Source organism: Mixophyes fleayi, assembly GCF_038048845.1.
Source record: "Mixophyes fleayi isolate aMixFle1 chromosome 12 unlocalized genomic scaffold, aMixFle1.hap1 SUPER_12_unloc_2, whole genome shotgun sequence".
Taxonomy (NCBI): Eukaryota; Metazoa; Chordata; class Amphibia; order Anura; family Limnodynastidae; genus Mixophyes; species Mixophyes fleayi.
In genome coordinates, this window is record NW_027445896.1 from 1,211,307 (window position 1) to 1,486,578 (window position 275,272).

The following is a 275,272-nucleotide window of genomic DNA, read 5'->3' on the forward strand; positions in this document are numbered from 1 at the left end:
CTTATACTGTACTGTAAATATTGTTACCAGGTTAAAGCCCTTAACACAGGGCTTAGAGATGGGTAACCAGGAATACACAGACTGTAAATTATTCTCACCCCCTGAATATATCCCATTTATAATATAATCCCCGTCCCAGTCTTGTTACATTACCTGTGGAGATGACTGACGCTCTGTTTGAAATTCAAGTGTAAACAGCTGTTTCCAACCAATCAGATTGAAGAGAATTCTGTGACATCACCAACCCAGGTAGCTCAGTGCCCAGTAATCCCTGATCAGCCATTGGTTGAGAGCCGTGTATCTGTAAATGGCCATATGTATGACAGCCCTATGTCTTAGTTATGTACATATGTGTAACATGGATGAACTGTGTGAATCATGGGGAATTACTTGTGAATCTGCCAATCTGTTAGGTCAGACACAATCTCGTTAGTCACTACTCATAAGCAAACCACAAAGTAATCTCCCCCAGTTATCGTGAATTCTGTACCTCTTAACGTTTCTGATGGCAGGTAGGAGGTATCCCAATGACCAGTCTATGGGTAACCTGCATTAGGACCTTACACCAGACTAAAATAATCACCTTGGCAAGTGCTTACCCAGTGTGCCAAAATCAAACGTTCTCATGTGTAACGTTCTAATGTAAACTGCAGCATTAAATTTAGTTCTTGTAAAAATATTATAGTGACTGTTTCCCACTAAGCTTGTTAATTACTGTCATAGGAAATTAAATCAATGGCAGAAGTAGCTACATGAAGATATGCTTCATGTAAAGTATTTGACATTACTCAAATATCTATTTTCCACATTACTTTTTAATTGGATTTTTACATGTATTTGGGTTTAAAATCAGGTCCACATTCTTTTTATACTTATACTGTACTGTAAATATTGTTACCAGGTTAAAGCCATTAACACAGGGCTTAGAGATGGGTAAACCAGGAATACACAGACTGTAAATTATTCTCACCCCCTGAATATATCCCATTTATAATATAATCCCCGTCCCAGTCTTGTTACATTACCTGTGGAGATGACAGACGCTCTGTTTGAAATTCAAGTGTAAACAGCTGTTTCCAACCAATCAGATTGAAGAGAATTTTGTGACATCACCAACCCAGGTAGCTCAGTGCCCAGTAATCCCTGATCAGCCATTGGTTGAGAGTCGTGTATCTGTAAATGGCCATATGTATGACAGCCCTATGTCTTAGTTATGTACATATGTGTAACGTGGATGAACTGTGTGAATCATGGGGAATTACTTGTGAATCTGCCAATCTGTTAGGTCAGACACAATCTCGTTAGTCACTACTCATAAGCAAACCACAAAGTAATCTCCCCCATTTATCTTGAATTCTGTACCTCTTAACGTTTCTGATGGCAGGTAGGAGGTATCCTAATGACCAGTCTATGGGTAACCTGCATTAGGACCTTACACCAGACTAAAATAATCACCTTGGCAAGTGCTTACTCAGTGTGCCAAAATCAAAAGTTCTCATGTGTAACGTTCTAATGTAAACTGCAGCATTAAATTTAGTTCTTGTAAAAATATTATAGTGACTGTTTCCCACTAAGCTTGTTAATTACTGTCATAGGAAATTAAATCAATGGCAGTAGTAGCTACATGAAGATATGCTTCATGTAAAGTATTTGACATTACTCAAATATCTATTTTCCACATTACTTTTTAATTGGATTTTTACATGTATTTGGGTTTAAAATCAGGTCCACATTCTTTTTATACTTATACTGTACTGTAAATATTGTTACCAGGTTAAAGCCATTAACACAGGGCTTAGAGATGGGTAAACCAGGAATACACAGACTGTAAATTATTCTCACCCCCTGAATATATCCCATTTATAATATAATCCCCGTCCCAGTCTTGTTACATTACCTGTGGAGATGACTGACGCTCTGTTTGAAATTCAAGTGTAAACAGCTGTTTCCAACCAATCAGATTGAAGAGAATTCTGTGACATCACCAACCCAGGTAGCTCAGTGCCCAGTAATCCCTGATCAGCCATTGGTTGAGAGCCGTGTATCTGTAAATGGCCATATGTATGACAGCCCTATGTCTTAGTTATGTACATATGTGTAACATGGATGAACTGTGTGAATTATAGGGAAGTGAAGCCATGACCTGAATGGTTATGTTATAAAAAACTATCTATATATTGGCATAAGACTACTTAGTGGGGTATTTCCCATTGTTGTGTGTGAGACAAGAAGAATTTTTACTTTTCCCCCACATTTTGTTTTTTTTTTTTTTTTTTTTTAAATAATTTTTATTGGGGTTTTTTCAAAACAAAACATAACAATGAATTTGAAACATACCAAAAGAATGTATAAACATAATGTTTACATATGAAAATCAGTAAACTTTACACACATTAGTAAGAAAGATTTGGAAAAGTTATCTTAAAATCCGGTATGTTGTATATGCAAAAGAAAAATGTTGTTTGTTTTTATTTTTCAGGGGGTGGGGGGGGGGGGGGACGAACAAAAAGGGAAGGAAAGGTTTTTTGGGGGGGGATGGGGAGGGGAACCGGAGGATATTTTACTCATTGTTTCATGCTATCGACTATAAAGCAGGGAGGCATTAACCCTTGTGGCTATATAGGGATCAATTTAATTTGGGAGTCTACACAACCTACTTGTGAGGCGGTCCCTCCTAAGCCTGAAGGGGCAAATCTATCAAAGCAATGGAGATTCGTCAAACGGTTGTCAAGGGAGGCTCAGCCTCATAATAATTGGTCCAGGAAGACCATGTGTTCTTGAAATTCACTGGTTTGTCTTTAAGATGAGCTGTGATGCTTTCCATTCTATAAACTGACCAAACTTTATTAATAGTGGCTGAGAGAGAGGGGGGAGAGGAGTTTTTCCATAGAGCGGCAATTAAACATTTAGCAGCATTTAATATATGATTGATAAGTTTTTGTGAGGAGCGACTAGTGCCCGGGAGCCGTCTAGGTAGAAGCGAATACAGGGGGGACTCGGGCATCTGAACCAGAGTGATGTCCTTGATGAGATTATGAATTTGAAGCCAATAAGGTCGTAATTTAGGACAGCACCACCAGACGTGCAACAGGGTACCCCGAAAACCGCATCCTCTCCAACATCTATCACTAGTAGTCGGGAAGATAGAGTGAAGACGAGAGGGGACCAAATACCATCTGTAGAAAATTTTGTAAGAGTTTTCCTTTATCTTAACTGATATAGATGACTTGGCTATATTAGCTCTCACCTTTGACCATTCTTTAGGAGTCAGGGTCTCCCCAGTGTCCCTCTCCCAGGCGAGCTCATGAGGGTCTTTGTCGGGCTGGCCAAAGTTATTAATCAATTGATACAAGGTGGAGATTAAGCCTCTGGTAGTCGGGGAACGGCGACATAGAGATTCTAATGAAGAACAACGAACCGAAGGGGGGGGCGCATTTAAAGATCGATAGAGGTGCCTGAGTTGAAGATATTGATAGAAGATTTTCTGAGGTAAATGAAATCTTCTCTGTAAGTCTGAGAATGTAGGAAAAACTCCTGACGGAGCCAGATCCCAAATGAAGAGCAAATTATGTGCGGACCAGTAGTGAAACATTTTATGATCTAACCCTGGCTCAAAGTTTCTATTGTTCCAGAGTGGGACAAGCAATGGGTAGTTGGAACGCAACTTATAGAATCTGGTCACTTGATCCCACAATGAAACGGAAAAACGAGCAGTTGGAAGCTGGGCTAAACGTCTTGTCCTATGTTGGGATGGTATCCAGAGTAAGGAGTACGGAGAATACAGTTGTAATATATCTGTCTCAATCTGCGTCCATACTCTATATTGGGGGGGTGAGTGCCACAAGATACACTGTGACATGTGTGTGGCTCTGTAGTATTTTATTATATTTGGGAGGCCCAGTCCTCCAGAGGTTTGATGTTTAGAGAGTATTCGCATACGTACTCTAGGCTTACGCCCCGCCCATACAAACTTAGAAACCATTTGCTGAAGGTGCTGAAGTACATGCAGGGGAACCTGGATTGGGAGTGTTTGCCATAGATAAAGCAATCTAGGTAAAACATTCATTTTAATTGAGGCCATCCTGCCAATCCAGGAAATGTGAAATTTATTCCATTGCGTTAGGTCGCCTCGAATTGCATTAATTAGTCTAGGGAAGTTAGCTGCGTATAAAGAAGAGTAATTCTTGGTTATATATATTCCCAAATACTTAATCTTATTGTGTTGCCATCGAAAATTATATGCAGTTTTAAGTGGCTGGGTGATGTGCTGAGGAATATTAAGATCTAGGATTTCCGACTTGTCCGCATTAATTTTGTAGTTTGATAAGGAACTATAGAGCGAAATTTCTTCAAAAAGATTAGGCAGTGATTTATGTGGGTTAGTTAATGTAAGTATAACATCATCAGCGTATAGAGCTATCTTATTATCTCTAGAGCTCGTGGGAATACCCGTAATTTCCGTATTGTTTCTGATTCTAGCAGCTAAGGGTTCCATAATGAGGGCAAAAAGTAAGGGTGATAGGGGGCAGCCTTGGCGAGTGCCATTACTTATTTTGAAGGGCGTGGATGTGAGGCCATTTGCTAACACTGAAGCTGTGGGATTATGGTATAGTGCCGAGATCCCCTTACAAAAGGAGCCCTGGATCCCCATGCTTCCCAAGGTCTGCTGGATAAATGGCCAAGCCACTCTGTCAAAGGCTTTCTCAGCGTCTAGAGCAACCACCAAGGCAGGGAGAGACGCACTATTAGCTATATGAATTAAATCTATTATTCTTCTTGTATTATCTGAAGCTTGTCTTCCTGGAACAAATCCGACTTGGTCCGGGTGGACCAGCGAAGGGAGAACAGCCCCTAGTCTATTTGCTAGTATCTTAGCAAAAAGTTTTAGATCAACGTTAAGCAGGGAGATGGGCCTATAGTTACTCACTTCCGTCGGATCTCTGTCTGGTTTAGGTATTAGGACAATCCCTGCTCCGGTGGTGGCTCCATCAAATTTTCCTCCTTCTAGGATCGAACTAAATAACCCTGAGAGCATGGGGACCAGTTGGCGCGCAAATTTTTTGTAATATAAAGAAGAAAATCCGTCAGGACCTGGGGCTGATTGACGTTTCAGCGTTTTAATGGCCTCAGTAATTTCTTCTGGGGTGAGCTCTGCGTTAAGGGTCGCTAACTGACTTCTACTGAGTTTGGGTAAGTGGCAGGAGTGGAGGTAGCTCTTAATGTTTTCTTTAAGGAGGACTGGATCTTCTATCGTTGGACACAAATTATATAGGGAAGCATAATAATCCCTAAACCGTTGTGCAATTTTTTGAGGGTCAAAAAGAGGAGAACCCGAAGAATCTTTTACCGATAATATTCTGTTGCGGGTACGGCGGGCTCGAAGTTTGCGAGCCAGGATACCATCTGCTTTGTCGCCTTTTTCATAAAATTTTTGCTGAACCCACAACAGAGTCTTAGCCGCCTGTTTTGATAGTATTTGATTCAATTGTCCTCTAAGTGAGAGGAGTTTTAAATATAGCTTATTTTTAGGGTTTGTTTGGTGACGAGATGCTACTTGCTGAATCTGTTGCTCGAGTTCGCGGATGCGCTCTTTTTCTTTCTGCTTTTGATGCGCAGCCATTCTGATGAAGGTGCCTCTTATAGTAGCCTTATGGGCTTCCCAGAGTATAGGCTGTGATATCTCCGGGGTCGCATTCTGTGAAACATAATCAGTGATAGCCTGAGATATCTGACTAATGTTATCTTCTTTAAGAAGTAATGACTCATCCAGACGCCATTTAGGACGTGACTGCAAGAGCCGTGGTAAAAGCAAAGACAACTCAATTGCCTCGTGGTCTGACCAGGACACCGGGAAGACCCGGACATCTCTCAATTTCTGGGTTGTCCGATGATCAACAAAGAAATAATCTATTCTTGAATACAGGTCATGAGGGGCCGAATAATGAGTGTATTCTCTGGAAGAGGGGTATAAGACTCGCAAGGCATCATACAAATTGAATAGCTTCAATTGGTCTCTCAGCCTGCTAGACTCCTTAGAGTGTCCTGGGGAGATATGAGTTTGGCTAGATCTATCTAGAGATGGGTCCAAGATCGTATTAAAGTCCCCTCCTACAATAGTCATACCACTTGCATGAGAGGATAGTTGCTGAAAGAAATCTGCGTAAAAAGCTCCCTGCTGCACGTTTGGGGCATATACTGAGGCTAAGGTTACAGGACTCTGGTCCAAAGTGCCCTTCAAGATAACATATCTACCATGAGGGTCAGATATCTGTGATTCAACAGTCAGTGGGACTCTACTATGTATCAGTATTGCTGTACCTCTGCGTTTTGTGTTTGTAGTGGAATAGAAGGCATGTGGATAAGATTTAGAAGCCAATGAGGGATGAGGGTCTCTAAGATGCGTTTCTTGCAAGAAAATTAGATCTGGGTTTTTCCTCTTAAAATATTGCAAGGCCATTGTGCGCTTATTCGGCGAATTAAGGCCGTTGACATTTAGAGATATTATTTTAAAACTCATGGGGGATAATGGTGTAAGAGAAGCTTTATTTTAATAATGAGCTTGAGTCCTTCATTTAAGCCTAGTAGTTGGATGTGGGGGAGGGAAGACACATAAGGAAAGAGGGGATGGGAATGTATGGCGGTCCTGATCTCGGGACGATATCCAGGACCTAGATGAAAGAGATGTGGCGGGTTGCATGACACCATCTCTTTGGTAGTGGAATGGTTAGTGGGGGTAGTGGCACTACATGAGAAAAGCCGTGTAGAACTAATAAAATCTGTGCTTAGCTCACTATTAAGGCACTTGGGTGTGGGTGAGACAAGCATGGGTGGAGGGGATCTCGCAGGTGGTTACTAGAACGAAGTGACATAAATGGCATGATATAAACATCAAATAGAGATAAGTCAGAGCAGTTCAAACAAAAAGAACATTTCAACATTATAAACAAGAACTGTAAACATGTTCTATATAGGCTCCGGAACACGAGAAAACCCGGAGTAAGTACTAGTATAAATTAATTAAGACTCCATGACTATTATTATATCTCACAACTGAAACGGAATTAGTTAATGTCACTGTTTATTAATACCTATATCAAAAAGTTACTTAATCTGTGAAAATAGCGAAGACCTATAATCCGTTTTTATATAAACTCTAAAGAAGTGTACACAATAAATGTAAATAAAGTATTAAGCTAATTACGTATTAACAACCATAGTCATAGTTAAGACAATATAATTACTCCAACCTTACGAAGAGGAGATCTTAATATAGCGAATAGACTGGAGTCAGGTTATGTACAAGAATCACATTTTCTGCCAAGATGGAGTCGGAGCCGAAGTTTTCTGCTGCGGAGGAGGAGCTGAAGTAGAAGGATCAGAGTCCTGGATAAGGTGAAGACGCTTAAGCAGGTCAAGACCCTGTTCCGGGGTTCTCACCGAGTGGCTCCGGCCATCTTTTGAGACAATTAGCTGGAATGGGAAGCCCCACTTATATTTTATTGAGTGGTTGCGTAGAACTTTTGTGACATTAATAAGGTCCCTTCGTTTTTTCAAAGTAGATGGAGCCAAGTCTTGATATAACTGCAGGTGCGATCCAGAGTAGGAGATCGATTGTGCGTTTCTAGCTGAAGCCATTATTCGTTCTTTGGTTTTGAAGAAGTGGAAACGTATAATTATGTCTCTGGGGGGTTGATCTGGATTTGGTTTCGGGCGGAGGGCTCTATGGGCCCTATCCAGGTTAAGTGATTCTTTTGAGAGGTCTGGTATCATCTGGAGGAATAGGCCCTCTAAGTAGTCAGGCAAAGCTTCTGAAGAAATGGATTCCGGGACATTTTTTATCCGGATGTTGTTACGTCTGTTTCGGTTCTCTAGATCTTCCAGTTGGTCCTTGAAAGTAGAGAATTCCGCACGTAAGTCAGCTATCTCCGTGTCTGTTGTTTGTTGGTGCTTGGAGACTACATCCAGCTGATTTTCAACGACATCAGTGCGAGAACCGATTTCCGATATTTCCGACCGAAGCTCAGAGACTATTGATCTCAATTCTGACTGAATTGTTTTTGTGACTATGGCAATCACATCCTTGGGGGTAAGTAGATTTTCAGGTGATGAATTATCTTCTGAATCCGATCCCGAATCAGCTGCTTCAGTCACCGCTTTAGAACGGCCACCAGCCTTTTCCAGAGCTTTTATAATGGTATGTTTGGGAGTGCTACTTATTTTTTTATTTTTGTGAGACATATTGGCAAGTAGAGAGCACCCACAATCGTTCAAGGATCACTGTACGGACCGCAGCTTGCAACTATCAGATGTGCAGAACAAAAGATGGCTTCCCAGCCTGCATAGAAAGATTTACGACTCTTCACTTCAAGACATCAATAGAATGTAATGCATCCCATACCCACTTAGATTAGAATCAAGGCAACATTTCTTTGTAACTGAGATCTTTCAGTATTCTCTGAATCACTCTGTAAGGCTTCGAAGTATAAAACCTAAAATTACTATTGCAAATTAGCCACTAGATGGTAGCAAAGCTGTGTCTTGAGGGCAAGAATATAACGTATATTTTAGCCACAAGATGGCAGCAATATCTCACTGGATGCAAAGAAAATAAAAACTCCTTTCTGGAATTTGATATGTTTGCAAAAAGAAAAATTTTTTGTATTATGGTGAAGACGGCAAATCTACTTATTTTGGTGATGGCTTACACTCTATTTTGGAAGGGTACATAGTTTGTGAGTGGTATTAGAGTCAGTATGCACTCTTCGTGAGATGAAGCCTGGAGTCTCCCTTTAAATTGAAGGCTGTGTCAGGGGAGCACTATGTGGTCTCAGGGTGGACTGAATGTCTCCTGGGGAAGGAGATGTGAAACGCTGTTCACCTTTCAGCGTGGAGCGGGAGATGGGCTGCCTGTGAAGGGGAGGGGGGGTAGCGGGGGACCGCTGTCACTCACCCTCTCCGCGGAGATCTGTGTCTAGACAGCAGGCACTTGGGAGCTGGCGCTGCACTCTCTTCCCTGTGCTGGCCGCCAGGAGCAGGAACAGAGGCTGGTCTCGTGGGGGAGATATTGCAGCGGGAGGCGGCTTCAGGGAGAACAGACACTGCTGCGCTTTCGCTCATCCCTTTCTTCTCTCCCTCTCCTCTGAATAGCACAGCTGGTCCGGGGCAACGCAGGTATTGAATACTCACTGCGGGCAGAGCTGGAGAAGGTCTTGGGCGCCGCTCACTCCAGGCCACGCTTCCTTCGCGCCCAAACTACAGAGCGATAGTCTGGGGGAGGATTTGAAGCCCCAGGGGCAATCAGCTCAGAACGGGGTCAAGATGGGGAGGCAGTAACTTCTCCTCTAGCCGCTGGTGGTGAGTACAGCCAGAAACAGACTGCCAAAATAGCGAATAAAGGGCTAAATATTTCTCAGGAGACGGAGCCTCTATAAACCATGACCGGCCATCTTAGCTGCCAAGCCACGCCCCCCCACATTTTGTTTTTTTATGTTTCACTAGAGATGAGCGGTACGGAGATAGAATTAGATAGACAGGAATTTTAGGGTACAGAGTCGAATTGAGACATGACTCGGTGTCTTGCTCCAAATTCCGATCTGAAAATAAGGCAAAATGTCATTTCATGTAAAATGTCAGATCTCGTGAGTATTGGATCCATATCTTCAATGTATAGCCGTCCTTCCTGTTCTCAGCTGCCATTTAGAAGTGATAGCAGGTGGGTATATTATTAAACTATTTAAGAGTTAACAAAAACTATTCTTTCTTGCTTTTAAAATCAAAGATGTTTAAATCTGATGACAGTAGTGCCAGGGTTAGTATCAGCGACATCTGAAATATTTAGTGGGGAAAAATAGGGAACTGTTTGATTGTGAGCAGCACCCCCCCTCCCCCCACAAACAAAATGTATATATATATATATATATATGTTGCTTTTACAATCTAAATGTTTGTCTGTGAAGGTAATTGTGTGTGAGGGGCAGCATCACATCTCTCCTAGTGAGCGGCCATATGGCAGGGTGCGGTGAATGACCTGACACTGTGTATTATGCTGGAGGGATGATGATGATGCTGCTGCAGTTGAAGGCGATACACCAACCCAGTGGGCTGTCACGGTTATATAGTCTTTTGTTTGACCAGTACCGCTTGTCACATATCTGTAGCTAAGTGGACAGTCGGTACAATGACATTTTCTAGGGACTGAATGACTTTTTGTTTAACCTCACAATACAGCAATTACTGTTAAGAAGAAATGGGATTGTGATGGAATTTGGTAACGTGGACACATGATCTCAACTAATCGGTAATAACCTGATGCATTGATGGGGAAATTGTACCCACATCCAGTGATAACATAGCTGTCATGGCTTTAGTGATCCGCTGTGCAGCAGGATGCTGGCTGTCATACTTGGTTCCTCTTGCGTCTCAGACAATTGTTGATAATACAATAAAAAGATTGGTATATCTGCACAGGCCAACTGAAAGCACCCTCTGTACACACACACACACACACAATGTGCTAAAATAAAAAACTGTAAAAATAACCAATGGTGACAGAGCTGGCGCTAACAGTTTTAAAGAGTCAACTGTGAAATAATTATATATATATATATATATATATTATTTCCATCTTGATGTATGTCTTCCACAAATTCCAGAAGTTTGCAGTGATCAAAGTAACTTTCAGATTTCTGGCATTCACCACGATTATGGTCACATAAAAAAAAGTGAAAAGAAAAAATCATATCATAGCGTAACATATAATATGTGGTTACACCGAAAACCACTAAATATCCCAAGGATCCAGTGGGGGTTGATAATTACGACAAAAACACCACATGATGGGTGTTCTCAATCCCCTATCGGATATACACTTACAAGATTTCAATCTTGAATCAATATAAGCCAATATTTGTATTATACATTGCTTTTATGCTTCTTTGGTGAAATAAAACTTTGGCTACGTGAGATAATGCACTATCAGTTCTCACTTGTCTTTTGAGCACCTATCATAAGGAGACCCAGTAAGAGGACAAGATTCCAGGAGGATATCCATGTATACATATTGGCTTATATTGATCCAAGATTGAAATCTTGTAAGTCTACTACTGTCTTATATCACTGAGGTAGTATCAGTACAAAGTAACATGATAGTATAATGTGGGCAGCGTGTCTTGAATTTGGTTCCAAGTCACCCTAACAAAATAATAACATTAGTTTAGCCATTTATTTTTTATTTTGATAAAATGTACATACGAGGACAAACTTTTAAGAGCTAATTTCTCTTGTGGTTACTCGTTAACAATTCATATGAATGTGTACACATCTAACAACAAGATCATCCTAGGGGGGAATTCAATCGGCTTCTGCACTATCACTGTTGATAACAGTAATTTGAACCCGGACGTCTGCTCGCTGCTCCCTGAGCAAAACAAACAGCGTTAAAACTTACCGCACTAGCGGTAATAATGTGCAGTATTACCGTAGTAACAGTAATAGTGCACAGGCCGTGTTACTTTCAAACATCTCCACCTTTTCTAACCCACAGTTTAGTAAATATACCCCAATGAGTGTGGTGGTCCCGCCAGCCCCTGGATCACTCACCCCCTCCTGGGTCCTCCACTGCTGGGGGAGAACCTTGGTTGGCATAGAAATTACAGGTAAAATACAGACTTGATATACTAAAGATTGAGATGTTTTGGAGAAAGTATAGCAGGCAAAATAATAAAGATGCTGTAATATTAATGGTGAAAGAAATAACTTCTTTATAACAACCCTTCACTCTCAAATATACAAAAAAAAAAATCTGCTTTCAGTATGTTGTTTACATCACATTATGTATTGGTTACAAAATATTCAAATATATATTACAAAGCTCAGCTGTCTGTAGTATGTAACAGCGCACACAAATGTCTGATATCGTCCATTTACAATATCAGGTTATATATTCCACTTGCTGGTCCTCATCATAACAAGTGACAACACAACTATCACTCTTCACGTTAAATTCATCAGGTGGGATAATAACATGAAGCTCAGGAGTAGAAATAAAATAATTAAACTGTTTTTATTATGTTTCTTGTGTACTCCTTCGTTAATATCGCTTGATGAACGGATACTTTAAAGAAGAAAACACATAACAGTCCGCTCCAGAACGTGTCTTATTACCCTCTGGAGCGCAGCTCTGGGAGAAGTAAGTCACAAGCACTATGTGAACTGTCCGGTAAACAGATGAGCTTTCAGCAGGGTCCTGCAGTTAGAGACCATACATGACAGACAGACATTCTGTGAAGATTTCCAGGGGTAGCATTCAAGAAGGGTCGTAGTCCTGAGAGCAGAGGTAACCTAGGAAAAATAAATAAAGCGTCAACGTGAGCAGAGGGTGGGTACGTACAGATTGTGATAATAGATATAACAGGTGGAAATGGATTGGCCAGCTCTAAATACTTTTGCAATGAAAAGATAATTAAAATGGAAGACAAGATGATTTCAGTACCAGAACAGTAATTAATGATGGAGAGTAGGGAGGTTATTCCTGCAGCGACTATTTGAATGGACTGTAGAGAACCAAGATATCATTACAGCAAGATGGAGGTTGCAGCAGTCTGGACGGTATGCAACAAAAATTGATTTGTAGTACAAGAAAAAATGCATTTGTAGCTGTACAAAAGGACGCACCGTCCACACATCCAGTGCCCAGTGGGGGCTTATATATACCCAGTAACCCCCACCTGACCCAGGCCCCTTAAGGAAACATGAAGCTGCTCCAACACTAAGAAGTAGCCATTCCAGTGGCCAAAAGCAACTTGCTAAACCTATCTTCCAGCACTGTGCACTACAGAACACTGTGAAGCAGTGACGGCCATTCCTGTAATCACTACCTGGGAACCTCTGTAGCGTCTATACCTAGGTCCCGCAGAGGAACCCAGCATTGTGGGGGGGGGGGGGGGCACTTAATCTAAACTGAAGGCCTAACAGGAGAGAAGAATATAGAGCAGGAGGAGTGTCGGTGAACTTCTAGGATGTCTTAAATGGCCCTTTCACCTGTTCCCTACAACATACTACAGTGGTTCCTGGTATCCCCAATTAATGCCTGAGATACACCAAAACTTAAAGTTATGGATAAGTGAGAAGGCTGAAGTATGCCACCTAAAAACAGTGCATAGAAATCTGGATGTATTGTTATTTTTGTAAGATAATTAAGGTGTCTTATGTACAGTTTGTGACAAAAGCAATTATATTAATGGCCTGTAATGATAATATCATCTAACTAAACTCTGACTAGATACAGTTAAAAAAAGAAAACCCCAACATCTATGGCAACAATGATCTCTGTATTATTATCTCATTCACTGCTAAGGATCTACTCCTCTTTCAAATAAAAGGCGCCTCTTTCATTTTGAAGTAAGAGAGGTGTCAGGATTGAGGCAGCGGGGCCTGTGAGGTAAAAGCTGGTGGGCAGCAGTGAGACACGATTGTGGGCAGGAGGCCTGTCAGGGAAAAGATCATGTAATACGTGTCATGGGGAATATCAGAGAAAAGTTAGCAAGTGTTGTCAGGTTATTGTTGTTTGAGGAGGGGCCGTGTGGGGAAGAGACTTCTCCTTCACATGCCTCATGCTTTAGTCACACATGTCCCCTCTCTGCCCAGCACCTTTAGTCACACGTCCCCTCTCTGCCCAGCACCTTTAGTCACACATGTCCCCTCTCTGCCCAGCACCTTTAGTCACACATGTCCCCTCTCTGCCCAGCACCTTTAGTCACACATGTCCCCTATCTGCCCAGCACCTTTAGTCACACATGTCCCCTCTCTGCCCAGCACCTTTAGTCACACATGTCCCCCCTCTGCCCAGCACCTTTTGTCACACATGTCCCCTCTCTGCCCAGCACCTCTAGTCACACATGTCCCCTCTCTGCCCAGCACCTTTAGTCACACATGTCCCCTCTCTGCCCAGCACCTCTAGTCACACATGTCCCCTCTCTGCCCAGCACCTCTAGTCACACATGTCCCCTCTCTGCCCAGCACCTTTAGTCACACATGTCCCCCTCTCTGCCCAGCACCTTTAGTCACACATGTCCCCCTCTCTGCCCAGCACCTTTAGTCACACATGTCCCCTCTCTGCCCAGCACCTTTAGTCACACATGTCCCCTCTCTGCCCAGCACCTTTAGTCACACATGTCCCCTCTGCCCAGCACCTTTAGTCACACATGTCCCCTCTCTGCCCAGCACCTTTAGTCACACATGTCCCCTCTGCCCAGGACCTCTAGTCACACATGTCCCCTCTCTGCCCAGGACCTCTAGTCACACATGTCCCCTCTCTGCCCAGCACCTTTAGTCACACATGTCCCCTCTCTGCCCAGCACCTTTAGTCACACATGTCCCCTCTCTGCCCAGCACCTTTAGTCACACATGTCCCCTCTCTGCCCAGCACCTTTAGTCACACATGTCCACTCTCTGCCCAGCACCTTTAGTCACACATGTCCCCTCTCTGCCCTCATGCTTTAGTCACACATGTCCCCTCTCTGCCCAGCACCTTTAGTCACACATGTCCCCTCTCTGCCCAGCACCTTTAGTCACACATGTCCCCTCTCTGCCCAGCACCTTTAGTCACACATGTCCCCTCTCTGCCCAGCACCTCTAGTCACACATGCCCCCTCTCTGCCCAGCACCTTTAGTCACACATGTCCCCTCTCTGCCCAGCACCTTTAGTCACACATGTCCCCTGTCTGCCCAGCACCTTTAGTCACACGTCCCCTCTGCCCAGCACCTTTAGTCACACATGTCCCCTCTCTGCCCAGCACCTTTAGTCACACATGTCCCCTCTCTGCCCAGCACCTTTAGTCACACATGTCCCCTCTCTGCCCAGCACCTTTAGTCACACATGTCCCCCCTCTGCCCAGCACCTTTAGTCACACATGTCCCCTCTCTGCCCAGCACCTTTAGTCACACATGCCCCCTCTCTGCCCAGCACCTTTAGTCACACATGTCCCCTCTCTGCCCAGCACCTTTAGTCACACATGTCCCCTCTCTGCCCAGCACCTTTAGTCACACATGTCCCCTCCCCATCACATTACTCCTTCTCCTTCTTACCTTTCCTCCACTACACAGGAACAGGAAGTTATCCAGCAGCAGCTCCTGCACTGTGTACCATGTGACTACAGCAGTCACATGACCTCGTGATGTCACATAATTATCTGAAAGGGATTTAGCCTCTAACACCTAGTAATGAACATAACATACAGCTGACTACTAGCAGCATTGTTATCACTAGAGTGAATTACATATTACTGCATTGTCCTTAATTTAGAACAGCGGCGGCCATTTTCCCTTAGTCTCCCAGACATAATACAGCTGATACAGTTATGTACCAGTGACGTTCCAGAGGGGGCGTGGTCCCATACTCTTGCAGGAGCCATTTTACAACCTGGAGAGCAGCTTTAACTCATTCATATATAACAACAACATCCAGGAATGTGTACAAGGCTGAGGTAATATCTTCTAACAATATATTATTATTATGCTGAGAGCAGAGATATGAAGGATTATTATACAGAGGAGTCTGTATAGGGAGACATTACAGCTCATATAAAATGCTGTTTATAATGGGAGATTATTATTATATAGAGGAGAGGGATATTATAATTTCTATATATGCAGAGGGATGTGACAGCTCCCAGCACACACACTGTTTATAATGGGTGATTATTATTATTATTATTATTATTATTATTATTATTATTATTATTATTATTATTATAATATAAAGGATAATAATCTATATAGTGATATATAAAGAGTAATAAGACAGTTCCCAGCACACGCACTGTTTATAATGGATGATTATTATAGAAAGGATAATAATCTATATAGTGATATATAACAAGGAATAAAACAGGTCCCAGCACACACACTGTGAGCTGTAAAGAAGTAAAAAATTAGTAGGTACAAAGCGTCCCATCCATTGTCCCAATCCCGTTTTCAATGTATCATAGTAGAGCGGGTGGGTCCCAATCCTGTTAAGAAAATGGTCTGGTCACTACACTTGCATAATGTGAGTCTGTAAAAAGTCTAGGTTGCACGGTCTAATCACGTTGTGCAGGTTCCCTGTTTGTTGGAAAGTCAAGGGTTTCTTAGATTGATTAAGGAACTGCCCCACCGTTCTAACCCCCGCGTCATTCTAGATAGTGAATAGCTAGGCAGCCTCTCCATTCTAAAAACTAGGGTTCCCAAATAGAGGAAGATGGATAGATAAGTAAGGTTTTAGTTTCAATGTATGTATGATGTGCCACAATTTTCTAGTGGACATAAAACGGTGGTTGTCAAGAACTGTCGCTGATACCTTGTGGTCATGTAGATGTAGGAAAGCAGTCAATTTTAGGCCAGGGAGGAAATTTTGTTCTGGTGAGGTATCCGCATAGGTGTCAGACCCTTGTATCAAATCCCTCCGGTACTGAAGTTGAGCAGCCTGATTATAGATTTCTATATTGGCCAAATGAAATCCAGCATTAGTCCTGGGTTGTTAAAGTTTCAATAGCCCAATTCTTGATTTTTTTTCCCCCCCAAATGAAGTTTTGAAATACTCTACAAGTCTAGGGGAGGATTTCATCTTACGTAAATTTGCTCTACCCATTAAGTAAAGACAAAGTTGAACCCAGCCCTCAACCTCGTTACTAGGTTCCCAACAACTTTCGAGATATGATGTTGATAGAAGAGACCAAGGTTCTTAGAAAGTTCTATACCTAGATATGGGATAGCATTGTGCACCCATTTAATTGCTATGTTTCTAGCCAAGTAGCGTCAGGTAAAGCAAGGATCAGGTATAATGCCAGGGATTTATCAAACGGACAGCTTGATAAATACAACACGGATGCCCCGAAATACAGTATGTAGGTCTCAAGCATAGGATCAAGTACTAGGTTGAAGAGTAAGGGTGACATGGGGCAGCCCTAACGTGTACCCCTCGTCATGGGTGCCGCCTCTCCAATCAGGCCATTGATTAGTAGAGAGGTGGTTGGGCAAGAATAGAAAAAGCTTATGGGCCTGAGTCATTAAGGCAGCATACAGAGCTCATCGTGCAGTTGTTCTCAACGTTACGTAAATGATCTCTGCGTAGTCCTGGAGTCGGCAAGGAGCGGATCTCAGGATACGTGTGGTGATGACTATGGGCGTAGGTTCACTCTGCTGTACTAGACCAGACACTGCAGGATGCGTACAATACATATGTGGAATATGAAATCTCAAAAGGACCGTAGACCGTCGTAACTGTCATTTGCGTTGGCATACGCAGCGGACTTGCTTTCGTTGACGACCGAGTGTCCTCGTTCTGGGCATGCGCAGAAGGGAAATGCGTATGATACACACAAATAACAGAGATACGTTCCTTAATGACTCAGGCCCTATCAGAGCAGTGAAATCCTCTCTGAATGCCCCACGTTTGTGTACCTCATACATATAGGGCCAGGATACTGCATCAAATGCCTTATTGGCGTCAAGGCTAAGTAGTATATTCTTGGAAGGATATTGTAAGGACGAGGAGGCCACCGCCGCGATGGCTTATACATATTTCAATCACTGAGTGATGGGAAAATAGACTGTAAACGAGTGGCCATGATTTTAGCCAGCAGCTTAATATCCAAATTAAGTAGTGTGATAGGGCCATAGGAGGCCATGGATTGTGGGTCTTTTCCTCAGTTTCAATATTAGCGTAGTGAATGCTTTATCAAAATTAGGAATGGATTTTGATTTTTAAATTAATGCAACCCCAATGGGACTGTGCTAGGTTATGTTTTACTCACTGGAGTTGTACGATTTACTACACTGTTCAAACTGCTGAAAAACCAACTCTGATTAAAATGAGTTACAGGTTTTGCTGTATTTTTAGTTGTAAGTTTTACGATTATAGAATGTTTCCACTTTCCTGGACTTTTTAAATGTGCAAAATGGACAAGAAGGGCTAGTTTTACAAATCCAACCCCTGTCCTACCTGTAAGTGTTTCCTATATGGACTGTCTAGTAGAATGTATCTAGCACTTACTTCTCCTATTATCTTCCATAGATTGGCCATTCTGAGTCCTCTGTCTACTACAAGAACCCACTTTAAACTTGTCTTTAAAGGTGAACCCACTGAAGGTTTAGGTGATAGGTGAGCCCACTGAGCTGCAGTAGATGTAAATGCTATATACACTCTACTTTCCTGTATATATGAAACAGTTACATATAGGATATTGGTTGTATTTGTAAAATATACTATTATTGTATTGTAGTTAAGTCCTAAAAATTCCAAATACATGGAGCTTCGTTTATCTTTTTATCCAATTCAATTCACAGGATTACACAGTAGTAATAAAGAGATTTGGTGGGCCACCCTCAAATGTGTCAGGAGTATTGAGCAGGACCCAGAGTCCCATCACGGTTCCTCCACCTCACTCACTGATATATGAGGGAAACAATGACTAGAAGATCCTGGAACTGATCAACAAGATCATTCCGCTGGTGACTGGAGAGGTGACTGCTGGGAATGTGACATAATACAGTAACACCAGGGGATGTGTCTGCTATTGGGATGTATTTTCCTCGTTATATGATCATGCTGCTCTAGCCGGATGGCTTGACCGGTTTGCCCATTCCTCTACACTCACTGACAGTTCTGGAGAAACTCCATTATGTGTGCCCTCCCAAACTACCACTGTTCCTAATGCACCAACCTCACCTACTTACCCTGAGGTCACATTGCAGCAGCTTCTACAGTCTATTGGCAGATCTGAAAATGGGCGTCGGAGAACATTGGGGCGGTGCTGGCCGACCTTTCCCTTTTCAGACATGATATGCAACAAATCCAATAGTGAGTGGCTGAAGCGGAGACTCTAGAAGATGCTACAGCACCTATGAAGGGTCAAATTGATAATTTGGAAGCTCAGATGTTGGCATGTAAGCAGACGCTTTCTTATAGTGAGGGGAGTCTCTGATGCAATAATACTCGTTTTGTGGGGCTACCTGAATAAGTGGAGGGGCCTGGTACTGAATGTTTCTTGGAGAAATGGTTAATTCAAGCTTTTGGGAAGGATTCCTTTACGGCTCAGTTCGCAGTGGAGCAAGCTCATCGCATCCCTTCTTAGGCGGCTCCACCCGGGGCACCTCCCAGTGCCTTCATAGCCAAAATCTTACATTAGAAAGACTGATACAACCCTGCGACCATTCCCCTCTTATATTGTCTGTAGACTTTGCCATTACCAGGGGGTCAATCTTTCTGGAACCTGAACCCTTTTAGTTACCTTTAATGGGCAAGGGACCTGATCTGGTTGCCTTGTGGGAAGAGTTCTTTGTGGATAATGCAGAAACAGTCCAGCCCCCTCTTGCCTTTGGCAACTGCCTAAGAACTGTACCCCTAAATCTCCGTACTCTCACCGGTACTGAGGGTTGCAGTTACCCCTGGCAATCGCCTAAGAACTATTTCCCTAAAATCTCTAGACTCTCACCGGTACTGTGGGTTGTAGTTACCCTTGGCTACTGCCTACGTTCAGTTTCATCATCTTTACCTATCACTGTAAGTTCCGTTCCTTTCCGGACAAGTACCGGTACAGAAATCGTTGTGGATCAGGGGACTTCTCTATCAACTGTTCCTTATTTATTCCAGTGGCAATGAGTGATATATCAGTCTTGACACCATCCACTCGGTGTCTCACTGGACTCGCTCCTGCACTTCCTACTCTAGGCCTCTGTAACTCTATTCCTGGGTTCTCCCCAGCCAGTGGACATCTCACAACCCTCTGTCTGCAGCCAAGTCTGTCCCAACAGTGAACACCGGACTTTCGGAGCAGACTCCGGGTTTTGCTGTACTGGCTGGAGGGGTTCCTAACAGTTAGCACTTCTGCCTCACAGCACTGGGGTCATGAGTTTGATTCCCAACCATGACCTTATCTGTGTGGAGTTTGTATGTTCTCCCCGTGTTTGCGTGGGTTTCCGCCGGGTGCTCTGGTTTCCTCCCACACTCCATAAACATACTGGTAGGTTAATTGGCTGCTATTAAATTGCCCTTAGTCTCTCTTGGTCTGTGTGTGTGTGTTAGGGAATTTTAGATTGTAAGCTCCAATGGGGCAGGGACTGATGTGAGTGAGTTCTCTGTGCAGCGCTGTGGAATTAGTGGCGTTATATAAAGAAATAGATGATGATGATGATCAGGGGTGCCCATGAGTCCATGGGGACCCATGCCATCTGATATATACTGTATTATTGTCAGTCTTGATATTATTCTGTATGTTTTTGTATACCTGCATAAGTATTGGAAATTTACTAATCTTTGATGTAATGTGTCACACCCGGTGATTTATATCTATCACGTTTATTCAGAAATAATTATTTTCTTTATGTTCTGTTTTGAAATACCAATAAAAAAACTTGACTAAAAAATTATCATTCTTTTGTGGGCTATTTAGGATGACGTCCTGACTGATATTAAAATAAAAATTATAGAGGGAGAGGAAGAGACGTATGTGAGGGGTGATCAGCAGTGTAAGGAGGAGGATATCCCTACAGATATTGGCACCGGTGAGTAATAAAATGTATTACAGTAAAGAGTCATATATTTTGTTTATTGAGTCATTACAGGAATTACAATTATGACTGCATCTATACAATGTGCTTGATAATGCGCTTTTATAATTGTAATGAAGTGTTCGTCAATTGCAAATTGAAATTAAACAACTGAACAACTCGCTCATAGTTTGAAAATTTTGGGTATTGTAATCTGCAGCTCAATGTCCTTCCTTACATTTATTTTACTTTCAGCAGATGGATGTAAAGGCAAGAATATCTTGGGGGAGCAACTGATTTTATCTACAGATTTTGAAATGGAAGATTACAACATCACTCAAGATTCTACAGGAGAAAACCCAATTACCCTAAATATACATCCAATACTTTACAGTGCAGATAAATCATCTGAACTCTCTAATCATGAGGAATGTAATTCTGATAACATAGATATTGTTACACATAGTACAGCTCATACAAATGATACATTATTTCCATGTTCTGAGGGTGGGAAAAGCTGTACAGTTAAATTATCTCTTCATAAACATCAGAAAAGTCACATAGCTGAGAACCCTTTTACATGTTCTGAGTGTGGGAAATGTTTTGCATATAAATCAAAGCTTGTCGAACATCAGAGAACTCACACAGGTGAGAAACCATTCCAATGTTCTGAGTGTGGGAAATGTTTTGTATATAAATCAAATCTTGTTGAACATCGGAGATCTCACACAGATGAGACACAATTTCCATGTTCTGAGTGTGAGAAATGTTTTGTACAGAAATCAAAACTTATTAGACATCAGAGAACTCACACAGGTGAGAAGCCATTTCCATGTTCTGAGTGTGGGAAATGTTTTTCACAGAAATCAAAACTTGTCAAACATCAGAGAATTCACACAGGTGAGAGACCATTTCCATGTTCTGAATGTGGGAAATGTTTTGCACAGAAATCAAAACACATTGAACATCAGAGAATTCACACAGGGGAAAAACCGTTTCCGTGTTCTGAGTGTGGGAAGGGTTTTGCACAGAAGTCAAACCTTGTCAAACATCACAGAACTCACACAGGTGAGAAACCATTTCCATGTTCTGAGTGTGGAAAATGTTTTCCATGGAACTTAAAACTTATCAAACATCAGAGAACCCATGCAGGTGAGAAAACATTCCCATGTTCTGAGTAATGAAAATGGTTAACAAACAAATCAGGTCTTGAATATCACATAGGACAAAAGCAATTGGACATGAAACAAGGAGCTGCAGTACTCTTAATATTGTAAAAACAGTTGATTTTATTAATGTAAATTCAACTAAGCATAATATATTTACATAGTCTATACACAAAATGTGATCACTCATGTGTGGAACTATTTTATCTACCAGATATCGTCCACACTGTACACAGTTAAAACAAGATTAACTTGATATATTGGGTACTGAGTAATATATAATTCTGGCAATGGGTTGGAGATATAATGTGGGATCTGAGACACTGTTACAGTATGTTTGTTCATACTCTAATTGAAGGTGTGAGTTCATATAATAATCCTGTAATCTGTAATACTTTGCCATTGGGGATTGATTATGAAGCTTGAAAAATGTGTCCCACGGCCTAAATGCAATATTGTGATGTCATTTTTGTATAAAAGCTCTCATTTATATGGTATGCCCATGGCTAAGTGGGTCAAGATGTGTCTACAGGGGTGCAAAACTTTGCTCCATCTTATGGGGATCTGAAATATAAAAGTTCAGTAGTATTGACTCTTTTCATTTCACCTTTGCAATAAGACTTGTTCAGAGTGATCCGGTTATAGTAAGTCAGACTAGTGCAGGGATTGTTCTACAAGCCTGGTCAGTGATGGGCTCCATTTATCACAGTGTCTCCCAGCCTCTGGCACTGCACAAGTGAAAATTTTTAATGAGTGATGTGCCAGGGTTAATAATGGTACAGTGAGCCCCGCAGCCACATAACACTACCCAACCCCCTGTATCATGCAGATTCACTTCCTCTATACAGAAAATAACTAAGCAGAAGATAATCAGCCATCTTGTGCCTGTCTAGTGAAGCCACTGACAGTACACATACCAGAGATAGCTTCTTACATTCTATAAATTCTAATTTCTCTTCCCTGCCATTGGGGGACACCGAGACATTGGGTATAGTAGTGGGCTCAGGAGTTCTTGTCACTTTAACTGTTAAATCTTTGGACTCCTCCCCTGCTATGCCCCTCCTCTCCAGAGAGATCCTTAGTTTTTTTAAGTGACTTAAAGTTCGGTCACTGGAGTATAGGCTCCTGCCTATACTTTGTCTAGCAGTAGGATTACATGTTTTTATTTTTTATTCTATTCAGGTGCAGCGCGGGATCCCAGGCAAGACCCAGCAGAGTGAGTAGGACTCAGCTCTGCTCACTCTGGATCCCAGCGCAGGTAAATCAAGCCTAGCGCTCATTTCTACCAGCACCTCTGCCGGCATTTATTCTAAGGGGCCATTAGTTAGGTTTATTGGTCTAAGTGGAAGGTGAAATATATTCAGAAGGGACACAGAACGGTGTTTTAGTGCAACTTGTATGTGTCTAGCAGCGGCAGGGGAGTGAAGCTGTATCAACCTCCCCCCCCCCCGCCGCGATCCTCTTGTCGCAGGTCCCCGCTTTCCCTAGACAGAACGAGCATATTGGGGGACAGAAGCAGCGCTCACACTCGGGAGAGGTGAGTCGGCTGCAGTAAGGAGCGCGCTGAGCTGGGCATAAAATCTGAATAGCGCGCCATTAGACTCTCCTAGGCGGCCATTGGAGGATGGGGCCAGCGAGTTATGTTTTACAGAGGCAGAGCGGGCAGAGCCAGGAAGGGGAGGAGTGTTATCGCAGCTTCCTGGATCTGGTCTTACCGCACGGTGAACGGCGGGGGTGAATAGAAGGTCACTGCTGAAAGCGTGCAGCTCTGTCTAGATTCCTCTGCTCTGCCTCTCCTCCGGTGATATCCTTATATGCCCTAATCGCTACAGGCTTGTATGATTAGAGGAGCATTTGGGGAGTGTATATATGTGGTTATATGGTCTTGTGAGTTATTTCATGTAAAAGGAATTTTCACAGACAGGGACCCATGTACTATATTGGTCTTTTGTATTATTTGGAGTGGTGCTCTTTCAGAGACTTCCTAGCACAGGACTCTTCTATTTTGTCGTCTTAAATTGTCTGTATTTCTTTTAATAATTATTTTAAGAAGCAGAACAATGGCGGAGAAGGGGACAGCTAAAGGCAAGGGTACTTCTGTGCCTGCTGCAGTATATTATGCCTGTTCAAAATGTAACACAAAACTTTCTGTTGGCCACACAGACCGAAACGCCCTTTGCGCAGCTTGTACTGCAGACGCTCAGAGGCGAAACAACCAAGCCCAGGAGGGATCCTCTGCAATGGTGGAACCGCCCTGGATGAGGTCTTTTTCTTCGGCTATGGAGAAAATGACGGCTGTGATGCTGCGGGCAATAGAGGTACGTGACAACACTACCCCACTTACACTTGCAGGCAGCCAGTCTGACGAGAATGCCACATCACAGGCAGGGTCTATCCACGGGGAAGATAGGCTAGTATCTATTTCCCAGAGGGGTAAGAGAGCCATTACTGATGCAGATCTGGAAATAGATCAGCTTTCTGATCGCTCCTCAGCCGAAGAAGGTGAGGTAGATATTGACCCAGAAGGGGAGGCTATCTATGATTCTGACTCTGGCTCCACGAGCGTGGACAGTCTTATTTGGGGAATCAGACATGCCTTAGGGTTAGCTGATCCGGAGCCCGTAGCGCCTAAGGGTATATCCTTATTTAAAAGACCTAAGGCACAGTTAGCAATTTTCCCGCATTCTCCAGAAATGTTGGAGATTATTTCTGAAGCTTGGCACAAGCCAAATAAGCAGTTTATGATGCCGGGAAAGTAAGTCTCTTCATCCTCTGCCTCCTGAGGACACAGTAAATTAGGAGACTTTGCCTAGGATGGACACACCGGTAGCCAAGAGCGGATAACCCTTAAGGATTACACTGATAAGAAGTGTGATCTGGCTCTTCGCTCAGCTTATACCGCTATGGGAAGTTTGTTTAGGCCTAATATGGCTATAGCATGGGCCAACAAGGCTGTACAGTTATGGATGGAGGCTTTGATTAAGGGCCTTAGAGATAACACTCCGCGTACAGAGCTAGTAGATCTAGCAGAACATGTACTAGAAACTTCGGAGTACGTAGGGAACGCTGCCATGGATGCAGTTTCGGTAAATGCCAAGGGCTCGGCTCTTACTGTAGCAGCTCGTCGTCTATGGTTACGGACGTGGTCGGTGGACGCAGACTCTAAGAAAGCTTTAGAGAATTTACCCTTTGGTGGACAAACTTTATTTGGGGCGGAGCTCGAAAGGGTTATTCAGGAGACCACGGGAAGTAAGAGTACTGCTCTACCCACGGTTTCAAACAGGCCCCGTCAGGGTAGATTTAGTTCCTTTCGGAGCTTTTCCCGAGGGGGTGCCTTTAATAAAGGGGATTCCTCAGCGTCTAGATCATCGACCATTAGAGGCAGAGGAGGTAGAGGTACAGCAAGGAGAGGTTCTGCTCGTCCAGCAGACAAGCCCTCTGCGTGACATAGTTCTTCAGGGGGAGCATCAGGTGGGGGCACGTCTTCTTCAATTCAGGGATCGGTGGTGGAAATCCACGACGGATCTCTGGGTTCAAGGAGTTGTGTCCCGGGGCTACGTCATAGATCTAGCCCACTCCTCTCCCCTCTTGCCCCCGCAGACGTGTAGCACTTTAGGAAGCCATACAAAAGCTCCTTTCTGCTCAAGTAATAGTTCAGGTCCCTCCTCTAGAAAGGGGGCGAGGTTTTTACTCGAACCTCTTCCTGGTGCCAAAACCAGACGCATCCTTCCGGCCCATCCTGAATCTTCGGTCTCTGAACAAACAGCTGAAGATTCAAAGATTTCGCATGGAATCCCTTCGCTCTGTGATAGCAGGGATAGAAAAAGGGGAGTTTTTGGCATCATTAGACATCAATGATGCATACCTACATGTACCGATCTGGGAAGGACACCAGAGTCTCCTTCGGTTCGCAGTAGGAAAGGCGCACTTTCAGTTCAGGGCACTCCCCTTCGGCCAGGCTACCGCTCCCAGAGTCTTTACCAAGATCATGGCAGTCATGGCCGGTCTATTGCGCCAGAAGGGCATAACAATTGTCCCTTACCTAGACGACCTTCTGTTGAAGGCACCGTCTGCGGTCCTTTTATCCCAACAGATTCAGACTGTTATGCTGTTTCTTCAGAGTCACGGTTGGGTGTTGAATTTACCCAAGTCATCGCTGGTGCCAACTCAGCAGATGCGATTCTTGGGTCTGCTTTTTGATACTCAGTCTCTGAGAGTTTATCTCCCAGCAGAAAAAGTCTTAGCTTTGCAGTCAAAGACCAGAGCCTTGCTGAGGAAGAGGAGTGTCTCTGTTCTCAGTTGCATGAAGCTCCTAGGGACGATCCGTTTGAGCCTTTACAGTCTGTTAACTTACAGTATCTTATGTGGAAGACAGTGTTTTTGTTGGCCATAGCTTCAGCACGAAGAGTGTCTGAGCTTGGGGCACTTTGCTGTGACCCTCCTTTTCTTATTTTTCACGCAGACAGGGCAGTCCTTCGGACCAAGCCGTCTTTTGTTCCTAAAGTGGTTGCTACCTTCCACCTAAATCAGGAAATTGTTGTCCCGGCTTTTAAGGCAAAGAGGGACTCTTCAGAAGGGTCTATGCAGTACTTGGATGTGGTGCGAGCTCTACAAATTTATGTAGATCGTACAGCGCAGGTTAGAAAGACCAGAGATCTTTTCGTTTCACCAATAAAAGAGACTGGCCTGCTTCAAAGCAGTCAATTGCTCGGTGGATTACGTCCACGATTCGTGAGGCTTATGTTTTAGCTTCTCTAGCCGTTCCGCAGACTTTAAGGGCAAATTCTACTAGGGCAGTGGGTGCCTCCTGGGCGGCTAGGCACGGCGCGTCGGCAGAACAGTTGTGTAGAGCAGCGACTTGGTCTTCCGTCCACACATTCACAAGATTTTATAGACTTCAGGATTTTGCATCGGCTGATGCAAGCTTTGGTCGCAGGATTATGCGTGCAGCTGGTCCAGAGCATTCCCACCCTTGGTATATCCCCAATGTCTCGCAGTGTCCCCCAATGGCAGGGAAGAGAAAATGGGATTTTTACTCACCGTAAAATCCATTTCTCTGACTCCATTGGGGGGACACTGCGCACCCTCCCTTGCTCTGTATATAGTTCTGTGTGTGGAAATTTTGATTATGGTTCTTTATTATTAAGACCTGTCTAGGTTATGTTACCTCCTTAAGTTCACTCTTTGTTAGTCAAAACTGAGGATCTCTCTGGAGAGGAGGGGCATAGCAGGGGAGGAGTCCAAAGATTTAACAGTTAAAGTGACAAGAACTCCTGAGCACACTACTATACCCATTGTCTCGCAGTGTCCCCCAATGGAGTCAGAGAAACGAATTTTACGGTGAGTAAAAATCCCATTTTTCCAGCAGTAATTCAAGCGATACCCAAGGGAGAATTAATTAGAATGGAATTGTTCTGATGATAACATCTATGCTCAAAGATCATATGAACTGAAATCTAGGCTTGTAAGAAAAGCAGAAAGATCAGTGAACAGCAAATAGCCAATATCTTCCAGAAACATTGGAATATCCTAAAGTCTGATTATGACCTGAAAGAAGTGTTAGAGGATAGGATCTCTATGACATGGTGTAGATCTAAGAATTTGGGGTTTCATTTAGTCCACAGTTTCTCACCATTTGAAAAAAGAATTTCTAATCGACCAATGGGTTTTTTCAAATATGGCGTATGCCGGGCATGCCAATTTATGATACAAACAAAGGAGTATAAAGATCGGTTCTCGAGAGTTAAATCAAAGGATTCATAAATTGTAACCCTCCGAATGTTATTTACTGCTTAACTTGTCCCTGTAACTTAAACTATGGTGGCATGACAGGCAGGTCACTCAAAAATAGAATCTTGGAGCATGTAAACAACATAAAGAGAGTCAAGAGAGACAGAGATAATTTAAAACAACTAACATATGTTGAAAGGAGCTTTATGAAGTGCCATGACTGTGATCCAAGATCACTACAGGCATTTGTCATGGAACAGATCAAGATGGGTTTGAGAGGAGGAGATCATCAGGAGCTCAAGAGGGAATCAAAGAGAATTCTCTTTATGGATTGTTTAGCTCTTATCTGATACAGGGCAACTCAGTTATGATATAATCACGATAAACATTTGACATTCTTATAATTCATATGAATACACTAATAAAAACTGTGATTCATTTATCAAAGCTGATTGCTAGATATGGAAAGCAATTGTTATACAGAAAGGTAATTACTTGCAAACTAATAGATTAGAATGTATAATAGATATTTACTAATGGCATCATTTGGCATTACATATAGGTAATTATAAAATTCACATATCATTGTGTTCTCATTTTTTACACAACTTATGCACTTTCATTTTTGGGGTTTTATTGCATTTTATTTTTGCTATCCACTCCATTGAACTCATCTGTGTCAGCAGTGTTTCACAGTCCTGATTTACAGCTCGATCTTGCTCCAGCACCTTCCCTTGTACTGTGTTGCTCTCTAGCTCCAACTCTACACAGTCCACATCTGGTATTATACCATCCTCTACTCTGCACTGCCAATCTGTCATACTGGTGAAGGTTGGTACTGCATCCTGTTGCAAACTCCATATACCTGCTAAATTTGGTCCTGGGGCATCCTGCATCCCAGTTGCCATAGAGATCTCAGCTCAACATCTCATTGCGTAGTCCTCTGTGGTGCCCACTTACCTAAATTAAGTTACCACTACTCGGGATTAAGCCCTGGGGGCAACCGAGCACCGGCAAACACATCTGGTTCTATAGGAAAGGAGGTTGCTAAAGATGAAGCTCTCATCAACGACAGGTTCTGGTAACTGGTAGGGTGACTTGTGACAAAGTAAAAATATTTATATTGTGACTCTATTGTATCGCTGGAAATAGTGTTGATGAATGTGTGTTTTATTCCTGTACATGTCCGATACATCATTTTTGTATTAGCTTCTCAAGTCTTGTTTTTGGGATAAATAAGAATGTTTAGAGAGCTATGTTTATATTTGGATCAAAACTCTCAAAATTCATATCATGTATAGTTCTGTTTAAATTCAAGCCAAAACTTCATTTCAGAAGTTAATTTTTTTTTATTATAGAAAAGTTTTATTTAGATGTATGCCTTATTTTAGTTTTTATAGTATCATAAACAAATCCGTTTAATATTGAGTTAAAGCCTCGTTTTGGAGCTCAACATAGCTTAAGTATTAGCTCTGCCATATTCCAGCCCACGTCTCGTTTTAGTGCTTGAGGTCTTTATGTTTTAGCCCTGTTTCCATCTAAGTCCAAGCCTCGGTTTGGAGCTGAATGTGTTTGCGTGTATTAGTTTTCTTTTATTTAAGTCCAAGCCTCGTTTTGGTATTTATATGCATTAAATCTGGTTCTAAATCCAAACCTCATTTTTGACTCCATCTAAAAGAATGCAGCCTCACTTTGAATTTCCTACAGGCCTCATTGCGAGTTAAGCGACGACTTCCGTACAGGATCTTTGTCTCCACGGCGGCACTTTATTGGCTGCTATACACTTTAAAAAGTCAGACAATTAGTAACATTGAGAAAGACTCAAATCTGAGGAGTCAAAACGCGTTGGTCACTGTGGTGATTCCTCGCTGACCAGGACGTTCACTTGGTTGGTGATTGGAAGGAGAATTCCGGGACTAATTTCAGCTTTACCTTCCTCCGTGTCTTCGTGTGAGCTTTGTGGTAGGGTCTTCCACCCTATATTTATGTAGATGGTACCTATTTGTGCACCAGTTTTTATCTATATGGAATGTGAGTGTATTTTTAAATATTTGGTATTGGTGTAATAAAGAATAATGCAGTAGATATTTTTAGGTCTTTTTTCACATTTCCATATTGGGAGCTATATACTGAAAGAAGACTCTGTGAAGATCAATGTAGAGAATACAACGCAATAATACAAGAAGCTTTTAAGGAAGCACATTATATAAGGGGGTTACCCCATTCACCTACACGTGGTTCACTGGTTTCCAGTGACAACTGCACCACTAGGAACTGAACACCAGTTATTGTACAAGAAAAATCGTTAGTCTTTGGACTTTAATGCTCTTCTGGGTGGAGGATATTTAAGTGTGAACATACTACACTATGTGTTATATATTATCCAGCTGGGAAGTGTTGCTTTTTGAAGACTTCCACTGGTCTCTTAACCTACATATACTTGTGAGCGCCCAAGCACATATATAATATATAATAATTATATATATATATATATATATATATATATATATATAATTATTTATATTATTTCACACCAAACCACATATACTATGTGTACCAGATAAATATAAATTATTTTGCTTATCTGTACAGGTTCCAGTTGGCTCAATATTGCTTGTCTAGTTCACACCATACATAGATATAAAGAATGAGAAATCCCATATAGTATCTTTTCATAAAAACAAATTTATTGAATAATATAAAAATTGCACATTCACAAAAAATAAAAGAATCAAAGTCTTATCTGTAATCAAGGTGTAATTATACCAGTACTCACTGTCATTAATCACCACCAGGGGCAGGCTAGGTTGGGGGGCACCTGCCCACCGGGCCGGTCACATAATGGGCTACCTTGGGCTGGATCACTTAGCCACTAGCCTTTTTTTCCCTTTAAAATGGTCCTAATAGGCTGTTGAATCGAGGTTTCCCCCCAGGGCTAAAATTTGCCACCCCTCCCCTGATCACCACTCAGTGGAGTTAGAAAACAAAAGATTGAATTACTGGTGGTTCAATTCCAATATTGGATACAGAGAAAGTTTGAGAAATATATCACATGTAATGACCTCAACACGTTTCGTCTACTAGAGACTTTATCAGGAGAACAAATTCACCTATATGTGCATTTATTACTTATACTATAGCTGGTGGCCATATTGCACATGCACAGTTCATATTCATCAGTGCGCATGCGCGGCTTGAGAATTAAGTGCAGATCGTTGGTGATTGCACCAAGTAAACACCTAGGAATGCCTCACATTACCTGTAAAATATATCAGAAACAGAGGCAGAGGATCTAAGAGACCTCATATATGTGGCTTAACAATTTCTTACAAATGGCAGCCATAACAATTCCGTGCACGGCACCAGTTAGCTTATTGTGGTGCACACCTGTCTCGTTCGCAAATTAGATAAGGGCAACATAACCCATATACACAGCCACAACATTAAAACCACCTGCCTAATATTGTGTAGGTCCCCCTCCCCTTGTGCCAACAAAACTGTTTTGACCATGCGAGGCATGGACTCCACAAGACCTGTGAAGGTGTCCTGTGGGATGTGGCACCAAGACGTTAGCAGATCCTTTAAGTACTGTAAGTTGTAAGGTGGGGCTTCCAAGGCTTGGACTTATTCTTACAGCATATTCCACAGATGCTCGAATGGACTGAGATCTAGGGAATTTGGAGGCCAAGTCAACACCTTGAACTCTTTGTCATGTCCCTCAACCCATTCCTGAACACTTTTTGCAATGTGGCAGGGTGCATTATCCTGTTGAAACAGTCTACTACATTCGGGGAATACCGCTGCCATGGAGGGGTGTACTTGGTCTGCAACAAAGCTTAGGTAGGTGGTATGTGTCAAAGTAACACCCACATGAATGCCAGGACCCAATGTTTCCCAATAGATTATAATCTAGAGTATCACAATGCCTCCACCGGCTTGCCTTCTTCCCATTGTACATCCTGGTGACTTCTCTTCCCCATATTAAACGATGCACACGCACCTGGCCATCCATGATGTAAAAGAAAATGCGATTCATCAGACAAGGCCACCCTCTTCTATTGCTCCATGGTCCAGTTCTGGCACTCACTTGCCCATTGTAGGCATTTTGGTGGTGTATCAGCATGAGCTCTCTAACTGTTCTGTGGCTACACAGCCCCATAGGCAGCAACCTTCGATCCACTGTGTGTTCTGACACCTTGCTATCATAGCCAGCATTACCTTTTTCAGAAATTTGTGCTATAGTAGCTCTGCTATGGGATCGGACCAGCCAGGCTAGCCTATGCTCCCCATGCGCTTGGGTGCCCATGACCCTGTCGTTGGTTCACCGGTTGTCCTTTCTTGGACTACTTTTGGTAGGTACTAACCACTGCATACCGCAAACACCCCACAAGATCTGTCGTTTTGGAGATGCTCTGACCCAGTCATCTAGCCATCACAATTTGACTCTTGTCAAAGTCGCTCAGATCCTTACGCATACCCATTCTTCCTGCTTCCAACACATCAACTTCAAAAACTAAGTGTTGACTTGTTGTCTAATATATCCCACCACTTAACAGGTGCCATTATAATGAGATAATAATTATTCACTTCACTTGTCAGCGATATTAATATTGTGGACGACTGGACTATATATATGTATTATATATACACACACACACACATGGATCAATTGTTTAATTTACATTAACAGTTAACTGATTTCACAATATTTGGAGAATTGCGGAAAACTTGTTTCATTTCCAATTGCTTTTCTCTTGTGTGAAATTTTTGATGTTCAACAAGTTTAAATTCCTGTGTAAAACATTTCCAACATTTTCTCACCTGTGTGACTTCTCTGATGTTTAACAAGATTTGATTTCTCTGCAAAACATTTCCCACACTCAGAACATGTATACGGTTTCTCACCTGTGTGACTTCTCTGATGTTTAACAAGAGATGATTTATGTATAAAACATTTCCTACATTCAGAACATGGAAATGGTTTCTCACCTGTGTGAATTCTCTGATGTTTAACAAGATTTGATTTCTGTGTAAAACATTTCCCACACTCAGAACATGTAAACGGTTTCTCACCTGTGTGAGTTCTCTGATGTAAAACAAGATTTGATTTCTCTGCAAAACATTTCCCACACTCAGAACATGTAAATGATTTATCACCTGTGTGAGTTGTCTGATGTCTTAAAAATAAATATTAAAATATTAAAAATATTAAATAAAATAAATATTAATAAAATATTAAAAATAGATATTAAATATTAGATCTGTGTTTAAGTCAAGTTTGTTGTAGGTGTACAAGATGGACATGATAGGAAATGATAAGAGAGCTAGTTGACCTTATGCTAGTTGTTAGTGGATTTGTCCTGTAGAAGGAGAAGAAGGATGATTTTGGAGCAGGATGAGAAGCAGCAGGAAAAGAGAGAGTACACCGAGTAATTCATAGTTCACCAAGGCGTGTTAGAGAGCGGTGTAACCTTTCAGAGAGGCCATTTTGTATGATGACCTTAAAGGTGTTTTGGCACAAATGACAGCTCACAGTCATGTTGTTACTGGGCTTGAGAAATGATTTGCCAGATTGCAATTTTGTTTGCAACTGGTTCTGTTCAGCACCAGTAATGGGCATGGCCAAGGCACACATTGCATGCATTGGAGTGTGCTTCTGAAATCACAGGGCAAAAATACCCAAAATATACATTTTTGCATGTGATGATTCTGAATAGCAAGACATAAAAATAGAGTTTCCCAGAAGAGCCTTTTTCCCAAAATAGATAAATAGAGGATACATGTGCACAAGATATAATAAATATAAATCCTTGTGTATGTAAAGCTGCTGCAGTCTCTTTAGATAAACATAGAAAACTGAGATCTTACATACGACATATACATAAATGTATGTAAGATCTGAGTTCTAATTGGATTCATTGATGGCCCTTACTGATTGGCCAATATACTTTTAGATTTCCAAGCAGAATTTGGGCTCCATCCTTCTGAAAATATTTCACTTGGAGGCGGAGAAACGCGTCACGTTATAGAGTTGTTGGTTGTACACACAAACACTGTGGCCGCTGTTGGGATATCTTCTTATGGCAGACTTATAAGCGCTGCTCTTTCAATGACCGGAAAACTGAAAACTATCATCAGGAGAGAGGTGACATCCAGCAATTAACTCCTAGTTATTGCTTCAGAGCTATTTGAGAATGGAACAATGTTAATGGGAAAAATATAGACAGGACAATCTCTGTCTCTTCTCTCATATCTCCAATTTATTGCAATATATTATTCCTCTGGTGTTAGAGACAATCATACAATAAATGGAAGTAAATGTTCCCTACAGATTGGATTGATCGATATTGAAATGTGAATATCATCATGTAGTTACATATATATATATATATATATATATATATATATATATATATATATATATTTATATATCTAATATATAAATGCTTAGTGGCGTCTGTGTGTGGAAAAAAAAAAAACAAGTTGCAGCGCCACCTGCTGGGCAGAGTTATACACTGACCTCTTAGTGTGTGTGGGAAAAAAAAATCAAAAAGGGCTGAAATTTGGTAGGGCTCAAACTTATTTTCGTGAGGTAATTTTACCTCATGAACACACATTAAAAAGGCCGCTTGCGTCGGGCACTAACGCTCTTCCCCTGAGGAGGCCTGGGCTAGGTCCAAATGCATGACAAGAACCTTTTTAAGACCTTAAGTAGCTTGATTTGACTAGAATGCATGAGTATCATGCACGGGTTAACTTGTATATATATATATATATATGTATATATATATATATATAAACATTTATCTATCCATTTTATATATATATATATATATACACACACACATTTATCTATCTAAATATTTATGTATATATATATATATAAAACCAGTCATTTTTCCTTCCTTGATTCCCACATGCGTGAATATTGCGCCAGTCTGCTCTGTATGAACGATTCCAACAGGGCAACATGTCTGCAGAGTTGCTGTTATTAATGTATTAAGTTAAGTGCTATTTTTTATCACATTATGTATTGTGTATTGGATTCTCTAATTAATCATTTAGAGAAGTATTATCAGTATAACCTATAATTATGACTCACCATAAATTAAGGCATTACCTGGCCTTTCATTCCTCTTCTGTGTCTTCCTGCTTCCAGCTGGATCATCATCATCATTTATTTATTGACCATGTTCAGGAGAACTACCAGTGGTAGTTGTGGTAGTTGTTAGTAGAACAGGTACAGGGTATCCGGCCTCTATAACTCTCTTTGTGTGATATTATTTCCCACCTGCTGCACTGTGTCATTAATTCTCATTAAAGGATCATTTAATTTACATACATATACTTTTTTAACTCTTTTTCTGTCTTTCGTCTTGTGCATTATGAATACTTAGTTAGATCTTTCTTAATTGATTAAATTACACATTCCTTTAGTTGAGCCTACCATACTCCCAGCTATACTACTAGGTATCCACCACTTTACCATCTTATTTTCCTTGACTATTCCCTTGTCCACTCTCCTCTTCTTCCTGGGGTACTCTCTGTATACTCCACCATGTCCTCGTACCTTCACCACATTATCTTAGTGTTTTCTGTCTCTCACACCTTCTACCCCAACATCTCATCCCCCTTCTACCTTCTTTTCTTTTAACTTTTTATTTGTAACAGCAGATAGATATCAATATACAGCACAACCGTACATGTTGTTGACATTAAATAAGAACCAAGGTTACACAATCTAAAAATCGGAGAGGAAACAAAAAATAAAATAAAACAAAACAAAGCAAAAATACAAATGACTATAGAAATATAGATTATATTCTATGTCACATTCCAATTGGTAGTTGGGAATTAACGGCCTACGTGGTGAGTGTACAAGTGAGGACTTTTCCCGTACCAAAGATAGACCATGTAAGGTTGGATATATATAACAAATAGAACAAACTGCTGTTTTATTTTTTAATTTTTTATGATGAGGGGGAGAAGGGAGAGGGACTGGGGTAGAGGTGGAGGGATTTTCCAAATTGGAAATACATCTCCTACCTCCTTTTCTTAAATCTTTATAGTAGAAACTGGAGCTTTACATAAGATCTGAAACCACTTGATTCCCATTTCCCAATATACATAATCATCTTGTCACTTCAGCCTCAGCTGACAGCCTCCATTGCTGTCCCAATCAGGAAGGAGTGTAACCCATATTCTGCCACTGACCCCCCCAGCTTCCCCATGCACTGTCTGACAATAGATATAAACTGAAAGTGATACAGAAAAGCTGATTGTGCCGAGATAGGATTACAGTTACAATCCCCCCATACAAAGGTATGTATCTGGTCACTAGTATTTGGATATATTGTTATCCCCATTTGGCACATATAATTCCCACTCTAGAATCCAAGACTTCTCCTGCGCTGCCCCCCTTCACTGGAACGACCTCCCTCGCTCCATCCGTCTCTCACCCAACCTGTGCTCCTTCAAACGGGCACTTAAAACTCACCTGTTTCTTAAGGCCTACCAACCATCCACTTAACCTCTCATCTCTTCGGTTCTCCCCTTTGCCTCACTGGCTCCCTTCTGTGCCTGATTCTGTCCACCCTCCCTTAGGATGTAAGCTCGTATGAGCAGGGCCCTCTTTCCTCCTGTCTCCATACCTGTTCTTCCACTCCGTCTCTACTGTATTTGCCTGCCCGGAGTTTACGAAGTATTGGTATTTTATGTTTAATGTTCTGTACAGTTTTGCCCTGTATGGTCTACTGTTTGTACTGTGTACGGCGCTGTGGAAACCATGTGCCGCCTTACAAATAAATTATAATAATAATAATAATAATAATAATAATAATAATAATAATAATAAAGACTCTGTGGATTCATTTGGTTGAAGTATATGGATTTCATAATATGGTTCTGAATGAAGAGTCAATGGACTAAAACTACAGGTTCATAAATATATATCCAGGTGGGCTCCATGTGCCTCTTTTGGACTACAAATTGTCTGCTGGACTATATCCTGGCCAGTTACCCCTTCCCTTAGTGAGGACAGGAAGTCTGGAGCAGCTGGAGCCCCTTTCACAACATAAATGTATAGAAGGGATTGAAACAGGAAGTTACTATTCATCATCTGGGATTAAGCCCTGCAGTAACCAGTTTGCTACTCTATTGTTCTCTCTAGGACTGTGTCAGACTACTATGCACTAGACCAGCTGGGGGGAAACCCATGTGGGGATGACTTCTCTCCACTCCCATATCCAACCCCTGATTTGGGAGCCAATGGCATTCTGTATGGACTTGGGATAACCTTACAGGACGGGATTTCACCTGTGGGTATTCTGAACTGTTTAAAAAGAGCCTGCAAGGAGACCAAGGGTTGTTTATTGGATATCCTGAGCTTGGTATTGAAGATCTGTCTCCTACCAGCTCCAACGTGTGTCCTGATTACAATTTTACATCTAGGCACATCTCTGGCTGAACATCGTGCAACAGTATAACTCTGCCCCAATGGGAGCTTGTGAGTCTGCACATCTGGGGGTAAATGTATCAAGCTGAGAGTTTTCCGGCGGGTTTGAAAAGTGGAGATGTTGCCTATTGCAACCAATCAGATTCTAGCTTTCATTTTGTAGAATGCACTAAATAAATGATAGCTAGAATCTGATTGGTTTTTCAAACCCGCCGGAAAACTCTCAGCTTGATACATTTACCCCCTGGTGTGCCTACAGGAGTAGGGTGACAGGGGTCCAGGCTGCTAACATCTCGGTAGTGAACATAAGGCCGGGAGGCCAGGACCAGCAAGCCTAGAAGTGTAGAAATCGGAGGAATCTGGAAGACCTGAGTACTGAGCTATTGTGACAAAAGCATCAGGACCAGAGACTTTTTTACAACTTAGCCCGGCCAAAGAAATACTGTTTAAACATATGTAACGGTTCCTCATATCTTTATCTGGGGATGTGTTGGGGAGGTTTTTAGATGTTGGCGATTTAATATAGTTATTGTGTTACAGTTGTGTTTGCACCTTCTGTAATAAAGGTACTATTATAGCTACCACTCCTCTTTGTCTGCGTGATCCAAAGAACACCAAGGTACCAGGGCTACTCTGTGGGCCTTGACTCTAATGCCCTGGTGTCCTGACACTGATCATCAAAATCTGAGGAGCATGACTGTCCCAATACTATCCCCATTCATTATAGGTTTTCATAAGACGCTGGTCTCGTCACATGAAAAGAAAAATGTCCAGATAGTGGATAACTGACTTGATTCCCATTTCCCCCCTTAGCACCCACTCTTTTAAGAAGGTGAAAGCTTCAGGAAGATGCCTCTCACAGAATGGCCGCATCAAGCGAGGTGTATGATGCAGAACATGTCTCCTTACTGATCCCATTAGTCACCGAATCTTTCTTTGGAATTGACAAATGATGAATCAGGCTGAATATTTTGGGCTTTGTTTTAGGGACCATTTACAGTGCATAATGCATGGCTGACATCAAATATCCGTACAGTTTCAACTCTTTGGACTCCCTATAAGGAACTCTAAAAACATTCTTAAACCCATTCTCCAATAATAATGCTGCCTCCCTGTCTGGATGTCTCCTAAGTCAGGGATGCTTTGTATCTATATTTAATTTGTTATGTCTTTTTCAAGCAGGTTTCCCATGCCTGAACTGTCTTCCGATCTTGAAAACACTTAGCAAGCGGCTGCCCTCCACCACAGCTAAACATTCATGTCTGAGTCTGCATGGGGCCACATACATTGGCCATCAATAAACTGCCAGCATGTTCCCTTTCTTGCTCCTACCAACACCACAGCAGGCCCAGGAGAAGACCACTGCCAACCCATTGCAGGAAATCCCAACCTCATTTATAGCCACATGGGACATCCAGACAGCAAGAACTTGTAAAACATGCCCATATTCAGGGCATAAAATAACGTTTCTCCCCTTCATTACTTCTCTGACATACAATACCTTTCTGAATTACTTTGAAACCCTTTCCCACATCAGCACATGAATTTGGCTGTTCCCTAAGTGATTTCTCTGATATTTAACGATTTGGAATATGTGTAAAACATTTAGCACATTCAGAGCAAGAATATCTCTCCTGTATGACATGGTCTTTCTCCTGTATGGTGCGCAACAAGAAGTGAATTATGTGCTAAATATTTCCAACATTCTGTAATATGGTTTCTTCACGGTATGACTTCTCTGATACTTAAGAAGTAATATTTTAGGAAAACATTTCCCACATTCTGAGCAGGACCAAGATTTACCTGGAGGAGGTGGGAGGGCAGCCATAACCCCTGAGCTGCCTTAACCTTAGACCTCACCTACCTTTCCTTGAACAGTCACAATTTGTGTTGGTCAAATAGGCTGAACCTACTAGGAAAGGTGTTTGGGCTGATCGGGGGGAACTCTTGGCAAACTGTGCATGGTTTGAGTGGATTGGCAATTGGATTAAATTGTCCTGATTTTGCAATTGGTAATAATGACAGGTATTGCACAGGTACTGGTCCCAGTATACATCTATTTTCCCTAAGAGAAGCTGACTTGTACAGTCAAACAAATAGCTACAATAAAAAGTGTTGCATCCCTCTCTCTCTGTGTAGTGAATAAAGCTCTTTTGAAATATGCCCATAGCAAGGGAATTTCTTATCCACATAAATATCTAGTTATTGCTACAGTAAGAAGAAAAACACAGACACAATTCTTTCATTAGAAAATGTATTGCATGGAAATGGTAAAATAACCACATGCACAGTGTACACATAACAACATATACAACAAAATCATAACTAGTACAATAAAGACATAATGGGGCTTATTCAGAGTTGGACGCATTTGCGCACCAAACGTACGTTGGAAATAATGTACACAAAAAAGTGGAATTACTCATTGATGTTGAGTCTCAAGATGCCTGCAGCTCAAAAACAGTTTCTTTGTGACCAATGTAGGTCTGCCCACCCCCCCCCCCCCCCCCCCCCGATACAGTGGGGTGCAGATATAAAATGTAATTAAAAATGGAAATGTCAATTACACAATACTCAATCAGCAAATTAGAAACAGCTAAATAGGGCTGATAGTCATCATCATATACCTGCACCAAAAATCTAATACCTGTATGAGGTTCGAGCCCTAAAAGGCGTATTTGCAGATGTTATGTAACAATTACATGAACCCACCCATACTGTGCTCAGCCCATGCATGCTAGTCCCTGCACATCCTTATTCTGCTTTTCCAGACAAAGGCGGACGGATGTCAGCGATATAAATAACTCTATATATGGACATATACTTTCTGGATTTTGGAATCATTGCAGTATGAAAATACACATCTTATGCAAACAATGACGTACGTCTAACTCTAAATGACCCCCAATATATACATTTCCTTTATACAACGATGGTAAAGATATTTTGCATTCCCCACTAGAGCAGATCAAGCTCCACCTAGTTTGATGTCTATGTACTGAAATACCAGCTGTGCGATGTTTTGCTTGTTTGTTCCACCTTCAGATTGCTTTATTTTATCTTGTACACACCATCCTGAAAATGATACTACAAGCATTTATTTTCTTAGTAGCCTCCTTCCGTGATTTTAGCCATGTATTTATAACATCAGGGAGAGTGGATTATTTTCTTGCCCCAGGATACAACATAAAGCTGCTCACTGGGTACAATTATACAGAAAGCAGAGCAACACAAACACACAGCTCTGCCCCGTGGTATCACCACACGGGTTAAACGTACAGAGGGAAACCAGGACGTAAAAGTTGTGTATTTACTAAAACTTGGAGTAAAGCCTATACAAGCCATTAAATACATGTGATGGTTGGAAACCCCTTTAATTATGCTTCTGAAAGGATTTTATTTTATACAGGGCTTTGTCACTAAAAACAATACATTGGGTATAGTGAAACCACCTAAAAAGCCTTGACATAATTGAGATTAAAGTTGCATTATCAAATAATTGTTACATATTACCTTTTTGCCCCTTTCCAGCTCCAGGGTCTGCTCTATGCAGCCGCTTTTCCCGGGACACCTTCGTTTCTGGCTCCTCCGTGTACATATGGCTGTGGCAGTGGCTTGTGAGCAGGAGGTCCAATCAGAAGCCACAATCTCCATGACTGCAACTCCTGATTGATCATCCTGCTTACTCATACTTCTACCTCGGGGAGATCAAAAGGGGGCGGGGTGAGTCGATTGCATAATTTGGCCCTGCGCCAAAATGTCAATTTAGTCAGAGCTGTGAGATGAACCACGGAACCACGGGAAACACTTGTGCATGGAGCAGGCCCCGGGGCTCCAGAGAGAGGAGAAGCAGGTGAGTAACATGATAACATGCAACAATTAGGTGGTAATGCAGATTTAGGTGCTCCTCTGCTGCAGCATATCACTATCATGACAGTGTATTGTCTTGGCATCACAATATTCAACAGAAAGGGACTTTTAAAGAATATATATACATGATAGGGCACCAGCATACACGTGTACAGCAGCTGTAGCAGTTAATAGATTGGAGAGAACATGAGGACTGGAATATCCAAATCAGTTTAAGACAAAGAATAAGACTCTAGAAACACTGTATCTACTTAATCAGGGAATTTATTTTACATCTAGATAACATTTAACATGTTTCATTCCTACAGATTAAATTTTGTTGTCTCTGAGATACAAAATGAATAATGAACATCATGGGAATTACTAAACAATTGTTTATTTTAATAAAAGTATAATTAATTATGTGGTAGTACAATGTAAGGAATGTGAAGAAAGTATAATATCATATAAAACACAAGGCATCGGAAAGTATAGAAAATATATATTATATTTGAACTTGGAAGTTTTATATATATAACTCTTGGGAAAATGCGAACTGTCAGATACTTTACAACAGAGTAGGATTATATTAAATTTGAACACACTGGCAGAGTGATTGCATAATTCTGATCTTAATAAGATGTAGTTAGTAGATTTTACCATACCCTGTGGCTGGTTTCCCATCTGTGTAAAGATTAACCCTTCCAATGCTGCGGTGCCAATTGGGTTAACCCCCCAGTGCTATGTGCTGAAGGTGCAATGTGTTTTAAAGTGTATTTTAATAAATATATAAATATAGATATTGGCGCTGAAAGGGTTAGCCCAGGAGTAGAAATGTATAAAGTGATATGTGTGTTTTTAAAATGTTATTTCAAATGTGTATAAAACAAAAGAAATTGCTTCTCACCCCACTGCTGGTCCAGTGAGGATCGGAGCTCAGCCAGAGCTTTAATTCCTCCACTCCGGTTCCCATTTGTAAGTACAGGATGACTGGAGTGTCGGAGGGGTCTCCAATCCCTGATGGTACAGTGGGGGCTGCAGGAGCAGCCCCTGGATAAAGTAGGAGCCAGGATCTTTCTGTGTGTAAACTCCGCTGGCAGCTGTAGTTCAGTGGCTTCTGGAGGAGACTTGCAGAGGCGCCTCCTAGATTCACACATGAATCCAGGAGTCCCAGTCTTCAGAGCACCATACTGGAGCTCAAAGAGCCTGGGGACAGCTGGTGGCAACACTATTCTCCTACAACTCATGTGCAGTTGGCATTCACAGTCGGTGAATATCTGCTGACAGGTCACACCAGTAGAAGTGGTCAGTAACAGCCAGATACAGACAGTAAGAAGGAAACCCAACTAAACTGTTTAAGATCTCCCTCTCCAAACACTGGGTAGCAGAGTAAGCCCATCCAGTCACAGTTTATAACTGGTGGCAAGCAATTTGATAATGCTAGGGGTTTTTTTTTGGAGAGCCGAGTTACTCAAGTGAAGAGCTCCTTCCACACAAGGGAATGCAAAAGATGGTTAACTACACCGCAATGTCCAAGGTAGATCTCGAAATCCTGTGCAAAGCAAGAAAAATTGTACAGTAAAAAGTCATCATCTGCTGCACCATGATTTGGGTCCTGTCACTTTACCGAATTTCAGGACGGTGTTGGAGACAGTGATTTACACTTGCAGGTGTTTGGAATGATTTCTAAACTCCATGCTTTGTCCAAAAAGGAGTGGGTCAATTATTTGGTCCTTACAATGCAAGGGCGTGCATTAGAGGCCTATTGTGTATTGACCCCAGATGACTGTGCAGACTCTGAAGTGGTAAAGAAAGTTCTGTTTAAGTGCTACATTATTACCCCAGGAACCTACTGGCAGAAATGTGAGGATCTGGCAGAAGCCTTCTCATCAACCATGAGGAATTTGCTAACCAGCTGTGGCAGTTCGTGATGAGATGTGTGAATGGATCTGGTGTCAAGACTTGGGTGGATTTAAATGGTTTAATTTGCAGGGAGCAGTTGTCTCGCCGGTGCACACAGAGGGTAAAAAAATTGGTACTGGACCACAACACAATAATATTTGAAGTAGCGCCCCAGTTGGCAAATCAAAATGTAGTGGTTTGGCCACCCTGGCAGAAGCGCCAGTCTAGCAGCCAACACCAAAGAATTTTATGAATTGAAGAACATCTCTCTGCTGTTATAATATCAGCAGGAAATAGCTGATAAAGTGTGCCTTCCATATTGTTAAGTTGTCAAAGTAATATTACTTGGCAGATCAGAAAATCTATATAGGGAAAACCCTTCTAAGTGTGATATAAGAGAAAGAGGGCATCAAACTGGAGGAATAAAATATGTACATTCTTGATGCACTTGGATTAAATAGCAGATCAAATAGAACAGGTATACATGTGACAACTGGGATTGTACTGACAAAAGATAGTACTTGTGACAGTTCATATAGTCACAGACCTGTCTGAAATTTTTTTTTTAAGATATCAAGAATGCTTATAATAAATTCCAGAAATGCCACCAGGAAGGTTGGAACTGTTGCTGGATTGCCCAAGAGAGAATGATAAAATGTTTCTCCTTTTCATAGGCCATTCTGGCCAGTAATTAGGACGATAATCTTCTGAAGCAGTAACACTTGAGGAATATCACAGAAAGCAGGCATAGCTGTTATTTTCATTGAGGCCGAGAGGTTGTACAGAATTAAGCAGAAATATCCATTTGTTTTCTGTCTGCAGGAGTATTCTGTCTTGGTCTCCGCCTCTAATGCCCATTTTTATGCTTTCAATTCCTGTGACAGTGAGCAAACGAAAGTCACCGTTGTGTGTCAGATGAAAATGTTTGGCAATAGGTGTTATGTTTCTCATTCGTTCCTTATCACGTGTAAAGTTCCGAATGCAGCCAACATGTTCTAAAATGCGCTGTTTCAGTGGGCGATTGGTCTTCCCCATATACTGTTTATTGCATGGACAGGAGAGTAGGTACACCACTCCCTGAGTATCACACGTTATGAAGTTGTCTATCATATGTGTAGAACCATACCTATCTATGACTGTATAGGTTTTTTTCATATAAGGACAAGCTTTACACCTGCCACATTTATGTGAACCTTTGAATTTATTTTCAGGTTTCAGACTATATGAACTGTCACAAGTACTATCTTTTGTCAGTACAATCCCAGTTGTCACATGTATACCTGTTCTATTTGATCTGCTATTTAATCCAAGTGCATCAAGAATGTACATATTTTATTTCTCCAGTTTGATGCCCTCTTTCTCTTATATCACACTTAGAAGGGTTTTCCCTATATAGATTTTCTGATCTGCCAAGTAATATTACTTTGACAACTTAACAATATGGAAGGCACACTTTATCAGCTATTTCCTGCTGATATTATAACAGCAGGAGAGATCCAGCTTATCGCATTCCCGTTATTTAAAACAGTCTGCATGTTATTTGTTATCATTATTCATGATCTATACTGATATTCAGTAGAAAAAGTGATTACTTACCATGTTTAACATCATCCTTATCGCTGTCATATTAATCCTTGGTCTGCAGGATCTTATTTCAATTCAAAATGCTCCAAGGACAGGCATTGGCTGGCTCATCTGTCTATCATTATTTCACCTCCTCTGATTCGATACCCACAAGGGATTCCCCTGTGGAGAGACCAGCTGTCTCTATCAGCCTATGAATGGCCTTCCCAGCGTGTGATGTCACGGTAATCCCATTCACTATTGGCTGGACAGTATGTCAATCGTAACATCTGATCCCACTGGCTGAACATAAAAGTTTCTCACATCGGCGCTAACGGTGATTCCCCTTGACAAAGCCTGAGGGTGAAACGAACGTTGGGGTCGGCGTTATTTGGCGCCAACACCAACTACAGATAGGGATGCAGTGATAGCTTCCATTTAGTGGCAGGCAGAAAAAAACGGTTTTTAGCTACAATAGGGGATCTTTTGTTAGCCAGATAAAAATAGCTCAGCTGCTGAGACTATTGTCTTTCACGGAGACTACACATAAGCTCACTCATATCAGGGAACTCTTTCAGTACCACAGAGCTGTTACTGGTAATGAGCTAATTACATGTGGTATAGCTGACAAGGTCATACATTGCAGGAATTGCACCAGCCTTATCATAGATGCACCTAAATGTATAATTGCTGTGAACAGTGTCTACTATAGAGACTGTCAATTGTTTTATATCAGGGACTTTTTCTGGTAACATAGAGCCATTACTGGCAATGAGCTATCTGCCTTTATTATTGCTGACAATATTACACAGTGCAGGAAGCACACCAGCCTCAGTATAGATGCGCTATGGTGTAGTGCTTCATACTGTCAATAATCCAGAATAAGCCTTGTATTTAAAACTTACCAATAGCATCACACAAGCTAAGACCTTTTTGAGCTAGGGGGTTCCCCTTATTAAATTCACTAAGATCCAGTACCTTACTCCGTTATCTGCCTGCTACATTTGTTACAGTGGTGACTAGAAGGCTTGTAACACCAACACAATAAGAGACACGGTTCTCAATTACTCTTCAAATCATTTTTGTCTTCTTACCAACCACCACTTACCAGTAAATGGTTTGCTAAAAAAGGTTTTATACAAGATACTCTTTGTATCCACCAGACTATTTCCTTATATAATAGATCCCTATCAGTTGGTGTTTTTGTTTTTATCACACGTGTGTATGTGTGTATTTGTAAGTTATTTTAATATATTTCACCTTGTTTTCCGGGAGGATGTCATTATTAAACAATAATCATTAAAAGTTATATTTTAATTAACATAAGGAGTGCTAATTTGTCCTTCTAACATGAACCTCTGTTCATTATTCGTTCTGTCCAATTAAAGCCACGGAGCCAGAAATATATTGAAAGTATTAAACTGTTTAATGTAGTGGAAAACACAGTCCATGTGATGCAAGTTAAACACAGGCCAGATCAGTGAATAAACAGACTTCCAGGTATAAGGCAAATATCAGGTTTACCTCCAACTGACAAGATAGAGATGAATACTAAATGCTTACAGAAAAGCAGAAACTGGCTAAGCAGGATTTCCACAAGAAAAGAGAAAAAGCAAGGCAGTTAGTCCAAGGGTAAATAAACATTACAGGCACAGAAACATTAATGACTATCAAAGGAAACTGGGAGAGGCAGGCATATATAGTAAACAATCAGGTGTGAATGATTAACATAGTGCAGCTAGTAGTCCCTGATAGTGAGAAGAGAAGGCAGAATAACAGCACCTCTGGTGGTTCACAGGTACTGCAGGGTCAATATAATAATAAATATAGTCCCAGAGGCAGGAGCTAAAGCAGCATCATGAGGCAGATCCTAACAGTAGCCACTAACCCAGGTGCTTGTAGCTAGCTGCAATTCCACCCTGTTCCTGGAAGTCATCAGACTAGACTGGATAGGAAGTGTTATGGCTGTGGGAAAACCGGTCACCTAAGGCCAGACTGTCCCACAGGCTGACTTGCATACCCGACTAAGGGAGGTGGGCCTAAAAAGATTGTTCTTGCCCCAGAAAGTCCAGTGGCGTATGTCACAGAGAAAAGTGACTCAGTGAAGAGGCCAAAAAGACACCCAAAAAGAGGTGGAAGCACCCAAGTTGGACCATTGCAGGGAGAAGGCCTGAGAGTCTCAGGGACCTCAATCACTGTGGTGAGCCCCCCATCCTTGCTGAACCTGCTGCAGCATTGCCAGGCTAGACTGCCAAAGTCACAGTTCCAGATGGACTCGAAGTACCCACGGTGAGGGTACGTCTTGATTGGGGAGCTGGCAAATAAATGTGAGATGTGCTCCTGGGAAACGATCTTGGTCATGGGATGTGGACAGGTTTTTGTCATCCCCATTACCCAGAGTCAAGCTGTCAGACTACATGCTACAGGAGTGGCAGTCTAGAGGAAAAGACCCAAGCTACTAGACAACAAGAGCTGCAACAACATTTTGCAGCCCAAAAGAAAAGGTTGAAGCTGCTAGATCATCAGGACTTAGCCAGCTCTTTACCACAGAAAATACCCCATTCCCCAGCAATGCAGAGTATGTTGTTTCCAGCACATCTGCAATTAAATATGGTGGAAAATAGTACGTTATGAACTTGATATTGAGGCTGGTTGGGTGAAATAGACCTTTTATTAAATGGAAATGCTATTAATTTAATTTTTGGGCTGGTGGGGGTGAAATTGATTTAAAAATCAAATCGGAATGTTATTAATCTAATGTTGGGGAAGGTTGGGAGGAAGGAAGTTTATTTATTAAACATAAACACTAAGAATATACTGTTGGGGTTTTTAGGGGGGAGTAGGCCTAATTATTAAACATGGGAGCTATTAATTTAAGGTTGGGGCTGTTTGGGGGGTAGGAGGCTTATTTATTAAATTTAAGTATTTATTTAAGTATTTAAGTATATTAATTTAATGCCGGGCTGATTGGGGTAAAATATCCTAATTATTAAATGTGTACTAATTTATTGTTTTGGACTGGTTGGGTGGGGGGGGGGGGGTTGGGTTTGTTTAACTATTAATGCTGAGAATGCTATTAATTTGGGGTAAAGAGGCCTATTTATTAAATACAGAACACTAGTAATGCCATGGTGGTTGGGTGCCTAGAGTGTTGATTATAAGCACTGAAGGGCACCCAAACTTTATCTCGCTATCCCTTAGAATCTTTAATAGCGTCGCCCAACGTAAACCCCTAAAACCTAACCATCTAACTGAATCTGCCCGGGGAAATTTGCTCAAATCATGAGCAGGACCACTCTTACCGGCCCAAAAAACAAATGAATGGCCGACCAGCCAAAAATGCTTCCCATCCTGCCGTAAACCTGCAACATGGAGTAAAATGCACATAAAACAAATTTCAAGACATAATACATGGTATTAGAGAAAGAAACTACTATATATTTGCGCGCAACGCAGGGTGACGCATGCGGAGCTAAAACCGGAAACCCCGGGGTGCCACAAGCCAATCAGGCCCCCGGGGAAAAGAAATGGCAAATCCCTCCACGCCTCCTTTTAACAAGACAAGCAACGCATGTCATGGGTCAGCCTTACCACATTGCATTATTAAGCCTAAAGCGCAACAGCTGGCCTAACATACTGTTTGAAACACTTAGACCTTCACCTACCCGAAGCCACGATACTCTGTTCCGACACACCCTCCTCCGCCGCTACTGTAGCCGCTCCTATTCTAAAAGAATGAGTCCCATAGTCTGCTGTATCCAATCCAAGTTTAGCAATACAATTCTTAAAGACCGCGGAAAACTGGACCTTCGTAAGGGGGTACCTATCATGGTGCCTAAGCCAATTACCACCAGGAGCAGGGGACATATCTCTATACAATCTTGTAAACTCAAGCGGGCAAACTGCAATATCCTGATTACGATGCTAGGTAATCCACCGCCCCCTACCCAAAGGATCAGTCTTCAATCTATGGATCTTACAAGCTGTGTTATCATTCTTAACCACAACATTTCTGTGAAGTAACCCTGAACCGATTGCCGATCTAGATGAAGCTAACAACTCACCTGTAAACCGCTTATGGTGGACAACCTTCTATACCATCTTTAACCTTTACCAGAGTTAACTTAACAACTAAAATAACGACACAGAGACTTGAATTGGCGTTTGAAAGGTCAGGAATTTATTATAGGCGAAACCTGCTGGGGAAAAATTGGTGGCCAACATAAACAGACCAATCAGCATCCAGGCCACACCTACTAGTTGTAAATTCCGTCCAAACTAATTTGGACTCGACTAGGCGTAAAATGCCAAACTCCCCCATTTGGCATATTAGCTGAGGCCCGCCCGCCTAAGCGGAGCCCCTTAAACCCGAAGTGCTATTCTGCTAATTGCCCAATCCCTTTAAGAGGAGAGTGCCTACTACGCCTTCAATGTAACAAAATGGCCGCTGATTGGGCTGCTTACTGCCACAGCTAAGGTTTCCCACCAGGAACCGCAGCCCGCCACCAACCGACCTCTCATAGCCAAACAAGAAAACCAAATATCTGCTCTATAAAGTATGCCATACCCAAATCAGACAAATGTACACCATCGGGCCTATAGTACTGCGTCAACACAGCCCTTATGGACGGATAACTAATGCAGCCACCACCTACTTCCTGAAAGATCTTCCGAACCGCCCTATTTACCTTCCCACAAGCTTTCTCAATCCGTGCTGGTTTATCCGCCCCTCTCCAATTGCGCCTAGGGATAATATCGGACCATGTAAGGTGAACTGTTGGCCAATGTAACTTAATGGCCCCGACATCAGATCTTATATGTTCAATGAGCTCTAAACTGGACCACTTACCCAGGTCATTCCCCCCAAGGTGAATTGCAAGTTCTAAAGGGCGCCCAAACCTACTCTCTGTGTCTTTTAGTATCTTCAACAGAGATTCCCAACGCATACCCCTAACACCTATCCATCTTATTGACTCCGCCCTGGAAAATTTGCTCACATCATGAGCAGGGCTGCTCTTACCGGCCCAAAAAACAAATGAATGGCCTACCAGTCAAATACTCCTCCCATCCTGACGTACACCTGCAACATGGAGTAATTTATTAGTAGTAAATTAAATGGCAAAACGAAAAACATAATTAATACTGAAAACAAAAAAATGCCACATTCGCGCATAACGCAGGGTGACCCATGCGGAGGTAAAACCGGAAACCCCGGGGTGCCACCGCCAATCAGGCCCCCGGAGAAAAGAAATGGCAAAACCCTCCGCGCTCCCTTTCAACAAGGTAAGCAACGCAACGTCATAGGTCAGCCTTATTACATCGCCCTGTCTAAGGCTAGAGCGCCACAGCTGGCCTGACATACCGCTTAAAACACTTAGACTTCCATCTACCCAAAGCCATAATGCTCTGCTCAGACACACCTTCTTCTGCCGTTACCGTAGCTGCCCCTATCCTAAAGGAATGCGTCCCATAGTCCGCTGCACTCAAACCAAGCTTAACCACGCATATTTTGAATACCGCTGAAAATTGAAACTTTGTAAGGGGAAAACCATTACTATGTCTAAGCCAATAACCACCGGGAGCAGGAGACATATCCCTATACAACCTTGTCAATTCTACTGGGCTGCAGGGGCATCCACGGGCGCTCCTGGAGCGCCAGCATCTAACATGGCCGCCGGAATCGGGATGGACTGAAGCGCATGCGCGCGCGTCTGCGTGCGTGCGCGTCGTCGCGCATGCGCATAAACTTTTCTAGTCGCCGCGGCCGCAGCGGAACCGCCGGGGACACCCACCCCACTACCCGAGAGGGGGGAAGAGGAAACACCCGTCGGCGAGGCCCGGATCTGGGCTCGCCGCTTACTAAGGGCCGAGGGGGGGGGGAACAAGCCTCAGGGAGGCGGTGGGGTGGAACCCTAACTCTCTTGGCCCGGAGCATAATGGGGGAAGGAAAAGGTAACAAAAAACAAACAAGAAAAAGAGAGAGGGGAAAGGGGGGGGGGCAGGGACAAGAACTAGGGGAAAAAGATAAGGTGGAGAAAACAAGGAGGAGAATGGATTGGGAAGAAATGTGAAAAGAAAAGAACACTGAAAATACAACTTAAATAAACACGATCACAGCAATAAATGCAATACCAAAAACAGTATAACACAGTTAAAAAACACAGTGAAAAAACAGTTTATGTAGCAATACTTACCAGGACAGCAGAGAGCCCATACTCACTTAACAAATCTATCCGGCAAGAGGAAGTCACATCCTTTTCCTATATGTTATAAGCCTCCTCAGGAAAGCAAACCCCTCCCCTTCCGGCTCCACTGATTGGATAACTCAGATTTCTACCACAACCCAGATAAGTTAACTCCTGGTATGCCTGTACTTTTTCCTCTGCCTGCCCCCTCAGTGTTTATATCACCTCGGTCTCATTCAATCCCTCTGTTGTATTTCTGAAAGCCATGAAAAAGCCTTTACACACTCAAGCCGAAACAAAGCAGCTTCAAACTCATTTAAAATTTTCCAAGAACATGCACCACATAGCCATATAATCTCTAATTTCCTTGGATAGCCTCACAAAATGCCTTGCTTTTGTAATCCCAACCGTAGCCCTCTCTAACTTCTGGCAAAAAACCCTACCGATGGGTATCACTCTACAAGCAAAATTAAGCAGGCCAAGCAGTGACTGCACCTGTTTTTACTGCACTTTACACTCACCCTGAAACGAATCAATCACACCCCTCAACTTAGCTACTTCCTCCATTGGAAGCTTACAACACCCTGCAACAGTGTCAATTTCAATAATTAGGTATGACAATTTCTCGATATGCCTCGTCAACACGCCAGAGCGTGACCTTGATGCTGCCAAATCATCTGTAGCCTTATTAGTGATGGCAAACATATCCACAAAACAACCTGTGCCTATCTTACCACACACCCGGCACCTAATATCCCCCTGACGGCTGTATTGGAACAGCGCACCACATCGTCCCTCAATATCCTGCTTCCTTCATTGGAACCAACACCTTCCAACCCCGCCCTATGGCAGGTACTACACAACTTCCTCTCCAGGAGCTTCATCAATCTTGTGTCTGCCCTCCCAGACCTGTCCGGAACCTCACTCCCAGAGGTAGAAGAGCTGGAATCAGAGCTAGAACCAGACACCCTACTGGCATGCTCACCAACTGATCCACGACTACCACCTTCCACACGTGATGACGGGCCCACCAGGGCCGTAGATGCGGCTTCCGCATAAGAAGCACGCCCAGACCTCTGACCTGATGTCACACAACCAGCCGAACCTGCAGAGGGAGAAACAGAAAGAGAGCTCCCCGAACCAGGAGCCGCAGTCCCCGCATCCACCAACAGTGCTAAAGTAAACAAACTACGGTCAGCCGACCGCGACTGGACCTGCTCGCTGACCTGGGTCAACTAAATTTGAGGCAATCGTGCAGGGGACACTCGATGACCTGCCAGGGAGGACGCATGATCCTGCCCTGAACCTGACCCGCCAGTCACCTTAACCTTTTCATCTACATGCACCCTCAGTGTTTATATCACTTCTAATCCCAGCCCTCTCTTACTCTTATAATAATTTTTTTGTTTTTTTTGTTTTTTTGTAACTACCAATATTTTAAGCATAATACATAAACATCTATATCTGTATATCTAAATGAAACAAATAGATCTATATATTTATATATCTATATATCTATATGAAACATCTGGTGTTAAATCAGCAACAGTGTCCATCTTTCCGTGCTCATGAACAGGGGAAATGTCTTGCACTGACGGATACAGTCACCAGTCCTCTTCTATCAGATAATTTCATGTTTCTAATACATTTGTAGTATGTGCAGGTTTTATATGAAGAATTAAAGATCTCTGGTAGATTTGGTTAAATCCATACTTAAGACCACTAATTTATGTAAATATATTGTATCTTTAGATGGCTGATGGTGAAGGAAAGAGTAAAACTAGAAGACTTATGTTACAGCTATATTTCTAAATGTGGAAAATGTATTATATGTAAAATATATTGATGTACAGAATCCTGAATTTGGATTAAAATGTGGATAATTCCTAGCAGGTTTAGGAAGATTTGTGTTCAGTTGAATCCTTGGGATTCAGCCAACAGAATCTGATTATTATTTTCTTGGTGTATATATGTGTAGAACATTGTGGATAGTGCATCAGTACAATATAGGTGTTTCCTAGGTTAGTATGTGTAGAATCAGACTATGTAACAACTTAACCCTTCAGTGCAAGACATGAGCTCACCCTGTATGCCGCATGATGGTATGTCTCAGTTCCCAGCGCTGCCATTGTCTTGGTTTCCACTGATGTTGCTCGCAGAAACCACCCTTCCACATCTTTTACGAATCCACCTCCACAGGGACTGAAGACGAGATCTCCGGGGGCCAGATGTTTGCTGTTGCCTCCGCTGCTGCTGGTCTGCTGGAAGGCAGCACCATGAGCACAAACAGAAGAATGAAAAATCTGCTTGTGCATCATTCTCGATGGTGATCTCTCTTGTGTCCACCTGCGATGATGTAGTGATGACCACGGGAACGGAAGAAGGGATGTTGTCAATTGAGGCATGCGGTCTTTCTGGTGGGGATGGTGTACAGTCTGAGACCAAGCTGCATAGAGCATGAAGACGTTCTGTTGCTGTCTGTTTCTCATGTGTATTCTGTAGGGGGAAAAAGTTTGAGTCCAAGCCTGCTAAGAAAACTGATACTGATCTTAGTAAATGTAACAAGGATTAGTTATTATTGCAGGCCTGGATGTTCTATGGGGGAATTTAATTGGCAGCGTTACTCGTGAGAATAACGCAGCCCACGCCCTATTATCGTTAGTACGATAATTTTAACGCGGCTCTCTACTCAAGGCTTTCAGAGCTGCAAGCAAAAATCAATGTTGAGATTACCGTACTAACGGTAATAATGTGCACTATTACCGTAGTAACATTAATAATGCAAGGAACGCGTTATTCTCACGAGTAATGCTGTCAATTGAATTCCCTCCTCTGAATGTAACTAAATTAAAGAGCACAAATTGTGCGGACATAATGAATTTTACCAGCTTCCTTCACCATTATGTGTTCTAATAAAGTCATGTGATGAACTACAGAAGCTCTAAGGCTCATATACAAACATCAAAACATTCAGTTGCTTCCCTAAAAGCAGCTTCTCCTCCCAAACTAGCTCATTAAAATAACAGTGCAAAACTAGACACAGTTGTGCGCCTTATCTGCACTTAGCAAAGCCACCCCCTGATCTATCTGTTTCCGCCAATCAGACCTTTTGCAGAGGATAATAGAATCCATCTAAATATGAAGTCAAAAAGCCACCATACCTCATTGATGGGAACTTCACATCCAGCATCTTCAGTTGTCTTCACTTCATCAGATGCTGAGAATTCTGACTGTTGATAAAATGTATGCATATGAAAAGAATGACTACACAATGGGGTAAACCATGTACACAGGTACAATATCCTAACCATGAAGCAACCATTAGTTTTACGCAATTCACTCCTGGGGCTGCATGTGCATTAAGTTGTTTTGTTTTTTTAAGCTGATGGAGATATCACAGATGAGCTGTAACTTGCAGTAACCAATCATAACAAGACATTCCCAGTAGTAGAAGTAGACGGCATTGGACAGAAATTAAAAAGAGGACATATAGATAGCAGAATGTCAGCTTAATAAAAGAAACAGGTAGACAAAGCCAAAAGGACATGCGCATGGTTTAACAAACAAGGCAGATTATATTTGTGTTGCGTCTGTTATATTAATCTACATGCGGAAGCCAAATACCAATAATGGACTGAAATTTTAGGAGCTACAGCCAAAGATACATTCCTAGTACTCGTAAAACAGGATAGCACTTCACGTGAACCAAACAAATGAGAAGACCATCCCCAGACTAATAGTAGGATATCATAGTAGCTGATAGTGTAATTTAGCAGATATTTACAAACATTGCATGAAATGGGAAACCCTCAGGAATCAAACACTCGATCCTAAAGAGATCAATTTTATCAGGAGGTAGAAGATTTCCCGATGTCCAGCTCTACTCCTGGGCTTTGTGTTGACTTTTGCTACCTCTGGTACTATCATCATCATCATTTATTTATATAGCGCCAGCATATTCCATAGTGCTTTACAAATGGATACAAACACAGTAATAAAACAGTACTGGGTAATACAGACAGACAGAGAAGTAAGAGGACCCTGCTCACAAGCTTACAACCTATGGGACAATGTAAGTTTGATACATGAGGTTAAGTGCTATATATTGTATATTGGTCAGATTGCAACTGTAAAAAGTGCTCAGTGGGCTATATGATCCAGTCACACAGCAATGTTGGTCAGGGGGTCAGAGAGATAGAGATGGGATGTGGGGAATAAAGGATAGTTTTGAGCCAAAGATCACACCTAGGCAGCAAGTGTGGGGTAGGATATTTTGTCATGTTCTCAACAGAAATCTAAATGTTTTGCAAGCCCAGATATAAAAATTACTCATATAAGCAGAAGCATAATAGAAATCTGATTTTTCCACATATCCTCTGCTGTACCTGGTATCTGATCTGGATTCCATTTTTCTGCCCCACCCCTCCACCCCTCCACCCAGCTTGCTGTTGCTTTAGACCTCCCACCGCCACCACCACCAAGGCCCAATGGCCTCAACTTCAATTATGTTCCATCTGTGTAAAATTAATATAATGTGAAGTGGTCACTGATGGGAAGACTTATATTTTTAGAAAGTTGTATCTTAGTAAATACCTCCGAGCTGTTATCCAGATAAAATCCTGGGGGCGGTGACTCCAGTCTTGGTGCGCACTAATAGGACAACAAGGAGCAGAAAAAGTAAATGTTATTACAGAGAGAGAATATGGGTTTTTAAAATGAATACAGAGAAAATCCAGTGAATTGTTATAACAAGAGTAGGAGTTACTAGGGTCTAGGATGATATTGCAAATTTGAATTTATGTAAATTTTACATTTCATACATAGATTACTACATTACTACATTATTATTATATATATATATATATATATATATATATATATATATATATATATATGATTTTATATATATATATATATATATATATATACATACACACATGACATTTAATAGTGTATTATTGTAGTAGGTTTAGAACTATGTGACTTAGTAACTCTCTCCCTGAATGATGGCACTGTGCTGTTAACGTTAGACCATAGGGCCCCCCTCTCTTAAGTACCCTGGGCCCCCCAAATCCTTAATCTAACTCTGCCTCCTTTGCTACATTCACAATATGATGACAGCAGGTCAACCAGATCTTATGAGTAATGACCTCAAAGTCCGAAAAATGTCACCTGACTGCCCAACTTCTTATGTCTTTAAAGCAAGAAAGAGTGACCTGTATAATTCTCTTATCTTAGAAGTTCCTGGGTGCAGATTGCTGCCATGTGCTTCTCTATAGGAGGCACTGGCCTGGCCCTGTGTTTCTGCACTGGGCGGAGTAACTTGCCCTTAAACATCATACTATCACCATCACCATACTATCACCATGGTCAGGGATTGAGGCATCACTGTCAGTCATCCAGCAGTGCACCATGGCCACATAACAAGCACTCTCTGTACGGAACCTTTTCTTATTCAATTTGATTCCAGAGAACTCTATTATAGATGTGAGATCTCTGTTCTCAAACATCTTTCCCCATAGTGGCCTTATGAACTGTCAGATCTATTCAGGTCGAAATGATCTACTGAAGGAGATTACTTTACACCTCATCCACTCATACTCATACAAGTGGGTGAGTAAGAAGAAGACAGAATATTTTATACATTGTGATGACTGGGCAGCATAGTTTTATCAGGTGCAGATATAGAAATTATTCATATTAACAGGAGCATAATAGATATCTGATATGTACACATTGCTGTAGACCACCCACCACCAAACCATCACCAACCAGCAAGGCCCATGACCTCAACCATATTCCATCTGTGTTAAATAAATATAATATGGAGAGTCTACTGATGGGAAGACTTATATTTTAAAAAGTTGTATATCTAGAACATACCTTAAAGGTGTAATTCAGAAGATATTTTTCTAAAGCTGTATCCGGTGTTGGTGCACAACACTAAGAAAACAGGATGCAGAAAAAGTAAATGTCATTATAAACATGAGACATCTCTGTTCTCAAACATCATTCACCAAAATGACCTCACAGACCGTTGGGAATATTCATATCTAACTGATCTACTCTTGTAGATTATGTTACACCTCTTCCATTCATACGTATACAAGTAAGTGGAAGGGAGTTCTATGAATCCAGGACAAGAAAGAAAACGGGAGACAGTATATTTCGGTCATTGTGACGAATGAACAGGATAGTTTTCTCAAGGTCAGATATAGAAATGACCCATATTAGCAGACAGATAATAGAGATCGGATGTTTGCATCTGGTACCTGAGAAGTACTGGATTTCATCTTTGCTCCAGCCCTCCCTCCACCCAGCTCGCTGTTGGTGTAGACCACCCACCGCTAACAAGCCCCATCAACCTCAACCATATTCAATCTGTGAAGAGTCCGCTGATGGGAAGATTTATATGTTTAGAAAGCTGTATACCTAGACAATACTTACCGCCAAGCTGGAATCCAAATGTACTCCTGGAGGTGCTGATCCGGCGCTTGGTACATCTTCCTAAGACAACCGGGGGCAGTAAAAGTAATTGTCATTACAAACATATTGTAGGAGGAAGTATATGGGTTTTAAAAATGAAAGTCTCTCAACACATGGCTTCAACCTCAAACATATACCATTGGTGTAAAATAAATAAATATAAAATGAAGAGTCCGCTGATGGGAAGACTTATATCTTTAGAAAGTTATATATGTAGAAAATACCTCCGAGCTGGAGCCCATATAAAATACCCGCGGTGGTGACTGCGGTCTTGATACACTCTCCTAAGACAACCGGGAACATAAAAAGTAAATATGGTTAACCCCAGATAGGCGATGCTCGCCTATACAGTCTGTCCTATTTCCTAAATAAGTTGCATCTACCATTAACTTATACAAGTTGAGAATGTTACATTTTAGCAGATACACAGATCACGCCGGGGTTCTCCTTTAAAAATTGCCATCTTAATTGCCAGCAGCACCTAGTCCCAGATGTGACTGTATGCAGGGGCCCCCGGCTCCCCTAAGTATGACAGCGTTATTACGTCACGTCCAGGGGCCTCCCTGCACACACTGCGTGAACAGGTGCTGGACACAAGAGAGACGAAAAAAGAGAGAAACCCTAAAATAATTATATCATTAAGGGGGCACTATTATAATTTATAATCATCAAGGGGGCACTAATAATAATTAATATCATTTAGGGATTAATTATGAACAACAAGGGGGCAATCATTTTAATTACACTTATCCAGGGGACTGGATTTCATTTTTTGTCTTACCACACCACACAGTTTGATGTTGCTGTAGACCACCCACCATCACATCACCACCAGGACCTATGGCTTCAACCTCAACCATATACCATTGGTGTAAAATAAGTAAATATAAAATGAAGAGTCCACTGATGGAAAGACTTATATCTTTAGAAAGTTATATATGTAGAAAATACCTCCGAGCTGGAGCCCACATAAAATCCCTGTGGTGGTGACTTCGGGCTTGATACACTCTCCTAAGACAACCGGGAAAATAAAAAGTAAATGTCATTACAAACATACTGTAGGAGGGAAACAAATGAATGACTCTCAATACAAAGGAAAGCCAGTGAATTGGAATAACAAGGACAGAGGTTACTAGAGACTATTAATACATTTCAACTTTGAATTTAAGTGATGAAATTTACATGATACTGGTATAAAAATGACTGCTGATTCATACCACAGGCTCTTTGCAAGATGGATGTTAAAGAACCATTGGTGGGAATAACTGGTACCCGGACCACTACCTGGTGAGGATCATGTTAGGGAAACATGAGAACCTTGAAGAGGAGGCTCATATAGGGCCTGATTCAAGTCCGAACGCAACTTGCACCTAACTTGCTCTTAAGAAAAGATCACGGAACCCATATTCAAATCCAAGCGGACATCAAGATGTGTTTCAGTTTGAATCTGGGTGTAAGTGCAATCTGCCTAAACGTTACATGTTGTACATTAACAGAGCACAGCGCAGTATACACACAAGCGTATGTGCAATATAAGGTATTTAAATAAAGCCTAGAAAAAAAATGATGAACAACTCTAAACAGTATAATCATATTTATATTTTTTTTACATTAAATACATAAATCAAGATCTCCTTAATGCATATTGTACATACAATGGGCCTGATTCGTTAAGGAAAAGAAAATAAGTAAAAAAAGGAGTAACATTGCATCTTGGCAAAACCATGTTGCCTTGGAGTGGGAGGCAAATTTAAAATGTCATGGTAGATTTATAGTTGGGGTTGGGCATGTCCTAGATCAACTTTAAATTTCAGTGTAAAATTAAAGCTATCAAGTATTTGTGTGTTACATGAAAAACAGCCAGTATTTATCTTATGTGCTAAATAATAACCCTATTTTCACCCCTTGCATTGTAACATGGTTTTGTCCAGGAGAAAAACCTTGCCACCATTGTTCCCTTATGTGTTGTAGGCAGTCGTAAGTGTCATTTGCTTTGGACATGAATTACATGCAATTGCGTTAATTGGAGTAAAGTCCGTTTTGGAGCAAGCGCAGGTCTATTTCACGCAAGATAAGTCTGAACATGAATCTGGCCCATAATATTACATGTACATCTTTATACATAGAAGAGACTAAAATCTTTGGCGTTGTTAGGGGAGGATGGTAAAGGGTGCCCATGAGGGTGTGGCCACGCACCCATTGTGATGTGACCACACCTCCATTTATGGACGCACTGCTGCAAACTGTGTTTTGTTTTGATTCGGGGATTGCAAAAGTTGGGAGGCATGGAATAAAGACTGAATATTACTTATAATATAACTAAAATGTAACAATATTACAACATAAGCGCATTGTCACATGTGTTGAAGCTTAACCTGTGCCTCAATTTAGAATTGAACAACGATCTTCCATATATAATATAGTAGACAAGACATTTTACCTCAGCGATGGAATGTCCAGCGATGTTTTCCTTATTCCTCCGGGAGGTGTCATTGGGATCTCCAACGAGGGTCTCCATTACAGCTTCTGGCACTGGGGAGACAAGAATATTCATTATCAGCTAATATATTCTCAATGATGGGTGACTTTGTTTTACTATAAATTATCATTAATTTACCCATGGTATTAGCAATATAAAATCTGTTAAACATGTTCCTTATGTGTCTGATCTTCATCCATGTGTTTGTTCATTATCCCTGTTTTGTGCCTTTCACCCTTAGTTCCTCCCCAGTTGTCTCTTATGTGCGTTCCTTTGTGTGCAATAGCTCCCTCTTGTGTGTAGATCCAGTCTGCACCGTCTGACACTCAGGTGGGATAAGGGACTTTCAATTTGAACATCGCTTCTGTGAAATCTTCCGATTAGAATGTGGCCTATGCCGATAGAGAGTCCATAACTGATCTACATGGAAAAGCTAGCTACCGCGGCATAACCGTGGACCTTGGCTAGTACATGAGTCCCATTAATTATTATTACTATCGTAGTTGATATGTAATATAACACAGTGATCGGCAGAACAGGTATTGGGAAAAACAGAGTATACAAAATACAGGGACATACAAAGTAGACAAACATGACCACATCTTGATGGGGCGTGGTCAAGGCACAGTGAGGGCGTGGTCATTAGCTATCGCCCTTATCCCAACATTCCCACAAGCTGGACAAATATGTCCCCGGGCAGGATAGTGGACTCTTCTGCTGAAATTGGGACATTTGGGAGGTAACTACCATACTGCTTATCAATTGTGGTGAATCTATACCATAAACAAGGAAAAAACACATACTGAGAGGCATTGGCGCAAACATGATATAGGGAGGAACCAAAATATATCTTACCAGAAAAAGCCCATATCCAGTTGGAGGAAATCTGCTATTTTATATATGTAAAGCAGCTCCCATATAATATTTAGTGATAACGTTAAAAAATTGTCACCGGATTATAGCATCAGTCATAGAAAACGGGGCCATAATCTGTTAATAAACACACAAATGGAGCCATAATTTGCTGACAATCATAGAAAACAAACTACCCTGCAAACTCTGCTGTCAGGGCCCGGAGCAGTTCTTCTCTTACCCCTAACTGGCAGTTTGCTCTCCTACAGCCAGAGACCAGGGCAGGACCGGAAGGTGAGCGCTATCTGTCTGTAACAGAACATGCTGACAGCGGCTTCAGGACTCAACAAGTTACATCGGACTTACATGAAAGATGGGGGATGGGGGGTGCTGGGTGTACCACTGGGTGCCCTAAATGTCCGTATTAAATTCTTGTTTGATATTACCACTGGGTTCCCCGCCCTAACGAACACATTTATATTTTTCTTACATCTGGAAGAACTGCGGATGACAGGTTTGTCTTCACTCATTTTTCTGTCTCTTGTCAGACTTAGCGATCAATCTGTTGTTAGGAAAATTATTAAAAACATGGTTACTTTCAGAGCTCTTCATTATTTAATAAAAAAAGTTACTAAAAGCAGGTCTCAAAAAATGTGTCCCAAAGGTACTGGGTCTAATTCATTAAGGAAAGAAAAGCAAAATAAATGAGTAACTTTGCACCTTGGCAAAACCATGTTGCATTGCAGAGTGAGGTAAATTTAGGGGTAGGGCATGTCCTAGTTCAGCTTTAAAATTCGGTGTAAAAATAAAGCTATCAAGTATTTGTTTGCTACATGAAAAAACAGCCAGTATTTAACTTATATGCAAAATAATAAACTCATTTGCACCCCTTGCATTTTAACCTGGTTTTGTCTAGGATCAAATATAGTCCTTTATTGCTTTGTTCTCCTTAATGAATCAGGCCCACTGTGTTTAAATGTATTCTACACTTTACCCCCAACCTTGTCTTGTCTCCCCTCGCTCATCCTTCTCCCCTCACCCCATTACTTCCTCATCCTTTCAAATCTCTGTTACTTTCCACTCACCCCCTTTCTCTCCATCCATCTTTGGTTCTCTATCACGGGGGGCTCAAGATGGACTAAAATCATTTTGTTAGTTCTGGATTAGTTTAGTTCACATTGGGGCTAATGCACATGGGCACCATTACAGTCCTGTAGATTCACTCTTTTATTATATACAGGTTAATCTGCTGCTCCCCCTGTGACCCCACAAGTGGGCTTACCTGAATAAAGGGCTGGAGACTATCACTATGGCCCATAGAACGTCAGACCTGGTGTAGGAAATGCACAAGGCACTAACTGGGGCATTTTTTATTAGCTATGGGGCATTTTTGGCTTATACATTATTTGCTGCACTTTGATTGTTCTCATTAGATTGTAAGCTCTCTCCCTACCCTTGGTTTTTATATTGGCTTTTATTTTATCTATATTGTATGTACCTGTTTCATGTATGACATGTTTTACTCACTAATCTGTAAAGCACAGTTGGCCTTAAAAATTTATAATAATAATAATAATAATAATAATAATAATAATAATACACATTTTCTGTAAAACCATTTTAGAAAATGTTCCCCTTTGTGTTCACCTTTCAATTCTTAGAGATATTTGGGTTTAAAATCAGGTCCAAGTTTTCATACTTATACTGTACTGTAAATATTGTTACCAGGCTAAAGCCATTAACACAGGGCTTAGAGATGGGTAAACCAGGAATACACAGACTGTAAATTATTCTCACCCCCTGAATATATCCCATTTATAATATAATTCCCGTCCCAGTCTTGTTACATTACCTGTGGAGATGACTGACGCTCTGTTTGAAATTCAAGTGTAAACAGCTGTTTCCAACCAATCAGATTGAAGAGAATTCTGTGACATCACCAACCCAGGTAGCTCAGTGCCCAGTAATCCCTGATCAGCCATTGGTTGAGAGCTGTGTAACTGTAAATGGCCATATGTATGACAGCCCTATGTCTTAGTTATGTACATATGTGTAACATGGATGAACTGTGTGAATCATGGGGAATTACTTGTGAATCTGCCAATCTATTAGGTCAGACACAATCTCGTTAGTCACTACTCATAGGCAAACCACAAAGTAATCTCCCCCAGTTATCTTGAATTCTGTACCTCTTAACGATTCTGATGGCAGGTAGGAGGTATCATAATGACCAGTCTATGGGTAACCTGAATTAGGACCTTACACCAGACTACAATAATCACCTTGGCAAGTGCTTACCCAGTGTGCCAAAATCAAACATTCTCATGTGTAACGTTCTAATGTAAACTGCAGCATTAAATATAGTTCTTGTAAAAATATGATAGTGACTGTTTCCCACTAAGCTTGTTACTTACTGTCATAGGAAATTAAATCAATGGCAGAAGTAGCTACATGAAGATATGCTTCATGTAAAGTATTTGACATTACTCAAATATCTATTTTCCACATTACTTTTTAATTGGATTTTTAAATGTATTTGGGTTTAAAATCAGGTCCACATTCTTTTTATACTTATACTGTACTGTAAATATTGTTACCAGGTTAAAGCCATTAACACAGGGCTTAGAGATGGGTAAACCAGGAATACACAGACTGTAAATTATTCTCACCCCCTGAATATATCCCATTTATAATATAATCCCCGTCCCAGTCTTGTTACATTACCTGTGGAGATGACAGACGCTCTGTTTGAAATTCAAGTGTAAACAGCTGTTTCCAACCAATCAGATTGAAGAGAATTCTGTGACATCACCAACCCAGGTAGCTCAGTGCCCAGTAATCCCTGATCAGCCATTGGTTGAGAGCCGTGTAACTGTAAATGGCCATATGTATGACAGCCCTATGTCTTAGTTATGTACATATGTGTAACATGGATGAACTGTGTGAATTATAGGGAAGTGAAGCCATGACCTGAATGGTTATGTTATAAAAAAAACTATCTATATATTGGCATAAGACTACTTAGTGGGGTATTTCTCATTGTTGTGTGTGAAACAAGAAGAATTTTTACTTTTCCCCCACATTTTGTTTTTTTATGTTTCACTAGAGATGAGCAGTACGGAGATAGAATTAGATAGACAGGAATTTTAGGGTACAGAGTCGAATTGAGACATGACTCAGTGTCTTGCTCCAAATTCCGATCTGAAAATGAGGCAAAATGTCATTTCATGTAAAATGTCAGATCTCGTGAGTATTGGATCGATATCTTCCATGTATAGCCGTCCTTCCTGTTCTCAGCTGCCATTTAGAAGTGGAAGCAGATGGGTATATTATTAAACTATTTAAGAGTTAACAAAAACTATTCTTTCTTAATTTTAAAATCAAAGATGTTTAAATCTGATGACAGTAGTGCCAGGGGCAGTATCAGCGACATCTGAAATATTTAGTGGGGAAAAATAGGGAACTGTTTGATTGTGAGCAGCACCCCCCCTCCCCCCACAAACAAAATGCATATACTGTATATATATATATATATATATATATATATATATATATATATAATATATATATATTTATATATGTTGCTTTTACAATCTAAATGTTTGTCTGTGAAGGTAATTGTGTGTGAGGGGCAGCATCACATTTGTCCTAGTGAGCGGCTATATGGCAGGGTGCGGTGAATGACCTGACACTGTGTATTATACACAACCCAGTGGGCTGTCACAGTTATATAGTCTTTTGTTTGACCAGTGACGCTTGTCACATATCTGTAGCTAAGTGGACAGTCGGTACAATGAAATTTTCTAGGGACTGAAGGACTTTTTGTTTAACCTCACAGTACAGCAATTGCTGTTAACAAGAAATAAGATTGTGATGGAATTTGGTAACGTGGACACATGATCTCAACTAATCGGTTATAACCTGATGCATTGATGGGGAAATTGGACTCACATCCAGTGATAACATAGCTGTCATGGCTTTAGTGATCCGCTGTGCAGCAGGATGCTGGCTGTCATACTTGGTTCCTCTTTTGCGTCTCAGACAATTGTTGATTATAATACAATAAAAAGATTGGTATATCTGTGCAGGCCAACTGAAAGCAGCCTCTGTTCTCTCTCTCACACACACACACACACACACACAATCCACATACAATGTGCAAAAATAAAAAAACTGTAAAAATAACCAATGGTGACAGAGCTGGCGCTAACAGTTTTAAAGAGTCAACTGTGAAATAATATATATATATATATATATATATACATATATATATATATATATATATATTCTTTCCATCTTGATGTATGTCTTCCACAAATTCCAGAAATTTGCAGTGATCAAAGTAACTTACAGATTTCTGGCATTCACCACGATTGTGGTCACATAAAAAAAGTGAAAAGAAAAAAATCATATCATAGCGTAACATATAATATGTGGTTACACCGAAAACCACTAAATATCCCAAGGATCCAGTGGGGGTTGTTAATTACGACAAAAACACCACATGATTGGTGTTCTCAATCCCCTATCGGATATACACTTACAAGATTTCAATCTTGAATTAATATAAGCCAATATTTGTATTATACATTGCTTTTATGCTTCCTTGGTGCAATAAAACTTTGGCTACGTGAGATAATGCACTATCAGTTCTCACTTGTCTTTTAAACACCTATCATAAGGAGATCCAGTAAGTGGACAATATTCCAGGAGGATATCCATGTATACATATTGGCTTATATTGATCCAAGATTGAAATCTTGTAAGTCTACTACTGTCTTATATCACTGAGGTAGTATCAGTACAAAGTAACATGATAGTATAATGTGGGCAGCGTGTCTTGAATTTGGTTCCAAGTCACCCTAACAAAATAATAACATTAGTTTAGCCATTTATTTTTTATTTTGAGAAAATGTACATACGAGGACAAACTTTTAAGAGCTAATTTCTCTTGTGGTTACTCGTTAACAATTCATATGAATGTATAGAAGGGATTGAAACAGGAAGTTGCTATTCATCATCTGGGATTAAGCCCTGCAGTAACCAGTTTGCTACTCTATTGTTCTCTCTAGGACTGTGTCAGACTACTATGCACTAGACCAGCTGGGGGGAAACCCATGTGGGGATGACTTCTCTCCACTCCCATATCCAACCCCTGATTTGGGAGCCAATGGCATTCTGTACGGACTTACAGGACGGGATTTCACCTGTGGGAATTCTGAACTGTTTAAAAAGAGCCTGCAAGGAGACCAAGGGTTGTTTATTGGATATCCTGAGTTTGGTATTGAAGATCTGTCTCCTACCAGCTCCAACGTGTGTCCTGATTACAATTTTACATCTAGGCACATCTCTGGCTGAACATGGTGCAACAGTATAACTCTGACCCATGGGAGCTGCTTGTGCGTCTGCACATCTGGGGGTAAATGTATCAAGCTGAGAGTTTTCCGGCGGGTTTGAAAAGTGGAGATGTTGCCTATTGCAACCAATCAGATTCTAGCTTTCATTTTGTAAAATGCACTAAATAAATGATAGCTAGAATCTGATTGGTTTTTCAAACCCGCCGGAAAACTCTCAGCTTGATACATTTACTCCCTGGTGTGCCTACAGGAGTAGGGTGACAGGGGTCCAGGCTGCTAACGTCTCGGTAGTGAGCTTAAGGCCGAGAGGCCAGTACCAGCAAGCCTAGAAGTGTAGAAATCGGAGGAATCTGGAAGACCTGAGTACTGAGCTATTGTGACAAAAGCATCAGGACCAGAGACTTTTTTACAACTTAGCCCGGCCAAATAAATACTGTTTAAACATATGTAACGGTTCCTCATATCTTTATCTGGGGATGTGTTGGGGAGGTTTTTAGATGTTGGCGATTTAATATAGTTATTGTGTTACAGTTGTGTTTGCACCTTCTGTAATAAAGGTACTATTATAGCTACCAAAGAACACCAAGGTACCAGGGCTACTCTGTGGGCCTTGACTCTAATGCCCTGGTGTCCTGACACTGATCATCAAAATCTGAGGAGCATGACTGTCCCAATACTATCCCCATTCATTATAGGTTTTCATAAGACGCTGGTCTCGTCACATGAAAAGAAAAATGTCCAGATAGTGGATAACTGACTTGATTCCCATTTCCGCCCTTAGCACCCACTCTTTTAAGGAGGTGAAAGCTTCAGGAAGATGCCTCTTACAGAATGGCCGCATCAGGTGAGGTGTATGATGCAGAACATGTCTCCTTACTGATCCCATTAGTCACCGAATCTTTCTTTGGAATTGACAAATGATGAATCAGGCTGAATATTCTGGGCTTTGTTTTAGGGACCATTTACAGTGCATAATGCATGGCTGACATCAAATATCCGTACAGTTTCAACTCTTTGGACTCCCTATAAGGAACTCTAAAAACATTCTTAAACCCATTCTCTAATAATAATGCTGCCTCCCTGTCTGGATGTCTCCTAAGTCAGGGATGCTTTGTATCTATATTTAATTTATGTCTTTTTCAAGCAGGTTTCCCATGCCTGAACTGTCTTCCGATCTTAAAAACACTTAGCAAGCGGCTGCCCTCCACCACAGCTGAATATTCATGTCTGAGTCTGCATGGGGCCACATACATTGGCCATCAATAAACTGCCAGCATGTTCCCTTTCTTGCTCCTACCAACACCACAGCAGGCCCAGGAGAAGACCACTGCCAACCCATTGCAGGAAATCCCAACCTCATTTATAGCCACATGGGACATCCAGACAGCAAGAACTTGTAAAACATGCCCATATTCAGGGCATAAAATAACGTTTCTCCCCTTCATTACTTCTCTGACATACAATACCTTTCTGAATTACTTTGAAACCCTTTCCCACATCAGCACATGAATTTGGCTGTTCCCTAAGTGATTTCTCTGATATTTAACAATTTGGAATATGTGTAAAACATTTACCACATTCAGAGCAAGAATATCTCTCCTGTATGACATGGTCTTTCTCCTGTATGGTGCGCAACAAGAAGTGAATTATGTGCTAAATATTGCCAACATTCTGTAATATGGTTTCTTTACGGTATGGCTTCTCTGATACTTAAGAAGTAATATTTTAGAAAAACATTTCCCACATTCTGAGCAGGACCAAGATTTACCTGGAGGAGGTGGTAGGGCAGCCATAACCCCTGAGCTGCCTTAACCTTAGACCTCACCTACCTTTCCTTGAACAGTCACAATTTGTGTTGGTCAAATAGGCTGAACCTACTAGGAAAGGTGTTTGGGCTGATCGGGGGGAACTCCTGGCAAACTGTGCATGGTTTGAGTGGATTGGCAATTGGCTTAAATTGTCCTGATTTTGCAATTGGTATTGATGACAGGTATTGCACAGGTACTGGTCCCAGTGTACATCTATTTTGCCTAAGGGAAGCTGACTTGTACAGTCAAACAAATAGCTACAATAAAAAGTGTTGCATCCCTCTCTCTCTGTGTAGTGAATAAAGCTCTTTTGAAATATGCCCATAGCAAGGGAATTTCTTATCCACATAAATATCTAGTTATTGCTACAGTAAGAAGAAAAACACAGACACAATTCTTTCATTAGAAAATGTATTGCATGGAAATGGTAAAATAACCACATGCACAGTGTACACATAACAACATATACAACAAAATCATAACTAGTACAGTAAAGACATAATGGGGCTTATTCAGAGTTGGACGCATTTGCGCACCAAACGTACGTTGGAAATAATGTACACAAAAAAGTGGATTTACTCATTGATGTTGAGTCTCAAGGCGCCTGCAGCTCAAAAACAGTTTCTTTGTGACCAGTGTAGGTCTGCCCCCCCCCCCCCCCCGATACAGTGGGGTGCAGATATAAAATGTAATTAAAAATGGAAATGTCAATTACGCAATACTCAATCAGCAAATTAGAAACAGCTAAATAGGGCTGATAGTCATCATCATATACCTGCACCAAAAATCTAATACCTGCATGAGGATCGAGCCCTAAAAGGCGTATTTGCAGATGTTATGTTACAATTACATGAACCCACCCATACTGTGCTCAGCCCATGCATGCTAGTCCCTGCACATCCTTATTCTGCTTTTCCAGACAAAGGCGGACGGATGTCAGCGATATAAATAACTCTATATATGGACATATACTTTCTGGATTTTGGAATCGTTGCAGTATGAAAATACACATCTTATGCAAACAATGACGTACGTCTAACTCTAAATGAGCCCCAATATATACATTTCCTTTATACAACGATGGTAAAGATATTTTGCATTCCCCACTAGAGCAGATCAAGCTCCACCTAGTTTGATGTCTATGTACTGAAATACCAGCTGTGCGATGTTTTGCTTGTTTGTTCCACCTTCAGATTGCTTTATTTTATCTTGTACACACCATCCTGAAAATGTTACTACAAGCATTTATTTTCTTAGTAGCCTCCTTCCGTGATTTTAGCCATGTATTTATAACATCAGGGAGAGTGGATTATTTTCTTACCCCAGGATACAACATAAAGCTGCTCACTGGATACAATTATACAGAAAGCAGAGCAGAGCAACACAAACACACAGCTCTGCCCCGTGGTATCACCACACGGGTTAAACGTACAGAGGGAAACCAGGACGTAAAAATTGTGTATTTACTAAAACTTGGAGTAAAGCCTATACAAGCCATTAAATACATGTGATGGTTGGAAACCCCTTTAATTATGCTTCTGAAAGGATTTTATTTTATACAGGGCTTTGTCACTAAAAACAATACATTGGGTATAGTGAAACCACCTAAAAAGCCTTGACATAATTGAGATTAAAGTTGCATTATCAAATAATTGTTACATGTTACTTATTTGCCCCTTTCCAGCTCCAGGGTCTGCTCTATGCAGCCGCTTTTCCCGGGACACCTTCGTTTCTGTCTCCTCCATGTACATATGGCTGTGGCAGTGGCTTGTGAGCAGGAGGTCCAATCAGAAGCCACAATCTCCATGACTGCAACTCCTGATTGATCATCCTGCTTACTCATACTTCTACCTCGGGGAGATCAAAAGGGGGCGGGGTGAGTCGATCGCTTAATTTGGCCCTGCGCCAAAATGTCAATTTAGTCAGAATTGTGAGAGGAACCACGGAACCACGGGAAACACTTGTGCATGGAGCAGGCCCCGGGGCTCCAGAGAGAGGAGGAGCAGGTGAGTAACATGATAACATGCAACAATTAGGTGGTAATGCAGATTTAGGTGCTCCTCTGCTGCAGCATATCACTATCATGACAGTGTATTGTCTTGTCATCACAATATTCAACAGAAAGGGACTTTTAAAGAATATATATACACGATAGGGCACCAGCATACACGTGTACAGCAGCTGTAGCAGTTAATAGATTGGAGAGAACATGAGGACTGGAATATCCAAATCAGTTTAAGACAAAGAATAAGACTCTAGAAACACTGTATCTACTTAATCAGGGAATTTATTTTACATCTAGATAACATTTAACATGTTTCATTCCTACAGATTAAATTTTGTTGTCTCTGAGGTACAAAATGAATAATGAACATCATGGGAATTACTAAACAATTGGTTATTTTAATAAAAGTATAATTAATTATGTGGTAGTACAATGTAAGGAATGTGAAGAAAGTATAATATCATATAAAAAACAAGGCATCGGAAAGTATAGAAAATATATATTATATTTGAACTTGGAAGTTTTATATATATGACTCTTGGGAAAATGCGAACTGTCAGATACTGTACAACAAAGTAGGATTATATTAAATTTTAACACACTGGCAGAGTGATTGCATAATTCTGATCTTAATAAGATGTAGTTAGTAGATTTTACCATACCCTGTGGCTGGTTTCCCATCCGTGTAAAGATTAACCCTTCCAATGCTGCGGTGCCAATTGGGTTAACCCCCCAGTGCTATGTGCTGGAGGTGCAATGTGTTTTAAAGTGTATTTTAATAAATATATAAATGTAGATATTTGCGATGAAAGGGTTAGCCCAGGAGTAGAAATGTATAAAGTGATATGTGTGTTTATAAAATGTTATTTCAAATGTGTATAAAACAAAAGAAATTGCTTCTCACCCCACTGCTGGTCCAGTGAGGATCGGAGCTCAGCCAGAGCTTTAATTCCTCCACTCCGGTTCCCATTTGTAAGTACAGGATGACTGGAGTGTCGGAGGGGTCTCCAATCCCTGATGGTACAGTGGGGGCTGCAGGAGCAGCCCCTGGATAAAGTAGGAGCCTGGAGCTCTCTGTGTGTAAACTCCGCTGGCAGCTGTAGTTCAGTGGCTTCTGGAAGAGACTTGCAGAGGCGCCTCCTAGATTCACACATGAATCCAGGAGTCCCAGTCTGCAGGGCACCATACTGGAGCTCAAAGAGCCTGGGGACAGCTGGTGGCAACACTATTCTCCTACAACTCATGTGCAGTTGGCATTCACAGTCGGTGAATATCTGCTGACAGGTGACACCAGTAGAAGTGGTCAGTAACAGCCAGATACAGACAGTAAGAAGGAAACCCAACTAAACTGTTTAAGATCTCCCTCTCCAAACACTGGGTAGCAGAGTAAGCCCATCCAGTCACAGTTTATAACTGGTGGCAAGCAATTTGATAATGCTAGGGTGTTTTTTTTGGAGAGCCGAGTTACTCAAGTGAAGAGCTCCTTCCACACAAGGGAATGCAAAAGATGGTTAACTACACCGCAATGTCCAAGGTAGATCTCGAAATCCTGTGCAAAGCAAGAAAAATTGTACAGTAAAAAGTCATTATCTGCTGCACCATGATTTGGGTCCTGTCACTTTACCGAATTTGAGGACGGTGTTGGAGACAGTGATCTACACTTGCAGGTGTTTGGAATGATTTCTAAACTCCATGCTTTGTCCAAAAAGGAGTGGGTCAATTATTTGGTCCTTACAATGCAAGGGCGTGCATTAGAGGCCTATTGTGTATTGACCCCAGATGACTGTGCAGACTCTGAAGTGGTAAAGAAAGTTCTCTTTAAGTGCTACATTATTACCCCAGGAACCTACTGGCAGAAATGTGAGGATCTGGCAGAAGCCTTCTCATCAACCATGAGGAATTTGCTAACCAGCTGTGGCAGTTCGTGATGAGATGTATGAATGGATCTGGTGTCAAGACCTGGGTGGATTTAAATGGTTTAATTTGCAGGGAGCAGTTGTCTCGCCGGTGCACACAGAGGGTGAAAAAATTGGTACTGGACCACAACACAATAATATTTGAAGTAGCGGACCAGTTGGCAAATCAAAATGTAGTGGTTTGGCCACCCTGGCAGAAGCGCCAGTCTAGCAGCCAACACCAAAGAATTTTATGAATTAAAGAACATCCCTCTGCTGTTGATCACTCCGCCAAGCAAGTAGTTACAATCCTGTTCCACAAACTAGGTCCTTGTAATTAAAGCCACGGAGCCAGAAATATATTGAAAGTATTAAACTGTTTAATGTAGTGAAAAACACAGTCCATGTGATGCAAGTTAAACACAGGCCAGATCAGTGAATAAACAGACTTCCAGGTATAAGGCAAATATCAGGGTTACCTCCAAGTGACAAGATAGAGATGAATGCTAAATGCTTACAGAAAAGCAGAAACTGGCTAAGCAAGGATTTCCACAGGAAAAGAGAAAAAGCAAGGCAGTTAGTCCAAGGGTAAATAAACATTACAGGCACAGAAACATTAATGACCATCAAATGAAACTGGGAGAGGCAGGAATATATAGGAGACAATCAGGTGCGAATGATTAACATAGTGCAGCTAGTAGTCCCTGATAGTGAGAAGAGAAGGCAGAATAACAGCACCTCTGGTGGTTCACAGGTACTGCAGGGTCAATATAATAATAAATATAGTCCCAGAGGCAGGAGCTAAAGCAGCATCATGAGGCAGATCCTAACTGTAGCCACTAACCCAGGTGCTTGTAGCTAGCTGCAATTCCACCCTGTTCCTGGAAGTCATCAGACTAGACTGGATAGGAAGTGTTATGGCTGTGGGAAAACCGGTCACCTAAGGCCAGACTGTCCCACAGGCTGACTTGCATACCCGACTAAGGGAGGTGGGCCTAAAAAGATTGTTCTTGCCCCAGAAAGTCCAGTGGCGTATGTCACAGAGAAAAGTGACTCAGTGAAGAGGCCAAAAAGACACCCAAAAAGAGGTGGAAGCACCCAAGTTGGACCATTGCAGGGAGAAGGCCTGAGAGTCTCAGGGACCTCAATCACTGTGGTGAGCCCCCCATCCTTGCTGAACCTGCTGCAGCATTGCCAGGCTAGACTGCCAAAGTCACAGTTCCAGATGGACTCGAAGTGCCCACGGTGAGGGTACGTCTCGATTCGGGAGCTGGCAAATAAATGTGAGATGTGCTCCTGGGAAACGATCTTGGTCATGGGATGTGGACAGGTTTTTGTCATCCCCATTACCCAGAGTCAAGCTGTCAGACTACATGCTACAGGAGTGGCAGTCTAGAGGAAAAGACCCAAGCTACTAGACAACAAGAGCTGCAACAACATTTTCCAGCCCAAAAGAAAAGGTTGAAGCTGCTAGATCATCAGGACTTAGCCAGCTCTTTACCACAGAAAATACCCCATTCCCCAGCAATGCAAAGTATGTTGTTTCCAGCACATCTGCAATTAAATATGGTGGAAAATATTACGTTATGAACTTGATATTGAGGCTGGTTGGGTGAAATAGACCTTTTATTAAATGGAAATGCTATTAATTTAATTTTTGGGCTGGTGGGGGTGAAATTGATTTAAAAATCAAATCGGAATGTTATTAATCTAATGTTGGGGAAGGTTGGGAGGAAGGAAGTTTATTTATTAAACATAAACACTAAGAATATACTGTTGGGGTTTTTAGGGGGGAGGAGGCCTAATTATTAAACATGGGAGCTATTAATTTAAGGTTGGGGCTGTTTGGGGGGTAGGAGGCTTATTTATTAAATTTAAGTATTTATTTAAGTATTTAAGTATATTAATTTAATGCCGGGCTGGTTGGGGTAAAATATCCTAATTATTAAATGTGTACTAATTTATTGTTTTGGACTGGTTGGGTGGGGGGGGGGGGTTGGGTTTGTTTAACTGTTAATGCTGAGAATGCTATTAATTTAATTTTAGTTCTGGTTGGGGTAAGAAGGCCTATTTATTAAATACAGAACACTAGTAATGCCATGGTGGTTGGGTGCCTAGAGTGTTGATTATAAGCACTGAAGGGCACCCAAACTTTATCTCGCTATCCCTTAGAATCTTTAATAGCGTCGCCCAACGTAAACCCCTAAAACCTAACCATCTAACTGAATCTGCCCGGGGAAATTTGCTCAAATCATGAGCAGGACCACTCTTACCGGCCCAAAAAACAAATGAATGGCCGACCAGCCAAAAATGCTTCCCATCCTGCCGTAAACCTGCAACATGGAGTAAAATGCACATAAAACAAATTTCAAGACATAATACATGGTATTAGAGAAAGAAACTACTATATATTTGCGCGCAACGCAGGGTGACGCATGCGGAGCTAAAACCGGAAACCCCGGGGTGCCACAAGCCAATCAGGCCCCCGGGGAAAAGAAATGGCAAATCCCTCCACGCCTCCTTTTAACAAGACAAGCAACGCATGTCATGGGTCAGCCTTACCACATTGCATTATTAAGCCTAAAGCGCAACAGCTGGCCTAACATACTGTTTGAAACACTTAGACCTTCACCTACCCGAAGCCACGATACTCTGTTCCGACACACCCTCCTCCGCCGCTACTGTAGCCGCTCCTATTCTAAAAGAATGAGTCCCATAGTCTGCTGTATCCAATCCAAGTTTAGCAATACAATTCTTAAAGACCGCGGAAAACTGGACCTTCGTAAGGGGGTACCTATCATGGTGCCGAAGCCAATTACCACCAGGAGCAGGGGACATATCTCTATACAATCTTGTAAACTCAAGCGGGCAAACTGCAATATCCTGATTACGATGCTAGGTAATCCACCGCCCCCTACCCAAAGGATCAGTCTTCAATCTATGGATCTTACAAGCTATGTTATCATTCTTAACCACAACATTTCTGTGAAGTAACCCTGAACCGATTGCCGATCTAGATGAAGCTAACAACTCACCTGTAAACCGCTTATGGTGGACAACCTTCTATACCATCTTTAACCTTTACCAGAGTTAACTTAACTACTAAAATAACGACACAGAGACTTGAATTGGCGTTTGAAAGGTCAGGAATTTATTATAGGCGAAACCTGCTGGGGAAAAATTGGTGGCCAACATAAACAGACCAATCAGCATCCAGGCCACACCTACTAGTTGTAAATTCCGTCCAAACTAATTTGGACTCGACTAGGCGTAAAATGCCAAACTCCCCCATTTGGCATATTAGCTGAGGCCCGCCCGCCTAAGTGGAGCCCCTTAAACCCGAAGTGCTATTCTGCTAATTGCCCAATCCCTTTAAGAGGAGAGTGCCTACTACGCCTTCAATGTAACAAAATGGCCGCTGATTGGGCTGCTTACTGCTACAGCTAAGGTTTCCCACCAGGAACCGCAGCCCGCCACCAACCGACCTCTCATAGCCAAACAAGAAAACCAAATATCTGCTCTATAAAGTATGCCATACCCAAATCAGACAAATGTACACCATCGGGCCTATAGTACTGCGTCAACACAGCCCTTATGGACGGATAACTAATGCAGCCACCACCTACTTCCTGAAAGGTCTTCCGAACCGCCCTATTTACCTTCCCACAAGCTTTCTCAATCCGTGCTGGTTTATCCGCCCCTCTCCAATTGCGCCTAGGGATAATATCCGTCCATGTAAGGTGAACTGTTGGCCAATGTAACTTAATGGCCGCGACATCAGATCTTATATGTTCAATGAGCTCTAAACTGGACCACTTACCCAGGTCATTCCCCCCAAGGTGAATTACAAGTTCTAAAGGGCGCCCAAACCTACTCTCTGTGTCTTTTAGTATCTTCAACAGAGATTCCCAACGCATACCCCTAACACCTATCCATCTTATTGACTCCGCCCTGGAAAATTTGCTCACATCATGAGCAGGGCCGCTCTTACCGGCCCAAAAAACAAATGAATGGCCTACCAGTCAAATACTCCTCCCATCCTGACGTACACCTGCAACATGGAGTAATTTATTAGTAGTAAATTAAATGGCAAAACGTAAAACATAATTAATACTGAAAACAAAAAAATGCCACATTCGCGCATAACGCAGGGTGACCCATGCGGAGGTAAAACCGGAAACCCCGGGGTGCCACCGCCAATCAGGCCCCCGGAGAAAAGAAATGGCAAAACCCTCCGCGCTCCCTTTCAACAAGGTAAGCAACGCAACGTCATAGGTCAGCCTTATTACATTGCCCTGTCTAAGGCTAGAGCGCCACAGCTGGCCTGACATACCGCTTAAAACACTTAGACTTCCATCTACCCAAAGCCATAATGCTCTGCTCAGACACACCTTCTTCTGCCGCTACCGTAGCTGCCCCTATCCTAAAGGAATGCGTCCCATAGTCCGCTGCACTCAAACCAAGCTTAACCACGCATATTTTGAATACCGCTGAAAATTGAAACTTTGTAAGGGGAAAACCATTACTATGTCTAAGCCAATAACCACCGGGAGCAGGAGACATATCCCTATACAACCTTGTCAATTCTACTGGGCTGCAGGGGCATCCACGGGCGCTCCTGGAGCGCCCGCATCTAACATGGCCGCCGGAATCGGGATGGACTGACGCGCATGCGCGCGCGTCTGCGTGCGTGCGCGTCGTCGCACATGCGCATAAACTTTTCTAGCCGCCGCGGCCGAAGCGGAACCGCCGGGGACACCCACCCCACTACCCGAGAGGGGGGAAGAGGAAACACCCGTCGGCGAGGCCCGGATCTGGGCTCGCCGCTTACTAAGGGCCGAGGGGGGGGGAACAAGCCTCAGGGAGGCGGTGGGGTGGAACCCTAACTCTCTTGGCCCGGAGCATAATGGGGGAAGGAAAAGGTAACAAAAAACAAACAAGAAAAAGAGAGAGGGGAAAGTGGGGGGGGCAGGGACAAGAAGTAGGGGAAAAAGATAAGGTGGAGAAAACAAGGAGGAGAATGGATTGGGAAGAAATGTGAAAAGAAAAGAACACTGAAAATACAACTTAAATAAACACGATCACAGCAATAAATGCAATACCAAAAACAGTATAACACAGTTAAAAAACACAGTGAAAAAACAGTTTATGTAGCAATACTTACCAGGACAGCAGAGAGCCCATACTCACTTAACAAATCTATCCGGCAAGAGGAAGTCACATCCTTTTCCTATATGTTATAAGCCTCCTCAGGAAAGCAAACCCCTCCCCTTCCGGCTCCACTGATTGGATAACTCAGATTTCTACCACAACCCAGATAAGTTAACTCCTGGTATGCCTGTACTTTTTCCTCTGCCTGCCCCCTCAGTGTTTATATCACCTCGGTCTCATTCAATCCCTCTGTTGTATTTCTGTAAGCCATGAAAAAAGCCTTTACACACTCAAGCCGAAACAAAGCAGCTTCAAACTCATTTAAAATTTTCCAAGAACATGCACCACATAGCCATATAATCTCTAATTTCCTTGGATATCCTCACAAAATGCCTTGCTTTTGTAATCCCAACCGTAGCCCTCTCTAACTTCTGGCAAAAAACCCTACCCATGGGTATCACTCTACAAGCAAAATTAAGCAGGCCAAGCACTGACTGCACCTGTTTTTACTGCACCTTACACTCACCCTGAAACGAATCAATCACACCCCTCAACTTAGCTACTTCCTCCATTGGAAGCTTACAACACCCTGCAACAGTGTCAATTTCAATAACCAGGTATGACAATTTCTCGATATGCCTCGTCAACACGCCAGAGCGTGACCTTGATGCTGCCAAATCATCTGTAGCCTTATTAGTGATGGCAAACATATCCACAAAACAACCTGTGCCTATCTTACCACACACCCGGCACCTAATATCCCCCTGACGGCTGTATTGGAACAGCGCACCACATCGTCCCTCAATATCCTGCTTCCTTCATTGGAACCAACACCTTCCAACCCCGCCCTATGGCAGGTACTACACAACTTCCTCTCCAGGAGCTTCATCAATCTTGTGTCTGCCCTCCCAGACCTGGCCGGAACCTCACTCCCAGAGGTAGAAGAGCTGGAATCAGAGCTAGAACCAGACACCCTACTGGCATGCTCACCAACTGATCCACGACTACCACCTTCCACACGTGATGACGGGCCCACCATGGCCGTAGATGCGGCTTCCGCATAAGAAGCACGCCCAGACCTCTGACCTGATGTCACACAACCAGCCGAACCTGCAGAGGGAGAAACAGATAGAGAGCTCCCCGGCCCAGGAGCCGCAGTCCCCGCATCCACCAACAGTGCTAAAGTAAACAAACTACGGTCAGCCGACCGCGACTGGACCTGCTCGCTGACCTGGGTCAACTAAATTTGAGGCAATCGTGCAGGGGACACTCAATGACCTGCCAGGGAGGACGCATGATCCTGCCCTGAACCTGACCCGCCAGTCACCTTAACCTTTTCATCTACATGCACCCTCAGTGTTTATATCACTTCTAATCCCAGCCCTCTCTTACTCTTATAATAATTTTTTTGTTTTTTTTGTTTTTTTGTAACTACCAATATTTTAAGCATATTACATAAACATCTATATCTGTATATCTAAATGAAACAAATAGATCTATATATTTATATATCTATATATCTATATATCTATATGAAACATCTGGTGTTAAATCAGCAACAGTGTCCATCTTTCCGTGCTCATGAACAGGGGAAATGTCTTGCACTGACGGATACAGTCACCAGTCCTCTTCTATCAGATAATTTCATGTTTCTAATACATTTGTAGTATGTGCAGGTTTTATATGAAGAATTAAAGATCTCTGGTAGATTTGGTTAAATCCATACTTAAGACCACTAATTTATGTAAATATATTGTATCTTTAGATGGCTGATGGTGAAGGAAAGAGTAAAACTAGAAGACTTATGTTACAGCTATATTTCTAAATGTGGAAAATGTATTATATGTAAAATATATTGATGTACAGAATCCTGAATTTGGATTAAAATGTGGATAATTCCTAGCAGGTTTAGGAAGATTTGTGTTCAGCTGAATCCTTGGGATTCAGCCAACAGAATCTGATTATTATTTTCTTGGTGTATATATGTGTAGAACATTGTGGATAGTGCATCAGTACAATATAGGTGTTTCCTAGGTTAGTATGTGTAGAATCAGACTATGTAACAACTTAACCCTTCAGTGCAAGACATGAGCTCACCCTGTATGCCGCATGATGGTATGTCTCAGTTCCCAGCGCTGCCATTGTCTTGGTTTCCACTGATGTTGCTCGCAGAAACCACCCTTCCACATCTTTTACGAATCCACCTCCACAGGGACTGAAGACGAGATCTCCGGGGGCCAGATGTTTGCTGTTGCCTCCGCTGCTGCTGGTCTGCTGGAAGGCAGCACCATGAGCACAAACAGAAGAATGAAAAATCTGCTTGTGCATCATTCTCGATGGTGATCTCTCTTGTGTCCACCTGCGGTGATGTAGTGATGACCACGGGAACGGAAGAAGGGATGTTGTCAATTGAGGCATGCGGTCTTTCTGGTGGGGATGGTGTACAGTCTGAGACCAAGCTGCATAGAGCATGAAGACGTTCTGTTGCTGTCTGTTTCTCATGTGTATTCTGTAGGGGAAAAAAGTTTGAGTCCAAGCCTGCTAAGAAAACTGATACTGATCTTAGTAAATGTAACAAGGATTAGTTATTATTGCAGGCCTGGATGTTCTATGGGGGAATTTAATTGGCAGCGTTACTCGTGAGAATAACGCAGCCCACGCCCTATTATCGTTAGTACGATAATTTTAACGCGGCTCTCTACTCAAGGCTTTCAGAGCTGCAGGCGAAAATCAATGTTGAGATTACCGTACTAACGGTAATAATGTGCACTATTACCGTAGTAACATTAATAGTGCAAGGAACGCGTTATTCTCACGAGTAATGCTGTCAATTGAATTCCCTCCTCTGAATGTAACTTAATTAAAGAGCACAAATTGTGCGGACATAATGAATTTTACCAGCTTCCTTCACCATTATGTGTTCTAATAAATTCATGTGATGAACTACAGAAGCTCTAAGGCTCATATACAAACATCAAAACATTCAGTTACTTCCCTAAAAGCAGCTTCTCCTCCCAAACTAGCTCATTAAAATAACAGTGCAAAACTAGACACAGTTGTGCGCCTTATCTGCACTTAGCAAAGCCGCCCCCTGATCTATCTGTTTCCTCCAATCAGACCTTTTGCAGAGGATAATAGAATCCATCTAAATATGAAGTCAAAAAGCCACCATACCTCATTGATGGGAACTTCACATCCAGCATCTTCAGTTGTCTTCACTTCATCAGATGCTGAGAATTCTGACTGTTGATAAAATGTATGCATATGAAAAGAATGACTACACAATGGGGTAAACCATGTACACAGGTACAATATCCTAACCATGAAGCAACCATTAGTTTTACGCAATTCACTCCTGGGGCTGCATGTGCATTAAGTTGTTTTGTTTTTTTAAGCTGATGGAGATATCACAGATGAGCTGTAACTTGCAGTAACCAATCATAACAAGACATTCCCAGTAGTAGAAGTAGACGGCATTGGACAGAAATGAAAAAGAGGACATATAGATAGCAGAATGTCAGCTTAATAAAAGAAACAGGTAGACAAAGCCAAAAGGACATGCGCATGGTTTAACAAACAAGGCAGATTATATTTGTGTTGCGTCTGTTACATTAATCTACATGCGGAAGCCAAATACCAATAATGGACTGAAATTTTAGGAGCTACAGCCAAAGATACATTCCTAGTACTCGTAAAACAGGATAGCACTTCACGTGAACCAAACAAATGAGAAGACCATCCCCAGACTAATAGTAGGATATCATAGTAGCTGATAGTGTAATTTAGCAGATATTTACAAACATTGCATGAAATGGGAAACCCTCAGGAATCAAACACTCGATCCTAAAGAGATCAATTTTATCAGGAGGTAGAAGATTTCCCGATGTCCAGCTCTACTCCTGGGCTTTGTGTTGACTTTTGCTACCTCTGGTACTATCATCATCATCATTTATTTATATAGCGCCAGCATATTCCATAGTGCTTTACAAATGGATACAAACACAGTAATAAAACAGTACTGGGTAATACAGACAGACAGAGAAGTAAGAGAACCCTGCTCACAAGCTTACAACCTATTAGACAATGTAAGTTTGATACATGAGGTTAAGTGCTATATATTGTATATTGGTCAGATTGCAACTGTAAAAAGTGCTCAGTGGGCTATATGATCCAGTCACACAGCAATGTTGGTCAGGGGGTCAGAGAGATAGAGATGGGATGTGGGGAATAAAGGATAGTTTTGAGCCAAAGATCACACCTAGGCAGCAAGTGTGGGGTAGGATATTTTGTCATGTTCTCAACAGAAATCTAAATGTTTTGCAAGCCCAGATATAAAAATTACTCATATAAGCAGAAGCATAATAGAAATCTGATTTTTCCACATATCCTCTGCTGTACCTGGTATCTGATCTGGATTCCATTTTTCTGCCCCACCCCTCCACCCAGCTTGCTGTTGCTTTAGACCTCCCACCGCCACCACCACCAAGGCCCAATGGCCTCAACTTCAATTATGTTCCATCTGTGTAAAATTAATATAATGTGAAGTGGTCACTGATGGGAAGACTTATATTTTTAGAAAGTTGTATCTTAGTAAATACCTCCGAGCTGTTATCCAGATAAAATCCTGGGGGCGGTGACTCCAGTCTTGGTGCGCACTAATAGGACAACAAGGAGCAGAAAAAGTAAATGTTATTACAGAGAGAGAATATGGGTTTTAAAAATGAATACAGAGAAAATCCAGTGAATTGTTATAACAAGAGTAGTTAAAAACACATATGTATGGCCCAAATATAGGGACTCTCATTGTTTAGAGTAGGACCATCCTATTAGCAAAAGCGCCTTGGCGTGGCGGATGGCTTAAACATACATTTGCAAATGTGTGCAACAAAGACTTTTGCATTTTTATCTACAGTAGAAATGGCAGATCTGTTGCTGGCTATAGCAGTGTGCTGGGTGAAAAAATGTTGTGTGTATGTTCCTTGCAGGATAACCCCACCCTTTCAGCACCTGTTATGGCCTATAAATTGATTTGAGCAGCTTCCACTTTTGTATTTGTCTGAGAGGCATGTTGGTGTCAGTAGATGAGGGGGAGTGCTGACATTGGATTGCTATTTGGAGGCTTCTGGGGTACCTCTTTGGTAAGTTAGCTCTCAATTTAAAAACACATATGTATGGCCCAAATATAGGGACTCTCATTGTTTAGAGTAGGACCATCCTATTAGCAAAAGCGCCTTGGCGTGGCGGATGGCTTAAACATACATTTGCAAATGTGTGCAACAAAGACTTTTGCATTTTTATCTACAGTAGAAATGGCAGATCTGTTGCTTGCTATAGCAGTGTGCTGGGGAAAAAATGTTGTGTGTATGTTCCTTGCAGGATAACCCCACCCTTTCAGCACCTGTTATGGCCTATAAATTGATTTCAGCAGCTTCCACTTTTGTATTTGTCTGAGAGGCATGTTGGTGTCAGTAGCTGAGGGGGAGTGCTGACATTGGATTGCTATTTGGAGGCTTCTGGGGTACCTCTTTGGTAAGTTAGCTCTCAATTTAAAAACACATATGTATGGCCCAAATATAGGGACTCTCATTGTTTAGAGTAGGACCATCCTATTAGCAAAAGCGCCTTGGCGTGGCGGATGGCTTAAACATACATTTGCAAATGTGTGCAACAAAGACTTTTGCATTTTTATCTACAGTAGAAATGGCAGATCTGTTGCTGGCTATAGCAGTGTGCTGGGGGAAAAAATGTTGTGTGTATGTTCCTTGCAGGATAACCCCACCCTTTCAGCACCTGTTATGGCCTATAAATTGATTTTAGCAGCTTCCACTTTTGTAAGAGTAGGAGTTACTAGGGTCTAGGATGATATTGCAAATTTGAATTTATGTAAATTTTACATTTCATACATAGATTACTACATTACTACATTATATATATATATATATATATATATATATATATGATTTTATATATATATATATATATATATATATATATATATATATACATATACATACATGACATTTAATAGTGTATTATTGTAGTAGGTTTAGAACTATGTGACTTAGTAACTCTCTCTCTGAATGATGGCACTGTGCTGTTAACGTTAGACCATAGGGCCCCCCTCTATTAAGTACCCTGGGCCCCCCAAATCCTTAATCTAGCTCTGCCTCCTTTGCTACATTCACAATATGATGACAGCAGGTCAATCAGATCTTATGAGTAATGACCTCAAAGTCCGAAAAATGTCACCTGACTGCCCAACTTTTTATGTCTTTAAAGCAAGAAAGAGTGTAATTCTGTTATCTTAGAAGTTCCTGGGTGCAGATTGCTGCCATGTGCTTCTCTATAGGAGGCACTGGCCTGGCCCTGTGTTTCTGCACTGGGCGGAGTAACTTGCCCTTAAACATCATACTATCACCATCACCATACTATCACCACGGTCAGGGATTGAGGCATCACTGTCAGTCATCCAGCAGTGCACCATGGCCACATAACAAGCACTCTCTGTACGGAACCTTTTCTTATTCAATTTGATTCCAGAGAACTCTATTATAGATGTGAGATCTCTGTTCTCAAACATCTTTCCCCATAGTGGCCTTATGAACTGTCAGATCTATTCAGGTCGAAATGATCTACTGAAGGAGATTACTTTACACCTCATCCACTCATACTCATACAAGTGGGTGAGTAAGAAGGAGACAGAATATTTTATACATTGTGATGACTGGGCAGCATAGTTTTATCAGGTGCAGATATAGAAATTATTCATATTAACAGGAGCATAATAGACATCTGATATGTACACATTGCTGTAGACCACCCACCACCAAACCATCACCAACCAGCAAGGCCCATGACCTCAACCATATTCCATCTGTGTTAAATAAATATAATATGGAGAGTCTACTGATGGGAAGACTTATATTTTAAAAAGTTGTATATCTAGAACATACCTTAAAGGTGTAATTCAGAAGATATTTTTCTAAAGCTGTATCCGGTGTTGGTGCACAACACTAAGAAAACAGGATGCAGAAAAAGTAAATGTCATTATAAACATGAGACATCTCTGTTCTCAAACATCATTCACCAAAATGACCTCACAGACCGTTGGGAATATTCATATCTAACTGATCTACTCTTGTAGATTATGTTACACCTCTTCCATTCATACTTATACAAGTAAGTGGAAGGGAGTTCTATGAATCCAGGACAAGAAAGAAAACGGGAGACAGTATATTTCGGTCATTGTGACGACTGAACAGGATAGTTTTCTCAAGGTCAGATATAGAAATGACCCATATTAGCAGACAGATAATAGAGATCGGATGTTTGCATCTGGTACCTGAGAAGTACTGGATTTCATCTTTGCTCCAGCCCTCCACCCAGCTCGCTGTTGGTGTAGACCACCCACCGCTAACATGCCCCATCAACCTCAACCATATTCAATCTGTGAAGAGTCCGCTGATGGGAAGATTTATATGTTTAGAAAGCTGTATACCTAGACATAACTTACCGCCAAGCTGGAATCCAAATGTACTCCTGGAGGTGCTGATCCGGCGCTTGGTACATCTTCCTAAGACAATCGGGGGCAGTAAAAGTAATTGTCATTACAAACATATTGTAGGAGGAAGTATATGGGTTTTAAAAATGAAAGTCTCTCAACACATGGCTTCAACCTCAAACATATACCATTGGTGTAAAATAAATAAATATAAAATGAAGAGTCCGCTGATGGGAAGACTTATATCTTTAGAAAGTTATATATGTAGAAAATACCTCCGAGCTGGAGCCCATATAAAATACCCGCGGTGGTGACTGCGGTCTTGATACACTCTCCTAAGACAACCGGGAACATAAAAAGTAAATATGGTTAACCCCAGATATGTGATGCTCGCCTATAGAGTCTGTCCTATTTCCTAAATAAGTTGCATCTACCATTAACTTATACAAGTTGAGAATGTTACATTTTAGCAGATACACAGATCACGCCGGGGTTCTCCTTTAAAAATTGCCATCTTAATTGCCAGCAGCACCTAGTCCCAGATGTGACTGTATGCAGGGGCCCCCGGCTCCCCTAAGTATGACAGCGTTATTACGTCACGTCCAGGGGCCTCCCTGCACACACTGCGTGAACAGGTGCTGGACACAAGAGAGACGAAAAAAGAGAGAAACCCTAAAATAATTATATCATTAAGGGGGCACTATTATAATTTATAATCATCAAGGGGGCACTAATATTAATTAATATCATTTAGGGATTAATTATGAACAACAAGGGGGCAATAATTTTAATTACACTCATCCAGGGGACTGGATTTCATTTTTTGTCTTACCCCTCCACACAGTTTGATGTTGCTGTAGACCACCCACCATCACATCACCACCAGGACCTATGGCTTCAACCTCAACCATATACCATTGGTGTAAAATAAGTAAATATAAAATGAAGAGTCCACTGATGGAAAGACTTATATCTTTAGAAAGTTATATATATAGAAAATACCTCCGAGCTGGAGCCCACATAAAATCCCTGTGGTGGTGACTTCGGGCTTGATACACTCTCCTAAGACAACCGGGAAAATAAAAAGTAAATGTCATTACAAACATACTGTAGGGGGGAAACAAATGAATGACTCTCAATACAAAGGAAAGCCAGTGAATTGGAATAACAAGGACAGAGGTTACTAGAGACTATAAATACATTTCAACTTTGAATTTAAGTGATGAAATTTACATGATACTGGTATAAAAATGACTGCTGATTCATACCACAGGCTCTTTGCAAGATGGATGTTAAAGAACCATTGGTGGGAATAATTGGTACCTGGACCACTACCTGGTGAGGATCATGTTAGGGAAACATGAGAACCTTGAAGAGGAGGCTCATATAGGGCCTGATTCAAGTCCGAACGCAACTTGCACCTAACTTGCTCTTAAGAAAAGATCACGGAACCCATATTCAAATCCAAGCGGACATCAAGATGTGTTTCAGTTTGAATCTGGGTGTAAGTGCAATCTGCCTAAACGTTACATGTTGTACATTAACAGAGCACAGCGCAGTATACACACAAGCGTATGTGCAATATAAGGTATTTAAATAAAGCCTAGAAAAAAAATGATGAACAACTCTAAACAGTATAATCATATTTATATTTTTTTTACATTAAATACATAAATCAAGATCTCCTTAATGCATATTGTACATACAATGGGCCTGATTCGTTAAGGAAAAGAAAATAAGTAAAAAAAGGAGTAACATTGCATCTTGGCAAAACCATGTTGCCTTGGAGTGGGAGGCAAATTTAAAATGTCATGGTAGATTTATAGTTGGGGTTGGGCATGTCCTAGATCAACTTTAAATTTCAGTGTAAAATTAAAGCTATCAAGTATTTGTGTGTTACATGAAAAACAGCCAGTATTTATCTTATGTGCTAAATAATAACCCTATTTTCACCCCTTGCATTGTAACATGGTTTTGTCCAGGAGAAAAACCTTGCCACCATTGTTCCCTTATGTGTTGTAGGCAGTCGTAAGTGTCATTTGCTTTGGACATGAATTACATGCAATTGCGTTAATTGGAGTAAAGTCCGTTTTGGAGCAAGCGCAGGTCTATTTCACGCAAGATAAGTCTGAACATGAATCTGGCCCATAATATTACATGTACATCTTTATACATAGAAGAGACTAAAATCTTTGGCGTTGTTAGGGGAGGATGGTAAAGGGTGCCCATGAGGGTGTGGCCACGCACCCATTGTGATGTGACCACACCTCCATTTATGGACGCACTGCTGCAAACTGTGTTTTGTTTTGATTCGGGGATTGCAAAAGTTGGGAGGCATGGAATAAAGACTGAATATTACTTATAATATAACTAAAATGTAACAATATTACAACATAAGCGCATTGTCACATGTGTTGAAGCTTAACCTGTGCCTCAATTTAGAATTGAACAACGATCTTCCATATATAATATAGTAGACAAGACATTTTACCTCAGCGATGGAATGTCCAGCGATGTTTTCCTTATTCCTCCGGGAGGTGTCATTGGGATCTCCAACGAGGGTCTCCATTACAGCTTCTGGCACTGGGGAGACAAGAATATTCATTATCAGCTAATATATTCTCAATGATGGGTGACTTTGTTTTACTATAAATTATCATTAATTTACCCATGGTATTAGCAATATAAAATCTGTTAAACATGTTCCTTATGTGTCTGATCTTCATCCATGTGTTTGTTCATTATCCCTGTTTTGTGCCTTTCACCCTTAGTTCCTCCCCAGTTGTCTCTTATGTGCGTTCCTTTGTGTGCAATAGCTCCCTCTTGTGTGTAGATCCAGTCTGCACCGTCTGACACTCAGGTGGGATAAGGGACTTTCAATTTGAACATCGCTTCTGTGAAATTTTCCGATTAGAATGTGGCCTATGCCGATAGAGAGTCCATAACTGATCTACATGGAAAAGCTAGCTACTGCGGCATAACCGTGGACCTTGGCTAGTACATGAGTCCCATTATTTATTATTACTATCGTAGTTGATATGTAATATAACACAGTGATCGGCAGAACAGGTATTGGGAAAAACAGAGTATACAAAATACAGGGACATACAAAGTAGACAAACATGACCACATCTTGATGGGGCGTGGTCAAGGCACAGTGAGGGCGTGGTCATTAGCTATCGCCCTTATCCCAACATTCCCACTAGCTGGACAAATATGTCCTCGGGCAGGATAGTGGACTCTCCTGCTGAAATTGGGACATTTGGGAGGTAACTACCATACTGCTTATCAATTGTGGTGAAACTATACCATAAACAAGGAAAAAACACATACTGAGAGGCATTGGCGCAAACATGATATAGGGAGGAACCAAAATATATCTTACCAGAAAAAGCCCATATCCAGTTGGAGGAAATCTGCTATTTTATATATGTAAAGCAGCTCCCATATAATATTTAGTGATAACGTTAAAAAATTGTCACCGGATTATAGCATCAGTCATAGAAAACGGGGCCATAATCTGTTAATAAACACACAAATGGAGCCATAATTTGCTGACAATCATAGAAAACAAACTACCCTGCAAACTCTGCTGTCAGGGCCCGGAGCAGTTCTTCTCTTACCCCTAACTGGCAGTTTGCTCTCCTACAGCCAGAGACCAGGGCAGGACCGGAAGGTGAGCGCTATCTGTCTGTAACAGAACATGCTGACAGCGGCTTCAGGACTCAACAAGTTACATCGGACTTACATGAAAGATGGGGGATGGGGGGTGCTGGGTGTACCACTGGGTGCCCTAAATGTCCGTATTAAATTCTTGTTTGATATTACCACTGGGTTCCCCGCCCTAACGAACACATTTATATTTTTCTTACATCTGGAAGAACTGCGGATGACAGGCTTGTCTTCACTCATTTTTCTGTCTCTTGTCAGACTTAGCGATCAATCTGTTGTTAGGAAAATTATTAAAAACATGGTTACTTTCAGAGCTCTTCATTATTTAATAAAAAAAGTTACTAAAAGCAGGTCTCAAAAAATGTGTCCCAAAGGTACTGGGTCTAATTCATTAAGGAAAGAAAAGCAAAATAAATGAGTAACTTTGCACCTTGGCAAAACCATGTTGCATTGGAGAGTGAGGTAAATTTAGGGGTAGGGCATGTCCTAGTTCAGCTTTAAAATTCGGTGTAAAAATAAAGCTATCAAGTATTTGTTTGCTACATGAAAAAACAGCCAGTATTTAACTTATATGCAAAATAATAAACTCATTTGCACCCCTTGCATTTTAACCTGGTTTTGTCTAGGATCAAATATAGTCCTTTATTGCTTTGTTCTCCTTAATGAATCAGGCCCACTGTGTTTAAATGTATTCTACACTTTACCCCCAACCTTGTCTTGTCTCCCCTCGCTCATCCTTCTCCCCTCACCCCATTACTTCCTCATCCTTTCAAATCTCTGTTACTTTCCACTCACCCCCTTTCTCTCCATCCATCTTTGGTTCTCTATCACGGGGGGGCTCAAGATGGACTAAAATCATTTTGTTAGTTCTGGATTAGTTTAGTTCACATTGGGGCTAATGCACATGGGCACCATTACAGTCCTGTAGATTCACTCTTTTATTATATACAGGTTACTCTGCTGTTCCCCCTGTGACCCCACAAGTGGGCTTACCTGAATAAAGAGCTGGAGACTATCACTAGGGCCCATAGAACGTCAGACCTGGTGTAGGAAATGCACAAGGCACTAACTGGGGCATTTTTTATTAGCTATGGGGCATTTTTGGCTTATACATTATTTGCTGCACTTTGATTGTTCTCATTAGATTGTAAGCTCTCTCCCTACCCTTGGTTTTTATATTGGCTTTTATTTTATCTATATTGTATGTACCTGTTTCATGTATGACATGTTTTACTCACTAATCTGTAAAGCACAGTTGGCCTTAAAAATTTATAATAATAATAATAATAATAATAATAATAATAATAATACACATTTTCTGTAAAACCATTTTAGAAAATGTTCCCCTTTGTGTTCACCTTTCAATTCTTAGAGATATTTGGGTTTAAAATCAGGTCCAAGTTTTCATACTTATACTGTACTGTAAATATTGTTACCAGGCTAAAGCCATTAACACAGGGCTTAGAGATGGGTAAACCAGGAATACACAGACTGTAAATTATTCTCACCCCCTGAATATATCCCATTTATAATATAATCCCCGTCCCAGTCTTGTTACATTACCTGTGGAGATGACTGACGCTCTGTTTGAAATTCAAGTGTAAACAGCTGTTTCCAACCAATCAGATTGAAGAGAATTCTGTGACATCACCAACCCAGGTAGCTCAGTGCCCAGTAATCCCTGATCAGCCATTGGTTGAGAGCTGTGTAACTGTAAATGGCCATATGTATGACAGCCCTATGTCTTAGTTATGTACATATGTGTAACATGGATGAACTGTGTGAATCATGGGGAATTACTTGTGAATCTGCCAATCTATTAGGTCAAACACAATCTCGTTAGTCACTACTCATAGGCAAACCACAAAGTAATCTCCCCCAGTTATCTTGAATTCTGTACCTCTTAACGATTCTGATGGCAGGTAGGAGGTATCCTAATGACCAGTCTATGGGTAACCTGCATTAGGACCTTACACCAGACTACAATAATCACCTTGGCAAGTGCTTACCCAGTGTGCCAAAATCAAACATTCTCATGTGTAACGTTCTAATGTAAACTGCAGCATTAAATATAGTTCTTGTAAAAATATGATAGTGACTGTTTCCCACTAAGCTTGTTACTTACTGTCATAGGAAATTAAATCAATGGCAGAAGTAGCTACATGAAGATATGCTTCATGTAAAGTATTTGACATTACTCAAATATCTATTTTCCACATTACTTTTTAATTGGATTTTTACATGTATTTGGGTTTAAAATCAGGTCCACATTCTTTTTATACTTATACTGTACTGTAAATATTGTTACCAGGTTAAAGCCATTAACACAGGGCTTAGAGATGGGTAAACCAGGAATACACAGACTGTAAATTATTCTCACCCCCTGAATATATCCCATTTATAATATAATCCCCGTCCCAGTCTTGTTACATTACCTGTGGAGATGACTGACGCTCTGTTTGAAATTCAAGTGTAAACAGCTGTTTCCAACCAATCAGATTGAAGAGAATTCTGTGACATCACCAACCCAGGTAGCTCAGTGCCCAGTAATCCCTGATCAGCCATTGGTTGAGAGCCGTGTAACTGTAAATGGCCATATGTATGACAGCCCTATGTCTTAGTTATGTACATATGTGTAACATGGATGAACTGTGTGAATTATAGGGAAGTGAAGCCATGACCTGAATGGTTATGTTATAAAAAAAACTATCTATATATTGGCATAAGACTACTTAGTGGGGTATTTCTCATTGTTGTGTGTGAAACAAGAAGAATTTTTACTTTTCCCCCACATTTTGTTTTTTTATGTTTCACTAGAGATGACCAGTACGGAGATAGAATTAGATAGACAGGAATTTTAGGGTACAGAGTCGAATTGAGACATGACTCAGTGTCTTGCTCCAAATTCCGATCTGAAAATGAGGCAAAATGTCATTTCATGTAAAATGTCAGATCTCGTGAGTATTGGATCGATATCTTCCATGTATAGCCGTCCTTCCTGTTCTCAGCTGCCATTTAGAAGTGGAAGCAGATGGGTATATTATTAAACTATTTAAGAGTTAACAAAAACTATTCTTTCTTAATTTTAAAATCAAAGATGTTTAAATCTGATGACAGTAGTGCCAGGGGCAGTATCAGCGACATCTGAAATATTTAGTGGGGAAAAATAGGGAACTGTTTGATTGTGAGCAGCACCCCCCCTCCCCCCACAAACAAAATGCATATACTGTATATATATATATATATAATATATATATATTTATATATGTTGCTTTTACAATCTAAATGTTTGTCTGTGAAGGTAATTGTGTGTGAGGGGCAGCATCACATCTGTCCTAGTGAGCGGCTATATGGCAGGGTGCGGTGAATGACCTGACACTGTGTATTATACACAACCCAGTGGGCTGTCACAGTTATATAGTCTTTTGTTTGACCAGTGACGCTTGTCACATATCTGTAGCTAAGTGGACAGTCGGTACAATGAAATTTTCTAGGGACTGAAGGACTTTTTGTTTAACCTCACAGTACAGCAATTGCTGTTAAGAAGAAATAAGATTGTGATGGAATTTGGTAACGTGGACACATGATCTCAACTAATCGGTTATAACCTGATGCATTGATGGGGAAATTGGACTCACATCCAGTGATAACATAGCTGTCATGGCTTTAGTGATCCGCTGTGCAGCAGGATGCTGGCTGTCATACTTGGTTCCTCTTTTGCGTCTCAGACAATTGTTGATTATAATACAATAAAAAGATTGGTATATCTGCGCAGGCCAACTGAAAGCAGCCTCTGTTCTCTCTCACACACACACACACACACACACACACACACAATCCACATACAATGTGCAAAAATAAAAAAACTGTAAAAATAACCAATGGTGACAGAGCTGGCGCTAACAGTTTTAAAGAGTCAACTGTGAAATAATATATATATATATATATATATATATATATATATATATATATATATATATATTCTTTCCATCTTGATGTATGTCTTCCACAAATTCCAGAAATTTGCAGTGATCAAAGTAACTTACAGATTTCTGGCATTCACCACGATTGTGGTCACATAAAAAAAGTGAAAAGAAAAAAATCATATCATAGCGTAACATATAATATGTGGTTACACCGAAAACCACTAAATATCCCAAGGATCCAGTGGGGGTTGTTAATTACGACAAAAACACCACATGATTGGTGTTCTCAATCCCCTATCGGATATACACTTACAAGATTTCAATCTTGAATCAATATAAGCCAATATTTGTATTATACATTGCTTTTATGCTTCTTTGGTGCAATAAAACTTTGGCTACGTGAGATAATGCACTATCAGTTGTCACTTGTCTTTTGAGCACCTATCATAAGGAGATCCAGTAAGAGGACAAGATTCCAGGAGGATATCCATGTATACATATTGGCTTATATTGATCCAAGATTGAAATCTTGTAAGTCTACTACTGTCTTATATCACTGAGGTAGTATCAGTACAAAGTAACATGATAGTATAATGTGGGCAGCGTGTCTTGAATTTGGTTCCAAGTCACCCTAACAAAATAATAACATTAGTTTAGCCATTTATTTTTTATTTTGAGAAAATGTACATACGAGGACAAACTTTTAAGAGCTAATTTCTCTTGTGGTTACTCGTTAACAATTCATATGAATGTATAGAAGGGATTGAAACAGGAAGTTGCTATTCATCATCTGGGATTAAGCCCTGCAGTAACCAGTTTGCTACTCTATTGTTCTCTCTAGGACTGTGTCAGACTACTATGCACTAGACCAGCTGGGGGGAAACCCATGTGGGGATGACTTCTCTCCACTCCCATATCCAACCCCTGATTTGGGAGCCAATGGCATTCTGTACGGACTTACAGGACGGGATTTCACCTGTGGGAATTCTGAACTGTTTAAAAAGAGCCTGCAAGGAGACCAAGGGTTGTTTATTGGATATCCTGAGCTTGGTATTGAAGATCTGTCTCCTACCAGCTCCAACGTGTGTCCTGATTACAATTTTACATCTAGGCACATCTCTGGCTGAACATGGTGCAACAGTATAACTCTGACCCATGGGAGCTGCTTGTGCGTCTGCACATCTGGGGGTAAATGTATCAAGCTGAGAGTTTTCCGGCGGGTTTGAAAAGTGGAGATGTTGCCTATTGCAACCAATCAGATTCTAGCTTTCATTTTGTAAAATGCACTAAATAAATGATAGCTAGAATCTGATTGGTTTTTCAAACCCGCCGGAAAACTCTCAGCTTGATACATTTACTCCCTGGTGTGCCTACAGGAGTAGGGTGACAGGGGTCCAGGCTGCTAACATCTCGGTAGTGAGCTTAAGGCCGAGAGGCCAGGACCAGCAAGCCTAGAAGTGTAGAAATCGGAGGAATCTGGAAGACCTGAGTACTGAGCTATTGTGACAAAAGCATCAGGACCGGAGACTTTTTTACAACTTAGCCCGGCCAAATAAATACTGTTTAAACATATGTAATGGTTCCTCATATCTTTATCTGGGGATGTGTTGGGGAGGTTTTTAGTAGGGATGAGCGCACTCGGATTTATGAAATCCGAGCCCACCCGAACGTTGCGGATCCGAGTCGGATCCGAGACAGATCCGGGTATTGGCGCCAAATTCAAATGTGAAACTGAGGCTCTGACTCATAATCCCGTTGTCGGATCTCGCGATACTCGGATCCTATAAATTCCCCGCTAGTCGCCGCCATCTTCACTCAGGCATTGATCAGGGTAGAGGGAGGGTGTGTTAGGTGGTCCTCTGTGCTGTTTAGTTCTGTGCTGTTTAGTTCTGTGCTGTGCTGTGCTGTGCTGTGCTGTGTTCTGCAGTATCAGTCCAGTGGTGCTGTGTGCTGTGCTCTGTCCTTCTGAGGTCAGTGGTGCTGCTGGGTCCTGTGCTGTGTCCTGTTCAGTCCAGTGGTGCTGTGTCCTGTGCTCTGTGCTTCTAAGGGCATAGTTATTTCCCCAATATTCCCCTGTGTTTAAAAAAATAAAAAAATTTTTTTTTAAAAAATACCAAAAACTACTTTAATTTTTTTTAATTACCACAAAATTTGCACAACCAATCCTGCAGTATAAGCCCATTGGTACTGCAATATTACCAAGTTCACACATTCAGCAGTAAAAGTCCAGTGGTACTGCAATATTACAAAGTTTACACATTCTGCAGTATCAGTCCAGTGGTGCTGTGTCCTGTGCTCTGTCCTGCTGAGTTCCGTAGTGCTGCTGGGTCCTGTGCCGTGTCCTGTTCAGTCCAGTGGTGCTGTGTCCTGTGCTCTGTGCTTCTAAGGGCATAGTTATTTCCCCATTATTCCCAAGTTTTTAAAAAATAAAAAAAAAGTAAAAAAAAATAAAAATTTTTTAAAAAAAAAAATATATATAATAATTATAACCAAATTTGCAAAACCAATCCAGCAGTATAAGTCCATTGGTACTGCAATATTACAAAGTTCACACATTCTGCAGTATCAGTCCAGTGGTGCTGTGTCCTGTGCTCTGTCCTGCTGAGGTCCGTAGTGCTGCTGGGTCCTGTGCCGTGTCCTGTTCAGTCCAGTGGTGCTGTGTCCTGTGCTCTGTGCTTCTAAGGGCATAGTTATTTCCCCATTATTCCCAAGTTTTTAAAAAATAAAAAAAAGTAAAAAAAAATAAAAAAGTAAAAAATAAATAAATAAATAAATATAATAATTATAACCAAATTTGCAAAACCAATCCAGCAGTATAAGTCCATTGGTACTGCAATATTACAAAGTTCACACATTCTGCAGTATCAGTCCAGTGGTGCTGTGTCCTGTGCTCTGTCCTGCTGAGTTCCGTAGTGCTGCTGGGTCCTGTGCCGTGTCCTGTTCAGTCCAGTGGTGCTGTGTCCTGTGCTCTGTGCTTCTAAGGGCATAGTTATTTCCCCACTATTCCCAAGTTTTTTAAAAATAAAAAAAAAGTAAAAAAAAATAAAAAATTAAAAAAAAAAAAAATATATAATAATTATAACCAAATTTGCAAAACCAATCCAGCAGTATAAGTCCATTGGTACTGCAATATTACCAAGTTCACACATTCTGCAGTATCTTGTGCTACATATAATGGAGACCAAAAATTTGGAGGATAAAGTAGGGAAAGATCAAGACCCACTTCCTCCTAATGCTGAAGCTGCTGCCACTAGTCATGACATAGACGATGAAATGCCATCAACGTCGTCTTCCAAGCCCGATGCCCAATCTCGTAGTACCGGGCATGTAAAATCCAAAAAGCCCAAGTTAAGAAAAAGTAGCAAAAAGAGAAACTTTAAATCATCTGAGGAGAAACGTAAAGTTGCCAATATGCCATTTACGACACGGAGTGGCAAGGAACGGCTTAGGCCCTGGCCCGTGTTCATGACTAGTGGTTCAGCTTCACCCACGGATCTTAGCCCTCCTCCTCCCCCCCCCCCCTACAAAAAATTGAAGAGAGTTATGCTGTCAGCAACAAAACAGCAAACAACTCTGCCTTCTAAAGAGAAATTATCACAAATCCACAAGGCGAGTCCAAGGATGTTGGTGGTTGTCAAGCCTGACCTTCCCATCACTGTACGGGAAGAGGTGGCTCGGGAGGAGGCTATTGATGATGTAGCTGGCGCTGTGGAGGAACTTGATGATGAGGATGGTGATGTGGTTATTGTAAATGAGGCACCAGGGGGGGAAACAGCTGATGTCCATGGGATGAAAAAGCCCATCGTCATGCCTGGTCAGAAGACCAAAAAATGCACCTCTTCGGTCTGGAGTTATTTTTATCCAAATCCAGACAACCAATGTATGGCCATATGTAGCTTATGTAAAGCTCAAATAAGCAGGGGTAAGGATCTTGCCCACCTAGGAACATCCTCCCTTATACGTCACCTGAATAACCTTCATAGTTCAGTGGTTAGTTCAGGAACTGGGGCTAGGACCCTCATCGGTACAGGGACACCTAAATCCCATGGTCCAGTTGGATACACACCAGCAACACCCTCCTCGTCAACTTCCTCCACAATCTCCATCAGATTCAGTCCTGCAGCCCAAGTCAGCAGCCAGACTGAGTCCTCCTCAATACGGGATTCATCCGAGGAATCCTGCAGCGGTACGCCTACTACTGCCACTGCTGCTGTTGCTGCTGTTAGTCGGTCATCTTCCCAGAGGGGAAGTCGTAAGACCGCTAAGTCTTTCACAAAACAATTGACCGTCCAACAGTCGTTTGCCATGACCACAAAATACGATAGTAGTCACCCTATTGCAAAGCGTATAACTGCGGCTGTAACTGCAATGTTGGTGTTAGACGTGCGCCCGGTGTCCGCCATCAGTGGAGTGGGATTTAGAGGGTTGATGGAGGTATTGTGTCCCCGGTACCAAATCCCCTCGAGATTCCACTTCACTAGGCAGGCGATACCAAAAATGTACAGAGAAGTACGATCAAGTGTCCTCAGTGCTCTAAAAAATGCGGTTGTACCCACTGTCCACTTAACCACGGACATGTGGACAAGTGGTTCTGGGCAAACGAAGGACTATATGACTGTGACAGCCCACTGGGTAGATGCATCCCCTTCCGCAGCAACAGCAACAGCTGCATCAGTAGCAGCAACTACAAAATGGCGGCTCGTGCAAAGGCAGGCAACATTGTGCATTACAGGCTTTAATAAGAGGCACAATGCTGACAACATATTAGAGAAAATGAGGGAAATTATCTCCCAGTGGCTTACCCCACTTAGACTCTCATGGGGATTTGTGGTGTCAGACAATGCCAGTAACATTGTGCGGGCATTAAATATGGGCAATTTCCAGCACGTCCCATGTTTTGCCCACACCATTAATTTGGTGGTGCAGCATTACCTCAAGAGTGACAGGGGTGTGCAGGAGATGCTTGCGGTGGCGCGCAAAATTGCTGGACACTTTCGGCATTCAGCCAGTGCCTACCGCAGACTAGAGGCACATCAAAAAAGCATGAACCTGCCCTGCCATCACCTCCAACAAGAGGTTGTGACGCGCTGGAACTCCACCCTCTATATGCTGCAGAGGATGGAGGAGCAGCAAAAGGCCATTCAGGCCTACACAGCCACCTACGACATAGGCAAAGGAGTGGGGATGCGCCTCAGTCAAGCGCAGTGGAGACTGATTTCCGTGTTGTGCAAGGTTCTGCAGCCATTTGAACTTGCCACGCGAGAAGTCAGTTCCGATACTGCCAGCTTGAGTCAGGTCATTCCCCTGATCAGGCTGTTGCAGAAGCAGCTGGAGAAAGTGAGGGAGGAGCTGGTAAGCCATTGCGATTACACCAAGCATGTAGCTCTTGTGGATGTAGCCCTTCGTACGCTTTGCCAGGATCCGAGGGTGGTCACTCTTTTAAAGTCAGAGGAATACATTCTGGCCACCGTGCTCGATCCTCGGTTTAAAGCGTATGTTGTGTCTCTGTTTCCGGCGGACACAAGTCTACAGCGGTGCAAAGACCTGCTGGTCAGGAGATTGTCCTCTGAAGAGGACCGTGACATCCCAACAGCTCCACCCTCATTTTCTTCCACATCTATGGCTGCGAGGAAAAAGCTCAGTTTTCCCAAAAGAGGCACTGGCGGGGATGCTGATAACATCTGGTCCGGACTGAAGGACCTGCCAACCATTGCAGACATGTCTACTCTCGCTGCATTGGATGCTGTCACAATAGAAAAAATTGTGGATGATTACTTTGCTGACACCATCCAAGTAGACATGTCAGACAGTCCATATTGTTACTGGCAGGAAAAAAAGGCAGTTTGGAAGCCCCTGTACAAACTGGCTCTATTTTACCTGAGTTGTCCCCCCTCCAGTGTGTACTCGGAAAGAGTTTTTAGTGCAGCGGGGAACCTGGTCAGTGAGCGGCGAAGGAGGTTGCTTCCTCAGAACGTTGAAAAAATGATGTTTATAAAAATGAATAATCAATTCCTCAATGAAGTACAGCACTGCCCTCCAGACAGTACAGAGGGACCTGTGGTTGTGGAGTCCAGCGGGGACGAATTGATAATGTGTGATGAGGAGGAAGTACACACTGTAGGGGGAGAGGAATCAGAGGTTGAGGATGAGGACGACATCTTGCCTCAGTAGAGCCTGTTTAGTCTGTACAGGGAGAGATGAATAGCTTTTTTGGTGTGGGGGCCCAAACAAACCAATCATTTCAGCCAAAGTTGTTTGGTAGGCCCTGTCGCTGAAATGATTGGTTTGTTAAAGTGTGCATGTCCTATTTCAACAACATAAGGGTGGGTGTGAGGGCCCAAGGACAATTCCATCTTGGACCTTTTTTTTTTGTATTATATGACCAATCAACAGTCGTTTGCCATGTTCAAAAAGTAAAACCAAATTTAAAAAAATACAAGAAATTAAACCAAAAGTAAAATGCCGTGTCATAATTTAAAACAAGAGGTATTGACGTGCTCTAAAACTACTGTATTGTTGTTTATATTTTATAAACACTACACTTGAAAGCTTGAGTCTTTCAATAAAAAAGTAACTGTCCATTGCACGAATATTTGCAACAGGGACAATTTTAGGGTTAAGAAAGTCAACTAATAACACTTCGACGCTGTCTGTCTTTATAAACACTACACTTGGAAGTTGGAGGAGGTATTGTGGCCCCGGCACCAAATTTACTACCGGGGCCACTCCACTGTGCAGTCCATATTTAGGTGTATCAGATATTAAACAATGGTGACAGTTGATGCCCAATTTTTTAATTATATTGTGGCCTCGGTACCAAATTGTGTACCGGGGCCACCACACTACGCAGTCCAGATACTTGTTTGGTGGAATTCAGACCAGTTGAGGGTTTTATTATTATTATATTGTGTGGACCACTCTATCTATACCACACTACAACTCTATATACCACTCTATTTCATACTTTAATTCTATTTCATACTTTAATTCTATTTAATACTTTAATTCTATTTCATACTTTAATTCTATTTCATACCTTTATTCTATTACTAATTACCATAAAGAGGAACAAAATAAACCAATTTTACCAAAAGTATAATATGACTTAGACTTACAAACACTACACTTGAAAGATCGTGCCTTTAAATGAAAAAGTCAGTCTTCATTGCACGACTATGTGCAACAGGGACAGTTTTTTGGGTTTACAAAGTCAAACAATAACACTTTGACCCTGTCTGTCTGGGATCTCAATGACGAATTGTCTGTACCATGTTTGGAGGAGGTATTGTGGCCCCGGTATCAAATTGGGTACCGGGGCCACCCCACTATGCAGTCCAGATACTTGTTTGGTGGAATTCTGACACGTGGAGGGTTTTTTAATTATATTGTGGCCTCGGTACCAAATTGTGTACCGGGGCCACCACACTACGCAGTCAAGATAGATAGATGCGTATCATAGATAAAGTACATTCAGTGGTGTGGGGCAAATTGAAAAATATTCAAAATGCACTGACATTATCAAAAACAAGAGGTTGTCACACGCTAAAACTCCAACATGTATATGATGGAGAGGATGGAGGAGCAGCCGTATGTGTAGTGTAATGCAGATCTGTTGAAGGTTTTTTATATATTTTATTGTGGTGCCCAGTGCCCACTCCTCTACGCAGTCCAGGTACATTTATTGGTGCGATTCATAAAAGTTCAGGGTTTTTAAGATATTGTAGTGACCCACTCCTCTACGCAGTCCAGGTACATTTATTGGTGCGATTCATAAAAGTTCAGGGTTTTTAATATATTGTTGTGACCCACTCCTCTACGCAGTCCAGGTACATTTATTGGTGCGATTCATAAAAGTTCAGGGTTTTTAATATATATTGTGGTGACCCACTCCTCTACGCAGTCCAGGTACATTTATTGGTGCGATTCATAAAAGTTCTGGGTTTTTAAGATATTGTGGTGACCCACTCCTCTACGCAGTCCAGGTACATTTATTGGTGCGAATCATAAAAGTTCAGGGTTTTTAATATATATTGTGGTGACCCACTCCTCTACGCAGTCCAGGTACATTTATTGGTGCGATTCATAAAAGTTCTGGGTTTTTAAGATATTGTGGTGACCCACTCCTCTACGCAGTCCAGGTACATTTATTGGTGCGAATCATAAAAGTTCAGGGTTTTTAATATATATTGTGGTGACCCACTCCTCTACGCAGTCCAGGTACATTTATTGGTGCGATTCATAAAAGTTCAGGGTTTTTAAGATATTGTTGTGACCCACTCCTCTACGCAGTCCAGGTACATTTATTGGTGCGATTCATAAAAGTTCAGAGTTTTTAATATATTGTGGTGACCCACTCCTCTACGCAGTCCAGGTACATTTATTGGTGCGATTCATAAAAGTTCAGGGTTTTTAATATATATTGTGGTGACCCACTCCTCTACGCAGTCCAGGTACATTTATTGGTGCGATTCATAAAAGTTCTGGGTTTTTAAGATATTGTGGTGACCCACTCCTCTACGCAGTCCAGGTACATTTATTGGTGCGAATCATAAAAGTTCAGGGTTTTTAATATATATTGTGGTGACCCACTCCTCTACGCAGTCCAGGTACATTTATTGGTGCGATTCATAAAAGTTCAGGGTTTTTAATATATATTGTGGTGACCCACTCCTCTACGCAGTCCAGGTACAATTATTGGTGCGAATCATAAAAGTTCAGGGTTTTTAATATATATTGTGGTGACCCACTCCTCTAGGCAGTCCTGGTACATTTATTGGTGCGATTCATAAAAGTTCTGGGTTTTTAAGATATTGTGGGGACCCACTCCTCTACGCAGTCCAGGTACATTTATTGGTGCGATTCATAAAAGTTCAGGGTTTTTAATATATATTGTGGTGACCCACTCCTCTACGCAGTCCAGGTACATTTATTGGTGCGATTCATAAAAGTTCAGCATTTTTAATATATATTGTGGTGACCCACTCCTCTACGCAGTCCAGAAAGATACCTTGTTGCAACGTTTTGGACTAATAACTATATTGTGAGGTGTTCAGAATACACTGTAAATTAGTGGAAATGCTTGTTATTGAATGTTATTGAGGTTAATAATAGCCTAGGAGTGAAAATAAGCCCAAAAACTTGATTTTTAAAGTTTTTATGTTTTTTTGCAAAAAAATCCGAATCCAAAACCTTAAATCCGAACCGAGACCTTTCGTCAAGTGTTTTGCGAGACAAATCCGAACCTCAAAAATAACGAAAATCCGGATCCAAAACACAAAACACGAGACCTCAAAAGTCGCCGGTGCACATCCCTAGTTTTTAGATGCTGGCGATTTAATATAGTTATTGTGTTACAGTTGTGTTTGCACCTTCTGTAATAAAGGTACTATTATAGCTACCACTCCTCTTTGTCTGCGTGATCCAAAGAACACCAAGGTACCAGGGCTACTCTGTGGGCCTTGACTCTAATGCCCTGGTGTCCTGACACTGATCATCAAAATCTGAGGAGCATGACTGTCCCAATACTATCCCCATTCATTATAGGTTTTCATAAGACGCTGGTCTCGTCACATGAAAAGAAAAATGTCCAGATAGTGGATAACTGACTTGATTCCCATTTCCCCCCTTAGCACCCACTCTTTTAAGGAGGTGAAAGCTTCAGGAAGATGCCTCTTACAGAATGGCCGCATCAAGTGAGGTGTATGATGCAGAACATGTCTCCTTACTGATCCCATTAGTCACCGAATCTTTCTTTGGAATTGACAAATGATGAATCAGGCTGAATATTCTGGGCTTTGTTTTAGGGACCATTTACAGTGCATAATGCATGGCTGACATCAAATATCCGTACAGTTTCAACTCTTTGGACTCCCTATAAGGAACTCTAAAAACATTCTTAAACCCATTCTCCAATAATAATGCTGCCTCCCTGTCTGGATGTCTCCTAAGTCAGGGATGCTTTGTATCTATATTTAATTTATGTCTTTTTCAAGCAGGTTTCCCATGCCTGAACTGTCTTCCGATCTTAAAAACACTTAGCAAGCGGCTGCCCTCCACCACAGCTGAACATTCATGTCTGAGTCTGCATGGGGCCACATACATTGGCCATCAATAAACTGCCAGCATGTTCCCTTTCTTGCTCCTACCAACACCACAGCAGGCCCAGGAGAAGACCCCTGCCAACCCATTGCAGGAAATCCCAACCTCATTTATAGTCACATGGGACATCCAGACAGCAAGAACTTGTAAAACATGCCCATATTCAGGGCATAAAATAACGTTTCTCCCCTTCATTACTTCTCTGACATACAATACCTTTCTGAATTACTTTGAAACCCTTTCCCACATCAGCACATGAATTTGGCTGTTCCCTAAGTGATTTCTCTGATATTTAACAATTTGGAATATGTGTAAAACATTTACCACATTCAGAGCAAGAATATCTCTCCTGTATGACATGGTCTTTCTCCTGTATGGTGCGCAACAAGAAGTGAATTATGTGCTAAATATTGCCAACATTCTGTAATATGGTTTCTTTACGGTATGGCTTCTCTGATACTTAAGAAGTAATATTTTAGAAAAACATTTCCCACATTCTGAGCAGGACCAAGATTTACCTGGAGGAGGTGGTAGGGCAGCCATAACCCCTGAGCTGCCTTAACCTTAGACCTCACCTACCTTTCCTTGAACAGTCACAATTTGTGTTGGTCAAATAGGCTGAACCTACTAGGAAAGGTGTTTGGGCTGATCGGGGGGAACTCCTGGCAAACTGTGCATGGTTTGAGTGGATTGGCAATTGGCTTAAATTGTCCTGATTTTGCAATTGGTATTGATGACAGGTATTGCACAGGTACTGGTCCCAGTGTACATCTATTTTGCCTAAGGGAAGCTGACTTGTACAGTCAAACAAATAGCTACAATAAAAAGTGTTGCATCCCTCTCTCTCTCTGTGTAGTGAATAAAGCTCTTTTGAAATATGCCCATAGCAAGGGAATTTCTTATCCACATAAATATCTAGTTATTGCTACAGTAAGAAGAAAAACACAGACACAAGTCTTTCATTAGAAAATGTATTGCATGGAAATGGTAAAATAACCACATGCACAGTGTACACATAACAACATATACAACAAAATCATAACTAGTACAGTAAAGACATAATGGGGCTTATTCAGAGTTGGACGCATTTGCGCACCAAACGTACGTTGGAAATAATGTACACAAAAAAGTGGATTTACTCATTGATGTTGAGTCTCAAGGCGCCTGCAGCTCAAAAACAGTTTCTTTGTGACCAGTGTAGGTCTGCCCCCATCCCCCCACCCCCCCGATACAGTGGGGTGCAGATATAAAATGTAATTAAAAATGGAAATGTCAATTACGCAATACTCAATCAGCAAATTAGAAACAGCTAAATAGGGCTGATAGTCATCATCATATACCTGCACCAAAAATCTAATACCTGCATGAGGATCGAGCCCTAAAAGGCGTATTTGCAGATGTTATGTTACAATTACATGAACCCACCCATACTGTGCTCAGCCCATGCATGCTAGTCCCTGCACATCCTTATTCTGCTTTTCCAGACAAAGGCGGACGGATGTCAGCGATATAAATAACTCTATATATGGACATATACTTTCTGGATTTTGGAATCGTTGCAGTATGAAAATACACATCTTATGCAAACAATGACGTACGTCTAACTCTAAATGAGCCCCAATATATACATTTCCTTTATACAACGATGGTAAAGATATTTTGCATTCCCCACTAGAGCAGATCAAGCTCCACCTAGTTTGATGTCTATGTACTGAAATACCAGCTGTGCGATGTTTTGCTTGTTTGTTCCACCTTCAGATTGCTTTATTTTATCTTGTACACACCATCCTGAAAATGTTACTACAAGCATTTATTTTCTTAGTAGCCTCCTTCCGTGATTTTAGCCATGTATTTATAACATCAGGGAGAGTGGATTATTTTCTTACCCCAGGATACAACATAAAGCTGCTCACTGGATACAATTATACAGAAAGCAGAGCAGAGCAACACAAACACACAGCTCTGCCCCGTGGTATCACCACACGGGTTAAACGTACAGAGGGAAACCAGGACGTAAAAATTGTGTATTTACTAAAACTTGGAGTAAAGCCTATACAAGCCATTAAATACATGTGATGGTTGGAAACCCTTTTAATTATGCTTCTGAAAGGATTTTATTTTATACAGGGCTTTGTCACTAAAAACAATACATTGGGTATAGTGAAACCACCTAAAAAGCCTTGACATAATTGAGATTAAAGTTGCATTATCAAATAATTGTTACATGTTACTTATTTGCCCCTTTCCAGCTCCAGGGTCTGCTCTATGCAGCCGCTTTTCCCGGGACACCTTCGTTTCTGTCTCCTCCATGTACATATGGCTGTGGCAGTGGCTTGTGAGCAGGAGGTCCAATCAGAAGCCACAATCTCCATGACTGCAACTCCTGATTGATCATCCTGCTTACTCACACTTCTACCTCGGGGAGATCAAAAGGGGGCGGGGTGAGTCGATCGCTTAATTTGGCCCTGCGCCAAAATGTCAATTTAGTCAGAATTGTGAGAGGAACCACGGAACCACGGGAAACACTTGTGCATGGAGCAGGCCCCGGGGCTCCAGAGAGAGGAGGAGCAGGTGAGTAACATGATAACATGCAACAATTAGGTGGTAATGCAGATTTAGGTGCTCCTCTGCTGCAGCATATCACTATCATGACAGTGTATTGTCTTGTCATCACAATATTCAACAGAAAGGGACTTTTAAAGAATATATATACACGATAGGGCACCAGCATACACGTGTACAGCAGCTGTAGCAGTTAATAGATTGGAGAGAACATGAGGACTGGAATATCCAAATCAGTTTAAGACAAAGAATAAGACTCTAGAAACACTGTATCTACTTAATCAGGGAATTTATTTTACATCTAGATAACATTTAACATGTTTCATTCCTACAGATTAAATTTTGCTGTCTCTGAGGTACAAAATGAATAATGAACATCATGGGAATTACTAAACAATTGGTTATTTTAATAAAAGTATAATTAATTATGTGGTAGTACAATGTAAGGAATGTGAAGAAAGTATAATATCATATAAAAAACAAGGCATCGGAAAGTATAGAAAATATATATTATATTTGAACTTGGAAGTTTTATATATATGACTCTTGGGAAAATGCGAACTGTCAGATACTGTACAACAAAGTAGGATTATATTAAATTTTAACACACTGGCAGAGTGATTGCATAATTCTGATCTTAATAAGATGTAGTTAGTAGATTTTACCATACCCTGTGGCTGGTTTCCCATCCGTGTAAAGATTAACCCTTCCAATGCTGCGGTGCCAATTGGGTTAGCCCCCCAGTGCTATGTGCTGGAGGTGCAATGTATTTTAAAGTGTATTTTAATAAATATATAAATGTAGATATTTGCGATGAAAGGGTTAGCCCAGGAGTAGAAATGTATAAAGTGATATGTGTGTTTATAAAATGTTATTTCAAATGTGTATAAAACAAAAGAAATTGCTTCTCACCCCACTGCTGGTCCAGTGAGGATCGGAGCTCAGCCAGAGCTTTAATTCCTCCACTCCGGTTCCCATTTGTAAGTACAGGATGACTGGAGTGTCGGAGGGGTCTCCAATCCCTGATGGTACAGTGGGGGCTGCAGGAGCAGCCCCTGGATAAAGTAGGAGCCAGGAGCTCTCTGTGTGTAAACTCCGCTGGCAGCTGTAGTTCAGTGGCTTCTGGAAGAGACTTGCAGAGGCGCCTCCTAGATTCACACATGAATCCAGGAGTCCCAGTCTGCAGGGCACCATACTGGAGCTCAAAGAGCCTGGGGACAGCTGGTGGCAACACTATTCTCCTACAACTCATGTGCAGTTGGCATTCACAGTCGGTGAATATCTGCTGACAGGTGACACCAGTAGAAGTGGTCAGTAACAGCCAGATACAGACAGTAAGAAGGAAACCCAACTAAACTGTTTAAGATCTCCCTCTCCAAACACTGGGTAGCAGAGTAAGTCCATCCAGTCACAGTTTATAACTGGTGGCAAGCAATTTGATAATGCTAGGGTGTTTTTTTTGGAGAGCCGAGTTACTCAAGTGAAGAGCTCCTTCCACACAAGGGAATGCAAAAGATGGTTAACTACACCGCAATGTCCAAGGTAGATCTCGAAATCCTGTGCAAAGCAAGAAAAATTGTACAGTAAAAAGTCATTATCTGCTGCACCATGATTTGGGTCCTGTCACTTTACCGAATTTGAGGACGGTGTTGGAGACAGTGATCTACACTTGCAGGTGTTTGGAATGATTTCTAAACTCCATGCTTTGTCCAAAAAGGAGTGGGTCAATTATTTGGTCCTTACAATGCAAGGGCGTGCATTAGAGGCCTATTGTGTATTGACCCCAGATGACTGTGCAGACTCTGAAGTGGTAAAGAAAGTTCTCTTTAAGTGCTACATTATTACCCCAGGAACCTACTGGCAGAAATGTGAGGATCTGGCAGAAGCCTTCTCATCAACCATGAGGAATTTGCTAACCAGCTGTGGCAGTTCGTGATGAGATGTATGAATGGATCTGGTGTCAAGACCTGGGTGGATTTAAATGGTTTAATTTGCAGGGAGCAGTTGTCTCGCCGGTGCACACAGAGGGTGAAAAAATTGGTACTGGACCACAACACAATAATATTTGAAGTAGCGGACCAGTTGGCAAATCAAAATGTAGTGGTTTGGCCACCCTGGCAGAAGCGCCAGTCTAGCAGCCAACACCAAAGAATTTTATGAATTGAAGAACATCCCTCTGCTGTTGATCACTCCGCCAAGCAAGTAGTTACAATCCTGTTCCACAAACTAGGTCCTTGTAATTAAAGCCACGGAGCCAGAAATATATTGAAAGTATTAAACTGTTTAATGTAGTGAAAAACACAGTCCATGTGATGCAAGTTAAACACAGGCCAGATCAGTGAATAAACAGACTTCCAGGTATAAGGCAAATATCAGGTTTACCTCCAAGTGACAAGATAGAGATGAATGCTAAATGCTTACAGAAAAGCAGAAACTGGCTAAGCAAGGATTTCCACAGGAAAAGAGAAAAAGCAAGGCAGTTAGTCCAAGGGTAAATAAACATTACAGGCACAGAAACATTAATGACCATCAAAGGAAACTGGGAGAGGCAGGCATATATAGGAGACAATCAGGTGCGAATGATTAACATAGTGCAGCTAGTAGTCCCTGATAGTGAGAAGAGAAGGCAGAATAACAGCACCTCTGGTGTTCACAGGTACTGCAGGGTCAATATAATAATAAATATAGTCCCAGAGGCAGGAGCTAAAGCAGCATCATGAGGCAGATCCTAACTGTAGCCACTAACCCAGGTGCTTGTAGCTAGCTGCAATTCCACCCTGTTCCTGGAAGTCATCAGACTAGACTGGATAGGAAGTGTTATGGCTGTGGGAAAACCGGTCACCTAAGGCCAGACTGTCCCACAGGCTGACTTGCATACCCGACTAAGGGAGGTGGGCCTAAAAAGATTGTTCTTGCCCCAGAAAGTCCAGTGGCGTATGTCACAGAGAAAAGTGACTCAGTGAAGAGGCCAAAAAGACACCCAAAAAGAGGTGGAAGCACCCAAGTTGGACCATTGCAGGGAGAAGGCCTGAGAGTCTCAGGGACCTCAATCACTGTGGTGAGCCCCCCATCCTTGCTGAACCTGCTGCAGCATTGCCAGGCTAGACTGCCAAAGTCACAGTTCCAGATGGACTCGAAGTGCCCACGGTGAGGGTACGTCTCGATTCGGGAGCTGGCAAATAAATGTGAGATGTGCTCCTGGGAAACGATCTTGGTCATGGGATGTGGACAGGTTTTTGTCATCCCCATTACCCAGAGTCAAGCTGTCAGACTACATGCTACAGGAGTGGCAGTCTAGAGGAAAAGACCCAAGCTACTAGACAACAAGAGCTGCAACAACATTTTCCAGCCCAAAACAAAAGGTTGAAGCTGCTAGATCATCAGGACTTAGCCAGCTCTTTACCACAGAAAATACCCCATTCCCCAGCAATGCAAAGTATGTTGTTTCCAGCACATCTGCAATTAAATATGGTGGAAAATATTACGTTATGAACTTGATATTGAGGCTGGTTGGGTGAAATAGACCTTTTATTAAATGGAAATGCTATTAATTTAATTTTTGGGCTGGTGGGGGTGAAATTGATTTAAAAATCAAATCGGAATGTTATTAATCTAATGTTGGGGAAGGTTGGGAGGAAGGAAGTTTATTTATTAAACATAAACACTAAGAATATACTGTTGGGGTTTTTAGGGGGGAGGAGGCCTAATTATTAAACATGGGAGCTATTAATTTAAGGTTGGGGCTGTTTGGGGGGTAGGAGGCTTATTTATTAAATTTAAGTATTTATTTAAGTATTTAAGTATATTAATTTAATGCCGGGCTGGTTGGGGTAAAATATCCTAATTATTAAATGTGTACTAATTTATTGTTTTGGACTGGTTGGGTGGGGGAGGGGGTTGGGTTTGTTTAACTGTTAATGCTGAGAATGCTATTAATTTAATTTTAGTTCTGGTTGGGGTAAGAAGGCCTATTTATTAAATACAGAACACTAGTAATGCCATGGTGGTTGGGTGCCTAGAGTGTTGATTATAAGCACTGAAGGGCACCCAAACTTTATCTCGCTATCCCTTAGAATCTTTAATAGCGTCGCCCAACGTAAACCCCTAAAACCTAACCATCTAACTGAATCTGCCCGGGGAAATTTGCTCAAATCATGAGCAGGACCACTCTTACCGGCCCAAAAAACAAATGAATGGCCGACCAGCCAAAAATGCTTCCCATCCTGCCGTAAACCTGCAACATGGAGTAAAATGCACATAAAACAAATTTCAAGACATAATACATGGTATTAGAGAAAGAAACTACTATATATTTGCGCGCAACGCAGGGTGACGCATGCGGAGCTAAAACCGGAAACCCCGGGGTGCCACAAGCCAATCAGGCCCCCGGGGAAAAGAAATGGCAAATCCCTCCACGCCTCCTTTTAACAAGACAAGCAACGCATGTCATGGGTCAGCCTTACCACATTGCATTATTAAGCCTAAAGCGCAACAGCTGGCCTAACATACTGTTTGAAACACTTAGACCTTCACCTACCCGAAGCCACGATACTCTGTTCCGACACACCCTCCTCCGCCGCTACTGTAGCCGCTCCTATTCTAAAAGAATGAGTCCCATAGTCTGCTGTATCCAATCCAAGTTTAGCAATACAATTCTTAAAGACCGCGGAAAACTGGACCTTCGTAAGGGGGTACCTATCATGGTGCCTAAGCCAATTACCACCAGGAGCAGGGGACATATCTCTATACAATCTTGTAAACTCAAGCGGGCAAACTGCAATATCCTGATTACGATGCTAGGTAATCCACCGCCCCCTACCCAAAGGATCAGTCTTCAATCTATGGATCTTACAAGCTATGTTATCATTCTTAACCACAACATTTCTGTGAAGTAACCCTGAACCGATTGCCGATCTAGATGAAGCTAACAACTCACCTGTAAACCGCTTATGGTGGACAACCTTCTATACCATCTTTAACCTTTACCAGAGTTAACTTAACAACTAAAATAACGACACAGAGACTTGAATTGGCGTTTGAAAGGTCAGGAATTTATTATAGGCGAAACCTGCTGGGGAAAAATTGGTGGCCAACATAAACAGACCAATCAGCATCCAGGCCACACCTACTAGTTGTAAATTCCGTCCAAACTAATTTGGACTCGACTAGGCGTAAAATGCCAAACTCCCCCATTTGGCATATTAGCTGAGGCCCGCCCGCCTAAGCGGAGCCCCTTAAACCCGAAGTGCTATTCTGCTAATTGCCCAATCCCTTTAAGAGGAGAGTGCCTACTACACCTTCAATGTAACAAAATGGCCGCTGATTGGGCTGCTTACTGCCACAGCTAAGGTTTCCCACCAGGAACCGCAGCCCGCCACCAACCGACCTCTCATAGCCAAACAAGAAAACCAAATATCTGCTCTATAAAGTATGCCATACCCAAATCAGACAAATGTACACCATCGGGCCTATAGTACTGCGTCAACACAGCCCTTATGGACGGATAACTAATGCAGTTACCACCTACTTCCTGAAAGGTCTTCCGAACCGCCCTATTTACCTTCCCACAAGCTTTCTCAATCCGTGCTGGTTTATCCGCCCCTCTCCAATTGCGCCTAGGGATAATATCAGACCATGTAAGGTGAACTGTTGGCCAATGTAACTTAATGGCCCCGACATCAGATCTTATATGTTCAATGATCTCTAAACTGGACCACTTACCCAGGTCATTCCCCCCAAGGTGAATTACAAGTTCTAAAGGGCGCCCAAACCTACTCTCTGTGTCTTTTAGTATCTTCAACAGAGATTCCCAACGCATACCCCTAACACCTATCCATCTTATTGACTCCGCCCTGGAAAATTTGCTCACATCATGAGCAGGGCCGCTCTTACCGGCCCAAAAAACAAATGAATGGCCTACCAGTCAAATACTCCTCCCATCCTGACGTACACCTGCAACATGGAGTAATTTATTAGTAGTAAATTAAATGGCAAAACGTAAAACATAATTAATACTGAAAACAAAAAACTGCCACATTCGCGCATAACGCAGGGTGACCCATGCGGAGGTAAAACCGGAAACCCCGGGGTGCCACCGCCAATCAGGCCCCCGGAGAAAAGAAATGGCAAAACCCTCCGCGCTCCCTTTCAACAAGGTAAGCAACGCAACGTCATAGGTCAGCCTTATTACATCGCCCTGTCTAAGGCTAGAGCGCCACAGCTGGCCTGACATACCGCTTAAAACACTTAGACTTCCATCTACCCAAAGCCATAATGCTCTGCTCAGACACACCTTCTTCTGCCGCTACCGTAGCTGCCCCTATCCTAAAGGAATGCGTCCCATAGTCCGCTGCACTCAAACCAAGCTTAACCACGCATATTTTGAATACCGCTGAAAATTGAAACTTTGTAAGGGGAAAACCATTACTATGTCTAAGCCAATAACCACCGGGAGCAGGAGACATATCCCTATACAACCTTGTCAATTCTACTGGGCTGCAGGGGCATCCACGGGCGCTCCTGGAGCGCCCGCATCTAACATGGCCGCCGGAATCGGGATGGACTGACGCGCATGCGCGCGCGTCTGCGTGTGCGTCGTCGCGCATGCGCATAAACTTTTCTAGCCGCCGCGGCCGCAGCGGAACCGCCGGGGACACCCACCCCACTACCCGAGAGGGGGGAAGAGGAAACACCCGTCGGCGAGGCCCGGATCTGGGCTCGCCGCTTACTAAGGGCCGAGGGGGGGGGAACAAGCCTCAGGGAGGCGGTGGGGTGGAACCCTAACTCTCTTGGCCCGGAGCATAATGGGGGAAGGAAAAGGTAACAAAAAACAAACAAGAAAAAGAGAGAGGGGAAAGTGGGGGGGGCAGGGACAAGAACTAGGGGAAAAAGATAAGGTGGAGAAAACAAGGAGGAGAATGGATTGGGAAGAAATGTGAAAAGAAAAGAACACTGAAAATACAACTTAAATAAACACGATCACAGCAATAAATGCAATACCAAAAACAGTATAACACAGTTAAAAAACACAGTGAAAAAACAGTTTATGTAGCAATACTTACCAGGACAACAGAGAGCCCATACTCACTTAACAAATCTATCCGGCAAGAGGAAGTCACATCCTTTTCCTATATGTTATAAGCCTCCTCAGGAAAGCAAACCCCTCCCCTTCCGGCTCCACTGATTGGATAACTCAGATTTCTACCACAACCCAGATAAGTTAACTCCTGGTATGCCTGTACTTTTTTCTCTGCCTGCCCCCTCAGTGTTTATATCACCTCGGTCTCATTCAATCCCTCTGTTGTATTTCTGTAAGCCATGAAAAAAGCCTTTACACACTCAAGCCGAAACAAAGCAGCTTCAAACTCATTTAAAATTTTCCAAGAACATGCACCACATAGCCATATAATCTCTAATTTCCTTGGATATCCTCACAAAATGCCTTGCTTTTGTAATCCCAACCGTAGCCCTCTCTAACTTCTGGCAAAAAACCCTACCCATGGGTATCACTCTACAAGCAAAATTAAGCAGGCCAAGCAGTGACTGCACCTGTTTTTACTGCACCTTACACTCACCCTGAAACGAATCAATCACACCCCTCAACTTAGCTACTTCCTCCATTGGAAGCTTACAACACCCTGCAACAGTGTCAATTTCAATAACCAGGTATGACAATTTCTCGATATGCCTCGTCAACACGCCAGAGCGTGACCTTGATGCTGCCAAATCATCTGTAGCCTTATTAGTGATGGCAAACATATCCACAAAACAACCTGTGCCTATCTTACCACACACCCGGCACCTAATATCCCCCTGACGGCTGTATTGGAACAGCGCACCACATCGTCCCTCAATATCCTGCTTCCTTCATTGGAACCAACACCTTCCAACCCCGCCCTATGGCAGGTACTACACAACTTCCTCTCCAGGAGCTTCATCAATCTTGTGTCTGCCCTCCCAGACCTGTCCGGAACCTCACTCCCAGAGATAGAAGAGCTGGAATCAGAGCTAGAACCAGACACCCTACTGGCATGCTCACCAACTGATCCACGACTACCACCTTCCACACGTGATGACGGGCCCACCAGGGCCGTAGATGCGGCTTCCGCATAAGAAGCACGCCCAGACCTCTGACCTGATGTCACACAACCAGCCGAACCTGCAGAGGGAGAAACAGAAAGAGAGCTCCCCGACCCAGGAGCCGCAGTCCCCGCATCCACCAACAGTGCTAAAGTAAACAAACTACGGTCAGCCGACCGCGACTGGACCTGCTCGCTGACCTGGGTCAACTAAATTTGAGGCAATCATGCAGGGGACACTCGATGACCTGCCAGGGAGGACGCATGATCCTGCCCTGAACCTGACCCGCCAGTCACCTTAACCTTTTCATCTACATGCACCCTCAGTGTTTATATCACTTCTAATCCCAGCCCTCTCTTACTCTTATAATAATTTTTTTGTTTTTTTTGTTTTTTTGTAACTACCAATATTTTAAGCATAATACATAAACATCTATATCTGTATATCTAAATTAAACAAATAGATCTATATATTTATATATCTATATATCTATATGAAACATCTGGTGTTAAATCAGCAACAGTGTCCATCTTTCCGTGCTCATGAACAGGGGAAATGTCTTGCACTGACGGATACAGTCACCAGTCCTCTTCTATCAGATAATTTCATGTTTCTAATACATTTGTAGTATGTGCAGGTTTTATATGAAGAATTAAAGATCTCTGGTAGATTTGGTTAAATCCATACTTAAGACCACTAATTTATGTAAATATATTGTATCTTTAGATGGCTGATGGTGAAGGAAAGAGTAAAACTAGAAGACTTATGTTACAGCTATATTTCTAAATGTGGAAAATGTATTATATGTAAAATATATTGATGTACAGAATCCTGAATTTGAATAAAATGTGGATAATTCCTAGCAGGTTTAGGAAGATTTGTGTTCAGTTGAATCCTTGGGATTCAGCCAACAGAATCTGATTATTATTTTCTTGGTGCATATATGTGTAGAACATTGTGGATAGTGCATCAGTACAATATAGGTGTTTCCTAGGTTAGTATGTGTAGAATCAGACAACTTAACCCTTCAGTGCAAGACATGAGCTCACCCTGTATGCCGCATGATGGTATGTCTCAGTTCCCAGCGCTGCCATTGTCTTGGTTTCCACTGATGTTGCTCGCAGAAACCACCCTTCCACATCTTTTACGAATCCACCTCCACAGGGACTGAAGACGAGATCTCCGGGGGCCAGATGTTTGCTGTTGCCTCCGCTGCTGCTGGTCTGCTGGAAGGCAGCACCATGAGCACAAACAGAAGAATGAAAAATCTGCTTGTGCATCATTCTCGATGGTGATCTCTCTTGTGTCCACCTGCGGTGATGTAGTGATGACCACGGGAACGGAAGAAGGGATGTTGTCAATTGAAGCATGCGGTCTTTCTGGTGGGGATGGTGTACAGTCTGAGACCAAGCTGCATAGAGCATGAAGACGTTCTGTTGCTGTCTGTTTCTCATGTGTATTCTGTAGGGGAAAAAAGTTTGAGTCCAAGCCTGCTAAGAAAACTGATACTGATCTTAGTAAATGTAACAAGGATTAGTTATTATCGCAGGCCTGGATGTTCTATGGGGGAATTTAATTGGCAGCGTTACTCGTGAGAATAACGCAGCCCACGCCCTATTATCGTTAGTACGATAATTTTAACGCGGCTCTCTACTCAAGGCTTTCAGAGCTGCAAGCAAAAATCAATGTTGAGATTACCGTACTAACGGTAATAATGTGCACTATTACCGTAGTAACATTAATAGTGCAAGGAACGCGTTATTCTCACGAGTAATGCTGTCAATTGAATTCCCTCCTCTGAATGTAACTTAATTAAAGAGCACAAATTGTGCGGACATAATGAATTTTACCAGCTTCCTTCACCATTATGTGTTCTAATAAAGTCATGTGATGAACTACAGAAGCTCTAAGGCTCATATACAAACATCAAAACATTCAGTTGCTTCCCTAAAAGCAGCTTCTCCTCCCAAACTAGCTCATTAAAATAACAGTGCAAAACTAGACACAGTTGTGCGCCTTATCTGCACTTAGCAAAGCCGCCCCCTGATCTATCTGTTTCCGCCAATCAGACCTTTTGCAGAGGATAATAGAATCCATCTAAATATGAAGTCAAAAAGCCACCATACCTCATTGATGGGAACTTCACATCCAGCATCTTCAGTTGTCTTCACTTCATCAGATGCTGAGAATTCTGACTGTTGATAAAATGTATGCATATGAAAAGAATGACTACACAATGGGGTAAACCATGTACACAGGTACAATATCCTAACCATGAAGCAACCATTAGTTTTACGCAATTCACTCCTGGGGCTGCATGTGCATTAAGTTGTTTTGTTTTTTTAAGCTGATGGAGATATCACAGATGAGCTGTAACTTGTAGTAACCAATCATAACAAGACATTCCCAGTAGTAGAAGTAGACGGCATTGGACAGAAATGAAAAAGAGGACATATAGATAGCAGAATGTCAGCTTAATAAAAGAAACAGGTAGACAAAGCCAAAAGGACATGCGCATGGTTTAACAAACAAGGCAGATTATATTTGTGTTGCGTCTGTTATATTAATCTACATGCGGAAGCCAAATACCAATAATGGACTGAAATTTTACGAGCTACAGCCAAAGATACATTCCTAGTACTCGTAAAACAGGATAGCACTTCACGTGAACCAAACAAATGAGAAGACCATCCCCAGACTAATAGTAGGATATCATAGTAGCTGATAGTGTAATTTAGCAGATATTTACAAACATTGCATGAAATGGGAAACCCTCAGGAATCAAACACTCGATCCTAAAGAGATCAATTTTATCAGGAGGTAGAAGATTTCCCGATGTCCAGCTCTACTCCTGGGCTTTGTGTTGACTTTTGCTACCTCTGGTACTATCATAATCATCATTTATTTATATAGCGCCAGCATATTCCATAGTGCTTTACAAATGGATACAAACACAGTAATACTGGGTAATACAGACAGACAGAGAAGTAAGAGGACCCTGCTCACAAGCTTACAACCTATGGGACAATGTAAGTTTGATACATGAGGTTAAGTGCTATATATTGTATATTGGTCAGATTGCAACTGTAAAAAGTGCTCAGTGGGCTATATGATCCAGTCACACAGCAATGTTGGTCAGGGGGTCAGAGAGATAGAGATGGGATGTGGGGAATAAAGGATAGTTTTGAGCCAAAGATCACACCTAGGCAGCAAGTGTGGGGTAGGATATTTTGTCATGTTCTCAACAGAAATCTAAATGTTTTGCAAGCCCAGATATAAAAATTACTAATATAAGCAAAAGCATAATAGAAATCTGATTTTTCCACATATCCTCTGCTGTACCTGGTATCTGATCTGGATTCCATTTTTCTGCCCCACCCCTCCACCCCTCCACCCAGCTTGCTGTTGCTTTAGACCTCCCACCGCCACCACCACCAAGGCCCAATGGCCTCAACTTCAATTATGTTCCATCTGTGTAAAATTAATATAATGTGAAGTGGTCACTGATGGGAAGACTTATATTTTTAGAAAGTTGTATCTTAGTAAATACCTCCGAGCTGTTATCCAGATAAAATCCTGGGGGCGGTGACTCCAGTCTTGGTGCGCACTAATAGGACAACAAGGAGCAGAAAAAGTAAATGTTATTACAGAGAGAGAATATGGGTTTTTAAAATGAATACAGAGAAAATCCAGTGAATTGTTATAACAAGAGTAGGAGTTACTAGGGTCTAGGATGATATTGCAAATTTGAATTTATGTAAATTTTACATTTCATACATAGATTACTACATTACTACATTATTATTATATATATATATATATATATATATATATATATATATATGATTTTATATATATATATATATATATATATACATACACACATGACATTTAATAGTGTATTATTGTAGTAGGTTTAGAACTATGTGACTTAGTAACTCTCTCCCTGAATGATGGCACTGTGCTGTTAACGTTAGACCATAGGGCCCCCCTCTCTTAAGTACCCTGGGCCCCCCAAATCCTTAATCTAACTCTGCCTCCTTTGCTACATTCACAATATGATGACAGCAGGTCAACCAGATCTTATGAGTAATGACCTCAAAGTCCGAAAAATGTCACCTGACTGCCCAACTTCTTATGTCTTTAAAGCAAGAAAGAGTGACCTGTATAATTCTCTTATCTTAGAAGTTCCTGGGTGCAGATTGCTGCCATGTGCTTCTCTATAGGAGGCACTGGCCTGGCCCTGTGTTTCTGCACTGGGCGGAGTAACTTGCCCTTAAACATCATACTATCACCATCACCATACTATCACCATGGTCAGGGATTGAGGCATCACTGTCAGTCATCCAGCAGTGCACCATGGCCACATAACAAGCACTCTCTGTACGGAACCTTTTCTTATTCAATTTGATTCCAGAGAACTCTATTATAGATGTGAGATCTCTGTTCTCAAACATCTTTCCCCATAGTGGCCTTATGAACTGTCAGATCTATTCAGGTCGAAATGATCTACTGAAGGAGATTACTTTACACCTCATCCTTTCATACTCATACAAGTGGGTGAGTAAGAAGAAGACAGAATATTTTATACATTGTGATGACTGGGCAGCATAGTTTTATCAGGTGCAGATATAGAAATTATTCATATTAACAGGAGCATAATAGATATCTGATATGTACACATTGCTGTAGACCACCCACCACCAAACCATCACCAACCAGCAAGGCCCATGACCTCAACCATATTCCATCTGTGTTAAATAAATATAATATGGAGAGTCTACTGATGGGAAGACTTATATTTTAAAAAGTTGTATATCTAGAACATACCTTAAAGGTGTAATTCAGAAGATATTTTTCTAAAGCTGTATCCGGTGTTGGTGCACAACACTAAGAAAACAGGATGCAGAAAAAGTAAATGTCATTATAAACATGAGACATCTCTGTTCTCAAACATCATTCACCAAAATGACCTCACAGACCGTTGGGAATATTCATATCTAACTGATCTACTCTTGTAGATTATGTTACACCTCTTCCATTCATACTTATACAAGTAAGTGGAAGGGAGTTCTATGAATCCAGGAAAAGAAAGAAAACGGGAGACAGTATATTTCGGTCATTGTGACGACTGAACAGGATAGTTTTCTCAAGGTCAGATATAGAAATGACCCATATTAGCAGACAGATAATAGAGATCGGATGTTTGCATCTGGTACCTGAGAAGTACTGGATTTCATCTTTGCTCCAGCCCTCCCTCCACCCAGCTCGCTGTTGGTGTAGACCACCCACCGCTAACAAGCCCCATCAACCTCAACCATATTCAACCTGTGAAGAGTCCGCTGATGGGAAGATTTATATGTTTAGAAAGCTGTATACCTAGACAATACTTACCGCCAAGCTGGAATCCAAATGTACTCCTGGAGGTGCTGATCCGGCGCTTGGTACATTTTCCTAAGACAATCGGGGGCAGTAAAAGTAATTGTCATTACAAACATATTGTAGGAGGAAGTATATGGGTTTTAAAAATGAAAGTCTCTCAACACATGGCTTCAACCTCAACCATATACCATTGGTGTAAAATAAATAAATATAAAATGAAGAGTCCGCTGATGGGAAGACTTATATCTGTAGAAAGTTATATATGTAGAAAATACCTCCGAGCTGGAGCCCATATAAAATACCCGCGGTGGTGACTGCGGTCTTGATACACTCTCCTAAGACAACCGGGAACATAAAAAGTAAATATGGTTAACCCCAGATATGTGATGCTCGCCTATACAGTCTGTGCTATTTCCTAAATAAGTTGCATCTACCATTAACTTATACAAGTTGAGAATGTTACATTTTAGCAGATACACAGATCACGCCGGGGTTCTCCTTTAAAAATTGCCATCTTAATTGCCAGCAGCACCTAGTCCCAGATGTGACTGTATGCAGGGGCCCCCGGCTCCCCTAAGTATGACAGCGTTATTACGTCACGTCCAGGGGCCTCCCTGCACACACTGCGGGAACAGGTGCTGGACACAAGAGAGACGAAAAAAGAGAGAAACCCTAAAATAATTATATCATTAAGGGGGCACTATTATAGTTTATAATCATCAAGGGGGCACTAATAATAATTAATATCATTTAGGGATTAATTATGAACAACAAGGGGGCAATCATTTTAATTACACTTATCCAGGGGACTGGATTTCATTTTTTGTCTTACCACACCACACAGTTTGATGTTGCTGTAGACCACCCACCATCACATCACCACCAGGACCTATGGCTTCAACCTCAACCATATACCATTGGTGTAAAATAAGTAAATATAAAATGAAGAGTCCACTGATGGAAAGACTTATATCTTTAGAAAGTTATATATGTAGAAAATACCTCCGAGCTGGAGCCCACATAAAATCCCTGTGGTGGTGACTTCGGGCTTGATACACTCTCCTAAGACAAGCGGGAAAATAAAAAGTAAATGTCATTACAAACATACTGTAGGAGGGAAACAAATGAATGACTCTCAATACAAAGGAAAGCCAGTGAATTGGAATAACAAGGACAGAGGTTACTAGAGACTATTAATACATTTCAACTTTGAATTTAAGTGATGAAATTTACATGATACTGGTATAAAAATGACTGCTGATTCATACCACAGGCTCTTTGCAAGATGGATGTTAAAGAACCATTGGTGGGAATAACTGGTACCTGGACCACTACCTGGTGAGGATCATGTTAGGGAAACATGAGAACCTTGAAGAGGAGGCTCATATAGGGCCTGATTCAAGTCTGAACGCAACTTGCACCTAACTTGCTCTTAAGAAAAGATCACGGAACCCATAAGTAAAAAAAGGAGTAACATTGCATCTTGGCAAAACCATGTTGCCTTGGAGTGGGAGGCAAATTTAAAATGTCATGGTAGATTTATAGTTGGGGTTGGGCATGTCCTAGATCAACTTTAAATTTCAGTGTAAAATTAAAGCTATCAAGTATTTGTGTGTTACATGAAAAACAGCCAGTATTTATCTTATGTGCTAAATAATAACCCTATTTTCACCCCTTGCATTGTAACATGGTTTTGTCCAGGAGAAAAACCTTGCCACCATTGTTCCCTTATGTGTTGTAGGCAGTCGTAAGTGTCATTTGCTTTGGACATGAATTACATGCAATTGCGTTAATTGGAGTAAAGTCCGTTTTGGAGCAAGCGCAGGTCTATTTCACGCAAGATAAGTCTGAACATGAATCTGGCCCATAATATTACATGTACATCTTTATACATAGAAGAGACTAAAATCTTTGGCGTTGTTAGGGGAGGATGGTAAAGGGTGCCCATGAGGGTGTGGCCACGCACCCATTGTGATGTGACCACACCTCCATTTATGGACGCACTGCTGCAAACTGTGTTTTGTTTTGATTCGGGGATTGCAAAAGTTGGGAGGCATGGAATAAAGACTGAATATTACTTATAATATAACTAAAATGTAACAATATTACAACATAAGCGCATTGTCACATGTGTTGAAGCTTAACCTGTGCCTCAATTTAGAATTGAACAACGATCTTCCATATATAATATAGTAGACAAGACATTTTACCTCAGCGATGGAATGTCCAGCGATGTTTTCCTTATTCCTCCGGGAGGTGTCATTGGGATCTCCAACGAGGGTCTCCATTACAGCTTCTGGCACTGGGGAGACAAGAATATTCATTATCAGCTAATATATTCTCAATGATGGGTGACTTTGTTTTACTATAAATTATCATTAATTTACCCATGGTATTAGCAATATAAAATCTGTTAAACATGTTCCTTATGTGTCTGATCTTCATCCATGTGTTTGTTCATTATCCCTGTTTTGTGCCTTTCACCCTTAGTTCCTCCCCAGTTGTCTCTTATGTGCGTTCCTTTGTGTGCAATAGCTCCCTCTTGTGTGTAGATCCAGTCTGCACCATCTGACACTCAGGTGGGATAAGGGACTTTCAATTTGAACATCGCTTCTGTGAAATTTTCCGATTAGAATGTGGCCTATGCCGATAGAGAGTCCATAACTGATCTACATGGAAAAGCTAGCTACCGCGGCATAACCGTGGACCTTGGCTAGTACATGAGTCCCATTAATTATTATTACTATCGTAGTTGATATGTAATATAACACAGTGATCGGCAGAACAGGTATTGGGAAAAACAGAGTATACAAAATACAGGGACATACAAAGTAGACAAACATGACCACATCTTGATGGGGCGTGGTCAAGGCACAGTGAGGGCGTGGTCATTAGCTATCGCCCTTATCCCAACATTCCCACAAGCTGGACAAATATGTCCCCGGGCAGGATAGTGGACTCTTCAGCTGAAATTGGGACATTTGGGAGGTAACTACCATACTGCTTATCAATTGTGGTGAAACTATACCATAAACAAGGAAAAAACACATACTGAGAGGCATTGGCGCAAACATTATATAGGGAGGAAAATATATCTTACCAGAAAAAGCCCATATCCAGTTGGAGGAAATCTGCTATTTTATATATGTAAAGCAGCTCCCATATAATATTTAGTGATAACGTTAAAAAATTGTCACCGGATTATAGCATCAGTCATAGAAAACGGGGCCATAATCTGTTAATAAACACACAAATGGAGCCATAATTTGCTGACAATCATAGAAAACAAACTACCCTGCAAACTCTGCTGTCAGGGCCCGGAGTAGTTCTTCTCTTACCCCTAACTGGCAGTTTGCTCTCCTACAGCCAGAGACCAGGGCAGGACCGGAAGGTGAGCGCTATCTGTCTGTAACAAAACATGCTGACAGCGGCTTCAGGACTCAACAAGTTACATCGGACTTACATGAAAGATGGGGGATGGGGGGTGCTGGGTGTACCACTGGGTGCCCTAAATGTCCGTATTAAATTCTTGTTTGATATTACCACTGGGTTCCCCGCCCTAACAAACACATTTATATTTTTCTTACATCTGGAAGAACTGCGGATGACAGGTTTGTCTTCACTCATTTTTCTGTCTCTTGTCAGACTTAGCGATCAATCTGTTGTTAGGAAAATTATTAAAAACATGGTTACTTTCAGAGCTCTTCATTATTTAATAAAAAAAGTTACTAAAAGCAGGTCTCAAAAAATGTGTCCCAAAGGTACTGGGTCTAATTCATTAAGGAAAGAAAAGCAAAATAAATGAGTAACTTTGCACCTTGGCAAAACCATGTTGCATTGGAGAGTGAGGTAAATTTAGGGGTAGGGCATGTCCTAGTTCAGCTTTAAAATTCGGTGTAAAAATAAAGCTATCAAGTATTTGTTTGCTACATGAAAAAAAAACCAGTATTTAACTTATATGCAAAATAATAAACTCATTTGCACCCCTTGCATTTTAACCTGGTTTTGTCTAGGATCAAATATAGTCCTTTATTGCTTTGTTCTCCTTAATGAATCAGGCCCACTGTGTTTAAATGTATTCTACACTTTACCCCCAACCTTGTCTTGTCTCCCCTCGCTCATCCTTCTCCCCTCACCCCATTACTTCCTCATCCTTTCAAATCTCTGTTACTTTCCACTCACCCCCTTTCTCTCCATCCATCTTTGGTTCTCTATCACGGGGGGCTCAAGATGGACTAAAATCATTTTGTTAGTTCTGGATTAGTTTAGTTCACATTGGGGCTAATGCACATGGGCACCATTACAGTCCTGTAGATTCACTCTTTTATTATATACAGGTTAATCTGCTGCTCCCCCTGTGACCCCACAAGTGGGCTTACCTGAATAAAGGGCTGGAGACTATCACTAGGGCCCATAGAACGTCAGACCTGGTGTAGGAAATGCACAAGGCACTAACTGGGGCATTTTTTTATTAGCTATGGGGCATTTTCGGCTTATACATTATTTGCTGCACTTTGATTGTTCTCATTAGATTGTAAGCTCTCTCCCTACCCTTGGTTTTAATATTGGCTTTTATTTTATCTATATTGTATGTACCTGTTTCATGTATGACATGTTTTACTCACTAATCTGTAAAGCACAGTTGGCCTTAAAAATTTATAATAATAATAATAATAATAATAATAATAATACACATTTTCTGTAAAACCATTTTAGAAAATGTTCCCCTTTGTGTTCACCTTTCAATTCTTAGAGATATTTGGGTTTAAAATCAGGTCCAAGTTTTCATACTTATACTGTACTGTAAATATTGTTACCAGGCTAAAGCCATTAACACAGGGCTTAGAGATGGGTAAACCAGGAATACACAGACTGTAAATTATTCTCACCCCCTGAATATATCCCATTTATAATATAATCCCCGTCCCAGTCTTGTTACATTACCTGTGGAGATGACTGACGCTCTGTTTGAAATTCAAGTGTAAACAGCTGTTTCCAACCAATCAGATTGAAGAGAATTCTGTGACATCACCAACCCAGGTAGCTCAGTGCCCAGTAATCCCTGATCAGCCATTGGTTGAGAGCTGTGTAACTGTAAATGGCCATATGTATGACAGCCCTATGTCTTAGTTATGTACATATGTGTAACATGGATGAACTGTGTGAATCATGGGGAATTACTTGTGAATCTGCCAATCTATTAGGTCAAACACAATCTCGTTAGTCACTACTCATAGGCAAACCACAAAGTAATCTCCCCCAGTTATCTTGAATTCTGTACCTCTTAACGATTCTGATGGCAGGTAGGAGGTATCCTAATGACCAGTCTATGGGTAACCTGCATTAGGACCTTACACCAGACTACAATAATCACCTTGGCAAGTGCTTACCCAGTGTGCCAAAATCAAACATTCTCATGTGTAACGTTCTAATGTAAACTGCAGCATTAAATATAGTTCTTGTAAAAATATGATAGTGACTGTTTCCCACTAAGCTTGTTACTTACTGTCATAGGAAATTAAATCAATGGCAGAAGTAGCTACATGAAGATATGCTTCATGTAAAGTATTTGACATTACTCAAATATCTATTTTCCACATTACTTTTTAATTGGATTTTTACATGTATTTGGGTTTAAAATCAGGTCCACATTCTTTTTATACTTATACTGTACTGTAAATATTGTTACCAGGTTAAAGCCATTAACACAGGGCTTAGAGATGGGTAAACCAGGAATACACAGACTGTAAATTATTCTCACCCCCTGAATATATCCCATTTATAATATAATCCCCGTCCCAGTCTTGTTACATTACCTGTGGAGATGACAGACGCTCTGTTTGAAATTCAAGTGTAAACAGCTGTTTCCAACCAATCAGATTGAAGAGAATTCTGTGACATCACCAACCCAGGTAGCTCAGTGCCCAGTAATCCCTGATCAGCCATTGGTTGAGAGCCGTGTAACTGTAAATGGCCATATGTATGACAGCCCTATGTCTTAGTTATGTACATATGTGTAACATGGATGAACTGTGTGAATTATAGGGAAGTGAAGCCATGACCTGAATGGTTATGTTATAAAAAAACTATCTATATATTGGCATAAGACTACTTAGTGGGGTATTTCTCATTGTTGTGTGTGAAACAAGAAGAATTTTTACTTTTCCCCCACATTTTGTTTTTTTATGTTTCACTAGAGATGAGCGGTACGGAGATAGAATTAGATAGACAGGAATTTTAGGGTACAGAGTCGAATTGAGACATGACTCAGTGTCTTGCTCCAAATTCCGATCTGAAAATGAGGCAAAATGTCATTTCATGTAAAATGTCAGATCTCGTGAGTATTGGATCGATATCTTCAATGTATAGCCGTCCTTCCTGTTCTCAGCTGCCATTTAGAAGTGATAGCAGATGGGTATATTATTAAACTATTTAAGAGTTAACAAAAACTATTCTTTCTTAATTTTAAAATCAAAGATGTTTAAATCTGATGACAGTAGTGCCAGGGGCAGTATCAGCGACATCTGAAATATTTAGTGGGGAAAAATAGGGAACTGTTTGATTGTGAGCAGCACCCCCCCCTCCCCCCACAAACAAAATGCATATACTGTATATATATATATATTATATATATATATATATTTATATATGTTGCTTTTACAATCTAAATGTTTGTCTGTGAAGGTAATTGTGTGTGAGGGGCAGCATCACATCTGTCCTAGTGAGCGGCTATATGGCAGGGTGCGGTGAATGACCTGACACTGTGTATTATACACAACCCAGTGGGCTGTCACAGTTATATAGTCTTTTGTTTGACCAGTACCGCTTGTCACATATCTGTAGCTAAGTGGACAGTCGGTACAATGACATTTTCTAGGGACTGAAGGACTTTTTGTTTAACCTCACAGTACAGCAATTGCTGTTAAGAAGAAATAAGATTGTGATGGAATTTGGTAACGTGGACACATGATCTCAACTAATCGGTTATAACCTGATGCATTGATGGGGAAATTGGACTCACATCCAGTGATAACATAGCTGTCATGGCTTTAGTGATCCGCTGTGCAGCAGGATGCTGGCTGTCATACTTGGTTCCTCTTGCGTCTCAGACAATTGTTGATTATAATACAATAAAAAGATTGGTATATCTGCGCAGGCCAACTGAAAGCAGCCTCTGTTCTCACACACACACACACACAATCCACATACAATGTGCTAAAATAACAGTTTTAAAGAGTCAACTGTGAAATAATATATATATATTCTTTCCATCTTGATGTATGTCTTCCACAAATTCCAGAAGTTTGCAGTGATCAAAGTAACTTTCAGATTTCTGGCATTCACCACGATTATGGTCACATAAAAAAAAGTGAAAAGATAAAATCATATCATAGCGTAACATATAATATGTGGTTACACCGAAAACCACTAAATATCCCAAGGATCCAGTGGGGGTTGATAATTACGACAAAAACACCACGTGATGGGTGTTCTCAATCCCCTATTGGATATACACTTACAAGATTTCAACCTTGAATCAATATAAGCCAATATTTGTATTATACATTGCTTTTCTGCTTCTTTGGTGCCTTGTCAGGTCAGTTGTCACTTGTCTTTTGAGCACCTATCATAAAGGAGATCCAGTAAGAGGACAAGATTCCAGGAGGATATCCATGTATACATATTGGCTTATATTGATTCAAGATTGAAATCTTGTAAGTCTACTACTGTCTTATATCACTGAGGTAGTATCAGTACAAAGTAACATGATAGTATAATGTGGGCAGCGTGTCTTGAATTTGGTTCCAAGTCACCCTAACAAAATAATAACATTAGTTTAGCCATTTATTTTTTATTTTGATAAAATGTACATACGAGGACAAACTTTTAAGAGCTAATTTCTCTTGTGGTTACTCGTTAACAATTCATATGAATGTGTACACATCTAACAACAAGATCATCCTAGGGGGGAAGTCAATCGGCTTCTGCACTATCACCGTTGATAACAGTAATTTGAACCCGGACGTCTGCTCGCTGCTCCCTGAGCAAAACAAACAGCGTTAAAACTTACCGCACTAGCGGTAATAATGTGCAGTATTACCGTAGTAACAGTAATAGTGCACAGGCCGTGTTACTTTCAAACATCTCCACCTTTTCTAACCCACAGTTTCGTAAATATACCCCAATGAGTGTGGTGGTCCCGCCAGCCCCTGGATCACTCACCCCCTCCTGGGTCCTCCACTGCTGGGGGAGAACCTTGGCTGGCATAGAAATTACAGGTAAAATACAGACTTGATATACTAAAGATTGAGATGTTTTGGAGAAAGTATAGCAGGCAAAATAATAAAGATGCTGTAATATTAATGGTGAAAGAAATAACTTCTTTATAACAACCCTTCACTCTCAAATATACAAAAAAAAAAATCTGCTTTCAGTATGTTGTTTACATCACATTATGTATTGGTTACAAAATATTCAAATATATATTACAAAGCTCAGCTGTCTGTAGTATGTAACAGCGCACACAAATGTCTGATAACGTCCATTTACAATATCAGGTTATATATTCCACTTGCTGGTCCTCATCATAACAAGTGACAACACAACTATCACTCTTCGCGTTAAATTCATCAGGTGGGATAATAACATGAAGTTCAGGAGTAGAAATAAAATAATTAAACTGTTTTTATTATGTTTCTTGTGTACTCCTTCGTTAATATCGCTTGATGAACGGATACTTTAAAGAAGAAAACACATAACAGTCCGCACCAGAACGTGTCCTTTTACCCTCTGGAGCGCAGCTCTGGGAGAAGTAAGTCACAAGCACTATGTGAACTGTCCGGTAAACAGATGAGCTTTCAGCAGGGTCCTGCAGTTAGAGACCATACATGACAGACAGACATTCTGTGAAGATTTCCAGGGGCAGCATTCAAGAAGGGTCGCAGTCCTGAGAGCAGAGGTAACCTAGGAAAAATAAAGCGTCAACGTGAGCAGAGGGTGGGTACGTACAGATTGTGATAATAGATATAACAGGTGGAAATGGATTGGCCAGCTCTAAATACTTTTGCAATGAAAAGATAATTAAAATGGAAAACAAGATGATTTCAGTACCAGAACAGTAATTAATGATGGAGAGTAGGGAGGTTATTCCTGCAGCGACTATTTGAATGGACTGTAGGGTACCAAGATATCATTACAGCAAGATGGAGGTTGCAGCAGTCTGGATGGTATGTAACAAAAATTGCTTTGTAGTACAAGAAAAAATGCATTTGTAGCTGTACAAAAGGACTCACCGTCCACACATCCAGTGCCCAGTGGGGGCTTATATATACCCAGTAACCCCCACCTGACCCAGGCCCCTTAAGGAAACATGAAGCTGCCCCAACACTAACAAGTAGCCATTCCAACTTGCTAAACCTATCTTCCAGCACTGTGCACTACAGAGCACTGTGAAGCAGTGACGGCCATTCCTGCAATCACTACCTGGGAACATCTGTAGCGTCTATACCTAGGTCCCGCAGATTTACCCAGCATTGTGAAGGGGGGGGGGGCACTTAATCTAAACTGAAGGCCTAACAGGAGAGAAGAGTATAGAGCAGGAGGAGTGTCGGTGAACTTCTAGGATGTCTTAAATGGCCCTTTCACCTGTTCCCTACAATATACTAAAGTGGTTCCTGGTATCCCCAATTAATGCCTGAAGTATACCAAAACTTAAAGTTATGGATAAGTGAGAAGGCTGAAGTACGCCACCTAAAAACAGTGCATTGAAATCTGGATGTATTGTTATTTTTGTGAGATAATTGAGGTGTCTTATGTACAGTTTGTGACAAAAGCAATTATATTAATGGCCTGTAATGATAATATCATCTAACTAAACTCTGACTAGATACAGTTAAAAAAAGAAAACCCCAACATCTATGGCAACAATGATCTCTGTATTATTATCTCATTCACTGCTAAGGATCTACTCCTCTTTCAAATAAAAGGCGCCTCTTTCATTTTGAAGTAAGAGAGGTGTCAGGATTGAGGCAGCGGCGCCTGTGAGGTAAAAGCTGGTGGGCAGCAGTGAGACACGATTGTGGGCAGGAGGCCTGTCAGGGAAAAGATCATGTAATACGTGTCATGGGGAATATCTGAGAAAAGTTAGCAAGTGTTGTCAGGTTATTGTTGTTTGAGGAGGGGCCATGTGGGGAAGAGACTTCTCCTTCACATGCCCCCTCTGCCCACATGCTTTAGTCACACATGTCCCCTCTCTGCCCAGCACCTTTAGTCACACATGTCCCCTCTCTGCCCAGCACCTTTAGTCACACATGTTCCCTCTCTGCCCAGCACCTTTAGTCACACATGTCCCCTCTGCCCAGCACCTTTAGTCACACATGTCCCCTCTCTGCCCAGCACCTTTAGTCACACATGTCCCCTCTCTGCCCAGCACCTTTAGTCACACATGTCCCCTCTCTGCCCAGCACCTTTAGTCACACATGTCCCCTCTCTGCCCAGCACCTTTAGTCACACATGTTCCCTCTCTGCCCAGCACCTTTAGTCACACATGTCCCCTCTGCCCAGCACCTTTAGTCACACATGTCCCCTCTCTGCCCAGCACCTTTAGTCACACATGTCCCCTCTCTGCCCAGCACCTTTAGTCACACATGTCCCCTCTCTGCCCAGCACCATTAGTCACACATGTCCCCTCTGTGCCCAGCACCTTTAGTCACACATGTCCCCTCTCTGCCCAGCACCTTTAGTCACACATGCCCCCTCTCTGCCCAGCACCTTTAGTCACACATGCCCCCTCTCTGCCCAGCACCTTTAGTCACACATGTCCCCTCTCTGCCCAGCACCTTTAGTCACACATGTCCCCTCTCTGCCCAGCACCTTTAGTCACACATGTCCCCTCTCTGCCCAGCACCTTTAGTCACACATGTCCCCTCTGTGCCCAGCACCTTTAGTCACACATGTCCCCTCTGTGCCCAGCACCTTTAGTCACACATGTCCCCTCTCTGCCCAGCACCTTTAGTCACACATGTCCCCTCTCTGCCCAGCACCTTTAGTCACACATGTCCCCTCCCCATCACATCACTACTTCTTACCTTTCCTCCACTACACAGGAACAGGAAGTTATCCAGCAGCAGCTCCTGCACTGTGTACCATGTGACTACAGCAGTCACATGACCTCGTGATGTCACAGAATTATCTGAAAGTGATTTAGCTTCTAACAGCTAGTAATGAACGTAGCATATAGCTGACTAGCAGCAATGTTATCACTAGAGTAAAATACATTATTACTGCATTGTCCTTAATGTAGAACAGCGGCGGCCATTTTCCCTTAGTCTCCCAGACATAATACAGCTGATACAGTTATGTACCAGTGACGTTCCAGAGGGGGCGTGGTCACATACTCTTGCAGGAGCCATTTTACAACCTGGAGAGCAGCTTTAACTCATTCATATATAACAACAACATCCAGGACCTGTACAAGGCTGAGGTAATATCTTCTAACAATATATTATTATTATGCTGAGAGCAGAGATATGAAGGATTATTATACAGAGGAGTCTGTATAGGGAGACATTACAGCTCATATAAAATGCTGTTTATAATGGGAGATTATTATTATATAGGGGAGAGGGATGTTGTAATTACTATATATGCAGAGGGATGTGACAGCTCCCAGCACACACACTGTTTATAATGGGTGATTATTATTATTATTATTATTATTATTATTATTATTATTATTATTATTATATAAAGGATAATAATCTATATAGTGATATATAAAGAGTAATAAGACAGTTCCCAGCACACGCACTGTTTATAATGGATGAATATTATAGAAAGGATAATAATCTATATAGTGATATATAACAAGGAATAAAACAGGTCCCATCACACACACTGTGAGCTGTAAAGAAGTAAAAAATTAGTAGGTACAAAGCGTCCCATCCAATCCCGTTTTCAATGTATCATAGTAGAGCGGGTGGGTCCCAATCCTGTTGAGAAAATGGTCTGGTCACTACACTTGCATAATGTGAGTCTGTAAAAGTCTAGGTTGCACGGTCTAATCACGTCGTGCAGGTTCCCTGTTTGTTGGAAAGTCAAGGGTTTCTTAGATTGAGTAAGGAACTGCCCCACCGTTCTAACCCCCGCGTCATTCTAGATAGTGAATAGCTAGGCAGCCTCTCCATTCTAAAAACTAGGGTTCCCAAATAGAGGAATATGGATAGATAAGTAAGGTTTTAGTTTCAATGTATGTATGATGTGCCACAATTTTCAAGTGGACATAAAATGGTGGTTGTCAAGAACTGTCGCTGATACCTTGTGGTCATGTAGATGTAGGAAAGCAGTCAATTTTAGGCCAGGTAGGAAATTTTGTTCTGGTGAGGTATCCGCATAGGTGTCAGACCCTTGTATCAAATCCCTCCGGTACTGAAGTTGAGCAGCCTGATTATAGAGTTCTATATTGGCCAAATGAAATCCAGCATTAGTCCTGGGTTGTTAAAGTTTCAATAGCCCAATTCTTGATTTTTTTCCCCCCAAATGAAGTTTTGAAATACTCTACAAGTCTAGGGGAGGATTTCATCTTAAGTAAATTTGCTCTACCCATTAAGTAAAGACAAAGATGACCCCAGCCCTCAACCTCGTTACTAGGTTCCCAACAACTTTCGAGATATGATGTTGATAGAAGAGACCAAGGTTCTTAGAAAGTTCTATACCTAGATATGGGATAGTGCTTTACGCCAATTTAATTGCTATGTTTCTAGCCAAGTAGCGTCAGGTAAAGCAAGGATCAGGTATAATGCCAGGGATTTATCAAACGGACAGCTTGATAAATACAACACGGACGCCCCGAAATACAGTATGTAGGTCTCAAGCATAGGATCAAGTACTAGGTTGAAGAGTAAGGGTGACATGGGGCAGCCCTAACGTGTACCCCTCGTCATGGGTGCCGCCTCTCCAATCAGGCCATTGATTAGTAGAGAGGTGGTTGGGCAAGAATAGAAAAAGCTTATGGCCCTGAGTCATTAAGGCAGCATACAGAGCGCATCGTGCAGCTGTTCTCAACGTTACGTAAATCATCTCTGCGTACTCCTGGAGTCGGCAAGGAGCGGATCTCAGGATACGTGTGGTGATGACTATGGGCGTAGGGTCACTCTGCTGTACTAGACCAGACACTGCAGGATGCGTACAATATATATGTGGAATATGAAATCTCAAAAGAACCGTAGACCGTCGTAACTGTCATTTGCGTTGGCATACGCAGCGGACTTGCTTTTGTTGACGGCCGAGTGTCCTCGTTCTGGGCATGCGCAGAAGGGAAATGCGTATGATACACACAAATAACAGAGATACGTTCCTTAATGACTCAGGCCCTATCAGAGTAGTGAAATCCTCTCTGAATGCCCCACGTTTGTGTACCTCATACATATAGGGCCAGGATACTGCATCAAACGCCTTATTGGCGTCCAGGCTAAGTAGTATATTCTTGGAAGGATATTGTAAGGACGAGGAGGCCACCGCCGCCATGGCTTATACATATTTCAATCACCGAGTGATGGGAAAATGGACTGTAAACGAGTGGCCATGATTTTAGCCAGCAGCTTAATATCCAAATTAAGTAGTGTGATAGGGTCATAGGAGGCCATGGATTGTGCGTCTTTTCCTCAGTTTCAATATTAGCGTAGTGAATGCTTTATTAAAATTAGGAATGGATTTTGATTTTTAAATTAGTGCAACCCCAACGGGTCTGTGCTAGGTTATGTTTTACTCACTGGAGTTGTACGATTTACTACACTGTTCAAACTGCTGAAATACCAACTCTGATTAAAATGAGTTACAGATTTTGCTATATTTTTAGTTGTAAGTTTTACGATTATAGAATGTTTCCACTTTCCTGGACTTTTTAAATGTGCAAAATGGACAAGAAGGGCTAGTTTTACAAATCCAACCCCTGTCCTACATGTAAGTGTTTCCTATATGGACTGTCTAGTAGAATGTATCTAGCACTTACTTCTCCTATTATCTTCCGTAGGTTGGCCATTCTGAGTCCTCTGTCTACTACAAGAACCCACTTTAAACTTGTCTTTAAAGGTGAACCCACTGAAGGTTTGGGTGATAGGTGAGCCCACTGAGCTGCAGTAGATGTAAATGCTATATACACTCTACTTTCATGTATATATGAAACAGTTACATATAGGATATTGGTTGTATTTGTAAAATATACTATTATTGTATTGTAGTTAACTCCTAAAAATTCCAAATACATGGAGCTTCATTTATCTTTTTATCCAATTCATTTCACAGGATTACACCGTAGTAATAAAGAGATTTGGTGGGCCACCCTCAAGTGTGTCAGGAGTATTGAGCAGGACCCAGAGTCCCATCACGGTTCCTCCACCTCACTCACTGATATATGAGGGAAACAATGACTAGAAGATCCTGGAACTGATCAACAAGATCATTCCGCTGGTGACTGGAGAGGTGACTGCTGGGAATGTGACATAATACAGTAACACCAGGGGATGTGTCTGCGTGATGACTGTATCATTGGGTGTATTAGGTTCCTATAAAGTGTTGGGATGTCACTGTCTATTTATCCATGCAGGAGTGGACGTATTTAAGATTGCAGAAGAGTCTTTTCAAAGACGTAATGATGGAGAATCACTGGATTCTCAAATCACTGGGTAAGAGGAGATTTTCATTTATTGTAGGGGAGAGAACAGTTTTGAAGGCCACCTAGATACACATCATCTGAGAATCACATATAAACAATGTATTCACTCAGTGTATGTTTCCTACAGATGGATCCAGTAACACAAATACCACAGAGAGATGTCCGTGTCCTCTTTATTCACAGGATTGTACAGAGGAAAATCACAATATTCCACAGGTAGGTGACATTTTAGGGTCTCGCCAAATACCTAAGTGAATTTCCCAATATATGATCTGTAAAAAAAATACTTGTGTGGATCATATACACTGACATTCCTCTGTCTCATCATAAATTTTTAAATCAGTTATTATTAAATATATTTGTATTGTTTTGTGGGCTGTTTAGGATGACGTCATGACTGGTATTAAATTAGAATTTATAGAGGGAAGGAAAGAGACGTATGTGAGGGGTGATCAGCAGTGTAAGGAGGAGGAAATCAGCATAGGTGAGTAATAAACACTTATTACAGACAAGAGTCACATATTCTCCTTGTATAAACAATGTAATCAGTAACTGTGTGTTTCCTACAGATGGATCCAGTAACAGAAATACCCCAGAGAGATATCTCCGTACTCTTTATTCACAGGAGTTTCAGGTAGATGACATTTTAGGGTCTTGCCAAATACCTAAATGCCAAAGTGATTTTATTATATTATCTGTAAAAAAACAGCGTGGATCTTATACTCTCATATTCTTCTGTTTCATCTCACATTATTAAATCAGATATTATTTAATATAATATTCTTAAAGGGGTCGTGTCCTGGACATGCATGGAGTACAAGTATGCTTGCTACGTTCTCCATCCTAAAATTCCTGCATTTATCCTCCATTTTGAGTTTGCTGGTTTATTTGGACTCTGTCTAGTCCTGGAGCTTACTTACCCCTCTTGGCATCCTCTGGGGTACTTCTCCTGATCCGCGGCTGCGGCGCTGCTCTTCGAGACCCCAGCCTGGTGTGCGGAGGCTGCTACCTGAGCGGACCCGCTGCAGCCTGACTCCTTGGTGGACAGCGCTTCTGCCTCTCCGTGCTGCCGGCGCTGACTGTTGGTGCGGACACCCCCAGGGACCCCTGCTGTGGTGAGACAGATCACCATACTTACCCATCACTGTCAGGTCGTCGGGTGCCGACACTTGCTCAGGCTCTTCCCTTTACTGTGTGCGACTCGAGTACATGACAATGCTGTAGACTATACCCCTCTGCCCTGGGAGCTGGGGACGGACATTTTCTGTTCCTGTCCTGTAATCTGGGCTGACGTCTTGGTAGTGCCCTATTTTCCACCATAGAGAGCGGCGATTTGTCCTCATGCTGCACAGTTCTGTTGCTCCAAGTCAGCCTTCCATCCTGAGATACAGATTGGATCCCCAACAGCTGGGCCTCAGGCTCTGAGTGCATGCAGGTACCTCACACAGTGGCTGTAATTTGACTTATGCTATCTTGCCTGTTTGTGCTGTGATAACATTCTGGCACTTGACATCTAATATATATTACTCCTCTGGGACAGTCATTAGCTTATTTATTGAACCTCATTCCCATATCTGGATTATCCAGTTTGCCTTTTATAAGTGGTGTCTATACTATCTTGACTCTGTTCTATGATCCTGCCTTGGGTACTTTCATGGTAAGACTTTCATACAAGTGTTTATCCATGAAATACAACACTATTATTATACCCATTCCTCTATATTGGGATGTATTTTCCTCGTTATATGATCATGCTGCTCTGGCCGGATGGCTTGACCGGTTTGCCTATTCCTCTACACCCACTGACAGTTCTGGAGAAACTCCATTATGTGTGCCCTCCCAAACTACCACTGTTCCTAATGCACCAACCTCACCTACTTACCCTGAGGTCACATTGCAGCAGCTTCTACAGCTGGCCGACCTTTCCCTTTTTAGACATGATATGCAACAAATCCAATAGTGAGGGGCTGAAGCGGAGACTCTAGAAGATGCTACAGCACCTATGAAGGGTCAAATTGATAATTTGGAAGCTCAGATGTTGGCATGTAAGCAGACGCTTTCTTTTAGTGAGGGGAGTCTCTGATGCAATAATACTCGTTTTGTGGGGTTACCTGAATAAGTGGAGGGGCCTGGTACTGAATGTTTCTTGGAGAAATGGTTAATTCAAGCTTTTGGGAAGGATTCCTTTACGGCTCAGTTCGCAGTGGAGCAAGCTCATCGCATCCCTTCTTAGGCGGCTCCACCCGGGGCACCTCCCCGTGCCTTCATAGCCAAAATCTTACATTAGAAAGACTGATACAACTCTGCGACCATTCCCCTCTTATATTGTCTGTAGACTTTGCCATTACCAGGGGTTCAATCTTTCTGGAACCTGAACTCTTTTAGTTACCTTTAATGGGCAAGGGACCTGATCTGGTTGTCTTGTGGGAAGAGTTCTTTGTGGATAATGCAGAAACAGTCCAGCCCCCTCTTGCCTTTGGCAACTGCCTAAGAACTGTACCTCTAAATCTCCGTACTCTCACCGGTACTGAGGGTTGCAGTTACACCTGGCAATCGCCTAAGAACTATTTCCCTAAAATCTCTAGACTCTCACCGGTACTGTGGGTTGTAGTTACCCTTGGCTACTGCCTACGTTCAGTTTCATCATCTTTACCTATCACTGTAAGTTCCGTTCCTTTCCGGACAAGTACCGGTACAGAAACCATTGTGGATCAGGGGACTTCTCTATCAACTGTTCCTTATTTATTCCAGTGGCAATGAGTGATATATCAGTCTTGACACCATCCACTCGGTGTCTCACTGGACTCGCTCCTGCACTTCCTACTCTACGGCCTCTGTAACTCTATTCCTGGGTTCTCCCCAGCCAGTGGACATCTCACAACCCTCTGTCTGCAGCCAAGTCTGTCCCAACAGTGAACACCGGACTTTCGGAGCAGACTCCGGGTTTTGCTGTACTGGCTGGAGGGGTTCCTAACAGTTAGCACTTCTGCCTCACAGCACTGGGGTCATGAGTTTGATTCCCAACCATGACCTTATCTGTGTGGAGTTTGTATGTTCTCCCCGTGTTTGCGTGGGTTTCCGCCGGGTGCTCTGGTTTCCTCCCACACTCCATAAACATACTGGTAGGTTAATTGGCTGCTATTAAATTGCCCTTAGTCTCTCTTGGTCTGTGTGTGTATGTTAGGGAATTTAGATTGTAAGCTCCAATGGGGCAGGGACTGATGTGAGTGAGTTCTCTGTGCAGCGCTGTGGAATTAGTGGCGTAATATAAAGAAATAGATGATGATGATGATCAGGGGTGCCCATGAGTCCATGGGGACCCATGTCATCTGATATATACTGTATTATTGTCAGTCTTGATATTATTCTGTATGTTTTTGTATACCTGCATAAGTGTTGGAAATTTACTAATCTTTGATGTAATGTGTCACACCCGGTGATTTATATCTATCACGTTTATTCAGAAATAATTATTTTCTTTATGTTCTGTTTTGAAATACCAATAAAAAAACTTGACTAAAAAATGATCATTCTTTTGTGGGCTATTTAGGATGACGTCCTGACTGATATTAAAATAAAAATTATAGAGGGAGAGGAAGAGACGTATGTGAGGGGTGATCAGCAGTGTAAGGAGGAGGAAATCCCTACAGATATCGGCACAGGTGAGTAATAAAATGTATTACAGTAAAGAGTCATATATTTTGTTTATTGAGTCATTACAAGAATTCCAATTATGACTGCATCTAAGCAATGTGCTTGATAATGCGCTTTTATAGTTGTAATGAAGTGTTCGTCAATTGCAAATTGAAATTAAACAACTGAACAACTCGCTCATAGTTTGAAAATTTTGGGTATTGTAATCTGCAGCTCAATGTCCTTCCTTACATTTATTTTACTTTCAGCAGATGGATGTAAACGCAAGAATATCTTGGGGGAGCAACTGATTTTATCTACAGATTTTGAAATGGAAGATAACAACATTACTCAAGATTCTACAGGAGAGAACCCAATTACCCTAAATATATATCCAATACTTTACAGTGGAGATAAATTATCTGAACTCTCTAATCATGAGGAATGTAATCCTGATAACATAGATATTGTTACACATCGTACAGCTCATACAGATGATACATTATTTCCATGTTCTGAGGGTGGGAAAAGCTGTACAGTTAAATTATCTCTTCATAAACATCAGAAAAGTCACATAGCTGAGAACCCTTTTACATGTTCTGAGTGTGGGAAATGTTTTGTATATAAATCAAATCTTGTTGAACATCGGAGATCTCACACAGATGAGACACAATTTCCATGTTCTGAGTGTGAGAAATGTTTTGTACAGAAATCAAAACTTATTAGACATCAGAGAACTTACACAGGTGAGAAACCGTTTCCATGTTCTGAATGTGGGAAATGTTTTACACAGAAATCAAAACTTGTTGAACATCAGAGAACTCACACAGGCGAGAAACCATTCCCATGTTCTGAGTGTGGGAAATGTTTTGTATACAAATCAAATCTTGTTGAACATCAGAAAACTCACACAGATGAGAAACCATTTCCATGTTCTAAATGTGAGAAATGTTTTGCCGTAAAATCAAAACTTATTAGACATCAGTGAACTCACAGGTGAGAAACCATTTCCATGTTCTGAGTGTGGGAAATGTTTTTCACAGAAATTAAAACTTGTCAAACATCAGAGAATTCACACGGGAAAAACCGTTTCCGTGTTCTGAGTGTGGGAAGGGTTTTGCACAGAAGTCAAACCTTGTCAAACATCACAGAACTTACACAGGTGAGAAACCATTTCCATGTTCTGAGTGTGGAAAATGTTTTCCATGGAACTCAAAACTTATCAAACATCAGAGAACCCATGCAGATGAGAAAACATTCCCATGTTCTGAGTTTGGGAAATGTTTCGGATACAAATCAAATCCTTTTGAGCATCAGATAACAAACCATATCCATGTTCTGAGTAATGAAAATGGTTTACAAACAAATCAGGTCTTGAATATCACATAGGAGAAAAGCAATTGGACATGAAACAAGGAGCTGCAGTACTCTTTATATTGTAAAAACAGTTGATTTTATTAATGTAAATTAAACTAAGCATAATATATTTACATAGTTTATACACAAAATTTGATCACTCATGTGTGGAACTATTTTATCTACCAGATATCGTCCACACTGTACACAGTACACAGTTAAAGTTAAAGTTACCTTGATATATTGGGTACTGAGTAATATATAATTCTGGCAATGGGTTGGAGATATAATGTGGGATCTGAGACACTGTTACAGTATGTTTGTTCATACTCTCTAATTGAAGGTGTGAGTTCATATAATAATCCTGTAATCTGTAATACTTTGCCATTGGGGATTGATTATGAATCTTGAAAAATGTGTCCCACGGTCTAAATGCAATATTGTGATGTCATTTTTGTACAAAAGCTCTCATTTATATTGTATGCCCATGGCTAAGTGGGTCAAGATGTGTCTACAGGGGTGCAAAACTTTGCTCCATCTTATGGGGATCTGAAATATAAAAGTTCAGTAGTATTGACTCTTTTCATTTCACCTTTGCAATAAGACTTGTTCAGAGTGATCCCGTTATAGTAAGTCAGACTAGTGCAGGGATTGTTCTACAAGCCTGGTCAGTGATGGGCTCCATTTGTCACAGTGTCTCCCAGCCTCTGACACTGCACAAGTGAAAATTTTAAATGAGTGATGTGCCAGGGTTAATAATGGTACAGTGAGCCCCCGCAGCCACATAACACTACCCAACCCCCTGTATCATGCAGATTCACTTCCTCTATACATAAAATAACTAAGCAGAAGATAATCAGCCATATTGTGCCTGCCTAGTGAAGCCACTGACAGTACACATAGCAGAGACATCAACAGCTTCTTACATTTTATAAATTCTAATTTTCCAGCAGTAATTCAGGCGATACCCAAGGGAGAATTAATTAGGGACAAAATTGTTCTGATGATAACATCTATGCTCAAAGATCAAATGAACTGAAATCTAGGCTTGTACGAAAAGCAGAAAGGTCAGTGAACAGCAAATAGCCAATATCTTCCAGAAACATTGGAACATCCTAAAGTCTGATGATGACCTCTAAGAAGTGTTAGAGGATAGGATCTCTATGACATGGTGTAGATCTAAGAATTTGGGGTTTCATTTAGTCCACAGTGTCTCACCATTTGAAAAGAGAATTTCTAATAGACCAATGGGTTTTTTCAAATATGGCGTGTGCCGGGCATGCCAATTTATGATACAAACAAAGGAGTATAAAGATCGGTTCTTGAGAGTTAAATCAAAGGATTCATAAATTGTAGCTCTCCGAATATTATTTACTGCTTAACCTGCCCCTGTAACTTAAACTATGGTGGCATGACAGGCAGGTCACTCAAATATAGAATTTTGGAGCATGTAGGCAACATAAAGAGAGTCAAGAGAAACAAAGATAATTTAAAACAACTAACATATGTTGAAAGGCACTTTATGAAGTGCCATGACTGTGATCCAAGATCACTACAGGCCTTTGTCATGGAACAGATCAAGATGGGTTTGAGAGGAGGAGATCTCCATCAGGAGCTCAAGAGGGAATCAAAGAGAATTCTCCTTTTGGATTGTTTAGCTCTTATCTGATACAGGGCAACTCAGTTATGATATAATCATGATAAACATTTGACATTCTTATGATTCATATGAATCCACTAATAAAAACTGTGTTTCATTTATCAAAGGTGATTGCTAGATATGGAAAGCAATTGTTATACAGAAAGGTAATTACTTGCAAACTAATAGATTAGAATGTATAATAGATATTTACTAATGGCATCATTTGGCATTACATATAGGTAATTATAAACTCCACATATCATTGTGTTCTCATTTTTTACACAACTTATGCACTTTCATTTTTGGGCTATTATTACATTTTATTTTTGCTATCCACTCCATTGAACTCATCTGTGTCAGCAGTGTTTCACAGTCCTGATTTACAGCTCGATCTTGCTCCAGCACCTTCCCTTGTACTGTGTTGCTCTCTAGCTCCAACTCTACACAGTCCACATCTGGTATTATACCATCCTCTACTCTGCACTGCCAATCTGTTATACTGGTGAAGGTTGGTACTGCATCCTGTTGCAAACTCCATATACCTGCTAAATTTGGTCCTGGTGCATCCTGCATCCCAGTTGCCATAGAGATCTCACCTCAACATCTCATTGCGTAGTCCTCTGTGGTGCCCACTTACCTGAATTAAGTTACCACTACTCGAGATTAAGCCTTGGGGACAACCGAGCACCGGCAAACACATCTGGTTCTATAGGAAAGGAGGTTGCTAAAGATGAAGCTCTCATCAACGACAGGTTCTGGTAACTGGTAGGGTGACTTGTGACAAAGTAAAAATATTTATATTGTGACTATTGTATCGCTGGAAATAGTGTTGATGAATGTGTGTTTTATTCCTGTACATGTCCGATACATCATTTTTGTATTAGCTTCTCAAGTCTTGTTTTTGGGATAAATAAGAATGTTTAGAGAGCTATGTTTATATTTGGATCAAAACTCTCAAAATTCATATCATGTATAGTTCTGTTTAAATTCAAGCCAAAACTTCATTTCAGAAGTTAATTTTTTTTTTATTATAGAAAAGTTTTATTTAGATTTATGCCTTATTTTAGTTTTTATAGTATCATAAACAAATCCGTTTAATATTGAGTTCAAGCCTCGTTTTGGAGCTCAACATAGCTGTAAGTATTAGCTCTGCCATATTCCAGCCCACGTCTCGTTTTAGTGCTTGAGGTCTTTATGTTTTAGCCCTGTTTCCATCTAAGTCCAAGCCTCGGTTTGGAGCTGAATGTGTTTGCGTGTATTAGTTTTCTTTTATTTAAGTCCAAGCCTCGTTTTGGTATTTTTATGCATTAAATCTGTTTCTAAATCCAAACCTCATTTTTGACTCCATCTAAAAGAATGCAGCCTCACTTTGAATTTCCTTCAAGCCTCATTGCGAGTTAAGCGAGGACTTCCGTACAGGATCTTTGTCTCCACGGCGGCACTTTATTGGCTGCTATACACTTTAAAAAGTCAGACAATTAGTAACATTGAGAAAGACTCAAATCTGAGGAGTCAAAACGCGTTGGTCACTGTGGTGATTCCTCGCTGACCAGGACGTTCACTTGGTTGGTGATTGGAAGGAGACTTCCGGGACTAATTTCAGCTTTACCTTCCTCCGTGTCTATTCATGTGAGCTTTGTGGTAGGGTCATCCACCCTATATTTATGTAGATGGTACCTATTTGTGCACCAGTTTTTATCTATATGGAACGTGAGTGTATTTTTAAATATTTGGTATCGGTGTAATAAAGAATAATGCAGTAGATATTTTTAGGTCTTTTTTCACATTTCCATATTGGGAGCTATATACTGAAAGAAGACTTTATGAAGATCAATGTAGAGAATACAACGCAATAATACAAGAAGCTTTTAAGGAAGCACATTATATAAGGGGGTTACCCCATTCACCTACACGTGGTTCACTGGTTTCCAGAGACAACTGCACCACTAGGAACTGAACACCAGTTATTGTACAAGAAAAATCGTTAGTCTTTGGACTTTAATACTCTTCTGGGTGGAGGATATTTAAGTGTGAACATACTACACTATGTGTTATATATCATCCAGCTGGGAAGTGTTGCTTTTTGAAGACTTCCACTGGTCTCTTAACCTACATATACTTGTGAGCGCCCAAGCACATATATAATATATAATAATTATATATATATATATATATATATATATATATATATATAATTATTTATATTATTTCACACCAAACCACATATACTATGTGTACCAGATAAATATAAATTATTTTGCTTATCTGTACAGGTTCCTGTTGGCTCAATATTGCTTGTCTAGTTCACACCATACATAGATATAAAGAATGAGAAATCCCATATAGTATCTTTTCATAAAAACAAATTTATTGAATAATATAAAAATTGCACATTCACAAAAAATAAAAGAATCAAAGTCTTATCTGTAATCAAGGTGTAATTATACCAGTACTCACTGTCATTAATCACCACCAGGGGCAGGCTAGGTTGGGGGGCACCTGCCCACCGGGCCGGTCACATAATGGGCTACCTTGGGCTGGATCACTTAGCCACTAGCCTTTTTTTCCCTTTAAAATGGTCCTAATAGGCTGTTGAATCGAGGTTTCCCCCCAGGGCTAAAATTTGCCACCCCTCCCCTGATCACCACTCAGTGGAGTCAGAAAACAAAAGATTGAATTACTGGTGGTTCAATTCCAATATTGGATACAGAGAAAGTTTGAGAAATATATCACATGTAATGACCTCAACACGTTTCGTCTACTAGAGACTTTATCAGGAGAACAAATTCACCTATATGTGCATTTATTACTTATACTATAGCTGGTGGCCATATTGCACATGCACAGTTCATATTCATCAGTGCGCATGCGCGGCTTGAGAATTAAGTGCAGATCGTTCGTGATTGCACCAAGTAAACACCTAGGAATGCCTCACATTACCTGTAAAATATATCAGAAACAGAGGCAGAGGATCTAAGAGACCTCATATATGTGGCTTAACAATTTCTTACAAATGGCAGCCATAACAATTCCGTGCACGGCACCAGTTAGCTTATTGTGGTGCACACCTGTCTCGTTCGCAAATTAGATAAGGGCAACATAACCCATATACACAGCCACAACATTAAAACCACCTGCCTAATATTGTGTAGGTCCCCCTCCCCTTGTGCCAACAAAACTGTTTTGACCATGCGAGGCATGGACTCCACAAGACCTGTGAAGGTGTCCTGTGGGATGTGGCACCAAGACGTTAGCAGATCCTTTAAGTACTGTAAGTTGTAAGGTGGGGCTTCCAAGGCTTGGACTTATTCTTACAGCATATTCCACAGATGCTCGAATGGACTGAGATCTAGGGAATTTGGAGGCCAAGTCAACACCTTGAACTCTTTGTCATGTCCCTCAACCCATTCCTGAACACTTTTTGCAATGTGGCAGGGTGCATTATCCTGTTGAAACAGTCTACTACATTCAGGGAATACCGCTGCCATGGAGGGGTGTACTTGGTCTGCAACAAAGCTTAGGTAGGTGGTATGTGTCAAAGTAACACCCACATGAATGCCAGGACCCAATGTTTCCCAGTAGATTATAATCTAGAGTATCACAATGCCTCCACCGGCTTGCCTTCTTCCCATTGTACATCCTGGTGACTTCTCTTCCCCATATTAAACGATGCACACGCACCTGTCCATCCATGATGTAAAAGGAAATGCGATTCATCAGACAAGGCCACCCTCTTCTATTGCTCCATGGTCCAGTTCTGGCACTCACTTGCCCATTGTAGGCATTTTGGTGGTGGATCAGCATGAGCTCTCTAACCGTTCTGTGGCTACACAGCCCCATAGGCAGCAACCTTCGATCCACTGTGTGTTCTGACACCTTGCTATCATAGCCAGCATTACCTTTTTCAGAAATTTGTGCTATAGTAGCTCTTCTATGGGATCGGACCAGCCAGGCTAGCCTATGCTCCTCATGCGCTTGGGTGCCCATGACCCTGTCGTTGGTTCACCGGTTGTCCTTTCTTGGACTACTTTTGGTAGGTACTAACCACTGCATACCGCAAACACCCCACAAGATCTGTCGTTTTGGAGATGCTCTGACCCAGTCATCTAGCCACCACAATTTGACTCTTGTCAAAGTCGCTCAGATCCTTACGCATACCCATTCTTCCTGCTTCCAACACATCAACTTCAAAAACTAAGTGTTGACTTGCTGTCTAATATATCCCACCACTTAACAGGTGCCATTATAACGAGATAATAACTGTTATTCACTTCACTTGTCAGCGATATTAATATTGTGGACGACTGGACTATATATATGTATTATATATACACACACACATGGATCAATTGTTTAATTTACATTAACAGTTAACTGATTTCACAATATTTGGAGAATTGCGGAAAACTTGTTTCATTTCCAATTGCTTTTATCTTGTGTGAAATTTTTGATGTTCAAGTTTAAATTTCTGTGTAAAACATTTCCAACATTTTCTCACCTGTGTGACTTCTCTGATGTTTAACAAGATTTGATTTCTCTGCAAAACATTTCCCACACTCAGAACATGTATACGGTTTCTCACCTGTGTGACTTCTCTGATGTTTAACAAGATTTGATTTCTGTGTAAAACATTTCCCACACTCAGAACATGTAAACGGTTTCTCACCTGTGTGAGTTCTCTGATGTAAAACAAGATTTGATTTCTCTGCAAAACATTTCCCACACTCAGAACATGTAAATGATTTATCACCTGTGTGAGTTGTCTGATGTCTTAAAAATAAATATTAAAATATTAAAAATATTAAATAAAATAAATATTAATAAAATATTAAAAATAGATATTAAATATTAGATCTGTGTTTAAGTCAAGTTTGTTGTAGGTGTACAAGATGGACATGATAGGAAATGATAAGAGAGCTAGTTGACCTTATGCTAGTGGTCAGTGGATTTGTCCTGTAGAAGGAGAAGAAGAATGATTTTGGAGCAGGATGAGAAGCAGCAGGAAAAGAAAGAGTACACCGAGTAATTCATAGTTCACCAAGGCGTGTTAGAGAGCGGTGTAACCTTTCAGAGAGGCCATTTTGTATGATGACCTTAAAGGTGTTTTGGCACAAATGACAGCTCACAGTCATGTTGTTACTGGGCTTGAGAAATGATTTGCCAGATTGCAATTTTGTTTGCAACTGGTTCTGTTCAGCACCAGTAATGGGCATGGCCAAGGCACACATTGCATGCATTGGAGTGTGCTTCTGAAATCACAGGGCAAAAATACCCAAAATATACATTTTCCATGTGATGATTCTGAATAGCAAGACATAAAAATAGAGTTTCCCAGAAGAGCCTTTTTCCCGAAATAGATAAATAGAGGATACATGTGCACAAGATATAATAAATATAAATCCTTGTGTATGTAAAGCTGCTGCAGTCTCTTTAGATAAACATAGAATACTAAGATCTTACATACGACATATACATAAATGTATGTAAGATCTGAGTTCTAATTGGATTCATTGATGGCCCTTACTGATTGGCCAATATACTTTTAGATTTCCAAGCAGAATTTGGGCTCCATCCTTCTGAAAATATTTCACTTGGAGGCGGAGAAACGCGTCACGTTATAGAGTTGTTGGTTGTACACACAAACACTGTGGCCGCTGTTGGGATATCTTCTTATGGCAGACTTATAAGCGCTGCTCTTTCAATGACCGGAAAACTGAAAACTATCATCAGGAGAGAGGTGACATCCAGCAATTAACTCCTAGTTATTGCTTCAGAGCTATTTGAGAATGGAACAATGTTAATGGGAAAAATATAGACAGGACAATCTCTGTCTCTTCTCTCATATCTCCAATTTATTGCAATATATTATTCCTCTGGTGTTAGTGAGAATCATACAATAAATGGAAGTAAATGTTCCCTACAGATTGGATTGATCGATATTGAAATGTGAATATCATCATGTAGTTACATATATATATATATATATATATATATATATATATATATATATATAATATATAAATGCTTAGTGGCGTCTGTGTGTGGAAAAAAAAAACAAGTTGCAGCGCCACCTTCTGGGCAGAGTTATACACTGACCTACTAAATTCTTAGTGTGTGTGGGAAAAAAAATTCAAAAAGGGCTGAAATTTGGTAGGGCTCAAACTTATTTTCGTGAGGTAATTTTACCTCATGAACACACATTGAAAAGGCCGCTTGCATCGGGAACTAACGCTCTTCCCCTGAGGAGGCCTGGGCTAGGTCCAAATGCATGACAAGAACCTTTTTAAGACCTTAAGTAGCTTGATTTGACTAGAATGCATGAGTATCATGCACGGGTTAACTTGTATATATATATATATATATATATATATATACACACACACACACACATTTATCTATCTAAATATTTATGTATATTTATGTATATATATATATATAAAACCAGTCATTTTTCCTTCCTTGATTCCCACATGCGTGAATATTGCGCCAGTCTGCTCTATATGAGCGATTCCAACAGGGCAACATGTCTGCAGAGTTGCTGTTATTAATGTATTAAGTTAAGTGCTACTTTTTATCACATAATGTATTGTGTATTGGATTCTCTAATTAATCATTTAGAGAAGTATTATCAGTATAACCTATAATTATGACTCACCATAAATGAAGGCATTACCTGGCCTTTCATTCCTCTTCTGTGTCTTCCTGCTTCCAGCTGGATCATCATCATCATTTATTTATTGATCATGTTCAGGAGAACTACCAGTGGTAGTTGTGGTAGTTGTTAGTAGAACAGGTACAGGGTATCCGGCCTCTATAACTCTCTTTGTGTGATATTATTTCCCACCTGCTGCACTGTGTCATTAATTCTCATTAAAGGATCATTTAATTTACATACATATAATTTTTTAACTCTTTTTCTGTCTTTCGTCTTGTGCATTATGAATACTTAGTTAGATCTTTCTTAATTGATTAAATTACACATTCCTTTAGTTGAGCCTACCATACTCCCAGCTATACTACTAGGTATCCACCACTTTACCATCTTATTTTCCTTGACTATTCCCTTGTCCACTCTCCTCTTCTTCCTGGGGTACTCTCTGTATACTCCACCATGTCCTCGTACCTTCACCACATTATCTTAGTGTTTTCTGTCTCTCACACCTTCTACCCCAACATCTTATCCCCCTTCTACCTCCTTTTGTTTTAACTTTTTATTTGTAACAGCAGATAGATATCAATATACAGCACAACCGTACATGTTGTTGACATTAAATAAGAACCAAGGTTATACAATCTAAAAATCGGAGAGGAAACAAAAAATGAAATAAAACAAAACAAAGCAAAAATACAAATGACTATAGAAATATAGATTATATTCTATGTCACATTCCAATTGGTAGTTGGGAATTAACGGCCTACGTGGTGAGTGTACAAGTGAGGACTTTTCCCGTACCAAAGATAGACCATGTAAGGTTGGATATATATAACAAATAGAAAAAAAACTGCTGTTTTATTTTTTAATTTTTTATGATGAGGGGGAGAAGGGAGAGGGACTGGGGTAGAGGTGGAGGGATTTTCCAAATTGGAAATACATCTCCTACCTCCTTTTCTTAAATCTTTATAGTAGAAACTGGAGCTTTACATAAGATCTGAAACCACTTGATTCCCATTTCCCAATATACATAATCATCTTGTCACTTCAGCCCCAGCTGACAGCCTCCATTACTGTCCCAATCAGGAAGGAGTGTAACCCATATTCTGCCACTGACCCCCCCAGCTTCCCCATGCACTGTCTGACAATAGATATAAACTGAAAGTGATACAGAAAAGCTGATTGTGCCGAGATAGGATTACAGTTGCAATCCCCCCATACAAAGGTATGTATCTGGTCACTAGTATTTGGATATATTGTTATCCCCATTTGGCACATATAATTCCCACTCTAGAATCCAAGACTTCTCCTGCGCTGCCCCCCTTCACTGGAACGACCTCCCTCGCTCCATCCGTCTCTCACCCAACCTGTGCTCCTTCAAACGGGCACTTAAAACTCACCTGTTTCTTAAGGCCTACCAACCATCCACTTAACCTCTCATCTCTTCGGTTCTCCCCTTTGCCTCACTGGCTCCCTTCTGTGCCTGATTCTGTCCACCCTCCCTTAGGATGTAAGCTCGTATGAGCAGGGCCCTCTTTCCTCCTGTCTCCATACCTGTTCTTCCACTCCGTCTCTACTGTATTTGCCTGCCCGGAGTTTACGAAGTATTGGTATTTTATATTTAATGTTCTGTACTGTTTTGCCCTGTATGGTCTACTGTTTGTACTGTGTACGGCGCTGTGGAAACCATGTGGCGCCTTACAAATAAATGATAATAATAATAATAAAGACTCTGTGGATTCATTTGGTTGAAGTATATGGATTTCATAATATGGTTCTGAATGAAGAGTCAATGGACTAAAACTACAGGTTCATAAATATATATCCAGGTGGGCTCCATGTGCCTCTTTTGGACTACAAATTGTCTGCTGGACTATATCCTGGCCAGTTACCCCCTCCCTTAGTGAGGACAGGAAGTCTGGAGCAGCTGGAGCCCCTTTCACAACATAAATGTATAGAAGGGATTGAAACAAGAAGTTGCTATTCATCATCTGGGATTAAGCCCTGCAGTAACCATTTTGCTACTCTATTGTTCTCTCTAGGACTGTGTCAGACTACTATGCACTAGACCAGCTGGGGGGAAACCCATGTGGGGATGACTTCTCTCCACTCCCATATCCAACCCCTGATTTGGGAGCCAATGGCATTCTGTATGGACTTGGGATAACCTTACAGGACGGGATTTCACCTGTGGGTATTCTGAACTGTTTAAAAAGAGCCTGCAAGGAGACCAAGGGTTGTTTATTGGATATCCTGAGCTTGGTATTGAAGATCTGTCTCCTACCAGCTCCAACGTGTGTCCTGATTACAATTTTACATCTAGGCACATCTCTGGCTGAACATCGTGCAACAGTATAACTCTGCCCCAATGGAAGCTGCTTGTGAGTCTGCACATCTGGGGGTAAATGTATCAAGCTGAGAGTTTTCCAGCGGGTTTGAAAAGTGGAGATGTTGCCTATTGCAACCAATCAGATTCTAGCTTTCATTTTGTAGAATGCACTAAATAAATGATAGCTAGAATCTGATTGGTTTTTCAAACCCGCCGGAAAACTCTCAGCTTGATACATTTACCCCCTGGTGTGCCTACAGGAGTAGGGTGACAGGGGTCCAGGCTGCTAACATCTCGGTAGTGAACATAAGGCCGGGAGGCCAGGACCAGCAAGCCTAGAAGTGTAGAAATTGGAGGAATCTGGAAGACCTGAGTACTGAGCTATTGTGACAAAAGCATCAGGACCAGAGACTTTTTTACAACTTAGCCCGGCCAAAGAAATACTGTTTAAACATATGTAACGGTTCCTCATATCTTTATCTGGGGATGTGTTGGGGAGGTTTTTAGATGTTGGCTATTTAATATAGTTATTGTGTTACAGTTGTGTTTGCACCTTCTGTAATAAAGGTACTATTATAGCTACCACTCCTCTTTGTCTGCGTGATCCAAAGAACACCAAGGTACCAGGGCTACTCTGTGGGCCTTGACTCTAATGCCCTGGTGTCCTGACACTGATCATCAAAATCTGAGGAGCATGACTGTCCCAATACTATCCCCATTCATTATAGGTTTTCATAAGACGCTGGTCTCGTCACATGAAAAGAAAAATGTCCAGATAGTGGATAACTGACTTGATTCCCATTTCCCCCCTTAGCACCCACTCTTTTAAGGAGGTGAAAGCTTCAGGAAGATGCCTCTCACAGAATAGCCGCATCAAGCGAGGTGTATGATGCAGAACATGTCTCCTTACTGATCCCATTAGTCACCGAATCTTTCTTTGGAATTGACAAATGATGAATCAGGCTGAATATTCTGGGCTTTGTTTTAGGGACCATTTACAGTGCATAATGCATGGCTGACATCAAATATCCGTACAGTTTCAACTCTTTGAACTCCCTATAAGGAACTCTAAAAACATTCTTAAACCCATTCTCCAATAATAATGCTGCCTCCCTGTCTGGATGTCTCCTAAGTCAGGGATGCTTTGTATCTATATTTAATTTGTTATGTCTTTTTCAAGCAGGTTTCCCATGCCTGAACTGTCTTCCGATGTTGAAAACACTTAGCAAGCGGCTGCCCTCCACCACAGCTGAACATTCATGTCTGAGTATGCATGGGGCCACATACATTAGTCATCAATAAACTGCCAGCATGTTCCCTTTCTTGCTCCTACCAACACCACAGCAGGCCCAGGAGAAGACCACTGCCAACCCATTGCAGGAAATCCCAACCTCATTTATAGCCACATGAGACATCCAGACAGCAAGAACTTGTAAAACATGCCCATATTCAGGGCATAAAATAACGTTTCTCCCCTTCATTACTTCTCTCACATACAATACCTTTCTGAATTACTTTGAAACCCTTTCCCACATCAGCACATGAATTTGGCTGTTCCCTAAGTGATTTCTCTGATATTTAACAATTTGGAATATGTGTAAAACATTTACCACATTCCGAGCAAGAATATCTCTCCTGTATGACATGGTCTTTCTCCTGTATGGTGCGCAACAAGAAGTGAATTATGTGCTAAATATTTCCAACATTCTGTAATATGGTTTCTTCACGGTATGACTTCTCTGATACTTAAGAAGTAATATTTTAGGAAAACATTTCCCACATTCTGAGCAGGACCAAGATTTACCTGGAGGAGGTGGGAGGGCAGCCATAACCCCTGAGCTGCCTTAACCTTAGACCTCACCTACCTTTCCTTGAACAGTCACAATTTGTGTTGGTCAAATAGGCTGAACCTACTAGGAAAGGTGTTTGGGCTGATCGGGGGGAACTCTTGGCAAACTGTGCATGGTTTGAGTGGATTGGCAATTGGATTAAATTGTCCTGATTTTGCAATTGGTATTAATGACAGGTATTGCACAGGTACTGGTCCCAGTGTACATCTATTTTGCCTAAGAGAAGCTGACTTGTACAGTCAAACAAATAGCTACAATAAAAAGTGTAGCATCCCTCTCTCTCTGTGTAGTGAATAAAGCTCTTTTGAAATATGCCCATAGCAAGGGAATTTCTTATCCACATAAATATCTAGTTATTGCTACAGTAAGAAGAAAAACACAGACACAATTCTTTCATTAGAAAATGTATTGCATGGAAATGGTAAAATAACCACATGCACAGTGTACACATAACAACATATACAACAAAATCATAACTAGTACAATAAAGACATAATGGGGCTTATTCAGAGTTGGACGCATTTGCGCACCAAACGTACGTTGGAAATAATGTACACAAAAAAGTGGAATTACTCATTGATGTTGAGTCTCAAGACGCCTGCAGCTCAAAAACAGTTTCTTTGTGACCAATGTAGGTCTGCCCCCCCCCCCCTGATACAGTGGGGTGTAGATATAAAATGTAAATAAAAATGGAAATGTCAATTACGCAATACTCAATCAGCAAATTAGAAACAGCTAAATAGGGCTGATAGTCATCATCATATACCTGCACCAAAAATCTGATACCTGCATGAGGTTCGAGCCCTAAAAGGCGTATTTGCAGATGTTATGTTACAATTACATGAACTCACCCATACTGTGCTCAGCCCATGCATGCTAGTCCCTGCACATCCTTATTCTGCTTTTCCAGACAAAGGCGGACGGATGTCAGCGATATAAATAACTCTATATATGGACATATACTTTCTGGATTTTGGAATCATTGCAGTATGAAAATACACATCTTATGCAAACAATGACGTACGTCTAACTCTAAATGACCCCCAATATATACATTTCCTTTATACAACGATGGTAAAGATATTTTGCATTCCCCACTAGAGCAGATCAAGCTCCACCTAGTTTGATGTCTATGTACTGAAATACCAGCTGTGCGATGTTTTGCTTGTTTGTTCCACCTTCAGATTGCTTTATTTTATCTTGTACACATCATCCTGAAAATGATACTACAAGCATTTATTTTCTTAGTAGCCTCCTTCTGTGATTTTAGCCATGTATTTATAACATCAGGGAGAGTGGATTATTTTCTTGCCCCAGGATACAACATAAAGCTGCTCACTGGGTACAATTATACAGAAAGCAGAGCAGAGCAACACAAACACACAGCTCTGCCCCGTGGTATCACCACACGCGTTAAACGTACAGAGGGAAACCAGGACGTAAAAGTTGTGTATTTACTAAAACTTGGAGTAAAGCCTATACAAGCCATTAAATACATGTGATGGTTGGAAACCCCTTTAATTATGCTTCTGAAAGGATTTTATTTTATACAGGGCTTTGTCACTAAAAACAATACATTGGGTATAGTGAAACCACCTAAAAAGCCTTGACATAATTGAGATTAAAGTTGCATTATCAAATCATCATCATCATCATCATTTATTTATATAGCGCCACTAATTCCGCAGCGCTGTACAGAGAACTCATTCACATCAGTCCCTGCCCCATTGGAGCTTACAGTCTAAATTCCCTAATATATACACACACTCACACAAAGACAGACAGAGAGGGAGACAGACAGAGACTAGGGTCAATTTTTGATTGCAGCCAATTAACCTACCAGTATGTTTTTTGGAGTGTGGGAGGAAACCGGAGCACCCGGAGGAAACCCACGCAAACACAGGGAGAACATACAAACTCCACACAGATAAGGCCATGGTCGGGAATCGAACTCATGACCCCAGTGCTGTGAGGCAGATGTGCTAACCACTAGGCCACTGTGCTGCCCAAATAATTGTTACATATTACCTTTTTGCCCCATTCCAGCTCCAGGGTCTGCTCTATGCAGCCGCTTTTCCCGGGACACCTTCGTTTCTGGCTCCTCCATGTACATATGGCTGTGGCAGTGGCTTGTGAGCAGGAGGTCCAATTAGAAGCCACAATCTCCATGACTGCAACTCCTGATTGATCATCCTGCTTACTCATACTTCTATTTCGGGGAGATCAAAAGGGGGCGGGGTGAGTCGATTGCATAATTTGGCCCTGCGCCAAAATGTCAATTTAGTCAGAGCTGTGAGATGAACCACGGAACCACGGGAAACACTTGTGCATGGAGCAGGCCCCGGGGCTCCAGAGAGAGGAGGAGCAGGTGAGTAACATGATAACATGCAACAATTAGGTGGTAATGCAGATTTAGGTGCTCCTCTGCTGCAGCATATCACTATCATGACAGTGTATTGTCTTGTCATCACAATATTCAACAGAAAAGGACTTTTAAAGAATATATATACATGATAGGGCACCAGCATACACGTGTACAGCAGCTGTAGCAGTTAATAGATTGGAGAGAACATGAGGACTGGAATATCCAAATCAGTTTAAGACAAAGAATAAGACTCTAGAAACACTGTATCTACTTAATCAGGGAATTTATTTTACATCTAGATAACATTTAACATGTTTCATTCCTACAGATTAAATTTTGTTGTCTCTGAGATACAAAATGAATAATGAACATCATGGGAATTACTAAACAATTGGTTATTTTAATAAAAGTATAATTAATTATGTGGTAGTACAATGTAAGGAATGTGAAGAAAGTATAATATCATATAAAACACAAGGCATCGGAAAGTATAGAAAATATATATTATATTTGAACTTGGAAGTTTTATATATATATATATATATATATATATATATATATATATATATATATATATAACTCTTGGGAAAATGCGAACTGTCAGATACTGTACAACAGAATAGGATTATATTAAATTTGAACACACTGGCAGAGTGATTGCACAATTCTGATCTTAATAAGATGTAGTTAGTAGATTTTACCATACCCTGTGGCTGGTTTCCCATCTGTGTAAAGATTAACCCTTCCAATGCTGCGGTGCCAATTGGGTTAACCCCCCAGTGCTATGTGCTGAAGGTGCAATGTATTTTAAAGTGTATTTTAATAAATATATAAATGTAGATATTGGCGCTGAAAGGGTTAGCCCAGGAGTAGAAATGTATAAAGTGATATGTGTGTTTTTAAAATGTTATTTCAAATGTGTATAAAACAAAAGAAATTGCTTCTCACCCCACTGCTGGTCCAGTGAGGATCGGAGCTCAGCCAGAGCTTTAATTCCTCCACTCCGGTTCCCATTTGTAAGTACAGGATGACTGGAGTGTCGGAGGGGTCTCCAATCCCTGATGGTACAGTGGGGGCTGCAGGAGCAGCCCCTGGATAAAGTAGGAGCCTGGAGCTCTCTGTGTGTAAACTCCGCTGGCAGCTGTAGTTCAGTGGCTTCTGGAGGAGACTTGCAGAGGCGCCTCCTAGATTCACACATGAATCCAGGAATCCCAGTCTGCAGAGCACCATACTGGAGCTCAAAGAGCCTGGGGACAGCTGGTGGCAACACTATTCTCCTACAACTCATGTGCAGTTGGCATTTACAGTCGGTGAATATCTGCTGACAGGTGACACCAGTAGAAGTGGTCAGTAATAGCCAGATACAGACAGTAAGAAGGAAACCCAACTAAACTGTTTAAGATCTCCCTCTCCAAACACTGGGTAGCAGAGTAAGCCCATCCAGTCACAGTTTATAACTGGTGGCAAGCAATTTGATAATGCTAGGGTTTTTTTTTTGGAGAGCCAAGTTACTCAAGTGAAGAGCTCCTTCCACACAAGGGAATGCAAAAGATGGTTAACTACACCGCAATGTCCAAGGTAGATCTCGAAATCCTGTGCAAAGCAAGAAAAATTGTACAGTAAAAAGTCATCATCTGCTGCACCATGATTTGGGTCCTGTCACTTTACCGAATTTCAGGACGGTGTTGGAGACAGTGATCTACACTTGCAGGTGTTTGGAATGATTTCTAAACTCCATGCTTTGTCCAAAAAGGAGTGGGTCAATTATTTGGTCCTTACAATGCAAGGGCGTGCATTAGAGGCCTATTGTGTATTGAACCTAGATGACTGTGCAGACTCTGATGTGGTAAAGAAAGTTCTCTTTAAGTGCTACATTATTACCCCAGGAACCTACTGGCAGAAATGTGAGGATCTGGCAGAAGCCTTCTCATCAACCATGAGGAATTTGCTAACCAGCTGTGGCAGTTCGTGATGAGATGTGTGAATGGATCTGGTGTCAAGACCTGGGTGGATTTAAATGGTTTAATTTGCAGGGAGCAGTTGTCTCGCCGTTGCACACAGAGGGTAAAAAAATTGGTACTGGACCACAACACAATAATATTTGAAGTAGCGGACCAGTTGGCAAATCAAAATGTAGTGGTTTGGCCACCCTGGCAGAAGCGCCAGTCTAGCAGCCAACACCAAAGAATTTTATGAATTGAAGAACATCTCTCTGCTGTTATAATATCAGCAGGAAATAGCTGATAAAGTGTGCCTTCCATATTGTTAAGTTGTCAAAGTAATATTACTTGGCAGATCAGAAAATCTATATAGGGAAAACCCTTCTAAGTGTGATATAAGAGAAAGAGGGCATCAAACTGGAGGAATAAAATATGTACATTCTTGATGCACTTGGATTAAATAGCAGATCAAATAGAACAGGTATACATGTGACAACTGGGATTGTACTGACAAAAGATAGTACTTGTGACAGTTCATATAGTCTGAAACCTGAAAATAAATTCAAAGGTTCACATAAATGTGGCAGGTGTAAAGCTTGTCCTTATATGAAAAAAACCTATACAGTCATAGATAGGTATGGTTCTACACATATGATAGACAACTTCATAACGTGTGATACTCAGGGAGTTGTGTACCTACTCTCCTGTCCATGCAATAAACAGTATATGGGGAAGACCAATCGCCCACTGAAACAGCGCATTTTAGAACATGTTGGCTGCATTCGGAACTTTACACGTGATAAGGAACGAATGAGAAACATAACACCTATTGCCAAACATTTTCATCTGACACACAACGGTGACTTTCGTTTGCTCACTGTCACAGGAATTGAAAGCATAAAAATGGGCATTAGAGGTGGAGACCAAGACAGAATACTCCTGCAGACAGAAAACAAATGGATATTTCTGCTTAATTCTGTACAACCTCTCGGCCTCAATGAAAATAACAGCTATGCCTGCTTTCTGTGATATTCCTCAAGTGTTACTGCTTCAGAAGATTATCGTCCTAATTACTGGCCAGAATGGCCTATGAAAAGGAGAAACATTTTATCATTCTCTCTTGGGCAATCCAGCAACAGTTCCAACCTTCCTGGTGGCATTTCTGGAATTTATTATAAGCATTCTTGATATCTTAAAAAAAAATTTCAGACAGGTCTGTGACTATATGAACTGTCACAAGTACTATCTTTTGTCAGTACAATCCCAGTTGTCACATGTATACCTGTTCTATTTGATCTGCTATTTAATCCAAGTGCATCAAGAATGTACATATTTTATTCCTCCAGTTTGATGCCCTCTTTCTCTTATATCACACTTAGAAGGGTTTTCCCTATATAGATTTTCTGATCTGCCAAGTAATATTACTTTGACAACTTAACACTATGGAAGTCACACTTTATCAGCTATTTCCTGCTGATATTATAACAGCAGGAGAGATCCAGCTTATCGCATTCCCGTTATTTAAAACAGTCTGCATGTTATTTGTTATCATTATTCATGATCTATACTGATATTCAGTAGAAAAAGTGATTACTTACCATGTTTAACATCATCCTTATCGCTGTCATATTAATCCTTGGTCTGCAGGATCTTATTTCAATCCAAAATGCTCCAAGGACAGGCATTGGCTGGCTCATCTGTCTATCATTATTTCTCCTCCTCTGATTCGATACCCACAAAGGATTCCCCTGTGGAGAGACCAGCTGTCTCTATCAGCCTATGAATGGCCTTCCCAGCGTGTGATGTCACGGTAATCCCATTCACTATTGGCTGGACAGTATGTCAATCGTAGCATCTGATCCCACTGGCTGAACATAACGGTTCTTAGCTACAATAGGGGATCTTTTGTTAGCCAGATAAAAATAGCTCAGCTGCTGAGACTATTGTCTTTCACGGAGACTACACATAAGCTCACTCATATCAGGGAACTCTTTCAGTACCACAGAGCTGTTACTGGTAATGAGCTAATTACATGTGGTATAGCTGACAAGGTCATACATTGCAGGAATTGCACCAGCCTTATCATAGATGCACCTAAATGTATAATTGCTGTGAACAGTGTCTACTATAGAGACTGTCAATTGTTTTATATCAGGGACTTTTTCTGGTAACATAGAGCCATTACTGGCAATGAGCTATCTGCCTTTATTATTGCTGACAATATTACACAGTGCAGGAAGCACACCAGCCTCAGTATAGATGCGCTATGGTGTAGTGCTTCATACTGTCAATAATCCAGAATAAGCCTTGTATTTAAAACTTACCAATAGCATCACACAAGCTAAGACCTTTTTGAGCTAGGGGGTTCCCCTTATTAAATTCACTAAGATCCAGTACCTTACTCCGTTATCTGCCTGCTACATTTGTTACAGTGGTGACTAGAAGGCTTGTAACACCAACACAATAAGAGACACGGTTCTCAATTACTCTTCAAATCATTTTTGTCTTCTTACCAACCACCACTTACCAGTAAATGGTTTGCTAAAAAAGGTTTTATACAAGATACTCTTTGTATCCACCAGACTATTTCCTTATATAATAGATCCCTATCAGTTGGTGTTTTTGTTTTTATCACACGTGTGTATGTGTGTATTTGTAAGTTATTTTAATATATTTCACCTTGTTTTCCGGGAGGATGTCATTATTAAACAATAATCATTAAAAGTTATATTTTAATTAACATAAGGAGTGCTAATTTGTCCTTCTAACATGAACCTCTGTTCATTATTCGTTCTGTCCAATTAAAGCCACGGAGCCAGAAATATATTGAAAGTATTAAACTGTTTAATGTAGTGGAAAACACAGTCCATGTGATGCAAGTTAAACACAGGCCAGATCAGTGAATAAACAGACTTCCAGGTATAAGGCAAATATCAGGTTTACCTCCAACTGACAAGATAGAGATGAATACTAAATGCTTACAGAAAAGCAGAAACTGGCTAAGCAGGATTTCCACAGGAAAAGAGAAAAAGCAAGGCAGTTAGTCCAAGGGTAAATAAACATTACAGGCACAGAAACATTAATGACCATCAAAGGAAACTGGGAGAGGCAGGCATATATAGTAAACAATCAGGTGTGAATGATTAACATAGTGCAGCTAGTAGTCCCTGATAGTGAGAAGAGAAGGCAGAATAACAGCACCTCTGGTGGTTCACAGGTACTGCAGGGTCAATATAATAATAAATATAGTCCCAGAGGCAGGAGCTAAAGCAGCATCATGAGGCAGATCCTAACAGTAGCCACTAACCCAGGTGCTTGTAGCTAGCTGCAATTCCACCCTGTTCCTGGAAGTCATCAGACTAGACTGGATAGGAAGTGTTATGGCTGTGGGAAAACCGGTCACCTAAGGCCAGACTGTCCCACAGGCTGACTTGCATACCCGACTAAGGGAGGTGGGCCTAAAAAGATTGTTCTTGCCCCAGAAAGTCCAGTGGCGTATGTCACAGAGAAAAGTGACTCAGGCCAAAAAGACACCCAAAAAGAGGTGGAAGCACCCAAGTTGGACCATTGCAGGGAGAAGGCCTGAGAGTCTCAGGGACCTCAATCACTGTGGTGAGCCCCCATCCTTGCTGAACCTGCTGCAGCATTGCCAGGCTAGACTGCCAAAGTCACAGTTCCAGATGGACTCGAAGTGCCCACGGTGAGGGTACGTCTCGATTGGGGAGCTGGCAAATAAATGTGAGATGTGCTCCTGGGAAACGATCTTGGTCATGGGATGTGGACAGGTTTTTGTCATCCCCATTACCCAGAGTCAAGCTGTCAGACTACATGCTACAGGAGTGGCAGTCTAGAGGAAAAGACCCAAGCTACTAGACAACAAGAGCTGCAACAACATTTTCCAGCCCAAAAGAAAAGGTTGAAGCTGCTAGATCATCAGGACTTAGCCAGCTCTTTACCACAGAAAATACCCCATTCCCCAGCAATGCAAAGTATGTTGTTTCCAGCACATCTGCAATTAAATATGGTGGAAAATATTACGTTATGAACTTGATATTAAGGCTGGTTGGGTGAAATAGACCTTTTATTAAATGGAAATGCTATTAATTTAATTTTTGGGCTGGTGGGGGTGAAATTGATTTAAAAATCAAATCGGAATGTTATTAATCTAATGTTGGGGAAGGTTGGGAGGAAGGAAGTTTATTTATTAAACATAAACACTAAGAATATACTGTTGGGATTTTTAGGGGGGAGGAGGCCTAATTATTAAACATGGGAGCTATTTATTTAAGGTTGGGGCTGTTTTGGGGGGTAGGAGGCTTATTTATTAAATTTAAGTATTTATTTAAGTATTTAAGTATATTAATTTAATGCCGGGCTGGTTGGGGTAAAATATCCTAATTATTAAATGTGTACTAATTTATTGTTTTGGACTGGTTGGGTGGGGGGGGGGGGGTTGGGTTTGTTTAACTGTTAATGCTGAGAATGCTATTAATTTAATTTTAGTTCTGGTTGGGGTAAGAAGGCCTATTTATTAAATACAGAACACTAGTAATGCCATGGTGGTTGGGTGCCTAGAGTGTTGATTATAAGCACTGAAGGGCACCCAAACTTTATCTCGCTATCCCTTAGAATCTTTAATAGCGTCGCCCAACGTAAACCCCTAAAACCTAACCATCTAACTGAATCTGCCCGGGAAAATTTGCTCAAATCATGAGCAGGACCACTCTTACCGGCCCAAAAAACAAATGAATGGCCGACCAGCCAAAAATGCTTCCCATCCTGCCGTGAACCTGCAACATGGAGTAAAATGCACATAAAACAAATTTCAAGACATAATACATGGTATTAGAGAAAGACACTACTATATATTTGCGTGCAACGCAGGGTGACCCATGCGGAGCTAAAACCGGAAACCCCGGGGTGCCACAAGCCAATCAGGCCCCCGGGGAAAAGAAATGGCAAATCCCTCCACGCCTCCTTTTAACAAGACAAGCAACGCATGTCATGGGTCAGCCTTACCACATTGCATTATTAAGCCTAGAGCGCAACATCTGGCCTAACATACTGTTTGAAACACTTAGACCTTCACCTACCCGAAGCCACGATACTCTGTTCCGACACACCCTCCTCCGCCACTACTGTAGCCGCTCCTATTCTAAAAGAATGAGTCCCATAGTCTGCTGTATCCAATCCAAGTTTAGCAATACAATTTTTAAAGACCGCGTAAAACTGGACCTTCGTAAGGGGGTACCTATCATGGTGCCTAAGCCAATTACCACCAGGAGCAGGGGACATATCTCTATACAATCTTGTAAACTCAAGCGGGCAAACTGCAATATCCTGATTACGATGCTAAGTAATCCACCGCCCCCTACCCAAAGGATCAGTCTTCGATCTATGGATCTTACAAGCTATGTTATCATTCTTAACCACAACATTTCTGTGAAGTAACCCTGAACCGATTGCCGATCTAGATGAAGCTAACAACTCACCTGTAAACCGCTTATGGTGGACAACCTTCTATACCATCTTTAACCTTTACCAGAGTTAACTTAACAACTAAAATAACGACACAGAGACTTGAATTGGCGTTTGAAAGGTCAGGAATTTATTATAGGCGAAACCTGCTGGGGAAAAATTGGTGGCCAACATAAACAGACCAATCAGCATCCAGGCCACACCTACTAGTTGTAAATTCCGTCCAAACTAATTTGGACTCGACTAGGCGTAAAATGCCAAACTCCCCCATTTGGCATATTAGCTGAGGCCCGCCCGCCTAAGCGGAGCCCCTTAAACCCGAAGTGCTATTCTGCTAATTGCCCAATCCCTTTAAGAGGAGAGTGCCTACTACGCCTTCAATGTAACAAAATGGCCGCTGATTGGGCTGCTTACTGCCACAGCTAAGGTTTCCCACCAGGAACCGCAGCCCGCCACCAACCGACCTCTCATAGCCAAACAAGAAAACCAAATATCTGCTCTATAAAGTATGCCATACCCAAATCAGACAAATGTACACCATCGGGCCTATAGTACTGCGTCAACACAGCCCTTATGGACGGATAACTAATGCAGCCACCACCTACTTCCTGAAAGGTCTTCCGAACCGCCCTATTTACCTTCCCACAAGCTTTCTCAATCCGTGCTGGTTTATCCGCCCCTCTCCAATTGCGCCTAGGGATAATATCGGACCATGTAAGGTGAACTGTTGGCCAATGTAACTTAATGGCCCCGACATCAGATCTTATATGTTCAATGATCTCTAAACTGGACCACTTACCCAGGTCATTCCCCCCAAGGTGAATTACAAGTTCTAAAAGGCGCCCAAACCTACTCTCAGTGTCTTTTAGTATCTTCAACAGAGATTCCCAACGCATACCCCTAACACCTATCCATCTTATTGACTCCGCCCTGGAAAATTTGCTCACATCATGAGCAGGGCCGCTCTTACCGGCCCAAAAAACAAATGAATGGCCTACCAGTCAAATACTCCTCCCATCCTGACGTACACTTGCAACATGGAGTAATTTATTAGTAGTAAATTAAATGGCAAAACGTAAAACATAATTAATACTGAAAACAAAAAAATGCCACATTCGCGCATAACGCAGGGTGACCCATGTGGAGGTAAAACCGGAAACCCCGGGGTGCCACCGCCAATCAGGCCCCCGGAGAAAAGAAATGGCAAAACCCTCCACGCTCCCTTTCAACAAGGTAAGCAACGCAACGTCATAGGTCAGCCTTATTACATCGCCCTGTCTAAGGCTAGAGCGCCACAGCTGGCCTGAAATACCGCTTAAAACACTTAGACTTCCATCTACCCAAAGCCATAATGCTCTGCTCAGACACACCTTCTTCTGCCGCTACCGTAGCTGCCCCTATCCTAAAGGAATGCGTCCCATAGTCCGCTGCACTCAAACCAAGCTTAACCACGCATATTTTGAATACCGCTGAAAATTGAAACTTTGTAAGGGGAAAACCATTACTATGTCTAAGCCAATAACCACCGGGAGCAGGAGACATATCCCTATACAACCTTGTCAATTCTACTGGGCTGCAGGGGCATCTACGGGCGCTCCTGGAGCGCCCGCATCTAACATGGCCGCCGGAATCGGGATGGACTGACGCGCATGCGAGCGCGTCTGCGTGCGTGCGCATCGTCGCGCATGCGCAGAAACTTTTCTAGCCGCCGCGGCCGCAGCGGAGCTGCCGGGGACACCCACCCCACTACCCGAGAGGGGGGAAGAGGAAACACCCGTCGGCGAGGCCCGGATCTGGGCTCGCCACTTACTAAAGGCCGAGGGGGGGGGAACAAGCCTCAGGGAGGCGGTGGGGTGGAACCCTAACTCTCTTGGCCCGGAGCATAATGGGGGAAGGAAAAGGTAACAAAAAACAAACAAGAAAAAGAGAGAGGGGAAAGGTAGGGGAGGCAGGGACAAGAACTAGGGGAAGAAGATAAGGTGGAGAAAACAAGGAGGAGAATGGATTGGGAACAAATGTGAAAAGAAAAGAACACTGAAAATACAACTTAAATAAACACGATCACAGCAATAAATGCAATACCAAAAACAGTATAACACAGTTAAAAAACACAGTGAAAAAACAGTTTATGTAGCAATACTTACCAGGACAGCAGAGAGCCCATACTCACTTAACAAATCTATCCGGCAAGAGGAAGTCACATCCTTTTCCTATATGTTATAAGCCTCCTCAGGAAAGCAAACCCCTCCCCTTCCGGCTCCACTGATTGGATAACTCAGATTTCTACCACAACCCAGATAAGTTAACTCCTGGTATGCCTGTACTTTTTTCTCTGCCTGCCCCCTCAGTGTTTATATCACCTCGGTCTCATTCAATCCCTCTGTTGTATTTCTGAAAGCCATGAAAAAAGCCTTTACACACTCAAGCCGAAACAAAGCAGCTTCAAACTCATTTAAAATTTTCCAAGAACATGCACCACATAGCCATATAATCTCTAATTTCCTTGGATATCCTCACAAAATGCCTTGCTTTTGTAATCCCAACCGTAGCCCTCTCTAACTTCTGGCAAAAAACCCTACCCATGGGTATCACTCTACAAGCAAAATTAAGCAGTGACTGCACCTGTTTTTACTGCACCTTACACTCACCCTGAAACGAATCAATCACACCCCTCAACTTAGCCACTTCCTCCATTGGAAGCTTACAACACCCTGCAACAGTGTCAATTTCAATAACCAGGTATGACAATTTCTCGATATGCCTCGTCAACACGCCAGAGCGTGACCTTGATGCTGCCAAATCATCTGTAGCCCTATTAGTTTTGGCAAACATATCCACAAAACAACCTGTGCCTATCTTACCACACACCCGGCACCTAATATCCCCCTGACGGCTGTATTGGAACAGCGCACCACATCGTCCCTCAATATCCTGCTTCCTTCATTGGAACCAACACCTTCCAACCCCGCCCTATGGCAGGTACTACACAACTTCCTCTCCAGGAGCTTCATCAATCTTGTGTCTGCCCTCCCAGACCTGTCCGGAACCTCACTCCCAGAGGTAGAAGAGCTGGAATCAGAGCTAGAACCAGACACCCTACTGGCATGCTCACCAACTGATCCACGACTACCACCTTCCACACGTGATGACGGGCCCACCATGGCCGTAGATGCGGCTTCCGCATAAGAAGCACGCCCAAACCTCTGACCTGATGTCACACAACCAGCCGAACCTGCAGAGGGAGAAACAGAAAGAGAGCTCCCCGGCCCAGGAGCCGCAGTCCCCGCATCCACCAACAGTGCTAAAGTAAACAAACTACGGTCAGCCGACCGCGACTGGACCTGCTCACTGACCTGGGTCAACTAAATTTGAGGCAATCGTGCAGGGGACACTCAATGACCTGCTAGGGAGGACGCATGATCCTGCCCTGAACCTGACCCGCCAGTCACCTTAACCTTTTCATCTACATGCACCCTCAGTGTTTATATCACTTCTAATCCCAGCCCTCTCTTACTCTTATAATAATTTTTTTGTTTTTTTTGTTTTTTTGTAACTACCAATATTTTAAGCATATTACATAAACATCTATATCTGTATATCTAAATGAAACAAATAGATCTATATATTTATATATCTATATATCTATATATCTATATGAAACATCTGGTGTTAAATCAGCAACAGTGTCCATCTTTCCGTGCTCATGAACAGGGGAAATGTCTTGCACTGACGGATACAGTCACCAGTCCTCTTCTATCAGATAATTTCATGTTTCTAATACATTTGTAGTATGTGCAGGTTTTATATGAAGAATTAAAGATCTCTGGTAGATTTGGTTAAATCCATACTTAAGACCACTAATTTATGTAAATATATTGTATCTTTAGATGGCTGATGGTGAAGGAAAGAGTAAAACTAGAAGACTTATGTTACAGCTATATTTCTAAATGTGGAAAATGTATTATATGTAAAATATATTGATGTACAGAATCCTGAATTTGGATTAAAATGTGGATAATTCCTAGCAGGTTTAGGAAGATTTGTGTTCAGCTGAATCCTTGGGATTCAGCCAACAGAATCTGATTACTATTTTCTTGGTTTATATATGTGTAGAACATTGTGGATAGTGCATCAGTACAATATAGGTGTTTCCTAGGTTAGTATGTGTAGAATCAGACTATGTAACAACTTAACCCTTCAGTGCAAGACATGAGCTCACCCTGTATGCCGCATGATGGTATGTCTCAGTTCCCAGCGCTGCCATTGTCTTGGTTTCCACTGATGTTGCTCGCAGAAACCACCCTTCCACATCTTTTACGAATCCACCTCCACAGGGACTGAAGACGAGATCTCCGGGGGCCAGATGTTTGCTGTTGCCTCCGCTGCTGCTGGTCTGCTGGAAGGCAGCACCATGAGCACAAACAGAAGAATGAAAAATCTGCTTGTGCATCATTCTCGATGGTGATCTCTCTTGTGTCCACCTGCGGTGATGTAGTGATGACCACGGGAACGGAAGAAGGGATGTTGTCAATTGAGGCATGCGGTCTTTCTGGTGGGGATGGTGTACAGTCTGAGACCAAGCTGCATAGAGCATGAAGACGTTCTGTTGCTGTCTGTTTCTCATGTGTATTCTGTAGGGGAAAAAAGTTTGAGTCCAAGCCTGCTAAGAAAACTGATACTGATCTTAGTAAATGTAACAAGGATTAGTTATTATCGCAGGCCTGGATGTTCTATGGGGGAATTCAATTGGCAGCGTTACTCGTGAGAATAACGCAGCCCACGCCCTATTATCGTTAGTACGATAATTTTAACGCGGCTCTCTACTCAAGGCTTTCAGAGCTGCAGGCGAAAATCAATGTTGAGATTACCGTACTAACGGTAATAATGTGCACTATTACCGTAGTAACATTAATAGTGCAAGGAACGCGTTATTCTCACGAGTAATGCTGTCAATTGAATTCCCTCCTCTGAATGTAACTTAATTAAAGAGCACAAATTGTGCGGACATAATGAATTTTACTAGCTTCCTTCACCATTATGTGTTCTAATAAATTCATGTGATGAACTACAGAAGCTCTAAGGCTCATATACAAACATCAAAACATTCAGTTACTTCCCTAAAAGCAGCTTCTCCTCCCAAACTAGCTCATTAAAATAACAGTGCAAAACTAGACACAGTTGTGCGCCTTATCTGCACTTAGCAAAGCCGCCCCCTGATCTATCTGTTTCCTCCAATCAGACCTTTTGCAGAGGATAATAGAATCCATCTAAATATGAAGTCAAAAAGCCACCATACCTCATTGATGGGAACTTCACATCCAGCATCTTCAGTTGTCTTCACTTCATCAGATGCTGAGAATTCTGACTGTTGATAAAATGTATGCATATGAAAAGAATGACTACACAATGGGGTAAACCATGTACACAGGTACAATATCCTAACCATGAAGCAACCATTAGTTTTACGCAATTCACTCCTGGGGCTGCATGTGCATTAAGTTGTTTTGTTTTTTTAAGCTGATGGAGATATCACAGATGAGCTGTAACTTGCAGTAACCAATCATAACAAGACATTCCTAGTAGTAGAAGTAGACGGCATTGGACAGAAATGAAAAAGAGGACATATAGATAGCAGAATGTCAGCTTAATAAAAGAAACAGGTAGACAAAGCCAAAAGGACATGCGCATGGTTTAACAAACAAGGCAGATTATATTTGTGTTGCGTCTGTTACATTAATCTACATGCGGAAGCCAAATACCAATAATGGACTGAAATTTTAGGAGCTACAGCCAAAGATACATTCCTAGTACTCGTAAAACAGGATAGCACTTCACGTGAACCAAACAAATGAGAAGACCATCCCCAGACTAATAGTAGGATATCATAGTAGCTGATAGTGTAATTTAGCAGATATTTACAAACATTGCATGAAATGGGAAACCCTCAGGAATCAAACACTCGATCCTAAAGAGATCAATTTTATCAGGAGGTAGAAGATTTCCCAATGTCCAGCTCTACTCCTGGGCTTTGTGTTGACTTTTGCTACCTCTGGTACTATCATCATCATCATTTATTTATATAGCGCCAGCATATTCCATAGTGCTTTACAAATGGATACAAACACAGTAATAAAACAGTACTGGGTAATACAGACAGACAGAGAAGTAAGAGAACCCTGCTCACAAGCTTACAACCTATTAGACAATGTAAGTTTGATACATGAGGTTAAGTGCTATATATTGTATATTGGTCAGATTGCAACTGTAAAAAGTGCTCAGTGGGCTATATGATCCAGTCACACAGCAATGTTGGTCAGGGGGTCAGAGAGATAGAGATGGGATGTGGGGAATAAAGGATAGTTTTGAGCCAAAGATCACACCTAGGCAGCAAGTGTGGGGTAGGATATTTTGTCATGTTCTCAACAGAAATATAAATGTTTTGCAAGCCCAGATATAAAAATTACTCATATAAGCAGAAGCATAATAGAAATCTGATTTTTCCACATATCCTCTGCTGTACCTGGTATCTGATCTGGATTCCATTTTTCTGCCCCACCCCTCCACCCAGCTTGCTGTTGCTTTAGACCTCCCACCGCCATCACCACCAAGGCCCAATGGCCTCAACTTCAATTATGTTCCATCTGTGTAAAATTAATATAATGTGAAGTGGTCACTGATGGGAAGACTTATATTTTTAGAAAGTTGTATCTTAGTAAATACCTCCGAGCTGTTATCCAGATAAAATCCTGGGGGCGGTGACTCAAGTCTTGGTGCGCACTAATAGGACAACAAGGAGCAGAAAAAGTAAATGTTATTACAGAGAGAGAATATGGGTTTTAAAAATGAATACAGAGAAAATCCAGTGAATTGTTATAACAAGAGTAGTTAAAAACACATATGTATGGCCCAAATATAGGGACTCTCATTGTTTAGAGTAGGACCATCCTATTAGCAAAAGCGCCTTGGCGTGGCGGATGGCTTAAACATACATTTGCAAATGTGTGCAACAAAGACTTTTGCATTTTTATCTACAGTAGAAATGGCAGATCTGTTGCTGGCTATAGCAGTGTGCTGGGGGAAAAAATGTTGTGTGTATGTTCCTTGCAGGATAACCCCACCCTTTCAGCACCTGTTATGGCCTATAAATTGATTTGAGCAGCTTCCACTTTTGTATTTGTCTGAGAGGCATGTTGGTGTCAGTAGCTGAGGGGGAGTGCTGACATTGGATTGCTATTTGGAGGCTTCTGGGGTACCTCTTTGGTAAGTTAGCTCTCAATTTAAAAACACATATGTATGGCCCAAATATAGGGACTCTCATTGTTTAGAGTAGGACCATCCTATTAGCAAAAGCGCCTTGGCGTGGCGGATGGCTTAAACATACATTTGCAAATGTGTGCAACAAAGACTTTTGCATTTTTATCTACAGTAGAAATGGCAGATCTGTTGCTGGCTATAGCAGTGTGCTGGGGGAAAAAATGTTGTGTGTATGTTCCTTGCAGGATAACCCCACCCTTTCAGCACCTGTTATGGCCTATAAATTGATTTGAGCAGCTTCCACTTTTGTAAGAGTAGGAGTTACTAGGGTCTAGGATGACATTGCAAATTTGAATTTATGTAAATTTTACATTTCATACATAGATTACTACATTACTACATTATATATATATATATATATATATATATATATATATATATATATATGATTTTATATATATATATATATATATATATATATATATATACACATATACATACATGACATTTAATAGTGTATTATTGTAGTAGGTTTAGAACTATGTGACTTAGTAACTCTCTCTCTGAATGATGGCACTGTGCTGTTAACGTTAGACCATAGGGCCCCCCTCTATTAAGTACCCTGGGCCCCCCAAATCCTTAATCTAGCTCTGCCTCCTTTGCTACATTCACAATATGATGACAGCAGGTCAACCAGATCTTATGAGTAATGACCTCAAAGTCCGAAAAATGTCACCTGACTGCCCAACTTTTTATGTCTTTAAAGCAAGAAAGAGTGTAATTCTCTTATCTTAGAAGTTCCTGGGTGCAGATTGCTGCCATGTGCTTCTCTATAGGAGGCACTGGCCTGGCCCTGTGTTTCTGCACTGGGTGGAGTAACTTGCCCTTAAACATCATACTATCACCATCACCATACTATCACCACGGTCAGGGATTGAGGCATCACTGTCAGTCATCCAGCAGTGCACCATGGCCACATAACAAGCACTCTCTGTACGGAACCTTTTCTTATTCAATTTGATTCCAGAGAACTCTATTATAGATGTGAGATCTCTGTTCTCAAACATCTTTCCCCATAGTGGCCTTGTGAACTGTCAGATCTATTCAGGTCGAAATGATCTACTGAAGGAGATTACTTTACACCTCATCCACTCATACTCATACAAGTGGGTGAGTAAGAAGGAGACAGAATATTTTATACATTATGATGACTGGGCAGCATAGTTTTATCAGGTGCAGATATAGAAATTATTCATATTAACAGGAGCATAATAGATATCTGATATGTACACATTGCTGTAGACCACCCACCACCAAACCATCACCAACCAGCAAGGCCCATGACCTCAACCATATTCCATCTGTGTTAAATAAATATAATATGGAGAGTCTACTGATGGGAAGACTTATATTTTAAAAAGTTGTATATCTAGAACATACCTTAAAGGTGTAATTCAGAAGATATTTTTCTAAAGCTGTATCCGGTGTTGGTGCACAACACTAAGAAAACAGGATGCAGAAAAAGTAAATGTCATTATAAACATGAGACATCTCTGTTCTCAAACATCATTCACCAAAATGACCTCACAGACCGTTGGGAATATTCAGATCTAACTGATCTACTCTTGTAGATTATGTTACACCTCTTCCATTCATACTTATACAAGTAAGTGGAAGGGAGTTCTATGAATCCAGGACAAGAAAGAAAACGGGAGACAGTATATTTCGGTCATTGTGACGACTGAACAGGATAGTTTTCTCAAGGTCAGATATAGAAATGACCCATATTAGCAGACAGATAATAGAGATCAGATGTTTGCATCTGGTACCTGAGAAGTACTGGATTTCATCTTTGCTCCAGCCCTCCACCCAGCTCGCTGTTGGTGTAGACCACCCACCGCTAACATGCCCCATCAACCTCAACCATATTCAATCTGTGAAGAGTCCGCTGATGGGAAGATTTATATGTTTAGAAAGCTGTATACCTAGACAATACTTACTCGCAAGCTGGAATCCAAATGTACTCCTGGAGGTGCTGATCCGGCGCTTGGTACATCTTCCTAAGACAATCGGGGGCAGTAAAAGTAATTGTCATTACAAACATATTGTAGGAGGAAGTATATGGGTTTTAAAAATGAAAGTCTCTCAACACATGGCTTCAACCTCAAACATATACCATTGGTGTAAAATAAATAAATATAAAATGAAGAGTCCGCTGATGGGAAGACTTATATCTTTAGAAAGTTATATATGTAGAAAATACCTCCGAGCTGGAGCCCATATAAAATACCCGCGCTGGTGACTGCGGTCTTGATACACTCTCCTAAGACAACCGGGAACATAAAAAGTAAATATGGTTAACCCCAGATATGTGATGCTCGCCTATACAGTCTGTCCTATTTCCTAAATAAGTTGCATCTACCATTAACTTATACAAGTTGAGAATGTTACATTTTAGCAGATACACAGATCACGCCGGGGTTCTCCTTTAAAAATTGCCATCTTAATTGCCAGCAGCACCTAGTCCCAGATGTGACTGTATGCAGGGGCCCCCGGCTCCCCTAAGTATGACAGCGTTATTACGTCACGTCCAGGGGCCTCCCTGCACACACTGCGTGAACAGGTGCTGGACACAAGAGAGACGAAAAAAGAGAGAAACCCTAAAATAATTATATCATTAAGGGGGCACTATTATAATTTATAATCATCAAGGGGGCACTAATATTAATTAATATCATTTAGGGATTAATTATGAACAACAAGGGGGCAATAATTTTAATTACACTCATCCAGGGGACTGGATTTCATTTTTTGTCTTACCCCTCCACACAGTTTGATGTTGCTGTAGACCACCCACCATCACATCACCACCAGGACCTATGGCTTCAAACTCAACCATATACCATTGGTGTAAAATAAGTAAATATAAAATGAAGAGTCCACTGATGGAAAGACTTATATCTTTAGAAAGTTATATATATAGAAAATACCTCCGAGCTGGAGCCCACATAAAATCCCTGTGGTGGTGACTTCGGGCTTGATACACTCTCCTAAGACAACCGGGAAAATAAAAAGTAAATGTCATTACAAACATACTGTAGGAGGGAAACAAATGAATGACTCTCAATACAAAGGAAAGCCAGTGAATTGGAATAACAAGGACAGAGGTTACTAGAGACTATTAATACATTTCAACTTTGAATTTAAGTGATGAAATTTACATGATACTGGTATAAAAATGACTGCTGATTCATACCACAGGCTCTTTGCAAGATGGATGTTAAAGAACCATTGGTGGGAATAACTGGTACCTGGACCACTACCTGGTGAGGATCATGTTAGGGAAACATGAGAACCTTGAAGAGGAGGCTCATATAGGGCCTGATTCAAGTCCGAACGCAACTTGCACCTAACTTGCTCTTAAGAAAAGATCACGGAACCCATATTCAAATCCAAGCGGACATCAAGATGTGTTTCAGTTTGAATCTGGGTGTAAGTGCAATCTGCCTAAACGTTACATGTTGTACATTAACAGAGCACAGCGCAGTATACACACAAGCGTATGTGCAATATAAGGTATTTAAATAAAGCCTAGAAAAAAAATGATGAACAACTCTAAACAGTATAATCATATTTATATTTTTTTTACATTAAATACATAAATCAAGATCTCCTTAATGCATATTGTACATACAATGGGCCTGATTCGTTAAGGAAAAGAAAATAAGTAAAAAAAGGAGTAACATTGCATCTTGGCAAAACCATGTTGCCTTGGAGTGGGAGGCAAATTTAAAATGTCATGGTAGATTTATAGTTGGGGTTGGGCATGTCCTAGATCAACTTTAAATTTCAGTGTTAAATTAAAGCTATCAAGTATTTGTGTGTTACATGAAAAACAGCCAGTATTTATCTTATGTGCTAAATAATAACCCTATTTTCACCCCTTGCATTGTAACATGGTTTTGTCCAGGAGAAAAACCTTGCCACCATTGTTCCCTTATGTGTTGTAGGCAGTCGTAAGTGTCATTTGCTTTGGACATGAATTACATGCAATTGCGTTAATTGGAGTAAAGTCCGTTTTGGAGCAAGCGCAGGTCTATTTCACGCAAGATAAGTCTGAACATGAATCTGGCCCATAATATTACATGTACATCTTTATACATAGAAGAGACTAAAATCTTTGGCGTTGTTAGGGGAGGATGGTAAAGGGTGCCCATGAGGGTGTGGCCACGCACCCATTGTGATGTGACCACACCTCCATTTATGGACGCACTGCTGCAAACTGTGTTTTGTTTTGATTCGGGGATTGCAAAAGTTGGGAGGCATGGAATAAAGACTGAATATTACTTATAATATAACTAAAATGTAACAATATTACAACATAAGCGCATTGTCACATGTGTTGAAGCTTAACCTGTGCCTCAATTTAGAATTGAACAACGATCTTCCATATATAATATAGTAGACAAGACATTTTACCTCAGCGATGGAATGTCCAGCGATGTTTTCCTTATTCCTCCGGGAGGTGTCATTGGGATCTCCAACGAGGGTCTCCATTACAGCTTCTGGCACTGGGGAGACAAGAATATTCATTATCAGCTAATATATTCTCAATGATGGGTGACTTTGTTTTACTATAAATTATCATTAATTTACCCATGGTATTAGCAATATAAAATCTGTTAAACATGTTCCTTATGTGTCTGATCTTCATCCATGTGTTTGTTCATTATCCCTGTTTTGTGCCTTTCACCCATTGTTCCTCCCCAGTTGTCTCTTATGTGCGTTCCTTTGTGTGCAATAGCTCCCTCTTGTGTGTAGATCCAGTCTGCACCGTCTGACACTCAGGAGGGATAAGGGACTTTCAATTTGAACATCGCTTCTGTGAAATTTTCCGATTAGAATGTGGCCTATGCCGATAGAGAGTCCATAACTGATCTACATGGAAAAGCTAGCTACCGCGGCATAACCGTGGACCTTGGCTAGTACATGAGTCCCATTAATTATTATTACTATCGTAGTTGATATGTAATATAACACAGTGATCGGCAGAACAGGTATTGGGAAAAACAGAGTATACAAAATACAGGGACATACAAAGTAGACAAACATGACCACATCTTGATGGGGCGTGGTCAAGGCACAGTGAGGGCGTGGTCATTAGCTATCGCCCTTATCCCAACATTCCCACAAGCTGGACAAATATGTCCCCGGGCAGGATAGTGGACTCTTCTGCTGAAATTGGGACATTTGGGAGGTAACTACCATACTGCTTATCAATTGTGGTGAAACTATACCATAAACAAGGAAAAAACACATACTGAGAGGCATTGGCGCAAACATGATATAGGGAGGAACCAAAATATATCTTACCAGAAAAAGCCCATATCCAGTTGGAGGAAATCTGCTATTTTATATATGTAAAGCAGCTCCCATATAATATTTAGTGATAACGTTAAAAAATTGTCACCGGATTATAGCATCAGTCATAGAAAACGGGGCCATAATCTGTTAATAAACACACAAATGGAGCCATAATTTGCTGACAATCATAGAAAACAAACTACCCTGCAAACTCTGCTGTCAGGGCCCGGAGCAGTTCTTCTCTTACCCCTTACTGGCAGTTTGCTCTCCTACAGCCAGAGACCAGGGCAGGACCGGAAGGTGAGCGCTATCTGTCTGTAACAGAACATGCTGACAGCGGCTTCAGGACTCAACAAGTTACATCGGACTTACATGAAAGATGGGGGATGGGGGGTGCTGGGTGTACCACTGGGTGCCCTAAATGTCCGTATTAAATTCTTGTTTGATATTACCACTGGGTTCCCCGCCCTAACGAACACATTTATATTTTTCTTACATCTGGAAGAACTGCGGATGACAGGTTTGTCTTCACTCATTTTTCTGTCTCTTGTCAGACTTAGCGATCAATCTGTTGTTAGGAAAATTATTAAAAACATGGTTACTTTCAGAGCTCTTCATTATTTAATAAAAAAAGTTACTAAAAGCAGGTCTCAAAAAATGTGTCCCAAAGGTACTGGGTCTAATTCATTAAGGAAAGAAAAGCAAAATAAATGAGTAACTTTGCACCTTGGCAAAACCATGTTGCATTGGAGAGTGAGGTAAATTTAGGGGTAGGGCATGTCCTAGTTCAGCTTTAAAATTCGGTGTAAAAATAAAGCTATCAAGTATTCGTTTGCTACATGAAAAAACAGCCAGTATTTAACTTATATGCAAAATAATAAACTCATTTGCACCCCTTGCATTTTAACCTGGTTTTGTCTAGGATCAAATATAGTCCTTTATTGCTTTGTTCTCCTTAATGAATCAGGCCCACTGTGTTTAAATGTATTCTACACTTTACCCCCAACCTTGTCTTGTCTCCCCTCGCTCATCCTTCTCCCCTCACCCCATTACTTCCTCATCCTTTCAAATCTCTGTTACTTTCCACTCACCCCCTTTCTCTCCTTCCATCTTTGGTTCTCTATCACGGGGGGCTCAAGATGGACTAAAATCATTTTGTTAGTTCTGGATTAGTTTAGTTCACATTGGGGCTAATGCACATGGGCACCATTACAGTCCTGTAGATTCACTCTTTTATTATATACAGGTTAATCTGCTGCTCCCCCTGTGACCCCACAAGTGGGCTTACCTGAATAAAGGGCTGGAGACTATCACTAGGGCCCATAGAACGTCATACTTGCCAACTCTCCCGGAATGTCCGGGAGACTCCCGCATTTTGCGAGAGTCTCCCGGACTCCCGGGCGAGTGTGGCAATCTCCCGAATTCTGCCCACTTCACTAGGAAGTGCCCACTTCCTAGTGAAGTGGGCAGAATTAGATCCCAAACGCCGCGATTCCCGATGAATCGCGGCGTTTAGCCCCGCCCCCCGCTGTCAAATGACGCAATTTGCGTCATGACGTCACAGGGGGCGGGGCCGAAATGACGCGATTTTGGCCGCCCCGCCCCCTCACGCCCCCCTCCACTGGCTGGCTCCCGGAAGAGAGCTGAAGAAAGTAGGTAAGTATGTAGAACGTCAGACCTGGTGTAGGAAATGCACAAGGCACTAACTGGGGCATTTTTTATTAGCTATGGGGCATTTTTGGCTTATACATTATTTGCTGCACTTTGATTGTTCTCATTAGTTTGTAAGCTCTCTCCCTACCCTTGGTTTTTATATTGGCTTTTATTTTATCTATATTGTATGTACCTGTTTCATGTATGACATGTTTTACTCACTAATCTGTAAAGCACAGTTGGCCTTAAAAATTTATAATAATAATAATAATAATAATAATAATAATAATACACATTTTCTGTAAAACCATTTTAGAAAATGTTCCCCTTTGTGTTCACCTTTCAATTCTTAGAGATATTTGGGTTTAAAATCAGGTCCAAGTTTTCATACTTATACTGTACTGTAAATATTGTTACCAGGCTAAAGCCATTAACACAGGGCTTAGAGATGGGTAAACCAGGAATACACAGACTGTAAATTATTCTCACCCCCTGAATATATCCCATTTATAATATAATCCCCGTCCCAGTCTTGTTACATTACCTGTGGAGATGACTGATGCTCTGTTTGAAATTCAAGTGTAAACAGCTGTTTCCAACCAATCAGATTGAAGAGAATTCTGTGACATCACCAACCCAGGTAGCTCAGTGCCCAGTAATCCCTGATCAGCCATTGGTTGAGAGCTGTGTAACTGTAAATGGCCATATGTATGACAGCCCTATGTCTTAGTTATGTACATATGTGTAACATGGATGAACTGTGTGAATCATGGGGAATTACTTGTGAATCTGCCAATCTATTAGGTCAAACACAATCTCGTTAGTCACTACTCATAGGCAAACCACAAAGTAATCTCCCCCAGTTATCTTGAATTCTGTACCTCTTAACGATTCTGATGGCAGGTAGGAGGTATCCTAATGACCAGTCTATGGGTAACCTGCATTAGGACCTTACACCAGACTACAATAATCACCTTGGCAAGTGCTTACCCAGTGTGCCAAAATCAAACATTCTCATGTGTAACGTTCTAATGTAAACTGCAGCATTAAATATAGTTCTTGTAAAAATATGATAGTGACTGTTTCCCACTAAGCTTGTTACTTACTGTCATAGGAAATTAAATCAATGGCAGAAGTAGCTACATGAAGATATGCTTCATGTAAAGTATTTGACATTACTCAAATATCTATTTTCCACATTACTTTTTAATTGGATTTTTACATGTATTTGGGTTTAAAATCAGGTCCACATTCTTTTTATACTTATACTGTACTGTAAATATTGTTACCAGGTTAAAGCCATTAACACAGGGCTTAGAGATGGGTAAACCAGGAATACACAGACTGTAAATTATTCTCACCCCCTGAATATATCCCATTTATAATATAATCCCCGTCCCAGTCTTGTTACATTACCTGTGGAGATGACAGACGCTCTGTTTGAAATTCAAGTGTAAACAGCTGTTTCCAACCAATCAGATTGAAGAGAATTCTGTGACATCACCAACCCAGGTAGCTCAGTACCCAGTAATCCCTGATCAGCCATTGGTTGAGAGCCGTGTAACTGTAAATGGCCATATGTATGACAGCCCTATGTCTTAGTTATGTACATATGTGTAACATGGATGAACTGTGTGAACTATAGGGAAGTGAAGCCATGACCTGAATGGTTATGTTATAAAAAAAACTATCTATATATTGGCATAAGACTACTTAGTGGGGTATTTCTCATTGTTGTGTGTGAAACAAGAAGAATTTTTACTTTTCCCCCACATTTTGTTTTTTTATGTTTCACTAGAGATGAGCGATACGGAGATAGAATTAGATAGACAGGAATTTTAGGGTACAGAGTCGAATTGAGACATGACTCAGTGCCTTGCTCCAAATTCCGATCTGAAAATGAGGCAAAATGTCATTTCATGTAAAATGTCAGATCTCGTGAGTATTGGATCGATATCTTCAATGTATAGCCGTCCTTCCTGTTCTCAGCTGCCATTTAGAAGTGATAGCAGATGGGTATATTATTAAACTATTTAAGAGTTAACAAAAACTATTCTTTCTTAATTTTAAAATCAAAGATGTTTAAATCTGATGACAGTAGTGCCAGGGGCAGTATCAGCGACATCTGAAATATTTAGTGGGGAAAAATAGGGAACTGTTTGATTGTGAGCAGCACCCCCCCTCCCCCCACAAACAAAATGCATATACTGTATATATATATATATTATATATATATATTTATATATGTTGCTTTTACAATCTAAATGTTTGTCTGTGAAGGTAATTGTGTGTGAGGGGCAGCATCACATCTGTCCTAGTGAGCGGCTATATGGCAGGGTGCGGTGAATGACCTGACACTGTGTATTATACACAACCCAGTGGGCTGTCACAGTTATATAGTCTTTTGTTTGACCAGTACCGCTTGTCACATATCTGTAGCTAAGTGGACAGTCGGTACAATGACATTTTCTAGGGACTGAAGGACTTTTTGTTTAACCTCACAGTACAGCAATTGCTGTTAAGAAGAAATAAGATTGTGATGGAATTTGGTAACGTGGACACATGATCTCAACTAATCGGTTATAACCTGATGCATTGATGGGGAAATTGGACTCACATCCAGTGATAACATAGCTGTCATGGCTTTAGTGATCCGCTGTGCAGCAGGATGCTGGCTGTCATACTTGGTTCCTCTTGCGTCTCAGACAATTGTTGATTATAATACAATAAAAAGATTGGTATATTTGCGCAGGCCAACTGAAAGCAGCCTCTGTTCTCACACACACACACACAATCCACATACAATGTGCTAAAATAACAGTTTTAAAGAGTCAACTGTGAAATAATATATATATATTCTTTCCATCTTGATGTATGTCTTCCACAAATTCCAGAAGTTTGCAGTGATCAAAGTAACTTTCAGATTTCTGGCATTCACCACGATTATGGTCACATAAAAAAAAGTGAAAAGATAAAATCATATCATAGCGTAACATATAATATGTGGTTACACCGAAAACCACTAAATATCCCAAGGATCCAGTGGGGGTTGATAATTACGACAAAAACACCACGTGATGGGTGTTCTCAATCCCCTATTGGATATAGACTTACAAGATTTCAACCTTGAATCAATATAAGCCAATATTTGTATTATACATTGCTTTTATGCTTCTTTGGTGCCTTGTCAGGTCAGTTGTCACTTGTCTTTTGAGCACCTATCATAAAGGAGATCCAGTAAGAGGACAAGATTCCAGGAGGATATCCATGTATACATATTGGCTTATATTGATTCAAGATTGAAATCTTGTAAGTCTACTACTGTCTTATATCACTGAGGTAGTATCAGTACAAAGTAACATGATAGTATAATGTGGGCAGCGTGTCTTGAATTTGGTTCCAAGTCACCCTAACAAAATAATAACATTAGTTTAGCCATTTATTTTTTATTTTGATAAAATGTACATACGAGGACAAACTTTTAAGAGCTAATTTCTCTTGTGGTTACTCGTTAACAATTCATATGAATGTGTACACATCTAACAACAAGATCATCCTAGGGGGGAATTCAATCGGCTTCTGCACTATCACCGTTGATAACAGTAATTTGAACCCGGACGTCTACTCGCTGCTCCCTGAGCAAAACAAACAGCGTTAAAACTTACCGCACTAGCGGTAATAATGTGCAGTATTACCGTAGTAACAGTAATAGTGCACAGGCCGTGTTACTTTCAAACATCTCCACCTTTTCTAACCCAGTTTAGTAAATATACCCCAATGAGTGTGGTGGTCCCGCCAGCCCCTGGATCACTCACCCCCTCCTGGGTCCTCCACTGCTGGGGGAGAACCTTGGCTGGCATAGAAATTACAGGTAAAATACAGACTTGATATACTAAAGATTGAGATGTTTTGGAGAAAGTATAGCAGGCAAAATAATAAAGATGCTGTAATATTAATGGTGAAAGAAATAACTTCTTTATAACAACCCTTCACTCTCAAATATACAAAAAAAAAAATCTGCTTTCAGTATGTTGTTTACATCACATTATGTATTGGTTACAAAATATTCAAATATATATTACAAAGCTCAGCTGTCTGTAGTATGTAACAGCGCACACAAATGTCTGATAACGTCCATTTACAATATCAGGTTATATATTCCACTTGCTGGTCCTCATCATAACAAGTGACAACACAACTATCACTCTTCGCGTTAAATTCATCAGGTGGGATAATAACATGAAGTTCAGGAGTAGAAATAAAATAATTAAACTGTTTTTATTATGTTTCTTGTGTACTCCTTCGTTAATATCGCTTGATGAACGGATACTTTAAAGAAGAAAACACATAACAGTCCGCACCAGAACGTGTCCTTTTACCCTCTGGAGCGCAGCTCTGGGAGAAGTAAGTCACAAGCACTATGTGAACTGTCCGGTAAACAGATGAGTTTTCAGCAGGGTCCTGCAGTTAGAGACCATACATGACAGACAGACATTCTGTGAAGATTTCCAGGGGCAGCATTCAAGAAGGGTCGCAGTCCTGAGAGCAGAGGTAACCTAGGAAAAATAAAGCGTCAACGTGAGCAGAGGGTGGGTACGTACAGATTGTGATAATAGATATAACAGGTGGAAATGGATTGGCCAGCTCTAAATACTTTTGCAATGAAAAGATAATTAAAATGGAAAACAAGATGATTTCAGTAGCAGAACAGTAATTAATGATGGAGAGTAGGGAGGTTATTCCTGCAGCGACTATTTGAATGGACTGTAGGGGACCAAGATATCATTACAGCAAGATGGAGGTTGCAGCAGTCTGGATGGTATGTAACAAAAATTGCTTTGTAGTACAAGAAAAAATGCATTTGTAGCTGTACAAAAGGACTCACCGTCCACACATCCAGTGCCCAGTGGGGGCTTATATATACCCAGTAACCCCCACCTGACCCAGGCCCCTTAAGGAAACATGAAGCTGCCCCAACACTAACAAGTAGCCATTCCAACTTGCTAAACCTATCTTCCAGCACTGTGCACTACAGAGCACTGTGAAGCAGTGACGGCCATTCCTGTAATCACTACCTGGGAACCTCTGTAGCGTCTATACCTAGGTCCCGCAGAGGAATCCAGCATTGTGAGGGGGGGGCACTTAATCTAAACTGAAGGCCTAACAGGAGAGAGTATAGAGCAGGAGGAGTGTCGGTGAACTAATATGATGTCTTAAATGGCCCTTTCGGCTGTTCCCTACAATATACTACAGTGGTTCCTGGTATCCCCAATTAATGCCTGAAGTATACCAAAACTTAAAGTTATGGATAAGTGAGAAGGCTGAAGTACGCCACCTAAAAACAGTGCATTGAAATCTGGATGTATTGTTATTTTTGTGAGATAATTGAGGTGTCTTATGTACAGTTTGTGACAAAAGCAATTATATTAATGGCCTGTAATGATAATATCATCTAACTAAACTCTGACTAGATACAGTTAAAAAAAGAAAACCCCAACATCTATGGCAACAATGATCTCTGTATTATTATCTCATTCACTGCTAAGGATCTACTCCTCTTTCAAATAAAAGGCGCCTCTTTCATTTTGAAGTAAGGGAGGTGTCAGGATTGAGGCAGCGGGGCCTGTGAGGTAAAAGCTGGTGGGCAGCAGTGAGACACGATTGTGGGCAGGAGGCCTGTCAGGGAAAAGATCATGTAATACGTGTCATGGGGAATATCTGAGAAAAGTTAGCAAGTGTTGTCAGGTTATTGTTGTTTGAGGAGGGGCCGTGTGGGGAAGAGACTTCTCCTTCACATGCCTCATGCTTTAGTCACACATGTCCCCTCTCTGCCCAGCACCTTTAGTCACACATGTCCCCTCTCTGCCCAGCACCTTTAGTCACACATGTCCCCTCTCTGCCCAGCACCTTTAGTCACACATGCCCCCTCTCTGCCCAGCACCTTTAGTCACACATGTCCCTCTCTCTGCCCAGCACCTTTAGTCACACATGTCCCCTCTCTGTCCAGCACCTTTAGTCACACATGTCCCCTCTCTGCCCAGCACCTTTAGTCACACATGTCCCCTCTCTGCCCAGCACCTTTAGTCACACATGTCCCTCTCTCTGCCCAGCACCTTTAGTCACACATGTCCCCTCCCCATCACCTTTAGTCACACACGCCCCCTCTGCCCACATGCTTTAATCACACATGTCCCCTCTCTACCAAGCACCTTTAGTCACACATGTCCCCTCTCTGCCCAGCACCTTTAGTCACACATGTCCCCTCTCTGCCCAGCACCTTTAGTCACACATGCCCCCTCTCTGCCCAGCACCTATAGTCACACATGTCCCCTCTCTGCCCAGCACCTTTAGTCACACATGTCCCCTCTCTGCCCAGCACCTTTAGTCACACATGTCCCCTCTCTGCCCAGCACCTTTAGTCACACATGTTCCCTCTCTGCCCAGCACCTTTAGTCACACATGTCCCCTCTGCCCAGCACCTTTAGTCACATATGTCCCCTCTCTGCCCAGCACCTTTAGTCACACATGTCCCCTCTCTGCCCAGCACCTTTAGTCACACATGTCCCCTCTCTGCCCAGCACCTTTAGTCACACATGTCACCTCTCTGCCCAGCACCTTTAGTCACACATGTCCCCTCCCCATCACATCACTACTTCTTACCTTTCCTCCACTACACAGGAACAGGAAGTTATCCAGCAGCAGCTCCTGCACTGTGTACCATGTGACTACAGCAGTCACATGACCTCGTGATGTCACAGAATTATCTGAAAGGGATTTAGCTTCTAACAGCTAGTAATGAACGTAGCATATAGCTGACTAGCAGCAATGTTATCACTAGAGTAAAAAACTATATTACTGCATTGTCCTTAATGTAGAACAGCGGCGGCCATTTTGCCTTAGTCTCCCAGACATAATACAGCTGATACAGTTATGTACCAGTGACGTTCCAGAGGGGGCGTGGTCACATACTCTTGCAGGAGCCATTTTACAACCTGGAGAGCAGCTTTAACTCATTCCTATATAACAATAACATCCAGAACCTGTACAAGGCTGAGGTAATATCTTCTAACAATATATTATTATTATGCTGAGAGCAGAGATATGAAGGATTATTATACAGAGGAGTCTGTATAGGGAGACATTACAGCTCATATAAAATGCTGTTTATAATGGGAGATTATTATTATATAGAGGAGAGGGATGTTGTAATTACTATATATGCAGAAGGATGTGACAGCTCCCAGCACACACACTGTTTATAATGGGTGATTATTATTATTATTATTATTATTATTATTATTATATAAAGGATAATAATCTATATAGTGATATATAAAGAGTAATAAGACAGTTCCCAGCACACGCACTGTTTATAATGGATGAATATTATAGAAAGGATAATAATCTATATAGTGATATATAACAAGGAATAAAACAGGTCCCATCACACACACTGTGAGCTGTAAAGAAGTAAAAAATTAGTAGGTACAAAGCGTCCCATCCAATCCCGTTTTCAATGTATCATAGTAGAGCGGGTGGGTCCCAATCCTGTTGAGAAAATGGTCTGGTCACTACACTTGCATAATGTGAGTCTGTAAAAGTCTAGGTTGCACGGTCTAATCACGTCGTGCAGGTTCCCTGTTTGTTGGAAAGTCAAGGGTTTCTTAGATTGAGTAAGGAACTGCCCCACCGTTCTAACCCCCGCGTCATTCTAGATAGTGAATAGCTAGGCAGCCTCTCCATTCTAAAAACTAGGGTTCCCAAATAGAGGAAGATGGATAGATAAGTAAGGTTTTAGTTTCAATGTATGTATGATGTGCCACAATTTTCTAGTGGACATAAAATGGTGGTTGTCAAGAACTGTCGCTGATACCTTGTGGTCATGTAGATGTAGGAAAGCAGTCAATTTTAGGCCAGGGAGGAAATTTTGTTCTGGTGAGGTATCCGCATAGGTGTCAGACCCTTGTATCAAATCCCTCCGGTACTGAAGTTGAGCAGCCTGATTATAGAGTTCTATATTGGCCAAATGAAATCCAGCATTAGTCCTGGGTTGTTAAAGTTTCAATAGCCCAATTCTTGATTTTTTTCCCCCCCAAATGAAGTTTTGAAATACTCTACAAGTCTAGGGGAGGATTTCATCTTAAGTAAATTTGCTCTACCCATTAAGTAAAGACAAAGATGACCCCAGCCCTCAACCTCGTTACTAGGTTCCCAACAACTTTCGAGATATGATGTTGATAGAAGAGACCAAGGTTCTTAGAAAGTTCTATACCTAGATATGGGATAGTGCTTTACGCCAATTTAATTGCTATGTTTCTAGCCAAGTAGCGTCAGGTAAAGCAAGGATCAGGTATAATGCCAGGGATTTATCAAACGGACAGCTTGATAAATACAACACGGACGCCCCGAAATACAGTATGTAGGTCTCAAGCATAGGATCAAGTACTAGGTTGAAGAGTAAGGGTGACATGGGGCAGCCCTAACGTGTACCCCTCGTCATGGGTGCCGCCTCTCCAATCAGGCCATTGATTAGTAGAGAGGTGGTTGGTCAAGAATAGAAAAAGCTTATGGCCCTGAGTCATTAAGGCAGCATACAGAGCGCATCGTGCAGTTGTTCTCAACGTTACGTAAATCATCTCTGCGTACTCCTGGAGTCGGCAAGGAGCGGATCTCAGGATACGTGTGGTGATGACTATGGGCGTAGGGTCACTCTGCTGTACTAGACCAGACACTGCAGGATGCGTACAATATATATGTGGAATATGAAATCTCAAAAGAACCGTAGACCATCGTAACTGTCATTTGCGTTGGCATACGCAGCGGACTTGCTTTCGTTGATGGCCGAGTGTCCTCGTTCTGGGCATGCGCAGAAGGGAAATGCGTATGATACACACAAATAACAGAGATACGTTCCTTAATGACTCAGGCCCTATCAGAGTAGTGAAATCCTCTCTGAATGCCCCACGTTTGTGTACCTCATACATATAGGGCCAGGATACTGCATCAAACGCCTTATTGGCGTCCAGGCTAAGTAGTATATTCTTGGAAGGATATTGTAAGGACGAGGAGGCCACCGCCGCGATGGCTTATACATATTTCAATCACCGAGTGATGGGAAAATGGACTGTAAACGAGTGGCCATGATTTTAGCCAGCAGCTTAATATCCAAATTAAGTAGTGTGATAGGGCCATAGGAGGCCATGGATTGTGCGTCTTTTCCTCAGTTTCAATATTAGCGTAGTGAATGCTTTATTAAAATTAGGAATGGATTTTGATTTTTAAATTAGTGCAACCCCAACGGGTCTGTGCTAGGTTATGTTTTACTAACTGGAGTTGTACGATTTACTACACTGTTCAAACTGCTGAAATACCAACTCTGATTAAAATGAGTTACAGATTTTGCTATATTTTTAGTTGTAAGTTTTACGATTATAGAATGTTTCCACTTTCCTGGACTTTTTAAATGTGCAAAATGGACAAGAAGGGCAAGTTTGACAAATCCAACCCCTGTCCTACATGTAAGTGTTTCCTATATGGACTGTCTAGTAGAATGTATCTAGCACTTACTTCTCCTATTATCTTCCGTAGGTTGGCCATTCTGAGTCCTCTGTCTACTACAAGAACCCACTTTAAACTTGTCTTTAAAGGTGAACCCACTGAAGGTTTGGGTGATAGGTGAGCCCACTGAGCTGCAGTAGATGTAAATGCTATATACACTCTACTTTCATGTATATATGAAACAGTTACATATAGGATATTGGTTGTATTTGTAAAATATACTATTATTGTATTGTAGTTAACTCCTAAAAATTCCAAATACATGGAGCTTCATTTATCTTTTTATCCAATTCATTTCACAGGATTACACCGTAGTAATAAAGAGATTTGGTGGGCCACCCTCAAGTGTGTCAGGAGTATTGAGCAGGACCCAGAGTCCCATCACGGTTCCTCCACCTCACTCACTGATATATGAGGGAAACAATGACTAGAAGATCCTGGAACTGATCAACAAGATCATTCCGCTGGTGACTGGAGAGGTGACTGCTGGGAATGTGACATAATACAGTAACACCAGGGGATGTGTCTGCGTGATGACTGTATCATTGGGTGTATTAGGTTCCTATAAAGTGTTGGGATGTCACTGTCTATTTATCCATGCAGGAGTGGACGTATTTAAGATTGCAGAAGAGTCTTTTCAAAGACGTAATGATGGAGAATCACTGGATTCTCAAATCACTGGGTAAGAGGAGATTTTCATTTATTGTAGGGGAGAGAACAGTTTTGAAGGCCACCTAGATACACATCATCTGAGAATCACATATAAACAATGTATTCACTCAGTGTATGTTTCCTACAGATGGATCCAGTAACACAAATACCACAGAGAGATGTCCGTGTCCTCTTTATTCACAGGATTGTACAGAGGAAAATCACAGTATTCCACAGGTAGGTGACATTTTAGGGTCTCGCCAAATACCTAAGTGAATTTCCCAATATATGATCTGTAAAAAAAATACTTGTGTGGATCATATACACTGACATTCCTCTGTCTCATCATAAATTATTAAATCAGTTATTATTAAATATATTTGTATTGTTTTGTGGGCTGTTTAGGATGACGTCATGACTGGTATTAAATTAGAATTTATAGAGGGAAGGAAAGAGACGTATGTGAGGGGTGATCAGCAGTGTAAGGAGGAAGAAATCAGCATAGGTGAGTAATAAACACTTATTACAGACAAGAGTCACATATTCTCCTTGTATAAACAATGTAATCAGTCACTGTGTGTTTCCTACAGATGGATCCAGTAACAGAAATACCCCAGAGAGATATCTCCGTACTCTTTATTCACAGGAGTTTCAGGTAGATGACATTTTAGGGTCTTGCCAAATACCTAAATGCCAAAGTGATTTTATTATATTATCTGTAAAAAAACAGCGTGGATCTTATACTCTCATATTCTTCTGTTTCATCTCACATTATTAAATCAGATATTATTTAATATAATATTCTTAAAGGGGTCGTGTCCTGGACATACATGGAGTACAAGTATGCTTGCTACGTTCTCCATCCTAAAATTCCTGCATTTATCCTCCATTTTGAGTTTGCTGGTTTATTTGGACTCTGTCTAGTCCTGGAGCTTACTTACCCCTCTTGGCATCCTCTGGGGTACTTCTCCTGATCCGCGGCTGCCGCGCTGCTCTTCGAGACCCCAGCCTGGTGTGCGGAGGCTGCTACCTGAGCGGACCCGCTGCAGCCTGACTCCTTGGTGGACAGCGCTTCTGCCTCTCCGTGCTGCCGGCGCTGACTGTTGGTGCGGACACCCCAGGGACCCCTGCTGTGGTGAGACAGATCACCATACTTACCCATCACTGTCAGGTCGTCGGGTGCCGACACTTGCTCAGGCTCTTCCCTTTACTGTGTGCGACTCGAGTACATGACAATGCTGTAGACTATACCCCTCTGCCCTGGGAGCTGGGGATGGACATTTTCTGTTCCTGTCCTGTAATCTGGGCTGACGTCTTGGTAGTGCCCTATTTTCCACCATAGAGAGCGGCGATTTGTCCTCATGCTGCACAGTTCTGTTGCTCCAAGTCAGCCTTCCATCCTGAGATACAGATTGGATCCCCAACAGCTGGGCCTCAGGCTCTGAGTGCATGCAGGTACCTCACACAGTGGCTGTAATTTGACTTATGCTATCTTGCCTGTTTGTGCTGTGATAACATCCTGGCACTTGACATCTAATATATATTACTCCTCTGGGACAGTCATTAGCTTATTTATTGAACCTCATTCCCATATCTGGATTATCCAGTTTGCCTTTTATAAGTGGTGTCTATACTATCTTGACTCTGTTCTATGATCCTGCCTTGGGTACTTTCATGGTAAGACTTTCATACAAGTGTTTATCCATGAAATACAACACTATTATTATACCCATTCCTCTATATTGGGATGTATTTTCCTCGTTATATGATCATGCTGCTCTGGCCGGATGGCTTGACCGGTTTGCCTATTCCTCTACACCCACTGACAGTTCTGGAGAAACTCCATTATGTGTGCCCTCCCAAACTACCACTGTTCCTAATGCACCAACCTCACCTACTTACCCTGAGGTCACATTGCAGCAGCTTCTACAGCTGGCCGACCTTTCCCTTTTCAGACATGATATGCAACAAATCCAATAGTGAGGGGCTGAAGCGGAGACTCTAGAAGATGCTACAGCACCTATGAAGGGTCAAATTGATAATTTGGAAGCTCAGATGTTGGCATGTAAGCAGACGCTTTCTTTTAGTGAGGGGAGTCTCTGATGCAATAATACTCGTTTTGTGGGGCTACCTGAATAAGTGGAGGGGCCTGCTACTGAATGTTTCTTGGAGAAATGGTTAATTCAAGCTTTTGGGAAGGATTCCTTTACGGCTCAGTTCGCAGTGGAGCAAGCTCATCGCATCCCTTCTTAGGCAGCTCCACCCGGGGCACCTCCCCGTGCCTTCATAGCCAAAATCTTACATTAGAAAGACTGATACAACTCTGCGACCATTCCCCTCTTATATTGTCTGTAGACTTTGCCATTACCAGGGGTTCAATCTTTCTGGAACCTGAACTCTTTTAGTTACCTTTAATGGGCAAGGGACCTGATCTGGTTGTCTTGTGGGAAGAGTTCTTTGTGGATAATGCAGAAACAGTCCAGCCCCCTCTTGCCTTTGGCAACTGCCTAAGAACTGTACCTCTAAATCTCCGTACTCTCACCGGTACTGAGGGTTGCAGTTACCCCTGGCAATCGCCTAAGAACTATTTCCCTAAAATCTCTAGACTCTCACCGGTACTGTGGGTTGTAGTTACCCTTGGCTACTGCCTACGTTCAGTTTCATCATCTTTACCTATCACTGTAAGTTCCGTTCCTTTCCGGACAAGTACCGGTACAGAAACCATTGTGGATCAGGGGACTTCTCTATCAACTGTTCCTTATTTATTCCAGTGGCAATGAGTGATATATCAGTCTTGACACCATCCACTCGGTGTCTCACTGGACTCGCTCCTGCACTTCCTACTCTACGGCCTCTGTAACTCTATTCCTGGGTTCTCCCCAGCCAGTGGACATCTCACAACCCTCTGTCTGCAGCCAAGTCTGTCCCAACAGTGAACACCGGACTTTCGGAGCAGACTCCGGGTTTTGCTGTACTGGCTGGAGGGGTTCCTAACAGTTAGCACTTCTGCCTCACAGCACTGGGGTCATGAGTTTGATTCCCAACCATGACCTTATCTGTGTGGAGTTTGTATGTTCTCCCCGTGTTTGCGTGGGTTTCCGCCGGGTGCTCTGGTTTCCTCCCACACTCCATAAACATACTGGTAGGTTAATTGGCTGCTATTAAATTGCCCTTAGTCTCTCTTGGTCTGTGTGTGTATGTTAGGGAATTTAGATTGTAAGCTCCAATGGGGCAGGGACTGATGTGAGTGAGTTCTCTGTGCAGCGCTGTGGAATTAGTGGCGTAATATAAAGAAATAGATGATGATGATGATCAGGGGTGCCCATGAGTCCATGGGGACCCATGCCATCTGATATATACTGTATTATTGTCAGTCTTGATATTATTCTGTATGTTTTTGTATACCTGCATAAGTGTTGGAAATTTACTAATCTTTGATGTAATGTGTCACACCCGGTGATTTATATCTATCACGTTTATTCAGAAATAATTATTTTCTTTATGTTCTGTTTTGAAATACCAATAAAAAAACTTGACTAAAAAATGATCATTCTTTTGTGGGCTATTTAGGATGACGTCCTGACTGATATTAAAATAAAAATTATAGAGGGAGAGGAAGAGACGTATGTGAGGGGTGATCAGCAGTGTAAGGAGGAGGAAATCCCTACAGATATCGGCACAGGTGAGTAATAAAATGTATTACAGTAAAGAGTCATATATTTTGTTTATTGAGTCATTACAAGAATTCCAATTATGACTGCATCTAAGCAATGTGCTTGATAATGCGCTTTTATAGTTGTAATGAAGTGTTCGTCAATTGCAAATTGAAATTAAACAACTGAACAACTCGCTCATAGTTTGAAAATTTTGGGTATTGTAATCTGCAGCTCAATGTCCTTCCTTACATTTATTTTACTTCAGCAGATGGATGTAAACGCAAGAATATCTTGGGGGAGAAACTGATTTTATCTACAGATTTTGAAATGGAAGATAACAACATTACTCAAGATTCTACAGGAGAGAACCCAATTACCCTAAATATATATCCAATACTTTACAGTGGAGATAAATTATCTGAACTCTCTAATCATGAGGAATGTAATCCTGATAACATAGATATTGTTACACATCGTACAGCTCATACAGATGATACATTATTTCCATGTTCTGAGGGTGGGAAAAGCTGTACAGTTAAATTATCTCTTCATAAACATCAGAAAAGTCACATAGCTGAGAACCCTTTTACATGTTCTGAGTGTGGGAAATGTTTTGTATATAAATCAAATCTTGTTGAACATCGGAGATCTCACACAGATGAGACACAATTTCCATGTTCTGAGTGTGAGAAATGTTTTGTACAGAAATCAAAACTTATTAGACATCAGAGAACTTACACAGGTGAGAAACCGTTTCCATGTTCTGAATGTGGGAAATGTTTTACACAGAAATCAAAACTTGTTGAACATCAGAGAACTCACACAGGCGAGAAACCATTCCCATGTTCTGAGTGTGGGAAATGTTTTGTATACAAATCAAATCTTGTTGAACATCAGAAAACTCACACAGATGAGAAACCATTTCCATGTTCTAAATGTGAGAAATGTTTTGCCGTAAAATCAAAACTTATTAGACATCAGTGAACTCACAGGTGAGAAACCATTTCCATGTTCTGAGTGTGGGAAATGTTTTTCACAGAAGTCAAACCTTGTCAAACATCACAGAACTTACACAGGTGAGAAACCATTTCCATGTTCTGAGTGTGGAAAATGTTTTCCATGGAACTCAAAACTTATCAAACATCAGAGAACCCATGCAGATGAGAAAACATTCCCATGTTCTGAGTTTGGGAAATGTTTCGGATACAAATCAAATCCTTTTGAGCATCAGATAACAAACCATATCCATGTTCTGAGTAATGAAAATGGTTTACAAACAAATCAGGTCTTGAATATCACATAGGAGAAAAGCAATTGGACATGAAACAAGGAGCTGCAGTACTCTTTATATTGTAAAAACAGTTGATTTTATTAATGTAAATTAAACTAAGCATAATATATTTACATAGTTTATACACAAAATTTGATCACTCATGTGTGGAACTATTTTATCTACCAGATATCGTCCACACTGTACACAGTTAAAACAAGATTACCTTGATATATTGGGTACTGAGTAATATATAATTCTGGCAATGGGTTGGAGATATAATGTGGGATCTGAGACACTGTTACAGTATGTTTGTTCATACTCTCTAATTGAAGGTGTGAGTTCATATAATAATCCTGTAATCTGTAATACTTTGCCATTGGGGATTGATTATGAATCTTGAAAAATGTGTCCCACGGTCTAAATGCAATATTGTGATGTCATTTTTGTAGAAAAGCTCTCATTTATATTGTATGCCCATGGCTAAGTGGGTCAAGATGTGTCTACAGGGGTGCAAAACTTTGCTCCATCTTATGGGGATCTGAAATATAAAAGTTCAGTAGTATTGACTCTTTTCATTTCACCTTTGCAATAAGACTTGTTCAGAGTGATCCGGTTATAGTAAGTCAGACTAGTGCAGGGATTGTTCTACAAGCCTAGTCAGTGATGGGCTCCATTTGTCACAGTGTCTCCCAGCCTCTGACACTGCACAAGTGAAAATTTTAAATGAGTGATGTGCCAGGGTTAATAATGGTACAGTGAGCCCCCGCAGCCACATAACACTACCCAACCCCCTGTATCATGCAGATTCACTTCCTCTATACATAAAATAACTAAGCAGAAGATAATCAGCCATCTTGTGCCTGCCTAGTGAAGCCACTGACAGTACACATACCAGAGACATCAACAGCTTCTTACATTTTTCAGCAGTAATTCAGGCGATACCCAAGGGAGAATTAATTAGGGACAAAATTGTTCTGATGATAACATCTATGCTCAAAGATCAAATGAACTGAAATCTAGGCTTGTACGAAAAGCAGAAAGGTCAGTGAACAGCAAATAGCCAATATCTTCCAGAAACATTGGAACATCCTAAAGTCTGGTGATGACCTCTAAGAAGTGTTAGAGGATAGGATCTCTATGATATGGTGTAGATCTAAGAATTTGGGGTTTCATTTAGTCCACAGTGTCTCACCATTTGAAAAGAGAATTTCTAATAGACCAATGGGTTTTTTCAAATATGGCGTGTGCCGGGCATGCCAATTTATGATACAAACAAAGGAGTATAAAGATCGGTTCTTGAGAGTTAAATCAAAGGATTCATAAATTGTAGCTCTCCGAATATTATTTACTGCTTATTTACTGCTTAACCTGCCCCTGTAACTTAAACTATGGTGGCATGACAGGCAGGTCACAGGCAGGTCACTCAAATATAGAATTTTGGAGCATGTAGGCAACATAAAGAGAGTCAAGAGAAACAAAGATAATTTAAAACAACTAACATATGTTGAAAGGCACTTTATGAAGTGCCATGACTGTGATCCAAGATCACTACAGGCCTTTGTCATGGAACAGATCAAGATGGGTTTGAGAGGAGGAGATCTCCATCAGGAGCTCAAGAGGGAATCAAAGAGAATTCTCCTTATGGATTGTTTAGCTCTTATCTGATACAGGGCAACTCAGTTATGATATAATCACGATAAACATTTGACATTCTTATGATTCATATGAATACACTAATAAAAACTGTTTCATTTAGCAAAGGTGATCGCTAGATATGGAAAGCAATTGTTATACAGAAAGGTAATTACTTGCAAACTAATAGATTAGAATGTATAATAGATATTTACTAATGGCATCATTTGGCATTACATATAGGTAATTATAAACTCCACATATCATTGTGTTCTCATTTTTTACACAACTTATGCACTTTCATTTTTGGGCTTTTATTACATTTTATTTTTGCTATCCACTCCATTGAACTCATCTGTGTCAGCAGTGTTTCACAGTCCTGATTTACAGCTCGATCTTGCTCCAGCACCTTCCCTTGTACTGTGTTGCTCTCTAGCTCCAACTCTACACAGTCCACATCTGGTATTATACCATCCTCTACTCTGCACTGCCAATCTGTTATACTGGTGAAGGTTGGTACTGCATCCTGTTGCAAACTCCATATACCTGCTAAATTTGGTCCTGGTGCATCCTGCATCCCAGTTGCCATAGAGATCTCACCTCAACATCTCATTGCGTAGTCCTCTGTGGTGCCCACTTACCTGAATTAAGTTACCACTACTCGAGATTAAGCCCTGGGGACAACCGAGCACCGGCAAACACATCTGGTTCTATAGGAAAGGAGGTTGCTAAAGATGAAGCTCTCATCAACGACAGGTTCTGGTAACTGGTAGGGTGACTTGTGACAAAGTAAAAATATTTATATTGTGACTCTATTGTATCGCTGGAAATAGTGTTGATGAATGTGTGTTTTATTCCTGTACATGTCCGATACATCATTTTTGTATTAGCTTCTCAAGTCTTGTTTTTGGGATAAATAAGAATGTTTAGAGAGCTATGTTTATATTTGGATCAAAACTCTCAAAATTCATATCATGTATAGTTATTTAAATTTAAGCCAAAACTCAATTTCAGAAGTTACTTTTGTTTTTGTTATAGCACATTTTTATTTGGATTTATGCCTTACTTTAGTTTTTATAGTATCATAAACAAATCTGTTTAATATTAAGTTCAAGCTGTGCTTTGGAGCTCAACATAGCTGTAAGTATTAGCTCTGCCACATTCCAGCCCACGTCTCGTTTTAGTGCTTGAGGTCTTTATGTTTTAGCCCTGTTTCCATCTAAGTCCAAGCCTCAGTTTGGAGCTGAATGTGTTTGCGTGTATTAGTTTTCTTTTATTTAAGTCCAAGCCTCGTTTTGGTATTTATATGCATTAAATGTGTTTCTAAATCCAAACCTCATTTTTTACTCCATCTAAAAGAATGCAGCCTCACTTTGAATCTCCTTCAAGCCTCATTGCGAGTTAAGCGAGGACTTCCGTACAGGATCTTTGTCTCCACGGCGGCACTTTATTGGCTGCTATACACTTTAAAAAGTCAGACAATTAGTAACATTGAGAAAGACTCAAATCTGAGGAGTCAAAACGCGTTGGTCACTGTGGTGATTCCTCGCTGACCAGGACGTTCACTTGGTTGGTGATTGGAAGGAGAATTCCGGGACTAATTTCAGCTTTACCTTCCTCCAAGTCTATTCGTGTGAGCTTTGTGGTAGGGTCATCCACCCTATATTTATGTAGATGGTACTTATTTGTGCACCAGTTTTTATCTATATGGAATGTGAGTGTATTTTTAAATATCTGGTATCGGTGTAATAAAGAATAATGCAGTAGATATTTTTAGGTCTTTTTTTGCACATTTCCATATTGGGAGCTATATACTGAAAGAAGACTCTATGAAGATCAATGTAGAGAATACAACGCAATAATACAAGAAGCTTTTAAGTAAGCACATTATATAAGGGGGTTACCCCATTCACCTACACGTGGTTCACTGGTTTCCAGAGACAACTGCACCACTAGGAACTGAACACCAGTTATTGTACAAGAAAAATCGTTAGTCTTTGGACTTTAATGCTCTTCTGGGTGGAGGATATTTAAGTGTTAACATACTACACTATGTGTTATATATTATCCAGCTGGGAAGTGTTGCTTTATGAAGACTTCCACTGGTCTCTTAACCTACATATACTTGTGAGCGTCCAAGCACGTATATAATATATAATATATATATATATATATATAATTATTTATATTATTTCACACCAAACCACATATACTATGTGTACCAGATAAATATAAATTATTTTGCTTATCTGTACAGGTTCCTGTTGGCTCAATATTGCTTGTCTAGTTCACACCATACATAGATATAAAGAATGAGAAATCCCATATAGTATCTTTTCATAAAAACAAATTTATTGAATAATATAAAAATTGCACATTCACAAAAAATAAAAGAATCAAAGTCTTATCTGTAATCAAGGTGTAATTATACCAGTACTCACTGTCATTAGTCACCACCAGGGGCAGGCTGGGCTGGGGGGCACCTGCCCACCGGGCCGGTCACATAATGGGCTACCTTGGGCTGGATCACTTAGCCACTAGCCTTTTTTTCCCTTTAAAATGGTCCAAATAGGCTGTTGAATCGAGGTTTCCCCCCAGGGCTAAAATTTGCCACCCCTCCCCTGATCACCACTCAGTGGAGTCAGAAAACAAAAGATTGAATTACTGGTGGTTCAATTCCAATATTGGATACAGAGAAAGTTTGAGAAATATATCACATGTAATGACCTCAACACGTTTCGTCTACTAGAGACTTTATCAGGAGAATAAATTCACCTATATGTGCATTTATTACTTATACTATAGCTGGTGGCCATTTTGCACATGCACAGTTCATATTCATCAGTGCGCATGCGCGGCTTGAGAATTAAGTGCAGATCGTTCGTGATTGCACCAAGTAAACACCTAGGAATGCCTCACATTACCTGTAAAATATATCAGAAACAGAGGCAGAGGATCTAAGAGACCTCATATATGTGGCTTAACAATTTCTTACAAGTGGCAGCCATAACAATTCCGTGCACGGCACCAGTTAGCTTATTGTGGTGCACACCTGTCTCGTTCGCAAATTAGATAAGGGCAACATAACCAATATACACAGCCACAACATTAAAACCACCTGCCTAATATTGTGTAGGTCCCCCTCCCCTTGTGCCAACAAAACTGTTTTGACCATGCGAGGCATGGACTCCACAAGACCTGTGAAGGTGTCCTGTGGGATGTGGCACCAAGACGTTAGCAGATCCTTTAAGTACTGTAAGTTGTAAGGTGGGGCTTCCAAGGCTTGGACTTATTCTTACAGCATATTCCACAGATGCTCGAATGGACTGAGATCTAGGGAATTTGGAGGCCAAGTCAACACCTTGAACTCTTTGTCATGTCCCTCAACCCATTCCTGAACACTTTTTGCAATGTGGCAGGGTGCATTATCCTGTTGAAACAGGCTACTACATTCAGGGAATACCGCTGCCATGGAGGGGTGTACTTGGTCTGCAACAAAGCTTAGGTAGGTGGTATGTGTCAAAGTAACACCCACATGAATGCCAGGACCCAATGTTTCCCAGTAGATTATAATCTAGAGTATCACAATGCCTCCACCGGCTTGCCTTCTTCCCATTGTACATCCTGGTGACTTCTCTTCCCCATATTAAACGATGCACACGCACCTGTCCATCCATGATGTAAAAGAAAATGCGATTCATCAGACAAGGCCACCGTCTTCTATTGCTCCATGGTCCAGTTCTGGCACTCACTTGCCCATTGTAGGCATTTTGGTGGTGGATCATCATGAGCTCTCTAACCGTTCTGTGGCTACACAGCCCCATAGGCAGCAACCTTCGATCCACTGTGTGTTCTGACACCTTGCTATCATAGCCAGCATTACCTTTTTCAGAAATTTGTGCTATAGTAACTCTTCTATGGGATCGGACCAGCCAGGCTAGCCTATGCTCCTCATGCGCTTGGGTGCCCATGACCCTGTCGTTGGTTCACCGGTTGTCCTTTCTTGGACTACTTTTGGTAGGTACTAACCACTGCATACCGCAAACACCCCACAAGATCTGTCGTTTTGGAGATGCTCTGACCCAGTCATCTAGCCATCACAATTTGACTCTTGTCAAAGTCGCTCAGATCCTTACGCATACCCATTCTTCCTGCTTCCAACACATCAACTTCAAAAACTAAGTGTTGACTTGCTGTCTAATATATCCCACCACTTAACAGGTGCCATTATAACGAGATAATAACTGTTATTCACTTCACTTGTCAGCGATATTAATATTGTGGACGACTGGACTATATATATGTATTATATATACACACACACGGATCAATTGTTTAATTTACATTAACAGTTAACTGATTTCACAATATTTGGAGAATTGCGGAAAACTTGTTTCATTTCCAATTGCTTTTGTCTTGTGTGAAATTTTTGATGTTCAACAAGTTTAAATTTCTGTGTAAAACATTTCCAACATTTTCTCACCTGTGTGACTTCTCTGATGTTTAACAAGATTTGATTTCTCTGCAAAACATTTTCCACACTCAGAACATGTATATGGTTTCTCACCTGTGTGACTTCTCTGATGTTTAACAAGAGATGATTTATGTATAAAACATTTCCCACATTCAGAACATGGAAATGGTTTCTCACCTGTGTGAGTTCTCTGATGTAAAACAAGATTTGATTTCTCTGCAAAACATTTTCCACACTCAGAACATGTAAATGATTTCTCACCTGTGTTAGTTGTCTGATGTCTTAAAAATAAATATTAAAATATTAAAAATATTAAATAAAATAAATATTAATAAAATATTAAAAATAGATATTAAATATTAGATCTGTGTTTAAGTCAAGTTTGTTGTAGGTGTACAAGATGGACATGATAGGAAATGATAAGAGAGCTAGTTGACCTTATGCTAGTGGTCAGTGGATTTATCCTGTAGAAGGAGAAGAAGAATGATTTTGGAACAGGATGAGAAGCAGCAGGAAAAGAGAGAGTACACCGAGTAATTCATAGTTCACCAAGGCGTGTTAGAGAGCGGTGTAACCTTTCAGAGAGGCCATTTTGTATGATGACCTTAACGGTGTTTTGGCACAAATGACAGCTCACAGTCATGTTGTTACTGGGCTTGAGAAATGATTTGCCAGATTGCAATTTTGTTTGCAACTGGTTCTGTTCAGCACCAGTAATGGGCATGGCCAAGGCACACATTGCATGCATTGGAGTGTGCTTCTGAAATCACAGGGCAAAAATACCCAAAATATACATTTTTGCATGTGATGATTCTGAATAGCAAGACATAAAAATAGAGTTTCCCAGAAGAGCCTTTTTCCCAAAATAGATAAATAGAGGATACATGTGCACAAGATATAATAAATATAAATCCTTGTGTATGTAAAGCTGCTGCAGTCTCTTTAGATAAACATAGAAAACTGAGATCTTACATACGACATATACATAAATGTATGTAAGATCTGAGTTCTAATTGGATTCATTGATGGCCCTTACTGATTGGCCAATATACTTTTAGATTTCCAAGCAGAATTTGGGCTCCATCCTTCTGAAAATATTTCACTTGGAGGCGGAGAAACGCGTCACGTTATAGAGTTGTTGGTTGTGCACTCAAACACTGTGGCCGCTGTTGGGATATCTTCTTATGGCAGACTTATAAGCGCTGCTCTTTCAATGACCGGAAAACTGAAAACTATCATCAGGAGAGAGGTGACATCCTGCAATTAACTCCTAGTTATTGCTTCAGAGCTATTTGAGAATGGAACAATGTTAATGGGAAAAGTATAGACAGGACAATCTCTGTCTCTTCTCTCATATCTCCAATTTATTGCAATATATTATTCCTCTGGTGTTAGAGAGAATCATACAATAAATGGAAGTAAATGTTCCCTACAGATTGGATTGATCGATATTGAAATGAGAATATCATCATGTAGTTACATATATATATATATATATATACACACACACATTTATCTATCTAAATATTTATGTATATATATATATATATATATATATATATATCCAGTCGTTTTTCCTTCCTTGATTCCCACATGCGTGAATATTGCGCCAGTCTACTCTATATGAGCGATTCCAACAGGGCAACATGTCTGCAGAGTTGCTGTTATTAATGTATTAAGTTAAGTGCTATTTTTTATCACATAATGTATTGTGTATTGGATTCTCTAATTAATCATTTAGAGAAGTATTATCAGTATAACCTATAATTATGACTCACCATAAATTAAGGCATTACCTGGCCTTTCATTCCTCTTCTGTGTCTTCCTGCTTCCAGCTGGATCATCATCATCATCATTTATTTATTGATCATGTTCAGGAGAACTACCAGTGGTAGTTGTGGTAGTTGTTAGTAGAACAGGTACAGGGTATCCGGCCTCTATAACTCTCTTTGTGTGATATTATTTCCCACCTGCTGCACTGTGTCATTAATTCTCATTAAAGGATCATTTAATTTACATACATATCATTTTTTAACTCTTTTTCTGTCTTTCGTCTTGTGCATTATGAATACTTAGTTAGATCTTTCTTAATTGATTAAATTACACATTCCTTTAGTTGAGCCTACCATACTCCCAGCTATACTACTAGGTATCCACCACTTTACCATCTTATTTTCCTTGACTATTCCCTTGTCCACTCTCCTCTTCTTCCTGGGGTACTCTCTGTATACTCCACCATGTCCTCGTACCTTCACCACATTATCTTAGTGTTTTCTGTCTCTCACACCTTCTACCCCAACATCTCATCCCCCTTCTACCTAATTTTCTTTTAACTTTTTATTTGTAACAGCAGATAGATATCAATATACAGCACAACCGTACATGTTGTTGACATTAAATAAGAACCAAGGTTACACAATCTAAAAATCGGAGAGGAAACAAAAAATAAAATAAAACAAAACAAAGCAAAAATACAAATGACTATAGAAATATAGATTATATTCTATGTCACATTCCAATTGGTAGTTGGGAATTAACGGCCTACGTGGTGAGTGTACAAGTGAGGACTTTTCCCGTACCAAAGATAGACCATGTAAGGTTGGATATATATAACAAATAGAAATAAAACTGCTGTTTTATTTTTTAATTTTTTATGATGAGGGGGAGAAGGGAGAGGGACTGGGGTAGAGGTGGAGAGATTTTCCAAATTGGAAATACATCTCCTACCTCCTTTTCTTAAATCTTTATAGTAGAAACTGAAGCTTTACATAAGATCTGAAACCACTTGATTCCCATTTCCCTATATACATAATCATCTTGTCACTTCAGCCCCAGCTGACAGCCTCCATTACTGTCCCAATCAGGAAGGAGTGTAACCCATATTCTGCCACTGACCCCCCCAGCTTCCCCATGCACTGTCTGACAATAGATATAAACTGAAAGTGATACAGAAAAGCTGATTGTGCCGAGATAGGATTACAGTTACAATCCCCCCATACAAAGGTATGTATCTGGTCACTAGTATTTGGATATATTGTTATCCCCATTTGGCACATATAATTCCCACTCTAGAATCCAAGACTTCTCCTGCGCTGCCCCCCTTCACTGGAACGACCTCCCTCGCTCCATCCGTCTCTCACCCAACCTGTGCTCCTTCAAACGGGCACTTAAAACTCACCTGTTTCTTAAGGCCTACCAACCATCCACTTAACCTCTCATCTCTTCGGTTCTCCCCTTTGCCTCACTGGCTCCCTTCTGTGCCTGATTCTGTTCACCCTCCCTTAGGATGTAAGCTCGTATGAGCAGGGCCCTCTTTCCTCCTGTCTCCATACCTGTTCTTCCACTCCGTCTCTACTGTATTTGCCTGCCCGGAGTTTACGAAGTATTGGTATTTTATGTTTAATGTTCTGTACTGTTTTGCCCTGTATGGTCTACTGTTTGTACTGTGTACGGCGCTGTGGAAACCATGTGGCGCCTTACAAATAAATGATAATAATAATAATAATAATAATAATAATAATAATAAAGACTCTGTGGATTCATTTGGTTGAAGTATATGGATTTCATAATATGGTTCTGAATGAAGAGTCAATGCACTAAAACTACAGGTTCATAAATATATATCCAGGTGGGCTCCATGTGCCTCTTTTGGACTACAAATTGTCTGCTGGACTATATCCTGGCCAGTTACCCCCTCCCTTAGTGAGGACAGGAAGTCTGGAGCAGCTGGAGCCCCTTTCACAACATAAATGTATAGAAGGGATTGAAACAGGAAGTTGCTATTCATCATCTGGGATTAAGCCCTGCAGTAACCAGTTTGCTACTCTATTGTTCTCTCTAGGACTGTGTCAGACTACTATGCACTAGACCAGCTGGGGGGAAACCCATGTGGGGATGACTTCTCTCCACTCCCATATCCAACCCCTGATTTGGGAGCCAATGGCATTCTGTACGGACTTGGGATAACCTTACAGGACGGGATTTCACCTGTGGGTATTCTGAACTGTTTAAAAAGAGACTGCAAGGAGACCAAGGGTTGTTTATTGGATATCCTGAGCTTGGTATTGAAGATCTGTCTCCTACCAGCTCCAACGTGTGTCCTGATTACAATTTTACATCTAGGCACATCTCTGGCTGAACATCGTGCAACAGTATAACTCTGCCCCAATGGGAGCTGCTTGTGAGTCTGCACATCTGGGGGTAAATGTATCAAGCTGAGAGTTTTCCGGCGGGTTTGAAAAGTGGAGATGTTGCCTATTGCAACCAATCAGATTCTAGCTTTCATTTTGTAGAATGCACTAAATAAATGATAGCTAGAATCTGATTGGTTTTTCAAACCCGCCGGAAAACTCTCAGCTTGATACATTTACCCCCTGGTGTGCCTACAGGAGTAGGGTGACAGGGGTCCAGGCTGCTAACATCTCGGTAGTGAACATAAGGCCGGGAGGCCAGGACCAGCAAGCCTAGAAGTGTAGAAATCGGAGGAATCTGGAAGACCTGAGTACTGAGCTATTGTGACAAAAGCATCAGGACCAGAGACTTTTTTACAACTTAGCCCGGCCAAAGAAATACTGTTTAAACATATGTAACGGTTCCTCATATCTTTATCTGGGGATGTGTTGGGGAGGTTTTTAGATGTTGGCGATTTAATATAGTTATTGTGTTACAGTTGTGTTTGCACCTTCTGTAATAAAGGTACTATTATAGCTACCACTCCTCTTTGTCTGCGTGATCCAAAGAACACTAAGGTACCAGGGCTACTCTGTGGGCCTTGACTCTAATGCCCTGGTGTCCTGACACTGATCATCAAAATCTGAGGAGCATGACTGTCCCAATACTATCCCCATTCATTATAGGTTTTCATAAGACGCTGGTCTCGTCACATGAAAAGAAAAATGTCCAGATAGTGGATAACTGACTTGATTCCCATTTCCCACCTTAGCACCCACTCTTTTAAGGAGGTGAAAGCTTCAGGAAGATGCCTCTCACAGAATGGCCGCATCAAGCGAGGTGTATGATGCAGAACATGTCTCCTTACTGATCCCATTAGTCACCGAATCTTTCTTTGGAATTGACAAATGATGAATCAGGCTGAATATTCTGGGCTTTGTTTTAGGGACCATTTACAGTGCATAATGCATGGCTGACATCAAATATCCATACAGTTTCAACTCTTTGGACTCCCTATAAGGAACTCTAAAAACATTCTTAAACCCATTCTCCAATAATAATGCTGCCTCCCTGTCTGGATGTCTCCTAAGTCAGGGATGCTTTGTATCTATATTTAATTTGTTATGTCTTTTTCAAGCAGGTTTCCCATGCCTGAACTGTCTTCCGATGTTGAAAACACTTAGCAAGCGGCTGCCCTCCACCACAGCTGAACATTCATGTCTGAGTCTGCATGGGGCCACATACATTGGCCATCAATAAATTGCCAGCATGTTCCCTTTTTTGCTCCTACCAACACCACAGCAGGCCCAGGAGAAGACCACTGCCAACCCATTGCAGGAAATCCCAACCTCATTTATAGCCACATGGGACATCCAGACAGCAAGAACTTGTAAAACATGCCCATATTCAGGGCATAAAATAACGTTTCTCCCCTTTATTACTTCTCTGACATACAATACCTTTCTGAATTACTTTGAAACCCTTTCCCACATCAGCACATGAATTTGGCTGTTCCCTAAGTGATTTCTCTGATATTTAACAATTTGGAATATGTGTAAAACATTTACCACATTCAGAGCAAGAATATCTCGCCTGTATGACATGGTCTTTCTCCTGTATGGTGCGCAACAAGAAGTGAATTATGTGCTAAATATTTCCAACATTCTGTAATATGGTTTCTTCACGGTATGGCTTCTCTGATACTTAAGAAGTAATATTTTAGGAAAACATTTCCCACATTCTGAGCAGGACCAAGATTTACCTGGAGGAGGTGGGAGGGCAGCCATAACCCCTGAGCTGCCTTAACCTTAGACCTCACCTACCTTTCCTTGAACAGTCACAATTTGTGTTGGTCAAATAGGCTGAACCTACTAGGAAAGGTGTTTGGGCTGATCGGGGGGAACTCTTGGCAAACTGTGCATGGTTTGAGTGGATTGGCAATTGGATTAAATTGTCCTGATTTTGCAATTGGTATTAATGACAGGTATTGCACAGGTACTGGTCCCAGTGTACATCTATTTTGCCTAAGAGAAGCTGACTTGTACAGTCAAACAAATAGCTACAATAAAAAGTGTTGCATCCCTCTCTCTCTGTGTAGTGAATAAAGCTCTTTTGAAATATGCCCATAGCAAGGGAATTTCTTATCCACATAAATATCTAGTTATTGCTACAGTAAGAAGAAAAACACAGACACAATTCTTTCATTAGAAAATGTATTGCATGGAAATGGTAAAATAACCACATGCACAGTGTACACATAACAACATATACAACAAAATCATAACTAGTACAATAAAGACATAATGGGGCTTATTCAGAGTTGGACGCATTTGCGCACCAAACGTACGTTGGAAATAATGTACACAAAAAAGTGGAATTACTCATTGATGTTGAGTCTCAAGACGCCTGCAGCTCAAAAACAGTTTCTTTGTGACCAATGTAGGTCTGCCCCCCCCCCCCCCCGATACAGTGGGGTGCAGATATAAAATGTAATTAAAAATGGAAATGTCAATTACGCAATACTCAATCAGCAAATTAGAAACAGCTAAATAGGGCTGATAGTCATCATCATATACCTGCACCAAAGATCTAATACCTGTATGAGGTTCGAGCCCTAAAAGGCGTATTTGCAGATGTTATGTTACAATTACATGAACTCACCCATACTGTGCTCAGCCCATGCATGCTAGTCCCTGCACATCCTTATTCTACTTTTCCAGACAAAGGCGGACGGATGTCAGCGATATAAATAACTCTATATATGGACATATACTTTCTGGATTTTGGAATCGTTGCAGTATGAAAATTAGAGATGGGCGGGTCCGGTTCTCCGAGAACCGAACCCACCCGAACTTTGGGTATCCGAGTACCGAGCTGAGCAGCTCGGTACTCTCCCGCCCATTCCGAATCCAAATCGAGGCCGAACGTCATTGTGACGTCGTCGGATCTCGGGACTCGGTTCTCGCGATACTTCAACTTTATAAATACACGCCTCCACAGCAATCCATCGCCATTTGACAGAGGGAGAGAGCAGGGTGTAGTCATAGGCTAATTAGAGCAGGGACAGAGAATACCATATTGTTCTTGCAATTGCTCTAACCAAAATCGCTAGTGCAGAGAGGAGGATAGAGGTTTATTATTTTTTCTTCATATTTGGCACTCCCCAGCGCTTTTGGGGTGTCCCCCATAATTGTGCATTAATATTTCTGGCTGTCAAAAGTCATATCTGTCAGCAGTATCTACTAAATAATTTGTAGCACACCTCAGTGTTTTTGGGGTGTCCTCCCTAATTGTGCATTAATATTTCTGGCTGTCAAAAGTCATATCTGTCAGCAGTATCTACTCAATAATTTTTAGCACTCCTCAGTGTTTTTGGGGTGTCCTCCCTAATTGTGCATTAATATTTCTGGCTGTCAAAAGTCATATCTGTCAGCAGTATCTACTCAATAATTTTTAGCACTCCTCAGTGTTTTTGGGGTGTCCTCCCTAATTGTGCATTAATATTTCTGGCTGTCAAAAGTCATATCTGTCAGCAGTATCTACTCAATAATTTTTAGCACTCCTCAGTGTTTTTGGGGTGTCCTCCCTAATTGTGCATTAATATTTCTGGCTGTCAAAAGTCATATCTGTCAGCAGTATCTACTCAATAATTTTTAGCACTCCTCAGTGTTTTTGGGGTGTCCTCCCTAATTGTGCATTAATATTTCTGGCTGTCAAAAGTCATATCTGTCAGCAGTATCTACTCAATAATTTTTAGCACTCCTCAGTGTTTTTGGGGTGTCCTCCCTAATTGTGCATTAATATTTCTGGCTGTCAAAAGTCATATCTGTCAGCAGTATCTACTCAATAATTTTTAGCACTCCTCAGTGTTTTTGGGGTGTCCTCCCTAATTGTGCATTAATATTTCTGGCTGTCAAAAGTCATATCTGTCAGCAGTATCTACTCAATAATTTTTAGCACTCCTCAGTGTTTTTGGGGTGTCCTCCCTAATTGTGCATTAATATTTCTGGCTGTCAAAAGTCATATCTGTCAGCAGTATCTACTCAATAATTTTTAGCACTCCTCAGTGTTTTTGGGGTGTCCTCCCTAATTGTGCATTAATATTTCTGGCTGTCAAAAGTCATATCTGTCAGCAGTATCTACTCAATAATTTTTAGCACTCCTCAGTGTTTTTGGGGTGTCCTCCCTAATTGTGCATTAATATTTCTGGCTGTCAAAAGTCATATCTGTCAGCAGTATCTACTCAATAATTTTTAGCACTCCTCAGTGTTTTTGGGGTGTCCTCCCTAATTGTGCATTAATATTTCTGGCTGTCAAAAGTCATATCTGTCAGCAGTATCTACTCAATAATTTTTAGCACTCCTCAGTGTTTTTGGGGTGTCCTCCCTAATTGTGCATTAATATTTCTGGCTGTCAAAAGTCATATCTGTCAGCAGTATCTACTCAATAATTTTTAGCACTCCTCAGTGTTTTTGGGGTGTCCTCCCTAATTGTGCATTAATATTTCTGGCTGTCAAAAGTCATATCTGTCAGCAGTATCTACTCAATAATTTTTAGCACTCCTCAGTGTTTTTGGGGTGTCCTCCCTAATTGTGCATTAATATTTCTGGCTGTCAAAAGTCATATCTGTCAGCAGTATCTACTCAATAATTTTTAGCACTCCTCAGTGTTTTTGGGGTGTCCTCCCTAATTGTGCATTAATATTTCTGGCTGTCAAAAGTCATATCTGTCAGCAGTATCTACTCAATAATTTTTAGCACTCCTCAGTGTTTTTGGGGTGTCCTCCCTAATTGTGCATTAATATTTCTGGCTGTCAAAAGTCATATCTGTCAGCAGTATCTACTCAATAATTTTTAGCACTCCCCAGTGGTTTGCGCTCAGAATGGATTCAAAGCAGTCCACATATGATCTAAATGAGCAACCAGGTTCTGTCACCAGTCCTGATGTTAGTGTTCCCAGTACGTCATCTGGCCAAGGCGATGTCAAACAACAGAGTGTTTTCAAATTAGTGCAAAAAACAAAAACCAAAAAAAAATTTACTGTATTGAAGCGAAAAAGAAGTGTAACTGAGCAAAAGTTAAGTGACGATAAAAAAAAAATTGCAAGCATGCCATTCTACACACGCAGTGGCAAAGAGAGAATGAGGCCTTCACCTTTGGCTATTAGTGGCAGATCCCAAAAAGTTACCCAGGCTACAATTGGTGCACAACTACTGTTACGCGTCAAAGCTGAGCTGCAAGATACCAGTGAGGCATTACAGGAGAATATTTGCTCTGATTCACAAATGACAACAATCCCTGTGGAGAGTCCATCCAACAGTGGGATGTCTAATCGTGAGCATTCTGCTGATGTGTGCCTTAATAGCCCGAGTGTAGCCGGTGATACCCAAATTGAGGATGCCACTTTGGAATTAGAAGAGGATGAGGGGGAGATTTGTGTAGGCGACGAGGGCGCTAATGAGGATGTTGATGAGGATGAGGTTGTTTGTGTAAGTCCTGCACCAGTGGCAGCAGTTCTGGCACGTGACAAGAAAAAGGCCATTGTCATGCCTGGGCATAAAACAAAAAAATCCACTTCTTATGTGTGGAATTATTTCTACCCAAATCCAGACAACAATTGTATAGCCATTTGTAGTGTATGTGAAGCCACAGTCAGTCGAGGGAGGGACCTTAACCATCTTGGAACCTCGTCTATGTTACGCCATTTAACGAGAGTTCATGGCAAAGTGTTGGGAAAAGCTGAAAGTTCTTCCCAAAAGAATACAAGCACTCCCTCATCAGCTAAGACCCTCCGCTCACCGACATACCGACGGCTACAAAATACACCCACCACACCATCCTCATCAATATCCTCAGTAGCGCTCGGAGTTAGCCCGGCATCCCACTTAAGGCTGGATGACTCCGGCACTATTATTGATTCCTCTGAAGAAAGCGTTAGTCCTGCTGCTGCTGTTGCTGCTGCTGGGGGTGAATCGTCATCCCAGAGGCAGGTGAATAAAATGAGCAGTCCTACATTTCAGCAATTAACTGTGAAACAATCATTTGCGAGGGGAAGCAAATATGACAGCAGTCACCCAGTCGCCAAGCGAATCACAGACGCCATGGCTGCAATGTTAGTGTTAGATCTGCGTCCAATCTCCACAATAAACGCAGCTGGTTTTTCACAGTTAATTGAGGTTTTGTGTCCGCGTTACAGAATTCCATCGCGACACCATTTCTCCCGTAAAGCTATTCCACAACTATACCAAAAAGTGTGTAAAAATGTAGAGATTGCGCTGAAAAATGCCATTCTGCCCACTGTTCACTTAACCACAGATATGTGGACAAGTGGAAGTGGCCAAACCAAAGACTATATGACTGTGACAGCCCACTGGGTTGGTCATTCACCTTCACCAGCAGGAACAGCAGCAGCATGTACACCACTACGTAACATTTGTCACAGGCAGGCCACTCTTTGTATCACCGGCTTCACTAACAGGCATACGGCTGACAATTTGTTACGCAAACTGAGAGATGTGATTGATGCATGGCTTATACCACTCGGACTCTCCCCAGGGTATGTCATTTCAGATAACGCCAACAATATAGTGCGAGCATTACAGCTGGGTGATTTCCAACATATTCCCTGTTTTGCTCACACCATCAACTTGGTGGTGCAGAGCTTCCTACGAAATAACCGTGAGGTGCAGGAGATGCTTTCGGTGGCCCGTAAAATTTCAGGCCATTTCAGGCATTCAGCCACAGCATGTAGGAGATTACAGCAGCTCCAAGAGCAGTTTAACTTGCCCTGCCACCAACTTAAGCAAGAGGTGGTAACTCGGTGGAATTCCACCCTGTACATGCTTCAGAGGATGGAGGAACAGCGCAAAGCCATCCAAGCATATTGCACAAGTCATGACATTGGGAAAGGAGGGGGGATGTATTTCACTCTTGCACAGTGGGGAATCCTTTCAGTGCTGTGCAAGGTGCTGAAACCATTTGAAGTTGTGACATGTGAGGTCAGTGCAGACTCTGCTAGTTTGAGCCAAGTCATTCCTTTAATTAGACTATTGGAAAAGCAGCTTGAGAAAATGAAGGAGGAGCTGAAAGCAAGCAATTCAGCAAAGTATGTTGGCCTTGTCGATCAAGTACTTAATTCGCTTCACAATGATCCTCGAGTTATTAAGATCTTGAACTCGGATCAGTACGTTTTGGCCACTGTGCTTGATCCAAGGTTTAAAACCTACATTGAGTCTTTACTTGTAAATGAGCGAGATGTGAACTTTTGCAAGGAGCTATTGCTCAGCAAGTTGGCCGCTGAACTGGGCCTCGGCTTGACGACGTGTCCTCCTTCACTTTCTCAAGCTGTTGCTCGTAAAAAATTAAATTTCCAAAAAAGAAGCAGGGAAGACACAGGGGGCAGACGAGAACAATTTAACATCTGGGCTGGTTTGAAGGATTTTTCAAAAAAATGTGTCACTTTGCCCATAACTCCATCCAATATGAGTATAAACATGCAAAGGATGGTGGAGGATTACTTTCAAGAGGTAGTTGATATGGAAATGTCAGACAGTCCCTTTCCTTACTGGGAAGAAAAGCAGGCCATTTGGAAACCCATGTACAAACTTGCTTTGCAATACCTAAGCTGCCCACCCTCCAGTGTGTACTCTGAACGAGTGTTCAGCACAGCAGGGAACTTAGTCAGTGATCGCCGTAGAAGGTTACTTCCCAAAAATGTGGAGAAAATGATGTTTATAAAAATGAACTACATCTTCCACGAGGAAGGCCTTCACCATCCAAGACATCCAAGCACTGACTGTTCTCTAATGGCGGATTCAAGCGGCGATGAATTGATAGTCTGTGATGATGACGTACACACTGATGAGGGTGAGGATGAAGCTGAAGATGATGCCGATAACATCTTTTTAAAACTTTCTATGTAAGTGTAGGGTGCAATCTAACCCCAAAGAGGAAAGGGACTTGTGGCATTTCCATATCACATACCATCTTGAAAGGCTGCTGTTAGGGCAATTTATCCTTAAGGGTAGGGTGTCATAGACAGAGTGACCCTAAACTGGCTTTGTCCATTTTTCATAATATTGTACAGTCTATAATGGCTGAATTTTTTAGTATTTTATACAAGTGGAGGGGGGCCTAGAGAGACAGAGTGACCCCAAACTGTCTTTCTCCATGTCAATTAATATTGTACAGTCTATAATGGCTGAATTTTTTAGTATTTTATACAAGTGGAGGGGGGCCTAGAGAGACAGAAACCAAACTGGCTTTCTCCATGTCAATTAATATTGTACAGTCTATAATGGCTGAATATTTTGGTATTTTATACAAGTGGAGGGGGGCCTTGAGAGACAGAAACCAAACTGGCTTTTTCCATTTCTTTACATATTTAACTATAAGTGTAGGGTGTAATATACATTCAAAGACGATGGCTGCATTGCCAATATGCATAGATGGAGAGGAAGACAATCTGTTTTGTGTGTAGAATAGGCCTACCAACGAAGAATTAAACTGTTTTTTTGGATGATTTATTACCTCAACAATTAGATTACTTGTCTCTAAAACAGTTGGAGCACTAAATTGGGTTAATTTAGGCCCAAAAACATGGATTTTCCCAAAAAATAGCAAAACAAAACCAAACAAAACCAAAACCAAAACCAAAACACGCAATGGCGGTTTTGCAAAACCAAAACCAAAACCAAAACACGACGGTAATCCAGATCCAAAACCGAATCCAAAACCAAAACACGGGGGTCAGTGACCATCTCTAATGAAAATACACATCTTATGCAAACAATGACGTACGTCTAACTCTAAATGAGCCCCAATATATACATTTCCTTTATACAACTATGGTAAAGATATTTTGCATTCCCCACTAGAGCAGATCAAGCTCCACCTAGTTTGATGTCTATGTACTGAAATACCAGCTGTGCGATGTTTTGCTTGTTTGTTCCACCTTCAGATTGCTTTATTTTATCTTGTACACACCATCCTGAAAATGATACTACAAGCATTTATTTTCTTAGTAGCCTCCTTCCGTGATTTTAGCCATGTATTTATAACATCAGGGAGAGTGGATTATTTTCTTGCCCCAGGATACAACACAAAGCTGCTCACTGGATACAATTATACAGAAAGCAGAGCAGAGCAACACAAACACACAGCTCTGCTGTGTGAGATGAACCACGGAACCACGGGAAACACTTGTGCATGGAGCAGGCCCCGGGGCTCCAGAGAGAGGAGGAGCAGGTGAGTAACATGATGATAACATACAACAATTAGGTGGTAATGCAGATTTAGGTGCTCCTCTGCTGCAGCACATCACTATCATGACAGTGTATTGTCTTGGCATCACAATATTCAACAGAAAGGGACTTTTAAAGAATATATATACATGATAGGGCACCAGCATACGTGTACAGCAGCTGTAGCAGTTAATAGATTGGAGAGAACATGAGGACTGGAATATCCAAATCAGTTTAAGACAAAGAATAAGACTCTAGAAACACTGTATCTACTTAATCAGGGAATTTATTTTACATCTAGATAACATTTAACATGTTTCATTCCTACAGATTAAATTTTGTTGTCTCTGAGGTACAAAATGAATAATGAACATCATGGGAATTACTAAACAATTGGTTATTTTAATAAAAGTATAATTAATTATGTGGTAGTACAATGTAAGGAATGTGAAGAAAGTATAATATCATATAAAAAACAAGGCATCGGAAAGTATAGAAAATATATATTATATTTGAACTTGGAAGTTTTATATATATGACTCTTGGGAAAATGCGAACTGTCAGATACTGTACAACAAAGTAGGATTATATTAAATTTTAACACACTGGCAGAGTGATTGCATAATTCTGATCTTAATAAGATGTAGTTAGTAGATTTTACCATACCCTGTGGCTGGTTTCCCATCCGTGAAAAGATTAACCCTTCCAATGCTGCGGTGCCAATTGGGTTAACCCCCCAGTGCTATGTGCTGGAGGTGCAATGTATTTTAAAGTGTATTTTAATAAATATATAAATGTAGATATTTGCGATGAAAGGGTTAGCCCAGGAGTAGAAATGTATAAAGTGATATGTGTGTTTATAAAATGTTATTTCAAATGTGTATAAAACAAAAGAAATTGCTTCTCACCCCACTGCTGGTCCAGTGAGGATCGGAGCTCAGCCAGAGCTTTAATTCCTCCACTCCGGTTCCCATTTGTAAGTACAGGATGACTGGAGTGTCGGAGGGGTCTCCAATCCCTGATGGTACAGTGGGGGCTGCAGGAGCAGCCCCTGGATAAAGTAGGAGCCTGGAGCTCTCTGTGTGTAAACTCCGCTGGCAGCTGTAGTTCAGTGGCTTCTGGAAGAGACTTGCAGAGGCGCCTCCTAGATTCACACATGAATCCAGGAGTCCCAGTCTGCAGGGCACCATACTGGAGCTCAAAGAGTCTGGGGACAGCTGGTGGCAACACTATTCTCCTACAACTCATGTGCAGTTGGCATTCACAGTCGGTGAATATCTGCTGACAGGTGACACCAGTAGAAGTGGTCAGTAACAGCCAGATACAGACAGTAAGAAGGAAACCCAACTAAACTGTTTAAGATCTCCCTCTCCAAACACTGGGTAGCAGAGTAAGCCCATCCAGTCACAGTTTATAACTGGTGGCAAGCAATTTGATAATGCTAGGGGTTTTTTTTTGGAGAGCCGAGTTACTCAAGTGAAGAGCTCCTTCCACACAAGGGAATGCAAAAGATGGTTAACTACACCGCAATGTCCAAGGTAGATCTCGAAATCCTGTGCAAAGCAAGAAAAATTGTACAGTAAAAAGTCATTATCTGCTGCACCATGATTTGGGTCCTGTCACTTTACCGAATTTGAGGACGGTGTTGGAGACAGTGATCTACACTTGCAGGTGTTTGGAATGATTTCTAAACTCCATGCTTTGTCCAAAAAGGAGTGGGTCAATTATTTGGTCCTTACAATGCAAGGGCGTGCATTAGAGGCCTATTGTGTATTGAAACCAGATGACTGTGCAGACTCTGAAGTGGTAAAGAAAGTTCTCTTTAAGTGCTACATTATTACCCCAGGAACCTACTGGCAGAAATGTGAGGATCTGGCAGAAGCCTTCTCATCAACCATGAGGAATTTGCTAACCAGCTGTGGCAGTTCGTGATGAGATGTGTGAATAGATCTGGTGTCAAGACCTGGGTGGATTTAAATGGTTTAATTTGCAGGGAGCAGTTGTCTCGCCGGTGCACACAGAGGGTGAAAAAATTGGTACTGGACCACAACACAATAATATTTGAAGTAGCGGACCAGTTGGCAAATCAAAATGTAGTGGTTTGGCCACCCTGGCAGAAGCGCCAGTCTAGCAGCCAACACCAAAGAATTTTATGAATTGAAGAACATCCCTCTGCTGTTGATCACTCCGCCAAGCAAGTAGTTACAATCCTGTTCCACAAACTAGGTCCTTGTAATTAAAGCCACGGAGCCAGAAATATATTGAAAGTATTAAACTGTTTAATGTAGTGAAAAACACAGTCCATGTGATGCAAGTTAAACACAGGCCAGATCAGTGAATAAACAGACTTCCAGGTATAAGGCAAATATCAGGTTTACCTCCAAGTGACAAGATAGAGATGAATGCTAAATGCTTACAGAAAAGCAGAAACTGGCTAAGCAAGGATTTCCACAGGAAAAGAGAAAAAGCAAGGCAGTTAGTCCAAGGGTAAATAAACATTACAGGCACAGAAACATTAATGACCATCAAAGGAAACTGGGAGAGGCAGGCATATATAGGAGACAATCAGGTGCGAATGATTAACATAGTGCAGCTAGTAGTCCCTGATAGTGAGAAGAGAAGGCAGAATAACAGCACCTCTGGTGGTTCACAGGTACTGCAGGGTCAATATAATAATAAATATAGTCCCAGAGGCAGGAGCTAAAGCAGCATCATGAGGCAGATCCTAACAGTAGCCACTAACCCAGGTGCTTGTAGCTAGCTGCAATTCCACCCTGTTCCTGGAAGTCATCAGACTAGACTGGATAGGAAGTGTTATGGCTGTGGGAAAACCGGTCACCTAAGGCCAGACTGTCCCACAGGCTGACTTGCATACCCGACTAAGGGAGGTGGGCCTAAAAAGATTGTTCTTGCCCCAGAAAGTCCAGTGGCGTATGTCACAGAGAAAAGTGACTCAGTGAAGAGGCCAAAAAGACACCCAAAAAGAGGTGGAAGCACCCAAGTTGGACCATTGCAGGGAGAAGGCCTGAGAGTCTCAGGGACCTCAATCACTGTGGTGAGCCCCCCATCCTTGCTGAACCTGCTGCAGCATTGCCAGGCTAGACTGCCAAAGTCACAGTTCCAGATGGACTCGAAGTGCCCACGGTGAGGGTACGTCTCGATTCGGGAGCTGGCAAATAAATGTGAGATGTGCTCCTGGGAAACGATCTTGGTCATGGGATGTGGACAGGTTTTTGTCATCCCCATTACCCAGAGTCAAGCTGTCAGACTACATGCTACAGGAGTGGCAGTCTAGAGGAAAAGACCCAAGCTACTAGACAACAAGAGCTGCAACAACATTTTCCAGCCCAAAAGAAAAGGTTGAAGCTGCTAGATCATCAGGACTTAGCCAGCTCTTTACCACAGAAAATACCCCATTCCCCAGCAATGCAAAGTATGTTGTTTCCAGCACATCTGCAATTAAATATGGTGGAAAATATTACGTTATGAACTTGATATTGAGGCTGGTTGGGTGAAATAGACCTTTTATTAAATGGAAATGCTATTAATTTAATTTTTGGGCTGGTGGGGGTGAAATTGATTTAAAAATCAAATCGGAATGTTATTAATCTAATGTTGGGGAAGGTTGGGAGGAAGGAAGTTTATTTATTAAACATAAACACTAAGAATATACTGTTGGGGTTTTTAGGGGGGAGGAGGCCTAATTATTAAACATGGGATCTATTAATTTAAGGTTGGGGCTGTTTGGGGGGTAGGAGGCTTATTTATTAAATTTAAGTATTTATTTAAGTATTTAAGTATATTAATTTAATGCCGGGCTGGTTGGGGTAAAATATCCTAATTATTAAATGTGTACTAATTTATTGTTTTGGACTGGTTGGGTGGGGGGGGGGGGGTTGGGTTTGTTTAACTGTTAATGCTGAGAATGCTATTAATTTAATTTTAGTTCTGGTTGGGGTAAGAAGGCCTATTTATTAAATACAGAACACTAGTAATGCCATGGTGGTTGGGTGCCTAGAGTGTTGATTATAAGCACTGAAGGGCACCCAAACTTTATCTCGCTATCCCTTAGAATCTTTAATAGCGTCGCCCAACGTAAACCCCTAAAACCTAACCATCTAACTGAATCTGCCCGGGGAAATTTGCTCAAGTCATGAGCAGGACCACTCTTACCGGCCCAAAAAACAAATGAATGGCCGACCAGCCAAAAATGCTTCCCATCCTGCCGTGAACCTGCAACATGGAGTAAAATGCACATAAAACAAATTTCAAGACATAATACACGGTATTAGAGAAAGACACTACTATATATTTGCGTGCAACGCAGGGTGACCCATGCGGAGGTAAAACCGGAAACCCCGGGGTGCCACAAGCCAATCAGGCCCCCGGGGAAAAGAAATGGCAAATCCCTCCACGCCTCCTTTTAACAAGACAAGCAACGCATGTCATGGGTCAGCCTTACCACATTGCATTGTTAAGCCTAAAGCGCAACAGCTGGCCTAACATACTGTTTGGAACACTTAGACCTTCACCTACCCGAAGCCACGATACTCTGTTCCGACACACCCTCCTCCGCCGCTACTGTAGCCGCTCCTATTCTAAAAGAATGAGTCCCATAGTCTGCTGTATCCAATCCAAGTTTAGCAATACAATTCTTAAAGACCGCGGAAAACTGGACCTTCGTAAGGGGGTACCTATCATGGTGCCTAAGCCAATTACCACCAGGAGCAGGGGACATATCTCTATACAATCTTGTAAACTCAAGCGGGCAAACTGCAATATCCTGATTACGATGCTAGGTAATCCACCGCCCCCTACCCAAAGGATCAGTCTTCAATCTATGGATCTTACAAGCTATGTTATCATTCTTAACCACAACATTTCTGTGAAGTAACCCTGAACCGATTGCCGATCTAGATGAAGCTAACAACTCACCTGTAAACCGCTTATGGTGGACAACCTTCTATACCATCTTTAACCTTTACCAGAGTTAACTTAACAACTAAAATAACGACACAGAGACTTGAATTGGCATTTGAAAGGTCAGGAATTTATTATAGGCGAAACCTGCTGGGGAAAAATTGGTGGCCAACATAAACAGACCAATCAGCATCCAGGCCACACCTACTAGTTGTAAATTCCGTCCAAACTAATTTGGACTCGACTAGGCGTAAAATGCCAAACTCCCCCATTTGGCATATTAGCTGAGGCCCGCCCGCCTAAGCGGAGCCCCTTAAACCCGAAGGGCTATTCTGCTAATTGCCCAATCGCTTTAAGAGGAGAGTGCCTACTACGCCTTCAATGTAACAAAATGGCCGCTGATTGGGCTGCTTACTGCCACAGCTAAGGTTTCCCACCAGGAACCGCAGCCCGCCACCAACCGACCTCTCATAGCCAAACAAGAAAACCAAATATCTGCTCTATAAAGTATGCCATACCCAAATCAGACAAATGTACACCATCGGGCCTATAGTACTGCGTCAACACAGCCCTTATGGACGGATAACTAATGCAGCCACCACCTACTTCCTGAAAGGTCTTCAGAACCGCCCTATTAACCTTCCCACAAGCTTTCTCAATCCGTGCTGGTTTATCCGCCCCTCTCCAATTGCGCCTAGGGATAATATCGGACCATGTAAGGTGAACTGTTGGCCAATGTAACTTAATGGCCCAGACATCAGATCTTATATGTTCAATGAGCTCTAAACTGGACCACTTACCCAGGTCATTCCCCCCAAGGTGAATTACAAGTTCTAAAGGGCGCCCAAACCTACTCTCTGTGTCTTTTAGTATCTTCAACAGAGATGCCCAACGCATACCCCTAACACCTATCCATCTTATTGACTCCGCCTTGGAAAATTTGCTCACATCATGAGCAGGGCCGCTCTTACCTCCCCAAAAAACAAATGAATGGCCTACCAGTCAAATACTCCTCCCATCCTGACGTACACCTGCAACATGGAGTAATTTATTAGTAGTAAATTAAATGTCAAAACGTAAAACATAATTAATACTGAAAACAAAAAAATGCCACATTCGCGCATAACGCAGGGTGACCCATGCGGAGGTAAAACCGGAAACCCCGGGGTGCCACCGCCAATCAGGCCCCCGGAGAAAAGAAATGGCAAAACCCTCCGCGCTCCCTTTCAACAAGGTAAGCAACGCAACGTCATAGGTCAGCCTTATTACATCGCCCTGTCTAAGGCTAGAGCGCCACAGCTGGCCTGACATACCGCTTAAAACACTTAGACTTCCATCTACCCAAAGCCATAATGCTCTGCTCAGACACACCTTCTTCTGCCGCTACCGTAGCTGCCCCTATCCTAAAGGAATGCGTCCCATAGTCCGCTGCACTCAAACCAAGCTTAACCACGCATATTTTGAATACCGCTGAAAATTGAAACTTTGTAAGGGGAAAACCATTACTATGTCTAAGCCAATAACCACCGAAGCAGGAGACATATCCCTATACAACCTTGTCAATTCTATTGGGCTGCAGGGGCATCCACAGGCGCTCCTGGAGCGCCCGCATCTAACATGGCCGCCGGAATCGGGATGGACTGACGCCCATGCGCGCGCGTCTGCGTGCGTGCGCGTCGTCGCGCATGCGCATAAACTTTTCTAGCCGCCGCGGCCGCAGCGGAACCGCCGGGGACACCCACCCCACTACCCGAGAGGGGGGAAGAGGAAACACCCGTCGGCGAGGCCCGGATCTGGGCTCGCCGCTTACTAAGGGCCGAGGGGGGGAAACAAGCCTCAGGGAGGCGGTGGGGTGGAACCCTAACTCTCTTGGCCCGGAGCATAATGGGGGAAGGAAAAGGTAACAAAAAACAAACAAGAAAAAGAGAGAGGGGAAAGGGGGGGGGCAGGGACAAGAACTAGGGGAAAAAGATAAGGTGGAGAAAACAAGGAGGAGAATGGATTGGGAACAAATGTGAAAAGAAAAGAACACTGAAAATACAACTTAAATAAACACGATCACAGCAATAAATGCAATACCAAAAACAGTATAACACAGTTAAAAAACACAGTGAAAAAACAGTTTATGTAGCAATACTAACCAGGACAGCAGAGAGCCCATACTCACTTAACAAAGCCCAATCAGCGGTTCTGAAAGCCATGAAAAAAGCCTTTACACACTCAAGCCGAAACAAAGCAGCTTCAAACTCATTTAAAATTTTCCAAGAACATGCACCACATAGCCATATAATCTCTAATTTCCTTGGATATCCTCACAAAATGCCTTGCTTTTGTAATCCCAACCGTAGCCCTCTCTAACTTCTGGCAAAAAACCCTACCCATGGGTATCACTCTACAAGCAAAATTAAGCAGGCCAAGCAGTGACTGCACCTGTTTTTACTGCACCTTACACTCACCCTGAAACGAATCAATCACACCCCTCAACTTAGCTACTTCCTCCATTGGAAGCTTACAACACCCTGCAACAGTGTCAATTTCAATAACCAGGTATGACAATTTCTCGATATGCCTCGTCAACACGCCAGAGCGTGACCTTGATGCTGCCAAATCATCTGTAGCCTTATTAGTGATGGCAAACATATCCACAAAACAACCTGTGCCTATCTTACCACACACCCGGCACCTAATATCCCCCTGACGGCTGTATTGGAACAGCGCACCACATCGTCCCTCGATATCCTGCTTCCTTCATTGGAACCAACACCTTCCAACCCCGCCCTATGGCAGGTACTACACAACTTCCTCTCCAGGAGCTTCATCAATCTTGTGTCTGCCCTCCCAGACCTGTCCGGAACCTCACTCCCAGAGGTAGAAGAGCTGGAATCAGAGCTAGAACCAGACACCCTACTGGCATGCTCACCAACTGATCCAAGACTACCACCTTCCACACGTGATGACGGGCCCACCAGGGCCGTAGATGCGGCTTCCGCATAAGAAGCACGCCCAGACCTCTGACCTGATGTCACACAACCAGCCGAACCTGCAGAGGGAGATACAGAAAGAGAGCTCCCCGGCCCAGGAGCCGCAGTCCCCGCATCCACCAACAGTGCTAAAGTAAACAAACTACGGTCAGCCGACCGCGACTGGACCTGCTCGCTGACCTGGGTCAACTAAATTTGAGGCAATCGTGCAGGGGACACTCGATGACCTGCCAGGGAGGACGCATGATCCTGCCCTGAACCTGACCCACCAGTCACCTTAACCTTTTCATCTACATGCACCCTCAGTGTTTATATCACTTCTAATCCCAGCCCTCTCTTACTCTTATAATAATTTTTTTGTTTTTTTTGTTTTTTTGTAACTACCAATATTTTAAGCATAATACATAAACATCTATATCTGTATATCTAAATGAAACAAATAGATCTATATATTTATATATCTATATATCTATATGAAACATCTGATGTTAAATCAGCAACAGTGTCCATCTTTCCGTGCTCATGAACAGGGGAAATGTCTTGCACTGACGGATACAGTCACCAGTCCTCTTCTATCAGATAATTTCATGTTTCTAATACATTTGTAGTATGTGCAGGTTTTATATGAAGAATTAAAGATCTCTGGTAGATTTGGTTAAATCCATACTTAAGACCACTAATTTATGTAAATATATTGTATCTTTAGATGGCTGATGGTGAAGGAAAGAGTAAAACTAGAAGACTTATGTTACAGCTATATTTCTAAATGTGGAAAATGTATTATATGTAAAATATATTGATGTACAGAATCCTGAATTTGGATTAAAATGTGGATAATTCCTAGCAGGTTTAGGAAGATTTGTGTTCAGTTGAATCCTTGGGATTCAGCCAACAGAATCTGATTATTATTTTCTTGGTGTATATATGTGTAGAACATTGTGGATAGTGCATCAGTACAATATAGGTGTTTCCTAGGTTAGTATGTGTAGAATCAGACAACTTAACCCTTCAGTGCAAGACATGAGCTCACCCTGTATGCCGCATGATGGTATGTCTCAGTTCCCAGCGCTGCCATTGTCTTGGTTTCCACTGATGTTGCTCGCAGAAACCACCCTTCCACATCTTTTACGAATCCACCTCCACAGGGACTGAAGACGAGATCTCCGGGGGCCAGATGTTTGCTGTTGCCTCCGCTGCTGCTGGTCTGCTGGAAGGCAGCACCATGAGCACAAACAGAAGAATGAAAAATCTGCTTGTGCATCATTCTCGATGGTGATCTCTCTTGTGTCCACCTGCGGTGATGTAGTGATGACCACGGGAACGGAAGAAGGGATGTTGTCAATTGAGGCATGCGGTCTTTCTGGTGGGGATGGTGTACAGTCTGAGACCAAGCTGCATAGAGCATGAAGACGTTCTGTTGCTGTCTGTTTCTCATGTGTATTCTGTAGGGGAAAAAAGTTTGAGTCCAAGCCTGCTAAGAAAACTGATACTGATCTTAGTAAATGTAACAAGGATTAGTTATTATCGCAGGCCTGGATGTTCTATGGGGGAATTTAATTGGCAGCGTTACTCGTGAGAATAACGCAGCCCACGCCCTATTATCGTTAGTTCGATAATTTTAACGCGGCTCTCTACTCAAGGCTTTCAGAGCTGCAAGCAAAAATCAATGTTGAGATTACCGTACTAACGGTAATAATGTGCACTATTACCGTAGTAACATTAATAGTGCAAGGAATGCGTTATTCTCACGAGTAATGCTGTCAATTGAATTCCCTCCTCTGAATGTAACTTAATTAAAGAGCACAAATTGTGCGGACATAATGAATTTTACCAGCTTCCTTCACCATTATGTGTTCTAATAAAGTCATGTGATGAACTACAGAAGCTCTAAGGCTCATATACAAACATCAAAACATTCAGTTGCTTCCCTAAAAGCAGCTTCTCCTCCCAAACTAGCTCATTAAAATAACAGTGCAAAACTAGACACAGTTGTGCGCCTTATCTGCACTTAGCAAAGCCGCCCCCTGATCTATCTGTTTCCGCCAATCAGACCTTTTGCAGAGGATAATAGAATCCATCTAAATATGAAGTCAAAAAGCCACCATACCTCATTGATGGGAACTTCACATCCAGCATCTTCAGTTGTCTTCACTTCATCAGATGCTGAGAATTCTGACTGTTGATAAAATGTATGCATATGAAAAGAATGACTACACAATGGGGTAAACCATGTACACAGGTACAATATCCTAACCATGAAGCAACCATTAGTTTTACGCAATTCACTCCTGGGGCTGCATGTGCATTAAGTTGTTTTGTTTTTTTAAGCTGATGGAGATATCACAGATGAGCTGTAACTTGCAGTAACCAATCATAACAAGACATTCCCAGTAGTAGAAGTAGACGGCATTGGACAGAAATTAAAAAGAGGACATATAGATAGCAGAATGTCAGCTTAATAAAAGAAACAGGTAGACAAAGCCAAAAGGACATGCGCATGGTTTAACAAACAAGGCAGATTATATTTGTGTTGCGTCTGTTATATTAATCTACATGCGGAAGCCAAATACCAATAATGGACTGAAATTTTAGGAGCTACAGCCAAAGATACATTCCTAGTACTCGTAAAACAGGATAGCACTTCACGTGAACCAAACAAATGAGAAGACCATCCCCAGACTAATAGTAGGATATCATAGTAGCTGATAGTGTAATTTAGCAGATATTTACAAACATTGCATGAAATGGGAAACCCTCAGGAATCAAACACTCGATCCTAAAGAGATCAATTTTATCAGGAGGTAGAAGATTTCCTGATGTCCAGCTCTACTCCTGGGCTTTGTGTTGACTTTTGCTACCTCTGGTACTATCATCATCATCATTTATTTATATAGCGCCAGCATATTCCATAGTGCTTTACAAATGGATACAAACACAGTAATAAAACAGTACTGGGTAATACAGACAGACAGAGAAGTAAGAGGACCCTGCTCACAAGCTTACAACCTATGGGACAATGTAAGTTTGATACATGAGGTTAAGTGCTATATATTGTATATTGGTCAGATTGCAACTGTAAAAAGTGCTCAGTGGGCTATATGATCCAGTCACACAGCAATGTTGGTCAGGGGGTCAGAGAGATAGAGATGGGATGTGGGGAATAAAGGATAGTTTTGAGCCAAAGATCACACCTAGGCAGCAAGTGTGGGGTAGGATATTTTGTCATGTTCTCAACAGAAATCTAAATGTTTTGCAAGCCCAGATATAAAAATTACTAATATAAGCAGAAGCATAATAGAAATCTGATTTTTCCACATATCCTCTGCTGTACCTGGTATCTGATCTGGATTCCATTTTTCTGCCCCACCCCTCCACCCCTCCACCCAGCTTGCTGTTGCCTTAGACCTCCCACCGCCACCACCACCAAGGCCCAATAGCCTCAACTTCAATTATGTTCCATCTGTGTAAAATTAATATAATGTGAAGTGGTCACTGATGGGAAGACTTATATTTTTAGAAAGTTGTATCTTAGTAAATACCTCCGAGCTGTTATCCAGATAAAATCCTGGGGGCGGTGACTCCAGTCTTGGTGCGCACTAATAGGACAACAAGGAGCAGAAAAAGTAAATGTTATTACAGAGAGAGAATATGGGTTTTAAAAATGAATACAGAGAAAATCCAGTGAATTGTTATAACAAGAATAGGAGTTACTAGGTACTAGGATGATATTGTAAATTTGAATTTATGTAAATTTTACATTTCATACATAGATTACTACATTACTACATTATTTTATATATATATATATATATATATATATATATGACTTTATATATATATATATATATATATATATATATATATATATATATACTACATATACATACATGACATTTAATAGTGTATTATTGTAGTAGGTTTAGAACTATGTGACTTAGTAAATCTCTCCCTGAATGATGGCACTGTGCTGTTAACGTTAGACCATAGGGCCCCCCTCTCTTAAGTACCCTGGGCCCCCCAAATCCTTAATCTAGCTCTGCCTCCTTTGCTACATTCACAATATGATGACAGCAGGTCAACCAGATCTTATGAGTAATGACCTCAAAGTCCGAAAAATGTCACCTGACTGCCCAACTTCTTATGTCTTTAAAGCAAGAAAGAGTGACCTGTATAATTCTCTTATCTTAGAAGTTCCTGGGTGCAGATTGCTGCCATGTGCTTCTCTATAGGAGGCACTGGCCTGGCCCTGTGTTTCTGCACTGGGCGGAGTAACTTGCCCTTAAACATCATACTATCACCATCACCATACTATCACCATGGTCAGGGATTGAGGCATCACTGTCAGTCATCCAGCAGTGCACCATGGCCACATAACAAGCACTCTCTGTACGGAACCTTTTCTTATTCAATTTGATTCCAGAGAACTCTATTATAGATGTGAGATCTCTGTTCTCAAACATCTTTCCCCATAGTGGCCTTATGAACTGTCAGATCTATTCAGGTCGAAATGATCTACTGAAGGAGATTACTTTACACCTCATCCACTCATACTCATACAAGTGGGTGAGTAAGAAGAAGACAGAATATTTTATACATTGTGATGACTGGGCAGCATAGTTTTATCAGGTGCAGATATAGAAATTATTCATATTAACAGGAGCATAATAGATATCTGATATGTACACATTGCTGTAGACCACCCACCACCAAACCATCACCAACCAGCAAGGCCCATGACCTCAACCATATTCCATCTGTGTTAAATAAATATAATATGGAGAGTCTACTGATGGGAAGACTTATATTTTAAAAAGTTGTATATCTAGAACATACCTTAAAGGTGTAATTCAGAAGATATTTTTCTAAAGCTGTATCCGGTGTTGGTGCACGACACTAAGAAAACAGGATGCAGAAAAAGTAAATGTCATTATAAACATGAGACATCTCTGTTCTCAAACATCATTCACCAAAATGACCTCACAGACCGTTGGGAATATTCATATCTAACTGATCTACTCTTGTAGATTATGTTACACCTCTTCCATTCATACGTATACAAGTAAGTGGAAGGGAGTTCTATGAATCCAGGACAAGAAAGAAAACGGGAGACAGTATATTTCGGTCATTGTGACGACTGAACAGGATAGTTTTCTCAAGGTCAGATATAGAAATGACCCATATTAGCAGACAGATAATAGAGATCGGATGTTTGCATCTGGTACCTGAGAAGTACTGGATTTCATCTTTGCTCCAGCCCTCCCTCCACCCAGCTCGCTGTTGGTGTAGACCACCCACCGCTAACAAGCCCCATCAACCTCAACCATATTCAATCTGTGAAGAGTCCGCTGATGGGAAGATTTATATGTTTAGAAAGCTGTATACCTAGACATAACTTACCGCCAAGCTGGAATCCAAATGTACTCCTGGAGGTGCTGATCCGGCGCTTGGTACATCTTCCTAAGACAACCGGGGGCAGTAAAAGTAATTGTCATTACAAACATATTGTAGGAGGAAGTATATGGGTTTTAAAAATGAAAGTCTCTCAACACATGGCTTCAACCTCAAACATATACCATTGGTGTAAAATAAATAAATATAAAATGAAGAGTCCGCTGATGGGAAGACTTATATCTTTAGAAAGTTATATATGTAGAAAATACCTCCGAGCTGGAGCCCATATAAAATACCCGCGGTGGTGACTGCGGTCTTGATACACTCTCCTAAGACAACCGGGAACATAAAAAGTAAATATGGTTAACCCCAGATATGTGATGCTCGCCTATACAGTCTGTCCTATTTCCTAAATGAGTTGCATCTACCATTAACTTATACAAGTTGAGAATGTTACATTTTTGCAGATACACAGATCACGCCGGGGTTCTCCTTTAAAAATTGCCATCTTAATTGCCAGCAGCACCTAGTCCCATATGTGACTGTATGCAGGGGCCCCCGGCTCCCCTAAGTATGACAGCGTTATTACGTCACGTCCAGGGGCCTCCCTGCGCACACTGCGGGAACAGGTGCTGGACACAAGAGAGACGAAAAAAGAGAGAAACCCTAAAATAATTATATCATTAAGGGGGCACTATTATAATTTATAATCATCAAGGGGGCACTAATATTAATTAATATCATTTAGGGATTAATTATGAACAACAAGGGGGCAATCATTTTAATTACACTTATCCAGGGGACTGGATTTCATTTTTTGTCTTACCACACCACACAGTTTGATGTTGCTGTAGACCACCCACCATCACATCACCACCAGGACCTATGGCTTCAACCTCAACCATATACCATTGGTGTAAAATAAGTAAATATAAAATGAAGAGTCCACTGATTGAAAGACTTATATCTTTAGAAAGTTATATATGTAGAAAATACCTCCGAGCTGGAGCCCACATAAAATCCCTGTGGTGGTGACTTCGGGCTTGATACACTCTCCTAAGACAACCGGGAAAATAAAAAGTAAATGTCATTACAAACATACTGTAGGAGGGAAACAAATGAATGACTCTCAATACAAAGGAAAGCCAGTGAATTGGAATAACAAGGACAGAGGTTACTAGAAACTATTAATACATTTCAACTTTGAATTTAAGTGATGAAATTTACATGATACTGGTATAAAAATGACTGCTGATTCATACCACAGGCTCTTTGCAAGATGGATGTTAAAGAACCATTGGTGGGAATAACTGGTACCTGGACCACTACCTGGTGAGGATCATATTAGGTAAACATGAGAACCTTGAAGAGGAGGCTCATATAGGGCCTGATTCAAGTCCGAACGCAACTTGCACCTAACTTGCTCTTAAGAAAAGATCACGGAACCCATATTCAAATCCAAGCGGACATCAAGATGTGTTTCAGTTTGAATCTGGGTGTAAGTGCAATCTGCCTAAACGTTACATGTTGTACATTAACAGAGCACAGCGCAGTATACACACAAGCGTATGTGCAATATAAGGTATTTAAATAAAGCCTAGAAAAAAAATGATGAACAACTCTAAACAGTATAATCATATTTATATTTTTTTTACATTAAATACATAAATCAAGATCTCCTTAATGCATATTATACATACAATGGGCCTGTTTCGTTAAGGAAAAGAAAATAAGTAAAAAAAGGAGTAACTTTGCATCTTGGCAAAACCATGTTGCCTTGGAGTGGGAGGCAAATTTAAAATGTCATGGTAGATTTATAGTTGGGGTTGGGCATGTCCTAGATCAACTTTAAATTTCAGTGTAAAATTAAAGCTATCAAGTATTTGTGTGTTACATGAAAAACAGCCAGTATTTATCTTATGTGCTAAATAATAACCCTATTTTCACCCCTTGCATTGTAACATGATTTTGTCCAGGAGAAAAACCTTGCCACCATTGTTCCCTTATGTGTTGTAGGCAGTCGTAAGTGTCATTTGCTTTGGACATGAATTACATGCAATTGCGTTAATTGGAGTAAAGTCTGTTTTGGAGCAAGCGCAGGTCTATTTCACGCAAGATAAGTCTGAACATGAATCTGGCCCATAATATTACATGTACATCTTTATACCTAGAAGAGACTAAAATCTTTGGCGTTGTTAGGGGAGGATGGTAAAGGGTGCCCATGAGGGTGTGGCCACGCACCCATTGTGATGTGACCACACCTCCATTTATGGACGCACTGCTACAACCTGTGTTTTGTTTTGATTTGGGGATTGCAAAAGTTGGGAGGCATGGAATAAAGACTGAATATTACTTATAATATAACTAAAATGTAACAATATTACAACATAAGCGCATTGTCACATGTGTTGAAGCTTAACCTGTGCCTCAATTTAGAATTGAACAACGATCTTCCATATATAATATAGTAGACAAGACATTTAACCTCAGCGATGGAATGTCCAGCGATGTTTTCCTTATTCCTCGGGGAGGTGTCATTGGGATCTCCAACGAGGGTCTCCATTACAGCTTCTGGCACTGGGGAGACAAGAATATTCATTATCAGCTAATATATTCTCAATGATGGGTGACTTTGTTTTACTATAAATTATCATTAATTTTCCCCATGGTATTAGCAATATAAAATCTGTGAAACATGTTCCTTATGTGTCTGATCTTCATCCATGTGTTTGTTCATTATCCCTGTTTTGTGCCTTTCACCCTTAGTTCCTCCCCAGTTGTCTCTTATGTGCGTTCCTTTGTGTGCAATAGCTCCCTCTTGTGTGTAGATCCAGTCTGCACCGTCTGACACTCAGGAGGGATAAGGGACTTTCAATTTGAACATCGCTTCTGTGAAATTTTCCGATTAGAATGTGGCCTATGCCGATAGAGAGTCCATAACTGATCTACATGGAAAAGCTAGCTACCGCGGCATAACCGTGGACCTTGGCTAGTACATGAGTCCCATTAATTATTATTACTATCGTAGTTGATATGTAATAGAACACAGTGATCGGCAGAACAGGTATTGGGAAAAACAGAGTATACAAAATACAGGGACATACAAAGTAGACAAACATGACCACATATTGATGGGGCGTGGTCAAGGCACGGTGAGGGCGTGGTCATTAGCTATCGTCCTTATCCCAACATTCCCACAAGCTGGACAAATATGTCCCCGGGCAGGATAGTGGACTCTTCTGCTGAAATTGGGACATTTGGGAGGTAACTACCATACTGCTTATCAATTGTGGTGAAACTATACCATAAACAAGGAAAAAACACATACTGAGAGGCATTGGCGCAAACATGATATAGGGAGGAACCAAAATATATCTTACCAGAAAAAGCCCATATCCAGTTGGAGGAAATCTGCTATTTTATATATGTAAAGCAGCTCCCATATAATATTTAGTGATAACGTTAAAAATTGTCACCGGATTATAGCATCAGTCATAGAAAACGGGGCCATAATCTGTTAATAAACACACAAATGGAGCCATAATTTGATGACAGTCATAGGAAACAAACTACCCTGCAAACTCTTCTGTCAGGGCCCGGAGCAGTTCTTCTCTTACCCCTTACTGGCAGTTTGCTCTCCTACAGCCAGAGACCAGGGCAGGACCGGAAGGTGAGCGCTATCTGTCTGTAACAGAACATGCTGACAGCGGCTTCAGGACTCAACAAGTTACATCGGACTTACATGAAAGATGGGGGATGGGGGGTGCTGGGTGTACCACTGGGTGCCCTAAATGTCCGTATTAAATTCTTGTTTGATATTACCACTGGGTTCCCCGCCCTAACGAACACATTTATATTTTTCTTACATCTGGAAGAACTGCGGATGACAGGTTTGTCTTCACTCATTTTTCTGTCTCTCGTTAGACTTAGCGATCAATCTGTTGTTAGGAAAATTATTCAAAACATGGTTACTTTCAGAGCTCTTCATTATTTAATAAAAAAAGTTACTAAAAGCAGGTCTCAAAAAATGTGTCCCAAAGGTACTGGGTCTAATTCATTAAGGAAAGAAAAGCAAAATAAATGAGTAACTTTGCACCTTGGCAAAACCATGTTGCATTGGAGAGGGGGGGGGGGGGGGCGTAAATTTAGGGGTAGGGCATGTCCTAGGTCAACTTTAAAATTCAGTGTAAAAATAAAGCTATCAAGTATTTGTTTGCTACATGGAAAAACAGCCAGTATTTAACTTATATGCAAAATAATAAACTCATTTGCACCCCTTACATTTTAACCTGGTTTTGTCTTGGATCAAATATAGTCCTTTATTGCTTTGTTCTCCTTAATGAATCAGGCCCACTGTGTTTAAATGTATTCTACACTTTACCTCCAACCTTGTCTTGTCTCCCATTGATCATCGTTCTCCCCTCACCCCATTACTTCCTCATCCTTTCTAATCTCTGTTACTTTCCACTCACCCCCTTTCTCTCCATCCATCTTTGGTTCTCTATCACGGGGGGCTCAAGATGGACTAAAATCATTTTGTTAGTTCTGGATTAGTTTAGTTCACATTGGGGCTAATGCACATGGGCACCATTACAGTCCTGTAGATTCACTCTTTTATTATATACAGGTTAATCTGCTGTTCCCCCTGTGACCCCACAAGTGGGCTTACCTGAATAAAGGGCTGGAGACTATCACTAGGGCCCATAGAACATCAGACCTGGTGTAGGAAATGCACAAGGCACTAACTGCGGCATTTTTTTTATTAACTATGGGGCATTTTTGGCTTATACATTATTTGCTGCACTTTTATTGTTCTCATTAGATTGTAGCTCTCTCAGGAGAAGGGTTCTCCCTACCCTTGGTTTTTATATTATCTATATTGTATGTAGCTGTTTTATGTATGACATGTTTTCCTCACTAATCTGTAAAGCACATTTGGCCTTAAAAATAAATAATAATAATAATAATAATAATTATAATAATAATAATAATAATAATAATACACATTTTCTGTAAAACCATTTTAGAAAATGTTCCCCTTTGTGTTCACCTTTCAATTCTTAGAGATATTTGGGTTTAAAATCAGGTCCAAGTTTTCATACTTATACTGTACTGTAAATATTGTTACCAGGTTAAAGCCATTAACACAGGGCTTAGAGATGGGTAAACCAGGAATACACAGACTGTAAATTATTCTCACCCCCTGAATATATCCCATTTATAATATAATCCCCGTCCCAGTCTTGTTACATTACCTGTGGAGATGACTGACGCTCTGTTTCAGATTCAACTGTAAACAGCTGTTTCCAACCAATCAGATTGAAGAGAATTCTGTGACATCACCAACCCAGGTAGCTCAGAGCCCAGTAATCCCTGATCAGCCATTGGTTGAGAGCTGTGTAACTGTAAATGGCCATATGTATGACAGCCCTATGTCTTAGTTATGTACATATGTGTAACATGGATGAACTGTGTAAATTATAGGGAAGTGAAGCCATGACCTGAATGGTTATGTTATAAAAAAACTATCTATATATTGGCATAAGACTACTTAGTGGGGTATTTCTCATTGTTGTGTGTGAAACAAGAAGAATTTTTACTTTTCCCCCACATTTTGTTTTTTTATGTTTCACTAGAGATGAGCAGTACGGAGATAGAATTAGATAGACAGGAATTTTAGGGTACAGAGTCGAATTGAGACATGACTCGGTGTCTTGCTCCAAATTCCGATCTGAAAATGAGGCAAAATGTCATTTCATGTAAAATGTCAGATCTCGTGAGTATTGGATCGATATCTTCAATGTATAGCCGTCCTTCCTGTTCTCAGCTGCCATTTAGAAGTGATAGCAGGTGGGTATATTATTAAACTATTTAAGAGTTAACAAAAACTATTCTTTCTTAATTTTAAAATCAAAGATGTTTAAATCTGATGACAGTAGTGCCAGGGGCAGTATCAGCGACATCTGAAATATTTAGTGGGGAAAAATAGGGAACTGTTTAATTGTGAGCAGCACCCCCCCTCCCCCCCAAACAAAATGCATATACTGTATATATATATATTATATATATTATATATATATATTTATATATGTTGCTTTTACAATCTAAATGTTTGTCTGTGAAGGTAATTGTGTGTGAGGGGCAGCATCACATCTGTCCTAGTGAGCGGCTATATGGCAGGGTGCGGTGAATGACCTGACACTGTGTATTATACACAACCCAGTGGGCTGTCACAGTTATATAGTCTTTTGTTTGACCAGTACCGCTTGTCACATATCTGTAGCTAAGTGGACAGTCGGTACAATGACATTTTCTAGGGACTGAAGGACTTTTTGTTTAACCTCACAGTACAGCAATTGCTGTTAAGAAGAAATAAGATTGTGATGGAATTTGGTAACGTGGACACATGATCTCAACTAATCGGTTATAACCTGATGCATTGATGGGGAAATTGGACTCACATCCAGTGATAACATAGCTGTCATGGCTTTAGTGATCCGCTGTGCAGCAGGATGCTGGCTGTCATACTTGGTTCCTCTTTTGCGTCTCAAACAATTGTTGATTATAATACAATAAAAAGATTGGTATATCTGCGCAGGCCAACTGAAAGCACCCTCTGTACACACACACACACACACACACACACAATCCACATACAATGTGCAAAAATAAAAAACTGTAAAAATAACCAATGGTGACAGAGCTGGCGCTAACAGTTTTAAAGAGTCAACTGTGAAATAATATATATATATATATATATATATATATATATTCTTTCCATCTTGATGTATGTCTTCCACAAATTCCAGAAATTTGCAGTGATCAAAGTAACTTTCAGATTTCTGGCATTCACCACGATTGTGGTCACATAAAAAAAGTGAAAAGAAAAAAATCATATCATAGCGTAACATATAATATGTGGTTACACCGAAAACCACTAAATATCCCAAGGATCCAGTGGGGGTTGATAATTACGACAAAAACACCACATGATTGGTGTTCTCAATCCCCTATCGGATATACACTTACAAGATTTCAATCTTGAATCAATATAAGCCAATATTTGTATTATACATTGCTTTTATGCTTCTTTGGTGCAATAAAACTTTGGCTACGTGAGATAATGCACTATCAGTTCTCACTTGTCTTTTAAACACCTATCATAAGGAGATCCAGTAAGAGGACAAGATTCCAGGAGGATTTCCATGTATACATATTGGCTTATATTGATCCAAGATTGAAATCTTGTAAGTCTACTACTACTGTCTTATATCACGGAGGTAGTATCAGTACAAAGTAACATGATAGTATAATGTGGGCAGCGTGTCTTGAATTTGGTTCCAAGTCACCCTAACAAAATAATAACATTAGTTTAGCCATTTATTTTTTATTTTGAGAAAATGTACATACGAGGACAAACTTTTAAGAGCTAATTTCTCTTGTGGTTACTCGTTAACAATTCATATGAATGTATAGAAGGGATTGAAACAGGAAGTTGCTATTCATCATCTGGGATTAAGCCCTGCAGTAACCAGTTTGCTACTCTATTGTTCTCTCTAGGACTGTGTCAGACTACTATGCACTAGACCAGCTGGGGGGAAACCCATGTGGGGATGACTTCTCTCCACTCCCATATCCAACCCCTGATTTGGGAGCCAATGGCATTCTGTACGGACTTGGGATAACCTTACAGGACGGGATTTCACCTGTGGGAATTCTGAACTGTTTAAAAAGAGCCTGCAAGGAGACCAAGGGTTGTTTATTGGATATCCTGAGCTTGGTATTGAAGATCTGTCTCCTACCAGTTCCAACGTGTGTCCTGATTACAATTTTACATCTAGGCACATCTCTGGCTGAACATGGTGCAACAGTATAACTCTGCCCCAATGGGAGCTGCTTGTGAGTCTGCACATCTGGGGGTAAATGTATCAAGCTGAGAGTTTTCCGGCGGGTTTGAAAAGTGGAGATGTTGCCTATTGCAACCAATCAGATTCTAGCTTTCATTTTGTAAAATGCACTAAATAAATGATAGCTAGAATCTGATTGGTTTTTCAAACCCGCCGGAAAACTCTCAGCTTGATACATTTACCCCCTGGTGTGCCTACAGGAGTAGGGTGACAGGGGTCCAGGCTGCTAACATCTCGGTAGTGAACATAAGGCCGGGAGGCCAGGACCAGCAAGCCTAGAAGTGTAGAAATCGGAGGAATCTGGAAGACCTGAGTACTGAGCTATTGTGACAAAAGCATCAGGACCAGAGACTTTTTTACAACTTAGCCCGGCCAAAGAAATACTGTTTAAACATATGTAACGGTTCCTCATATCTTTATCTGGGGATGTGTTGGGGAGGTTTTTAGATGTTGGCGATTTAATATAGTTATTGTGTTACAGTTGTGTTTGCACCTTCTGTAATAAAGGTACTATTATAGCTACCACTCCTCTTTGTCTGCGTGATCCAAAGAACACCAAGGTACCAGGGCTACTCTGTGGGCCTTGACTCTAATGCCCTGGTGTCCTGACACTGATCATCAAAATCTGAGGAGCATGACTGTCCCAATACTATCCCCATTCATTATAGGTTTTCATAAGACGCTGGTCTCGTCACATGAAAAGAAAAATGTCCAGATAGTGGATAACTGACTTGATTCCCATTTCCCCCCTTAGCACCCACTCTTTTAAGGAGGTGAAAGCTTCAGGAAGATGCCTCTTACAGAATGGCCGCATCAAGTGAGGTGTATGATGCAGAACATGTCTCCTTACTGATCCCATTAGTCACCGAATCTTTCTTTGGAATTGACAAATGATGAATCAGGCTGAATATTCTGGGCTTTGTTTTAGGGACCATTTACAGTGCATAATGCATGGCTGACATCAAATATCCGTACAGTTTCAACTCTTTGGACTCCCTATAAGGAACTCTAAAAACATTCTTAAACCCATTCTCCAATAATAATGCTGCCTCCCTGTCTGGATGTCTCCTAAGTCAGGGATGCTTTGTATCTATATTTAATTTATGTCTTTTTCAAGCAGGTTTCCCATGCCTGAACTGTCTTCCGATCTTAAAAACACTTAGCAAGCGGCTGCCCTCCACCACAGCTGAACATTCATGTCTGAGTCTGCATGGGGCCACATACATTGGCCATCAATAAACTGCCAGCATGTTCCCTTTCTTGCTCCTACCAACACCACAGCAGGCCCAGGAGAAGACCACTGCCAACCCATTGCAGGAAATCCCAACCTCATTTATAGCCACATGGGACATCCAGACAGCAAGAACTTGTAAAACATGCCCATATTCAGGGCATAAAATAACGTTTCTCCCCTTCATTACTTCTCTGACATACAATACCTTTCTGAATTACTTTGAAACCCTTTCCCACATCAGCACATGAATTTGGCTGTTCCCTAAGTGATTTCTCTGATATTTAACAATTTGGAATATGTGTAAAACATTTACCACATTCAGAGCAAGAATATCTCTCCTGTATGACATGGTCTTTCTCCTGTATGGTGCGCAACAAGAAGTGAATTATGTGCTAAATATTGCCAACATTCTGTAATATGGTTTCTTTACGGTATGACTTCTCTGATACTTAAGAAGTAATATTTTAGAAAAACATTTCCCACATTCTGAGCAGGACCAAGATTTACCTGGAGGAGGTGGTAGGGCAGCCATAACCCCTGAGCTGCCTTAACCTTAGACCTCACCTACCTTTCCTTGAACAGTCACAATTTGTGTTGGTCAAATAGGCTGAACCTACTAGGAAAGGTGTTTGGGCTGATCGGGAAGAACTCCTGGCAAACTGTGCATGGTTTGAGTGGATTGGCAATTGGCTTAAATTGTCCTGATTTTGCAATTGGTATTGATGACAGGTATTGCACAGGTACTGGTCCCAGTGTACATCTATTTTGCCTAAGGGAAGCTGACTTGTACAGTCAAACAAATAACTACAATAAAAAGTGTTGCATCCCTCTCTCTCTGTGTAGTGAATAAAGCTCTTTTGAAATATGCCCATAGCAAGGGAATTTCTTATCCACATAAATATCTAGTTATTGCTACAGTAAGAAGAAAAACACAGACACAATTCTTTCATTAGAAAATGTATTGCATGGAAATGGTAAAATAACCACATGCACAGTGTACACATAACAACATATACAACAAAATCATAACTAGTACAGTAAAGACATGATGGGGCTTATTCAGAGTTGGACGCATTTGCGCACCAAACGTACGTTGGAAATAATGTACACAAAAAAGTGGATTTACTCATTGATGTTGAGTCTCAAGGCGCCTGCAGCTCAAAAACAGTTTCTTTGTAGGTCTGCCCCCACCCCCCCCCCCCCCCCGATACAGTGGGGTGCAGATATAAAATGTAATTAAAAATGGAAATGTCAATTACGCAATACTCAATCAGCAAATTAGAAACAGCTAAATAGGGCTGATAGTCATCATCATATACCTGCACCAAAAATCTAATACCTGCATGAGGATCGAGCCCTAAAAGGCGTATTTGCAGATGTTATGTTACAATTACATGAACCCACCCATACTGTGCTCAGCCCATGCATGCTAGTCCCTGCACATCCTTATTCTGCTTTTCCAGACAAAGGCGGACGGATGTCAGCGATATAAATAACTCTATATATGGACATATACTTTCTGGATTTTGGAATCGTTGCAGTATGAAAATACACATCTTATGCAAACAATGACGTACGTCTAACTCTAAATGAGCCCCAATATATACATTTCCTTTATACAACGATGGTAAAGATATTTTGCATTCCCCACTAGAGCAGATCAAGCTCCACCTAGTTTGATGTCTATGTACTGAAATACCAGCTGTGCGATGTTTTGCTTGTTTGTTCCACCTTCAGATTGCTTTATTTTATCTTGTACACACCATCCTGAAAATGTTACTACAAGCATTTATTTTCTTAGTAGCCTCCTTCCGTGATTTTAGCCATGTATTTATAACATCAGGGAGAGTGGATTATTTTCTTACCCCAGGATACAACATAAAGCTGCTCACTGGGTACAATTATACAGAAAGCAGAGCAGAGCAACACAAACACACAGCTCTGCCCCGTGGTATCACCACACGGGTTAAACGTACAGAGGGAAACCAGGACGTAAAAATTGTGTATTTACTAAAACTTGGAGTAAAGCCTATACAAGCCATTAAATACATGTGATGGTTGGAAACCCCTTTAATTATGCTTCTGAAAGGATTTTATTTTATACAGGGCTTTGTCACTAAAAACAATACATTGGGTATAGTGAAACCACCTAAAAAGCCTTGACATAATTGAGATTAAAGTTGCATTATCAAATAATTGTTACATGTTACTTATTTGCCCCTTTCCAGCTCCAGGGTCTGCTCTATGCAGCCGCTTTTCCCGGGACACCTTTGTTTCTGGCTCCTCCGTGTACATATGGCTGTGGCAGTGGCTTGTGAGCAGGAGGTCCAATCAGAAGCCACAATCTCCATGACTGCAACTCCTGATTGATCATCCTGCTTACTCATACTTCTACCTCGGGGAGATCAAAAGGGGGCGGGGTGAGTCGATCGCTTAATTTGGCCCTGCGCCAAAATGTCAATTTAGTCAGAATTGTGAGATGAACCACGGAACCACGGGAAACACTTGTGCATGGAGCAGGCCCCGGGGCTCCAGAGAGAGGAGGAGCAGGTGAGTAACATGATAACATGCAACAATTAGGTGGTAATGCAGATTTAGGTGCTCCTCTGCTGCAGCATATCACTATCATGACAGTGTATTGTCTTGTCATCACAATATTCAACAGAAAGGGACTTTTAAAGAATATATATACACGATAGGGCACCAGCATACACGTGTACAGCAGCTGTAGCAGTTAATAGATTGGAGAGAACATGAGGACTGGAATATCCAAATCAGTTTAAGACAAAGAATAAGACTCTAGAAACACTGTATCTACTTAATCAGGGAATTTATTTTACATCTAGATAACATTTAACATGTTTCATTCCTACAGATTAAATTTTGTTGTCTCTGAGGTACAAAATGAATAATGAACATCATGGGAATTACTAAACAATTGGTTATTTTAATAAAAGTATAATTAATTATGTGGTAGTACAATGTAAGGAATGTGAAGAAAGTATAATATCATATAAAAAACAAGGCATCGGAAAGTATAGAAAATATATATTATATTTGAACTTGGAAGTTTTATATATATGACTCTTGGGAAAATGCGAACTGTCAGATACTGTACAACAAAGTAGGATTATATTAAATTTTAACACACTGGCAGAGTGATTGCATAATTCTGATCTTAATAAGATGTAGTTAGTAGATTTTACCATACCCTGTGGCTGGTTTCCCATCCGTGTAAAGATTAACCCTTCCAATGCTGCGGTGCCAATTGGGTTAACCCCCCAGTGCTATGTGCTGGAGGTGCAATGTATTTTAAAGTGTATTTTAATAAATATATAAATGTAGATATTTGCGATGAAAGGGTTAGCCCAGGAGTAGAAATGTATAAAGTGATATGTGTGTTTATAAAATGTTATTTCAAATGTGTATAAAACAAAAGAAATTGCTTCTCACCCCACTGCTGGTCCAGTGAGGATCGGAGCTCAGCCAGAGCTTTAATTCCTCCACTCCGGTTCCCATTTGTAATTACAGGATGACTGGAGTGTCGGAGGGGTCTCCAATCCCTGATGGTACAGTGGGGGCTGCAGGAGCAGCCCCTGGATAAAGTAGGAGCCTGGAGCTCTCTGTGTGTAAACTCCGCTGGCAGCTGTAGTTCAGTGGCTTCTGGAAGAGACTTGCAGAGGCGCCTCCTAGATTCACACATGAATCCAGGAGTCCCAGTCTGCAGGGCACCATACTGGAGCTCAAAGAGCCTGGGGACAGCTGGTGGCAACACTATTCTCCTACAACTCATGTGCAGTTGGCATTCACAGTCGGTGAATATCTGCTGACAGGTGACACCAGTAGAAGTGGTCAGTAACAGCCAGATACAGACAGTAAGAAGGAAACCCAACTAAACTGTTTAAGATCTCCCTCTCCAAACACTGGGTAGCAGAGTAAGCCCATCCAGTCACAGTTTATAACTGGTGGCAAGCAATTTGATAATGCTAGGATTTTTTTTTTGGAGAGCCGAGTTACTCAAGTGAAGAGCTCCTTCCACACAAGGGAATGCAAAAGATGGTTAACTACACCGCAATGTCCAAGGTAGATCTCGAAATCCTGTGCAAAGCAAGAAAAATTGTACAGTAAAAAGTCATTATCTGCTGCACCATGATTTGGGTCCTGTCACTTTACCGAATTTCAGGACGGTGTTGGAGACAGTGATCTACACTTGCAGGTGTTTGGAATGATTTCTAAACTCCATGCTTTGTCCAAAAAGGAGTGGGTCAATTATTTGGTCCTTACAATGCAAGGGCGTGCATTAGAGGCCTATTGTGTATTGACCCCAGATGACTGTGCAGACTCTGAAGTGGTAAAGAAAGTTCTCTTTAAGTGCTACATTATTACCCCAGGAACCTACTGGCAGAAATGTGAGGATCTGGCAGAAGCCTTCTCATCAACCATGAGGAATTTGCTAACCAGCTGTGGCAGTTCGTGATGAGATGTATGAATGGATCTGGTGTCAAGACCTGGGTGGATTTAAATGGTTTAATTTGCAGGGAGCAGTTGTCTCGCCGGTGCACACAGAGGGTGAAAAAATTGGTACTGGACCACAACACAATAATATTTGAAGTAGCGGACCAGTTGGCAAATCAAAATGTAGTGGTTTGGCCACCCTGGCAGAAGCGCCAGTCTAGCAGCCAACACCAAAGAATTTTATGAATTGAAGAACATCTCTCTGCTGTTGATCACTCCGCCAAGCAAGTAGTTACAATCCTGTTGCACAAACTAGGTCCTTGTAATTAAAGCCACAGAGCCAGAAATATATTGAAAGTATTAAACTGTTTAATGTAGTGAAAAACACAGTCCATGTGATGCAAGTTAAACACAGGCCAGATCAGTGAATAAACAGACTTCCAGGTATAAGGCAAATATCAGGTTTACCTCCAAGTGACAAGATAGAGATGAATGCTAAATGCTTACAGAAAAGCAGAAACTGGCTAAGCAAGGATTTCCACAGGAAAAGAGAAAAAGCAAGGCAGTTAGTCCAAGGGTAAATAAACATTACAGGCACAGAAACATTAATGACCATCAAAGGAAACTGGGAGAGGCAGGCATATATAGGAGACAATCAGGTGCGAATGATTAACATAGTGCAGCTAGTAGTCCCTGTTAGTGAGAAGAGAAGGCAGAATAACAGCACCTCTGGTGGTTCACAGGTACTGCAGGGTCAATATAATAATAAATATAGTCCCAGAGGCAGGAGCTAAAGCAGCATCATGAGGCAGATCCTAACTGTAGCCACTAACCCAGGTGCTTGTAGCTAGCTGCAATTCCACCCTGTTCCTGGAAGTCATCAGACTAGACTGGATAGAAAGTGTTATGGCTGTGGGAAAACCGGTCACCTAAGGCCAGACTGTCCCACAGGCTGACTTGCATACCCGACTAAGGGAGGTGGGCCTAAAAAGATTGTTCTTGCCCCAGAAAGTCCAGTGGCGTATGTCACAGAGAAAAGTGACTCAGTGAAGAGGCCAAAAAGACACCCAAAAAGAGGTGGAAGCACCCAAGTTGGACCATTGCAGGGAGAAGGCCTGAGAGTCTCAGGGACCTCAATCACTGTGGTGAGCCCCCCATCCTTGCTGAACCTGCTGCAGCATTGCCAGGCTAGACTGCCAAAGTCACAGATCCAGATGGACTCGAAGTGCCCACGGTGAGGGTACGTCTCGATTCGGGAGCTGGCAAATAAATGTGAGATGTGCTCCTGGGAAACGATCTTGGTCATGGGATGTGGACAGGTTTTTGTCATCCCCATTACCCAGAGTCAAGCTGTCAGACTACATGCTACAGGAGTGGCAGTCTAGAGGAAAAGACCCAAGCTACTAGACAACAAGAGCTGCAACAACATTTTCCAGCCCAAAAGAAAAGGTTGAAGCTGCTAGATCATCAGGACTTAGCCAGCTCTTTACCACAGAAAATACCCCATTCCCCAGCAATGCAAAGTATGTTGTTTCCAGCACATCTGCAATTAAATATGGTGGAAAATATTACGTTATGAACTTGATATTGAGGCTGGTTGGGTGAAATAGACCTTTTATTAAATGGAAATGCTATTAATTTAATTTTTGGGCTGGTGGGGGTGAAATTGTTTTAAAAATCAAATCGGAATGTTATTAATCTAATGTTGGGGAAGGTTGGGAGGAAGGAAGTTTATTTATTAAACATAAACACTAAGAATATACTGTTGGGGTTTTTAGGGGGGAGGAGGCCTAATTATTAAACATGGGAGCTATTAATTCAAGGTTGGGGCTGTTTGGGGGGTAGGAGGCTTATTTATTAAATTTAAGTATTTATTTAAGTAGTTAAGTATATTAATTTAATGCCGGGCTGGTTGGGGTAAAATATCCTAATTATTAAATGTGTACTAATTTATTGTTTTGGACTGGTTGGGTGGGGGGGGGGGGGGGGTTGGGTTTGTTTAACTGTTAATGCTGAGAATGCTATTAATTTAATTTTAGTTCTGGTTGGGGTAAGAAGGCCTATTTATTAAATACAGAACACTAGTAATGCCATGGTGGTTGGGTGCCTAGAGTGTTGATTATAAGCACTGAAGGGCACCCAAACTTTATCTCGCTATCCCTTAGAATCTTTAATAGCGTCGCCCAATGTAAACCCCTAAAACCTAACCATCTAACTGAATCTGCCCGGGGAAATTTGCTCAAATCATGAGCAGGACCACTCTTACCGGCCCAAAAAACAAATGAATGACCGACCAGCCAAAAATGCTTCCCATCCTGCCGTAAACCTGCAACATGGAGTAAAATGCACATAAAACAAATTTCAAGACATAATACATGGTATTAGAGAAAGAAACTACTATATATTTGCGCGCAACGCAGGGTGACGCATGCGGAGCTAAAACCGGAAACCCCGGGGTGCCACAAGCCAATCAGGCCCCCGGGGAAAAGAAATGGCAAATCCCTCCACGCCTCCTTTTAACAAGACAAGCAACGCATGTCATGGGTCAGCCTTACCACATTGCATTATTAAGCCTAAAGCGCAACAGCTGGCCTAACATACTGTTTGAAACACTTAGACCTTCACCTACCCGAAGCCACGATACTCTGTTCCGACACACCCTCCTCCGCCGCTACTGTAGCCGCTCCTATTCTAAAAGAATGAGTCCCATAGTCTGCTGTATCCAATCCATGTTTAGCAATACAATTCTTAAAGACCGCGGAAAACTGGACCTTCGTAAGGGGGTACCTATCATGGTGCCTAAGCCAATTACCACCAGGAGCAGGGGACATATCTCTATACAATCTTGTAAACTCAAGCGGGCAAACTGCAATATCCTGATTACGATGCTAGGTAATCCACCGCCCCCTACCCAAAGGATCAGTCTTCAATCTATGGATCTTACAAGCTATGTTATCATTCTTAACCACAACATTTCTGTGAAGTAACCTTGAACCGATTGCCGATCTAGATGAAGCTAACAACTCACCTGTAAACCGCTTATGGTGGACAACCTTCTATACCATCTTTAACCTTTACCAGAGTTAACTTAACAACTAAAATAACGACACAGAGACTTGAATTGGCGTTTGAAAGGTCAGGAATTTATTATAGGCGAAACCTGCTGGGGAAAAATTGGTGGCCAACATAAACAGACCAATCAGCATCCAGGCCACACCTACTAGTTGTAAATTCCGTCCAAACTAATTTGGACTCGACTAGGCGTAAAATGCCAAACTCCCCCATTTGGCATATTAGCTGAGGCCGGCCCGCCTAAGCGGAGCCCCTTAACCCCGAAGGGCTATTCTGCTAATTGCCCAATCCCGTTAAGAGGAGAGTGCCTACTACGCCTTCAATGTAACAAAATGGCCGCTGATTGGGCTGCTTACTGCCACAGCTAAGGTTTCCCACCAGGAACCGCAGCCCGCCACCAACCGACCTCTCATAGCCAAACAAGAAAACCAAATATCTGCTCTATAAAGTATGCCATACCCAAATCAGACAAATGTACACCATCGGGCCTATAGTACAGCGTCAACACAGCCCTTATGGACGGATAACTAATGCAGCCACCACCTACTTCCTGAAAGGTCTTCCGAACCGCCCTATTTACCTTCCCACAAGCTTTCTCAATCCGTGCTGGTTTATCCGCCCCTCTCCAATTGCGCCTAGGGATAATATCGGACCATGTAAGGTAAACTGTTGGCCAATGTAACTTAATGGCCCCGACATCAGATCTTATATGTTCAATGAGCTCTAAACTGGACCACTTACCCAGGTCATTCCCCCCAAGGTGAATTACAAGTTCTAAAGGTCGCCCAAACCTACTCTCGGTGTCTTTTAGTATCTTCAACAGAGATGCCCAACGCATACCCCTAACACCTATCCATCTTATTGACTCCGCCCTGGAAAATTTGCTCACATCATGAGCAGGGCCGCTCTTACCGGCCCAAAAAACAAATGAATGGCCTACCAGTCAAATACTCCTCCCATCCTGACGTACACCTGCAACATGGAGTAATTTATTAGTAGTAAATTAAATGGCAAAACGTAAAACATAATTAATACTGAAAACAAAAAAATGCCACATTCGCGCATAACGCAGGGTGACCCATGCGGAGGTAAAACCGGAAACCCCGGGGTGCCACCGCCAATCAGGCCCCCGGAGAAAAGAAATGGCAAAACCCTCCGCGCTCCCTTTCAACAAGGTAAGCAACGCAACGTCATAGGTCAGCCTTATTACATCGCCCTGTCTAAGGCTAGAGCGCCACAGCTGGCCTGACATACCGCTTAAAACACTTAGACTTATATCTACCCAAAGCCATAATGCTCTGCTCAGACACACCTTCTTCTGCCGCTACCGTAGCTGCCCCTATCCTAAAGGAATGCGTCCCATAGTCCGCTGCACTCAAACCAAGCTTAACCACGCATATTTTGAATACCGCTGAAAATTGAAACTTTGTAAGGGGAAAACCATTACTATGTCTAAGCCAATAACCACCGGGAGCAGGAGACATATCCCTATACAACCTTGTCAATTCTACTGGGCTGCAGGGGCATCCACGGGCGCTCCTGGAGCGCCCGCATCTAACATGGCCGCCGGAATCGGGATGGACTGACGCGCATGCGCGCGCGTCTGCGTGCGCGTCGTCGCGCATGCGCATAAACTTTTCTAGCCGCCGCGGCCGCAGCGGAACCGCCGGGGACACCCACCCCACTACCCGAGAGGGGGGAAGAGGAAACACCCGTCGGCAAGACCCGGATCTGGGCTCGCCGCTTACTAAGGGCCGAGGGGGGGGGAACAAGCCTCAGGGAGGCGGTGGGGTGGAACCCTAACTCTCTTGGCCCGGAGCATAATGGGGGAAGGAAAAGGTAACAAAAAACAAACAAGAAAAAGAGAGAGGGGAAAGTGGGGGGGGCAGGGACAAGAACTAGTAGAAAAAGATAAGGTGGAGAAAACAAGGAGGAGAATGGATTGGGAAGAAATGTGAAAAGAAAAGAACACTGAAAATACAACTTAAATAAACACGATCACAGCAATAAATGCAATACCAAAAACAGTATAACACAGTTAAAAAACACAGTGAAAAAACAGTTTATGTAGCAATACTTACCAGGACAGCAGAGAGCCCATACTCACTTAACAAATCTATCCGGCAAGAGGAAGTCACATCCTTTTCCTATATGTTATAAGCCTCCTCAGGAAAGCAAACCCCTCCCCTTCCGGCTCCACTGATTGGATAACTCAGATTTCTACCACAACCCAGATAAGTTAACTCCTGGTATGCCTGTACTTTTTCCTCTGCCTGCCCCCTCAGTGTTTATATCACCTCGGTCTCATTCAATCCCTCTGTTGTATTTCTGAAAGCCATGAAAAAAGCCTTTACACACTCAAGCCGAAACAAAGCAGCTTCAAACTCATTTAAAATTTTCCAAGAACATGCACCACATAGCCATATAATCTCTAATTTCCTTGGATATTCTCACAAAATGCCTTGCTTTTGTAATCCCAACCGTAGCCCTCTCTAACTTCTGGCAAAAAACCCTACCCATGGGTATCACTCTACAAGCAAAATTAAGCAGGCCAAGCAGTGACTGCACCTGTTTTTACTGCACCTTATACTCACCCTGAAATGAATCAATCACACCCCTCAACTTAGCTACTTCCTCCATTGGAAGCTTACAACACCCTGCAACAGTGTCAATTTCAATAACCAGGTATGACAATTTCTCGATATGCCTCGTCAACACGCCAGAGCGTGACCTTGATGCTGCCAAATCATCTGTAGCCTTATTAGTGATGGCAAACATATCCACAAAACAACCTGTGCCTATCTTACCACACACCCGGCACCTAATATCCCCCTGACGGCTGTATTGGAACAGCGCACCACATCGTCCCTCAATATCCTGCTTCCTTCATTGGAACCAACACCTTCCAACCCCACCCTATGGCAGGTACTACACAACTTCCTCTCCAGGAGCTTCATCAATCTTGTGTCTGCCCTCCCAGACCTGTCCGGAACCTCACTCCCAGAGATAGAAGAGCTGGAATCAGAGCTAGAACCAGACACCCTACTGGCATGCTCACCAACTGATCCACGACTACCACCTTCCACACGTGATGACGGGCCCACCATGGCCGTAGATGCGGCTTCCGCATAAGAAGCACGCCCAGACCTCTGACCTGATGTCACACAACCAGCCGAACCTGCAGAGGGAGAAACAGAAAGAGAGCTCCCCGACCCAGAAGCCGCAGTCCCCGCATCCACCAACAGTGCTAAAGTAAACAAACTGCGGTCAGCCGACCGCGACTGGACCTGCTCGCTGACCTGGGTCAACTAAATTTGAGGCAATCATGCAGGGGACAATCGATGACCTGCCAGGGAGGACGCATGATCCTGCCCTGAACCTGACCCGCCAGTCACCTTAACCTTTTCATCTACATGCACCCTCAGTGTTTATATCACTTCTAATCCCAGCCCTCTCTTACTCTTATAATAATTTTTTTGTTTTTTTTGTTTTTTTGTAACTACCAATATTTTAAGCATAATACATAAACATCTATATCTGTATATCTAAATGAAACAAATAGATCTATATATTTATATATCTATATATCTATATGAAACATCTGGTGTTAAATCAGCAACAGTGTCCATCTTTCCGTGCTCATGAACAGGGGAAATGTCTTGCACTGACGGATACAGTCACCAGTCCTCTTCTATCAGATAATTTCATGTTTCTAATACATTTGTAGTATGTGCAGGTTTTATATGAAGAATTAAAGATCTCTGGTAGATTTGGTTAAATCCATACTTAAGACCACTAATTTATGTAAATATATTGTATCTTTAGATGGCTGATGGTGAAGGAAAGAGTAAAACTAGAAGACTTATGTTACAGCTATATTTCTAAATGTGGAAAATGTATTATATGTAAAATATATTGATGTACAGAATCCTGAATTTGGATTAAAATGTGGATAATTCCTAGCAGGTTTAGGAAGATTTGTGTTCAGTTGAATCCTTGGGATTCAGCCAACAGAATCTGATTATTATTTTCTTGGTGTATATATGTGTAGAACATTGTGGATAGTGCATCAGTACAATATAGGTGTTTCCTAGGTTAGTATGTGTAGAATCAGACAACTTAACCCTTCAGTGCAAGACATGAGCTCACCCTGTATGCCGCATGATGGTATGTCTCAGTTCCCAGCGCTGCCATTGTCTTGGTTTCCACTGATGTTGCTCGCAGAAACCACCCTTCCACATCTTTTACGAATCCACCTCCACAGGGACTGAAGACGAGATCTCCGGGGGCCAGATGTTTGCTGTTGCCTCCGCTGCTGCTGGTCTGCTGGAAGGCAGCACCATGAGCACAAACAGAAGAATGAAAAATCTGCTTGTGCATCATTCTCGATGGTGATCTCTCTTGTGTCCACCTGCGGTGATGTAGTGATGACCACGGGAACGGAAGAAGGGATGTTGTCAATTGAGGCATGCGGTCTTTCTGGTGGGGATGGTGTACAGTCTGAGACCAAGCTGCATAGAGCATGAAGACGTTCTGTTGCTGTCTGTTTCTCATGTGTATTCTGTAGGGGGAAAAAGTTTGAGTCCAAGCCTGCTAAGAAAACTGATACTGATCTTAGTAAATGTAACAAGGATTAGTTATTATCGCAGGCCTGGATGTTCTATGGGGGAATTTAATTGGCAGCGTTACTCGTGAGAATAACGCAGCCCACGCCCTATTATCGTTAGTACGATAATTTTAACGCGGCTCTCTACTCAAGGCTTTCAGAGCTGCAAGCAAAAATCAATGTTGAGATTACCGTACTAACGGTAATAATGTGCACTATTACCGTAGTAACATTAATAGTGCAAGGAACGCGTTATTCTCACGAGTAATGCTGTCAATTGAATTCCCTCCTCTGAATGTAACTTAATTAAAGAGCACAAATTGTGCGGACATAATGAATTTTACCAGCTTCCTTCACCATTATGTGTTCTAATAAAGTCATGTGATGAACTACAGAAGCTCTAAGGCTCATATACAAACATCAAAACATTCAGTTGCTTCCCTAAAAGCAGCTTCTCCTCCCAAACTAGCTCATTAAAATAACAGTGCAAAACTAGACACAGTTGTGCGCCTTATCTGCACTTAGCAAAGCCGCCCCCTGATCTATCTGTTTCCGCCAATCAGACCTTTTGCAGAGGATAATAGAATCCATCTAAATATGAAGTCAAAAAGCCACCATACCTCATTGATGGGAACTTCACATCCAGCATCTTCAGTTGTCTTCACTTCATCAGATGCTGAGAATTCTGACTGTTGATAAAATGTATGCATATGAAAAGAATGACTACACAATGGGGTAAACCATGTACACAGGTACAATATCCTAACCATGAAGCAACCATTAGTTTTACGCAATTCACTCCTGGGGCTGCATGTGCATTAAGTTGTTTTGTTTTTTTAAGCTGATGGAGATATCACAGATGAGCTGTAACTTGCAGTAACCAATCATAACAAGACATTCCCAGTAGTAGAAGTAGACGGCATTGGACAGAAATTAAAAAGAGGACATATAGATAGCAGAATGTCAGCTTAATAAAAGAAACAGGTAGACAAAGCCAAAAGGACATGCGCATGGTTTAACAAACAAGGCAGATTATATTTGTGTTGCGTCTGTTATATTAATCTACATGCGGAAGCCAAATACCAATAATGGACTGAAATTTTAGGAGCTACAGCCAAAGATACATTCCTAGTACTCGTAAAACAGGATAGCACTTCACGTGAACCAAACAAATGAGAAGACCATCCCCAGACTAATAGTAGGATATCATAGTAGCTGATAGTGTAATTTAGCAGATATTTACAAACATTGCATGAAATGGGAAACCCTCAGGAATCAAACACTCGATCCTAAAGAGATCAATTTTATCAGGAGGTAGAAGATTTCCCGATGTCCAGCTCTACTCCTGGGCTTTGTGTTGACTTTTGCTACCTCTGGTACTATCATCATCATCATTTATTTATATAGCGCCAGCATATTCCATAGTGCTTTACAAATGGATACAAACACAGTAATAAAACAGTACTGGGTAATACAGACAGACAGAGAAGTAAGAGGACCCTGCTCACAAGCTTACAACCTATGGGACAATGTAAGTTTGATACATGAGGTTAAGTGCTATATATTGTATATTGGTCAGATTGCAACTGTAAAAAGTGCTCAGTGGGCTATATGATCCAGTCACACAGCAATGTTGGTCAGGGGGTCAGAGAGATAGAGATGGGATGTGGGGAATAAAGGATAGTTTTGAGCCAAAGATCACACCTAGGCAGCAAGTGTGGGGTAGGATATTTTGTCATGTTCTCAACAGAAATCTAAATGTTTTGCAAGCCCAGATATAAAAATTACTAATATAAGCAGAAGCATAATAGAAATCTGATTTTTCCACATATCCTCTGCTGTACCTGGTATCTGATCTGGATTCCATTTTTCTGCCCCACCCCTCCACCCCTCCACCCAGCTTGCTGTTGCTTTAGACCTCCCACCGCCACCACCACCAAGGCCCAATGGCCTCAACTTCAATTATGTTCCATCTGTGTAAAATTAATATAATGTGAAGTGGTCACTGATGGGAAGACTTATATTTTTAGAAAGTTGTATCTTAGTAAATACCTCCGAGCTGTTATCCAGATAAAATCCTGGGGGCGGTGACTCCAGTCTTGGTGCGCACTAATAGGACAACAAGGAGCAGAAAAAGTAAATGTTATTACAGAGAGAGAATATGGGTTTTTAAAATGAATACAGAGAAAATCCAGTGAATTGTTATAACAAGAGTAGGAGTTACTAGGGTCTAGGATGATATTGCAAATTTGAATTTATGTAAATTTTACATTTCATACATAGATTACTACATTACTACATTATTATTATATATATATATATATATATATGATTTTATATATATATATATATATATATATATATATATATATATATATATATACATACATACACACATGACATTTAATAGTGTATTATTGTAGTAGGTTTAGAACTATGTGACTTAGTAACTCTCTCCCTGAATGATGGCACTGTGCTGTTAACGTTAGACCATAGGGCCCCCCTCTCTTAAGTACCCTGGGCCCCCCAAATCCTTAATCTAACTCTGCCTCCTTTGCTACATTCACAATATGATGACAGCAGGTCAACCAGATCTTATGAGTAATGACCTCAAAGTCCGAAAAATGTCACCTGACTGCCCAACTTCTTATGTCTTTAAAGCAAGAAAGAGTGACCTGTATAATTCTCTTATCTTAGAAGTTCCTGGGTGCAGATTGCTGCCATGTGCTTCTCTATAGGAGGCACTGGCCTGGCCCTGTGTTTCTGCACTGGGTGGAGTAACTCTCCCTTAAACATCATACTATCACCATCACCATACTATCACCATGGTCAGGGATTGAGGCATCACTGTCAGTCATCCAGCAGTGCACCATGGCCACATAACAAGCACTCTCTGTACGGAACCTTTTCTTATTCAATTTGATTCCAGAGAACTCTATTATATATGTGAGATCTCTGTTCTCAAACATCTTTCCCCATAGTGGCCTTATGAACTGTCAGATCTATTCAGGTCGAAATGATCTACTGAAGGAGATTACTTTACACCTCATCCACTCATACTCATACAAGTGGGTGAGTAAGAAGAAGACAGAATATTTTATACATTGTGATGACTGGGCAGCATAGTTTTATCAGGTGCAGATATAGAAATTATTCATATTAACAGGAGCATAATAGATATCTGATATGTACACATTGCTGTAGACCACCCACCACCAAACCATCACCAACCAGCAAGGCCCATGACCTCAACCATATTCCATCTGTGTTAAATAAATATAATATGGAGAGTCTACTGATGGGAAGACTTATATTTTAAAAAGTTGTATATCTAGAACATACCTTAAAGGTGTAATTCAGAAGATATTTTTCTAAAGCTGTATCCGGTGTTGGTGCACAACACTAAGAAAACAGGATGCAGAAAAAGTAAATGTCATTATAAACATGAGACATCTCTGTTCTCAAACATCATTCACCAAAATGACCTCACAGACCGTTGGGAATATTCATATCTAACTAATCTACTCTTGTAGATTATGTTACACCTCTTCCATTCATACGTATACAAGTAAGTGGAAGGGAGTTCTATGAATCCAGGAAAAGAAAGAAAACGGGAGACAGTATATTTCGGTCATTGTGACGACTGAACAGGATAGTTTTCTCAAGGTCAGATATAGAAATGACCCATATTAGCAGACAGATAATAGAGATCGGATGTTTGCATCTGGTACCTGAGAAGTACTGGATTTCATCTTTGCTCCAGCCCTCCCTCCACCCAGCTCGCTGTTGGTGTAGACCACCCACCGCTAACAAGCCCCATCAACCTCAACCATATTCAATCTGTGAAGAGTCCGCTGATGGGAAGATTTATATGTTTAGAAAGCTGTATACCTAGACAATACTTACCGCCAAGCTGGAATCCAAATGTACTCCTGGAGGTGCTGATCCGGCGCTTGGTACATCTTCCTAAGACAATCGGGGGCAGTAAAAGTAATTGTCATTACAAACATATTGTAGGAGGAAGTATATGGGTTTTAAAAATGAAAGTCTCTCAACACATGGCTTCAACCTCAACCATATACCATTGGTGTAAAATAAATAAATATAAAATGAAAAGTCCGCTGATGGGAAGACTTATATCTGTAGAAAGTTATATATGTAGAAAATACCTCCGAGCTGGAGCCCATATAAAATACCCGCGGTGGTGACTGCGGTCTTGATACACTCTCCTAAGACAACCGGGAACATAAAAAGTAAATATGGTTAACCCCAGATATGTGATGCTCGCCTATACAGTCTGTCCTATTTCCTAAATAAGTTGCATCTACCATTAACTTATACAAGTTGAGAATGTTACATTTTAGCAGATACACAGATCACGCCGGGGTTCTCCTTTAAAAATTGCCATCTTAATTGCCAGCAGCACCTAGTCCCAGATGTGACTGTATGCAGGGGCCCCCGGCTCCCCTAAGTATGACAGCGTTATTACGTCACGTCCAGGGGCCTCCCTGCACACACTGCGGGAACAGGTGCTGGACACAAGAGAGACGAAAAAAGAGAGAAACCCTAAAATAATTATATCATTAAGGGGGCACTATTATAATTTATAATCATCAAGGGGGCACTAATAATAATTAATATCATTTAGGGATTAATTATGAACAACAAGGGGGCAATCATTTTAATTACACTTATCCAGGGGACTGGATTTCATTTTTTGTCTTACCACACCACACAGTTTGATGTTGCTGTAGACCACCCACCATCACATCACCACCAGGACCTATGGCTTCAACCTCAACCATATACCATTGGTGTAAAATAAGTAAATATAAAATGAAGAGTCCACTGATGGAAAGACTTATATCTTTAGAAAGTTATATATGTAGAAAATACCTCCGAGCTGGAGCCCACATAAAATCCCTGTGGTGGTGACTTCGGGCTTGATACACTCTCCTAAGACAACCGGGAAAATAAAAAGTAAATGTCATTACAAACATACTGTAGGAGGGAAACAAATGAATGACTCTCAATACAAAGGAAAGCCAGTGAATTGGAATAACAAGGACAGAGGTTACTAGAGACTATTAATACATTTCAACTTTGAATTTAAGTGATGAAATTTACATGATACTGGTATAAAAATGACTGCTGATTCATACCACAGGCTCTTTGCAAGATGGATGTTAAAGAACCATTGGTGGGAATAACTGGTACCTGGACCACTACCTGGTGAGGATCATGTTAGGGAAACATGAGAACCTTGAAGAGGAGGCTCATATAGGGCCTGATTCAAGTCCGAACGCAACTTGCACCTAACTTGCTCTTAAGCAAAGATCACGGAACCCATAAGTAAAAAAAGGAGAAACATTGCATCTTGGCAAAACCATGTTGCCTTGGAGTGGGAGGCAAATTTAAAATGTCATGGTAGATTTATAGTTGGGGTTGGGCATGTCCTAGATCAACTTTAAATTTCAGTGTAAAATTAAAGCTATCAAGTATTTGTGTGTTACATGAAAAACAGCCAGTATTTATCTTATGTGCTAAATAATAACCCTATTTTCACCCCTTGCATTGTAACATGGTTTTGTCCAGGAGAAAAACCTTGCCACCATTGTTCCCTTATGTGTTGTAGGCAGTCGTAAGTGTCATTTGCTTTGGACATGAATTACATGCAATTGCGTTAATTGGAGTAAAGTCCGTTTTGGAGCAAGCGCAGGTCTATTTCACGCAAGATAAGTCTGAACATGAATCTGGCCCATAATATTACATGTACATCTTTATACATAGAAGAGACTAAAATCTTTGGCGTTGTTAGGGGAGGATGGTAAAGGGTGCCCATGAGGGTGTGGCCACGCAACCATTGTGATGTGACCACACCTCCATTTATGGACGCACTGCTGCAAACTGTGTTTTGTTTTGATTTGGGGATTGCAAAAGTTGGGAGGCATGGAATAAAGACTGAATATTACTTATAATATAACTAAAATGTAACAATATTACAACATAAGCGCATTGTCACATGTGTTGAAGCTTAACCTGTGCCTCAATTTAGAATTGAACAACGATCTTCCATATATAATATAGTAGACAAGACATTTTACCTCAGCGATGGAATGTCCAGCGATGTTTTCCTTATTCCTCCGGGAGGTGTCATTGGGATCTCCAACGAGGGTCTCCATTACAGCTTCTGGCACTGGGGAGACAAGAATATTCATTATCAGCTAATATATTCTCAATGATGGGTGACTTTGTTTTACTATAAATTATCATTAATTTACCCATGGTATTAGCAATATAAAATCTGTTAAACATGTTCCTTATGTGTCTGATCTTCATCCATGTGTTTGTTCATTATCCCTGTTTTGTGCCTTTCACCCTTAGTTCCTCCCCAGTTGTCTCTTATGTGCGTTCCTTTGTGTGCAATAGCTCCCTCTTGTGTGTAGATCCAGTCTGCACCGTCTGACACTCAGGTGGGATAAGGGACTTTCAATTTGAACATCGCTTCTGTGAAATTTTCCGATTAGAATGTGGCCTATGCCGATAGAGAGTCCATAACTGATCTACATGGAAAAGCTAGCTACCGCGGCATAACCGTGGACCTTGGCTAGTACATGAGTCCCATTAATTATTATTACTATCGTAGTTGATATGTAATATAACACAGTGATCGGCAGAACAGGTATTGGGAAAAACAGAGTATACAAAATACAGGGACATACAAAGTAGACAAACATGACCACATCTTGATGGGGCGTGGTCAAGGCACAGTGAGGGCGTGGTCATTAGCTATCGCCCTTATCCCAACATTCCCACAAGCTGGACAAATATGTCCCCGGGCAGGATAGTGGACTCTTCTGCTGAAATTGGGACATTTGGGAGGTAACTACCATACTGCTTATCAATTGTGGTGAAACTATACCATAAAAAAGGAAAAAACACATACTGAGAGGCATTGGCGCAAACATGATATAGGGAGGAAAATATATCTTACCAGAAAAAGCCCATATCCAGTTGGAGGAAATCTGCTATTTTATATATGTAAAGCAGCTCCCATATAATATTTAGTGATAACGTTAAAAAATTGTCACCGGATTATAGCATCAGTCATAGAAAACGGGGCCATAATCTGTTAATAAACACACAAATGGAGCCATAATTTGCTGACAATCATAGAAAACAAACTACCCTGCAAACTCTGCTGTCAGGGCCCGGAGCAGTTCTTCTCTTACCCCTAACTGGCAGTTTGCTCTCCTACAGCCAGAGACCAGGGCAGGACCGGAAGGTGAGCGCTATCTGTCTGTAACAGAACATGCTGACAGCGGCTTCAGGACTCAACAAGTTACATCGGACTTACATGAAAGATGGGGGATGGGGGGTGCTGGGTGTACCACTGGGTGCCCTAAATGTCCGTATTAAATTCTTGTTTGATATTACCACTGGGTTCCCCGCCCTAACGAACACATTTATATTTTTCTTACATCTGGAAGAACTGCGGATGACAGGTTTGTCTTCACTCATTTTTCTGTCTCTTGTCAGACTTAGCGATCAATCTGTTGTTAGGAAAATTATTAAAAACATGGTTACTTTCAGAGCTCTTCATTATTTAATAAAAAAAGTTACTAAAAGCAGGTCTCAAAAAATGTGTCCCAAAGGTACTGGGTCTAATTCATTAAGGAAAGAAAAGCAAAATAAATGAGTAACTTTGCACCTTGGCAAAACCATGTTGCATTGGAGAGTGAGGTAAATTTAGGGGTAGGGCATGTCCTAGTTCAGCTTTAAAATTCGGTGTAAAAATAAAGCTATCAAGTATTTGTTTGCTACATGAAAAAACAGCCAGTATTTAACTTATATGCAAAATAATAAACTCATTTGCACCCCTTGCATTTTAACCTGGTTTTGTCTAGGATCAAATATAGTCCTTTATTGCTTTGTTCTCCTTAATGAATCAGGCCCACTGTGTTTAAATGTATTCTACACTTTACCCCCAACCTTGTCTTGTCTCCCCTCGCTCATCCTTCTCCCCTCACCCCATTACTTCCTCATCCTTTCAAATCTCTGTTACTTTCCACTCACCCCCTTTCTCTCCATCCATCTTTGGTTCTCTATCACGGGGGGCTCAAGATGGACTAAAATCATTTTGTTAGTTCTGGATTAGTTTAGTTCACATTGGGGCTAATGCACATGGGCACCATTACAGTCCTGTAGATTCACTCTTTTATTATATACAGGTTAATCTGCTGCTCCCCCTGTGACCCCACAAGTGGGCTTACCTGAATAAAGGGCTGGAGACTATCACTAGGGCCCATAGAACGTCATACCTGGTGTAGGAAATGCACAAGGCACTAACTGGGGCATTTTTTATTAGCTATGGGGCATTTTTGGCTTATACATTATTTGCTGCACTTTGATTGTTCTCATTAGATTGTAAGCTCTCTCCCTACCCTTGGTTTTTATATTGGCTTTTATTTTATCTATATTGTATGTACCTGTTTCATGTATGACATGTTTTACTCACTAATCTGTAAAGCACAGTTGGCCTTAAAAATTTATAATAATAATAATAATAATAATAATAATACACATTTTCTGTAAAACCATTTTAGAAAATGTTCCCCTTTGTGTTCACCTTTCAATTCTTAGAGATATTTGGGTTTAAAATCAGGTCCAAGTTTTCATACTTATACTGTACTGTAAATATTGTTACCAGGCTAAAGCCATTAACACAGGGCTTAGAGATGGGTAAACCAGGAATACACAGACTGTAAATTATTCTCACCCCCTGAATATATCCCATTTATAATATAATCCCCGTCCCAGTCTTGTTACATTACCTGTGGAGATGACTGATGCTCTGTTTGAAATTCAAGTGTAAACAGCTGTTTCCAACCAATCAGATTGAAGAGAATTCTGTGACATTCCCAGGTAGCTCAGTGCCCAGTAATCCCTGATCAGCCATTGGTTGAGAGCTGTGTAACTGTAAATGGCCATATGTATGACAGCCCTATGTCTTAGTTATGTACATATGTGTAACATGGATGAACTGTGTGAATCATGGGGAATTACTTGTGAATCTGCCAATCTATTAGGTCAAACACAATCTCGTTAGTCACTACTCATAGGCAAACCACAAAGTAATCTCCCCCAGTTATCTTGAATTCTGTACCTCTTAACGATTCTGATGGCAGGTAGGAGGTATCCTAATGACCAGTCTATGGGTAACCTGCATTAGGACCTTACACCAGACTACAATAATCACCTTGGCAAGTGCTTACCCAGTGTGCCAAAATCAAACATTCTCATGTGTAACGTTCTAATGTAAACTGCAGCATTAAATATAGTTCTTGTAAAAATATGATAGTGACTGTTTCCCACTAAGCTTGTTACTTACTGTCATAGGAAATTAAATCAATGGCAGAAGTAGCTACATGAAGATATGCTTCATGTAAAGTATTTGACATTACTCAAATATCTATTTTCCACATTACTTTTTAATTGGATTTTTACATGTATTTGGGTTTAAAATCAGGTCCACATTCTTTTTATACTTATACTGTACTGTAAATATTGTTACCAGGTTAAAGCCATTAACACAGGGCTTAGAGATGGGTAAACCAGGAATACACAGACTGTAAATTATTCTCACCCCCTGAATATATCCCATTTATAATATAATCCCCGTCCCAGTCTTGTTACATTACCTGTGGAGATGACTGACGCTCTGTTTGAAATTCAAGTGTAAACAGCTGTTTCCAACCAATCAGATTGAAGAGAATTCTGTGACATCACCAACCCAGGTAGCTCAGTGCCCAGTAATCCCTGATCAGCCATTGGTTGAGAGTCGTGTATCTGTAAATGGCCATATGTACGACAGCCCTATGTCTTAGTTATGTACATATGTGTAACATGGATGAACTGTGTGAATCATGGGGAATTACTTGTGAATCTGCCAATCTATTAGGTCAAACACAATCTCGTTAGTCACTACTCATAGGCAAACCACAAAGTAATCTCCCCCAGTTATCTTGAATTCTGTACCTCTTAACGATTCTGATGGCAGGTAGGAGGTATCCTAATGACCAGTCTATGGGTAACCTGCATTAGGACCTTACACCAGACTACAATAATCACCTTGGCAAGTGCTTACCCAGTGTGCCAAAATCAAACATTCTCATGTGTAACGTTCTAATGTAAACTGCAGCATTAAATATAGTTCTTGTAAAAATATGATAGTGACTGTTTCCCACTAAGCTTGTTACTTACTGTCATAGGAAATTAAATCAATGGCAGAAGTAGCTACATGAAGATATGCTTCATGTAAAGTATTTGACATTACTCAAATATCTATTTTCCACATTACTTTTTAATTGGATTTTTACATGTATTTGGGTTTAAAATCAGGTCCACATTCTTTTTATACTTATACTGTACTGTAAATATTGTTACCATGTTAAAGCCATTAACACAGGGCTTAGAGATGGGTAAACCAGGAATACACAGACTGTAAATTATTCTCATCCCCTGAATATATCCCATTTATAATATAATCCCCGTCCCAGTCTTGTTACATTACCTGTGGAGATGACAGACGCTCTGTTTGAAATTCAAGTGTAAACAGCTGTTTCCAACCAATCAGATTGAAGAGAATTCTGTGACATCACCAACCCAGGTAGCTCAGTGCCCAGTAATCCCTGATCAGCCATTGGTTGAGAGCCGTGTAACTGTAAATGGCCATATGTATGACAGCCCTATGTCTTAGTTATGTACATATGTGTAACATGGATGAACTGTGTGAATTATAGGGAAGTGAAGCCATGACCTGAATGGTTATGTTATAAAAAAAACTATCTATATATATTGGCATAAGACTACTAAGTGGGGTATTTCTCATTGTTGTGTGTGAAACAAGAAGAATTTTTACTTTTCCCCCACATTTTGTTTTTTTATGTTTCACTAGAGATGAGCGGTACGGAGATAGAATTAGATAGACAGGAATTTTAGGGTACAGAGTCGAATTGAGACATGACTCAGTGTCTTGCTCCAAATTCCGATCTGAAAATGAGGCAAAATGTCATTTCATGTAAAATGTCAGATCTCGTGAGTATTGGATCGATATCTTCAATGTATAGCCGTCCTTCCTGTTCTCAGCTGCCATTTAGAAGTGATAGCAGATGGGTATATTATTAAACTATTTAAGAGTTAACAAAAACTATTCTTTCTTAATTTTAAAATCAAAGATGTTTAAATCTGATGACAGTAGTGCCAGGGGCAGTATCAGCGACATCTGAAATATTTAGTGGGGAAAAATAGGGAACTGTTTAATTGTGAGCAGCACCCCCCCTCCCCCCACAAACAAAATGCATATACTGTATATATATATTATATATATATATTTATATATGTTGCTTTTACAATCTAAATGTTTGTCTGTGAAGGTAATTGTGTGTGAGGGGCAGCATCACATCTGTCCTAGTGAGCGGCTATATGGCAGGGTGCGGTGAATGACCTGACACTGTGTATTATACACAACCCAGTGGGCTGTCACAGTTATATAGTCTTTTGTTTGACCAGTACCGCTTGTCACATATCTGTAGCTAAGTGGACAGTCGGTACAATGACATTTTCTAGGGACTGAAGGACTTTTTGTTTAACCTCACAGTACAGCAATTGCTGTTAAGAAGAAATAAGATTGTGAAGGAATTTGGTAAAGTGGACACATGATCTCAACTAATCGGTTATAACCTGATGCATTGATGGGGAAATTGGACTCACATCCAGTGATAACATAGCTGTCATGGCTTTAGTGATCCGCTGTGCAGCAGGATGCTGGCTGTCATACTTGGTTCCTCTTTTGCGTCTCAGACAATTGTTGATTATAATACAATAAAAAGATTGGTATATCTGCGCAGGCCAACTGAAAGCAGCCTCTGTTCTCTCTCACACACACACACACACACACACACACACAATCCACATACAATGTGCAAAAATAAAAAAACTGTAAAAATAACCAATGGTGACAGAGCTGGCGCTAACAGTTTTAAAGAGTCAACTGTGAAATAATATATATATATATATATATATATATATATATATATATATATATATACATATTCTTTGCATCTTGATGTATGTCTTCCACAAATTCCAGAAATTTGCAGTGATCAAAGTAACTTACAGATTTCTGGCATTCACCACGATTGTGGTCACATAAAAAAAGTGAAAAGAAAAAAATCATATCATAGCGTAACATATAATATGTGGTTACACCGAAAACCACTAAATATCCCAAGGATCCAGTGGGGGTTGATAATTACGACAAAAACACCACATGATTGGTGTTCTCAATCCCCTATCGGATATACACTTACAAGATTTCAATCTTGAATCAATATAAGCCAATATTTGTATTATACATTGCTTTTATGCTTCTTTGGTGCAATAAAACTTTGGCTACGTGAGATAATGCACTATCAGTTGTCACTTGTCTTTTGAGCACCTATCATAAGGAGATCCAGTAAGAGGACAATATTCCAGGAGGATATCCATGTATACATATTGGCTTATATTGATCCAAGATTGAAATCTTGTAAGTCTACTACTGTCTTATATCACTGAGGTAGTATCAGTACAAAGTAACATGATAGTATAATGTGGGCAGCGTGTCTTGAATTTGGTTCCAAGTCACCCTAACAAAATAATAACATTAGTTTAGCCATTTATTTTTTATTTTGAGAAAATGTACATACGAGGACAAACTTTTAAGAGCTAATTTCTCTTGTGGTTACTCGTTAACAATTCATATGAATGTATAGAAGGGATTGAAACAGGGATTAAGCCCTGCAGTAACCAGTTTGCTACTCTATTGTTCTCTCTAGGACTGTGTCAGACTACTATGCACTAGACCAGCTGGGGGGAAACCCATGTGGGGATGACTTCTCTCCACTCCCATATCCAACCCCTGATTTGGGAGCCAATGGCATTCTGTACGGACTTACAGGACGGGATTTCACCTGTGGGAATTCTGAACTGTTTAAAAAGAGCCTGCAAGGAGACCAAGGGTTGTTTATTGGATATCCTGAGCTTGGTATTGAAGATCTGTCTCCTACCAGCTCCAACGTGTGTCCTGATTACAATTTTACATCTAGGCACATCTCTGGCTGAACATGGTGCAACAGTATAACTCTGACCCATGGGAGCTGCTTGTGCGTCTGCACATCTGGGGGTAAATGTATCAAGCTGAGAGTTTTCCGGCGGGTTTGAAAAGTGGAGATGTTGCCTATTGCAACCAATCAGATTCTAGCTTTCATTTTGTAAAATGCACTAAATAAATGATAGCTAGAATCTGATAGGTTTTTCAAACCCGCCGGAAAACTCTCAGCTTGATACATTTACTCCCTGGTGTGCCTACAGGAGTAGGGTGACAGGGGTCCAGGCTGCTAACGTCTCGGTAGTGAGCTTAAGGCCGAGAGGCCAGGACCAGCAAGCCTAGAAGTGTAGAAATCGGAGGAATCTGGAAGACCTGAGTACTGAGCTATTGTGACAAAAGCATCAGGACCAGAGACTTTTTTACAACTTAGCCCGGCCAAATAAATACTGTTTAAACATATGTAACGGTTCCTCATATCTTTATCTGGGGATGTGTTGGGGAGGTTTTTAGATGCTGGCGATTTAATATAGTTATTGTGTTACAGTTGTGTTTGCACCTTCTGTAATAAAGGTACTATTATAGCTACCACTCCTCTTTGTCTGCGTGATCCAAAGAACACCAAGGTACCAGGGCTACTCTGTGGGCCTTGACTCTAATGCCCTGGTGTCCTGACACTGATCATCAAAATCTGAGGAGCATGACTGTCCCAATACTATCCCCATTCATTATAGGTTTTCATAAGACGCTGGTCTCGTCACATGAAAAGAAAAATGTCCAGATAGTGGATAACTGACTTTATTCCCATTTCCGCCCTTAGCACCCACTCTTTTAAGGAGGTGAAAGCTTCAGGAAGATGCCTCTTACAGAATGGCCGCATCAAGTGAGGTGTATGATGCAGAACATGTCTCCTTACTGATCCCATTAGTCACCGAATCTTTCTTTGGAATTGACAAATGATGAATCAGGCTGAATATTCTGGGCTTTGTTTTAGGGACCATTTACAGTGCATAATGCATGGCTGACATCAAATATCCGTACAGTTTCAACTCTTTGGACTCCCTATAAGGAACTCTAAAAACATTCTTAAACCCATTCTCCAATAATAATGCTGCCTCCCTGTCTGGATGTCTCCTAAGTCAGGGATGCTTTGTATCTATATTTAATTTATGTCTTTTTCAAGCAGGTTTCCCATGCCTGAACTGTCTTCCGATCTTAAAAAAACTTAGCAAGCGGCTGCCCTCCACCACAGCTGAATATTCATGTCTGAGTCTGCATGGGGCCACATACATTGGCCATCAATAAACTGCCAGCATGTTCCCTTTCTTGCTCCTACCAACACCACAGCAGGCCCAGGAGAAGACCACTGCCAACCCATTGCAGGAAATCCCAACCTCATTTATAGCCACATGGGACATCCAGACAGCAAGAACTTGTAAAACATGCCCATATTCAGGGCATAAAATAACGTTTCTCCCCTTCATTACTTCTCTGACATACAATACCTTTCTGAATTACTTTGAAACCCTTTCCCACATCAGCACATGAATTTGGCTGTTCCCTAAGTGATTTCTCTGATATTTAACAATTTGGAATATGTGTAAAACATTTACCACATTCAGAGCAAGAATATCTCTCCTGTATGACATGGTCTTTCTCCTGTATGGTGCGCAACAAGAAGTGAATTATGTGCTAAATATTGCCAACATTCTGTAATATGGTTTCTTTACGGTATGGCTTCTCTGATACTTAAGAAGTAATATTTTAGAAAAACATTTCCCACATTCTGAGCAGGACCAAGATTTACCTGGAGGAGGTGGTAGGGCAGCCATAACCCCTGAGCTGCCTTAACCTTAGACCTCACCTACCTTTCCTTGAACAGTCACAATTTGTGTTGGTCAAATAGGCTGAACCTACTAGGAAAGGTGTTTGGGCTGATCGGGGGGAACTCCTGGCAAACTGTGCATGGTTTGAGTGGATTGGCAATTGGCTTAAATTGTCCTGATTTTGCAATTGGTATTGATGACAGGTATTGCACAGGTACTGGTCCCAGTGTACATCTATTTTGCCTAAGGGAAGCTGACTTGTACAGTCAAACAAATAGCTACAATAAAAAGTGTTGCATCCCTCTCTCTCTGTGTAGTGAATAAAGCTCTTTTGAAATATGCCCATAGCAAGGGAATTTCTTATCCACATAAATATCTAGTTATTGCTACAGTAAGAAGAAAAACACAGACACAATTCTTTCATTAGAAAATGTATTGCATGGAAATGGTAAAATAACCACATGCACAGTGTACACATAACAACATATACAACAAAATCATAACTAGTACAGTAAAGACATAATGGGGCTTATTCAGAGTTGGACGCATTTGCGCACCAAACGTACGTTGGAAATAATGTACACAAAAAAGTGGATTTACTCATTGATGTTGAGTCTCAAGGCGCCTGCAGCTCAAAAACAGTTTCTTTGTGACCAGTGTAGGTCTGCCCCCACCCCCCCCCCCCCCCGATACAGTGGGGTGCAGATATAAAATGTAATTAAAAATGGAAATGTCAATTACGCAATACTCAATCAGCAAATTAGAAACAGCTAAATAGGGCTGATAGTCATCATCATATACCTGCACCAAAAATCTAATACCTGCATGAGGATCGAGCCCTAAAAGGCGTATTTGCAGATGTTATGTTACAATTACATGAACCCACCCATACTGTGCTCAGCCCATGCATGCTAGTCCCTGCACATCCTTATTCTGCTTTTCCAGACAAAGGCGGACGGATGTCAGCGATATAAATAACTCTATATATGGACATATACTTTCTGGATTTTGGAATCGTTGCAGTATGAAAATACACATCTTATGCAAACAATGACGTACGTCTAACTCTAAATGAGCCCCAATATATACATTTCCTTTATACAATGATGGTAAAGATATTTTGCATTCCCCACTAGAGCAGATCAAGCTCCACCTAGTTTGATGTCTATGTACTGAAATACCAGCTGTGCGATGTTTTGCTTGTTTGTTCCACCTTCAGATTGCTTTATTTTATCTTGTACACACCATCCTGAAAATGTTACTACAAGCATTTATTTTCTTAGTAGCCTCCTTCCGTGATTTTAGCCATGTATTTATAACATCAGGGAGAGTGGATTATTTTCTTACCCCAGGATACAACATAAAGCTGCTCACTGGATACAATTATACAGAAAGCAGAGCAGAGCAACACAAACACACAGCTCTGCCCCGTGGTATCACCACACGGGTTAAACGTACAGAGGGAAACCAGGACGTAAAAATTGTGTATTTACTAAAACTTGGAGTAAAGCCTATACAAGCCATTAAATACATGTGATGGTTGGAAACCCCTTTAATTATGCTTCTGAAAGGATTTTATTTTATACAGGGCTTTGTCACTAAAAACAATACATTGGGTATAGTGAAACCTCCTAAAAAGCCTTGACATAATTGAGATTAAAGTTGCATTATCAAATAATTGTTACATGTTACTTATTTGCCCCTTTCCAGCTCCAGGGTCTGCTCTATGCAGCCGCTTTTCCCGGGACACCTTCGTTTCTGTCTCCTCCATGTACATATGGCTGTGGCAGTGGCTTGTGAGCAGGAGGTCCAATCAGAAGCCACAATCTCCATGACTGCAACTCCTGATTGATCATCCTGCTTACTCATACTTCTACCTCGGGGAGATCAAAAGGGGGCGGGGTGAGTCGATCGCATAATTTGGCCCTGCGCCAAAATGTCAATTTAGTCAGAATTGTGAGAGGAACCACGGAACCACGGGAAACACTTGTGCATGGAGCAGGCCCCGGGGCTCCAGAGAGAGGAGGAGCAGGTGAGTAACATGATAACGTGCAACAATTAGGTGGTAATGCAGATTTAGGTGCTCCTCTGCTGCAGCATATCACTATCATGACAGTGTATTGTCTTGTCATCACAATATTCAACAGAAAGGGACTTTTAAAGAATATATATACACGATAGGGCACCAGCATACACGTGTACAGCAGCTGTAGCAGTTAATAGATTGGAGAGAACATGAGGACTGGAATATCCAAATCAGTTTAAGACAAAGAATAAGACTCTAGAAACACTGTATCTACTTAATCAGGGAATTTATTTTACATCTAGATAACATTTAACATGTTTCATTCCTACAGATTAAATTTTGTTGTCTCTGAGGTACAAAATGAATAATGAACATCATGGGAATTACTAAACAATTGGTTATTTTAATAAAAGTATAATTAATTATGTGGTAGTACAATGTAAGGAATGTGAAGAAAGTATAATATCATATAAAAAACAAGGCATCGGAAAGTATAGAAAATATATATTATATTTGAACTTGGAAGTTTAATATATATGACTCTTGGGAAAATGCGAACTGTCAGATACTGTACAACAAAGTAGGATTATATTAAATTTTAACACACTGGCAGAGTGATTGCATAATTCTGATCTTAATAAGATGTAGTTAGTAGATTTTACCATACCCTGTGGCTGGTTTCCCATCCGTGTAAAGATTAACCCTTCCAATGCTGCGGTGCCAATTGGGTTAACCCCCCAGTGCTATGTGCTGGAGGTGCAATGTATTTTAAAGTGTATTTTAATAAATATATAAATGTAGATATTTGCGATGAAAGGGTTAGCCCAGGAGTAGAAATGTATAAAGTGATATGTGTGTTTATAAAATGTTATTTCAAATGTGTATAAAACAAAAGAAATTGCTTCTCACCCCACTGCTGGTCCAGTGAGGATCGGAGCTCAGCCAGAGCTTTAATTCCTCCACTCCGGTTCCCATTTGTAAGTACAGGATGACTGGAGTGTCGGAGGGGTCTCCAATCCCTGATGGTACAGTGGGGGCTGCAGGAGCAGCCCCTGGATAAAGTAGGAGCCTGGAGCTCTCTGTGTGTAAACTCCGCTGGCAGCTGTAGTTCAGTGGCTTCTGAAAGAGACTTGCAGAGGCGCCTCCTAGATTCACACATGAATCCAGGAGTCCCAGTCTGCAGGGCACCATACTGGAGCTCAAAGAGTCTGGGGACAGCTGGTGGCAACACTATTCTCCTACAACTCATGTGCAGTTGGCATTCACAGTCGGTGAATATCTGCTGACAGGTGACACCAGTAGAAGTGGTCAGTAACAGCCAGATACAGACAGTAAGAAGGAAACCCAACTAAACTGTTTAAGATCTCCCTCTCCAAACACTGGGTAGCAGAGTAAGCCCATCCAGTCACAGTTTATAACTGGTGGCAAGCAATTTGATAATGCTAGGGTGTTTTTTTTGGAGAGCCGAGTTACTCAAGTGAAGAGCTCCTTCCACACAAGGGAATGCAAAAGATGGTTAACTACACCGCAATGTCCAAGGTAGATCTCGAAATCCTGTGCAAAGCAAGAAAAATTGTACAGTAAAATGTCATTATCTGCTGCACCATGATTTGGGTCCTGTCACTTTACCGAATTTGAGGACGGTGTTGGAGACAGTGATCTACACTTGCAGGTGTTTGGAATGATTTCTAAACTCCATGCTTTGTCCAAAAAGGAGTGGGTCAATTATTTGGTCCTTACAATGCAAGGGCGTGCATTAGAGGCCTATTGTGTATTGACCCCAGATGACTGTGCAGACTCTGAAGTGGTAAAGAAAGTTCTCTTTAAGTGCTACATTATTACCCCAGGAACCTACTGGCAGAAATGTGAGGATCTGGCAGAAGCCTTCTCATCAACCATGAGGAATTTGCTAACCAGCTGTGGCAGTTCGTGATGAGATGTGTGAATGGATCTGGTGTCAAGACCTGGGTGGATTTAAATGGTTTAATTTGCAGGGAGCAGTTGTCTCGCCGGTGCACACAGAGGGTGAAAAAATTGCTACTGGACCACAACACAATAATATTTGAAGTAGCGGCCCAGTTGGCAAATCAAAATGTAGTGGTTTGGCCACCCTGGCAGAAGCGCCAGTCTAGCAGCCAACACCAAAGAATTTTATGAATTGAAGAACATCCCTCTGCTGTTGATCACTCCGCCAAGCAAGTAGTTACAATCCTGTTCCACAAACTAGGTCCTTGTAATTAAAGCCACGGAGCCAGAAATATATTGAAAGTATTAAACTGTTTAATGTAGTGGAAAACACAGTCCATGTGATGCAAGTTAAACACAGGCCAGATCAGTGAATAAACAGACTTCCAGTTATAAGGCAAATATCAGGTTTACCTCCAAGTGACAAGTTAGAGATGAATGCTAAATGCTTACAGAAAAGCAGAAACTGGCTAAGCAAGGATTTCCACAGGAAAAGAGAAAAAGCAAGGCAGTAAGTCCAAGGGTAAATAGACATTACAGGCACAGAAACATTAATGACCATCAAAGGAAACTGGGAGAGGCAGGCATATATAGGAGACAATCAGGTGCGAATGATTACCATAGTGCAGCTAGTAGTCCCTGATAGTGAGAAGAGAAGGCAGAATAACAGCACCTCTGGTGGTTCACAGGTACTGCAGGGTCAATATAATAATAAATATAGTCCCAGAGGCAGGAGCTAAAGCAGCATCATGAGGCAGATCCTAACAGTAGCCACTAACCCAGGTGCTTGTAGCTAGCTGCAATTCCACCCTGTTCCTGGAAGTCATCAGACTAGACTGGATAGGAAGTGTTATGGCTGTGGGAAAATCGGTCACCTAAGGCCAGACTGTCCCACAGGCTGACTTGCATACCCGACTAAGGGAGGTGGGCCTAAAAAGATTGTTCTTGCCCCAGAAAGTCCAGTGGCGTATGTCACAGAGAAAAGTGACTCAGTGAAGAGGCCAAAAAGACACCCAAAAAGAGGTGGAAGCACCCAAGTTGGACCATTGCAGGGAGAAGGCCTGAGAGTCTCAGGGACCTCAATCACTGTGGTGAGCCCCCCATCCTTGCTGAACCTGCTGCAGCATTGCCAGGCTAGACTGCCAAAGTCACAGTTCCAGATGGACTCGAAGTACTCCCACGGTGAGGCTACGTCTCGATTGAGGAGCTGGCAAATAAATGTGAGATGTGCTCCTGGGAAACGATCTTGGTCATGGGATGTGGACAGGTTTTTGTCATCCCCATTACCCAGAGTCAAGCTGTCAGACTACATGCTACAGGAGTGGCAGTCTAGAGGAAAAGACCCAAGCTACTAGACAACAAGAGCTGCAACAACATTTTCCAGCCCAAAAGAAAAGGTTGAAGCTGCTAGATCATCAGGACTTAGCCAGCTCTTTACCACAGAAAATACCCCATTCCCCAGCAATGCAAAGTATGTTGTTTCCAGCACATCTGCAATTAAATATGGTGGAAAATATTACGTTATGAACTTGATATTGAGGCTGGTTGGGTGAAATAGACCTTTTATTAAATGGAAATGCTATTAATTTAATTTTTGGGCTGGTGGGGGTGAAATTGATTTAAAAATCAAATCGGAATGTTATTAATCTAATGTTGGGGAAGGTTGGGAGGAAGGAAGTTTATTTATTAAACATAAACACTAAGAATATACTGTTGGGGTTTTTAGGGGGGAGGAGGCCTAATTATTAAACATGGGAGCTATTAATTTAAGGTTGGGGCTGTTTGGGGGGTAGGAGGCTTATTTATTAAATTTAAGTATTTATTTAAGTATTTAAGTATATTAATTTAATGCCGGGCTGGTTGGGGTAAAATATCCTAATTATTAAATGTGTACTAATTTATTGTTTTGGACTGGTTGGGTGGGGGGGGGGGGGGGTTGGGTTTGTTTAACTGTTAATGCTGAGAATGCTATTAATTTAATTTTAGTTCTGGTTGGGGTAAGAAGGCCTATTTATTAAATACAGAACACTAGTAATGCCATGGTGGTTGGGTGCCTAGAGTGTTGATTATAAGCACTGAAGGGCACCCAAACTTTATCTCGCTATCCCTTAGAATCTTTAATAGCGTCGCCCAACGTAAACCCCTAAAACCTAACCATCTAACTGAATCTGCCCGGGGAAATTTGCTCAAATCATGAGCAGGACCACTCTTACCGGCCCAAAAAACAAATGAATGGCCGACCAGCCAAAAATGCTTCCCATCCTGCCGTAAACCTGCAACATGGAGTAAAATGCACATAAAACAAATTTCAAGACATAATACATGGTATTAGAGAAAGAAACTACTATATATTTGCGCGCAACGCAGGGTGACGCATGCGGAGCTAAAACCGGAAACCCCGGGGTGCCACAAGCCAATCAGGCCCCCGGGGAAAAGAAATGGGAAATCCCTCCACGCCTCCTTTTAACAAGACAAGCAACGCATGTCATGGGTCAGCCTTACCACATTGCATTATTAAGCCTAAAGCGCAACAGCTGGCCTAACATACTGTTTGAAACACTTAGACCTTCACCTACCCGAAGCCACGATACTCTGTTCCGACACACCCTCCTCCGCCGCTACTGTAGCCGCTCCTATTCTAAAAGAATGAGTCCCATAGTCTGCTGTATCCAATCCAAGTTTAGCAATACAATTCTTAAAGACCGCGGAAAACTGGACCTTCGTAAGGGGGTACCTATCATGGTGCCTAAGCCAATTACCACCAGGAGCAGGGGACATATCTCTATACAATCTTCTAAACTCAAGCGGGCAAACTGCAATATCCTGATTACGATGCTAGGTAATCCACCGCCCCCTACCCAAAGGATCAGTCTTCAATCTATGGATCTTACAAGCTATGTTATCATTCTTAACCACAACATTTCTGTGAAGTAACCCTGAACCGATTGCCGATCTAGATGAAGCTAACAACTCACCTGTAAACCGCTTATGGTGGACAACCTTCTATACCATCTTTAACCTTTACCAGAGCTAACTTAACAACTAAAATAACGACACAGAGACTTGAATTGGCGTTTGAAAGGTCAGGAATTTATTATAGGCGAAACCTGCTGGGGAAAAATTGGTGGCCAACATAAACAGACCAATCAGCATCCAGGCCACACCTACTAGTTGTAAATTCCGTCCAAACTAATTTGGACTCGACTAGGCGTAAAATGCCAAACTCCCCCATTTGGCATATTAGCTGAGGCCCGCCCGACTAAGCGGAGCCCCTTAAACCCGAAGTGCTATTCTGCTAATTGCCCAATCCCTTTAAGAGGAGAGTGCCTACTACGCCTTCAATGTAACAAAATGGCCGCTGATTGGGCTGCTTACTGCCACAGCTAAGGTTTCCCACCAGGAACCGCAGCCCGCCACCAACCGACCTCTCATAGCCAAACAAGAAAACCAAATATCTGCAATATAAAGTATGCTATACCCAAATCAGACAAATGTACACCATCGGGCCTATAGTACTGCGTCAACACAGCCCTTATGGACGGATAACTAATGCAGCCACCACCTACTTCCTGAAAGGTCTTCCGAACCACCCTATTTACCTTCCCACAAGCTTTCTCAATCCGTGCTGGTTTATCCGCCCCTCTCCAATTGCGCCTAGGGATAATATCGGACCATGTAAGGTGAACTGTTGGCCAATGTAACTTAATGGCCCCGACATCATATCTTATATGTTCAATGAGCTCTAAACTGGACCACTTACCCAGGTCATTCCCCCCAAGGTGAATTACAACTTCTAAAGGGCGCCCAAACCTACTCTCTGTGTCTTTTAGTATCTTCAACAGAGATTCCCAACGCATACCCCTAACACCTATCCATCTTCTTGACTCCGCCCTGGAAAATTTGCTCACATCATGAGCAGGGCTGCTCTTACCGGCCCAAAAAACAAATGAATGGCCTACCAGTCAAATACTCCTCCCATCCTGACGTACACCTGCAACATGGAGTAATTTATTAGTAGTAAATTAAATGGCAAAACGTAAAACATAATTAATACTGAAAACAAAAAAATGCCACATTCGCGCATAACGCAGGGTGACCCATGCGGAGGTAAAACCGGAAACCCCGGGGTGCCACCGCCAATCAGGCCCCCGGAGAAAAGAAATGGCAAAACCCTCCGCGCTCCCTTTCAACAAGGTAAGCAACGCAACGTCATAGGTCAGCCTTATTACATCGCCCTGTCTAAGGCTAGAGCGCCACAGCTGGCCTGACATACCGCTTAAAACACTTAGACTTCCATCTACCCAAAGCCATAATGCTCTGCTCAGACACACCTTCTTCTGCCGCTACCGTAGCTGCCCCTATCCTAAAGGAATGCGTCCCATAGTCCGCTGCACTCAAACCAAGCTTAACCACGCATATTTTGAATACCGCTGAAAATTGAAACTTTGTAAGGGGAAAACCATTACTATGTCTAAGCCAATAACCACCGGGAGCAGGAGACATATCCCTATACAACCTTGTCAATTCTACTGGGCTGCAGGAGCATCCACGGGCGCTCCTGGAGCGCCCGCATCTAACATGACCGCCGGAATCGGGATGGCCTGACGCGCATGCGCGCGCGTCTGCGTGCGTGCGCGTCGTCGCGCATGCGCATAAACTTTTCTAGCCGCCGCGGCCGCAGCGGAACCGCCGGGGACACCCACCCCACTACCCGAGAGGGGGGAAGAGGAAACACCCGTCGGCGAGGCCCGGATCTGGGCTCGCCGCTTACTAAGGGCCGAGGGGGGGGGAACAAGCCTCAGGGAGGCGGTGGGGTGGAACCCTAACTCTCTTGGCCCGGAGCATAATGGGGGAAGGAAAAGGTAACAAAAAACAAACAAGAAAAAGAGAGAGGGGAAAGGGGGGGCAGGGACAAGAACTAGGGGAAAAAGATAAGGTGGAGAAAACAAGGAGGAGAATGGATTGGGAAGAAATGTGAAAAGAAGAGAACACTGAAAATACAACTTAAATAAACACGATCACAGCAATAAATGCAATACCAAAAACAGTATAACACAGTTAAAAAACACAGTGAAAAAACAGTTTATGTAGCAATACTTACCAGGACAGCAGAGAGCCCATACTCACTTAACAAATCTATCCGGCAAGAGGAAGTCACATCCTTTTCCTATATGTTATAAGCCTCCTCAGGAAAGCAAACCCCTCCCCTTCCGGCTCCACTGATTGGATAACTCAGATTTCTACCACAACCCAGATAAGTTAACTCCTGGTATGCCTGTACTTTTTCCTCTGCCTGCCCCCTCAGTGTTTATATCACCTCGGTCTCATTCAATCCCTCTGTTGTATTTCTGAAAGCCATGAAAAAAGCCTTTACACACTCAAGCCGAAACAAAGCAGCTTCAAACTCATTTAAAATTTTCCAAGAACATGCACCACATAGCCATATAATCTCTAATTTCCTTGGATATCCTCACAAAATGCCTTGCTTTTGTAATCCCAACCGTAGCCCTCTCTAACTTCTGGCAAAAAACCCTACCCATGGGTATCACTCTACAAGCAAAATTAAGCAGGCCAAGCAGTGACTGCACCTGTTTTTACTGCACCTTACACTCACCCTGAAACGAATCAATCACACCCCTCAACTTAGCTACTTCCTCCATTGGAAGCTTACAACACCCTGCAACAGTGTCAATTTCAATAACCAGGTATGACAATTTCTCGATATGCCTCGTCAACACGCCAGAGCGTGACCTTGATGCTGCCAAATCATCTGTAGCCTTATTAGTGATGGCAAACATATCCACAAAACAACCTGTGCCTATCTTACCACACACCCGGCACCTAATATCCCCCTGACGGCTGTATTGGAACAGCGCACCACATCGTCCCTCAATATCCTGCTTCCTTCATTGGAACCAACACCTTCCAACCCCGCCCTATGGCAGGTACTACACAACTTCCTCTCCAGGAGCTTCATCAATCTTGTGTCTGCCCTCCCAGACCTGGCCGGAACCTCACTCCCAGAGGTAGAAGAGCTGGAATCAGAGCTAGAACCAGACACCCTACTGGCATGCTCACCAACTGATCCACGACTACCACCTTCCACACGTGATGACGGGCCCACCATGGCCGTAGATGCGGCTTCCGCATAAGAAGCACGTCCAGACCTCTGACCTGATGTCACACAACCAGCCGAACCTGCAGAGGGAGAAACATAAAGAGAGCTCCCCGGCCCAGGAGCCGCAGTCCCCGCATCCACCAACAGTGCTAAAGTAAACAAACTACGGTCAGCCGACCGCGACTGGACCTGCTCGCTGACCTGGGTCAACTAAATTTGAGGCAATCATGCAGGGGACACTCGATGACCTGCCAGGGAGGACGCATGATCCTGCCCTGAACCTGACCCGCACACACCTTAACCTTTTCATCTACATGCACCCTCAGTGTTTATATCACTTCTAATCCCAGCCCTCTCTTACTCTTATAATAATTTTTTTGTTTTTTTTGTTTTTTTGTAACTACCAATATTTTAAGCATAATACATAAACATCTATATCTGTATATCTAAATGAAACAAATAGATCTATATATTTATATATCTATATATCTATATGAAACATCTGGTGTTAAATCAGCAACAGTGTCCATCTTTCCGTGCTCATGAACAGGGGAAATGTCTTGCACTGACGGATACAGTCACCAGTCCTCTTCTATCAGATAATTTCATGTTTCTAATACATTTGTAGTATGTGCAGGTTTTATATGAAGAATTAAAGCTCTCTGGTAGATTTGGTTAAATCCATACTTAAGACCACTAATTTATGTAAATATATTGTATCTTTAGATGGCTGATGGTGAAGGAAAGAGTAAAACTAGAAGACTTATGTTACAGCTATATTTCTAAATGTGGAAAATGTATTATATGTAAAATATATTGATGTACAGAATCCTGAATTTGGATTAAAATGTGGATAATTCCTAGCAGGTTTAGGAAGATTTGTGTTCAGTTGAATCCTTGGGATTCAGCCAACAGAATCTGATTATTATTTTCTTGGTGTATATATGTGTAGAACATTGTGGATAGTGCATCAGTACAATATAGGTGTTTCCTAGGTTAGTATGTGTAGAATCAGACTATGTAACAACTTAACCCTTCAGTGCAAGACATGAGCTCACCCTGTATGCCGCATGATGGTATGTCTCAGTTCCCAGCGCTGCCATTGTCTTGGTTTCCACTGATGTTGCTCGCAGAAACCACCCTTCCACATCTTTTACGAATCCACCTCCACAGGGACTGAAGACGAGATCTCCGGGGGCCAGATGTTTGCTGTTGCCTCCGCTGCTGCTGGTCTGCTGGAAGGCAGCACCATGAGCACAAACAGAAGAATGAAAAATCTGCTTGTGCATCATTCTCGATGGTGATCTCTCTTGTGTCCACCTGCGGTGATGTAGTGATGACCACGGGAACGGAAGAAGGGATGTTGTCAATTGAGGCATGCGGTCTTTCTGGTGGGGATGGTGTACAGTCTGAGACCAAGCTGCATAGAGCATGAAGACGTTCTGTTGCTGTCTGTTTCTCATGTGTATTCTGTAGGGGAAAAAAGTTTGAGTCCAAGCCTGCTAAGAAAACTGATACTGATCTTAGTAAATGTAACAAGGATTAGTTATTATCGCAGGCCTGGATGTTCTATGGGGGAATTCAATTGGCAGCGTTACTCGTGAGAATAACGCAGCCCACGCCCTATTATCGTTAGTACGATAATTTTAACGCGGCTCTCTACTCAAGGCTTTCAGAGCTGCAGGCGAAAATCAATGTTGAGATTACCGTACTAACGGTAATAATGTGCACTATTACCGTAGTAACATTAATAGTGCAAGGAACGCGTTATTCTCACGAGTAATGCTGTCAATTGAATTCCCTCCTCTGAATGTAACTTAATTAAAGAGCACAAATTGTGCGGACATAATGAATTTTACCAGCTTCCTTCACCATTATGTGTTCTAATAAAGTCATGTGATGAACTACAGAAGCTCTAAGGCTCATATACAAACATCAAAACATTCAGTTGCTTCCCTAAAAGCAGCTTCTCCTCCCAAACTAACTCATTAAAATAACAGTGCAAAACTAGACACAGTTGTGCGCCTTATCTGCACTTAGCAAAGCCGCCCCCTGATCTATCTGTTTCCGCCAATCAGACCTTTTGCAGAGGATAATAGAATCCATCTAAATATGAAGTCAAAAAGCCAGCATACCTCATTGATGGGAACTTCACATCCAGCATCTTCAGTTGTCTTCACTTCATCAGATGCTGAGAATTCTGACTGTTGATAAAATGTATGCATATGAAAAGAATGACTACACAATGGGGTAAACCATGTACACAGGTACAATATCCTAACCATGAAGCAACCATTAGTTTTACGCAATTCACTCCTGGGGCTGCATGTGCATTAAGTTGTTTTGTTTTTTTAAGCTGATGGAGATATCACAGATGAGCTGTAACTTGCAGTAACCAATCATAACAAGACATTCCCAGTAGTAGAAGTAGACGGCATTGGACAGAAATTAAAAAGAGGACATATAGATAGCAGAATGTCAGCTTAATAAAAGAAACAGGTAGACAAAGCCAAAAGGACATGCGCATGGTTTAACAAACAAGGCAGATTATATTTGTGTTGCGTCTGTTATATTAATCTACATGCGGAAGCCAAATACCAATAATGGACTGAAATTTTAGGAGCTACAGCCAAAGATACATTCCTAGTACTCGTAAAACAGGATAGCACTTCACGTGAACCAAACAAATGAGAAGACCATCCCCAGACTAATAGTAGGAGATCATAGTAGCTGATAGTGTAATTTAGCAGATATTTACAAACATTGCATGAAATGGGAAACCCTCAGGAATCAAACACTCGATCCTAAAGAGATCAATTTTATCAGGAGGTAGAAGATTTCCCGATGTCCAGCTCTACTCCTGGGCTTTGTGTTGACTTTTGCTACCTCTGGTACTATCATCATCATCATTTATTTATATAGCGCCAGCATATTCCATAGTGCTTTACAAATGGATACAAACACAGTAATAAAACAGTACTGGGTAATACAAACAGACAGAGAAGTAAGAGGACCCTGCTCACAAGCTTACAACCTATGGGACAATGTAAGTTTGATACATGAGGTTAAGTGCTATATATTGTATATTGGTCAGATTGCAACTGTAAAAAGTGCTCAGTGGGCTATATGATCCAGTCACACAGCAATGTTGGTCAGGGGGTCAGAGAGATAGAGATGGGATGTGGGGAATAAAGGATAGTTTTGAGCCAAAGATCACACCTAGGCAGCAAGTGTGGGGTAGGATATTTTGTCATGTTCTCAACAGAAATCTAAATGTTTTGCAAGCCCAGATATAAAAATTACTAATATAAGCAGAAGCATAATAGAAATCTGATTTTTCCACATATCCTCTGCTGTACCTGGTATCTGATCTGGATTCCATTTTTCTGCCCCACCCCTCCACCCCTCCACCCAGCTTGCTGTTGCTTTAGACCTCCCACCGCCACCACCACCAAGGCCCAATGGCCTCAACTTCAATTATGTTCCATCTGTGTAAAATTAATATAATGTGAAGTGGTCACTGATGGGAAGACTTATATTTTTAGAAAGTTGTATCTTAGTAAATACCTCCGAGCTGTTATCCAGATAAAATCCTGGGGGCGGTGACTCCAGTCTTGGTGCGCACTAATAGGACAACAAGGAGCAGAAAAAGTAAATGTTATTACAGAGAGAGAATATGGGTTTTTAAAATGAATACAGAGAAAATCCAGTGAATTGTTATAACAAGAGTAGGAGTTACTAGGGTGTAGGATGATATTGCAAATTTGAATTTATGTAAATTTTACATTTCATACATAGATTACTACATTACTACATTATTATTATTTTATATATATATATATATATATATATATATATATATGATTTTATATATATATATATATATATATATATATACATACACACATGACATTTAATAGTGTATTATTGTAGTAGGTTTAGAACTATGTGACTTAGTAACTCTCTCCCTGAATGATGGCACTGTGCTGTTAACGTTAGACCATAGGGCCCCCCTCTCTTAAGTACCCTGGGCCCCCCAAATCCTTAATCTAACTCTGCCTCCTTTGCTACATTCACAATATGATGACAGCAGGTCAACCAGATCTTATGAGTAATGACCTCAAAGTCCGAAAAATGTCACCTGACTGCCCAATTTCTTATGTCTTTAAAGCAAGGAAGAGTGACCTGTATAATTCTCTTATCTTAGAAGTTCCTGGGTGCAGATTGCTGCCATGTGCTTCTCTATAGGAGGCACTGGCCTGGCCCTGTGTTTCTGCACTGGGTGGAGTAACTTGCCCTTAAAAATCATACTATCACCATCACCATACTATCACCATGGTCAGGGATTGAGGCATCACTGTCAGTCATCCAGCAGTGCACCATGGCCACATAACAAGCACTCTCTGTACGGAACCTTTTCTTATTCAATTTGATTCCAGAGAACTCTATTATAGATGTGAGATCTCTGTTCTCAAACATCTTTCCCCATAGTGGCCTTATGAACTGTCAGATCTATTCAGGTCGAAATGATCTACTGAAGGAGATTACTTTACACCTCATCCACTCATACTCATACAAGTGGGTGAGTAAGAAGAAGACAGAATATTTTATACATTGTGATGACTGGGCAGCATAGTTTTATCAGGTGCAGATATAGAAATTATTCATATTAACAGGAGCATAATAGATATCTGATATGTACACATTGCTGTAGACCACCCACCACCAAACCATCACCAACCAGCAAGGCCCATGACCTCAACCATATTCCATCTGTGTCAAATAAATATAATATGGAGAGTCTACTGATGGGAAGACTTATATTTTAAAAAGTTGTATATCTAGAACATACCTTAAAGGTGTAATTCAGAAGATATTTTTCTAAAGCTGTATCCGGTGTTGGTGCACAACACTAAGAAAACAGGATGCAGAAAAAGTAAATGTCATTATAAACATGAGACATCTCTGTTCTCAAACATCATTCACCAAAATGACCTCACAGACCGTTGGGAATATTCATATCTAACTGATCTACTCTTGTAGATTATGTTACACCTCTTCCATTCATACTTATACAAGTAAGTGGAAGGGAGTTCTATGAATCCAGGACAAGAAAGAAAACGGGAGACAGTATATTTCGGTCATTGTGACGACTGAACAGGATAGTTTTCTCAAGGTCAGATATAGAAATGACCCATATTAGCAGACAGATAATAGAGATCGGATGTTTGCATCTGGTACCTGAGAAGTATTGGATTTCATCTTTGCTCCAGCCCTCCACCCAGCTCGCTGTTGGTGTAGACCACCCACCGCTAACAAGCCCCATCAACCTCAACCATATTCAATCTGTGAAGAGTCCGCTGATGGGAAGATTTATATGTTTAGAAAGCTGTATACCTAGACATAACTTACCGCCAAGCTGGAATCCAAATGTACTCCTGGAGGGGCTGATCCGGCGCTTGATACATCTTCCTAAGACAATCGGGGGCAGTAAAAGTAATTGTCATTACAAACATATTGTAGGAGGAAGTATATGGGTTTTAAAAATGAAAGTCTCTCAACACATGGCTTCAACCTCAAACATATACCATTGGTGTAAAATAAATAAATATAAAATGAAGAGTCCGCTGATGGGAAGACTTATATCTTTAGAAAGTTATATATGTAGAAAATACCTCCGAGCTGGAGCCCATATAAAATACCCGCGGTGGTGACTGCGGTCTTGATACACTCTCCTAAGACAACCGGGAACATAAAAAGTAAATATGGTTAACCCCAGATATGTGATGCTCGCCTATACAGTCTGTCCTATTTGCGAAATGAGTTGCATCTACCATTAACTTATACAAGTTGAGAATGTTACATTTTAGCAGATACACAGATCACGCCGGGGTTCTCCTTTAAAAATTGCCATCTTAATTGCCAGCAGCACCTAGTCCCAGATGTGACTGTATGCAGGGGCCCCCGGCTCCCCTAAGTATGACAGCGTTATTACGTCACATCCAGGGGCCTCCCTGCACACACTGCGTGAACAGGTGCTGGACACAAGAGAGACGAAAAAAGAGAGAAACCCTAAAATAATTATATCATTAAGGGGGCACTATTATAATTTATAATCATCAAGGGGGCACTAATAATAATTAATATCATTTAGGGATTAATTATGAACAACAAGGGGGCAATCATTTTAATTACACTCATCCAGGGGACTGGATTTCATTTTTTGTCTTACCACACCACACAGTTTGATGTTGCTGTAGACCACCCACCATCACATCACCACCAGGACCTATGGCTTCAACCTCAACCATATACCATTGGTGTAAAATAAGTAAATATAAAATGAAGAGTCCACTGATGGAAAGACTTATATCTTTAGAAAGTTATATATGTAGAAAATACCTCCGAGCTGGAGCCCACATAAAATCCCTGTGGTGGTGACTTCGGGCTTGATACACTCTCCTAAGACAACCGGGAAAATAAAAAGTAAATGTCATTACAAACATACTGTAGGAGGGAAACAAATGAATGACTCTCAATACAAAGGAAAGCCAGTGAATTGGAATAACATGGACAGAGGTTACTAGAGACTATTAATACATTTCAACTTTGAATTTAAGTGATGAAATTTACATGATACTGGTATAAAAATGACTGCTGATTCATACCACAGGCTCTTTGCAAGATGGATGTTAAAGAACCATTGGTGGGAATAACTGGTACCTGGACCACTACCTGGTGAGGATCATATTAGGGAAACATGAGAACCTTGAAGAGGAGGCTCATATAGGGCCTGATTCAAGTCCGAACGCAACTTGCACCTAACTTGCTCTTAAGAAAAGATCACGGAACCCATATTCAAATCCAAGCGGACATCAAGATGTGTTTCAGTTTGAATCTGGGTGTAAGTGCAATCTGCCTAAACGTTACATGTTGTACATTAACAGAACACAGCGCAGTATACACACAAGCGTATGTGCAATATAAGGTATTTAAATAAAGCCTAGAAAAAAAATGATGAACAACTCTAAACAGTATAATCATATTTATATTTTTTTTACATTAAATACATAAATCAAGATCTCCTTAATGCATATTGTACATACAATACGCCTGATTCGTTAAGGAAAAGAAAATAAGTAAAAAAAGGAGCAACT

At 41.3% G+C, this 275,272-nt stretch overlaps 3 protein-coding genes, 2 long non-coding RNA genes and 1 pseudogene across 5 annotated transcripts; 3 read left to right on the forward strand and 3 right to left on the reverse strand.

Annotated features, from left to right (window-relative positions):
- Positions 1-11,211: 11,211 nt before the first annotated feature.
- Positions 11,212-15,313, reverse strand: LOC142112102 (uncharacterized). The gene is made up of 2 exons (XR_012681163.1): positions 15,085-15,313; positions 11,212-12,339 (listed from the first exon to the last, which is right to left on the reverse strand). It is a non-coding gene; the product is annotated as an uncharacterized LOC142112102 (long non-coding RNA).
- A 5,473-nt stretch (positions 15,314-20,786) lies between these two features.
- On the forward strand, positions 20,787-22,344 carry LOC142112091 (uncharacterized). Its single transcript, XM_075193937.1, has one exon. It carries the CDS (start codon positions 20,841-20,843, stop codon positions 21,702-21,704), a length of 864 nt encoding a protein of 287 aa, XP_075050038.1. The 5' UTR covers positions 20,787-20,840; the 3' UTR covers positions 21,705-22,344.
- Positions 22,345-32,202: 9,858 nt separating this feature from the next.
- On the reverse strand, positions 32,203-209,657 carry LOC142112116 (uncharacterized). Its single transcript, XM_075193953.1, has 12 exons — positions 209,376-209,657; positions 200,046-200,119; positions 195,056-195,337; positions 149,513-149,538; positions 148,167-148,243; positions 147,703-147,798; positions 143,426-143,681; positions 102,044-102,120; positions 97,535-97,538; positions 67,238-67,314; positions 65,374-65,427; positions 32,203-32,589 (listed from the first exon to the last, which is right to left on the reverse strand). Exons 1-12 carry the CDS (start codon positions 209,655-209,657, stop codon positions 32,203-32,205), a joined length of 1,692 nt encoding a protein of 563 aa, XP_075050054.1.
- LOC142112080 (uncharacterized) lies at positions 135,698-137,490 on the forward strand (annotated as a pseudogene).
- LOC142112085 (uncharacterized) lies at positions 187,987-189,512 on the forward strand. The gene is given in 2 exon segments (XM_075193930.1): positions 187,987-188,666; positions 188,668-189,512. Coding segments are annotated over 2 exon segments (975 nt in total). The 5' UTR covers positions 187,987-188,004; the 3' UTR covers positions 188,981-189,512.
- Positions 209,658-219,924: 10,267 nt separating the features above from the next.
- Positions 219,925-222,816, reverse strand: LOC142112099 (uncharacterized). Its single transcript, XR_012681159.1, has 5 exons — positions 222,756-222,816; positions 222,029-222,088; positions 221,766-221,825; positions 221,202-221,261; positions 219,925-219,964 (listed from the first exon to the last, which is right to left on the reverse strand). It is a non-coding gene; the product is annotated as an uncharacterized LOC142112099 (long non-coding RNA).
- Between the last annotated feature and the right edge of the window lie 52,456 nt (positions 222,817-275,272).

Excerpts from the sequence above, each read along its gene's own strand:
- LOC142112116 (XM_075193953.1), bottom strand. The coding sequence starts at position 209,657 with ATGGTGCCCTGCAGACTGGGACTCCTGGATTCATGTGTGAATCTAGGA. Across the intron at positions 148,244-149,512 it reads TTGCTCGGAATGTGGTAAAT|GCTTGCTGGTCCTGGCCTCC; the intron begins GTTTTACACATA and ends CTACACTTCTAG. Across the intron at positions 102,121-143,425 it reads ACATCAGAGAAGTCACACAG|GTAAATCTTGGTCCTGCTCA; the intron begins GTGAGAAAATGT and ends CACCTCCTCCAG.
- LOC142112091 (XM_075193937.1), top strand. The coding sequence starts at position 20,841 with ATGGAAGATTACAACATCACTCAAGATTCTACAGGAGAAAACCCAATT.